Source organism: Melanostigma gelatinosum, assembly GCF_949748355.1.
Source record: "Melanostigma gelatinosum genome assembly, chromosome: 24".
Classification (NCBI taxonomy): domain Eukaryota; kingdom Metazoa; phylum Chordata; class Actinopteri; order Perciformes; family Zoarcidae; genus Melanostigma; species Melanostigma gelatinosum.
The window spans coordinates 2,591,522-2,879,879 of record NC_136657.1 but is presented as its reverse complement, the minus strand read 5'-3'; the positions used below and the strand labels follow the sequence as shown (position 1 = coordinate 2,879,879).

Below are 288,358 nucleotides of genomic sequence, written 5' to 3'. Positions count from 1 at the left end.
CTATCAGCCTTGAACACGACTGGGAGCAGACTCGGTACAAAGGGTTGAGTGTTGCACAGCGAGGGCTCATGCTCCGCAATGACTCAAATCACTGGCTTTGATTGAAATCACTCGGCTCACGTGACTCACATGTCAGGGAGCAAATCAAATGCACGAGTCCAACAATGCAGGATCATTTTAAACACCGTTCAACAACAATGTACAGCTGGGGGTCTCTGAGAACGTCGCGCTTTTATAACTCTGTACTCTGCTGCAATTTGACAACTTAACAATCAACTAAAACTCATTTTACTTTGGCTCACTCACAGTATGCATCATCAATGTGTCTGCACATGCTGATATAAACGGCACACTCACCACAGTTTATCAGGATGGATGTGTCTACATCCTGAAGCAATCTATTCCAGTATCTGAAGGTTAACATTCAATTAATCACTCCAACTAACATTGTTTTTTTTAAGTAAGCTGCATTTGACTAACTTTTTTTCCAGCAACGTAAATCATTGTTGAAATGAACATCTAGCATGCTGCTTTGATACTCACCTGTGTGTTAGGGTCTCTGTGAAGCAGGAAATAGACGGAGCCCAGTTCAGGACAGCAGTCACAAGTGTCTCCTCTGCTTTCAGCCTGCAGACTGTGGATGTAAACAACGCTATCGCGCCACACACACACCACGTGGATCCAATAGAGCTGGTGAGGAGCATGCGCAGACAAACGCTACGCAAAGTTAGGTAGAAGTGCTAAATAGCGCAGAAACAGTGTGTTTTGCCATCGTTTCCTGTTCCGTTCATGTGTGTCTTACCTTTATTTGCTGCCCAAACTCTTTTTTTGCAAGTTTCGGCAGCGGGTTCGGATTTTCAACTTCCTCTGGGTGCGACAGCCGAGTGCATCATGGGAATTGAAGTCAATTTGCAATAGCGGTTGTCGTGCCAAACCAGGAGCCAAACAGGACGGTCCACATCTCCACCTCGCTTTCAAAATAAATTCATGTTTATCTTGTTTCTTTCCTCCTGTGGCACAATTTTATTTAAAACATATATTTAATTAATTCACAAAAAATAAGAGCTACTGTAATCACAGGCCTCCACTGCTTTTCAGGCAGAATGGGGCCTCACTGATCATTCACTGGTAGAATAAGGATATGATGAGTCACTTGTACTGCCAAAAGCAGCGTTGAAGAGTAACTAACTGCATGCACTAAATTACACTGTCCAGCAATACAGTATATCATTGTGTATTACTTACAGGGTGCATTTTTCTGGATTGTGTACTTTTATTCGAGATATTCTAAAAACGTTTCACGAAAAACCAAATCTGAACTGGACCACTGCAGACCCCGAGGCCATCACTATGCGTCTGTTTGAAAGAACGTGGATCGAAGTCCAGGATGTCGATTTTGATCCCAAAACATTTAAAAAAATTGACAAGGCCATTTTCAAGAAACTGTGTAAGAAGTGGGGCAATTCAAAAGAGGTGCTGTTGTCCATGAAATTAGAGGAACGAGAACTTGGGAACTGCATTGCCTTCTGTGTCCAATATCACCTGACACGACCCAAACAGCGCAACACCATCTGCAAGTTCTTCAGATGTGGAAAGAAGGATCAGGAAACAACCTACATGGATAGACCAGACACATCACAGACAGAGGGGATGGACAGATGTGCTGTCAGCCCTCTCAGGGGAAGAAATGAGAGCCAGGTGAAGTCCAGTCCGGACGACACACAGAGCTTTTCAGAGGTTCATGAAGTCTCAATCCATAATGAGTTTGGAGCCTCATCTGTCAACTCTGCCCTCTCCTTTATCGCTCCAAGTGAAGAGCCTCCAAACAGCTCAGTACATGAGGACGCACTTTCTGAACCTTTGCCAGGTGCAATAGTGCAGGAAGAACTAAAGAACGAAGGTTCTGATTCAATAACTCGCTCAGGATATTGGGACGCACTTTGGTGTTCCCTTTTCCCTTCAAGATGGTCCAAAGTGAGACCTCTCAGCTGTGTGATGTCTACTGTGATGGTAGGCAACATCTGATAACTTCTACTGTCACAGTATAAGTTATCAGATGTTGTAATAATCTGATAACTTTTAGTAGAAGTAATCAGATGATATATATATATATAGATATATATATTTGAAATTCAATAAATGTTTTTGAACTTTTTATTATTGTTTAATCTTATTGTTCAAAACAAGATCAATTACATCAGGTATTGTTAATATTTGTGGTTACACTTATCACAATGTGTTTTCTGTGCATGCATTACACGAGCAAACTTACTTTTTCCTTTCCTACTTTATTGACTTGAAAGCGAAATGAGTACCACATGAAATTCCAAACTTTTTATTTAACCGCGTCATACTGCCTGTATAGAATCACAAGCACCTGCTACCTGGAAGGGGATCTGATCATTTAAACCACTATAAAGGCCAACACAGTGTACTCAGGCAAAATGTGACCTTTGACCTTTGTGATGATAGAGCAAATTAATCCAATTTACAACGAAAGAGGAAACTAATATTGTATCTCACTAGAAACATTGCTTTTTCCTACAAAATTACATTCCAATATCATTAAACTGCAATTTCAATTACATTTCGAGGGACATGTTTTTTCTCTCAAATCACGGTCGTCGTTTTCAACAGCCCTCCTCCCACAGCAGTCTTCTGCAGACCAGTGTTATTGGATGGGAACTTCATTTTACGAGACAGTGTCATGCTGGTGTGTCCAACATGCTAAATAGCTGGTAGTCTGTTGCATTGGTTCCCAACTCAGTTCATCCTGACGGTCTGCATCCGCCTACAGCTCCAGAGATCAACCTGAGGTTGATGATCAGAGAGTGCAAGGACTCCTACAGGAGGAGGCTGGAGGCCAAACTCCAGCAGAACAACGTGAAGGAGGTGTGGACTGGAATGAAGCAGATAACCCGCTTCAAGGTTGGAGGCAGACAACCAGGGGGCTCCCTGGAGAGGCCAACGAGCTAAACTCTTTCTACAAATTTTCTAAATGTGTGTATTTGAACTCCACCTGAGATAATACTGTACGTCTAGCCCACGGTCTCCTTCTTAGGAACCAACGGTATTTCTCCCTTCATTTGTATCCGTCCGTCTCTCCTGATGCTGTGTTCAGACATATCTGAAATTCAGTACTCGTACTTCCTTAAATAGAGGATCTGAATTTAACCCTATAACCTTACAATTGATTTAAATCAACTTTATCTTATTCAGGCTGCTTCAAAACCAGCCTAAACGATTACAAGCACATGCAACAATTGTATCCTACAACATGCAGTACATTGGAAAATATGCCATCTTAACATATAATATAGAACTGACTTTAAGTGGGAAAACTGATATTGTTTAGTTCTGCTAACATCTAAGCACCCTGGCTGCAATGACTCCACCACCTTCAGCGCTCACGGTGGCCTTTAGAGCAATCTGATGAGTTTAGTCTGCCGATATAAGCTGGAGCTCTGCCATTTACTGCTTGAGAGAAATCAATACGTTCTGAAAGTCAATCCTAAAGTGAACTGTAAGGCGGTGTGAAGCGGCCAAATAGGGACTGATGGGCTCTCCTCTCTAGTTAAGGGGCTGGAAGCAGCCGATGAGGGAACGTTCTGGCACAGTGAGCGATGATACAGGACGATGGCATGGATGGAGCAAAAAGAAGACGGCCAGCTTGCATGAACGCGTGAACTATTTGCAGCTGTTTGATGACAGCTGGCAAATGAAGCATGTGGGCACTTGATTCAAACGGTGCAGGAGGGCGATTCTGCAGTTTAGGTTAGAAAACAGATGCGTTAACAATGAGTATCAGCAGTCAGTTTTTTGTGGTGCACGGTTTATATAGTCCCTTCATAGCACCAGCACACATCTGTAATACATTCTTATACTGTGCAAATGTTGATGATTCGCCCTCTCTTACTTTGTATCTCTCTTCCAGTCAGCAGGGTGGGTATCTGCTGATCCTCAGCACTAGGATCAGTAAAGTGGTACGTTATATGTTTTCATGTCACATTAAAAGTCTTCAAGTCCACGAGTGGCAGTACCGTCACAGCAAAGGGAGTTCAGGGGCATGGAGGAGTTCGTGTCCTAACTGTGACCCTCGCAGGGTGAACAGTGTGACGCCTGAGCTGTACGCTGCTGGGATCGTGATGTGTGCTAACTTGGGTCGATCTGGTTCCTGTTCCTCTTCGAGGGCCATCTGCCTCACTTGACCTAACGGGCAGAAAAATGGGATGAAAGCACTTTTAACGGGATGAAAAGTCTGCATAAATAAAACCCTAATTAACGGCTTCTACCCTCGATGTCCAGGGCTTTCCACCGCAGGTCAGACTGACTCTCTGATAAACTGGACAGACAGCAATCTGGCGTCAGTCTCTGCAGGACATCTTCTCGACGAATCAGCAACACAGATTCGCTGCAGAGTCTCTGGTGCACCTCTTCCTCACTTCCTGAAAAAGTTAAAAAGTATATACATTCTGTGTAAAAGTCAGGAGAGATTATTCTCCTGAAAACGTTATTTGCCCTTACTCACCTACATCTAAAGGATTGGTCATGAAAACAGCATAGGGTGCAACGCCAAATACCAGCTGATGGTGCCAGGCGTCCGGCACCTCCTCTCCCTCGGGCACGGCCAGCTGCATGTTCATGGTGGCGACGGGAACGGCGCCCTTTCGGATCCAGCGTGCGAGCCAGGGGATCAGTCTGACCCGCCGCCGAGGGTGAAAGTGGAAGAAGCGACCCGCTACCTTCCCCTCACTGGCCTCCTGTGCTCCTTGGATGAGCTGAGAATGAGTCGCACCTAAAACAAAATACAATCTTAATTTGTTTTCCATCACCTGTCAGATCGTCCGAGAAATATAGGACCGTATTACACTTGTAGAGTGTCTCAGATCCAATGATTCAAGGTGCGTTTCTTTTCCATTCAGAGCCTCACGTGTGATGACAGCTTGAGCTAAGCACCTGCGATGTCAATGCAAAAATTGTGCAACAGAGCTGAACAAGTCAATTACAGTGGCTCCTCTGAGAAACATAAACCTCTTTGTCTAATTCAAGAGGGTACTTTTGAATTTGCCTGGTTGGCAGTGGAGCCAGCTGTCACGCTGGCAGGAAAGCGCACTGATGGGTTCGAGACATTACGGAGCCCCATTCAGAGGGGGAGTTATAGTCTCCGCGAGCATCTGTGACACCTGAAATGTCTGTGGAGCCCAGTGAAGATATGCCACCTATGCAAAGTCATGCTTTATGTATTAATATTTCACGAGCTGAAATGTCACAGGACAGTTTGGAGAGGGCCGCGTTGAGTGTTAAGTGTTTAAAGTGCAATATGTGACAGTTTAGTGACGTTTAGTCCTCTTTTGTCCTTTAAAGACATGCAATAAAATATATGTCTAGCTTCATCTTCCTCTTAAAAACGATGGCTTATTGTCACTATTGTCCGTTACATTGCTGGTGTTTATGATTTAATTTTCTTTCTGCATGAAAGACCATAATTCAGTGATACATTTATTACCGTGGAAGGCAGAAAAAAAATGTGTAAGTAAACATTTTACTGAAAAGTAAACAAACAATTTCCCAGCAGCTCCAAGAGGCTTTTCACAAGGTTTATTCAGCTAAAGAAGAAGCAGCTAACGCTTAACAAAAGAACACGCCTTCTTTTTCCTATCAGAAACATTCAGATTCATATTCAACAAATGCATGGTGTTCACTGGACAGGATGAGTATTCAGAAGAGTCATCTGAAAAGTGACTTAAAGATGTCGTAGCGTTGTAGAAGTAAGAAGTTGCATAAAATGGAAATGATCAAGTAAAGTACAAGTACCTTGAATATGTACTCAGGTGCAGTACTTGAGTTACATTCCACCACTGTAACAAAGATATACGAGGGCCCACAGCTGGCTCTCCCCAACATTAGGACATTTACCGGCTTCACTCCGGGACAGCAGGTAGTCGGGCAGCGGGGACTCGTTCCTCCTCAGGCGGGTCTGCACGCAGCGGTCCGCTTCCTCAGGGGCCACATCCACGCCGAGGGCTTTCAGCACGTCCACCACAGCTGTGGCCCCACAGGCTGAGGCTCCTATCTGCAGGGTCTGCCTCTCCACAGCCTCCTGGAAGGACCACAGCATGGCTTCATCTGCTCCTGCTTCCTCCTCCTCACCACCACCTCCTCCATGGACCTGCGCACACTCTGCCTCCATGTGAGAGCCTCACCTGGAAAGACGGGGTTTGAGGTTAGCTTAAAACTCCACACACCTGTCTGCAACAATAGTTACATATGAGCTAAATGTCCCCACTTAAATGGTTCCCAACAGTTCATATATTGTGTGACGCTACATTCCACTAACCTCTGAATTCACTACTGTTGCGAATGATAACCCTGCTCGGTGAGATTCATGCTACCAAACGTCTCTTCAGTGTTTACACATCGAAATAACAAGCACGTGCACGTTTGTCTTTACAGTTATCATGCTACATTTGCAGTTTTAATAAATCATTTCTCACCATCTCCCGAGGAAGCAAAATAAATGCAGTGCGCATGCTCAGACTACACGTGCTTGTGCTTCGGTGGTTTCGCTTCCGGTTGGACAGAGAAGCACAGTGGCAGCTAGCGCCCCTAGTGGTCGCGTTCAGTCATAAAGAGAGAGAGAAGCACGGCGTAAACATGATACAGAAATATATCTGCACAGTATTTCATTTTAAATTAAGAAATGTAAACATATGACAGAGAAACATATCTGAATAGTAATCAATTAAATGTTAAATAGAACTAGATGGTTGAAATAAACTACAAATATCTAAAGAATACATGACCATCCTCAAGTACAAATAAATTGATAGTGTTTGAAAAGAAGTTGCATCTCAGAAATCAGTTTTTAAGGTTACGGTTATTTTATTTACAAGGGGGAAGTTGATATGGTTAAAATATAAATAATAATAAATATAGTATTTTTTAAAAGCATTTCTAAAGTTTTAGGGTAAACTTTAATGTATGCAGGTGTATAATGACTTTTTCAGTTTGGTTTTGGGCACACGTGAAGAAGACGCCCATCTTTTCTACCTTTGATTTCATAATATCTATGATTACTTCTATTTTAACAAATAAGAATTTGGTTTTAGAACATTCACAACCAAAACAGTTTTCCCTCTTGAGTACTGTTACCCCAAACGGTCCCCAAAAAGATGATGAATTGAAGCACACGATAACTAATGCAAGTGTCCTGTGACAGTTTCCCATCGGGCCAAGAGATGTCGGTGTTGCTACATTGGAAGCAGCAGAGTGCAGCATATGTGGTAACACAGCATACATACAGTACATTATGTATGGTTACCGTGGTTGATGCTTGGTGAAACGGCCTGCGGCGTGTTGCTGACGGCCACCTCTTCCTTTGTCTCGTGCAGAGGCATCACATGGGGGGTGAAATAGAGAGCTGCAGACCTGGATTCCTTGGTTCTCCCGAGGCACAAAGGCTCTTCAAGAAATGTCGAAATTACATATTTTAATGGAATATTTTCTTCCGTTTCTGCATTTTCACAGGAATTTGTAAATTTGTAGCAAATTCTGTGTAGTTTTAAAGTTTAAAATTGTCTATTCGTGGAGCCTTAATACATTAAAATTTGGGCTAGAATGGTTGAGTGCAGCACAAATTAAATACACCAGAATACTTAGCTCCAAATCATGCAAACATGACCTTCACAGGTCAATTATCAACCAATTATTTGAGACATAAATTGTACAAACAGGCGACATCGGCTCTGCCTCTAAAAACACAAGGAGTCCAAATTAGTCGAGTCACTGCAAAATGCCATCTGGTGGTGGGAAAGGGATTTAAGAAGCACAGACTTTAAGAGTTTGGGTTGATAAAAAAAGTTGAATTTTAAGCTCTTGACCACTTTGCTTTGATCTTTCTCTCTGTAACGTTGTCTGCGCAGGATCCAGCATCAGCTGTCAGTGCGTGCAATCATCAACTTGGTATTCGTCTCGCCTCCACTTTCTCCTGGTTTTTGCTCAGCTGCAGCGACGGCCGCTGGAAGCGGTGAAAGCAGAGTGTGATTAAAACTGACTGGGCTCTCCGAACGTGATCCGGCAGCCGATGTGAAGCACGTCAAAGCAGAGATGAGGTCGGAGGGGAATGTCTTCACACGTCTGGGATGAGAGATGGAAACAGAGAGGCTGCCTCGCTTTCTCACAGGCAGCCTTCAAATCAACATCACCATTTGCTTTTCGCAGGCGTGGAGAAGCTGAAGCGCTGTCGTGGGAATCGTCTTACTGTGAAGTCATCACAATACTTCAAAAGTCAACAAATACATGGATCAATATCTCTCTGAAAAGGATGATGTGGGCATGAAATGTGGGGTGTGTTAATCATTTTACTTTGCAGACACAAGCAAGTTGAGGTAAAGCAGCAGCTGCTGTCTGCAGAGTGCCACTAAACACATTCAAGAGTGAAGGAAGACTGGCTCAAAATCAATGGCACAATTACCAACACACACACACACACACAAACAGGACTGGAGGAGAGGACTGATTGAACTGTTTTGACAGAGCAGTTAAAGCCCAACCATCCCGTCCCAGCTCGCTGGCTGGCGGCAGTTCACGACAGAAGAAAGAACGAGACAATGTGATTGTCTTTAACACAAAACCCTCAAAACTCAGGGTGATGAATCGTCAGTGTTGCTGAGCGAGTAGCTTTTAGCGCTGGAGCTCTCAGAGGGATGGCTGTGAACCGCCGGTAGACGCTGCGGAGCATCATAAACAGTGTTAAACGTATAGTCCTGTACTGAGCTGATCAGCTCAAACTCACTACTAACAAGTGCCTGGTCTATTGTTGGAGCAGCTTGCATCTCTGAATGTAAAAGCCTACATTTATTGACAATCATCACATTCATATTTAATGACGCATTTGTTTTCGACTCGTCTTTACATACAGACAAAGTCGTCTTTTCAAGTTGTTTATGTCTCCACAGAAGGAAGATGAAATGATGAGCTGGGTATATTTAGTCCAATATTTTACGTGCAGCCACAAAGTATCCGGCCCCCCCCCCCCCCCCTTCCTGCTGGATGAAGACGTGGAACATTAACGCATTTGGTAAATCGCTTTCGTTCACTATTCTCTACCGACTGTTGCACGCGTGTTCAGAGGCAACGTACATTTTCCAATATCTTAACGTCTTGTAAAGTAAACCGCTGGAGGCCGTTTGAGATTGTTTTCTTTCTCCCATTACACAGAGTCCATATTCATTATGTTCCGCTGTCCTCCATTCTATGTCGGTGATGGCTTCTTCATAGCCTCCAGGTGATGGCGAACTGCTGCGAGCTGTCCGTAAAGATACCTGGTGCTTCCAAGACATGAATAAACAATCAAAAGTTGTGTGAGAACGGCATCTTACTTGATCCTGTGATCTGCATATCTGCTAAGTAGCAGATATGCAGGAAAAAGGGAGAAAGAAGTGAATCTGTCAGCTGGTTACAGGTCCGTAGACGTCCTCTCGGAATAATAAGGGCGGCAGTCTATTTAAACACTATCTCCATGACCTCTTGGCGCACAGCAGCTGTGCAGGGATCTACAGGATTAACCGGCGCCTCTCAGGTAAGCGGATTCACAATAAACAGCAGCAATGCTTTGAAAATAGCCATAACAGAACATTAGCATTGAAATGAGGGAGCGTTGTGTCAGAAGGGAGTTCTGGGTCACAGAGACAAACATTGAATCCTGCCGGAGGGACTTCAGCACACACTTGCTGTCCCCTCCCCGGCTCCGTACGCCTACATCGCTACTGTCAATAGTTCTGGCTCGTTTGCAGACGAGCTGCGGATGCATTTCTTCGACAGAATTCACCTGCGCCTTCACATTAACTGCTACATCCAGAGACTTTCCAACATCAGATGTAACACAAAGCCCGGAGGTGTGCGAGATTCTTTTCTTCTACCGGCTGTAAACTATGTCCTGCTGTTAACTTACCTTTATGGAGCAATGCACCCCCATGTGCTGCCGCAAAGGTTCTCTGCATTTCAAAAGAAAAAGTGCATAAAGACAAAGAAAAAGAACACTTTGTCAGAGCGAGGGCAGCGTTTCGTCAAACACATAATGAGAATGTTTCACTCCAGGAAACATCTAAGTGGCAGCTCGATGGGGCTGTGCTCCGAGTCAAAGTCACATAAAGAGCATAAAGAGCCTGAGACGTAGTTAAATACCTGCCAATCTCAGGTGTCGGAAAAATGATTTTTTTTAATGGTTTCTTCAAAAACCCTATCAATGGTCTGTTCTCTCAAGTGATTACCGCAAAGCACAGATTGTTCTCTCATCAGCAACGAGAAGCTTTCCTGCCTCTTTCTGTTCTTTTATTTCGGACCCTATCACACTGTTCAGTCAGCCGGAGCATCTGGAGCAGACATGCTGCGTGTCAGCCTCTTTTCAGTGAAATTTAAAATCTAATTGAATCACTCAAGGTAGAGAAGAGAGACAGCGAGATCCTTCTTGTGGCACTGGCACCTCTGCGTCACTCAGCGTCAGTCTGTGGCACGCAGCGTCACACAGCGTCCCTCTCTGTCTCTCAGCGTCCCTCTCTGTCACTCAGCGTCCCTCTCTGTCACTCAGCGTCCCTCTCTGTCAGTTCAGCGGAAAGATTCAGCTGTGGCACGCGAGCATAGTTCGGCAATTGTCAAGAAGCTGCGGAGCTGAGGGGGCGGAGCCACATTTCCTGAGACATTTCCTGAGAACACCCGTTGTTGTTACGACAGATCAGCTTCCATAAATCATTTTTATGATTTTAGTTGAGTCACAGGAGCCCCCTGTTCTCTGTATGCATCCTTAGAGTAAGTACGTTGTACTTTTTTGTTTCTCATTCATTTTATTTCAGTATGATTTAGCTGGTTTTGCAACAAAATGGAACATAATACACTTTCTAAATTATTACTTTTATAGTCACTTACAACAATCGGCTACAATAATGAAAATAAATCATCCGTTTTAGAATCATTTAAAAGTATATATTAAAATTAAGACATAAAATGTCCAATCCAAAAATACATGTTTGAAAATATCTTCACTCTTCCTCTGCTTATATGTATATGTATGTCAGTAGGACATATGTTAACTGTTAACAGTTTACAGCATACTTAAATAAATATAAATAAATACAAAACACACGCACACTTTGTACACACACTGCAGCAATTATTTTGCAGGAATATGAGCATATTTTCCCCCTCTGGCGAAATACAACACGTCTCATGCCTTATTTTATTTTACCAGTTGGTGGCGGTAATGCGCCAATGTTTATCTGCTTTTTATATGTTGTGCTATATATTGTGATGACTTCCATAACAGTTCAACTACGTTTATTTAACACAAGTAGGAAATGGCATTTAACACATGTAGCGTCCAAATCTTTAGCTGTAAGTAAACCTTTAGTTGACGCGTGTTTCTTGTCTTTTGCACATATCTCACACCGACGCCGCTCGTAGATGAAAAGCAATACGTGTTTTATTGATCCATTTCCTTCGTACAAGTCAGTCAATCAACTTCCTTTCTCCTAAAAGTATGCTGATTACTTCGACCTACTATACGTATCCACAGGTTATCCACGTAGATCGTTCCCTTTAACACGTTTTATAACACGATCCCAAACACGTATTGCTTTTCATCTACGAGCGGCGTGATTCAGTTCCGAGAAAGAAAAGAAAATTACGTTCAATATAGGATCACAAAATATTAAAAACGTGGCAGGAAATTGCTGATATTATGAATGTATAACACGTTAATCTCATCACTGCACTCTATTATTAAACAGCCTCCAGTAGACCTTGCTTCAGTTACCATAGTAACACAATCAGTGATACATTTTCAAAATAGTAAGACTTCTGACAGTCTGCCTCCACCTACAGCTCCAGAGATCAATCTTAGCGGTCACAAGACAGTTAACATGACAGCAACGAAGAAAGGAGAACACATTCATCTTGTTTTTGCTCTTGTCTTGTGAGATTCGGAATTGTTTGAATATTCTAGAGTCAAACTTTCTATATCTCAATGCCAATACAACTGAATAAATTGAATTTGGACCACAGTATTTGACCAACATTATATCTTCTCATCTTGGCCTTTAACTTCTTCTGTTTCACCAGTCAATTCAGGATTTAAGTGTGACAATTAAATCAATGACTCAGGTAAATTAGGCTTAGTGTTTGAAAAGAATGAACCAAACATCTCTCTATATTTTTCAATTGTCATTATTTATTGCTTCATGAAGTACACATGCTCACTTTTCTATTACATACAAATAACAAGTAAATACATGATGTATACAACTTGGTTGCAAATTAACCATCAACATCAAATATCTGTCACTCTGCATCACGCTCGGTCACTCTGCATCACGCTCGGTCACCCTGCGTCCCGCTCGGTCACCCTGCGTCCCGCTCGGTCACCCTGCGTCCCGCTCGGTCACCCTGCGTCCCGCTCGGTCACCCTGCGTCCCGCTCGGTCACCCTGCGTCCCGCTCGGTCACCCTGCGTCCCGCTCCGTCACCTTGCTTCAAGCTCCGTCACACTGCTTCACGCTCTGTCACTCTGCGTAACCCTCTGTCTTCCTGCGCAGATTGAAATACTTTTTTTACACTACCCTGATGACTCCGTCCTGGCAGCAGGACTGGGTCCTCCGCTCCTCACTCATAGTATTATTACAACGGGGTACGTAGCGCTGTCGCTCATGAGCACAACAACACAGGCACGGAAAGCTTCTTCTTCTCCTCCCTTTTGGTGTACTGGCGGTTGGCAAACGAATTGGCGCATTACCGCCACCAACTGGTAAAATAAAATAAGGCATGAGACGTGTTGTATTTCGCCAGAGGGGGAAAATATGCTCATATTCCTGCAAAATAATTGCTGCAGTGTGTGTACAAAGTGTGCGTGTGTTTTGTATTTATTTATATTTATTTAAGTATGCTGTAAACTGTTAACAGTTAACATATGTCCTACTGACATACATATACATATAAGCAGAGGAAGAGTGAAGATATTTTCAAACATGTATTTTTGGATTGGACATTTTATGTCTTAATTTTAATATATACTTTTAAATGATTCTAAAACGGATGATTTATTTTCATTATTGTAGCCGATTGTTGTAAGTGACTATAAAAGTAATAATTTAGAAAGTGTATTATGTTCCATTTTGTTGCAAAACCAGCTAAATCATACTGAAATAAAATGAATGAGAAACAAAAAAGTACAACGTACTTACTCTAAGGATGCATACAGAGAACAGGGGGCTCCTGTGACTCAACTAAAATCATAAAAATGATTTATGGAAGCTGATCTGTCGTAACAACAACGGGTGTTCTCAGGAAATGTCTCAGGAAATGTGGCTCCGCCCCCTCAGCTCCGCAGCTTCTTGACAATTGCCGAACTATGCTCGCGTGCCACAGCTGAATCTTTCCGCTGAACTGACAGAGAGGGACGCTGAGTGACAGAGAGGGACGCTGAGTGACAGAGACGGACGCTGAGTGACAGAGACGGACGCTGAGTGACGCTGCGTGCCACAGACTGACGCGTGCCACAAGAAGGATCTCGGCCCTGCTGGTAGAGAACGCCCTTTAGACATTTAGTGCAGTTGAGTTGTCTGCATTTCTTTTGACCCTAAAGTCCGTGAATGAAAGCCGTGGTAAGTCATTATTAATGAATGCCCCGTGTATCTGAGACAACGCTGCTGTGTCGGTGTTTAAATGTTGTATTTCCCCATCACCACGTCAAATCAGGATCAGATTCAGCTCCCGCCTTGCCCGACGACAGAAGAAACACCCGTCGGAGCGAGCTGTGAAATGCTATACATCACCGCCTAACTGTCGTCGGCAGATAATGTTCCATATAGTTGCTTGAGCTGCTTGGTTTTCCTCCCGGCGAGACATTAGTCAGGGTTCTCTGACACCGGGACAATTTCTGCTCCTTGCTCATATATCACAGCGCAAAGGCGAGGACTTCTTTGCTGAAGTTGTCAGCCAAAGATAGTCGTCCTGACAGTCCTAATCACACATACGACATTCACAGAGCCAGGAGAAAACTTTCCATCTGTTAACTTGCAGCACCGCTTCAACTCTGACATGGCCGAGCCGCGGCGGCGAAGCCCTCGCACGCTGATATGGCAGATGTGACTGAAAGGTGCTCTTTAGGTTCAGACACCTGCATCAGGCAGCCTGGCATTAGCTCACGATGCCCAGTGTAGTAGCTGTCACTACAGCCGAGTGTCTCGGCAACAGAATGCCATTTTCACGGCTTCGTTTCTCCAGAAGTTGGATTGAATGGACCGCGTATGAACGGACAACCAAAACACATAATGCTTCCAGTCATGGATGTCGCTGGCGCGGAGGAATGAAAACCTTTAAAAAATAGAATCAACTTCTGAGTAAATGCAAACTGCGGTGGCCAATCACATCATTTGTTTGCAGACAGGAAACGGATCAAAAGGTCAGAGCCAGGGGTTAAAGTTCTTCCTCTTCTTCTCTTTTGTCGTTGAATGGCGGTTGGCAAACTGCTTTTAGGTGCATTACCGCCACCTACTTGATTGGGGGGCCTATAGGTCACCACATGACGTCACACAAATTAGCCATTTAAGTGACACTACCACACAACCCTCCGCTTATCCACGCAAAAAAAGCCTGATTTGGTGTGAATGCAGCCTAATGCTGTCCTCGCCAGAAAAACAACAGCCCTGATGGCTCATATGCTGGTAACAACCGATGTTTAAGTCCTCTAAGGACTCTAAGGACCTTCTTATACAACCACAATATGAATATGAAACAACTGGGAATGGAGGACCAAAGGCATGTAAATTACAGATATCTTGAAAGAGAAAGCCGTACAGAGCATTTCTGCATGTTAAATCCTCTCTGGACTCACTCTTTTTGGTAAACATGAAGGGTCGTCCTGAGATCTATTTCTCATCATGCCCTCCCTCCTGACATCATTGAGGAGAGCTCCATGTGCCGGAGTGATTGGACCTCAAAAAGGGACAGACTCTCGATATCTTGATTTGTGTGTGCGACACAGAAAGAGAGCGGAAGGAGGAAAGAGAGTGTTTTTGAGGGCCCATCTCCCGATCTAGAACCAATTTCTATGCAAATGCTCCGGCCTGATTTGAGAAGCGACCATTGTTTCAGCCTGGGCAGGGGGCTTACGGTGTCGTACCACCGAGCAGCCGACCGCGCCGACACGTAAAGCACCATATATGCTCATATTTCCCAAACTGACAAACTCGCCGCGTGATGCATTTCAGTGCAGCGGCATGGGCCTGCGGGGCAATGCTTCACACGGCCGTGACAAACAGCTGTAGGGAGAATCACCCCTCGAGGCCGGCAAAACTAATCGTGAGACTGCGGGGAAATGTTCCTCGAAGCCAATGGGGCAGAAACCCGGGCGCTGATATTTCTTGGCCACTACACTGAGGCCCCGGAGCATCATTCAGGGGACAAATATCACCGTCTGCTCGTTGCAGTGTTTCTCAACCGGGCAGCACCTTTCATCAAGCGCTACGGGGGACGTGGCGCAAAAGCCATGTGGGCCATTGCTGTTAATGGTTGTTGCGGCTACCTCCATCCTCTGTGGGTACGGCCATATCACACCTTCAATGAGATATGACATGCACTGAAGAAAAGTTGTGTGTATTCTTGCCATCGTGGCGAGTGAGAGGGGCCAATTCCTCCAGTTCATTACGTGCGCAGATGGCCTCGCCGACACGCGGTACTGTAGATCAGCGGTGCTCAAAGGCCCGTTCAGGGACCACTTGCAGCCCATAAAAGACTTCTGAGTGGCCCTTGAACATTTTCCAGCATGAATCATATTCTTGTCCTGAACTACCTCTACGTTCATGATCCATGATAATGTTTAATAACTTCATCCACAGCTTCAGTGTTTTTAAGACGGCTCTCCCAATCGAGGAATTTTAAATTATAATCCGCTGCATTGTTATTTTAACAAATATCGGCTTTGCGTCACTCTGGTGCTGATTGTTACAACACTTTGGTAAAAAAAAGTATTGATTAAGATGCATACCCAGGTAAGAAAACATCATCTCAACATTTGTTTTGACTGACGGGTCATTTCATTGCAGAATTGCTGCAGTAAAACATCATCCGCGCCAAAGCTGTCGCTAAAATAAAAAGCAAATCATAAAACAACAAACATATTCCACATCTTCAATATGATCCATACAACCTGTACCAGCACAGGTCACGTGGATGAGTAACAAATGATCGGCCTTCATTTCCGCCTCGCTGATAAAGATCAAAGCAGGATGAAATGCAAATCATTGAAGTAATAATTTGTGCGGAGTTCGTGGCACGCCTGGATGAGCACATTTCCACTCAACACCATGCATTAAGAAACATGTGACGAATAGCCAAGCAGCATGAGAGCATAAGGATAAAGCATGACACCTCCTCTGACACTTTGAATATCACACAAAAACCCTGACTTGTCCCTGAAAGGTAGATTGGATTAACGGAGACAATTATAGAGAGGAGGATGAAAAGCATAAAGGGTGACACATTCAAGAGTGGGAATTAAACAAATTTAAAAAAAAGTCAAACTGGACAAACTGTGCTGGTGAAGATCATGTGTTATGATTGAAAGCTCCGGGTGAGATTGTATTTCAGACTAGACACTCGATATGGAGCATAGAGGATCCGTTTAAACTGTTGTGTCAACCAAGGACTTCCAATTCTTTTAAAAACTTTTTATCTGGTGCCGTCAGTCTCCTTCACTTTTTTTCTTTTTCTTTAACAAATCACGGATATATCACGCTCCACAAGTCTCCTCTAATTTTTGTCCCAATCTCAAAACCTCTCTTCTATCGGCGGATCAAAATCACACCATCACCGCTGATGGCTGTTCATGAACCACTCAGCGCCGCGAGCCTCATTTCATTCTCCGGATTAATAAGCGTCAGGAGAGTGAAGCCTCCCGGGGTGCTGCTGAGATCTTTGGCTCAGTGGAAGATTGCTCTGCGCCGTCTCTCCCTGCCTCCTCTCTTTCGACTCACTGCGTGTCTCATTACGGCGGTGCAGGAGAAGGTGAGAGACGAGTCTGTTGGAACACCCACCTATGGACATTTCAACACTCTCTCCACTTAAAGTCTCATTAATAATCCATGACGTTTATTGGCCTCTGTCTTGACCTAGACATTGCATCATAGGGCTTCCAAATAATCAACACAGACAGATATACTCCAAAAACACAAGTGCATGAAACAAGCACTTGACTATGAACAGCTATCCTATCAAACCTGGGCAGAGATCAGCGTTAAAACGCACCGCGAATGTAACACTCGCATGCTCTTGGGCTTGTTTGTCTAAAAAAACCAAAATGAGGTGGCCGGGTGGCCTAGTGGGCACAGAGACCTTCCTTTATCGGAAAGGTCACAGGTTCTATCCCAGCCGACAGCCAGTGTGTGTCATCAAAAGCCGTTTATCCTCCAAAATGTCCTTCAGCACTGAACCGCTCCCTGCTCCCCCACTGCCACTCCGACAGACAGCGACTTAAAGGGAAGAAAACGTGAACACTGGACTGTGAGCTAGCAGGATTCTGGGATAGACATCATTTCAATGGAAGTAACATTGATCCGTAGGGTCTGTGTCGGGTTCATGCAGTGAACATGCAGTCTTTATTTATCTAAGGTCCTAATAAGAGATTTCTTTCTTTGCATTTTTTATTGAAGATACAGCGACATCTAGAAGATGGTTTTAGCGTGAAGAAACCGAGGGGTCGAGCTCAATCAGGCGGAGTTAAGTTCCACACATCTGTCAAAAAGATATAGTGACTCGAGATACCAAACAACTGAGCAGGAGGGTTATGGATCCACATTCACTCGGGCCTCACAGCCTCAGCAGATCAACCCACAGCACATGTGCACTAAGCGTGCTGGACACATCAAAGCACTCTTGCATGCACCAGAATCCAGTTCAATCGACTTGTTTGATGGAGGCATTCATCAAATGTCCGCCTCCTTTTACAACGAGTGTGAATTATGGAGGAAGACAAATTCCAATATTTCTCCCAACGCTGTTGGTCGATGCTGTATCAACTGACCCGTTTTCACCCGGCTGCTGACCTGATTCATTTACTTCAAGATGGGAAAACCACTGTTGGAAATGCCTTCAGAGGGCCAAAAATATTAAAGTTTTTATATATGATATTAAAAAAAAAGACACGTAAGTGATCAGTGAGAGCCCAGTGCTGACACGCTGCACTGGGTTGTCAGAGTGAAATCAGTAATTAATTTCTCTCAGTCGGACTCCCCTGAGACACATACAGTTAAGGGTGTGTGTGTGTGTGTGTGTGTGTACAGAGAGAAAGAGAAAGAAATGGCGGCAGAGCAAAGGGGATACTAATTGTTTATGCCTCCCTTTGTGCGAGGTCACATTTTTAATTAGCTCCCAGCTCGAGAGGATTTGAGTCGAACTCCCTAGTTGTGTGTAAATTGTTTTATTTGGAGTCTCAGCAAGAACCGGCACTTTATTCATTGATTTTTTTTTTTCCAGCTGTTGACATCCTGCAAAAGGACGCCGCATTGGAGACCTGAGCGACCTAAATGCACGGCTGGACACGAGCCATGCTTCAGATTAAACACCATAATTATTAATCCTGAAGCCTCTAATGGAAGAGAATAATGTGCCAGTTGCCAAGAGACTGGGCTGTGTTTTATACGTGGAGAGACAGAGGACAATATAGGGCTTGAAATACACGGGGATATTTGAGGGTTTTTGTTCCAAACCCATTTCTGGGAGAAAAATACAACCTTGTTTTTATGGTGAATTAGATTTAAATATGTAATATTTCGGGGGAACAGTAGTCACAAAATCCTTTTTTATTTAAAATCGGTTGAACTCTAGGGTAGTGGGCATTGTCAGCATTATATTACTAAGATACAGCATGAAAACCACTCGTTTTGATAAACAAATATGTTTTATTGCATAAAAATATATATTATTTTATTGGAATATAACTATTGATGAATTAATGTGTTCATCACGTTAATGTTGCAGCTGGTAAATGTGGAGCTAATTTGAATTTATTAATATACATTTCATATATTAATCTACGTACTGCTGGGTAGCATGTGAATTTCCTCCAGGGGACAAATTACACTTTATTGACAGAATATTAAAGTTGATTTCATTTCGCATCGCTGTTTAAAGCGGCCATTAACGAGCGGCACAGATGTTCCGGCAATGATGGAGATTTTAGATCAAAGCGCGTAATGAAGACACTCAATGCTGCATTCACTCCTTTTTTAGGTTTGTGGGATTTGAACACACCTTTTCATCAGCGACAGGCCTTTCCACACACATGGTGTGATGAACGCATCACAGCATGGCCTTTGGTTCTGATCAGCACGCCATGCCAAACAACACATCTTTCCAATCAGCCCGCTTAGCTGCTTTCGCGCCGACACGCCGTCTGAAAAGACTCCAATCAGTTTTACGTGATTTAAAAATTGGGGATTGTTTCGCGAGATGACCGCACCAGATTCACAGACTCTTCCCAATGTGAGGAACTTTTGCAATCAGGAGATAGCATTTCAGAACAGCAGGCACGTGACCGCCTTTCAAACGACAGCACCAGCTTTGACATTGTCATACTTTCAACAAATAGCTGCAGTGGAAGCTTCAATGCAAGTCCACCACAACTGTACAAGTTAAAAGGTACGTTTGACACAGAACGGGACTATTTAGAGGATTGTAGGGCTGCAACTGATTCTCTTTTCGATTCAATTTGGTCCACAAATTGTCTTCAAATCTCTCGTTTTGTCACGATAAAAAGGTTCAGTTTTAAGTAATATGAAACTGGAACCTGAGTATGTTTTGCTCTAAAAAAATGACTGAAGCGATAAGTAGATTATAACAGAGTTAATTCATGCTCTGTACCCCAACGAAGAGTAAATATCGTATTTTGCTCGTATTTCTGCCGCAGTTCCACGCGAGTATAAAAAGGCACCTTTGGAGGTCTTTTGTTGACTGCACAACAGCTCCATCATCGCAGATTACTCCGGGGTGGAGGGCCACAGCACGGCTCGAAGTAAAACACATCTCAGCTGGGATGCCCCGAGTTAGTCACCCCTGCAACAAGGCATGAAGAGCTTGTTGACACCGCAGCGCTTCAACGATCCAACATGGGGCAGCCCACGCTCTGCGAGGCGCCGGGGTCTCGGAGCGCCAACGGAGAGCGAGGATGGGGGGGGGGTGTACGCACAGTTTCATTGTTGACCCATGACAGGGACAGTATAAAACACAGAGCTAAAGAGATTGGCTTGGAGGCAAAGTTGCCCCATTGGGAGAAGGTGATAGCGAACTCTATTACAGAATGGGAACGGAGTGAGGAGGCTGGGTTTGAATGGGGATGAGAGGCGTAACACGTTAGGGAGCATTATGGAAGCAATATGGTGTCTATATGAGTGTATGAAGGGACTGGTGTGAGGGGGGGTGATACAAATACACACACACACTAGTATTCACGCCTTCGTCCTGATCAGGGTGTTTTTGTGGAGAGCAGATTACCAAACGCAAACAGACATTATTCCACTCACTTCCAGCAGTGAAACACCTCATTCATCCTGCAGAGCGTGAGCAGGGCTCACATTCTACCCAATAATAAAGGGGAACTCCTTAATTGCCATACTCTAATCACATCAACATCACTCTCCCTCAGGTACTTTTCATTTCTAACTTTGAATAAGAAATGTGTGTTTTCTTTCAGGATCCACCGCAGAATGAACACACGATAAGTACATTTCTCAAATGGAAACAACATCGTTGGACACAGATAATGATTCTATATCTCAAAGTTATTGAGTAGCCAGTCTGCTCATTCAGCAATAATACTGATAAAAAAAAAAAGTGTTGAGATTTGTTTTGAATCACACTTTTTATACTTTGCTTTCGTGTTACTTTTAGACCCCTGTTGGATTGTGAGAATGCGTGCACAGACTGGAATCTAATTAGCTTTCATTAAATGCGCAGAATGAACAGAGCCTCTAAAAGTAGAATTCAAGGGCCCGGTGTGGTTAGGGATGTTACAGGTTGCAGACATCGAGGTCAGAACATTGCACGTTAATTAATTTCCCCCGCATGCAGAAATTATCTGATTAATCTCGATTAACCGTGGACAAAACTGTGTGCTGCGCTGTAACCACCACCACCTGTGAGCATTGACATGATCAAAAGAGTGTAACTCATCTACCTCATAGAGTCGTTCTATTTATCCCGCTATGAGACAGAAAATATTGATCATATTGATGCAAAAGATCCCTTTTGTGCACATAGGAACGCTTCTATCGGTGCAGTTAGTGCATACACTTTGGCACCTGATTGAAAAAATCTCAGCTCTGCGGGAAAATAATGTGACGCGATCATATTGCCTGAGGCATGAATACATCAAGTACGCTTGAGCTGCTATTGGATCCACATTCACAAAAGAGAGCTGTTTTAACCTTGAGTGACAGACTGAGCGAAGGAAACAAGCTGAACTCGTCTCTTTCACATCCTTTGTTTACTCCCCCTCTCCCTCAACTCTGATCTGATTACCAGTATGGAGCTAATGCAGCCTTGGCTCCGTCAGTCATTTGTCATATGATGGTCGCAGGTCTGGTTTCCTGTCTCTCTGATGGACGTGCAGGGGCCAAGTCCGTACATCAGCTCCACGTCTATACATCAACTCCCGGCGCCTCATCTTGTTTGGAAATGAAACTCTTTGTTATTGATTTTGGCTCAGACTGTACATCCGTCTCCAATTCGTACCCCACCCCCTCCTCGTCTACAGCACACTGTATAAAGCCAACTATCCGTCTCCAGGGCTTGCTCACCGTCTGTGCGTGTGCATGCTTAGTGTGAGTGTGTGGGTGGCTGAGTGGGTGTGTTGTGTGTTTTTTTTTAACCTGTTTAAGCCTTAATGCTCCCATAGGTAAAGAACTCTGATTCAACTGATGTTAAGTAGGAATTGACCTGGGGTTAGTGATATGCTTAAAATGTGTTTTATGATTCAGCGGTGGTTGTAAAAAACAGCAGGTTGTAAAGCAAGAAAACACAGATGTACATAAAACACTGTAAAATGTGAACTTTTCCACTCTAAATCTTTCTTTGCCGCCGCAATTTAGGCTACAGATGTATTTCTATTTGTCTATTTGTTAAGTGAACTCGTCACAACATCAGTATTGAAGGACAGAAAGCAGAAAACGTGTCTTTCCAACCTCCGTACTCAAACACAGACTGGGCTGTGAACGTCCATATAGTATTCTACTCTGAGGAGAAGGCACCAACAAGTTGATATTAAAAAAAAAAGACATTTCCACAGAACCAATGTTCACTTTTTTGCTCTCCATGTCCGTAATAAACACAAGTGAATCGTCTACTGATTGTAGCAAAACACACATCTATTCAAGGCGGGGAATCTTTCATATTAAAAGCCAGAATGCATCGTGGATAATGGACTTAATAAAAGCATTTATTAATTAAGGGTACCATTGGGCTACTTCTATAAACAGGCCACCAAGTTAATTGTCTGCCTTGCCATTGTAAATAATAATTTGGTCTCGTGTTTGACTGTTAATTAGCAGCCACCTACACAGGTAATTACACTTATTTCGGCTGATTAGGCCTCTTCTGAGGACTGCGTGGGAGTGACATCTCGCTCACTTTCCTCTCAGCTTTGTTATCTGCTACGATGGGACACATAGGCCACAGCAGACGTGTTGACAGGAAAAGCACAGGTGTACAAAACAAAAGCAAATAATGACGGCTGAATTCCATTTGGCTGCTGGTATTGTGCATTCTGTCACACTTTTTTCCCTACTCTGACAAGTCAACATGTCTGCTGTGAAAGAGGCCTATTCCATTTAATTTAAGCGGCGCATTGCTTCCAACATCTTAAAGACGGCCGCTCTAATTTAAAACAATGAAATTGGAAGCTGTAGACATTAAAGGAATAGGCTGATATTTAGGCAAATATGCTTATTTGCTTTCCTGCTGAAAATGAGATGAGATGATTGATGCCCCTCTCACATCTGTGTGTTAAGTGTGGAGCAAAGGCTAGGAGCGAATTAGCACAGCTTAGCATAAAAGACAGGAAACAGAGGGAAACAGCTAGCTTGGCTTTTACAAAGTAAACCAACCAGAACTCCTCAAACTCATTAATTAATAAACTGTACAAATTAAGCATACAGCATCTAACGGGTTAATTCGTGCGATTGACAGGCGAGCTGTTTCCCCCTGTTTTCAGTCATTATGCTAAGCTAAGCTATTCTCCTCCTGGCCCTAGCTCCATACTTAACATGAGAGTGGTATGTCTCGTGCAAGAGGCAGATAAGCATATTTCCAAAAATGTCAAACTATTTTCTAAATAGTTGGAGACAAATGACTATGATAGGAACAGCAATTTAAGAAAATGTAAAGTGTTTTCATCATCAATTTTGCGCTTCCATGATAAAATAGAAAAATAAAGACAATATTCTTTCTACTTGGCAAATCCTACTGATGTTTTGTGATCTTTTCTACCCTGCAAAAGTAAATAATTATTCCGATCCAGCGTATCAAAGGACTCCACTGAAGCCCCACTTTGGGATTTAAGTCGATAGATCAGGTGTACGTTTCACAGGGAATACACAGAGGACAAGTGAACATGAAGGAATCTATTCAAATGTAACACCACTGGGAGCTACTGGGAGCTGTGTGCATGTCTACATTTGTGTGTTTGTGTTGGTGCCCGCTTAAAAACCGTGACAGTTATTTGTCAAGAGATTCTCATTCGTGTCTCGAAGAATTCGGTCATTATTGACCCTGTTGTTCAATCAACTTCATTTGAACACTTCCGTGCTTTAAGCTCGCCTTAATTACTTCCCGCGTGGCTTTGCGCTACACCATCTTGCGGGGGAATTTGGCGGTGCCAAGGGCACAGAGACAGAAACAGAGGAGGGAGGAGGAGGGGTTGAAACGGACCGCTGATTCTTTCCTTTCTACGACAGCATCGCTTTCACAATATCTCCAAACTAAATGGCTTTGAGGGATTAGCCTCATCAATGGCATCATGTCTTATGCTTGTGAATGCACCCCACTCTTCTTCCTGGTCTTTATTTAACGCAGCGGGACTTAATGGAATTATTGTGATGGTGATGTATGGGGGATTGTGTGAGGAGACAGATGGGGAAATGTAATTACGCATGTTTCAGGGCTTCGGGGAGAAAAAGAAAGAAAAAACTTGTCAGGCAGAAGAGTTCAAGAAACAAAGACAGCGCCATTCGTCTTGTGAGACAATAGTCAGAAAAATGAAATCAAGGGATTTTTTACATAAACCACTTTTTCTTAAAATTGTGTTTCACCACCAGCGCAACTGAAGAGCATTTTGTCATTATGTTGAAGGCAGTTACGTAACGTAGTTTTGTAGAAGCCTTTGTTGTTATGCTCGGTTTGATTTTTGGGAAAATAATGAAACAACCATTAAAGCTGCCTCAAAACAAGACGGCGATTATGCTGCTTTTGCTTCGATGAGGGAGTGTGAGCTCAAGCTTGCAATGGATTTTTATTAAACTTTGTCGTGTCGGCTCTGATCAGATAGACAGGGCTTCAGATTCTGTACTTTCACTTCCACAGTTTGACTGAGGTGTACAACTAACAAATAACATTTACTCACCTAAGAAAAGTGAACTCCTAAAAAAACAACAACAAGGCAATTTAAATTACATCTACATTCACATAAACAGTGCGTAGTTATGGATGAACACTTGGGGATGTTTGTTGTTTATCAAAGCTTAATTTACAGCATCAGGAAATACATTGATTATTTATTTCATTGTTAATATTCATGAATTAAAAGCCTCTTTTCGATGGGAAAAAAATGAATACCGAACATAAAGACTGTGACTCTATTTATGTACCATTATCCTTTAATTGTCACTCGAAGCAATGTTAAATTTAGTCTTAATCTTTGTTGAAGAAAGTGTTAAATATCCAAATCAGCCTGCAATGTTTAACATGTTGAATGTGTGAAGTCCCAACAGTTCCAGAGAGAATAATGAGGACATCACCTTGCTTTCCTGAGTGCTATTGTAGATGTGGCCCTTATCTGAAGACTTTCTTAAATATTTGATGTAGCTCCTTCCTTCTATTGATTTATACCTTTTGGTGAAAAGACTGGGTTTTGATCCCGATTCATTTATTTTGTAGAATTGCGTAAGACAGTGAGACAGTGAGTAAAGTGGCCGTCAGAGCTGCGGGGATGAACGGGTCGCAGAGGGGTTGGCAGGTTGTTTTGAGGGCGTGATGGTAGTTTAAGGGGGTATTTCTTTCTTGACGGCAGCAACAGTCAAGCCTCCAGCTGTCGTATCCGATCGCCGCTTCCTCACACTCTCATTACATCACGCTGCGATCGACAATGACACACGGCAGAGATTAAGGGAGCAGGTGAAGAGAGAACAAACACGACATGCTTTTACTTTGTAAATTGAGCACAGAGTGTGAAAATCTATTTTATACATTTTGGATATTCTCGCCGACTGGATCTTCAAGATATGGCATGAAGAAGTGCTTTTTCAGAATAATATTGTGACATGCTCATGAAGAATTTATAGTGACTGCTCTGAATACTGTGAGCAGTAAATACTGCAGCAGTGAGGTGGCTCAGTGGGAGACTGTCCTTGTAGCTGGATGATCTGGGCTCAGGGTCTTGTGTTGGCAAGCAAACATCCTGCTAAAGTGTCCCCGAGCAACACGCCCAGTCTTTTACCACTGACTAATGCGACGTCGATTAAATCCTCAGTGGAAAAAAAAAGGCATTTTCAGCATTGGGACGTTCCACCAGCTGGTTTTTGTCTTTGTCCCGTGAGCCGCCTCTTGATGTGTATCAGTATCTAACTCGCCCCGATTCTGTATGTTTTCACAAAGAATGAGTAAAGAGGAATCAATGAGGCCCTTCATGCAGATGGCTCATTGGCCAGTTGGAGTAATGGAGCGTAGACATCCGCCATGCCATTGGCCGCTGCGTGTGATGCCTTGAAAGGTAGATTGAGAAATGAAATCGGTCGCTGGCATTTCAACTCTATCATTCTCAGCACTTGGTCACTTTGCCAGGAGGACTAGCGGTACGTGACTACACCGCATAAGCAGCTCTAAAGCTTCCCTGTACACACACCGCTGGAACAAAGCAGGACGGCACTAGCCAAGAGTCAGTGAACTTTAAGGGTAGAAAGAAAATACAGCTTGGAGCTCATTCTGTCCGTGAAAGGAAGAGATGCACCACAGCCGAGATAAAACAAGTCAGTTCATTCAGCTGTATTCCTATCTCGTATCGCCTAAAGACACCAGCTCTCGAGCTAATTCATACGATTGTCCTTTAAAGTTCTCGAGAGAATAACCACTTCTGCTTGTGAGGTGTTTTGTTTTTGATTTGCTCATCCTTGTGATGCAGTTCAGCTCGAGCCTCCTTGCTCAGCAGAGAGGCAGAAAGGAGCATTAATTCTTAACTCTGTGGGAGGAGCGGCCGGGAGCGAGGCGGACCACTGCGGAATCCATCTCTGTCTCATCCCCCTTGAGAGCCGAAAGGTCACTCAGCTGTCAGGAAGTAAAATTCAATACCTCAACCTTTCAAGCATGTCTCTATCCTGTCCCCGTCAGAGCTACACAATCCCTCTCTGATGCATCTGTGACAGTCCGGCTGCTCGCCGTACGGACGATTCACGCTCGCCGGATTCACATCCTCTCCGACACAGACAGTGACAGCCTCTGTGTGTCGACTTGATGGTTAATTATACTGCCTCCACAACTGAAATATTATTATCAAACAGGAAATATTTGTATACAGGTTCGTATAAAAAACAAAGCTTGAGCCCGCGGCCGAGATCTCCCGAGTGGAGCCGCGTGAAGTTATTTTTGAAGTTGTTTTGTTGTTTAAAGCAGCAAAAAATGACAGCGGCACAACAGAGAGCCCGCGCTTTGGTTGCTGCTCTTTGATCGCCGGGTATGATGGCTGCCTTTTATTGCACTTTGAAGGGAAAGGTTGGGGGGGGGGGAGAGAAAATACAGACATAAAGAAGAAGTAAAAAAAACACACAAAAAAACAACATAAACAACATCAATACAAACGCAAACCCCATCTTCTGTGAGAAGAAATATCACTGTGCAGACATGCCATGAAATACATTTGAAGTCTGCTATATATCAGGGGTGGGCCCCCCCCCCCCTCTCTGCTAAGAGCCATATTACAAATGCACGCTGCATACCCACGGTTCTTTGATTCTGCACACAACTGGATTTTAGATTCAGGTCAAGATCGCAAAGTGTCCCCAGATACCAAACATGTCTGGCTGATTTACAGGAGAATGTATCTGAAAGGATGCACAAAACATCAAGAGTGTTTCTTAATTGAAGCTATAAAAACATGATTAGCTTGCTTTTGATGATGGGACACTGGGATACTTGGCATGATCAGATGCCTTGTAAGCAGCCGGTATTAAATTATCCACAGTTATCCAGTTATGAGGAATATCGATGTAAAATGAAGCTCTGATGATCATCCACAGTACATCTGCCCTCCAAACACTCATGTGCCTTTAAGGCAATGCCTATAGGTTTGTTTTCTGTGTTTGTTTACCAGTGCTCCTCGTTTTTCTACATCACCACCATGAGGAAGAGCGACATTGAAAATGGCACGAGGACGAGCTCTTTCTTTGGAACATTGCAAACTGCTTGCAGCCAGGTCAGCAGCAAATGGGTTGGCACTCTTAGTCGGAGTCTCTCAAAAATAAATTTACATTATAAAGCAGCCAAAGCTGTGATTCATACACTGGTGGAGTTGTTTGAACAGTCCTTAAACTTGTTCAAACTTCTTTCATGTAAAACTCTCCTCGCCGTTCAGGCTGTATACCAAATCTCATCCATATAAACAGATTTTTTCTCTCCTCGGTGAGATTCTTCTTTCCAAGTGGCTGCTGAATAAACCAAAGTCTAAGTATTTTGCTCAAACTGTCATTTACCAAACGTTCAGGTCTAAATGACAAAATACATCCACAAACTCCTACTTTACCTTTACGTTTACTATATCGTTTAATCTAAATATATATTACATTAGGGAAATGTAGACACAAAATAAATGATATTTTTTCTCATTGCCATAACCATCCTTTTAGTTTTTTGCCAGCGTGGTCTCCAATACTTAATTACAGCGCTGCCTCTCACCCGCCGCCCACATCTCTTGAATCCATTACCACGCTGGAGCCGTGACACTGACAGCCAGGCATGCTCAGTCCAGCCAAGCCCCGCAGACATCTAGTGAAAACCTCTCGCCATCTTTTTTATGGACACAGCACTGGAAGGACTGGTGGGATACGCCTTTTGGAAACCAAGTCTCTTCCTACGGTGGCGGGGATAATGGAGGGAAGCCTGTGGATCGGTCAGAGCAGCTTAAGAAGCACTCAGGGCTCTGTGTGTTTGCAACAATATCCCGCTCCTCTGGGAAGAAAAAGAGAAAAGAGCGGGCAGAGAGAAGGGAAAGATGGAGGGAGAAAGGGCCGGAGCAAGGTGGGCTGTACATAACAGGAAGTAAGGGAGATAGGACGAAGGAGGAACGGTAATAAGCAAGCAGAGAGGGAAATGTGAGGACCGATCCAGAGAAATGGGAGATGGAGCGGCATTAGCAACAGAGATAGAGAAAGGAAGTGAATTTGGGGATGAAAGGAATTGAAAAGAAGAGGATGTGGGTGGCACTGGGAAACAAGAGAAAGAGAGAATTCCTCCGGGAAGCGAGCCAGTTCGGTTGAACAATGGGAGTGCATAGCGGTGCTGATTAGGGTGGTGAGGTGGGAGATGAGAATAAGCTTACTGCTGTTCTTTATCCGGACTCAAGCTCTGCCAGTGCAGAAGGCACTCCGCACTCAGCGAGACACTTTCTCTCCAACCGGCACCGTGGGGCAATTAACCCAACCACCTGCTGCTCGCCAACAAATTGCCTCTCGTCTTCAGTGGAGTTGGATTGGCAATGACGAGAGGCAGCCCGGTCAGAACACCCAGACGCTGCTCAAAAAACACTCGCTTTCCCCCCACAAAGGACACACATGTTGAGAAGTTGGTGTATGGATGAATTCTAAGGAGTGAGAAATAAAGTGTGCTCGCTACTGAATCTGACTCATGGACTCATGGGCACTCTTTGAGTGTTTAAATCAAATGTCCACAGAGGAAGATAGTAATAGCTTCATACAGTGTGCGGTACGTCTATGACTGTTATTTGCATATTAATTCAAATGGATTGTGTTCACAACTGGGTTTGTAATTATGTTACAACAACATGCTGTGAGGGAGTTTGAGAGATCCAGAGTTTATTGCCATGAATTTAAAATGGGTAAACCAATTATGGTTGATTTATGAATGTATGAATAAAATACACATTGTAACAACCACTTGCAGCCGCGAAGAGATTCATAGATCCGGTCGTAATCTGATCACAACACGTGAGCTATTTCCGAAGCCTTTCCACCTTCATTAACTCCACTTCTCTTTCTATAATTAATCCCACGCTGAGACTCTTCCATTGAGATTTCAAAGCGGTAAACACATTTGAGCTCACATTTCTGTACACGTGAGCGACTCACTTGTTACACATGGACACACACACACACTGTGGTCTGAGGGCGTCTGGGGATACTCAGCAAAATGTTGCGTGTTTGACGAGTCCTCCCTCCCTGTGAACGGGTCAGCACAGCATAGCGGCAGCATCGCATACCGAGCGCTGACAATCTCTTTTAAGCTGTGCAATGGCGGCCCTTCATGGCCTCTCTGATGGCCTCCAGCACTCCCCCTCCTCTCTCTCTCCCCTCTCCACCGTCCATACAGTGATGAAACATGACCTGTTCTCTGTCTCTGCTGCACTCACCGTCACACCTCTCTCACCTCACTGTCTCAAACCCTGCCCCTCCAATTCCCTTCCCGTTTCACACCTCCACATCTTCTCTGACTCCCCCCCCCCTCTGCTCTGTCGCACTTGTGTTGCCCGAGAATCTCTTATTCCACCCCAAACAAGGGAAGCCGCTCACCCCGAAGAGAGATTGCTCAGCTCTCTGTACCTCTGCCGTGTCAGAGGCTAAGCCTCTCAGTCGCTTCCTCTCTGAAATGCAATCTGTCATTTTCTGTGTGGATCTCTGAGAAGCAACACACCACACAATCCATATAGACTTTCATTTGTGGTGTTTGGTTGAAACAGAGAGGTGAACTTATGTCACCAGATCACACAATATGTCCACACAATATCTGCATATTTACTTGGAGATTCAGTACATCTATGTTGCTTTCTCCTGCAATGTCTCCACCGGCTCGCATTGCACCAGACTCAGACCTGTGATCGCTCAGCGACCATGACAGATGACATATCTTGTTTTGAAGGTCTGATACCAAAATCTGATTTTGGCATCCCGACCTGTCACTTCAAGGATGATAAACGGCATATTTAAACGATACGTTAAGGCTGCAAGTCTTTGAAGGAATGTGTGATGCGAGTATGTCGACGGAGAGTGAATGTTCAAAAACATGCAGAGGCCAATCATGTGCCGGGGAAAGGGAAAGTTTTTTTCGGAAACTTGAGGCGTTCAGGGCGCTCCTTCTAAAAAGGCCAGGCTTTTTGGTAATGAAACTGGTTATGACAATATGAACACTTGTTGAAAACCTATTACCGGATCCATCATCTGCTGCTAGATGGCCCATCACCACGGCTGTTAATTTTCGGTAATGACTCATTGTCTGAACTTCATGCTATGGCCCTTTGATTCCCCAGCTGTATCATTTCACAGGAATCTGCGTGGCTGCGAATGAGCTCGCTGACCTCAGATTACTCTACAGCACTGCCCGGCTGGAACCTGAGGCACATAAACACACACATCCTTACATCTAGCTTGCTATTGCATTATTGATCTACCACTTGGCTTGATGCAGGTTGAGCCTCAAAGAGGTGCGAGATCACCAACAGGCTGTCCATCAACAAACGGCGCCCGTTTGAATTCCTATGCCCTCGTGAAAACCTTGTTCTGCTGTGCTGAATTGTCTCACCGTGGAGCCAAAGAAGATATGTCAAAATTGCTTTCCTCTTTTTCTCTTTATCTCTATTGTGCAGTATGCCGAAGCGTCCCCGAGAGACCTCATCCACACCTCAGGCCATACATGAGTGGACAGCAGAAGAAAAGATGGACTTTTTAATCCAATATTACCAGCATGGTGGCATTGCAGTGGAAAATGACTGGTTTTTTTTTGCATGACTGAGATCAAAGTCACTGGCCTTATTCTGCCTTTGGTGCTCGGGATTAAAGTTACCCTCTTTCCATGGACTCCTGATCGCTTGGCAACATCAAAGCAAATAGCACAAGCATCAGAAAACATTTGTCAACATATTCACTTAACCGGCAAAGTGTTAAAAAAGGAAACGGGGGAGAGGGAAGAAACTAAATCAGGAAGAGGTGAAATAAGCGGCAAGATAGAAATAAAAACTTCCAGCAAGTTGGCAGGAGCTGCTGTTCAGTCAGCTTCTCCAAAGGCTTAGCAAAGATCCAGTTGGCAGCAGACTGTCTCTGCAGAGCACAGATGGATTAGAAAGCGACAGTCCAGACCATGCTAGCGGACGTCAGGATGACAGATGTGTCGCTAAGGCCCAACACATGCTTTATGAAGGGCTTGGATTAGCCACTCCGCGGCACAGTGGGAGTTGTGTGCGTGCTGCAGCAGACGCCATGTGCATCGTGATGCCATCTCACAGTTTAGTTCAGTGGGAGCGTCTGGAATGCAGAAAAGTGTGCAAACGCAGGATTAACGGCTCGTTCTCCGCTTCCCTAAAAATGAATTCCTCGTTTATCCACCTCGGGAGTCGGCAGGGATCTCGGCTGGATGCATTCACGCGTACTTTTACAGGCAATTTAATGTAATACTTACATCAACTTTACTGTTTTCCATAAAAAAAAAGGTGATATACAGTCGAAAGAAAAAGTGCTGTGCTGGGCGTTAAAAGCAAAAAGTCATTTAATTCCGATGTTCTGTGTGAGAGGTGAAATGAGTTTTTCTATCCTGTCAAATGAAGCTGCTGGACTGTGTACGCGCAGGAGAGGAGTTCTGGTGACAAAATACTGACTTTAAATGGTTTTAAACTCTGAAAATAGCAAATAGTTGTGATTTAAAGCCACAATCTGCCAGATTGTGGCAAAATGGGAGGCAAACGAAACAAGCCAAACAATAAATGAATAAGTTATTCAATAAATAGCCTGGTATCATGGTAATTTTAGTGTAATTCCAGAGGCAGAGACACGAGCCAGCATGATCAAAAGCAGCACATGTGGCACTGCCAACTGTGGCCCATTGGATTTAGCATCAGTCATTAGCGGCGTCCGCTCTCATTAACCGACATCTGTATCTTAATTAAGCAAAAGAAGACAGGGATAGATGCAGGTGGTTGCCCAGGCTGGCTATTTAAGCAGCCAGGCAGCGTTTCCTCTCACCTTTATTGGGATTTTATTAACTTTTATAAAAGGGGCAGGGGGCAGCAGTCTGTTTGGATTGCTAATAAGGCTCGGATGATACTGCTGCTCCACTATGCCAGCGTTTTTATAGGAAGGGGACCTGAAAGGAAAATAGCAGAATATTTGGTTTTAGTGCAGCACTTTCACCCTCAACACCCTGCAGTCTTTTAAACTCTTGACCTAAACCACGCGATCCTGATTCCAGTCCCCCAGTGAGATATGCCTGCTGAGATTTGATAAAATGCTGAAGCAGACTGCAAGTGCAACCTGATTTAAACCACTACCATGCAAATGATTCTATTTACACAGATTATTGATAGGATGGCTTGTTTGTGCAACAAATGCACATGTATCTTTTGTAGATAGTTTAAGATATTGATTTTCTTCTTTTTTTAATCGTCGGCGAATGTTTAGTAAATGCTTTCCAATCATTGCAGTTTGTGCTTTATTTATGAATACTACTTTCTATTTCATGCAATTTGTATCATTCACATTATACAGTGATTGTTTGCACAGGTAAGATCACAAAAAACCATTGAACAATCTGCTTTCAAAATAAATGTTTGCTTATTAAACGTGACATGACAGGTGCGTTAAAAGATTTGTCTCTAGAAGCTGTTAAATCATTTTCATTGACAGCTGAATGGGCGAAACTGCCAAAGGCCATCCTCATTGCTAATTATCATTTCACCATTATTATCCATTATGTATTAGCAATGAGTGTTATTAATCAATTCTGCAAGTACTTGGAGATATGGCGAGAGACAGCATGTTGTGGCAATGTGAGCGTAATTGGAATTTTAACACTCTCTCTCTCTCTGGGCATTTCTTCGAGCGGACAAGCAAATTGGTTTCGTGACATTTCCATCGGACAGTTTGACCGGAGGAATTTCCAGTGTAAAGACGCAGAAGTCAGACACACATCAGGTGTGCGACTGTTAATTTGTGACGAATGTAGAAGCCACCGGCAGTTTGTGTTCGAGCAGATGGGAGGACCATACCTCAGGTGTACGGGCCTCAACAGCACTTACAATTATGATTTATCATTGCCATGATTCTAATGGGCAGCCATTTGTTGTTTGGCTTACGCTTGTGTTTCTCGTGTTGTCATGTTAAATTAATGTTACGTCATATTTCAACTCTAAAGACACAGGAAACCAATGAATCACGGTCGTTCCTGAACCATAACAAAAGAAGGCAAAGGTCCCTTTACGTTAATAAATAGTTAGATATTGTATCAGTTAACTTGGAGGACCAAGTGTAGCAATGCGCCAAAATAGGCAGTGAAGAAGAAGAAGAAGACTACTCGAGACAAACGCATGCTGGGCTGGACAGGCCTGTGGATCTACAGCCATGCATGCAACATGGCGAAGCAGAGAGGAGGGCAGCTGATGAACCCGACAGCTGAAATCACATTCCAAGAAACCAAAACTGAATTCGGTCGATATGCCATCACTAAGAAATGTGCTGTGGGACTGAACACAGGCTACTTGTTTAATTAGCCTCCATGAATATCTGATAACCTTGTCTGTTAAAGATGGACTTTCCTGAGCGTCCGTTGTACCGCTGCCCTCGAATGCACCGCAGGGGGGCTGTTGTCATGCGTTACACATCTTCCAGTCGACCATCTGTTGGTCCCATACACCCATCAGTGGATAAAGTATGACACTATCTCTTCCAGGGTTGTTGGTGCCACCTTAATAAATGCAGCCACCTTATTGTTATGGAAAAGCATCCATCAGATGGAAAAATTAGCATCTATTTATGAATTTGATGAAGTTTCTGTGTGTCATATATCTTGGGCCCACATACCCTTGCTGTTGAGTGATACTCATCACATCTAGATGAGATTCTGTCTGTCTCAAAGTCATCACTCCAGGCTGGATCTGCATCGCCCCCCCCATCCATCCCTCCACTTCCTCTCCCCCTGCTGTACCGCTCGATCGACATTCAGTCATCCTGACAGATGTTTCAGTCACCTGGGATTAAAAATGAGGCAGAGGTGATAGATCGCCTCCATTGTGAAGGATACACGTTTTTAAATGGCCCTATATTGTATATGGCTGGCATACCACAATACAATATACTGTAAATTGAGAGCAGCAGAAGAGATTTCATGTTCGGTCAGCTTTAGGAACGGTGGTTTGAGAACTTATTAATTTGACTTACGGGACTTGATTTGCGGCTATTACATATTTAACAAAGACATACGCAGACACAGAAATATGGAGACATTTCTCTAAAAGGGTAACGTCTGCACAGCCCTGTCACTACCATGTAAAAGCCGTTTGCTGACTTTAACACCAGCCTGGACCTTTACTGCTGGTTACTTTCCCTCTTTTCAGCTGCTTTTTACTGTGAACCGTCTAATGAAGCAAAGGTGCCACAAAAACGGTCTTCACAGAGCCATTGACACTGAAATGCTCCGGGGTGGAGGGATGAAGCTCCCTTTGGGAGAACTTGTTGAGAATCAAGGAGGTTGTAGGAATGAATGCAATATGCTTGTTCACTCACTGAGTCTAATCTCCCAACTATCTATATATAAGATTTTCCATCTTTATGCAGCCTGGAGAACGGAGCGTCTTATACACGGACAGCACATGAGAAAATTCATCTTCCAATGAGAATTGATAACCAACCTCTTCCTCAAGTGTTTCAAATCACCTAAACGACACCACATTTAATGGACGGAGCAGGAATACTCGACCTCTATGCACATTAACATGGACGACACCTTTTCCAATCTGACCTAAGTTACAAAGTGTGAAGCCGTGGTTTTGGAAAGTGCTTTGGCAGACATGGAGCAGATCTCTTGTTATTTTTCCTTTATTTGTGGAAACAAGCTCGCTGCTCTTTAAGAAGGCAAACTTGTGATGGGCAGATTTTTGGCACCAGCGACATGCGCCTCTGTTTACAGACATGAGTGTAATAGACCACCATGTCTTTAACCAGTCCATTGAACTGGCTAATAATATGACTGACATGAGGGAGGCCAAACCAGAAAGGTTTCCCGTTGCTATCAATTTCACAGTGTGAGTTGTCTGCCGCTGTCACGTCTCCCCAAAGCAGACCTGGGATATATAGGTAATATTTCCAGCACAAATTAGTTTTTTTTCCTCAAAAGAAAACTCATTGGACTCGATTCAAATACAGGATGGGGATGTTTGCTTCCAGAAAGGCAGCACGTTGGTGATTGGCATGCAGCTAGATGCAAAACGAGAGAAATTAGCATATATGGCGTGAAATTCAATTTAAAGAATTCAAATTAAACCTCGATTGGAAAACAGCAACAATCTGTGTCATAAAAACCCAACAAACATCTTTCTGTGCTTCTCCTCCGACAGTTGGAGGAATTTTGCAGGCTTACCGCCGCAGCTTTTGATTCGACATTAACACCACCGAGGCTGAGCCGGGAAATGCTCTCACATCCACCAAACCTCCTCCTGCTGCTTGGTATCAAAGTCTTTTCTCACACTTTTTCTAATTGACTCCCTGCGGAGTTGTGCTGCACGATGGCACGGCAGCAGAGATTATGAGATGAGGACGAGCTGTCTGCTCTGGCAGATTGAGCGGCAAACATTCGCTCAACGGAAAGCAAACAAAAAAGGTATACAAGCTTTAAAGGTATATATAGCAAGATCTGCAACATCTGCAATTCATGGACTGATTCGGGACTTTGATATTGGGTCACAGAGCGAGGACGGTGACAGTGGAGCTTGATCGCTGTCACAGCATTCAAATCTCCACATGTAACACACGCGTGTTTTCGGGTGAGATAATGATCAGAGCCTGGCTGCCTGATCGGGCGATGAGGAATTACAGAAGTAATAAACAGCACATCTATTTCTTACAAGTTTGCTTAAGGATTACAGCACGTTAGCGTGACTATGAAAATACTATTCATGAAATCACAACGCTAAAGCACCTTCTATCTATAATTGATATGTGCCTGAGGAGTCTGAACCTGAATAAACAAGGCTCAGTTCCCCCACGAGAAAGATTCAGAGCGATTATCTTTGATTAAAAGGATTTCTATGAAGACGGCGCCTCAAAAACTCTCAAACCGGAATAAATCAAATGGCGAAAACAAACCGTCTGATTAGAAAATGTTTTGCTTGTATTGCAGTACAATCACAGCTCTTTTTTAAACGAATTATTAGAACTGAAAGCAAAATGAATGTAATCCTTTTCAAATCCCATGGCCCAGCTCGTGTTCTGAAGCTGCCAAAATTGACATCATTAACTTTATACTTTGTTTTCCTGTTTCACGTGAAATGTAGCATGCCATCTGGTGCTGCAGGGAGGGGACTTGGAACGCTGTCATGTTTCAGAATACACTATTTGAAGAGAATTAAGATGCCTTCACACTGAGGGTACACAATATCGATAACCATCACTCCCCACAGTGCTGCAATGTGTTCTGTTCAGTGGTGGAGGGAGTTCCAAGATCCTTTATTTGCGTAAGTACATGCAAGAGTATGGAAATATTTCCAGCGAAATATGCCAGAGATTCCCAACATAGGGATTCGATTATTGGGAGAATCTTTTTGTTTTCGATTTCACATTACCGTAACTGTATTTTCCTATTAAAAAGGACTCAGAATAGAACAATAAACATCTAAATTACCATAAATCCTGTGCCGCAGCTTTTCGAGCACATACATTTTCCATGTCAGAAATAATGACTGCTGGAGCAGTAAAGGAAACATTTGTCACTGTAAATGCTGATGCATCTCAGGCGCTTTAAAGAACTAAAATTAGACTGTGCGGTGAAATCTACTGGGCTCAGAGCTTTTCATGGAGAATGGAAGCTAGCTGTCTCACGCCCGAATGCTAGAAAATCTGTCAAATGGTGCAATGGGAACAAAAAAGCGAAAAGAAACAGACAACTAGATCAAACACGGGAGCAAAGATATTGAATACCTCGCAAATGTACTCTGGTTCTGTATATGCGTCATGTCATAGCAGCAAACTCATCTCCTATTTCTTATTCACATCACATGAGCTCAGAGTGCCCGCCATGTGTTCAGCACAGTGCACCACGGCGGCGCAAAGAAATGACTCTTGGACTGGATCTGCTGTTGGGAAATGATCGCGCTGGAGGGGACGAAGGGGCGGATGGGATATCCACCGCGTCCCGTCTGGCCCCGGTGAGATTACGGGCGATGTAATAGGATCGTCCATTTTCTGTAATAGAGCACAGAAAGGCTAAGCCCTGGCTTGGGTCTTACTCACACACCAGATCACCACCAAGGCAAAACAACAAAAAAAATGCCTCTCCTCGCTTAGAGGAAAGGAAGCTTAGCTGCCTTTAGACGTGAGCAAAAAACACACAGCAGCGGTTGCTTTGTGCCACATAATGGGGCAACGCTTCCAAGCCACAACAACCTCCACTGAGCCGTAATGAGAAGCGAATCGACTGCGATAGCAAGAGCTTTGGCTGGACTTCTTTGATCAGCAGCATAGTCCATTTCATGTTGGTTAATTGGCTCATTTGCAAACTGATGATACATTCAGAGATAATGGAGTGCCTGCATTGAAATGCACGACACAACTGCACCCAGAGAACTGGTACAAATAATGTCTCCTTTTTATTGACAACTCAAACGTTACACTCCCAATCAGCAGAGTGTGTCAGACACATTGAGGATAAATACTTTTCCGTGTAGTCTCAAGTTATTTTGCGTGAAACATGACGAGGATTCACTGTTTTGATCACGCCATGCTTGGAGGTGTAATGTTGAGAGGCAAACCCTTTGATTTTTGGTCTCTCGTGGCATTCCTCTTCCATTCTCGGCAAGCAATTTCTGTTCAGAGTTGCTGCCTTGAGTCCGTGTGAGAAAAGCCTTCAAAAGGCTCTGAATAGATGTTTTGTTTCAGCAGGGGAATGTTGTTTATCAGAGGCAATTCCATCTGAAAAGATTTATTGATTCAGGCCCTCAGAAGCAAAGACAATCCACCGTTTGTGAGAATCGGATAGTCCTGCAACCCGTCTCTTCTCTTCTCCTCACAGAGGCAATTCCAGGTTTATTCGACTTTGGCCAACCGTCACCCGCTGGCCGGGTTGCTACAGCAACTGCATTTCATTCTTCAAACAAGATGCAAAGAAGTTAGAGGAGTCAAATTCTCAGAGCCTCCCGAGGCGTCGCAAAGGACAACACATTCAATATGAATGTGCCCGGAAAAAAGACTTCACGTGACTTCAATTCAGCAAGTTAGCTATGAAAACAGACACACAGCGTGGTCTGTTCCCTGTCTCTAGGCCTGGGATGGTAACCACCTGTTCTGACTCCTTAATGAATGCTCAGACACAACGATCCGCCACTGTGGTGGTCTGGAGGTGTTAATGAGGGTGCGGGAAATATGTAATGTTGACGGCTACATTAGCCACATCTAACACATGCAATTCCTGTTATTTCAAACAGCTTAACAATGCACCAGCGTGCTGCAATGTGTCCTGCAGCTAAAGCTATTCAATGCCAAACTTCTGGAGGGGGAGACTGACCGCGGGGGACGCCAGAGGAGAGGTAATGAATACAGGCGGCAGACTGAGAAGCTCTTAAAAAGGAGGACGGGGGACTCTTTGAAAGCAAAGCTCTGATGTGTGTTTATCTGCACACAGATCTTTGAAGGAGCCTTGATTAGTGGCATATTCTTTAATACGTCGCTGATGATTTCTTTGTTATGGCCATGTCCCTCTTATGGATAATTCTGAATGCGACAGCAGAATGCTTGTTGAGACATTTCGAAATAACATGGTTCATTCAGCTGCAGTGGAGCAAAAAGGAAAGAGTGAGTTATTCTGAATATCATAGAAAAACCACAGCATGCTTGGAAAATACAGAGTCTACAGTTGTGCATAATGCATCGCCCACTCTTCAGTGTCAGACAGGTTGACCCCCCCCCCCCCCCCCACTGAGGACAAGCTCTGTCGAGCCTTTGCACCGACACAAATGGCCTCTCTAATTAAAAAAGGAACCCCTGTCAGCGATGTTCCTGCTGTATATTTAGTGTGGCTGGATACATTCACAAAAGGGAAGTCTGACTTTTAGGATAACTGAATATTGGAACAAACTATTCTTTGGAGCAGTGTAACGACGTTTATAGACGAGGTAAGATGGAGGCATGGACCCCAATACACCGGATGCTTGTGTTAAATGTGGTCTACATAAAGGTAGCTTGTCTCATTGCCTTTGGGAATGCACCCTCATTCAGGATCTCTGGAAAGAGATTCTTACAACTGTATCTATTTGTATCAACGAACAACTTCCATTATGTCCAAAACTCTGTCTTTTTGGGTGTTTCCCAGGAAACTGTACACTTAACAGGAGCAAAAAGAAGATGGTCATATGTTGTCTTCTTGAAGCTAAACATAAAATTGCAACGGCTTGGAAATCTGTTCACAGGCCGAGCAAACTAAATTGGATAGAGGGACTGATGCAGTGCCTCGCCCGAGAGAAACTTACAGTTAAAGGGAAATATAACATCTTTGCAAAGATTTGGGGCTCATCTATGGAGTTTCTGGAGGGGGAAGATTTTGTTGTAACCATATAGTCTACCGTTTTCCTTTTTGTTTCCCTTCCCCGTTTTTTTTCTCCTCTGACTGGTCACATTAGGGAATGTGGGAGCATTCTATTTGTGGGGTATAATATGTATCTACCTGTGCATGTACATATCCGTCACCCTCTGCTGTTATTTTTATTTTTTGTTTCTGCTGAGAAACAGTCGGCAACACATGCCATTTTTTATCTTTATTTGAAATTTCTCCAAGTGCCTATGTGTGCCTTTTGATGTGCCTTGTTTTGTCTTGTTTGTGTATTGTGGAAAAGACAAAAAACATTTGTCAAAAAAAAGAAAAGAAACTGCTGAGCGGTAACCCACAACAAGCAGACATCCCCTCATTGACTTAAGTATACTTATATTATCAAGGTGCCTTGTCGACTAAAAGGGTCTCCCAGGGATGTAAGGGACTCTATGAAAGTCTTTCCCCTCATTTACAAAGAGTATACTCTCTGTCTTAGGCCGCCTCAGTGACGCCATGATGAATGAATCAGATGCTGTGTCAGTTTTCTTCATCTAATTATGTGCCGTTTGGTTGAATCCTTTTGAATTAACCATCTAATTAAACACGAATGGCTGACTAATAACAGGGATCTGAGGCTTTTCTGTGTTTATTGGAATAGGAAGGTAAAGAAAGACGAGCCAGGAGGGAGGAAGTCGTGTTCGGAGCGTTGGCAAAATGAGCTCGCCACATTTACTTTCATACATCCCGAGGGGCATATCCCAGAATGCCTCATTTCTAAGTGCAGAAGTATTTATCTGTTTCTATAAAACAAAGAAGACAAGATGTTAAAATGTGTCGTATCAAATTCCGTGAGATGTAGTGGTGAACAAAATAAGTGACATTGTTTTGTTCACCACTACATTTCAATTTGAGGAGCCCGATATCACGTGACAAACCTTTCGTCCTATAAGAAGCTTTTCCCGTAGGCATTGCCCATGTGACCTAAACGTTGTTGGTCTCCGATGGACAGTCTCAAACTCCAACGGTTATTGGTTTGGAACTGAGGTGGAGCTTGTAAATCATTGCCAGACTGCGTGGGCAAGTATTCATCCTCAAGTCGTGGAACCGCTCCTGGAGTGATTGGAGTGTATTTAATCTACTCTAATATCCAAAATAACAATAACAAAAGTGGGATCGAAATATAAAATGCTCAATTAATTGACGACACCATGACCATTTCTATTTATGCCAGGACCCAATTAAATCATCTGACAGTGTGATAAATGCATTAGCGCTTATTGTAATTACCGGGCGTGATTCAGACGGATATCTCACCAAGTGCGCAAGTCAGATCTATCCATAGCTCAATTATATATTTCAACACCTCACATGGAGCGTAAATTAGAAGTCTGAAGGGAAGTGACCTCCTGCAGCTGAGGGGATAGTGTATGAAGCAACTAAGACAACCTCACTTTCTCCTCCACCACACCAAGTATAACCCAATGCAGTTAATCTCAATGAGTAGATGTGAGAAAAACTAGTCTAGAGGGATAACGATGGCTGAAATACAGGGAGAAATAGTTTTAGACATATTTTTTTGAAAGCAACACAAGCATGGATGCAGAGATAAACCACAGCAAGGGTAGAGAGTACCGGAGGCTGGGCTGCTTATCAATGCACATGTACAGCCATGCTTGTTTAAGGGTGGCAGCTCCAAGATAGGTTGCACTGCCTTATCTCCTGGTGCGCTATCAAAGAAGCACAATTCAACACAGATTTACAGGAGCATCTGGCTCCCTTGCTACACCCGGGCCCTCAGGAAAACGCTTTTTAAAGAAGGAAAATAGCATATAATTAGAAGACATCTGTTCTTTCAACCAAACCACGACCTGTCCAATGAGGAGTAAACAGGCCTGAACCGCTTTGTGCCTCATTTGATCTGTGGGCTCAAACTCTTCCATCTGGAGCAGTTGAAGCGACCGTGTGAAGTGTCTTCACTGCACACATACGAGAAGTCTCGCTCCAGATTGTTCAATTAACTCAAAATGATGTCTTTGCAAAAGTCGGTTAGTGCAAAGCTGCAATGCATCCTGCGGCGCACCATTAAGAAAATATATTATTACAAGCAGCTGATAAATATCTTGGGCACTGTTTAAGGTTGCAAGATCCCTAGTTGCTGATATCTAATGCTATTGTCAACTAACCCCAACCTAATTTAAATGAATACCTGTAGTTGCATTTAATTTGATGCAGAAAGTAGGAAGCTGCAGGATGACAGATGTACACTCGAGACAACATAACACTACAGTCGACATTTTCATCCCCGCCGTGCAAAAGTCTCCTCCTCCTCCTCCTCCTCCTCCTCCTCCTCCTCCTCCTCCTCCTCCTCCTCCTCCTCCTCCTCCTCCTCCTCCTCCTCCTCCTCCTCCTCCTCCTCCTCCTCCTCCTCCTCCTCCTCCTCCTCCTCCTCCTCCTCCTCCTCCTCCTCCTCCTCCTCCTCCTCCTCCTCCTCCTCCTCCTCCTCCTCCTCCTCCTCCTCCTCCTCCTCCTCCTCCTCCTCCTCCTCCTCCTCCTCCTCCTCCTCCTCCTCCTCCTCCTCCTCCTCCTCCTCCTCCTCCTCCTCCTCCTCCTCCTCCTCCGGTTGAAACAGAAATGTTAGATTCGACCCGAGGGACACAAACACCATCGCAACAGGAGCAAATTGGGAACTGAATGAAAGACAAATCAATTGTGCCAAAACCCCTTATTAACAGTTAAAGCAGAGGGGGCTTCCTCTTGCTTTTGTTGTGGCTGATTGTTTTGAGAGTGGCATCCTAGGCAGCTGGGGTTGTTTGTCTGACTATTGTCTCAAATACTGATTGTCACCGCCCAGAGGGGAACCGTGACAAATATCGTTTCTTGGTCTGCAAATTTTACAAAAGACAAACTAAGAGGTCACAAGGTTTAGACATTACAAGCAAAACAAGGATTCTGGACCTTTTACAATTATTTTGCATATGTGATCTTTAGATTGACTCCTTACAAGACGGGAATGTGCAGTACAGAGACCTTTAAAAAACAAGTGTGTTTTCTCTAAAGGACGCTAATTAAGGTAAATGCCACTGCACTTGTATTTAACCATGAAACCGTAAGTATAACGGTGGAACCATTTCAGAGTGTTGAAAGAGAGAGAATAATGTCTTTAATCGTCTCTGACTGTGACTTTGTTTGCAACACTTAAATACATGCAGAGATAAACATGTTGGGCTGGTTTAGGAGGTTGTGAGAATCCAATGCAATCTGACGAGTGATATTATTTTGGTGCGCATTGATTTGCATTGATTGCACACCAATCAGGTCAATTTAACCAATTTAACGACTCCAGACAACCGGAGATCTCCGCCTACAGAATGTCGGGTTATTTCCAAATGCAAAGTCGTTGCTAACAAACGTTCGCCGTAACACGTCCAATCACGACTGCATGCTTGGGGGGCGAACAGGTGTGCCTAGTGACGATGACTCACTGTTATTGGTCAACGTAGTTCAGGACTTCTCGGAGACTGAAACCCTAAAAAACACTTTGGTGACTCAAGCACAAATTCCCAACTCACCAATTTGAAATCTCTGATACTGACTATATGGCGTATCGTAGGACAGAAAATGCAAAATGAGAAGTGACAGAAAAGATGAGTCATCGAGGACAATAGAGTGCATACGTCAAAGGAGATAAAAGAGAACAGGCTCAAAAATGACACCTGAAATGATAAGCTTTGAAAAATCATTTGTTCATTCCTGTACATGAAAGATTTGATCCATTCGTTTTCATGCCGTTTTTCTGCTGCTGTCAGAGAGCTGGCCTTTCCTTTTAGTCTCCACTAGTTATCATCTTGTCTCTCCTCCGATCTGTTTTCATGTCCCAAAGACAAAGACACACGGATCAACTTTTCTGTACGGAGACGAATAAAATCAACCGTTTCAGTACAGCTCCAAAGTCAGCAGCACAGTTCAGCTCACTTATCTGTGTAGAGGACATGCTGAGCTGGCTGCGCCGCCCTGGGGCCCCTGTGGGCCAAGCGGGGCGACCCCTTACATCCAATCACAGCTGGTGAGAGGCTGGTTGGGCAGTGATGAGCAGCAGGCTTTGTCACATTAGCCGTGACCGTGTGTCACCCCAGGGTGGCTTGGCTGGCTGCTGGCTTACCAAGAGGCCTGAGAGGACGCTCGGTGTGGGGCTCGGGGAGGGAAATGAGCCGGAGAGGAGGCCGACCGGACGCCGGTCGACAACAAGAAAAGCGAGCCTTCGCCTCGGCTCAAGTTGGTCAGCAGCCAACCGCAGCAGATGTTATATGCTGATTTGGCGACTCGGACGCTCCGGGGGTTTTATTGATAAAAAGGTCTCATGGTCAAATGTGATTTCAGCAATGTGGTCGGCAGGTAGAAGAAGTGTTTGTTTACACAAGTTGAAAATGTAGCTCGATACGCACATGTATGCTTCCCTTGCGGCAGTGTTGGTGTTTATAGAGGCTGTGTGGTGGAAAGCTTCCACATCGCACACTGATGTGAAATATAACTTAACCCAAAACGGACCTTTTTCGAAGCTGGAAGTCAGTGCTGCCCTTTCCAAAGCTCAGGCTCAAATTGCAAATGTTTTTTTTCCAAACGGAAGAAGAAAGCCATACAAGCAAGGCATCAAAATACATTTTTACAGCCCATCATTCAGACAAAGCCATAGTGTCATGATGGTAATTTCAACTAAAGACATGCTGCAAAAAGAATCAGTTAGAAGGCAATGTAATTAAACTTTTATCATGTATGAAGGCTGTTTCAGAGCCTTTCCCTCCATCAACTAGTTGGCCCAGAGACCACAAATGGAGGTTAATTTGTCTAAAGCAGGCAGAAATCTAATCTTTTACCGACAGGATAAAAAAAACAGTGAACCCACACACGAAGAGCAGAGAACACGATTTAGCATGTCAGCTAAACTGGTTTGGGGAATTTATAGGACGAGGAGCTGAGGCTTGAAAAATGTACTTGTGAAGATCAGATCGAAGCAGAAGCCCCGGGCTCGACTCCCTGCAGAGAGGAAGGAGGAAGAGGCAGAGGATGTGAAAGGGCAGGAGGTGGACAGAGAGGAGAGAAGGCACAGAGTAACAAACAGAGAGGAATGTGGAAGAAAGAGAAAAAGACTGGGCTGGAAAGAAGAGTGGACAAAGTGGTGTTTCTCAATGATGTCCTCGTCTCCTCGGTCCCTCTCACTGTGAGGATGCTTTTCACCTAAAATTGAATCACCCACTGTATAAAACAATGAGCTAAACCGCTGTCTCCAATATCCCTCCTTGTGTTACGAGTCAGTGACTCACCTTCCATTATTTCCAATGAAGTCTCTGTCGTACGTTTGGTGTGAAAGACATGTTAGAAATACCGTCAGCGTAATCATCAAGAGTCTCTCTGAAATAAATTGGTGACGGTAGAACAGATGTCCCACACAGACGTTACTGCTCACACACAGCAGCTCTAACTCCGTCACATTGCTCACCATGTCGGTGAGCTGCAACAGTTACGGGGACATTGTGTCATTCAAAGCTAATTATAATCATTGACCAGATACTCGGCGCACTATAATTAAAAAACAGACTAAAACGACATGAAACTTAATAGCAAAAACACACAAACACAAGTTCGAGGCAAATCTGATTGCAATTATAGAATTTTCTTCCAATTCCAATTTGCAACCTTCAAATGTAATTTTGCAATTTAAAAAAAATAAATATATATGTTAATAGTTTGTAAAACTAACCATGAAACTTCCCCAGTTTATTACTACAATAAGACAAAATCATTTTATGTTTAAACATACAAACGAGGCATTATCTAGTGTTGACTTCTGGTGAATTCAGGAGAAATCCACACACGCAAATAGACAAAGTATGAAAATAAACGCATAAAATAGTATTTTGGATGATTTCTGTCCACTGGTCTGAAGGAAGACATGTAACTGAGGAAAAATAGAGCAAACAGGCATCACCTCGACAGAGTTAGCTGCACTTGCAGGATGCTTGTGTGTTCAGCGACAAACAGCCACATCTAGTGCATCAGCGATCATTCCCAAATAGCCCCCGTCACCTCTTCAGAGGGTCTCATTCTGGAGCAGGATCCATAAAACATTCAGTAATGGATGTGTGTGCGCGCGCATCTTTCTGCCTTCGTGCGCTGCACGGCCTCTAATATTAAAGTAAGTTAATTTAGCGGTCTATTGAGTAGTCCATTGCATTTCCCATCACAGCCCAAGGTGACAGCCTGACACTCTACAATACACTTTCATGTTGCTTTGAAGAGAGCGCAGCGAGGGAGAGGCTGGTGGTGGAGCCGGGTTTGCTCTGTCCTCTCCTCATACACTATAGTGCTTTCTCCAACACAACCTGCTGTGCTCTCGAATCAGATTTGCAGAGCGAGGCCAAATGCAGGGTTAGTTCGTTTGCTGTTGGTCATTGGCGTGGTTTCATAAGCATCAAACTAAAATGTGTGTTTCAGAATACGAAGGCGGACAGTTCTTCATGCTGCGTTTGAGTGCAGCACCACATGGAAAGGGATTTTCACTTTGAAGCAAACAAATGAGAGTTACGAAGCTGGTCCAGAGGACCAGCATGTTATAGAAGCTAATTCACGCTGTATGTCAGCTACAAGCAAACCAAGAAGAAGAAAACTGAAAACTTTTTCTTTTCATTTTACAGTTTTATTTCTACATTTTGGTCAACATTCCTACCGTCAACACACAAAGCAACATTGCCAACTGGAGACAAGCAACCAAAGACACCGACCTTCAGTTCCTAATCAACCAGTGGAATATGAGCTGAAAGTACCTGCACTCAAAAGATCCATTACAATCATCTACTTCAGAGCCACGGTCAGATTCTGCTATTGCTGCTTTCCATTCAGCCTAGCTCCTTTGACTGTGATGGAAAACATATTTCAATCATGAAATTGTTCAAGATTCACATTTACAAAGGGACGTTTCTAATGCTCGCCCTGCTTCAGGTCTGTCTTGTTGTTCAAAGAAGGTCCACGATTGGGTTATTTAAAGAGGAATGGAGCAATACCGGACCTTCTCTTCTGATCATTTTCTTCTCATAAACACTTGTCCCTTCTTTATTATTTCAGAAGTGCATATGTATCCATTACGTGCAATGCTATTCTATACAAGCAATGTCCTAGCTAGGTTTACATTGCCTTTCACTCTTATAAAGTCACAGCACTTTTTATTGTTACGACGTTAATTTGTTTCTGCTGTGCACTTGCCCTGCAAATATTACGAGCGACAGTGAAGTTGATCTTTCACTACAAACATTGCACACACTAAACTCTGGATAATATCGATGCGTTTTCAGCTATGATCTTTCCAAAACGAGACAGAGCAACCCTCCAGCCTCATGCATCTCTGACCAACATGTCAGAAAGCATAACCTGCTGCAGGAGACATTTCTCTTCTTTCTCTCTACGCCGGGACATTTGTAGAAATAAAAAGAAACGAGGTTTCACGGATAGCAGGATCAAGCAAAAAACGGCCTCCCTGATCCTCACATCAAAATACCACTGAACCTTCACAGGATGGTGTGGAGCACACGGTGTAGAGCAGATTCCCAATTCCTTCATCTCTCAAAGAACTGGAAGCCTTTTCCCTTTGAAGAAATGATCCAATCTCCCACTGCACACGGCTGAGGAGGACTGGAGCTGATCCAAACGGCAGGCGCTGACCCTATTCTTTCACAAGTAGTATTCATAGATAGTTGGGTACTGCCTTGTACGTTACAATTTCTAGAAAACTGTGAGGGAATGTGCTGGCTGTGATGTATTCCTGCATACTCGCCTAGAAGGTTGATTGTGAAACATACAACTACTCTATTGCCGGTTCAACCACCGTGAAGTTCAATCACGGACATTTTCTTTTTCTGCAGCTAACCAGTAAGCATTATCTCATAAGAAGAGAGACATATGGTTTTGGTTTTGGACACTTTTGATGCACATTCCTCTGTTTAACCTCTATCCGACTCAAAGAACATCTTTTCAGATTGTTTCTTGGAAGTGATTGATACAGCGGAGGAAAGAGACAATGAGATAAGGGGAGCAGTATCAATCATCATTTGCAGAAGGTCATCGGTGTGGACACTGAAAGGGTTCCGTCCCTTCGCTTCACTTTTTAAATTTAACGTCCGGGCGGATTAAGAGTCTGGACGTTAAAGTACAAGATCCCACAGTGATGAGGCAGGGACATTAATTAACTTGGCCTTCAGAACAATGATTATCCTCAAACAGAGACCTTCATATGTTCTTTAACAGTCATATTGTATCATCTTGTTGATTAGTTTGACCTGCTGGGGTCACATTCATGCTCAGCCAGGGAACTCAATTAAGACCGACGCGAGATGAAGAGTCTGACAAGCAATGAAAGCCACCGCAGCCCCGTGCTGCGAACTAATACGTTCATGCTCTTATCTCCCATCTGCTGCACTGACACGGTGTTGCCTCTCTGTGATGGTTAATTATGGGGTGTACATTGGCAGAAATGCATGAGTGGAAGTGCTGTTGTCTGGTTCACGTAATGAACTCGAACCTTTAATGTTGTTCAACCAATTCAATCTCTTGTTGGAGTACCAACATCAGACATTTTAAACCTATTGTTGCCTCGCAGCAATAAGGGAGACTGTTTGTTTTTGAAGATTCAGTATTTCCACGTAAATAGTATGTCAAATGCATTATGCCAGAAGGATGTCCTACTCAGGCTGCTTCTGAAAAGTGAAGCCAATGCTGAGGTGACCTTAACTTTGTCTTCTCTGCACTGACCAGCAGGGGGCGACTCCTCTGGTTGTATAGAAGTCTGTGAGAAAATGACTCGACTTCTCTCTTAATTTATTACCTCAGTAAACATTGTAAACATGAGTTTCTGGTCTCAATCTCTAGCTTCAAGTCTTCTTCAATATTTAGAGTCAAATAGACAATAAAGAAGAGTATGCTTTAGGGCGGGGCTATCTTTTGATTGACAGGTCTCTACCACGGCATAGTCTGGTCCGGGATTTGTGTTTTTGTCTTTCAACTTGAACCCTTTCACAGTGTGTTCTCACTTCATGAAAGTTAATTGTAACATTTTAGTTCCCTTCAAATGTCTTATTCAGACGGCCAAAAACAAAGATGGTGACGGCCAAAATGCCAAACCCGAGGCTTGGAAACGGCAGTCCACAAACTAATAGATGACGTCACAGCGACTTCGTCCCCTTCACACGGTCTATGGTCCGACTGCATCCGGTCGCATTATGTAGGATCCAAAAACTGCTCCTCTACATAAAAAAACATACCCAACACACACACACAACTCTGGAGCTGTCAACATTCCTCCGACCCCGAAGTTACAGCGCTCTCCTACTTGAAGGCAGTGACGTTGTGAAAAATCATTCAACCCGTCACACGCTCTGACATCACGGTGTGCAGCTGATTCAGACGACGCGGCAGTAACCCTATCATGGATCTGAATATAGATATTTCATCTTGGCTGGATGCTTCCCTTTGATAGTCGTATGCATATTCATGAGCCGTGATATCCACCAGAAGGTTATTATCCATAAATGTCACTCTGTAATTAATTAATCCTGTCTGCTGGTTGCTCTCCCTGCCTCGTTAATGAGCCAAGTCGAGCTGATTGTGTTCACATTCACGTGTCCAAATATACAGCTCTATTTCGGATTCATATGGCAGAATATTTCACTTCATTAGCAGCAGGAATGGTCACAGGGCCAGTTGACGGGCAGGGTCTGCGTTGTGCGGAGTGCACTGGATCCCGTTGGTCTGTTTGGGTTGTTGCAGTATAATGAGGGAGTCAAAAGTGAGGGAACGTCTTGGACAATGAGCCAAAGTTTCCTCACACTCGGATGAGAATCACCTTCGACGGGTAATGTGGTCCAAGGAGACAATTATGGGGGTCATTTTGTGCCATTTAGCAAATTGAATTTTAAAGCTACCCCAGAGGCACAACTATTACCGTTGGTCTGAGATTTAAAAAAATCCAATATGAATTTGCACAAAGCCGAGATGAGTAACTCTGGCACATTAGGCTAATAGAGAAGAATACCACAGCTCACGAATGGCTTGCAAATCGCTTGGCATTTAGCCGGCCACGCACTCAATTATTGGTGAGAATTTTATCCTGAGGCTCCGCTCAGTTATGCACGGTGCTTTCTGCAAATGTAATAATCTATATAGACTTTAAGGGACACTGCAGCGCATGCTCTCCTGATATGTGGCCAAAATGTGCGCTGAGCAGGATGGCTTAGCGCTAAAAGAGATAGCATCATAATTGGAAGCTCACGTCAAAATCCCCAAACATCAGCCGGGTGTGAAGTGTTCGTGAGCAAAGCACTAAGATCGCTTCTCGCACACTATCACTTCTGATGGGAACATCAGCGAAATGTATAAAACATGAATGTAAATTGAACGACTCGAGCAGAGGACTTCTCTTGTGTGGTCACGGCTTCCGATTTGAAATCACTCGCAGTTGGGCCTGTTACAACGATCCCCCAGCAGATTGAGAAAGCCATTGCGTTGACTGGTTTGCTCGCTGGGAAACGTTTGAACGTGATGGGGAAGCTTGGCTGCTGGTATGAGACACCGCATGGGAAATAAAGAAAATGGTGGAATATATAGAGTTCGATAGAAATATTATCTTCAGATATTTATCGCTGAATGAAAAGAGAGTATTGTTCAAAATTTAAGCAAAGCCATCAGGTAAGTAGAACTTCTGGTAGTTGGTACTTCTACAGCAACGCTAACGGCGTTGACTTGTGTTGGCATGCCAACATGTGCTAATTAGCACCAAACAAAGTACAGCTGACGGGAATGTCTTTAGTTGTGCAGGTCATAAACCAAAGTAATGGACACATTCAAAGTTTGACATGGTGAAGATGCTGAATATAAAACTACTGGATCACAAAAGTGATAACGAGGCATCATGAGGGGGACCCGAATACCATCTGTGTTTGTAAAAATATTGATTGCAATCCACTCAACCCTGAGTTGTTGCGACATTTCACTCAAAACCACAAACGGCCCACTGATGGTAGCGCTACAGGAAAAGTCAGATTTAGTGTTCACATTTAGGGAATCATGGATGGCTGATATTTGTGGCGATAATTCAACACGCTTTGTCGGCATGAATATAAAAAAGGGCAATATTGCCAGTACATATGAGATTTTTTAGATGAGACCATAATGGTTGGCTGACACATTGAAAAATTAACTCAATAAAATTGACTAATTAACAGTGAAAGATCTGGTGAAAACATAATAAAACACCTCTTCCACTCCCACATGGGAAGGCAGTTTGTACAAGATGGAAGTGATACTGTAATACAGCGGGAGGTGAGTCATACCTTTGGGTCCCCGAGTTCAACATGCTGTGGTTTAAAGGGATGAGCGAGTCTCTGCTGTCAGGGTTGGATCTGGTTTGGCTCTGGCTTCTCCTGGAAGAAATCTTCAAACTATTAATAAAGTCTTCCCTTTTATCAAATCTGAGCACATGGGATTATCTCAAAAACAGTCACTAAGCCTAATCGTCAATTATCTAGGCTGTTTTTTTTTGTCCCGGGAAAATAGACATTTTAGACACACATGGTTTTCACTGGAGAGCGACGTGCTCATTAATCCTAAAAGCACTGAATTAGCATGATTAGCTGATATTAGCTGTCTTTAATCAAGCTTTGTGGTTAATTCACTTTCAAACAACTCTGAAAGGACTTTGGGAATTCAGAGTCAAGGAAACCTGGCTGACTTTCAAATTCAGGGCGACTAAGTGTCCAACTAAGCTCCTGTTTCTACATGAATCTGTAGTGCAGTGAACAGCCTGCAGCAATGTGTTAGCATGCTGCTCTTTTATCTGCCGTTAGCTCTCTGTTAGCTAGCAAGCTACACGCGCAGAGTCAAAGCCAGCACCCAGGTGTCACAGGATACATGGAGCTGGTAAAACACAAGACTGAATGAATTGAATTTACCACACAAAGCTGTTTTTTGAAGTCACACTGCAACAGAATGTCAACAGCAGGTTGCTTCCTGGAAGTCGAAGTACTTCCTGTCGAACGAGGCTGTTATGATGGGGCATCGTTAGCCTCGTGCTCTACCTTTGTTTTGGGACACCATATGTTACACGCTGAATGAAATTCACCCGAAAATAAGGATACATTTAAACTCTTGGTTCTGTAACATGAAAAAAGTCATATCACAATATTTTTTAATGAATTAAAACATTTGCTTTTAAAATAATGCACTAATTGATGATGATTGTGTAAGATTATCCAAGAGGGAATTTTGACTCTTTATTTTTTACACACTTATTAATTCTAACCGTAGGCAAGAGACGAATCGCATATTTTAGTTGGCTATTGTTAAAATATTCTTAAATATTCCCTTTTACTCTGAAAGGGAGGTTGTCTTGATTTCTCACAAACCATACCTGCAGTGCAATTTGATTTGAATTTGTTACAGGTTGCATTCATATGCAAAAATAATAGCGCAGCATTGGATTTTTGAGGGACAAAGCCGCTTATTACTCAACTGCTGGCATGAAATCCATTCACTGAGATTTGATTCCAGCGAGGAAAAGAAATCCGACTGGTGCACTGAAATGTCTCTGTTGCATGAGGAAGTGTCCTTTCATCCAGCACAAAAAGGTATCTGAGCTTCATAATGAAAGAGCCCTGAATCACAGCACAGAGACATAAAGTGACCAGCGTAAGCTTCAAGATTTCCATCTTAATGTATTTATCGGCGTCTGCACTGAATATCAAAAGGCCTCAACACACCTCGTGTGTTTCTCTTTTCAGGCACTGCATCACTTTGAAAGAGTTACAACCTGGAGTCATTTGGGTCATTTTCCCTTGGAAAATCCTCCCGGTGTGTCCTTGAACGCTGAGCCTGCAGTGTGAACAGCCATGAAGCTCTCATTTGTCATCTGGATTGTGTCTCAGTTCCCCTCAGAGCTCGCTTGTTGGGACAGTGTTAATTGAAGCAACTGATTGTGCTCCCAATTATTGCCAATGCATTTCAGGTGTGAGTGTGTCATGTGACTGTCTATTTAAGCTGATGCACCTGCGCAGAATAAAATACGTGTTTTCTCAGAACTTGACCCAGTGGCTGCAGATTGTTTGTTCTCCCAGGTTTAAATGTGTTGAGTCGGTATATCTCTAGTCAAGCTCTGCAGAACAGGTTATGGGCCCAGATGCGTTAGACGTTTGTGCAAAGAGATATCCGGCGTGAGTAGCCACTGAGAGACATTTGCTTGTGTGCGTATCTCACGGATTGGAGTGCCAGCACCATGAGCGGACATACGAGTTCACGTTGGTCTCGTCTTGTTTTTAATGGGGACGAAAAGAACTATGAACTGTGGGAGACAAAGTTTTTGGGACATCTGCGGTTGCAGAAACTGAAGGACACCATTTTGAATCAGCCCGCCGATGGCGCAGAAGAAAACGCACTGGCTGAGGATGCGGCGAAGAACGCGGAAGCGTACGCGGAACTGATCCAATTCCTTGATGACAAAAGTTTGTCTCTGGTCATGCGAGAGGCAGCGGATGACGGGCGTGGAGCGCTCAGGATTTTGCGTGACTATTATGCAGGCAAGGGTAAGCCCCGCATTGTATGCCTGTATACAGAACTGACTTCTTTGCAAAAGATGAGTAGTGAGAGTGTGACTGACTATGTCATACGTGCTGAGATTTCGATCACAGCGCTGCGTAATGCTGGAGAGGTTTTAAGCGATGGACTATTGGTTGCAATGATTTTGAAGGGGCTGCCAGACTCATTTAAGCCTTTTTCCATTTTTATCACTCAAAGTTATGAGACTCTCTCTTTTGCGGAGTTCAAGACTAAGTTGCGCAGTTATGAGAGCACTGAAGGTATGCGCACAGCTGCGGCCGACGACAATGTCATGAGGGCCCAGGCGCATCCAAGGAGGGCTGCCCCAGCAGGCGCAGGTGCACGCAGCACCGAGAGCGGGGACATTGTGTGTTTCCGTTGTGGCCAGAGAGGTCACAAGGTAAGAGACTGTCAGCGTGGTCAACAGTGGTACGGCCAGGGCGAGAGTACCGGACGGCGAGGAGGATGGCGACAGTGGCAGCGGGACAACGCGCGTGGAGTGTCCGAGGAGATGGATGACAACACCTTCGTGTTCAAGCTGGTGACCAGCGAGCCAGGAAGCGGTGTCACCAGAAAGGGCTTGATGGTGGACACCGGTGCGACGGCGCATATCATCACTGACCTGGCGAAGTTCAAGAACTTCGATGACCGATTCCAGTCCGAGACGCACTGCGTGGAGCTGGCCGATGGCACAAGCTGCACGGGGGTCGCGGAGCGCAGAGGAGACGCCGAGGTGTGTCTGATCGACAGCAGGGGGCGGCACCTCAGTACCACACTGAAGCAGGCGCTGTACATCCCCTCGTATCCCCAAGACATCTTCTCCGTGAGAGCTGCAACTTATCGTGGGGCAACGGTGATCTTCAAGGAAGGAGAAAACGTCTTGCAGTATAGAGACGGTACGCGCTTCCTCATTTATGAGCATAACAGACTGTTCTATTTGCCTACTGTGTCAGTAAACAATGACTGTGATGATCAATGTATGAGCTGTCATGATATTCAGACGTGGCACGAGATTTTGGGGCACTGTAATTTTGATGATGTCATGAAGTTAGAGAATGTTGTGGATGGAATGTCAATCAGGGGTAAAGCGTCCAAACCCATGATATGTGAAGTGTGTACTCAGGGCAAGTTCACTCAGAGCAGAAACAGGAAGCCTGATGTGAGGGCCAAATCAGCCTTAGAGCTGGTTCACACTGACTTGTCAGGCCCCATTGACCCAGAGTCCAAGGAAGGGTATAGGTATGCACTTTCCTTTACTGACGACTATTCAAGTGCAGTGTTTGTGTACTATCTAAAGTACAAGAGGGACACTGTAGAAGCCACAGAGAGGTTTCTAGCCGACACAGCCCCATATGGGAAAGTGAAGTGTATCAGGTCTGACAATGGTACAGAGTTCACAGGGCAGGGTTACCAAGCTCTACTGCGTAGGAATAGAATCAGACATGAAAGATCAGCACCATACTCACCACACCAGAATGGCACTGCTGAGCGTAACTGGAGAACCCTTTTTGACATGGCGAGATGTATGCTCTTGGAGAGCCAGTTAGCCAAGGAGCTATGGCCGTATGCGGTCCAGACAGCAGCAGTGGTGAGGAATAGATGTTTCAACAACCGCACTAGAGAGACACCTTACTTTATGCTGACAGGAAGGAGACCTAATGTCTCCAGGATGCAGAAGTTTGGTACTGTATGTTACGCCTACAGGCAGGACAGGAAGAAGCTAGAGTCAAGGTCTGACAAGGGCATCTTCGTTGGTTATGACAAGAACAGTCCAGCCTATATGGTCTACTACCCTGACAGCAGGAAGGTGATGAAGCACCGACTGGTGAGGTTCATGTCCTGTGTTGAGGGACAGCAGACTGATGACATGTCCGACGATGACACTGGTGTGCAGTCTAACGCAACCAGACCTGACCCTGACCAACCCGAGCAGAACGACATCCCAGAAGCTAGGCCAGGTCCAAGCCAGATAGGCCTACAGACAGGTGGAGTCAAGCCCGAATCCCAGTCTCCACGGAGATACCCTGCTAGAGAGAGGAGGAGGCCAGACTTCTATGGGATAGAGAGTGATCAGGCTCAGATCAACATTGATTATTGCTACAGGATGGTTTGTAATGTACCACAGACGTTCAGAGATGCTGTGTCTTCATCCAACTCAAGTAAGTGGATAGATGCAATGGATGAGGAGATGAAGGCACTGAGGGATAACAACACATTTACTCTGACCACCTTACCTGAGGGCAAGAAAGCAGTGGGGGGTAGATGGGTGTATACTCTCAAAACCAATGTTGATGGATCTGACAAGTACAAGGCCCGCTATGTAGCCAAGGGATACAGTCAACGGATGGGTGTAGATTATGGAGAAACGTTTTCTCCTACTGCCGACCTGACTAGTGTGAGAGTGTTGATGCAGAAAGCTGCCCAGGAGGATCTGATCCTGCATCAGATGGATGTTAAAACCGCCTACTTACATGCACCAATTGATTGTGAGATTTACATGGAACAGCCAGAGGGTTATGATGTAAAATCTCAGACAAATGGGAAGATGGTGTGTAGACTAAAGAAGTCACTATATGGGCTTAAACAATCAGGTAGAAACTGGAACATAATGTTGCATGACTATCTATGTGAAAATATGTTTGTACAGAATCCAGCCGATCACTGTGTTTATGAGAGAGAAACGGAACATGACAAGGTGATCCTACTGATCTGGGTTGATGACCTGGTTATTGCAGCCAGTGATGAGAGTGCTTTAAAAGCAGTAAAAAAGATGCTTGCTGTGAAGTTCCAGATGAAAGATTTGGGCAGACTGAAGAATTTTCTTGGTATCACTTTTGACCAGTGTAATGGATGTGTGACCATGTCACAGCAGAGCTATGTTGACAAGCTGCTTGACAGGTTTAATATGCAGGATTGTAAGCCCAGGTCAACACCTTGTGAACCAAAGCTGCATTACACTGATGAGAAGCTAGGTGACCCCAGAAAATACAGAGAGGCAGTGGGTAGCCTAATCTACCTAACCTCATGCACCAGACCTGATCTGAGCTTTGTTGTAAGCAGACTGTCACAGCATTTCAGTGAGCCGACAGAAGAGCAGTGGACAACTGTTAAGCATGTACTGAAATATTTGAAGGGCACAAATGACAAAATGTTGTGTTACAGAAAATGTGATGAGCTGAGGTTGTTTGCTTACAGTGATGCAGATTGGGCAGGTGATGCAACTGACAGACGCAGTACAACTGGTTATTGTGTTAGTCTGAGTGAGAATGGTCCTCTGATTTCCTGGAAGACCAAAAAGCAGCCAACGGTAGCACTGTCAACTTGTGAGGCAGAGTATATGGCGTTGGCCGCAACCACACAAGAGTGTCTTTACTTATCTCAACTGCTTGAACATCTTGATGACTGTCTGTATGATGTACCTAAGATTTTTGAAGATAACCAAGGTACAATTGCATTAGCCAAGAATCCAGTGAGCAGACAGCGATGTAAGCACATTGATATAAAATACCATTTTGTGAGATCAACTGTTAATGACTGTAAAGTATGTTTGGAGTATTGCCCAACAGACCGGATGGTAGCTGACCTGATGACAAAACCAGCTACTAAAGCAAAGCTACTTACTTTTTCCATGTTCTTGTTTGGGGCATAGCCAGTTAAGTGCAGTTAAGTGCAGTTGGTTTCCATGTTTTTCCCCTTGTATGATTTATGGTTGTCAATAATGTGTGATCAAGTGGGGGTGTTAATTGAAGCAACTGATTGTGCTCCCAATTATTGCCAATGCATTTCAGGTGTGAGTGTGTCATGTGACTGTCTATTTAAGCTGATGCACCTGCGCAGAATAAAATACGTGTTTTCTCAGAACTTGACCCAGTGGCTGCAGATTGTTTGTTCTCCCAGGTTTAAATGTGTTGAGTCGGTATATCTCTAGTCAAGCTCTGCAGAACAGACAGCATGAGGACTGCTTTATGGCTTGATGTTTAGTTGCTTTTAATAAGAACAATAGAGGTGATGCGGCTTTCTTTTCATTCCTCACCTATTTATGTTTCCACTTCCTCTCCCTGTTGTTAGAGCACAATGTTTCCTGTATGTGCTGCTCCCAAAGCCAATTGAAGATGCGCCCAACTGACCTCATCTTCAATTCATAAAACACAAGTCAGCAAGTTCTTGAAGCTATTAGGAATGCTCAGTCCCTCCTCTTTGTGCCAGTTATTAATAGGGTCATATTGAGTTTGACAGATGTGAATGCAGGACAAGTTGTGTTGTAGCACATTCTGCTGCAGCTCCAGATGAATGAGGACGCGAGCACGTAATGGCTTTCATAGAAATGCTAAGTGATGCGTCTTTGCTGAACTCACTGATAGAAATGCTTAAGTATTGGGGACTACAGGAATCTGCTGAAAAGTCAAACGATCAAAAAATCGAGGCACGTTGCCAAGTGCGCTCACCTTTTCAACTCTTCTTGCAGATCTGGATGGAGCCGTTCTGCTCTCAGCAGCCGCAGTCGTTGAAACATTTGCATCCGTCCTTCGTCACGCGGCTTTACCTGCAATGTGAGCGGCTCTGGACTTATTAGTAGCCTTGTTTGTTGCCTGAAAACTTAAAAAGTTAAAGGTTATTTAAAACAAAAAGTCGTACAATTCAAGCATATTTTGAGCTTAAAAAGGCAATACCAGTATTTTACATGAGGCTATAATGACATGTTTTTCTTCTAAAAGTTCAATAATAATAAATAATGATTCTGATTGTGGAAGCAGATAAACTGCCCTTTATGGGAGTTAAAAGCAACATTATCCCTCCAAAATGTACCACTATGTCATTATATGGCTGTAGCGTCACATTGTCCCAAACATCTATTTTTTTTTATCTCCTGCATCACTCTACTGAAATGTTAAAGCATCATCTTAAGGTACTTTTCAACAAAATAAAGTAAAATACCTTTGAAAGCAGCTCAAATATTATTGTGTGATCCTTCTGCACACCCACAAAACAAGCTGGAGAGCAACTGAAAAGGCAGAAATGAAGCAATGAATGTCAACGTCTCACTCTGTTCTACCAGGACATGTTTATTTATAGCGGCAAATGACAGGAGTCACAAGTCTTCCACAGGTACGTACAGAGAGACATCAATAGTTCCCACGTCCTGCACAAAGCACACTCAGCAGGGACAGTCCAAGGGACAAGGGAGCATGGGGACAAAGAGGACACACACACTGTACACTGAGCTCAAGCACAGCTGTTTTACCCCCTTCAGAAAAAAGGACAGAGGCATTGAGTGCTGCAGCCTGGGGAATTAATCACTGTCGAGAACTACATCATCAGTTTGTATCTGTCGAAGCGCACTCTGAAACTCGGGGTGACAGCTCTCGCCAACTCAAAGAGGAACACACTCGCAGCACTCCGACATTCATACTTGGCACGTGGTCACCCATAAACTACTGAATAAGACTCGCAGAGCTGCATCATGGGACTGAAAAGTGTCCTCAATATTACACTTCTTATCGAATATAAATAGATAATTAAGCTAACAAATAAATGACAACTAAATAAATGGCAGAGTAGCTTAAGATTGAATCTTAAACTTCAGGTATTATTTGAAATTGGGACTCTTATTGTGAAATATCTAAATGGGCACACATTCACAAACGTATGCAGATTGATTTACAGTATGTGCAGATACATTCAACAGACATACATGCAACCTGATGACAATAATATTCACTCACTCATGCATGTATGCACAGACACACACACAAACCCACACACACACACACACACACGCGCTGCATCAAAACCAGATTTCTGCAGCCCATCACTCCAGAGTTTCAACCTGACATCTCGTCGCACTAGGTAGTTACACACGTCTGTTTCTGTCCAGCGCTGTCGACTACAATCCACAATCCTAAGACTACATTCCCCAGAATTCACAGCACCACGATAAAAACGCAATCTTCCGACACATTCTGTGGCGGAAAAAAAGCAGCACGATCAAAAATCATCTGAAGGTCTCCACTGCTGCGGTGGCATTGGGCCACAAGGGGGGAGGAAACAAAAGAGAAGGCACACTAATGCAGTAATTACCGTCTCCATTGAAACACCGTGAAATAGCCGTAGGGCATGGATTTTCTTGAGGGAAAGCAAATGACGAGAGAAAGCAGAATTACACCATCACTGAACTTTGGACTAAAACACAACAGAAGAAGAAAAAAAACAAAAGAAGACCTAACAGCTTTAGCTTTAGCAGCCTAACCATCTGAGGAGCGTTCACAAAAAAAGCCAAGCCTCTTGCATTTTGAAAAAAGCCACATCCTTTAGGGTATATTTACATAAAAGCTCTGTAAAATATTCTTTTTTTTTCACCTATGTACAACACATGACAACATCAGAGAGAATAGCAATCAGACCAGGAAACCAAACATGGTTTTGAGGGGAAAAAATGCATCACAGGCCGATCTGAGACCTGGATGAATATAGAAAGGTAACATTAAAAACATCCATGATACACATACTGATTTATTTCTCATCGGCAGACCTTAACTCTGTTGGTCCCGTGCCTTGAGTCCCACTATTCACATAGCAACAATTACATGACACCACTCAGGGCATTTGTGGCCTTTAACACATCTAGTTTTTTTCATTACTAAAGCTGCACACCACAGCGCACATCGGCATATGCAGTTTGAACACAGATGACAAAAACATACTTATGCACACACTGTTAGAGAATGAGCGTCAACAATATTCAGAGTTAACAGAAAATAAGTCCCTAACAATGGCATCAATGCACATGTGTGGTATTATGCTGTATACTTCCTGCAACACAAACCATGATGCCCTTCAGAAAGCATTCTTCATCAAATATCAAATTCCTCTTAACAATGAATCACCAAATCCTGTTTGTTACAATGTTTATCCCTTGAAATGTTAGCGGGAGTGAAGTCAGCTGAAGCGGCAATGCTTCAGTCCGAGTGGGGGCTGATGCATGAAAGTCCGATGTCGGTTGTAAATCAGAAGTTATGAACCAACGTGGGACAAAAATAAAATAAACAAAATACAATCATTGATCAACAAGAGCCTTCCACTGATGCCATGTTTGTTAAGAACATGACACACTGATCACTCTGTGTGTCTAAAAGGTTGACCCTTTCTCTCTATTTCCTCCCTATTATTTGTATGTACACATGCCTGTCACTGGGGCATTGTTATAAACAGATATGGTATTTTACGCCACTATTTTCCAGTGCTGTGGTTTCTCTGGGTTTTGGTCTCGTGATCCGAATGTTCTATTGGTGGCGAAGCGACCCCCTTTTTTTTTTTTACGCTTTGCTGATGAAGGGCTTAGTGTGGATGCTGTTGTCACTGTGCACTTTGATTTCAATCGTATCCGGTTTGAGAGACTCTTTTCCATTTTCTTCCTTCAGCGGTAGCTTCCTGTGGAGGGGAAAAAAGCAAAGAAAGAGGAAAAAAAACAGAAAATGATTTGAGTTTTGCACATCGTTGCTGGGTAATTACAGGAACTCAAAGCACACATACACTTAATGTGAACAGGCACAGACTGGTGAGTGACCACCTAGAGGATGTTTTAGTTTGAAGCAGGCACAGACAAATAATGCTCGCTAAATTAGTACTGAATTACTGCCATGAAAGTGTGTGGGCTTAATGCTCTTGCTTTAGAGCCCACCAGACCTTTCGGTGCTTGAATGAGTTGCCCCCTTTGGGATTAATCAAGCTGAATGAAATTGAAGTGAAAAGGCAGCAGGGATATTAAATATAAAAGCCTCTACAGGGCTGCACACAGACCTAAAGAAACACAGTATTCATGTTCATGCTTCACTTTGACCTGGATGGCTGGACACCACATCGATGCATAGATATCTGCTGGCTGAGGAAGATGCTGTGCATGAGAAGTCACGACCAAACATGACTTTGCTAGATTCTCTGGGCAAAGAAAGATCCTGGAGGCCGATCGCGGTCTTGGTGAAATACTGAAAAAGTAAATGCTGACTATAAGCACCAGGTATATGGCTTGCTTCATTTAAATATATTAGGGCAGGTCCATTATATTTTGAAGTTATTATATAATTCTGTAGCTCCAGACTTCATTCACAAAACACTCATTTCACCTCACATACAGCCACTTCAAAGAATCCAAAATAAGCCTTTCAGTTATTTCCAAAGTTAGCACAGCTGACGTTGACTCAGCTAGTGCGTTCACATTACTCTTTTCTGTTTGCTGCTGCCTTTAATTGAACCACATTCAATTAATATATTCATCAATTTCCTGCATTTTATTTTATTTTATTTCTTACACTGTTTTTTAATGCTCTTTCTTTAATGCTTTTTTAATGCAATGAATGTTAATTGTTTTTAAATCTCCTTTTCTTTTGCCTTATGTTTTGATGCTTTTAATGGTTTTATGTGAAGCACTTTGAATTACCTTGTTGTTGAAATGTGCTATACAAATTGTCAAAAAGAGTTGAGATCCCAGGAGAGCAGCCTTAAATGAGGAATATATGGTAGGCCTGTAAATTAGGTTAAAGGGACACAAAGCGTCAAATTAAGAGTTAAAAGATGAAATCTAATAATCATTTTAAAGCAAGCATGTATTACATAACAAATGTAAAGTGATTTTAACAAATGCCAACCTGATAATAATAATAGGTGTATCTGAGTAAGAGTGCGGTCTGTGTGAGTTTCGAAAGTGCGGCGATAGAGGAGGTAAGCAAGGTGTTGGCTTCAAGGGATGGGGAAATAAAGGCACAAGGCATAATAATGAGGAAGGATGAGATCAATAATTATTTTATAAGCAAGCGTGTGCTAAATAAAGCGATTAGCAACTGTAACTGTGATCACGATAACTGTAACTGTGATTAGAATTGTAACTGTGATTGTGATAATTATGTGAAGAAGCAGAGACGTTAGGATTGCAAAATCAGGCCTACGGGAGGCAAGGTGATTTCCACACATCCACAGCATAAGCACACACACATTATGATGAAGAATGATCAGGTGCTGAGTGAGAAAGGGGGGGGGGGGGGGGTCAAGATAACCCAAAAGGTATTATAAAAGAAGTGACCCGCTAACGGCCAGTGGGATAACGTCGTAAGAGCCATCCTAGTGCGCCACCTGAGAGGACCCTGGACTTCGCTCGACAGACGCATCGGTGGACTTCGTCTCTGCTCAAGAAAGAAGAAAGAAGAAAGAAGAGAGAAGCAAGTGAGAAGAAACGAGAAGCAAGAAAGAAGAGAGAAGAAGACGGCCCTTCGTGAGCAAAGATTGAAAGACGAAGAACCACCTATCCCCCCCTGCTCAACTTTAACAACTGGACAACGAAAGAACCACAGCCGCCCGAGAGACTTTGTACTGAGCATCGAGGGTCGCAGAACGGACTTCGTTTGCCGCGCAGGAAGGAGCGAGGAGGGTCTGGCCAGACTCTCGCCCCTGACAACGCCAAAAAAGAACTTTCCATCGCACTCTTGAAATCCAGCTCCAACCGAGTGGACTCGGCATCAGAACAAATGAGTATAATCAAAGAATTGAAGGTGTGGAATCATGTGTAGTATTATTATTTTATGTGAGCTGAAGCTTTGCCCTTGCTAAATATATTTTGCAATAAATATCTAACCTGCATTTAAAGTAAATTTCTCAAGTGCATTCATTTTGCTTAAGTAGTAAATGTTCCTCGTGATAGTAAAAAGTTAAATCTATTGTATGTCTAACAACTGAGTTCTTGAGCACTTAACAATCCCTTACGGTTTTATATGTAATCCCAGCCGTTAAAACCAAACCTGGCAATTTACCAAGAGCACGGATCCAAAAGAGGAAGCTACCACAACTGACGCGACTGGTAGGAGCGCCCGGGGCCAGGGTGGCCCCTCGGCCGAGTACGCATTTACCGGAGGAAGCAGGGTAGACGTCAGGAGTAACGGTAGTTAGCAGAGCCAGGCGAGTTTCCTCGCAAGAACACCAGCTTGCCAATCTTTTCATAGAGAGCTGAGTCAGTAGGCAGCCCCGTATCGGGCCAGAGAACCCTCGGATCTAACAAATTAAACTTGCCTTGCTTTGCCTTACTCATAACCTTATTGATTAGCTTACTTTTGGTAACCTACATCACTGCTTTTTGCTACACGGCTGGGTTGGGGGTTCCTTTTGAAAAAAATCGGAAAAAAACACATTTGCAGCCTAAACCGAAACACACGTGATACGCAGACCACCATCGATCCCAAGTTCCCCCTAAAGTCCCAGGAGTACTGATCCGACTCCGGGTCTCCAGTATAAGAGAGCTGCTCCTCAACATTTGATCAAAATATCCCTTTCAGAACATCACCACTGGCTTTCCTTTGTCCTGGTTTGTCACTGTTCTCTCAGCGTGGCCCATTGCTGTTACCTTTTGAGTGCTGCACTCTCATTTTTCTGCCCGTGTCGACCTGAATAACATCACCCCAGAGCTGGCACATCTCCCATTTGCTTTTGATTCATTTTGAGGGAAGAAAAAAAAAGATAAAATATACATTGGTGTGTTATTAAGCACGAGCCATTTGATTGGCTGGCTGCCTCTTCTCAGGCACGCATGTTCCTCTCATCTCGTTTCCAGTAATTCAGCAGGTGGCAGTGTGACAACTTCTCACATTTACTAGAGCTTGGTACGAGGCATTCATGTTGTAACACTCACTGTATTTGGACATTTAAGGCCCATAATTAGACAGCGGGTATTAAAAAAGTGATATAAATCCTCCTTCTATGCTATCACATGTGGCTTATTGTTGTTTGAATGCTTTATCTACATAGTTGTAATATTTGATGCATTTATACATCAGCAGGACACACTTAAAATAATTGATCAGTCTGTTGTATTTGCTGCAGCCACTCAAATACTGAAGCCTACGAATAAAACAAACACTTTTTGACAAACCAACAGGGACACATTCGTAGTGAAAATATCAACACGCGTGAAATGAAAAGTTGTCAATCTTTTGTCGTTTCATTTTGGAAATAAAGCCCTGTGCTGAATTTCCAGCTAGGGACGTCTTGAGGCAATATGTCGCCCAGCAGAAGCTTGCTCCTATGACTTAACAACAAAAGACACTGACAACAATAAACATTGAAAGGGCAAAATATGAAGGTATTGAGTTGCAGCCCCGTTCTGCCCATCAAAGATTCAAAATCCGGTCTTCTACGGTGCATCTTTTGGGAAGGTTTAACACGGGGAATCAATAAGGAACTGGATATATCTCATCACTGCCCCTCAGTTCCAGTGTTTTTCTGATTCCGTCAGGAATTTGGAGCACTGGATTTGTTGGGGTCTGGCCCCACCTACTGGCTGGCTGAGCTCCTCACATGTTTTCCTTCCTCACAAAAGCTGACCTGGGGTCAGAGCCGTTGCCCACTCAAGATGACCACACCTCCAGCCTTCGGCCACCAGCTGATGCTGACTCTTCATTGGCCAAGCAAGCGCTCCCCGCTGTTTGTGCCGACCCGTTTATAAGCGCTAACGCAGCGAAAATCGGTCTCTTCGCTCTGGACCCCGTCCGGTCTCCAAGAAGATTCACGAGGACCGATCGGCCTCATCCACCCTCATCTCAGCGCGCACGTGCCATTTCGCTGGTCGAAACAAACTGTGTTCCATTCTGAGTTAAGGCCTTTCCCCGCTAGAACGAATCACTTCCGCGATTCGTTCTCTGCCTTTCGTGTATACGCCAACGGTACAAGGACGACTAAACCTCTTTCTTCACCGATCATTACCGGGAGGTACTGAACGACAGGACCGAAGTCGCACCAGCTCACAAGCCTTGCTGAAAAGCAGCCCCCCTCTTTGCTCCTCGAGGAAAAGAACAATTCTTCCACGAACATACTCCACTTTGCAACGAAGCGTCTCAAAGTAAGAGTTCACGGTGTCTGGGCGTAGCTTAGCTTAATTTAACCGTATTTTGTCGTGTTAAGTCACTGTTTCGGTATATTGAGATATTGCGCAATCGCTGACGGACCACAGGGTCCGTCATATTGTGTGCTTCCTGTTATGACTGTTTTGTTTGGGGATTATTTTGATTTATTTCATTTCGTTCTGTTTTATTCTCTCTTCATTAAATCGACTCTGTGAGTGAGGTGAGAGCCGTGGCTATCACTGCATAAGCTGCCGGCAGTTCAACCCGACAGCGGTAGACTTCTACAGTGTAAGACCAGCTGTTTCTCATCCTCAGAAGACACCGCAGCAGAGTTTGACCCCCCCCCCCCTTGCTCTCTTTCCTTTCTCTCTCTCTCTCTTAACCTGCACACACATAGCCAGGGCCTATGCCCCTGGGGAAACCCCTAGCAGTCGATTGCCTCACACACGTGATTACATATAGCCACATCTCCGCCATTTTGTCCGCCATCTTGGTTTGTCATCATCACTGATGGAATAGGTTACACCCCCTCCACACACACACACACACACTTCAATTGACTTTAGGTAGTAGACATACAATTGTGTGATAGCGTTTGTTGGTTGCAGTATTAATTGATTTGATCATTTATTATTTTGATTTAATAAACTCTGTTATACTTTAAGGAGCAGTCGTCTGTGATTACTTGTGCATATGTGTGTAATGAAAACTGTATGTAGTAGCCTGTGCTCGAACTTAACCCTTCACTGTCACTGACTGTGTAGTCATATGCAGACTATTGACATTATGAGTGACTACTAATTATGAGACTTAGTTTTATCGTTTGGTTATTGGTCCCTGTTCGCAGGGTGGTTCCCCGTCGTTATTAAAAATAATTAATAACTGTTACTTACATTAATAATTCTATTGATGTCAAGAATTCAGTTTCTTAAATGCTGATAACCCAAACACCCTTTCATTCCCAACAGATTGTATCATGACCAGAGAAAGCCGATGTAGACTTAAGAAGATCTGTATCAGGCGACCAGCAGGCCCTTATTAGCACACTTTAGCTGAGGGCTACTCATTTCCTGAGTTCACAGGGTTGTCCTGCTTCTCATTTACAACTCCTGTTAACCATTCAGGACTTGTTCGTCACCTTGCACGAGGAAGCATAAACCATCTATCCGTCGATGCCGCTTCACTCGAGGTTCTGCTCTATCTCCTCTCTTAGCCATGAAACTGAATCATTTGCATTTTCAAGGTTTCATGTGCTCCGACAGGGAGCAAACTCAAAATATTTCACTGGGTTGCTGAAAATACGAGATCAAATGTCTTTGGATGTTTCGTACATTAATCCATGAGCGGAATTTAGAACTTCCCTCATTTGAGGTTTGACTAATATTCAACTTAAATTGCATTTAATCAAATATTAGATTCAATATCATATTGTCACCGGTCCTGTTCGTGACTTTCACGGACAGGATATCTAGGCGCAGCCTGGGGGTGGAGAACGTCAGGTTCGGGGGTCTCGGGATCGCCTCTCTGCTGTTTGCAGATGATGTGGTCCTGTTGGCCTCCTCGGATCGTGACCTCCAGCATTCACTGGGGCGGTTTGCAACCGAGTGTGAAGCGGCAGGGATGAGAGTTGGCACGTCCAAATCTGAGGCCATGGCGCTCTGCCGGAAACCGGTGGATTGCTCCCTCCAGGTGGGGACGGAGTGCCTACCTCAAGCGAACGAGTTCAAGTATCTTGGGGTCTTGTTCAGGAGTGAGGGTAAGATGGAGCGGGAGATCGACAGGCGGATCGGTGCGACTGCAGCAGTAAAGCAGGCGCTGCACCGGAATGTCTTGGTGAAGAGGGAGCTGAGCCGGAAGGCAAAGCTCTCAATTTACCATTCGATCTACGTTCCTACCCTCACCTATGGTCACCAACTCTGGGTCGTGACCGAAAGGACAAGGTCACGGCTACAAACTTCCTCCGTAGGGTGGCCGGGCTCAGCCTTAGAGATAGGGTAAGGAGCTCGGTCATCAGGAGGGAACTTGGAGTCGAGCCGCTACTCCTTCGAGTCGAAAGGAGTCAGCTGAGGTGGTTCAGCATCTAATTAGGATGCCTCCTGGATGCCTCCCACTGGAGGTTTTCCAGGCACATCCAACTGGGAAGAGACCCCGGGGAAGACCCAGAACACGCCGGAGGGATTACATTTATTACATCCTCCAGATGGGCCTAGGAACACCTCGGGATCCCCCAGAATGAGCTGGAACATGTTGCCGGTGAGAGGGTGGTCTGGGTCAGCCTGCTTGGCCTGCTGCCACCGCGACCCGACCCCGGATAAGCGGAGGAAAATGGATGGATGGAAATATTAGATAGGAATTAGTTCGTAACTGGTCCTGTTAATCATTCAGGACTTGTTCGTCACCTTGCACGAGGAAGCATAAACCATCTGTCGATGCCGCTTGACTCGAGGTTCTGCTCTATCTCCTCTCTTAGCCATAAAACAGAGAATCATTTGCATTTTCAAGGTTTCATGTGCTCCGACAGAGAGCAAACTCAAAATATTTCACTGGGTCGCTGAAAATACGAGATCAAATGTCTTTGGATGTTTCGTACATTAATCCATGAGCGGAATTTAAAACTTCCCTCATTTGAGGTTTGACTAATATTCAACTTAAATTGCATTTAATCAAATATTAGATTCACTATTATATTGTCACCGGTCCTGTTCGTGACTTTCATGGACAGGATATCTAGGTGCAGCCTGGGGGTGGAGAACGTCAGGTTCGGGGGTCTCGGGATCGCCTCTCTGCTGTTTGCAGATGATGTGGTCCTGTTGGCCTCCTCGGATCGTGACCTCCAGCATTCACTAGGGCGGTTTGCAGCCGAGTGTGAAGCGGCGGGATGAGAGTTGGCACCTCCAAATCTGAGGCCATGGCGCTCTGCCGGAAACCGGTGGATTGCTCCCTCCAGGTGGGGACGGAGTGCCTACCTCAAGCGAAGGAGTTCAAGTATCTTGGGGTCTTGTTCACGAGTGAGGGTAAGATGGAGCGGGAGATCGACAGGCGGATCGGTGCGGCTGCAGCAGTAAAGCAGGCGCTGCACCGGAATGTCTTGGGGAAGAGGGAGTTGAGCCGGAAGGCAAAGCTCTCAATTTACCACTCGATCTACGTTCCTACCCTCACCTATGGTCACCAACTCTGGGTCGTGACCGAAAGGACAAGGTCACGGCTACAAACTTCCTCCGTAGGGTGGCCGGGCTCAGCCTTAGAGATAGGGTAAGGAGCTCGGTCATCAGGAGGGAACTTGGAGTCGAGCCGCTACTCCTTCGAGTCGAAAGGAGTCAGCTGAGGTGGTTCAGCATCTAATCAGGATGCCTCCTGGACGCCTCCCACTGGAGGTTTTCCAGGCACATCCAACTGGGACGAGACCCCGGGGCAGACCCAGAACATGCTGGAGGGATTACATTTATTACATCATCCAGCTGGGCCTGGGAACGCCTCGGGATCCCCCAGAATGAGCTGGAACATGTTGCCGGTGAGAGTGAGGTCTGGGTCAGCCTGCTTGGCCTGCTGCCACCGCGACCCGACCCCGGATAAGCGGAGGAAAATGGATGGATGGAAATATTAGATAGGAATTAGTTCGTAACGCCTAAAATGTATGTGATGGAGCTTTAAATAAAGTATTTATACCTCAATTTAAAGCCCCAATGTTGCCTGAGTGTCAATGATTTTACAATATTGGATTTTTTATGACAAACAGTGAATAGTCAATTTTAAAAGGCACAAACTCATCCCCCAAATAGTCATACTAGATGCTTGCCAACGCCAAGGGGTTTTTCACTGAGATCATGAATGTAAAACAGTAGCCCTGCGTGATACTGAACTGTAATAAGCCCAAATATTTCAGCTGCCAGAGGGGGGTTCCCCGTTGGCTGATTGCTGGATGGTAAAGTTGCTGCACAGAGGAACCAATTTCATGTCCCATTAGCTTCATGCAAACCCAGCTTGGACGTAGGTTTTCTCAACATATGGGAAGGTCTGGCCGCCTGATCTTCTCTCTCTCTTGAGTGTGGATGCCAAATCAAGGACACCGCTAATGCATTCAGTGAACCAACATATCAACATATTTTTTCATTAAAAAGTTGATACGCTGGGGGAAGTAACTGCTGACGCATCAGTAAATTTGAACGCAACACACTCTGCTGCCCCCTGTGTGATATTTACTCCTCTGTTTCACTGAACATGACACATTCCCATCTCATCAAAAGCAACACTCCAAATCGACTGGAAGAGATGTGATGTTGGATCCTGCGTTTCTTACACTCTGGTTTGTTAGGTTCAGTCTCATCCCCACAGGCAGTGTCACTTTGCATGCAGACCTATGGAGAATGACAAAATGTAATAATTGAATTATAGGGGATGCCAGAGATTTTTCTAGCTCATGATGAATACATGATACGTGTTGTATTAGATTGTGATTCCACTCATCAAAAACACTGATTCACAAACTAATGGCAAGAACAATATTCAGATTCATAGAGAAGGGCAGATGGAAGACACGTCAACTACACAGCTCATATTGCACCAAACACAACAGAGACCACAAGAAACGCCATCAAAAAGACACAGACACTCGAAACATCGAACATCGAAAGCAGCGCCTAGAGTGGGGAGCACCAGAGGAGCCTCTGTAACGAAGCCTTAAATATCTGCGTTACTGACAGTACTCAGCTTCAGCTTGTGAGGTAGTTGTGTGTTTGAGTAAACAGTTGTTTACACACTGAGTTCCTCTCTTTATTCGTTTCATACCACATGTTAGTGGACAGAAAATGAATCCAGCACTGTATAAATAATAAAGTTATCATATCGCAACCCAATTGATGTATCAGCATGCAGTGTTTGGCACAGAAAAAGATCGCTGCAGGATACAGGAGCCTTAACTAGAAGCTATCCTCCTGTCATTTCGTGCCATGAGTCATCAGAGTATGAAGACACTCTGTCAGTGAGCCTCTCTTCCTCTTCTAACCTTCGACGCCTTAGGAAACGGCAAACTGTTCACTGACGTCAGCACACAACTCTCCTGCATCGCCAGAACACGTAAACTGTCACTGTGTCGTTATACGGTATCATATTGTGTCAATATATGGACTTCCGAATCTGGATTAAAAAAGCAATTTAAAGCATTCAACATGAACTTTTTGTGACCCGATAGTTGAACATCAGCACAGAACTATTCCAACAATACCAAATGCAGTTCTGTAGTCGAGTCTAGACTGAACTGTGTGACGCTGGCCCTCAGGGGCTTGGCAGGTGAGTGAAGGGCCAGACTGGTGTGCAAATCTAATCCTGGACCACTGACTGACAGGATGGGACTGGATTTGCCACTAAAACTATCACCATCAGTGAATGTGAAGAAAAATGCCTCGAGACAGAGCTGATAAGAAGCGGGAGCAGAACCAGAATTATAGACAATGAGACTTGCAAAGACTCGAAAGTAAAAAAAAGTAGATTTTCGGCCACTTTTCGGCGTAGGTCTTAAAGGGATTTATTGAACAGCAGACTTGGAGTCAGATCCGCTGCACAAACCACTGTTCTTTTTCATCTGCCCACTGGACCCACTGACAGCAACTTACACTTGATGCTCAAAAAAACTGGAAGTGAGGATGGACTTTTGAAGTCAATGGGGCCACTGCAAACACCTTTCAACTTGTTTTTCTGAGGCAATTACAAAGCCCAGCGTGTCCCGGTTGACCTTGTCCGCTGATGGTCCGCTGGTCAGCTCTGGCTCAGGGTTTAAACCGCACTGCGAGGGCACTTGGCCGCTGGCCGCTCCCTGCTGGGCTCCAGCACCACATCGAGGTACGAAGCCAGGCGGAGGAAGACCGACAGTGTCCTCGTCGACCCAGAAACCCGTGTTTTCAAAGTTTGTCAGAGCCGTCCACCTACACCACTTACACACACAAACACTTCTCAGCTCACACCAACACAAAGCTAAGCCGTGCCACGTATCACCCTCATGCTATTCATCACTGTGTACACTCGTATCGATAGCATTGATATTGCTGCGGAGCGTTTGCTGGTCACTGAAGATACTTATTACCACTAAGTCTCTTCAGACTGGCACTATTGGCATCTTGCAAACTCAGTAAGAGGATCGGAGCGTTCTATTATCTCAAGCGGCATCTCATTATGCACACTGCAGCTCAGTGCTACAGATGTTTAGATGGCTACAGCGATGCTTCAATCCCCCCACACTAGCTCAAAGAACAATTCTATAAATTATGGAACAAATGTCTCTGCAGATGACGATTGCAACAGCGTTACAATACAGACTAACAGGACAACAAGTCTCCGCATAGCTAGTGAGGCTATAACAAGTATTTGCATGTTCTGAAATGTGCATGAAGTCACATGTACTCCCTCAGTGCCTCATACGACCCCATTTAAAAACATCCAAACTATCCCTTTAAGCGGTCAGTTAAGTCGATACCCCTGATGATGTCATTGGGGGTATCTCAGCCTCTGCTGCAGTGAGTAGGACTACTCTTGTTTACATTTGCCTTAGTTTATGTGCAATCCTACATTTCTGGAGTATCCCTTCAATTCTTATGTTTTATTTTATAGTTTTTAAAGTATCATTTTATCTTTCACAATGTGTTTGTTTTGCACTTTGTCTCGATGCTTTGAACGTCAATCGTCATCCAAATGGCCCGTGAACTCATCTTAAAGCATGAGTCAGCATTTATCTGCATCTCAGCAACAACGCTGCTGGAGAAAAATCATCAACCAAATGAATAATAAAACAAAAAAATAAGACTGAGATATTTTACCTTTGACCATTTTGCACCCTTCTGCTGCAAGTTATGTGGCGGTCAGCGCCGTGCTGTATGTCTGTGAGTCTGCTTTGTATTTGTGATGTGACTGCGTGAAACTACCAACTCTAACACAGCCATGAAGAAGCTGAAGTAGCAACGTGCAGCTTGTAAATGCCTGCGTGAGTTGCTGCTACGGTACCCGCTCTAATATAAAGCTGAGGCACATTCATGCTGCCTGGGCAGGCAGGCAGCCACCCAGCACGAAGAGCTTAGTGACTCAGCAGAAGTCAAACGCACCCCCTTCCTCCTCCTCTTCTCTTTCTCTGTGCCCTCTCTCTCTGCATCCCAGACACTGGCCTGGCACACTGACAATGTTAACACACAAATGGCAGCGCCTGAGGCCAATGGATCAGACTCTGTGGGCGCAATCTCGCAAAACCTTGGTTTGCCTTGTACCCTGCATTAAATAACACTGAGTCTCAATCTGAAACTCTTTTGTACGATGAGTTTCATGGGGGTTGGCTTTCAAATTGCATTGCTGCCTGATGAGAGAGAGGAACAAGGTAAAGTATGCGTTTGCTCTTCTTGGACATGCAGTTTGCATGAGACGTTTGTGGGTCACCACACAAATATACAGAGATACTTACAGGAAGCGTGGTAGCACATGAAGTTAAGATTAAATACATGCACGTCATGAATGTACACACAATGCATGCAAGCGGGACTCTCCCAAGGTGAACTCACTGCACAGACATGTATGACACGCACTGATGTTAGTGAATAAGACAATCAAAAACATACTGTGGTTGAAAAGGTGGTTGAGCGTCTGTTGGTGTACCTACAGTAGATCGTACAAATAAGTCTCCTTTTCTAAAACAATGAATAACAATAACATAAGAAACACAAAACTCACAGGTAGGCGGCCTTGCCCTCTTCTATATCTTTGCCCTTGCTGCTTGTGGTGGTGTTCCTGCTGCACAGCCTGCGCTTGATGCACATCAGCACGCCGCAGTGACGCAGGAAGAAGAAGCTGAGGTCCACCAGCACGAGGAGCAGCAGCAGCGCTCCCAGGCCCAGGCCCACCACCATCCCCAGCCCCAGGCCGCTGAACAGGGATTCTGCCGAGAGCAATGACACACACGACAAGGGGAAAACACGGTTAGCAAGTTTGGTTCATATACTAAGATGCAGACAGAGGTCGGGGGTCAGGTGTAGTGCGGCATGAGTGGAGCTGGTGGATGTTCAACGTCTCACTCAAGGAGGTGACCTCAGGTTGGATGCCTGCAGAGACGCCGCCTGACCTCCAGCCTCGCCTCCCCCTACATCCATACATGGAGGGGGAGAGCTCACTCACCCCGACAAAACTGTTTGCTGTTGTTACTTTCAAAACCACTCGAAGGGCAATGAAATCCTCCGCAGTCAGTTGGAGGGTTTCCAACATCTCGATAAGTCCTAATCCACAACGCCGGGACTCCACACAATCCTCAGCGGACCATCTTGATTATTTGCGTGAATCCAGCAAATCTTCTCCAACACAAAGGCGTTTCAGCCCTACAGACGTTTTGTATATGCAGTCAATGGAAAGAAAGTTTCCAAGACTTACATAAGTGATTACAGGAGATCTACAGCGCACTGAAACAGGTGGAAAAGGCTTTACTTGGTGCTTTGTTTGTATTATCAGAAGCTCTGCAGCTTCCAACTTTCATCTTTTCACAAAACCACATTATGAGCATTTTCGAGGCCTGAAACTACGGAACAAAACACTGTATTTACCCTCGAACCCTGCATCTTCCTTCTCCGTCATGAGTAAACACCTCTGGTTTCCACAGGTGCAGAGGTTGTGTGCACTATTCAGCTGTATATTGTACCACACTGCAGCTCAAAGTAGCAAGCGTCAGCGTCACCATGATGCTTCAGCTCAGTGGCCACTGGGCGCCCCCTTGATTCCGTAGCTTGCAGCAACTAAACAGATTCACGTGGGAGGCGAAGTAAGAAAAGTTGAAATGCGTTCTCTCGGAGCGGCCAGCACTGAGCCCTCAGCTCGGTCGGGAACAAGCAGCAGAGGCCCGCATTCAATTGAAAGTAATGAGAAACTGAAGGCAGTGCAGCAAAGAGGGGGCTCCCAGTGGGCACAGCTGAATGGAGTCGTGCCCTTAAGTGATCCTGGGGTTGAGCAAACTGAGCATCCGCTGTAGCATCGCTGCTGACAGCTAGAGGTCAGACCTTGCCAGGAGTAATCAGCGACGCAAGAGTGAGTGTGAATGAACTTTGCTGCTGAAGAAGACTCCTATATGGGTGTTCAGTAGCCTGTGAGTTAAAAGGAGGATCAGACATTGATATGAAGGTGCAAGTGGCCAGAGACGGCCGGGGGCAGTGAAGTCTAACACCTCCCAGTTAAGAAAAGACCCCTAAAGTGTGGCAAAGCAGTGAGCTGAATACAGAAGATGTTGTCCCACCTACAGTCAAGCCTGAATATTGTATCATTTACTTCAATTCGTCAAGACTCTGTTTTACGGTTATTCGTTTACTTTGGAGACATGAACTCAAGAACTGAAGGTAACACAGGAGGAGTTACCGATATCCAGATGGTCATTTAGAGGGTGAAGCATTCCTTTAATGCACTTCCATTCAATTTAGAAGAGTTTGCCAGAGATAACCTGACTTTTAGTCACTTGTATGGATCCAGCTCCATTAACGTTGGGTCCTACATCTCCCATAATGCAGCTCAACAGTCTTTCATTTGACTGGATCTGTCTAGGAAATGTCCAATGTCTCAGTTTATCAATGAAAGCTTTGTGTTAAAAACACATCACATGAGATATTCCAAGTGTTTGATCTTCACGTGTAGAATCAGTTGAGTGTCCCTTCAGGATTATAATCGACAAACATGTAAATCCGTCATTTAGCATTTGGACAGTGGCACAAGTATTTCGGTGTTTTCTATGGTTTCATGCCGTCTGATCCAGCACATCGGACTCTCAATGAAACATCGGCAATGAAGAGTCCTCAAATTAAAACCCGCTGCTACAGTGAGCCAAAACGACACATTCCCAAAGACTCTGTGCTCCACATTGACAGTTGTCACCGCGTGTCACAAACCCAAATGAGTCTCATGTCAGTGACTTTGTTCTTGACTTAGAGCTGAGACTGCAGACAACGGAGACTGGCAGCGAGTCAAAGCACTGAGAGACGAACAGAAAGCCGGGGAGCGAGGGAACCTTGCGGCAAAAGGAACTAATTAAAACACTTTGCGTTTTGGTGAAAGCCGTGGATCTGGGATTTGAAACTTGCAGGCTGGATCAATATTTTCCCAGCGCCACAGGCCAGTTCTGTATCTCACCTCTTGAAAGTTATTCTGAGTTAATTTGGCTGCTGAAGCCACAGATTCAGAGGCGGTAAACAACCCGTCTCCAGCTCCCCTGAAGCATTCACGTACTCCAGCAGACAAAGAATACGAATCCAATCCTTCAGCCACACGTCCCTCGTCTTCATCAGAAGACTGCAGTGCCCTTAAGCTTTCATATCGCTCTTTACATTTTTACATCTCATAAAGCCCTTGTCTCAATAATGCAGCACTTATAATAATATTAGTCAGAATTCTTGTGTCATATACAAAAAACAACATTCAAAAATACAGTGCTTCCTGTGATACTGAAGCTATTAATGTGAACATAAAAAAGTTTTACTCCTAAATCGAAAACTGGAGGGAATGGCAAACGTATTAAAGAGAGCCGGATAAAGATTTGATTAAAGTGTCTTTTTTTTTTTTTTCTGCAGCAAAAACTCTTCAGCCTGAAAGAGTGAAATCCATAAACATCAGACTTTCATCCGATAAGGAGTATTACTCCAAAGGGCTTAGCAGCAGCGTGACAGTTTGAGGTTGGATTGATACGTTATACGCCTGTCAGCCGTTTCACGACACGACACCCACGTTTAAAGAACAGATTAATACTGAAATCCATGTAAATACAAAGGCTGGCTGCAGGATCACCTCAACAGTTTATACCAACATGGACATGGTGATAATTATTGTCAGTATAGTAGACAATGCATTACAGACATACACCATGATCTGGGGGCTGATGGGAAATAATAATAATAAATATGTTCCAAGCACCAAGTACATCCCTGTACAGACAATTCTTCTTCTTTTGAAGAATCAGGAACAGCATTTCTTCATAAAAAATAAAAAATGTGCTTCTGTTTCTGAAGAAGAAGAATCCAAAGTCGCCTGTCGGGGGCCATGGTGTCTTTGTGAATGCATAAGGAATTTAAAGTATTTGGAGAAAATTCTCCAATGTTGTTTTTGACTCCCTTCGGTGTTGAAGCCTGATGTTTTTAGTTGAAGAAAAAAAAAAAAGAAGATGCCTTCCATCATGAAGCAGCTCAGATCTCTGTACAAGGACTTAAGGCACGACAAGCGGCTTAACTTTCACATTTAATAAACAGGGATTAAACACAGCCAGACAAGTGTGTGGCCACGAGTCAAACTGTTTTTAAGTGAGCAGCCAAGGTGCCTTCCAACAACTGGCAAAAACACGAAGACGAGAGGAAAACAAGAGAAACCAGAAGAGAGAAACGTGCATAATAAACTGATGAAAAAAAGGTAAAATACAACGAATATAGTCGTGTTTTGCGCGCGCGCGCGAGCGAGCGAGAGCGAGAGAGAGATAGATAGATAGATATCCTGTATTTACTGACAAACATGCATGAGGCTGCAGGGGATTTACAGTGACAGAGTAAAGAGAAGTAAAAAGGTCGTTTCTGTGTGAGACAGTGGCTGTGAAAACCCACAGGTCAGAGTGATGAACTGCCTGCAGCCGTTTAGGGGCCAAAGCTGCACGCTGTAAACACCAGCCTCCTGATTTCCTTCTTTTTTGTCTAATAAAACAAAGGCCGGTTTGATTCTCAATTTAAATGAGCAAGTAAGGAAAAATAGGTAGAATTCCATGTGCAAAGCATGTTATGTTATTTATGTGTTGAGTGTTACGGGCTTTAACTTGCATGCTACATTATTCAACACTGTCTTGTTTTGCCGTAATTAAAGATTTTTTAAATTGTCTTTTTTAATGCATCTGAAGTTGCATTGCTTCCATCCAGCTGCCCAGTTTGCATACAATATGCTCAATGCAATTGTTTCTGACATGGTGGTGCAGCCTGAGTTACTTTTCCCCAGTTCATTATCATCATTATTAGTCTAATTGTTAATATTTAATTGCCACGTACAGCACCATAGCGCTGGTTATTGTGTGAGTTCCCCTTGCCCGAGGGTGTCGTCTGATGCTACCTGCTGTTGTTCTAAAGGGAATGATTGTGAGTGCAGCGAGTCTGAAGTTGGGTGTGCTCACGGCCTTGCAGTAAAGGCATTGATGGAGGATTAATTCACAGGGCAATATTGCACTCAATTCATCTGGGATCTATTTTATGCATCCCCTCGGAAGACAAGTAGAAGGTATCTGCTCTGTTCTCAGTGTTTTCCTCAGCGCCTCATGGAAATAGACAATTTCTTTTGTGCGACTTGACTTTTCACAAAACTCTCCAACTCTGTGGCCATTCATTCTTATTTCTCTGCTCTATTAACCCTTTTACTGACTTCTCCTCATTACTCGTTGATATATCGGCCCATTAGCGCTTTTACTCAACTGCTGCAGATCCGACTGCGTGTGTGGCACCTGAAGTCATTCATACACATCTCAATTTGACTATACAAACTCATTGGGCCCGAGCGGTGATCGACTCCCTCCATTGGATCGGAGAGGAGGCGCCTCGATTAATGACGACCCCCGCGGCCGCTCATTGATTGGGAAGGTAGCGGGCGCTAATCTGTTGGGGGACAAACATAATCCTTTGCGGATGAGAGTGCAGATTCTTCCGAAGTGCTTTGGAGTGTTGAAGGGAGAGTTTGTTTGAGGAGGCCCTCACAGAGTCAAACATAATCATTAAACCCTCGCTGGTTTTGAAGGAGAGTCCTTCCTTGTGTCCATTTCCACGAAGGAAGCCTCGATGTGACTCAAGTGCACTCAAGCGCCAGCGAAGAAGAAATGCAAAGAACCAACGAATTTGCACATCCTTCACAATCAACCCCAAAAAGACTTCAAAGAAACGTGGACCACTCTTCTGTAATTGTCGAGGCTACAACTTATTTCAGGAGTAATGAAAGCGTCTCTACCTTGATCTTTGGAGTGGAAACCCAAGCTTAAAGCCACAGATTTGAATGCATGGACAGCACTTAACTACAAAGTTCATCGCAGTGCTACATCAACCTAATTTCAACGATTAAAACACATCAAACACATCCAGGTAATCAACTGATTTTAGAGCTGCTAAAGAAACTCAAACAGAATATTAGAAAGAAACACTGCGTTCTTTGTCACCTAACTCGATTCATAATGTAGTGAAGAGAAGAGCCGGCAGCCGAGAGAAGCCAGTTATTGGTGATATTTGAATCTATTTTTCATTGTTTCACTTCGTCCTTCAGGCTGTGCTCTCAGTGAGATCACATGAACACATATGCTTTTAAATGTCTGCTCTGTTAAGCACTTTGTGATACTACTGTCTGTGAAAAGCGCGATATCAATAAAATTCATTCATTCATTCATTCATTCAAACAGCACAGTGTTGACTCCTAACAATGCCTTGACAGAAAGCACACGCTCAACAAGGTGTCACTACTCGACCTCTGCAGACTTCTCAGACACGAGTCAGTCGGCATACTGAAGAGTCTTCCTCTGAAAGACTTCCTGCACAGTTATCGTCTCCATCTCAGCAGGAAGCCCTCTGCCTGCTTGTCTTGCTTATGAGCAAATATTTACATAGCTGAGGAGGATACTATCTGGTGTTAAATACGCTCCCTCGGAAAACACAATCCTTTGTTCAATGAATAAATGAGTGAGCAAACATGTAAACACCCCCGCTGCTGGGGTATCACATTGTCGGAGTGCCGCAGCCTTTACCCTGGTAAGCTATAGGATACGTCTTTACTTTACATAAGTCAAACTAATGTAGGTCTCAGATTCAAATGATGTCAAATCCCTGTGGGCGCCAGTTATGTCATCTTCAGTCCGTATTTTCTGCTTTAATCGGAGAATATTTCCAGTTGCACTTGAGCAGCGGATGTTTGTGCTGTGCCAGTTTCGGAGCAGCAGTGGCACTTTAACTGATTATATTCAACGACGCAACGCTTTTTCATCTGGAATAAAGTGGATTCATAAAAACAACGTAAACATTTTAATCATGCTTTATTGCATTTCTAACCTCTTATTATATATTTTCCTTTCTGAAGCTGTGAATATCAGATATTTGATCTGTGAAAGGTATTCAGTATCATAACAACCTCAGTTGGCTTGACAGAAGATGAGTGCTATATGAAGATAACACTCTGAACAACAGAGGTGATTGTCATGGATCTTTTTTATTACACTTCTCTCGAGATGATAATGACGTTGGTTCTAAAAAGTCGAGGGGGAAAATGATTAAAGTTAATGGACATGGACAGCAATGAAAGAAGTCAATTCCCATTTGATTTGCTGGCGTCACTTCCAGGAAAAGTTTCCGCTCTTTCACATTATTTCCTCAAGTGCTTTGATGAAATTATTGCAACAAAATCTATGACGCCGGTTTAAATCAAGACTGGAAGGAGAGGAGGGAGGAGAAGTACTCCGGTCTTTTACCCGAGTAAAACTGTCACCGCAAGAAGTATTATGAGTGTTACGGCATCTTGAAAAGCAGAGCTTGAAACAGGCAACACGATTGAGTGAAAAGCGAAGCTCCCCGTGACTATACCCAGTGAGCACCAACCCGGATTTCAACGTTGATTTCTGGTTGAAAAAGCGTTGATATGGGGTCTGAACGTCTAAGACGTATTTTAACCGTCTTTTGAACCGGCTAAATTACGGTTACAATGTCAACGTGTCACAAAACACCAATTTGTTTTAAAACATTGATGGTTTGTTCAGTTGTAGGTTGAAAGAGACGCGATTTTGGTTACTTTAAACGTATTTCTCCAAAATCATATTCCGCTGTCCGTTCATATGTGGTCTACACGGAGACGTTATTTCAACGCATTCAATGTCTCATATAAAACGTCGTAAATATGGAACTATATTCACTGTTTGCTGTTTGTTTTTTCATTATTACAGCAGGTTAAAGTAAAAATCAAATGGATTTATTATCCAAGAAGCATAAAAACAGATACAAACTGTTTCAAACCGTTAATAACACTGTTAATAACAAAACAAACGAAACACACGACAGACAGTGTCCGCCCCATGGTCAGGAGAAGGTCTGAATCTCTCCTGGATTCACATCTCCTTTCCCCCCCAAAGTCTCTGAAAAGTCTCAAGTTATATCCATAATTAGGAGCACTTTAAAACTTAAATTCCTCACATAAACCTCACAACACCGATCAACATTGAATACCATCAAACTTGTATTAAAGTTCCTCAATATAACTTGATTTAAGATTAGAAAGGGGGACCATAATGAATGCTCTTTTCTACATATATTCTACCCTAAGCCTTTTATCAAAAGAGTACATTTGTGTGTAACCCCTTTGTAATCACCAACATTTTGATAAGAAACTGTTATTTAATTGCATGTTTTTTTTGGTAACTGTAACTGATTCCAATTATATTTATTTGGTAATCTAATAATGTAATTCTACCCAACAATGTACTAATTGGAACAATATTTTTATTTACAGGAATCTTCCCTATCAAACACCCACAGGGACAACATCCACAACGTAAGTTGACGACATGAAATGTACACACACTCAAATAATCATGGATTACAATTATTTGAAAGAATGGAGGAAACAAAAAGCCAAAATTGATGCTTTAGCTACTTCCAACACAACTGATGGTGGACAGGAGGGATCTTTTTATCAAGGCACCTTGCATGTGGTTAAAATGAATGAATTAATTAATGAATGAATGAAATCTTCTCATGATATATCATGAGAAGATCCTGCTGCTGGATGGTTCACTCTGCATATTCCATTTGTTCACGTTGTGAAACTGCAAAGTAACCCGTGACAAGCTGTCAGATGAATACAATACAAAGGACTGAGGATGAAACAAATAAAGTTTTGTATTCAAATAAAGTACAAGTACCTCAATACTGAAAAGAAGCACAATTTATCTTCCACAACTGGTATCAAAGAGGTTGGTGGTTGCCATGGATGCACTCGTCTACCTGGCTTTTCTTCTGTTCCAGTAAGAGCTTCTACTACTTGTCCTTCACTAGATTCTTTTGATTACGATCAATAGACGGTAGACTTTTTATACCACTGTGCATTTTCAAGGTTTTCTATTCATGCTATCCTCAATGTTCTTGAACACAAAACACTTGAGCTTCCTCACAACAGGTTAACAAAGGTTTATGTTCTGGCCATCAGTTGTAATAGATACTACAGTTGCAAACGTTGCTTAATGGCAAAGCTCCTGTGCCATCATAATGGCCATGGTACCAAAACAAAAACACACACAGGCACAAAGGAAGACGAGTAAATTGAAAAGGAACCAAGGGCAGTGTTGCAATCAATGGCCTTCTTCAGAACGGGAGGGAGGTTATCCAGCCTGTCGCAAACTAAACTAGGACGACGGAAAAAAAAAAAAGAGAAAAGTGGCAATTCAATACCCTGCAGATGCATAATACATAGAGAGAGAATTGAAAAGAGAAATTGGTTGGCGAGAGATAGAAGGCAGCTTTGTGGCGTGGACATGTTTTCTTTTATTGAGTGTGTTGACAGTGCATGAGAGGGTAAAGAAAAGACAGGCGCTGATTGGGATTGGCACATATTTCACATTGAGTATTGTTTGATTGAGGTCACCAGACTTCCTCGATATCCAATTTGATTCGGCGGAAAATGTGAGTGATTTTTCTCCGTTTAACCTGCTCGACTTCTCCAAGATTATATAAACAAACTGACGTTGTTTTTTTGGTGCTGGAAAGTGTTAAGATTGACGCCTTCGCGAAATGAAAATGCTGCAAACATAAACTGCCGGTATTAAAGTGTGAACTGGGGTGGGACTGCTGGATTTGAGGCGTCGCTTTGGAGAGGGAGTAATTGCAGCGTCCCGCGAGAGACATCGAGAAGTTGATTCTGAAAAACCCGCTCCGACAGATTTCAACTCTCGCCGTCGACTTCGTGGCCAAAAAGCTATGTAAAGACGAGAGAAGAGAACGATGTTATAAAGGAGAACGCTACAGCCTGAGGGTGTTGTCATGCTCGGCCTCTTTGGGTTTCTTTGGAGAGAAACCCGGTGTTTATTTGAACAGGTGTGAATGAATCCCAAGTGCGGACGTTTACACTGTGAACGCCTTAATGGGAGAGTCGAGATCCACTTCCAAGCTTTCATGTCCTATAGAAATATTAAAAGGGCATTCCAGTGATTTTACACATGGAGTAATGCCTATGTATGGCATAATGTCCTCTGGGACATGTCCTCATGTGGAAGCTTCCTTAAGTTTGAAAAAATAAGCCTGATAAAAGGACACCATAGAAACGCAGTGTTTTGGGTTTTCTATCATATTAGAGACTATGAGTGGGAACAGCTCTGTTGCTTTAATATATATTTATATATTTTGGTGCTTTCAGACAGCGAGCGGTCTCGTCTCGTTGTTGGTTTGTTCGCTTTGACTTGACCCCGGCAGGTAACTGGTGGTTTTGCAGCGTAAAAATACATTTCCGCTTTTCAAACAACTTTGAAGGAAAACATTTCATTCTGGTCTCTCGGATTCAAACGGCATTCACAACAATCACAAAGGGAGAAAGCCAATGCAGGAGAAGCATCGATTTGTCCACCGTCAGCAGCCTCAATTTGTCCAGAAGGCAACGCGGCGATGAGGCCTGCTGCGCTTTGAGGCTCGCGTTATCTCGACGGGTACATCTTGCTCTTTTTTGCTTTTGTTGTCGCCAAATGCTATCGCTCTTTCCAGCGGCACGAACAACACACCGCTTAACACAACAAGTTCAGAAATGCTCTCCGGGGGCTTTCAAAAGGCATCTAATAGCAGCCAGAAAGTAGGCAAGTAAAGGAGAAGTGGAGGTGTTAAAAAGGCAAATTACAAGTCAAAGTGTGCTTTCTGTCATGCTTTTACCTGTGATGTCAGGTTTCTGTGGCATGAAGAACTGATAGAAGGTGGGCTCCGACAGGCCCTTGATGTTGCGCGCTGTGATTTCCACTTCATATCTTGTGTTCCACTGCAGCGGCTGCAGTATCGCAAAGTCATTGGCTCCTGGCACTAGCTTGGTCATCCACTGTTCCTCTTTATCCTGAGAGGACAGAAAACGTGAAGGAAAGAGGGGGGACATGTAAGATAAATGCTGAATAACTTACAACTTGAACAATCATTTCATCTTTGTCGGCAAGCATCAGAGGAGAGCAGAGGAAGTGTTGTATTCGATGAACAACACACCCTTTAGGGTTCATCTGGGGATTCGGAGAGTTACTGCAATCAGAGCTTAAGAGAAAAAGGCAACTCTCTGTTTCTCATCAAGTTCACACAAGTTCTCGGACACCTTTCTGTTGCTTTGTGGCTTCAGCCTTTTCTCCTTCTCCCCTTCCTCACGTCATTCCTTCCTTCCTTCCGTCCTTCCTCGTGACATCGATTGCAAACAAAGGATTGAAAAACTGAAGAGTGCGGCCAAAAGCCAGATCTACTGTGTGCTTACCGTTCTTGCCTCCTTGGCACCATTCACTCCCAATTTTGAGGACAGAGAAGGCATGTATGTGTTTAACATTTGTCTGGATTGCCAGGTGACTACGACGGGTCTGTGTGTGTGTGTGTGTGTGTGTGTGTGTGTGTGTGCATATACAAGTCTAATCTGTTTCCATCCTTCATGCGTGCCCCTCCACGATGAAGCGGTGGTGTGATTCCTGGTGCCAGACAACGGCGTAGGATTACCGGGGTGTGAAAGCTCTGGCTTCCTGCTCGGCCTTCAAAAGCCTCGCTGAGACCTCCTGACCCTCTTTTCCACAGCGTGTCTTCATCTGCAGCCACACTGTTTAAACTCGCTGTCGTTTTTCTCAATGAGACGGACAAACGCCTGCTTGGACGCATCAAATCCACTTCGTCCTGTGGAGGGTTTTTGTGCGAGTGCCATGTATTCTGCTTCCTGCAGTCGCTCGCCTTATCTTGTATGTTTAAGCTGCTGTTTGTGATTTTACACACAAAATACTGAAATGGATGAGTGAACTCTGACAGCTTGTGTGTACTCTTTTAAAACATGGATTAAAAGTGACACAAGGACAGACTAATTGAGATTCTCAAGGAAAACATTCACTTTTGCTAAACTCAATGGATCCACATTGTCACATTGTCTATCTCGAAAGCTCATTGGGAGCTGTTTGCACATTTCAAGCTGAAAGAAAAACCATCCTCTAAGTTGGATGGTCCTCATTTTGTTATTGCAGTAAATGGCAGACTTATTTTATTCAGTGTCGGGGAACATTTTGCCCAATGGAACATATTGGGGAATATGAAAATTGTGCGACAGCTTGAATAGGATTGTGGACGTCTACAAAGCAACATCTCAACTCAAACTGGTCTCGGGAGTTATGCAGACTCGATGAAGGTGGATTGTGGCAACAGGCCTGATTGTAGTCGCCATGTTTAAAATACTCACAGTCTTGTACTTGACGATATACTCCACGATGGGCATCCCTCCGTCGTCCTGCTTGATCAGCCCCAGCCTGTAGGTCTTGCCGATTCCTCTCTGCCCGTGGACCACCGGCGGACTCGGCTCTCCTGCGGGAAACACGAGGAGGAGATGCAAAACAATATGTCTTTGTGTGATTGTTCTGTGTGTGTGTGTTCCCAAGGAGCAGGTGGCAATGTGAGATATGAGATCAGGATGCAGTACAAGGAGAGAGAAGGTTTAAAGCTGAATTTAATTCATATTGCGAGGCAACTCCCACTGGCTGGCTATAACTGGAGGTTCTTATTATTCACTGTATTTTGCTAATTGGGTCTTCTTTCTAACATTCATTCTCAGTAGCTGCTGTATAATATTAACGGTGGAAATGCTCTTCTATGGCCTCGCCTAGATTTACTGCAATCCTGCTGTGCCAGAATGCCAGAATAAATGAAATGCTCATCATAAAACCCCTGCAGTATATCATTTTTAACGCAGCACTTTTACATCAAGACACACATTTGACAGGATCTTTTCCAACCTCCAATAATCTGGATTCATATCACTGAAAGATGAGACGGTTGTAACTATTTCAAATACAAGCATGCCAGAGTTTCACAAGATGGCAAATCGGACTCATTTCACTCAGGCGTTGATATACTTTGAATATATTTTGCAGCGTGTTTGCATTTCATTTTATGAAGTCAGGACACAAATATGTCTCTCATATTAATCCTCATCAATTTTCACAACTGTTTTATGTGCCTTTACCGTCCAGTTTCAGAAAAGAATATACGACATCCTGCTGATCATCAGCATTTGTGAAGTTCTGGGATGTGCCAATAATTAACAATGAGCCCAGTCGAAATGCTATCAAGCCATTGTAGAGATGATTAAAAGTGATTATGACCGGAGACATATGTAAGTGGCTGTTAGAATATTCTGAGGATCCCTTTCTGGTCACATCGTAGCAAGTTCAGACGCTCTTATTATGAAGAATGTGACAGGAAACGAGCTGCGTGCGGGGGGAGAACAGAGGACTTACGGATGGGTATAGTCTGGAAGCTCGCCGTGTGGCTGAACTCTCCTTGACCCTTTCCGTTGACAGCTGCCACTCGAACCTCGTACGTCGTGTTGGGCTCCAGCCCCGTCAGCATCACGGTCGCTGGAGAGAGACAGGACCACAGGTCATGTCACCTGGAAACGTGGCGACCATCAATCACGTAGATGGCAGAGTGCATCGTTAGAAAAATGAACAAGAATAAACAGCCAGAATGCTGAGGTTAGAAGACGATCTGCAGGAGTTCGTGAGGACTAGCACCTCCAACTCGCTCCACAATACACAACAAAGGCAGGTCGATAAAGAAATGCGTGTCCCAGTTCAATGCGGTCCGACCTCAAACACATCCAACACCATTTGGATGAACTGGAATGGTGGACCATTCGACAAGGTTCAACAATCACGTAAGGTTTAAGTATCCACATCGTTGCACATCGTTGCAATGGTAAGCGACGTCTAAATCAGCATTGGGACACTTCTTTACCCAATTTTTGATTGTATATTCATAACCCAAAAAAGGCCATTAGATAAGGACAAGTAATCCCACATTATTCATCCTGCATCAACTTTATTTGCTATGAGTTATTCTCAGACAGATAGCGCTGGTTGTTGCTGTTGTGTGTAGGTGCGGCGCTGTCCAAGGTACTGAAACAGAGCGGAGGAGATCGATAGACAGACAGTCATAACAAAGTCTTTTATTAAATATGTGTCACTGGCTACAGTCTCTTTTTTTTTCATTGGCCTACATTTGGAGAAACTCATTTGTATGGACTACTTACTTACTTACTTATGACCGTGTTCTGTACTTCAAAGTTACGCTAAATGTACAACCGGACCTTTTTCTCTTTTCTGAGAGATGCATATTGGAGTATTTCATCTGGATTTGAAAATGCAAAAGGAAACATTATGATGAAAGATCTGCCGTTTGTTTTTCTCTCTTTTCCTGTTGCTGTAGGCTAATAGTGAATAGTATGAGTATAACATTAGGATGTCAATAGAAGACAGCATTTACAGTGTAAACACTCCATTTCTATTATTCGCAATAAGTTTTAAAAGAAAATGTATTCAAAGAATAGATGGACAGATCTACATCACATTATGATTAAGACTATAAGAACCATAGTAAAACAGCGTATTCTATTACATTCATACTGTGACTCTTATTGATTATTGACGAAAACAGGAATTCTCATTATGGCACCGCATTAAAACTCTGCAGTCCCTCGAGTCTATTTACATAACCTTCAGTACTCACAGCGGCAGCAGAGAGCCGGCAGTGTAATGCGCTTGAGTAAAAGTTGTTGTTTTTGTCAGTCTGTACAAATTAAATACTTGAATGGTAATAGGTGCTTTTGCAGTTCTTCAGTCCTGGAACTGAAAACAAATTCTGCAATTTGCAGCGGTGCTCGGTTACTTACCAGGCTATAAGCAGGCATTTCAATTTGGGCAAAAGCATTCAAATGAAACAAGTTCAGGCATCTCATTATATTGTGTAATGATCTTGTGCTGAGGGTATCTGAAGTGGCTTCTATGATTATGTGATGCCACTTACTGCTTTGTAATTAGTCACTATTCCAATATTCCATTTAAAATCGTGAATAACGAGCCAGATTAAAATAAACAGGCAGTAAACTTTGTTCATCCAGTTCTGCTCGATTTTCTCCCTTTTTTCTTCTTTACTGTTAAAGTGCTACCTGTGGTTCAGTATTTGCCTCACTGCATCTACATATTGTAATCGACTCTGAAATGAGGGATATTGGTGATAAGGCCTTCAGGCTTGTCTGTACTGCTCATCACACAACTGTTAGTCCTCTACCTTCCATTTTCCAGCCATCCAGTCATCACCTCATGGTGTACTCTCCAACAGCGGGCTCGGAAATCAATTTGGAGTCGTAAAGCATAAGAAGAGGAGGCGCCCGCTCTTTCAGCTACGTCGGGTTCTGGCACTCTCCCCATGAGGCGTTCAAGGTCCATCAAGACCCGGCAACCTCTCAGGGCTTAGGCGTTGACGGGTCGCATGGCAGATTGCGTGTGATTGGTGTCGTTCCATCTGATGGGATGCTAATCTGGCATGTTGAGGCATGACCTCCCTGGTAAGTGAAGCGGAGGTTTGAGGGGATCTTTTGAACTGTTTGAAGTTTTAAATTATAATTTGACAGGGACTATTTCTTCATGTTTATGTTCAAGGGTCACTGAGAAAAAGAAATATTCACCTGCAAAGGCCTTTAGGTTATACAATGAACATGACCCCCCCCACTCACTCTGGATGTTGTGGGACATGACGTCCGTCCATTCCTGTGAGCCGACCTCCTTGTACTGGACCAGGAAGTAGCTGATGGGTACGCCGCCATGCGAGTCGGGCTTCGTGAAGGTGACGGTCGTCAGGCGCTGAGAAATGGCTGAGAGACGCAGCGAGTATGGATTTGACGGAACATCTGGAAAAACAATGACATGGGTCGCAGCATTTGAATTATTTCAGATATTACGTTTGAAATGCGTTGCTACTTTGAGAGGTTTTTATTTCAAACCAAACACACGCCTTGACATTTGGACAATGACAACAATAAATGCATTTTCTAACTGAAGATGAAGGCACTTTCACTGCTGCACTGTGTGCCTTCGACCTATTACATCACTGTCATCCCAGAAATCTAACTAAATATAGACATAATGGCTGTAATACCTGCAAACCATGAAAGCAATTCAACACAATTCCCGTCAGTTTGAGGTGAGGTGAAACTGGAGGACTTATTTTAGCTGCAAACCAACTCACATGCTATTTTTTAGTGATTTTATCACTTTGAACGCATCAGTGCAGACATTTCTAGTGTTGCTTTACTTAAGGTTTACGTGTAAAGAAGTGATGAGTCCTTGCAGTTTACATTGGAGATAACCGACTCAAACTTACAACTACATGAGTGTGTGTGTGTGTGTGTGTTTCCCTGTGTATTTCTGCAAGATTGTGAGTGTGAAAACAACTTTCAAAACACATTGTTTCCTGCAAGACTACATATTAGGTCAGCCTTTTTGCTCACTACCTTTCTCCTTAGCTAGAGCAATTCAATCTGCACTAAAGATAATTGGACTGCACTACTGTGTATTAGCCTGCGCTACCGTAAATTAGTGGGTACTTCAGTAAATAGCGAGGGGTATGGTAAATCAGCTGCACTATTTGAGATTAGGCGAGGCGGAATAGGGGTTGCAAGTTGGCGTGGAATTTATCTTCCTGACAATTGCATATAAAGCTATTACCATTCGTAGAGAGGTAGAGGGTTACACAGTGGTTGAACAGTTGGAGGTATTGTGAGAGCAGTGATTCAAAAGGTGTGGGATCCCTGACCACACACACACATCTTGCACTTTAAATGAAGCCACCAATCTCATTCGATCAGGTAGAGGGGCCACGCAAAAGTGGCAATCCTGCACACTCACCTGCCTGGGCCAAAATAAACTCCTGGTATCGAACGCCGATGTTGTTCCTGGCTGTGCAGTTGTAGCGGCCAAAGTCCCTGTCGGACATTGGAGTCACCTACAACCAGGAAAAAGACATTTTTCTTACTTATCTCTCTTGATAATGTCGAAGCGTGCAAGCAGTTTGGATATTAATCTGCCAGGTTTAGAGTTATTGTTTCCATCCCTGCACAATGGAGGGGAATTGATTTCTTTTGTGATGCTCACAGAAGTGAAAAATCACATTTAAAGCTGCACCTATTCACATTCTCACAACAGCGATGGGTCCAATGACTGTGTTGTGTGAAAACTGTTGTCTTTCCTTTGTTTTGCCTCCAGCTAACACCGTGACAGAATCCTGATTTCGGCACTAAAAGGTTATTTACAGTTCTGGACTTGTACCCACCTCCAGCACAGACTTGCCGTCGGCGCTGTACACCCGCGTGTTGGCGGTTCCCTCCACAGAGATGGTAAGGCGCTCTCTCTTCCACAGCATGGTGGCAGGAGGGTTGGACATCACTTCACAGCTTATGTTCACTGGGTTCCCCTCCCACGAGTAGTAGATGGTCTGGTTGGTCAGGATCTTTGGTATATCTGTCCCAAAAACAGAGATATTATCTCTCACACTTGCCTTGTTTCGATGGTAAATCAGCGTTTCTTTTGCGCTCAACCAAGACATAAATTGCTAAAAAAAAGTAGGAGAAGTAGTGTGCCAGGAATGTGTGGCAGCCAATTAAAAACTCAAATCAAAGGTGAAGCTGTGCTGCATGATCAAAGACATAAAATGACTTGCTGAGGCTGAACCAACAAATTCCTCAAAGAGAGAAGAAACAAGCATTTCATGTACGCTTCTCAAACGTCCTCTGCAATGTTCGCTTGCAGGATTCCATGAAAGAGATCGATGCCTGGCTCCCTGTCACAGCAGAGGACGCGTTATCCCCCTGCAGCCTGCACTGACTTAGTAAATGAGTTCATTAGTTTGGTGGCAACGGCTCAAAGTCTGTCTTCCTGCAGAGAGGGAGTCGAGTCCGCGAGCAAGTTGTCAGCTATGACAGCAGCTCTGCTTCGGTGTTGGAGAGTGTGAATGCATGCCAGTCTTTTTTTTTCTCCACGACAATTTCATTAAACCTTTTCGGAAATGTCAACTTTTCAACAACTATGCAAAACGGGGAATCCATGAACCTTCGAGTCAGCTCAGCCAGAGGGGGAGTAAATAGTTTTCCCCGTGAAAACAAAGATGCAGTATTTATTTATTTGTTATAACCTCACTGTCCCTCTGAGGAGATCTGTTTGTCTGCCCTCTCTCTTGTTGTTCCTCTGAGCTTCAAGGTGGAACTAATGCTGCCAAAAAAAAATGCACTTTCCATTGGTCTCCTTCAGGCAACAGAGCCGCTCTCATAATAAGCCTAATAATTCCGAGGCCAAAATGGAGATCTTTACTTCAGAGCTCATTAAGCAGGTGATAGCCGGCCCCAAATAACCGCCAACAACCAGTGCTGAGGAATGGGTGCGCTCATGGGGAAGTCGGGGAGCTGTCAGCAGGGGAAAAACAAAAGACGACGCATGATATCCCCTCGGTGATTAACCCCTTCTGAAGGCTGTGTGTGTTGTGAGGGGGGGGGGGGGGGGGGAAACAGCCACAGTGTGAAAATAATTATTAGAACTAAGCACGGTGAACTTCTGAACTCCGAACAAGACTGCAGGGGCGCACGTGTTTTGACTGCTTAAATGCGTGTGGAGGAGTTGTGGGGGTTATGTCAGGCCACCTGGGCCCCAAGAGTAACAGTCTTATTTGTTTTGCCCAACGACAATGTTACACATCTAACTGCTTGAACATTTCACCTTGTAATAAATCATAAGCACCGACATCTACTCACTGCACTTAAAAATGTTGTTTCCTGTGCTGTAAACCAATGCTGCAATGTGCGTAACAAATCTTTTTTTTTTATTCTGTAAATGATATGTAAGCCGACAGTAGGGAACGCGCTGCTGTTGCAGCTAAAATAATAAAATACAATTACGAAGCCTGGGAAGAGAAAGAAATTTAAGGATTTCTAAGATTGAAGTCGAGAAATGTACAAAAAAAATACGACTTCCCTTCCTTACATTTTTTTTTTATTTTTCCTATCAGGAACATCAGATTGTGAAATGTGCAGCCGCACAAGTGTTTTCACTTTCGTTGGCTGATCAGACCTCTGCTCAGGACAGAGCGTGCCAGCTAATTAGCAGGAATAATTGTAAACACCTGTGCGAGTGTGCAGCACCTCTAAACACGGATCGGGCGTTAAACATACTCACACTCAATGTCGAGGAACATGCTCTTCCGATGACCTCCGATCCTGCTCAGGGCCTCGCAGTCAAATCGACCCAGGTCCGTGAGCCTCACGCCGCTGATGGTCAACACCGACTTGCCGTGGCGTCCGCGGACTTCGAAGCGTCCGTCCGGACTCTGAGGATGCAAACACACCCGTATGCAGCTTATTGTCATGTTCCTCTGTTCAGCTGTCACGCAAGAGAAGGCCAGACATTCTAGCTGTTTGGTTTATTTGTGGAAAGCCTTCAGTGACAAGTTGTCATTTACATCCCTATCATTTCCACTCACTTATTGCCCTTAATGAGTGGTTTGGTTGATGACTAAAACACAATATTTGTCGCACAAAGGAGAGAAGCAGACAGAAGATTATAGTTATTCGGTATAATACGGCGATTTATTTGCGATATTATGTTTGCCACATATGTACTTGTGATTGTGTAAAGCAGAGTTATGAAGAGGGGAACACAAAGCAAACATCACACAGAAGGACTCCAGAAAAGCCGGCTCTGTCGCCAAGTCATTTGCAGGAAGTTCCCCGTCCAACTTTGTACGACTGGATGTCGGCCCATTGATCCATTCTGACCCCCCTCGCAGGCAACCCGCCGTTGTCACACAGAGCCGGGGTTAATGCAATAAACTGTCGATTTATTACACGGTCATTACACCTGTATGAAGACAGATGGTGTCAATTTGACGCAACGGGTCAATTACAGCAGACGAGGCTATCGTTCCAGTAATCGACATTCACTCTGAGGAAAAGCACCACCCCCAGCAGCATCCGTGTTGCAGACACCATACAGCTGTAGCCTCCAGACTGTTGCCCAACAGATAACCTTTGTCACCCCAAGAAACTACTTTTCAGAGGCCCTGCCGACGGCGCATCAGAGAGCTGCAGCAGGGTTTTCGTTGTGATTTCAAATCACAAAAACTACTTCCAGACAATGCCACTCTTTTTGAAAGATACATTTAATTCCTATTCATGCAGAGTAGCCTTTGCAAACCAAAGAGTCCTGCATCAGTTTCAATAAATCAGATGAACACAAAGGCTTTTGTTTGCGACAGTGTTTCTTCTTCAATATATACGTGTCATGAAGAAGTTGTCTCGACGTTCTCTTTTTCGCAGACGAGGCACCGCCATGAATAGGAAACAGAGTTTTAGTTGAGTTCTTCTTATTATTCATAGAGTCGGAGAGTGCCGTGGGGTGTTTTCAATGTAAGTACCGACCAAACGGTACATGGCATACATTAGGGTGGCAATCTATCCGGAGCTCTTGAAGCCTTTGTACCAAAAAAATAAAAATCATGGGTATCAGTGCTGGCAGTAACATATCCTGATTGCACTGCTAAGTGATGCTGAAATGGACCAGCTTGTATAATCTGAGACGCAGGTCCTATTACTGCTGACGTGGACAGGTTTTATGTGCAAGACTTAAGGAGTGGAAACACACACACAAAGGTGTGTGCGCACCTGTTTACCATGATTGGACAGGTGACTGAAAACATCCACTTTTTCCACATTGTTGCCATCTAATTCGTCTCATGAAGTCAACTTGGATAAACAGCTTAAATGGAGTAAAAATAGAATGGAAGTTATTCAGCTCAAGGCCTGAGAGTTAATGCAGGATTGCAATCAAATTCGTGTTGTGAGTTTGTTCTTAACAAAGGAATTAGAACTCAAAGAAAACAAAAGCTAAAGCTGAGAGTCAAATCAGGCTCCCAGTAAGCCTATTTAGCAAAGGAATATCCCACAATGCTTTTGGGGGTGTAATACTTGTGGCATCGTACTGTATATCCAGGATATGCAATAGTGCTGCAGGAAATCTGTGATGTCACTTATGTTTTTATTCCTCAGGAAGGATGGGTAATGCTGCGTTCGTGTCCTCCAGGAGATACTGGAATTACCAGTTTCCAGAGAGGAGGGAGGAGGAGGAGGAGGAGGAGGAGGAGGAGAAAGAACACAACGGCGAGTCACACGCACACCCGTCGACACATACTGTACGTGGTGGTACGTGGTGGAAGGCGACGAAATGTGGAAGTCGAGGGAAAAGAGGAACTGGTCATAAGCAGAACAATACCACAGGAGTGAAACAACACGCCGATTCAAATCCTTTCCCGGCTCATAATTAAATTCCAGGAACTGCATCCCATTATGTTCTCTTACCGAGGGGTCAAGGTGTTAGTTGGCAAAGAACGAGAAGAATGGAAGCAAGATGATGCAGTGAGTAAAAGCTCTCTGAAGCTAAATGTCTCAACAAGAGAGGAGTGTGTGCAGACTGGATATGCAGATTGGAGAGCAAATTGAGAGAGGAACATCCTGCCTTAAACCCAAATGACTGCGGCCATCAATCATGCCTCGTGCTGCTCGAGCCGTGTTTGTCTTTGCGTATGTTTAGGTGTTTTGGTTTGCACCACGCATTTCCATAATTGCATTTGCTGTGGGAAGAGAAGCACTTACTCTCATTTTCGGCTGTGATTTATCAACCCGAGCGATTCGAGCCAATGCACACATTCATTTATCTCCGCGCCGACCTTTTTTTTTTTCCCTGAGCAAAAGAACGGCTGCCATCTTTGCGTCTGTTTTTTTTTTCTTCTTCTTCTGTGAAAGCTTCAGCCCCCCTTGACAGGGAGGCTGCGATGGGGGTGCATATGGTTTTGCCATTGATTCAAGGATAATTACGTTTCCAAGAAAATGTGGCTGCAGCCCATTCAAGTCCTGATCTGTGAGGCGGTCCTTATGGATAAATTCAATGATGTATGATGAAAATTGCTGTGGTTGGACTACATAAATGTCGCTGAGTCAAAGAAAGGTAGGAACCAAAGAGTAATTAAAGGTGTTAACGTTTGCCCTGGAAACTTCAAGGTTCCTGCTGCCACTTTGTGCCGAGCGCTAATCAAAAGAAATGTGTCTGCTGATTTCCCTTGAGATCATAATCTCAGCAGAGTCGAGAGATTTAAACATGACCTGGAACAAAACATGGACCAAGGTGACTGTATTATTTGAGTGAAGCTTTGATAAAGAGCCTTTGAAAGTCAACAATCAACTATAAGCACTGAAATGTAATCATCCGCCAATAGGCAGGCCTTGAGCAGCACTGCTAGCAATAAATGACTACAATTGCAAGCTTTCAATGGTTGCCATGACAATGAAAACAGAAGAAAAACATCTCACGTGGACTCCCTTATATTGCCTTTGCTGCATGACCATGTTGCAAAATTCGTGGTTCTCTTTTTCTGTCACGCCCCACTTCGGAGGAAGATAAATGTTCGCGCCCCACCGGCCCAACAACATTGTAACAAAATGCTCCGTGTTGAACTTTTATTGAAACAACATTTTGTGACTCCTCCATCTGTGCTTTTTCAAATCATAGAATAAAGAAAATTGCAATCACTTTCAAGGAAACCAGATTGCTCCGTCAGACAAAAACAAATACAATCCCTTTGTTAGAACAATGCAAATACAGTTCTCTCTCTGCGCAAAAAAACAACTCACATTTGGCAAAAAACTGCTTCTTGTGGCTGCAATTCACCTGTTTTGCACTGAATATCTTTTCAAAACAACAACAACGTGCAACCTGTGCAAAATAACAGAAAATGAGTGCAGATATGTGTGAGCCACCACCGCTGCACCCACCTGTAATACCGCTGCGCCCCACTAGAGATGACAACAGGGTTGCATTTCAAAGTCATTGGAAGTTGACATTTGGCAAATGCAAGGTTTCCACGAGAAAGAGATGGAATATTCACAATTCATGCCGCAAAAACATCGTCGTCATGTTATGTAGATGTCGGGGGGAGGATCAGACAAAGTGTTTTTATTCCTCCCACTTTGGGTTTAATCAAACACACAAACGTTCAAAAAGGCCCTGGATGTATTTTTGACAAGCCCTCGGGGCAGCTCTTCTTCTTGTCCTCTCCTGTCGAACTGAGGACAAACTGGTCTCTACAGTGACGTACAAGCGGCCGCGGCTAGCTGGTTAGCATGCTCAACTCAGTAGACAACTCTATGGTCCCTTCTGTGTTAGGGTTGCATTGGATTGGAGTGAAATCAAGTAAATGCCATCTACATGTTGGAAAATGTGTAGATTTTGAAGATATACATTTGTTTTTCTTCTGTCGATATGCCCTGTGTTATACATCCTATGTGTGTGTAAAGTTACAGCCAACAACCACACAGAGCCAGATGGACTTCCTGGCAGTCTCTACCTTGTCTCCGTCCACGAAGGTCTGGCCGTTGCTGGCTCTCCTCCAGGAAATGTCGGGCAGAGGCTCGCCCTCAGCCACGCAGGAGATCATGGCGGCGCTGCCCTCTGCGGCTGTCACGTTCTTCAGCTGGGTGATATGGGGCTGGACTGGAGGCCACAAGAGGACGAAGGAAGTCAGTAAGTAAGGAAGGAAATAAAAATGACAGAGGTGAAGAACAGATTGAAAGGCAGGGGAGAAGGTGTGAGGGAGGAGGGAGGACTGTGGAAGTAAAAGGGTGAGCGGTACAGAAACTGTCAAAGATCTAACTCATAAGGGAGCGGAGATGAAGGCTATACCACGGGGGTTTAAACACAGAGCTGATGCATGACTTACTGACGGTGTAGGCCAAGATCATTCATACACTGCAGTCGCACTCCACAGTTTTGGGCTGCCCTCTGGCCTATTTTGTGCACATTTCTTGGCCTAGACGACAACACAAAAACTGACTTTGCAAAAGTTTTAAAGAAAAACAAATCAAATCCCCCTCTCCTTCTGTGTGCGTTCCACCTTTTTTGTTTAAAGAGAGTTATCGATTTTTTGTCAGAAGGGTGCCTCTCCGGCACCGTGTGCATTTGACGCAGAGCGAGCGCCACGATAAGTGCTGCAAAGCGTGCCGCTGGGACCTGCTGCCCGCTCGCCTCCTCCTGATAAAGCCAGGCCTGAAACCTCAGGCATGGCACGGCCACTGAGCATGTCACATGAAGCATGGATTGCTTCCCCCCCCCCCCCCACTGCACTTAAATCCTTAACAGGGTGCTCGCAAAGTAGCATGGCATCAAATCCAAAAGGAAAAGAGTAGTGAATGGGAAATAGTGACTACTGTACTGGAGGCTTTTAACACCGCCCAGGAGGGATCTGCAGAGTGTTTGGCAATTCCACATGGCTTCAGCCTGAAGGTGGAGGAGCCATCTCTCGGGATTTTGGGAGCTTGTCAAAACATAGAGCCACACAAACACACATATGACTATACCTGCAGGGAGCTTCAGTGCATAGATCAATGTGACCTTACCAGTATATATACACAGCTGTGTTAGTTAACTCAACCTATTCCCGACTCCAATCGTTTTAGCTGTACATGCTACCACACCCAATCATTTCACTTGTTCATAAAAACAAATGAGCTCAATTATGGAGCACTTAGGTTGATCGTACATCTGTTAAACCTTGCAGAGCCTTTTGTGTTGGACAGAAACACGCATGTAGGCACTTCCCCTCAATAATGCGCATTCAAAGCCGACCCACACACACACACACACACACACACACGGATGAAACTCTTAATAGTTGTGAGCCGGTTCCTCATCACCGCCGTTATCTGCAGCCGTTTTGCCCCGGATGCCCTTCATCATGCAAATAGTAAATGGAAAACGTCTCATTTATCAAGCATGGTGCAAAACCACTCTGCAGGGAACATTATTAATAACGCATTATCTCAAACATTTCAACTCAAAACGGGGACGAACCGAGCAGCATTCGAGTGCCAGAAAGATAATAATCCAGAATTCATTTGACCTTCCAGGTTTAGGGTATTTTTTACAAAGTTTATTCTTTTCAGCTTGATGCGTGATTTTAAATGTTTTTTTAATAACCCAGTCTTATTAAAAACAAGACTATTTTATCCCAGCATTTGTTAACAACCATAATTACACTTCAATACATTAATTATAATAATTCAACTGCAAATGTTGTGCTGACACGTTTTGCATAAAAAGAGGCTCAGTCTTGCCCTCACTCTGTGAGAAGGACATTAATGGTTTCAATGTTGAGCAGAAAGGGACACAATGACAACTGATGGAGCTTTTTAACACCATAAATATGTATAAATACAGACAGTTTGACTCATTGTTGGCTTGTGACGGGAATTAGTGATGCTTACTTTAACACGTCTTGCTGTTTGTGGACCATTAATCTAGTTGCTGCTTTCTTCTGCAGCCGAACAGCATTTCCATTCCTTTACAGCAATATTTTACGTGACATAAAGCGCCGACTGACAGGTATCAGAAAATGCAATATGGTGCCGACGGTATCTGATGACGATACGATGTGCGTACTTGTTTCAGCTGCACAGATAAACAAAGTAAATGTCAGTGTAGATTCTCTGTTAACTCCTCAAAGCTGAGCGGCTTTAACAGAAAAACCTGCCGTCAGACTCCTCCATGATCAACGCGATGTCAAACTGAGCTTTGCATTTGTTTTTTCTGCTTCTCTGCTCCTTTATGCGATACATTCCTCCCAGCGTGGCTGCTGAACGCTGATGACTAATGCAGAGTTTAGAAAGAAGCACCTTGCTCTTCTAAGAAAACCTGACATTTAGAAGTTATCCGCTCTCAAACGGCGTTGTTTAATGTTGTCCACTTTTTTTGTACTTCTCTGTGGAAACAATGTAAAAAGGCCCCGGCAAACAAAAACTGGTCAGCTATTTCTTATCGTATAAGCGGGGGGGATTATTTCCTCACGGCAGCAAGTGACCCGGAGCCATAAACGACATAATCCCTGAAGACTGATAGCGGCACGCTGAGCTGATCCTGGACCCCCAGATGTGAAAGTGGATGAACATGAAATAGGAATGACATGGCTTCAAGCAATTAATTGCTACAATTGTGGCAACTAATAGTCATTGGTCCACGTGTAGAAAGCCATCTGTGGAAGTGAATACCCAGAAGCTGCTGCAGCTTTGAAAACTGAAAATAAATATTTTTTTCCTGAAAATATTTTTTCCTGAAAATCGTTTTTGCCTCTGCTCATGTTATCACTCTATGACCATGCAGTAACAGAAAGGAGCTCATGTCGAAGCTTGTGATGTTTGTGATCATAACATTTAAGTCCTAAGCACAACTTCTCCGCGCACACTTAACTTCTTCATTTAAATGTGCATTCTGAAGAACAAGCGCTTCTCACATCCTGAAAGGATGTTGACGACAGGAGCACAGATCTCCATACATTTGAGCGGAATATGCAGAGTGATCTGTGCGGGAAACGGCCAGCAGGTTTATGAAAATAGAAATGGAATTCTTTTATTCGGAGAGCAGTAAATGAAACATGAAGCAATAGATGAGATATTGTCTTTCAGCAGAGCTATATCATATTGATGCGGTTGTTATTGTTGTGGGCTGAGGGCCATTTGGACATCTGTGCTTTTGAAAAAGGTTTTTTCTTTTTGTTTTTTATGAACTGTGGTGGTCCTCACAATAAAGCTTTATGGATCAACATAAAACACCGTCATGGGCAATGCCATTATACTTAAGAGCTTTGGAGGAGCATCACATGACAGATGATGTCAAATCAAAATGATGAGAAGCATTTGTGTTATTTTGTTGTGTAATTTAAGGTTAAACCAGATCAATTCAGCCAAATTAGAAAAAAGAAAGTTTTCCACTTACACTGCGAGATATCTATCCATGCAGGTAGTTTGGGTTTTATCTGTCCAACTTCTTTATATTAAAGAAGTAGTCCCTATGAATCTTTGTTTTCACTTATGTTTAGATTATCCACAGTAAACGAGATGCAAAGAGAAGTCTGTTCAATGTTTAAAATGTACTTCTGAAACTATTTTCATGGCTTGTTTTCGACCAGAGGTGAGAGAGATTGTTTTTATCTCTTTCAATTTTATTTTTCAGTGAAACAACCTCCCTTTAGGTCAACAGTCTTAAGGGGGATTTACAGATTCCAATAATGGCGTAGCAACATAAGCTATGCTATGGCTCAGTCATACAGGTTTAGGCAATGACACTTTGTGTTTAGGTTCAGTAAAAGAGCATGGTTTGGGTTTATAAGTATGTTCGTCACGAAGCCGACTTGAACACTGACTTTTGGTTTCACACTGGACGCAGACAGCGGTCTCCTTGGTGAAAGTCCTGTGTTTGTTTGCTCTGTCCATCCACCCGACAAAGGAAAAGAACGGACTACATCTCAAAAGCTTTGACATCAGCCTGAGAGCAGCCCCTGCGTTAAAACTGCGGATCAGAGTCATGTGTTTAATGGTTCATCAGAATCAAAAAATACGGATGAATGAGCAGTCGTCAACTTAAACATGCTTACCAAACACTTTGAGGACGATCTCTCTCTCCTGAGATCCTGCCTTGTTGGTGGCCTTGCAAGTGTAGGAGCCCCCGTCGACCTGTCGGATGTTGCGGACGGTTAGCATGCTCCGGCCTCCGTCCAGCCTGATGATAATATACTGCTCAGATGGCTCCAGCTCCTGCCCTTTCCTGCGCAGACATAAATCAGAAGCAGAATCCGCAGATGAGCGACGACGAGCAAAATTCACTCTGCAGCACATGTTTGATGTTACAGATTTATAATCTTAGCACTTTGGGTGTCAACCGATCCCATAAAAGAGAGGCTAAGTGCAGACAGCTTGACTTTGAAGCTATTTCTAGCTCTGTCGCACCTAAACAGGCCCAAACATGACAGCACTTGTTACAGAAATCCTTTCAAGTATAATAGAAAGTATTTTTTCGGAAAGACATATCGCACTTTAATTGAAGAACAATAGTTCAATGAATCATTTGTAGTTTGTCATCAGAATTCTTCCCACTCTACGACTTCTCAAACTCGTATTCTCCGTCGGCGTTCGAGTCTCACTTGTGTTGTTGTGTGCATTCCGCTTAAGACAGCAGCGCTCACTTAATGACTCCGGTGTGGTTGTGGAACACAGTGCTGACTTAATGTATTTTCTTATTGGACTCTGTTGGGAAATTAGTCAGAAAAAAAGCAACGGCTAAATTGATCCATGTCTATATTGAAGCTTCATAGCAGAAGCGTAATGGTGTGAAGCGGGCTTGCAGCCTCCCCGCTTGTTTATTTACCGCAGCTTAAACCAGCCGTGCAATCCGTGAGGTTAAAGGGAATCTGACTTTTTTCCCCCTTTTTAACACAGATTTAGACAAACTCATGGGTGCCTCCAAAGATATTTCTCTCAGGATTTGGCCAAAACACCAAGAAGACAAGAGGAATTTGTATTTATGTTGTGACTCAGTGGCTCAAAACGATTGTTAATGTTAATCTATGTGTTGGTCTCATCTGTATAAGAAGAAAACCGGTACAAAAGAAAGTAAACTGTCCTTTTCAGACAGAAGCAGAGGTTAGAGAAGAATCTGATCCAGTGGAAACAGAGTTCATCGTCTGGAGGTCAGACGTGTGTTGCGGCTGGTAGATAAGTGGTTTGAAGCTCACAAAACCCAGAAGGCCAAAATGAATAAGTAATGTTCTCCTCCCTTAGCAACTATAATCTATGCGTCCTTGAGCAAGGCACTTATCCTCCAGCTGCTTCAAAGACCAGTGGTGGCTGCACTGGCCATCTCCCCGCTGAGTGGGTGTACTGTATCTGTGTGAATGTGAAGCAGGGAGAGATCCTTTGGAATAAAATCATGATGGCGTCGGCTAAAAGAACACCAAGAAAACAGCTTACAATATCACCAGTCGCACTTTATCTCTAATCCACCCAAAAGCTTGAAGAATACGTATGAAAAGACATTCTTATTTTTACCTGATCATTCAATATGGATCATAATGCCCTCAATCTGAATCTGGCCCCCTTTTTTTTTCACATCATAAGCTAGTGTGTAAATTCGAAAGCTCAGAAGCACAGAGCTCAGAACTCGAAATCTATTTAGAGACTCCTCTATATGGTCTCAGCCCGTATAGTCTACTGTGCGAGTGGAAAATAAAAACAATGGTATTATTTTAGCTGTGCTCTAGATCTCGAGACTGGGCCACACTGTAGGGAAAGCGGGAGGGAGGATAATTGAAAGTCGATGGAGGAAACACCAAAGCCAAGTAATAATAACTCTGGCCAGCCGAAGAGGAAATTAAGAGAAGCCTCATCTTTGGAACGGACAGTGCAGGACGGAGGACGACGGCAAACCTGGCGCTGACAGGAAATGCAACTGGGAGGCTGGGAGGAGGCTGGGAGGAGGCTGGGAGGAGGCTGGGAGGAGGCTGGGAGGAGGCTGGGAGGAGGCTGGGAGGAGGGGTGACATCAAAAGCAAAACTAAATTGGGTTTTGATTGTTGTTTACGCCGAAGCCGATTCTTTTGTTGCACATTTTTATTCTGTAATCTCGCATTGACACGCAGGACTTCACAAGAAGGTTATCTTTTACAGGCCTGCCAGCGAGAGTCTTTGTTCAATGCTATACATTAATACCATTCATGAAAGGGTCAAATCATTTTCTTCAGGCGAACAGGTTTCTCTCTTTTTGTAATCACCACTCAAAACATGACGCAAATTGTGAATGTGACACAAAGAATGTGACAGGGAATGTATTAATTGTGTGTTCACAAAGCTGTCGCATTATGAAAGTAGAAATCAATCAACGCATCACCTCTCACCTGTCATCACTGTGAAATTTGCCGCGTTGTATGATGCATGCTGTTACATCATTGAAATCACATTTTCCTGGTTTTGCGCTGTTGCTAGAAGACGAGGTAACACACACCCAGGAGTAAATATCATTTCTGCTGTTTGGGGCTGGAAACCGGAGAGCAAGATGAAAGAGACGTGCAAAGTGGAAGCCAGCGCCAAAGAAGCTGAACACAACCATTTTGCCGAAAAAAACCGTGATCTTCACTGTGATGGTTTCCATGCATTTTTATTTGCGCTGTAGTGCAATTAATAGCTTCCTAGAAGGCAGGAAGTGCTCAGTCAGAAATGGAAAAAACGCTCATCTTTGTCAGCAACCATGCAAGGAATAATTGATTTGTACGAAACAGCCTCAAACATACAGCAACACAGCTCTGGTCCATTCAAATGAATTAACTAGAAGCAAAAAACAAAGTGTGTTTATAAGGAAAGAAAAAGCATGAACTTCACTGGAATGACAATGAAGGTGCAACAGGCTTGTCACGATTGCCTGCTGAGTGGGTGCAAGCCAATTACTGGATGCCGAGCTGTAGAGTGGGTTGTGTGGAGTCAAATGCTCTTCAGGTGCAAATTTCCACCTGGTGCTACGTGGCGTGTGATACGATGGTGTGGTTGCTGAGGCCAATGTGCGAGGGCGGACTATACATTCCTCTGTAGGCTGTTTACGTTCACACATACATGGGCAGAAATAAAGACGTGCAGTGGCACGTAGGTTATCTGAAGGAGCTTAGGCTAGCTTGAATTAAATGGTCAAGACAATAACTGTCAGTTTGTTTTACATGGTTTGGGTTGGACCCTTTAGTCCCCTTAGACATTATTGTGCTTCCAATGGTGTGGCAGCTTGGAAAGGCCCTCTCTTGTTTCAACATGACAGTGCTCCCTGTGCACAATGCCATGTGAATGAAGGAATGGTTTTCTTTTGTTGCGGAAGAACTTGACCGGCCTGAGCTCAGATCTCGACCAACTCTTTTGGGATGAATTGGAACGCTAATGCGAGGCAGAGCTAACCGCCCGACATCAGCGCCCAAACTAATGGAATGCTCTCGAGACCGAATGGGATCAAATCCCTGCAGCCAGGTTCCAAAATACTCCCAGAGGAGAAAAAGGGTGTCAACGCAGCAGCTCCATGCTCATTTTGGTTTTGGAATGGAATCGTACGTGTGTGTAAAGGGCGCACCATATTCTCTGAGCTGTTTATCAGAGGCCGAGGCGAGGTGTTGAGGAAGCAGAAGGTACCTGTGCCATGTGACCACAGGGTCAGGAGATCCGGTGGTCATGCAGTTAAAGGTGACTGATTCCTGGTAGTCAGCTGTGGCATTGAAGAACTGCTGGAACACGGACAACACCGGAGGAACTGCAGACAGAAAAACAGACATTCATTCGAGCCTGAAAGTGAATAGGATGAATCACTAAAAGCCAACATCTGACTTCATTTTTAAACAACTTCCAGTGTCTATTGAGCCAGATGATGACGGCGAACATTGTCAAATGGATTAAATTGGCCTTTGCGAGTGGCGTGTAAGCACTCACTGAAAACGCTACTTCTGTTGGTAATCCCATGGGGATTTCAAATAACATTCTGACCCAGCTTTGGTAAAAACACAAAGGAGCCGAACACAGCGATGTGAAACCATAATACTGTTGTTCGATTCAGAAATGCTCGGCTGAATCCATATGAACAATGGCAAGACGGAAAATGTGTTCCGACATCAAAAAACAACTGTACCATCTCTGAAAAACAGTGCTTTCCTTTTGTGGATAATAATTCGGTCCCCGTCAAGCGCTCCAGCTCCAGCCATTGTTTTGTCTTGCCGGGCCAATTCCTCCCGAGTCAAAATGAGAAGTGCTTCCTTGCTGTGTGATTCTAAGATCGCTGGTTTGAGAGACGGGAATACAGACTGGGAGAGCTTGTGCTCTCTCAGGTATGCATAGAAATGTGACTGAAGAAACACCATCAAAACAAATCATTCTAAATATTAGTTCCAGGACACAGTATTTTGTCACATGTCATGTTCTTGAGCCATGAGAATAAATAGCATATTTTGGACAATAACGTATTTTTTGTGCTTAAAGGTCTTAACATTTCCACGAAGCACACGTATAAATATAGAACGTCTTGTCAAACAGCAGTATTGATAAACAGCAGAGGTGTTGATGACTTTATCAGGAGTATATGTTGAGCGCTGCAGCGTGTCCCTGCCATCCACTCAGTTTAAGGACTGGCATCTTGTCATTCAGTAAAAGGAGAGCAGGCCTTTTATTCCGGTATGCCTTCACAGTGACAAGGGAATGACAGCTTTATGGCAAAAGCATTTTTTAAAATTTTTATCAGGCATCTCAGTCCATTTCTCAAGCCTGCACTTCTACTCCCACTATGACTGTCCAATCTCAGGGCCCGATAAAGCATGTTGGAAGCAGACAAGAAATCATGTTTAAAATGCAGAGTAACAAAAATAAAGCTCATTGAGCTACACTTCCTGTGCAGGGGTGAAGGAAACGGATGGTAAAAATTGCAATATTATCTACATAGGGGCCCCCCCCCCCAGGCACGGGGTTTAATGCAAGGACCATGAACTTCAAGGTCCCTGGTTCTGGGCCTTTCTTGCGTGTCCTTCCCCATCTCACTCCTCTCATTTCTTGTCATCTCTCTACTGTCAAAATCTCTATAAAAATGTGTAATGAGCTTCAAATTTCATTAAAACGATGAAAAGACATGAAACACAGCTGTGAAGTTGGTGAGAAAAAAAACAACTAAACATGTCCCATCCTTGGGATAATGAATGGGGAATTCCAATCAAAACAAAGCATCACCCGAGATACCCAATGAACCAAACCCTGCAGTGTACTGTAGTCTTTCTCAAAAGATCAATTACACTAACGACACCAGTGTGCATTACTGTGTAAATGGAAAACTCTTCACGGTACATCTAAATTCCACAGTGTCTGATCTATCTGCTGTCTCGTGGCGTCTATTTATCGTTTAGTTATTGCCAAACACAAAAAAAAAAGAACAATTATTTCCATTTTTGTGAGTCAAATCTACACAGGAAGTATATGCCTGAGCAAGCGCACGCACACACACGTACGGAGACACAGATCAAGGTGCAGAAAGCTTTCCAGGGATAAAAATGGCCGAAGCAACAATCAAACACCACGAGTCCTTTCCAATAGTCCTGACTCGGCGAGTGAGAGGAGCAAGCATCTGCCTGACATGATAACCATTGATTTCCACGCAAAAGGATCTCCATTCTCCAGCGTCGCTCTCTGTTCCTGTGCAACACGCTCCCACACCAGTGAGCCTTGTTGAAACAGTTAATGAGACACTCTGCCAAGCAGAAAGACTTCAAACAAGCAAATCAGCAACAGGGTTTAAGCGCCCCCAAACAGAATCTGGGCGAGTATCACAAATTCTTCATGTATTAGTCATATTCTTGAAACTTCACAGGCTCGCTGGAGATGAATGCGAGGTTTTTAAGACATCCCCGCTAGCAGGAGCGTACACGGCAAACATATTCCAAAGATGCAAACTCGGCCCTGGACCGATTTAAGTGCATCCGCGAGGAGCTGGGGGACTTGTTTTCATTTCGGCGGGAATGGGCTTCAATGAACTGAGGATCCAGCATGTTTAGAAGTGGTGAAATGTTCAGGGTAAAATGTCATCGCCGTCTTGCACCGACTAGAAATTCAGCAAGCGACTGTTTGGAAACTAGATTCTTGCTGGAGCGCTTATTAGGGATTTGTTTTGCACACAAGCTGGAGTCAAACCAGCTCTGGTTCATGATTGAGAAAGGAACCGAATGCTTATTCTCTTCCCGAACAGCCAGCGGTTATGATTGATGTTTTCTCAAAATAATCCTGAAGGACACAGCCGGTAGTTTCAACTGACAGCTGAGAAAGGGAAAATAGCCGGATCGTGTGCGAGTAAGTGAACCGGCAATTAAGTGAGAGTGTCTCGGAAGGGTGCAGGGGAAATCAGGAAGATATTTGCATCTCCATCAGTTGCCATATAAACAAACTGCAACTACTGTGGCTATCGGGGTCATCAGAACGGAGAGATGTTTGATGCCGATTTGGGAAAAAAACATTTGGCTCCATTGAAGGGAGCAAAACGAAGCTGTTGGCAGACGCCGGCCTCAGATATGAGTTACAATCTGGGCCTGTTTAATAATCAATCCAAACTGATTTGCATAGAAGCAGCAGTTTGACTTTTTTTTAAAATACGCCGACGTGTTTGCTTGCAGAGCGTTAGATGATTAATACCACTCTCATGTCTGTACGGCAACTATGAACGTGGTGCCACGAGCCCGTTAGCTTAGCTTAGCAAAAAGACTATTAATGGGTGACAACAGCTCTGTCAGAAGTCAATTAAGACGTTTTCGAGGGTCCTGGTACAGATGTAGTCCGGCTCTTAACCCCCTTGAAAAACACAACTTGTTGTTTTCACATTTAGTTTTGTAGCCTTATCCTTACAGGCCTGATACAACAGTGGTACCAACCTTCGCTAACTTCATCTAACTGGGGGCAAAAAAGCAAGTCAGCTTATATCCAAATATTGAAATGTAAGCGAATGAGCAAGCCAGTTTGTTAACGTCTATGGCGTTGATGTTTGCCAGTGTGCCATGTATGGCTCTATCTGAGGTGGAGAAACCACAGGGGATGACAAATGTGTTTGTCTCCCGAGAATATGTCTCATTTCATGAGATTCCGCTCAACGTCCGGGGATGAAAAATCGCTGCATGTCAGGAAGGACAAATATGTCCATGATAGACTGAACTAACTGTCACAGAGAGGGAGAGACAAAAGTATACTCTTCCAGCTCTGCTTTCAGAAAAAGTATTGTTCTGCATGACTGGTTAAAGCAACGTTAACACATTGCTGAAGTAGCCGGAGCTGAAAACAGCACGACATATCGCTGCTACGAGCTGAATGTAATTGACTGACGAACACCTCGGAGGTGGCGATCCAAGTTCAATTGTAGTTTCCAATCAAAATGAAGCATAGAGGCACTGCCACATTCAATCAGACAATCAGCTCAGCTTGTAGTTCGATGTGCAGCAACGAATTCAAGAATGCAATTTGCAACTTTATGCAAGGATTTGGAAAAATATGGATTGACCGCTGTTTGAACAAATGATTCGTCTCGCGGAGCTTTAGTGGCTTTTCTTCATTGAAACCAGTCTACGAATACTTTAGGGAGGAAGAGTACGCTGCAAAACTAAGGAAGAATTTATAGGAAATGAAATGTGTTTACCAACGAGTTCGGATCTGGCGCATCCGATCACAAAATTCATAAAATGAGTGAAAGAAGTCATCCAGGCGCAACGTGTTTGTCCGTCTGTTTTCTTTGTTGTCAAGGAGAGGCTGAATACTCAGTCGTTGAAACGTACGAGTTCCAAAAGCAGTCCAGGAGGAGTTCTGCAGATCCAGCTGCCTCACTGTTTGGCTATCACCGGTTCTGGATGGACCAGGATCAATGTCCATCCTGACTTTGGCTTAAAAGAGCGCTCGATGTTGGACCTCGGGAGATGAGGTGCAGCCTGAAGATGCCCTCTGTTTACACCTCATCCTTTCTTCTTCCTCCTGGGGTCTTCAGACATGGACCTGTTTATTTTTTATCAGTGTGTTGACCCTAGCTCACTGGTACATCCCCAGGCACCACGGCAGAAAACAGTTCACCAACCGCAGCCGATTGATAAAACATGTCGTCTGCAGCACTCATTGATATACCTGAGCCTCCGAGCAATCTGCTCTATCTGCTTGTGGTCAGGGCATCTGGGTTGTTCGACCAATCCAGGTTGTTGTCGATAAAGAATATTCTCTGGTGAACCATGCTGGCTTCCTGTTCCTTTGGAAATCCTCTGCTAAGACGGATATTCCTACCCACAGAAAAGGAATAACCCGAGTGAATTCTCCGAGTGACATGCCCCATAAATATAAAGGCAGTGGTATCGAGAGAGAACGCCATTCTTCCCTGTTTCTAGACCGACAAAAATAGTCCTTCAGAGTGGGGAAGAGATTTACACGTCTAGCTTCAGGGCAGGAAGCGGGAATGAACATCACATACAGGCCTCATGTGTGGAAAAACAACTCCTTGGGGCTGCTGTTGTACAACAAGCACATACCTGGATGTAAGCTCATACTATTGGCATTTAAGTAAGTGTCATTTCCATCTCTCACTAGAGCTGGTCTGAAGGTCTACTGGACCACTGCTGACCAGTAAGCAAATGTCTGTTTGATATTTTAGCACATTAATGGCTGTTGGAAAGATGATACAAGGACTACAAAGACAAATTCAACCTGCAATAATATAGATTGTGATCACTTCATCACGTCACTGATATAAGCACTCATTTTAAGCAACCTGATCCCTTGAATGAGTCACTATGTGTAGTTACTGCTTTCAATAAATTATAAAAGTAAAAAAATAGTTGACAGGACAGCTTTAAGATGCTGTAACAGATGTGGTTAGCCTGGTGGTTCCATATTCGACAAACTCGGTTTCATTAAGTTTTCTCTCAGCACTTAATATATCCTTTTCCAGACTAAATGGTGTTTCTGCAAATCAGATTTTGACTTCACTAAATGTGAGTCTTTAGGGATCAGCTGAATGAGACTCCTTGAGGCAAAGGGAAGTCCACTCCAACGTGTCTCCCTCAGAGACCGTGCTTCTCTCTGGACACTCAGCAAAGCGCTCTGCAGACTGTCCCGTCTCAGCTCCACACGGCAAGCGTCGTGTGGAGCTGCAATAATAGGTCGTGCCTCATTGAGCAGGCTTATTGGATCTTCCTCAGAAGGGAGGTAAGTGGTGTGCTAAATTGAATGCAATTCATAGTTTTTGGGCGGAGGGCCGCTCTGCTATTACATTAGGTGGGAGAGAATTACATCGGCAGAGACAATATTGCAGCTGTTCAAGCGTTACACGACGCTCGCGGCCTGAGTGAAATCACATTTCAATCACCTCGCCGGTCTCAGGTGACTCGCTGTAAATGAGGACAAATGAGAAAATTGAAATGACATCCTTCGATTTCTTTGGCCCACGGAGCCCAAAGACAGCGCTAATTGAAATTTTCAATCACACTAAAGAATATAGAGGATTAAAAGATACCGGAGTGAGTCCGAATCTGTCAAAGCTGACGAGTCTGTTCTGATGCTGCAACTGAGCATTCGCCCAGAGTTTCCAGGTCAGTTCCTGCACGTCAGAATCATCGGCTTCACTCTGCACATGATCAAAACACTGTGAAGGAGCCCTGCGATGCGTCACCTTCATGCTAGAGTAGTCCACACTTAGCCGATCAACACACTTCCAACACCATGTGTCTTTATATTTAGCAACAACATCAATTAGTGCTTCCAAGAAAATATCGATTCCATAACAAATTATCACCAACTAATAAAAGCTCAACAATGTGACACTGATCCTGTGTACTCGATCCCAGCTCTGTTATTATACGTTTAACTTTAGGCATCTGCAGACTTCAGGTGCGTTCACGGCGGACGCATCGATTTTTTGACGCGCGTCGAGATTACATACAAAGTCTATGCACAGACGCGATGAGACTGTTTTTGCGTCCACCACGCCGCAAAATCGCCAACGCGTGAGTTGAAATTTTTCAACTTCAGCGACATAATCGCGTGACGCTGTGGCGCGATAGCCTATCAGCGTTGAGTTGCTCCCCCTGTCATCACTGGCTTCCTGCCGTTGTTGAATCAGGAAATAAATCCTGTAGCCGTCTGTGTTCACCCAGAGCTCTACGATACCTCATATCAACAGAGACCGGACCAAACTATGTGTATACATGTGTGTGTGTAAACCATACGGTACAAACAATGAATAGACGCGGCCGTATTTACGTCTACGTGAGGTTATTGAGTGCTGGTGGAGCTGCTACGATGTTAGCATAGCCTAGCACCGATATCTGTGACTTCCACAACACGTAGAAATAGAGGTTATTTTTTCCATGGTTAATGGCGGACAGTTGAACGGATCCAGGTCTATAAACCACGCCCCCTCTCCGGCGATTGGTGTGAACACGACCAGCGGCGCGTTGGACGCGTTTTTGCGGCGCGTCAAAAAATCAACGCGTTTGGTGTGAACGCACCTTTAGTGCCTTGTAGGCTTCAGAATGAAAACAATGGCCGGCGTTCATTTATGAAAACCACAGCGACAAGACAGCTTGTGTATGCAGAGGAAAGTCAAACCCTCATGCATGCTAATCTGTTGACTCTGTGAGGAGGAGCACGCGTCTGTGTTCTGCAGAGCTGAAGTACTGAAGAGCCTCACTTCTCAGCTAGCTTTGGAGGTTTGGGTTTGTGTTCAATCAGAGAAGCGCGATTGTTTACTGGTTATGTCACCCTAAGAGGATTATGCTTGACAACTAGAACTATCCTGCAGCTGGTTTACCATCCGAAGCAATTCAAGACTCTTCGGAACATCATTGCCGCACATTACCAGACTTTACAAGAATAACCAAGAGGCATAGGCTGCAGAGATGCAGGGAAGAAGATGAAAGGATGCATCTTTTTGAACATTGGATTTGTAGCCAGAAAATTCAAAGTTAGAGAAAGGGCTGAGACCAACAATGTTTTTTGTAGGAACACAGTGACTTTAAGGATGTTGGTGCTCTCATGGTCACAGTCAAAGTACACAGTTTCTTGCAAACAGTTAATTACTGACCCCTAAAGGCAAATTATTTTTGATAGAAAGCCTCAAAGTCTAACAGGATCGACTAAAAGTTTGGATATTTTGGGGCCTGAAGTTTCTTTAATCTCACTATTTTTTTTAAATCCGTCTTCATGGACACACCATCCTTAATGTTTGGGAGTCTCCCTTTCAAGCACTGTCTGCTTGTCCTGCTGGTTTCATCACAAATCCTCAAATGCAGCAATGACTCGAAATGCAGCTCACCGTTGACGACCACAGCGATTTCCACAAAATCGATCTCGCCGCGGGCCTCTATGCTGGCCTCGCAGCGGTACACGTCCTCGTCAGCCTTGGTCACCTGATGGATCTGCAGGTTGTTGTTTGGCAGCACCGTGAACCTGCCTTCACAGCACAGGACGAAGGAGAGGAGGACACACAAAACGACAAAAGAACAACAGTGTATGATGGAGAGAGAGAGGCGAGATAAGAAAGTTAGGAAAACAGCAGAGAGAATTGCCATCTCCACTCTCCAGTAGACTGTCAATCTTCTCTTCAGCACATTTACCTGATAAAGTCCACGGAGATAAACACGCAATCACAGTCTCCACTCCCTCCCATTGTGGCCACTGTGAGATTGGCCAGGAGTGATGGGGCTTCTATCTCATTCCTCGCAAGCAAAGATATTTATAACCATGCATTGTAATTAGAGTGAAATGATCAAAAAGAGCCTTCTTCTCCATGTTTCATCATCACAGTGGCACTGAAGATTTTAATTTCAATGAAAAAACGTGACAGATTCAAGGGTTCACTCTTTCTAATCAGTGTTCAGGCATGCATTTTGTCTCGATGGAGGATGGGGAAGTGGTGTAGAGAGTTGTAAATCAGGGTGGAGGAGACGAGGAAATAATGAATCCTAGTCGACTGGTTCCTACTGTTGCACCTGCTTCTATCAGAAAATAACACTGCTGACAGTTAATCTGTCCTCAGAGTAATTCTCGACTTCTATCTGTCTTTTTAAGCAAAAGTATGGGATTAAAAGGGACAAGCTTTATAAATGATAGAGCTTTGAACCAAATGGGACAGAATATGACTGACAAGACGATTGTAAATTATTGTGGATTGAGTTTGAATGCGGCCTTTTTGCTAGAAATAGCTCCTTTCATACGATGCAGGCTGCTGGTTTGCATTGCATCTCACGGGAAGCAGCATCTTCGAATGCCACCGTCCAACCCGCTCTGTAATCCATTCTCTCAGTCGCTTGCTCACATGGGTTCCGTCCAAGTTATACGCCTCCTCCGGGGCTGATGGGATTTCTATTTATAGAATTTGATATCCTTGTCTTATTGTGGAGCCACACAAAAGAAGGAAATAGCATTTCCTAGCGAACATTATTTTTTGGCACGTTGGCTCGTCTTTTCATGCAGAGAGACAAATGGGCACACCGGGACTCGTAAGCATTTCCCTAATAATAATAATAATAATAATAATAATAATAATAATAATAATAATAATAATAAAGAGCAATTGGCAGGTTTACATTCAAAATGTAATTCTTTTGAGATCGCTGCTTACTTAACTGTTATTACCTTCATAATCTCCTGTTGGAATAATCAAGATCAGTTACACAGTTTGATGATGATTATCACAAAAGTGACTCTCAGAAATTTGATTTGCAGCGTTACATTTATTGATATAACATTTATAACTGTTGATAACTAGATGAACAACATTGGACCCGATTGTTCATTCAGATTCAAACTAAACACTCGACGCTAATCTGCTTCATCGGGTAAAGGCACAAACACAACGACACAAATCTGATGTGAAATAAACTACTTGAACTCTGGCAGACTAGTTTGTCAGACCCCACCGCTCATACTAAGAAGCTATAAAAATGTGTTTTCAATGACTCCATTAAAAACAACTCATTAAAAATAAATCAAATTCCCCCCAAAACTCCATCTATCCATCCATTTTCCAAACTACTGTTCCCATTCAGGCCTTTTGTTTTAAAGGTACCATGTGGAGTAAACAAACAATGTTATGTTTAAAACCCATTCTTTGTGTCCTTCAAACATGCTGAGTGCATTTCCTTCCTCATAAAACATTTATAAATCAGTTTTTTGGAAGACTTTAAAACCTACATATTTTCATGTCTTCTTCTCCACCGCATTTGTTGGCACACTACTACATTTCTTGGCTAGTTACCACAACACAAAACCTTCGGCAGGACTGTTTCAAGTCGCACACACGATATGAAAAACATTGCTCTGAAAACTCCACAGGGTACCTTTAACTTACTTTCAAAGTTAATTCATCATTGTATGGCATTCCTCAAAAAAATAAGCGAGTAAGAGATTTTTAAATTCATTTCTTAAAACAACATATTACATCATGACAATGTTTCTGTTGAACGTGCTGGTATCCATCTATCATCCATCATCTCACATGTTTTACCGAGTAATCACCTTCCATAGGCATTGAGAGGAAGAACATAATAGCAGAATAGCGGTGAAGTGAAAGAAGGTCATGAACACTTACTGTGGTGCTCCTCGGTGATCTCTGCGTCCTGGTAGTACCACATCACCACGGGCACCGGGGAGCTAATGACATCGCAGACCACCTCCGCCGTCTCACCGTGGCGGAACTCCTGCGGTGACTGAACATTCCGAAACGTCAGCCGCTCTGAGAGATCAAACAAGATGGAGAAGGCTGTTTTTTTTCATTCTGCGAGCATTCAGAGCAAATTATTGCAGGTCTGAACATCAAAAGGAAAATAAGGAAAAAAAGCTGCTGTGCTTTTGCCGTCTTGTTAAACTATGATGTCTTTGAGACAGAATCCGGGGTTAGGGGTTCGGAAAAGTTATTTTAAAATACATTTCCTTCCAATTTTCCGTCTGGGTTGAGTCCTGTAAGTTGAGCGTCTGGTTTTTTCGAGTATTTTTGAATTGATGATGCAGGTGTAAGTGTTGGGATGGCCTCTATTTAAAGCCACGCATGGCTGTTCTGAAAAGCCCAAGAAGAAAAGAAAAGTTTTCTGTAAGGCTTTTGTGTTTCTTTCCACCTACAAGTATAACTTTCCTCTGCTAATACTCAGTATTTACTGTTTCTTATTGCTTCTAGCTCGTCTGTGAATGATCATGTCATCATAACAAGGCTGACAGTCATCAGCCATGCTAGCAGCTCTACGAGGCTGCACTGCGGTGCTTTGAGCTAAACGCTAACATCAGCATGCTAACATGCAAAGAGTGACGATGCTCAAAAGCTGATGATCAGCAGGCATAATGTGTAACATGTTTACCACATCAGTGTAACATTTGCTTATTGCACACAAAGTTCAGCTGAGGCTGATGAAAATGTCACGAGTTATTATTATACTGCAGGTTTTGGGTGATGAACGAAAGTGTTAGAACGATTTTAATTTTGGCCTGATGATGGCATCGAATGAAAAGTTAAAGGATCACCAAAATTCCTAAAATTCATCCTTCTGTCCCATTTTGGTAACATCCAAAAGTTTCGAGACATTTCCATCTGGACCAATCAGTAGAGCTATGCAGGTAGAGTCGCCAAAAACGACATTAAGCACAGCGGTCACGTGACTTAATGCCTCGCAAATTCAGGCGAGAAGTATTTGGAAACAGGCACAGGGGAAACAATGTGCGCCTTGGAAATGGACTCACAAAAATCTAATGAAACAAAAGCTAAATCTGGCTTGGACTGTTTTCTGGGACACAGATAAGGCGATTGAGATGAAACGCAACAGGAGACAGAAGGGTGGCTGTTATACTTACTGCCAATCACAACAACAAAGAAAAAAAAATCAATGAGCTGAGCCATTCTGCAGCCCTTGTGTTTGCATAATTAGACAAGAACACAGGCAGCCTTTGATCGACTCTTTCTTGGTTTCAGGAACGCTTCAATCATAGATTCCACTCTGTGACGGTTTGAAGCTGTGTCCTCCCTCTTGACAAACATTTGGTGTTTTGACAAATTGCTTTCATGAGGACACTGTTCTTGGACCAGCCCGTCTGAACAAACAGCACCTGATCCTTCCTCGAACCTCGCTCTCGTTCGGATGGCGGGCTTTGATGTACGCCGGGGATGGCGCCGCTTGCGTTGCAACCGCCTGCCATCATCTGCGTGCTGCATTGTGAAGGTGTGAATAAATCAACGACAGCTCCCCTATCAGTCCCTTCCGTTAGCGAGGCTTCAGCATTAGCATTTTGCAGTGTGATTTATGCCAGGCTGCTCCCCAAAATGAGCTCTCTCTCCTCCACTGCACCCTCCGCCTGCAAACGTGCGTGGCATCTCAGTGTCTTCATTAACTTCAAGGACGCCATTGGATGTTTTTGTCATTCACTCTCTTCGTTTCTTACCAATTTTGCTCTGGCGTCCCTTTTATTTCCCAAATCTACTGCACTCTCTCTCTCTCTCAGGTTTGAACACTTCTGATGTCACTTGTATCCATTTCCTTTCCCTTTTGTTGTCACACTGCTCTACAAGAGAACCAGTAAGGGAAACATCCTCTCCAGAGTAACACTCTCGCACACTTCACACTGGCAAATGGAAAAATACTCAGTACTCCAGGGGTTCTCGTTCACCGTTCGCCTATACATCACACCGAAGATAGATGCCGAACATGTTGACGAGCCAATTTCCCTGGACCGCTCTCAACTGGGAGGCAGTTTGGTTCCTGTCTGTAGTGGCCAATTTTGCTGGTTGAGGAGAATGGGCTTTGCAGCATTACTGCTCTGTCCATGAATAACTGAAGAAGAAATGAAGGAGCTGGCTGGCTTACTTTATTATGGTTTTCCTGTCACCTTGTATGTCTGCAAAGGCACCAAACTGCTGCAGTTAATTCAAAGCAATTTCAGAATTTCGCTATCAGGGAACTTTCAGGGAAAGCTATTTAAATTTCCATCTTCTGCGTGGGCCGGCAAGAGTTTTATCTTCGAGCAAGAGTCGGCAGCCATGCTAGCAGCTCTGTGAGGCTGCATTTAGGCACAGCAGTGACTTGAGTTCAATGAATCATGATGATGTTAGCATGCCAACGTTTGCTAATTATCACTAAACACAAAGTGATGTCTTTAGCTTTGCAATTATTAGACAAAGTGACACTGACTGGATAATGGAGCTCGATGAAGAGTTATTACAGTTCATCCTGAGGGGAACATGAAGTGCCAATCCACCCAATGGTTATGGAGATATTTTACTCAGAAAACCACAAGTGTGAGCCACATGGTGGCACCACAGCAAACGTCTTTAGGCCTCAATCCTCCGGTGACCGTACATGTCCTCATCTAATTTCATGGAAATCCGTCCAGTAGATGTCCAAATATTCTCACTACACGACAGTAAGATTCATCCTCTTGGGAGCTTGAATGTCGGGGCAATCCATCGTTTTTTTACACTTGACCAAAGTGGTGAACCGACTAACTGACCGATATTGCTATCAATAGAGCCATGACTCTACTGTGGCTAAAGAAGCTCCAGGAAATCCAGTAATCAGCTTTATTATTTAAGAACTGCACAACATATCACCATTTCCTTCGGGACCGAGTTCGTGCAAAGCGTACACTGTAAAACGCAGATCGGCAGAGATCTTTTCCAGACGTGGTTTGTGTGCGAGTAGTTGCAGAATTGCGGCAGTGTATGGTTGATTGAGTACAGCGTAATGTAAATCTCCTTTACTTTTGCCTTTATGCTTTTAATGGTTTCATGTGAAGCACTTTCAATTACCTTGTTGTTGAAATGTTCTATACAAATAAACTTGCCTTGCCTTATTATGTTTGTATGTAGTTAACTAAAGTCCCGGCACCAGTTTTGGATCCAGAACTGATCTCCCGCTACATGCAATATGGTTATAACAGGTCATCATGGAGAGGTCATCAACTGCTGAGAGGATGTCACCACTGTCTCCCCCACAGGTCATGGTATTCGTGTACAACATGTTGCAGTCCTCGCCTGCTCCGGCTGTGCGCTGGCAGAATGGCTGGCTTTAGCTTCAGGCAGGTTTTTCCATCCGCATGCTGCTCATGCAATCTATACCGAAGGGTCCCGAGTGAGTGGCGGCGTGTTACCATGGAAACAATGGTTTTAGGGAGCTGCTTATGTGGGGAACGAGGCGAGGACTGAGTGGTGGCAGGCGTGATTGAGGCTGCGATGTCTCCCCTAATGGTTTGCTGGGAGAGGATGAAGGCAACCACACAGCAGGTGATGATTCCAATGCGAGTGTGTGCACATACAGGTATGCATCTGTGTGTGTGTGTGTGTGTGTGTGTGTCTGCAAATCCCCGTACCTCGACCTTTTCCTCCAATTAAAGTTGTATTAAATTAAAGTGTATCTGGGTATTTAGGTTATTCACTTCTCAGAATTCACTTGGTTCTTTATGTCATATTTTTGTGTGTGTGTGTGCCTTTTGCATGCATTGTAACATTAATGCACTTCCTGTCACTGTGCTACCTGTGAACAGAAGGTTTCGTAAGTTTGGGGAAATGTATCATTTGGATCTAAATGGGGACCTAGCAAGGATTTTAGGATTTTATAAACCTACACCTGTAAACAAAATTGAGTGCATTCTTTTCACCGGAACATCTCTAACACCACACCTACTGCGCTGTGCTGGGATGCCTTGATCTGTTGGCGGGGCGATTGCTGACCACTAGTTTTGGCATAGCAAATCAAATCTGGCACTGAAAAAAGTTCCACTGAAAAAGATTATACATCAATCAAAGTCTCCCTGCACCTTTCTCTCTTGAGTTTTATTTCACAGCGCCGACGTTTCACTTCTCAATGCCGCATTCTATTTTCAATGCTAAATCTTACCGTCACTGTTCTAGCTCCATAGTATACCAGCCGCACAGATATCAGTGCTTTAGCTGTCAGTTATCCGTGAGTTCACATGTGCAACCACAGTGATGGTGGTGTGAGTCAGCACATGAATCAGCCAGCAGATAAGTCTTTCATGTCGTCCAAGTTTACACAACACTTGTCAGAAAGTTTTTACAAGACACCAAATAGAAAGTCTGAAGCCTGAACATGGAGCTTCAAATGCAGTTTCAAATTGATCTCCAAACTTAAATGAGCTCAGTGTTCCCAATAGTGGCTACAACTCTGGTCCGAGATCTGATTCTCGTCCTCAGCAAATGAGCTGGTGGTGGTTAAGTTGGATGTCTTGCTCAAGGACGCTTTAACAGGACAAACGGCGGTTAAAATGAGCCGAGGCTGAGAATATGAATAGGCTGGCTCCACCTGTGATCAAACACTAACGCGAGAGGTTTATTCTCTTCATGTCTTCATGTGTAACTCTCAGGCGGCGCAAACAGAGCATCTGCAGGCAGAACGTGTGTGTAAGTGCATCTTATCTGTCAAGCTCACGGTAGATCTCCAGCACAACCGAGGCCTCCTCGGTGCGGCCGGCGCTGTCGGTGGCCTGGCAGCGGTAGATACCCGCGTCCTCGATGATGGCGTTGTAGATGATGAGCCTGGATCGCGACATCTCCGACTGGAGCGCCATCCGCTTGGAGTGCAGGATGCGCTCGCCCTGGGGGCTGTACCAGTCCAGCCTCACTGACTCGCCAATCGCTAGGAGCAACGTCAGAGGAAGAGAGAACATGAAGTGATTGTGATGTGCACATTTTATACTTTTATGGCAGGCGAGGCAGGATCATATCGACATCCAGAAACAGACGTCGCCATGATTACTCCCACTCACCCCTGAGATCCTTTAACAACATTTAAAAAAAAAGAAAGTTGATAATTTTCTTTGCAACCTTTTGTTGACTTCCATCCGCTCTATATAGTCTTTAAATTGGTCCAATTAGTTGAACCTGTTACCATTCAGTCCCAAGATTATTTGTGGAAATATTGAATTGCCCATGAGTGACATTTCCATGCATGAAGTGAGTCAGCCTGCAGTATTTCTGGAAAGGCCGTTGAAGAAAAGCTGCTTGTTTTTTCCCTTTGGTTGCATGCGATGCTTGGAGCCTTGTTTACTTGCATGCACGTCGAGTTTTTTTAATGTAAATGATTTATGTTCATTTGAGTCTTTATCAAACTACAGAGGCTGAGAGAGAATGTAGACAAATCGATACGTTTCCATCAAGTTTAGCCGTCTGCTCACGATGCAATGGGACTGACATTGTGGGACTTCCAGGATTAATCAAATTGGTCGATTTGATGAAAGTCAGATTGTGAAAGAAGTAATGTGCCGGGTATGTTTTGTATTCATACAGTGACGCTGAGGTTTTATATGTCAAAACAATAGCATTGCTGCTCGCTGTGGTCTGCTGAACAGCTGAAGACCATCCAACGTTGCCGTTGGAACTCGTCGAGGGACCAGATGGCCTGAAGTTATACGATTATGTCATAATCTTGGATTTACATCATTTATAAATCTGTAAAGGAGTAGCGACATACATAGGCTGTAAATCCCATTCTCGTTTCCAAGATTACGCACGTAAACAAACCGAGACACGAAACACAGTGGCGTCCTTATGGAGCCCGTGGAACTCGTCTGCAGGCTACTGTAGGAGATTATGTGGCCATCTGCATGCAGCAGGTGTCCTTCGGCTGTAAATACTGCAAATGCAAGTGTCAGTGTGGCGGGCCAGTACTTGGCCCATCAATCAGCCAGAGCCGTGAAGAGGAGATGGACAGAGGCTTGTCCAGTCCCTTAGAGACAGGTCTCTGGATTTCAAAGAGGGAACGAAAGAAACAAGAGCAGATAACAGACGCAATACAAGCTGGTGACAAACCTGTTGTGTTCTGGAAAAATGGCAAAAGCCAGAGGCACGAGATATCTCCAGAGGGAAGCAGGCGGTTTGAATGCTCTCTATTCCGCTCAGTAGCTATCAGCAAGATGCTCTTGAGCAGAGCTTTTAACCTCCAGCTACTCAGCTGGAGTCGTGATTGGTGATGGTTCATCTCAAGAGCTCCCAGGTGCTACTGTGAAGAGATGTCTTATTATATGGTCGGATTTAGCTGGAAACATATTTGTCCAGCATGCACGGTTATGTAAATTGGGTATAACATCAATGATCTCCCAGTAATGGAAAGGGATGAGCTGATTTGCCTCTTGATGCCTGCGCTTTGCTTCACAGAGAAACAGTCTCCCACTGTCGCCCTCAGCACGGCCCTCAGCACACCGATCGCAATGTCTCCAACAACCGTCAGCGCCATGTCCGTTGGCATGCGTGTCTGGTGCTCGTTAGCTTCAACGCCAACAAATCCGACGAGGCGATCAAACACGAGCGCGACTGAGATGAGATTACAGTCGGCGCCAGTCTGCCTTCCTTCACGCGTGGCTTCCCACCGGAGCCGCGTGCTGCATCTGGGTACTTGAGGGGAAGAGATGAGTGTCTAGCATCGCTACAGGCGTCTCTTTATACCTGTTAGCATTACAGCGTTATCACCCCTTACCATTTTACAGTCTGTTGACAGCAAAGACAGCGTAATATGTTCGAAGTCGATGTAGCCAGCGCGGTGACAGGCCGTTTGCTTCGCAGATGATCCGAGTAGACAGGAGTGCGTAGCACGCTGCCCTGGTTTTCACACTCGGTCCTGCCTCGCCGTGTGCCTTCTTACAGCTGAATGAATAGCTGTTGGACATTTTGTCAAACCGCCCGTAGAATCTGCATAAGCTCCGGCATTATTACTGATTCTTGACAAGAGCGAACGCTCGATGACTGACTCCTCTGGAGGCAGAGTGGAGCGACAATGAAGATTTGTTTTTGGTGCTTGCAAAATGTCAGCAGCAGCAGCAGGCCCATTGATCGCCGGCTTCTGTTAACCGCTCGTGAAAGCGGCAGCTCTGCTCTGTATCGGCTTGATTTTCGAACCGCACATGGAAATACAACTTGACGAAAGCAAGCAGCAACGCTTTGTGTCTGGAAGGTGTTTTCAGACAATGTTTACGATCCTCCTTTGCAGTGAGGGAGCAATATCAAGAAACTGAAACATTGAAGCGATCTAAGCCTCCTGCACAAGGCAGATTATTGACTCGACGTGCCCCTTGCCGCCAGAATTAGCTGCGCGCAAGCCGAAACACTCCCACGTCCCCACGGCGGCCGGCACTGGAGCCGTGGTCGTAATTGATTCAGGTCTCGGGGGAAGTAGACAGCTGGGCAGAAACAAGAGCTGAGCAGGGAAAGAATCACGCTGGTCAGCATGTACGCGGGTGTAGCTTGACATGTCAGAATTATCGGTTACATAGTCATCTCTGCCTCTCCATCTCGGTCTGCGCTGTAACGTCTGGGTGCACTGGGACGAGGGATGTGACCTCCCCTGCTCTCGTTAGACGTATCTGAAGAAACCGTTGGATCTCATTTGACCAGTGAGGCTGCCTCGATAGCTGCCTTGGTTTTATTTTGCAGCCAACACTTGTTCTGGCTTCCTGCCACCACAGTCTTATGGGAGGTTAAACACACACCTAAACACCAGTTTATCCAGCTCCTTATTTGTCACGCTCGGAGCGCAGCTTCATTTAACCCTGACAGGAGACCCGTTCTCTCTGTGGTTTGTTTGTTTCCTAACAAAGGTCTAATTGAGCATTTAAAACTGAATTGAAAAGACGAGGACTTTTGTAACAATGCACTTGATTTCTGTGATCGTCAGTTTTGTTTTTCCTGAAACCTGGTGAATTCTGGTGAGTATTTTTTTAATGGTTTTGAAGCAAATACAATTCCATGAACCGACAGTAATGACTTTAAATTTCTATTCCCTGCATGATGTTATGTTCCGTAATATACAGATGGTAACACACTTTGTTTTGTGAGGTCACAGCGACTTTTGACCACCAAAATCAAATTGGTTCATCTTGTGTTGCGCTAAATTTGAAGGAATTCCCTCAAGACCTTCCGAACATGTCGTTTACACAGGAATGGGACGAACGTAAGGTCATAGTGACCTTGACCTTTGGCCACCAAAATCCAATGGACTAGTCGTGTGGACCAACGGACGGACAACCTGAAAAAAATTAAATTCCTCTGGCCGTCAGAGGCCTAATAAAAGTGGTGCAGCAGAATAGCAGAGGCAGTTTTGCGGCAGACTCCACCACCATCATTAAAAGACCAAATGAGGGAATGTGTTTTGGATAATGGTGTTTGTCCCCCTGTAGAGTCAGAAGGCTGCACGACCTATTCCAAAAACAACAACACACTGTTGTTGTTTTTGCATCTGCATGCTATTATATGTTGCAGTAATATGACCGGGTACAACAGAAAGCACTGAAACATTATGGACGTTACAAAAACATTCTACTTCTGTCAGGGCATCCATTAAAAATAACAATGTTAGATTGCTCAACAACGTAGAAACGGTTCTTATCGCTCATTTCATGCATTTGCCATCATGACCTTTCCCCACAACCATGATGGAAACAAACAAACCAGGAACCAATTCACTCGAGGTGCAAGGTGACACCAGCACAAATGCAGCGTTTCGCTTTCTCACTCGCCACTTTAGAGACGACTATGTTCCCAAGACAATCTCTCCAGCCGGCCGCTCTGCAGCTCGGTTCACCTGCTTTTCTTCTCTCCGTTTCCCTTTTCTCTTCCTGACCCCATATGCCGTCTGCTGTTTTCTCCTAAAAGCAAGAAGTCATGAATAGATGCTCTGAGGACGGATGATGAAAGCTTTTTAAATGAGAAGAAATGAGCCGTTCAATCATTTTAACCCTGCTGACAACTCTTCCTGGCAAACTTTTCAAACAAGACAGGTTTGTATCGAACAAGTGAATTGATTTCACACAGGTTCTCTTCTCTCAAGTACACATTCACCTCCATGTTCTGCCTTTCTTCACAAACGGAACCCGCCCGTGAATAAACATACTATATATTTGCCTTTCTGTTCCTTTCTTTTCTCCAATCCATATTCATGCGGGCCTGATTCGTACAGCGGGACTCAGCTTAAAGCTAAAAAGTCCCTTTGTTTGCGGGCTGACTTTGGTTTCACTGGAATCTTGCCTCTGACTGTTCTGCCCTGCTTTTCAGCCCAATCCAGTTGGCAGGACTGCATGCAAATGTGGTAAATAAAATGAAATTAAAAAGGCTGAGAAGGGCAAAAGATCAAGTGACACAGACACTTCCTCCCACGCACTTTTGACGTTGGATGGCGACTATTTATCTCCCACCTCCAACACTCTTTTGCCTCAAAGCCTTTTCCTTTCTTCTCAGTTCTGTCGCTTTAGCTCTTTCACAATAAAAGCCTCTACCTTTGCCTTTCATTTCCTGCCAGTTTGGTTGCATTCAGCTCCATTCATACCCTCTCCATTCTGTCCTTCTCAGCGCGCGTAAGACCTCCACACCCCCTCAATGCTCCTCCGGTGTGTGTCTCTACTCCCTTGGCTGTTTGCGCCACGCTGAGTGGGCTGGCAGGCGAGGCGAGGCAGCCAGCAGGAGGCGGGCCGGACCTGCCAGAGTGTGTTGCCACCCTACAGAGCCACTGGCAGCAGCGTCAGGTTCCCTGTTATAGCTGAGTGTTGATATGCCGTTCTGAGAGGACAATGAGGAGGCGGGGCGAGGCGTCCCTGTTTGGATCCTGTGCCCATGGAGTCAAAGAGTCACTCACCATATGGACAGCACGGATTGTGTTGCGTTCACTGTCCTACAAACCACAAACAGACTTCAGAGGCAGCGATGTAAAGCCCCCTGCTGGTTCCCTGACCTGCCTCCAAACACACACACACACACACACACACACACACACACACACACACACACACACACACAAAGTACAGCCACATAAAAACAGTGTGCGGCTGTCGTACCTGTGCAGATGAAGAACTTGGACTCTCCGACACTTAACTCCACTTTGTTCAAGGATATGGACACCTGCAGTGCAGCTGTGGTAGAAAAGGAAAGAGGGACGGAGAAAGACAGAAAGAGAAAAAACAGGGAATGGATTAGTTGCTGAAGTCGGCTAGAGAGACACGACACAAAATGACTTTCAAAAAGTGTTTCTTTACAGCATTGTGGCTCATTTCCTTTTCAGTCACCATATACTGCATTTAAATATCCCTCTGTATAAATAAGAAGCTTCTTAGAAATAAGCCACATTAGCAGCTGTTGCAGGTATAAGACTGCTGAAAAGAAGAATTTCTATATTTGATCCAAACTTTAACCGCTTTTTAAAGTTCCTGTTCAGCCATTTCTCCTTCGAAAGAGACAGATTTGCTTGATACCTTCTATTGGGCACATGTCTGTTTGCGACAAGCTTGTCAGTCCCTTCCACAATGAATGGGATCCTTTAAGCCGGAGGTGATGCTATTTTTGCAGTTGTCGCTCTTGACAATGAGTACATGCAGAAAACAACGGTGGGATGGGCTCTTGAGAGGCTGAGAAACAGCAGAGATCAGTAAATAACTGCCTAACACACTGGAGTAAGGACAACAGAGCGAACTGGAAATGTGTTGGAAGAAATCCACCTTAAATGATGCTAAAAATGAAAATAAAATAATTGCAGTCGGCGACAATCAAAGGCTGTATTTGTGTGCTGCTATTGTAGCGCTACTGCTGTATAAAGCCACACAATAAGGGCTTTGCTAAAAGTTCTGCAAGGCTGCGGTGAAAGGTACAGCCAGCTGACTCCATCTTGGCTGACATGAATTTCCTCACAAGGGACAAAGAGAAGCAGGAGGAGAGTTGTAGCGAAGAAGAGAATCGGACAAAGAAAGGCGAGCGCTTGCATGGCAGCCCAGCAAGCTGGAGCAGAGAGCGTGTCTCGATGTCTCATGTGATGGGCAAAGAATGGCAACTCAGCGGGGAGCGCTGGGAACTCAATAGCAGAGCGCCTGTCAATAATGGAGGAAATGATGAAATGATTATCTCCGGCTGTCCTCACTGGGAGCCACCCGTCATGACTGTAGGCTGCCTATAGGTGCCAGGAGAGGGGCACTGGCCCCGGCGCCTGAGCAGGGCCACATCATGGGGCTGAGCAGCTGCCTTATCAATGCATTCGATCACTTCTGCTGTGCAACTCCACTGTTTCAGCACTTAAGAGCAGCGATGAACGCACGTATAGCCACACGCATTTCCTTATATCGAATGGCATGGACGTACACAGTTGCTGTACACACGGTATGAAGTTTTTGTACTTATATTTTGTATTTTAAATGTTTTTTATACTTGATCCTCATACTTTCTTTCAATGCTTTTTCTTCTTGGACCCTATTTTCCCATGACTAATGGGGACAACACTTTTTGAAATTCGTCTGTTGAGGGAGAACGCTGGCAGCAGCCAAACAGGAATTACATTTTGTCTTGCCCCTATTACACATTTAGACACAAAAACATGGGAAAATAGGGTTGAAAAATACAGAATTACCCTTCAAGGGTTCTTTGAGCATCTTCAACACCATCTGCAGTCAGTGCGCAGCTCTTAAAATAACACCGTTCTTTAGGCATTTTTAAGCTGAAATACACAGCAGTCCCCACAGCGAATATACATTGGCATTTTAATGCGAATGCTGACTGGATTCGAAATTGGAGAATTTGTTTATTCAACACTGTCTCGCCGAGTGGGGACACAAAGAGACGTACTAATTATATCCATTTTCAGAAATGGAATGTTTTCAGCTGCGTTCACCTGCTCATTACAGAGTCTGCTTCAATATGTTACGAGCCTGGTAGCAATTATCAGCTCCAATTATCAGCTCCTCTGAGAAGGGTTGGAGACGTGGAAAATAAGACAACAGGCAAAACTATTGATTTCCATTTGTAATGTGTCCAAGACGGCCGATGCCATACATGACTTGCCAGCTCACCAGCATCAGTTATGATCTCAACTGAAAGGCAGGACTTTGACCAGAACGGTGCTTTAGGGCGGGGCTACCTTGTGATTGACTTGTCTTTATCAGTGTTCAGTCTGGGAGTTGTCCGTTTTTCTCTGCTTACAACTTTAACCCTTTCACAGTGTGTTTTCACTCCATCAAAGTCAATTGTAACATTTTGGTCGCCGAAAAATATCGTTTTCAGCGTTCAGTTGTACTTGGCTCCACCCTCTCGTGTCACTTCTGGTTCCAAAAACCAAGATGGCGACGGCCAAAAAGCCACACTCGAGGCTTCGAAACGGGAGTCAAAAAACAAATGGGTGACATCACAGGGAGTACTTCCACGTATTCCACAGGCGTATCGGTGTCTGTGACGTGTACAAGTGACACATTGGTGTCATGTTTTGGAACGTTGTGAATTGAAATAACAGTAAATATTGAAGTTATCATGAAGAGTGTTTTGCTCATCTGACAGAGTTCATGAAGTAAAAATGATGCAGCTGTGCCACCTTTTATATTTCACTGTAGTCACTTTAAAGATGCTGCAGAGCGAGGATGTCTCATTTGGTTAATTCTGTCCTCGCTACTCTTCCTCACCTCCTCCGCTTGCATCTCAGGTGGGCGGGACTGAGACGTGCGGAGAGGAGGAGGCGAGATAAAGGAAACCGCAAGGCGCAATTCACTTTTGGATTCGAGGTTCAAATTGTGCAGCCCTTCCAAGTCGCCTCGCGCTGCTTTCACTTAACCGTTTGAAATCTCTTGGAACAAAGCCAGACGGAGGGGAGAGTGTCCAATCAGATGGCAGGGAGAGACTGGTGCGATTCCATAATCCTGTACTCCATAAAAAGCCATGGCTAAAGAAAATGCACCACAGAGAACGTGCCTTTGAGTGCTTCTATGTATGCTTGTACATGCAAGAGTGTGTGGGGGTGTACTGTATTTTTTCGGGATGTATTGTTTGTGTGTGTGTGTTTGGGGGGGGGCTGTGTGTATGTGTGCAAATGTATTACGCACACAGAGCAGATAGGACCTCAGGCGTGAAATGCTCTGCTTTAATTGTCTGTGATTTTGTGGAGGAGTTCGAGAGAATTCTTCCCTTGAACCACAGAGACAGAGAGAGACAAAGGGAAGAAGTAAAAGAGTGGGTAGAGCAAGAGCAAAAAGAGCAAGGAGATAAAATACTAATTACTACGTTTTGTATTCACCCGAACCTCTGAGTCTCATGCATTTCTTCAAAGGTGTTAGTGAAGGTAGAAAAAAAGATTTCCAGTAAGAAATAAGCTTCAGAAAACACTAAACAGTCAGCACTCTGTGGCAACGAGGGGCTGAGGGAAAGTGCAGATGTCAGGGATTTCTTCGTTAACAGAAAATTTCGCTTCATTAAAAGCTGGCTTTTACTTGGTCGTTATGGTCATTATTTCTATTGCTGATGATATCACTGCACTGAAGTTTACAACGCATGCAACATATGTCCCTTTCTGTCTTCAGAAACGAGAAGAAGATGGACGAGAGGAGACGTTTAGCAACTTCCAGGTACCACGAACGCTCCTCTGCACATACGAGTCGCTGAGATCTGGGAACACAGCAACATTGGAAGAAGACGGTATGTGCGGTGCGGCATCTCTAGAGACGACCAAAGCCTATATATGAGACAATTCCATCAGTGAAATATATATTGTTTTTAGGGAAGAGAGGAGTAACTTATGTTTCATAACTGACAATATTTCGAAATTCTTCACATATTAATTTCCTCCAGTGCCGGCAGAAAGTTGCGAGTCGAAAGACTTAGAAAGTGCTTACAGTATCAGGATGTTTGACTTTGCATAGTAAAGGAAGCTCTTCTGAATCAGGTTCTGTCAAAGCGTGTGCGAGTTTTTGCCAATCTGGCTCCCCGAGCACCCAGTCCTATATATCTGTCTGGCTGCATAACAAGCCCGTTTCCATGCCGGAGAGGAGACGAGGGAAGAGGAGAGTGCTGGTTTTACTCAGTCAACCATATCCAATCGCGCAGACATACAGCATCATCGTGTAGAGTCTCAGGCACAACCCACAGCTACCTATTATCCTCCCTCTCTCCCGCACACCTTCTCTGTATCTCTGCTTTTCGCTCACCAACTGCTTTGCGATTTATGTCACCTTCCTTAAGCCTCTAAGGTAGTTGCAGAATGCAGTCAAATGTCTGTTATTAGCGCCTGCTACAGTTGTTCATGTATCATTATTGGATTGGTAACACACACATGCCATCATCTTTATGGAGCAAATTAAAAGGTGCACTGAAGACACATTCCAGCTGTCTAAGTTGGATCATCCAGTTGTTGTTTCAGAGACTGTCAAAATGACTGAGGAGGCAATATGTTTGATCAATAATGACCTTAAATCAGTGATGGGCAGGTGAACCTTGCAGTGTTGTCGTACGAGAGAGGTATTTTGAAGGTTTTGGTCTCGTCTTGGAATCGACTGCATCTGTCCTGGTCTCGGACAAAAGGGACTCGGGATTGATGCACTCGCACTCAAAACAAATCGAACGTGGTAGAGAGGAGAAGAAGCTGAGGACATGTCAGCCAAATCTCTGGTCATTTTATTTGGCGAACTAGAAAAACACACAGGAGTACTGGGACTCGCACTGGTCTTGCATCGGTCTCAATTCTCTCTGATCTGGGTCTTGGTCTCGGTCTCTGTGGTCTTGACTACAACACTCGTTTGATTATTTAAGTGAACAGCACTTTTTGGAGATTAGCTATGGGGATCATTGATGCATTTGTTGTGGTAGCTCAGTGTTTGGCTTTTGAAGAGCCTCTTAAAAAAGGTATCCAAAGAAAACACTTAATCGTGGCGGTATTTTTGGTTTATTGCAACATATCAAGGTAAGTTACAGTGTGAAAGAGTCAGGTGCAGAATGAACTGTATTTTACAATCAATCTGAAGTTGATCTGAGAAGCTGTTGGACAATGACTGTAATATTCCTAGAGGACCGTTCGGTCAACAGATTGAACACTAAACCTGTTGAAAGCCAGTCAGATCATTGACGCCGTGTCAGAGGGCACACAAGTCACCAGAAGGGACAAAGTGGAGCTCCAAGTGGCGATGCAATCATCAGCCATGATAGAAAGAAGGTGTGTGTGTGTGTGTGTGTGTGTGTGTGTGTGTGGGGTTAACAGCCGGCGTTCCAATTCTACTTTCAATTGCTACATTGCAATCAGAGCTTCTAGATGTCAAAGGTGTGGTGGGGCCAAATCGCCAAATTACACCTCAGTGTGAACAATGAGCACCCACACAGGCACACAAACGTGCAAATTCACATGTGTAGAGTACACGATGGCAAAAGTATTCATAGACCACAGTACCATTCAGACAAACATAGACTCCAGTAGGACCTGGGGATTGTCTCATAATCCCCGTCTTCCTTATTCTCCATCGCAGAGATGATTTCTTTCCAAGATTGCTCACAAACTGGCGCATCACAATGTGAGAGAATAAATCCCATTTGCTCGGATATTGTGTTCATATTTACGGAAACATAAGAAGAATGGGGGCTGTAAACATAGGTGCAGGATAATGTCCTCATCCTTATTCCAAAATAGAACGACGGCCCAATAGAAATCACGCAGAAACGTTCACCATTTCTTTGCTGTTTTTTCATTATTTTCTTTCCCCTCTGCACCTCTCAGTCCTGTGTCTAATCTACTCGTCTTTATTTTCTTCTTATCTCGTCTTCCTCCCTTTTATCCCTCCTCTCCTCCCCCCCCCCCCGCCCCCCGTCCCCGGGCTGCAACCTGCTCCTGCATATGGCAACGTCAGTGAGTGTGGTTTCCCGCATACGCCCAGCGAGCAGCTGAGAGAAGTCTGGGGCTACAATCAATCCAGGTCTGTCAGTCAGACAGGATGATTTGCTTCACACCGCCCCGCGTTTTACTTCAAGTCTTCCCCATCAGCCTTTTCTCTCTCGACACCGGGCGTAATACTCCAACCGTACCAAGATGACGGCAATAAAAGTGATCCCATCAACTTGAGTTGCAGTTATTCCACTGTGATCTTCAACCACTTAAAGAACGACGCTTACAACAATGCAGAACAATGCTGAAGCAATCAAATCAAGGTGTCTTTTCATCAACTTGCCGGTCGATGCGTCGGCCTTGAATGCCGATGACGTGTTGATCAGGGGCAAACTGGTGACATGAATGGAATAGAACAAGTGGAGCAGCGCCGACGGTGTTAATGAGTCGCCGGAGCTGCTCCGGTTTCCAAGGATTGTGTCAGTTTCTTCTACGTATTAATAAGGTCATTCATCGAGGCGAAAAGGTTCCCGTCAAATGACTATGGTAATAAAGCCAATTAAAATGGACGGACATTTTTCTGAATACAGACAAGCTAATTTTATACATATATATATAAATATATATATATATATTAATGAGGCCGCCGCTGCCACTTTAGTGTCGCTCAGCAATGCTTCACTGAATTGAAACGGTGTCCTGGAAGTCGACAGAAACATTTTCAGATGGTATCAACATTTGTGGCCTCAAAGGCTGATCTCGCTTCGCTGTCATTGCAGCATCTTGTCAGGCGGCACGTCATTTATGTCACAAACAGCTACACATTGTACCGCGCCGCAACGAAGGGGTGGTTTAAAGTTTAAAGGCCGTCACAGATTCTCATCAGCTGTTACTGGAATTGTTCTGCAAATAGTCTGGAAGCTACATCAGTCCCGCCAGTAACAACAGTCTGCAGCACACGGAGGTGGAGGCAAAATGTTATTTTTCCCGTTAGAGAATAGACTCAAGAGGTCCTGATGATGCTCCCAGGCAAACTCTAAATTCCCTGCCATTCAGACAAGCACAATACATTGATCTGGTGGAAGGGCCGGCTGAGCTCAGCTGATTTTTACACCGGCTCTGGATAAGCACACTGAGACGGGTGAACACAACGAGTGATGGGAGGCTTTTTCTGCTTCTGCGGGAGGAGGTGACTCGATTGCGCCGGGCGAAGAGTGATTGAGTAATAAAACCTAAAGGCCTTGGAGGCAGTTTCTGATTCCCAGGCAGTGCGGAGGGAAGTCTCGTAGGTCGCGGGAGAGTGAAGGTCCAACATTTGTAAGGAGCAGACAAATGAGCAATGAAGTGTGTGTGCAGCAGTCGACTCAGACATGAATAATCATTATTTCTGCACGAACAAGAGCTTATTCTATCAAATCCTGGATATGTGTGTTATTTTGCCATCTTTGAAGATAAATGGCAGTTTCAGGCCATACGATCAAACAAGCAAAATGCAAAGAGAGGATGAGTGTCATGACGGAACACCAAGAAGTACTTCTGTGGGCTACTGTCAGCAGAAAGAGCCTTCTAGTGAAGGTATGTAGGCGTAATACCCGTCAGATTTACTCGAGCATGAAGCATGAAAAAGGTTTGCCGTTGACGCCACTCTGCCACCATTCTACATTCCTTCTCTTCTCTCTCGAAGAAAGAAGCAGCAGCAAATAAAAATAGAAGTAATCCATTTCTTTGTTCAGCCGTTCTCCTGCGCCAGCTGTTTGTGTGGCAATAACGCCATTTAAGAACATTTTTAGGGCAGACAAATCACCGTAACCATGATTGCGGTTTACTAATGTCAGGTTGTCACTGTGACAGAGCAGCGCGTGGTTCAGAGCGGGCAGGCACCGATGAAATAATACAGGGGTTACTGTGGGGGGCAGACCAGTCGCTAGCAGACTGGGAGCAAAGTCTTCCACAATTGCTCATTATGGAAACATTGTGATATTCACACGGGGGCATAATCGGTAGCTTAGTGGAGGACCTTGAAGTAATCACATGCATAAAGTGTATGATATTATGATTCAGTGAGAGTGAAGCGGTAGCATAATTCCTGCCTGTCACAAACACACGGCGTGTGGCTTAATTAGGGGTCTTGGTTGCAATTTAGACTCAAAGGGGCCCGCGGCGCTTGATATTCCATCGTGCTGTTTTTTTTATTTTACTTTCTATTATCCAGGGTAATGTCAAGGGGTTCCTGGCCAAGATGGCAGCGAAAAAGTTTCACCAGGTAAAAACACAAATAACTGATTTACAAAACAAAAACAGCACGAAGCTAAAAATAAAAATTCAGACACCTAAAACAAAACAGCGTATTGCATCAATCAAATCATCTTTATCTGGTGCTCAAACGAGCCTTAATGCTGTTTTTAATGCTGTCAAACCGCGCATGCTTTTGAGGAAGACGACTGAATTCACACTCATCTTCGTGGGACAAAGGGTGATGATTAGATGACTGGAGCGTGATGTTTCACGAGAGCTCCCGTCACTGCATTCTCCCCTCTCGCACGAACATGAAACTCTTGGTTCCTTCAGTTCAGACGCAAATGTTCGCATCACTCAAACAACAGCTCGAGCAGAAGGCCTCAACACCAAGTAAAGATTTATACTTCTGCTGTCTCCTAGGACAAGATACAAACACTTGTTTCATCCCCTCATCCCCAGCTGGGAGCTACTCCCTGTTCTTTGAACAAACTATTATTTGGTCTCAGCTGGCTGGTCAGACTCACTTTGACAATATGCCAGTCAGACCGCCCCAAATGTACAATTGTAGGCTACATTCTCAAAAAAACTATTTTCCACATTCGACCAGAAAAACAACTACAAATTTAGAGAGCCGTGTTCTTCGGTATGTGTAATGTACATGTGGTTAATCCAATCACGCTGCCAACACAGGCAAAATATCTCAAAACATTTCTTCGTATGGATTCCAGATTGAAGAAAAGCCGCTCTTGTGCCAAAAAGAGGAGAGCGGCGCATCAGAACTGATCACTGAGGTGTGTGCAGGTCTGCTACGCGTGTAACGGCTGTCATCTTAATTCTCATTTCATGCATGCTGGCAAATGAGAAGAAACACGTTTGTTTGTCGTCTCTGCGGCGAAGCGATCATTGCCGCTGCTGGGCTGATAATTCCCCTGCCACATCCTGCCCGTGCCACATCCTGCCCGTGGCTGTGACAAGGCCATTATCTCAGGCCGGCGGATTCATTCGGTCACAAAGGAGAGGTCACCGGCTCCTGCCAGGCCTGAGAGAGGATACTCTGGGGATCGAGAGAGGGGGATTCGGGCAAGGCATAAACGGCTTCTTCCGGCCCCTCCACAATGAAATCCAAAGGTTTAAGGCCAACGGGCTCCTTAATTGCGAGGGCACTCCCCGTGACAATACCGTTGCAGACCATTAAAGCCGGAGCGCCGTGCTAAATGGAATTCACCGCATTGTAAACCGAATCGCACACATTTTCTGAATTCTGCTGCTGAAAGGGAAACCGCCGGGCTCTTAATTTAAGTATGAATTGGATTCTAAACCCCAATCACATTGGGCTGCGAAGGAACACGCAGCGAGAACGAGGCAGGGTCCGACGTGTTTGCACAATGAGCTTTGCGGCTTTTGAATTGAATTACATTTGAAAATGTCATACAGCTCACATTTCTGAGAAAGTGCATGGAAAACAATGCACGCCATGGCTTGTACAGTAAATGAATATGAAATGCCCTACATTCATGAATCCACTAACAATGAGTAAAATGTCTTTAAAGGAAAACGCTCATAATGAGGATCATTCTTTCATTCGGCTTGGCAGACCACAAAAAAACCCCGTCAGTCGGAGCTCATGTTGTTCTCTCCTCTGATCTGAAGTGCAGTGGTTCAAAGGCTCAACCTGTATTACTCACTTTTCAACGTGTTCCTCCCACCCCAGCACACGTCGGTATCTCTACTCCCCTTTCTACCCATCCGCTTTAATTTGACTCAAGTCAGAGCCTTTCATCTTTCCCTGTTCTTGCGTCATTGTGCAATGAATTGCCTGTTCACCTTTACTGATTCCTTTCGGATATCATGTCTGTCTGTTGTTCACTCCCCCCCCCTCACACTCTCTCTCTCTCTCTCTCTCTCTCGCTCAGGTTCGTGCTTGTCCATGCGATGCTTCTGACAGAAGCTGCCACCAACTGTCACCGTGGCCCAGCCAACCTGGAATTTCGGATGCCGGCACCAGGCACCATTGAGTCAAACCACGCCAGTTTAGATATTACTCAAAACTTTCTCTCCCTCTCTTCTTCCTTACACATTATTATTACATCGTCAAATCAGCCTCGTCAAGGCATTGGCATGTTTTTGCACACTACACAAACAGTATTGCTCAACATTGCTGTTGAGCCGGTAATATTAAAGCGCAGTCGCAGCCAAAATGTTGGCGGGAATTCTGCGTCCGGTCGCATTTAAAAAGAAGAAGCGTTCAAATGTTGCGATCGTCATTTCTGTTGAGTGCACAACAGCTGTAAGTAAGTGTATGAAAGTGGAAAAGGATCGTGGCAGAACATGCCTCAAACACCTGCTTTTAAAAGTAAAACCGATACTCATGGGAATGTCATTTCTTGTCCCGGTATTTGGTCATAAATCAAAGTAATGGACAGAAGGAAGATTTCCCTTGATGCTGTTGCTCCCCTTAAGAGTCAAGGCCATCACCAAAGTCAAAATTCATCCTCTGAGGACTGTCCTCACTAGACTGCATGGCGATAAGTCCAACAGTGGCTGCGATGTTTCAGTCAGGACCAAAGTGGAGGATGACAGACTGACGTCTCAAAGAGTAGTCTGTGCATTTAAAAAACAAAAATAAGAAAAGCTTCAGTCGCTCAACCTTTGTCGTGACTGATTAAGGGATCCATTATGTTAATGGTACATTTACAACCACCATGACAAATGCTCATGTGACTGAAGTGACTTTGAAGAGCGCCATAAATCAGGGCATGCTGGACATCGGAACACTCTCGGACATTGCAGTGCATTTTTTAAAAGCTCATCGTGACTATCCATTGATTGTCTTTTATTTATTCGAAGGATTTTTTCCTTGGCATGTCTGATCTTTCGCTGCGCCGCTCCGTGCCGCTCACCACTACATTCAGACGGGAGAGCTGCGGAAAGAACGTTAATCTCAGACTCAACAGCCGATATCGTGTGTGTTTCATGTCACAAAACAAAGCTGTGGGAAGGTATGCACCATATATTTCGAGTAAACTCCATGTAGATCGGGTGTTTGTGAGATCATTATCGGCTCTAACTGCGATTAGAAGTTTGAATCGGTTGTCATGGGAGACTGGCTCCTCCACTGGGTGTGGCTAAAGGTTAAGTCATTATTCAATCTGATGCGGTGTGATGGAAAAGAAGCAAATGTGGTCGGGCTTTGTACTTTGAAAGTGAAATGGGAAATGCTGCAGATGACGAAAACCCATTGATCGGCAGTAACTGTTCATAAATCATGGGTGAATGGCTGCATGGATGGACAGGCAGACAGACTCTTGGGCCTTTTAGCTGTCACACACTGTAAGTAGGTGACAGCTATAATTAATAGGCTGACGGATCACCGCGCGTGTGTGACGGTACACTACATGTGTATTGAATGGTTGCTCAGCCGTGGCGCTGAGTATTGCAGTAAGCATATTAAAGAAGAACGTGTCACTGAGCTCACGGGCGAGTACACCGCCTCCCCAGCCGAGCTGACGGATCATAGCGGGGTGCGTATACATCGGCTCGACTCCGCATGGCTTTCAATTAGAACTGTCGGGAACATGCACTCAGCGCCCCACTGAGATAAAGGGAGGCAAACAAATCAATATGCATGGAGGGAAGTGCACCTCGAAAAGAAACATCCCGCCCGATCACACATATGCACACTTCATGTCAAATTGGCATTCAAACACATATACAGTGTATGCTTGACAACCGTAGGCCCAAGGCAGACGCCATCTGTGCAGCCACCTATTCACCAAACATCTATGCAGCAATACATCACATTCACACAGTGTATGACAAACACACATACAGCACACCGCTGTGAGAGTGCCCCTGACTTGGATAATTGTCGTCGCTGTAACTCGAAAGACAACATATCCCCCAGCTTTAGAATTAGCACATTCATTATTTAACTGGGGAACAGCTGGCTAATTGGCAAATGAAATGCTTTCAATGATGTGCACATGAGAAGACGACTTTGATTAAACTGAATCTGGGGAAAATGACGGAAAAGGAAATGAATAGAAATGAGTACGTGGCCAAAAATGCAATCTTTTGGTGACATGAAGCCCATGTCATAAGCAATGCCTTTGTGCAGATGCACCACATTTGCTGTGTTTGTGTGCAAATAAAAAGGGGTTCACAGTCAGCAGAGGTGTAAAATGTGGTGACAATTACGGCAGCTTCCCATCCGGCGCTAACGGTAAACTCTCCAAACGGAGAGGGATGCCGCAGATCAGCTCTGGCGCAGGTACTCCAGTTTTAATGGACTGCCAAAGCCAACTGACTCATGTCAGCTTTCTAAATCAGAAAGGAAGGAGGAGGGGGTCGGATGTGCTCGTAAAGATGCCCCCACCTTTCTCGTCTCCGCTCATTCAAGTTAATGACACACACTCTCAGGCCATATATCAGGTTGTTTGATCCTGGTCAAGGATATTAAACTTTGATGGGTTCCCGCGTCTACTCGTCTCATTCCTTCCTTTGCAGAGAACAGTGGTGCAGGGTTCATTCGATGTGTGCACCCATCTGATAGCCAACAGGAAATGACTCATAAATGCGGGCTAAAGTGTTGGCACCAAGCTGACAAGGCTTCAAAAATGCTTCACATCCATTTTGGCAATTTCTGCTACTTGTGATCCACAACAAAAGGTGACATGTGTGTCAGCGGGGTGGCGTCCAAATGGAGCCAGGAGAGTGGGAACGGGGGGGGGGGGGGGGGGGGGGGGGGACTGTGCAGATGTACTGTTGGGTCACAGCGGCAGCAGCTGGTGGTGGCTGTCACTAGACATCATCGAGCCAGCTAAGATACAGATACTACAGCGGTTCTGCGGAGGGTGGAGATGAACTGGTGGCTGCTGGGTCACATCTCAAAGCATGCGCTGCTGTGACGGGCGAAGAAGCTTATCGATTTCAGGCATCGTGACACAGAAGTTGACCATTTCTGCAAGACTTTTTTTTGCAGTTTTATGAGAAAAGTGGAGGCAAAGAAATCATCTGAACCAGTCCAATCACGTGTCATAAGGAGCTCAATTTTCCAAGCACACTTTCATGAAAGCACTTCTTCGAAGAAGCTCACAACAAAGTGCTCCCGTGTTACTTCTATTGTTTATGTTCCCATTTCCCACTTTGCATTTAATTGTATGCGGTGACTGGTGGGTGACGACCCTTTGTATTGACGGCTGAGCGGCGGCTGAGTCCACACAATAACTGGCAAAGGCCCGAGCTAACATTTAGAGATGGAGTCCCCGCTCGGTTTGCAGAATATGCAAATGTGTCCCCACTCTCTCCAATGGCTTTTTCCTTGCTCTTTCCCCCCTGCTGTTGGTGCTGTTGTTGATAATAGCGTTTGTTGTCGGGCCGCATGAAGAAGGAAGGGGGTGGCACTGCGGGCTCCCACAGCTGCGCCACAGCGGCCCGGAGACAATGGGCATCCTGGGCGGCTCTGACGCAGTGCAACAATTGTTTGAAGAAAGAGCAGACACGAGTCAAGAGAACACACACACGAGTACTTCACTTCTGCTTGGCATTGGAAATGAGCCGCACCATCTGAGAGCGTGCAGGAAAAAGAGAGTTAAATTTCCCTCGTCTCACTTCTCAGTGTTCACGAGCTGCGGTTTCGGCATTGTTATCAACGGCACAGTCTGTTTAATTATTCATACTGAGGCAGTTCAGTTTTGCCATTGTTGCCTGGAATGCTTCTTCCCTTAAGTTTCCTTTTTTTGCTTTAAAGAAACTGTTTACATGCCGCCTGGAGGTGTGGTGAACGGCAGCTTGAGCAGCGGCTTTTCTTGGTTGATGCTCCCCCGAGATCCTTGATCCGCGATCTCGGGGGAACTGAGGCGGACTTTCAGTCCCTCCCTCTTGACACAGCAAAGCATCGCTTCTGTTGGTGCACAATGATGAACAGCACATATGGTTCAGAACATAAGCAGGAGTAGGTTCGGTCCGTGTCGGCTTGTTTGGATATGAAAGGAGCCAGCTCCGAGGGCTGCTGTGCCATGCATATGATTGATGAATAAATAACAGCTGCTACCACCGGGGAGGCCCAGAATCACAGCATTTCACATACCTCCTCTCATGATCATCCATCTCCAAAAACATTCCAGCACATCCTCTTCTTTCTCACTCATCCCTCTCTCCCACCCCAACTCCTCTTTCAGGTAGCTTTTGTTTCCATAGAAACTGGGTCTTGTCCCATGCATTCTCCTCTCATGGCAGGTTCCTTCCCCACTGGAAAGGACTCTGGAAGAGTATCACTCCTTCCCGAACAAGCAGCTATCCGAGGCTACTGATCCTTTGATTTCATTTGCCATTTCTAGAAAGCATCTTAGCGCCGAGAAGATTGTAGATTTAGCCATGGTGTGGGAAATCTCAGTTTAATTAAAGGAAATACAACAAAAAACAATCGTATTTACAATGATGGCCCCCGTGCCCTTCATCCAAAAAGGGCAACGCTCCCAAAGAAAGTACACGGATGGGATGGAAGATGTGTTTCCACGCTCAAATTGATTCAAGAATCTTCGAAACAAGACACAGACTGGTGCCTCGATGACACTTTTGTATGATGTTAGAATAATCAATGACTGAAACGAGGCCAAAGCAACCAAGTGCTAATAATACCAGGTCAAGAGTCTCACTGGCCTCCAGGTTTCTAAACTTCTAGTCTCCCATGATCATGAATGTTTTGGACCTCGGCGACCTGACCCTATAAGCAGGTCAATTAAGGTGCAATGAGTGGATGAGAGTTACAGCCTGCTGATCCGTGCCCACAAGCCTTTAAAACGAGCAACCCACATCTTTCCCTGCAGACAGCATCATGCTTCCTTATGCACCGCAAAACGGGACCATTGTGCCCGAACCTGGCTCCACATTTCCGCGAGTTGAGGATGCACTTACTTCAGCTGTTTCCGTGGTCAGATTTGCAAGAACAAAGCAAGGCCAGTCGAGCAAGAGAGAAATGAACCCCGCTCACAGGGCCCAGCCTGTAAAACATGCTGTAATTAAGTTCACATGCTGATTGTTGTGGATTATTTGCATGTCAAACACTTGTCAGAACAGAACATGTATTCCTGTTGACAGCTCACAGTGGGGGTTTAACCTGGTTGTTAAAGCTTTAACCCGTTTCAATACAGCTTGTGCTAAATGGATAACAACCACAGAGCTGGATTTCCATTTTATCCTAATTCACAGGATCATGCCCACGCACTCTATTTCCCGACGGTTCTCTTTTCAGAACCTCCATCTGCATCAAGCGTTTCTCTTTCATCATCTGTTCGGATGATTTAATTTCATAGTCGGGAGTCCTGAACGAAATGCGAGGCTACTTTCAGTCGGAGTGCAAAATATATGCTGCAAAATAGAGTGCAAAGGGGAGACGCACACATAATTACTAGTGATTGCCAAATGAATTACTGCCGGCGTACTCGTAACCTGTTATTCTGAATGATCTGACTCCAACAGATGGTTACACAGATATCAGACATAAACACTGCAGGTATTGCAGGAATGAATTGTACTGCTGGAACTCAGAGTTGGCCCCGCACACTTAAATTAGTCCTGTTTTAGTCGTGCTGATCGAGATACTTCACGGTCCAAAACAGGCAGCGGTGAAGCCAAACGTGTTCCAAGTGAACACGCTGACCGCTCAGCCTTTTGAGCGCGACGGCAGAGATAAGCGCTCTGCTGTGCGGAGATTGACGAGGCAATTATAAAAAGTCGAACAAAACCAGCTGGTCGATGATGTTTTAATGTGCTTAGAGGGAGATATGATGTTGTTTCCTTAAAGGGAAACTTCGGTATTTTTCAACCTGGACCCTATTTTCACATGTTTTTGTGTCTTGGTAACCGATGGAAATAAAAATTGGTCCAATATTGAGCGAGAGTGCTGCAGCCGGCAGCTGCTAAACAGGCTGCAAGTAGCCGCTCGGAGCAACTCGGGCAAAGATTGTTCATATAAGTGTCTGACAACATGAAGGTCTTTCTTCACCTTGGTCTGGTCTGTATGTTATCGTGTCATGTGACTTTTTTGCTGGAAGACAACAGCGGAAAGGTGAGTTGGAGATTGCCAGAGTTTGTTGTGTTTGAGGTTAAAATATTTCCAATGACATGAATATTGAGCTGATTTCAGAGGGAGACTTCTCAGAGACTGCAGACAGGCCAGATCAAGTGAAAGGTGGGAGAAAACTCTTATTTCTCTGGGGTTCTTTCTAGAATGTTGTCAGACAATCTGAGCCTGTCAGAGGCAAAACAAAAAAAAGCACTTTTCGTGGACATGCATTGACGGTGAGAAGTTTCCCCGAGGGATTACATTACAGCTGCCATCTGCAGTGTTATAACTCCATACTGACCAATGTAAAACAATGTTATGCCAATCAGTCACTTAGACACAAACACATGGGAAAATAGGGTTACAATGTGTTGTGATTTCACTTCTTTATGAGTCCAGTTTTGAGGAGCAAAAATGGATCTTTTGTATCCGTATTGTTTTTCCACCTTTAACCACGTGTTTCTTTGATCCCAGTGCAAATAAAAGAAACATTGTCGGCTAATGCCAGGCCAGGGCATGAGGGCAGGACAAAGCTCAATAAACCTTTGAAAGAGAATCAAGAAAGTAGTTGCAACTTCAACGAACTAATGATTAACAGACCATTAACCCTCAGCGACATGAGAAGACATGATGCTCGGCTGCTGGTGGGATGACTCAACAGAGAATGAGCCAAAACCGGAGTCACAACGCTGCGATCCAGACAGGAAACAACGCCTACACCATCCTCACCATCACATACATGACCGTGTACACACGTCTCGCCCATGTCAAAACCCCTTCCTGGGTAATTCCCTGAGCCTTCGTTGCGATAACTCAACCTGCACCCCTTCCCCCTCTAACACCGACCCCAGTAACCGCTGCTACCACCTTCCTCTCATTACGCCGGTTGTTCTCTCGGCAGAGCCCTGGACTCCTTCATTACGGGGCCTCGCCGTGCTCACCGGCAACCCCCCCAGGGCTCGTTATCGATAGCACTGCACCGAGCAGCCCAGCCGATCGGAAAGACTTGCAGCCGCGCGGCTCAGTGGACGTGCGGGGGCGAGCAGGGAGAATTCATTAGAGCCTTGCGGCACCACTAAATCTGATGCAGCTGCTGCGACTTATGCCTGGGTCTGATAATTTATTGGAGGGAGCCCCCCCCCCCCCGCCCTCTTGTGATCTGGGGATGAGAAGGGCTGTAAACACTGGCCTCACCTTGCAGCGAGTGAAGATAACGGTGGCAGAAGGTTATCAGTGTCCCAACGGGAGTGATGTATGCGCGGCGAATACGGGAGAGTGGCGCGCTATTACGCTTGCATCCCTCCCCCTACTCTCCCTCATGGCCTCGTGTCCGTGTCGTTCACCTTCACTGATCTGATTGGCGGTAAACACCGAGAGGTGTGTGGTTGTGGTCGTCTCAGATGAATCAAACACTCATTTTGTTCCAAATACACACAGAACTGCAAGTGGAATCATTACCTGCAATCTCAGAGTGACCATTGACCTCCTTTAACACAGTGGCCACAAACCTGCACACACACACACACACACACACCTCTGTTTAGCATACACACTTATACTCGATGGACACTCCAAGTGGCCCTCAACAGAAGCCACTGAATACTGATTACAAGCTCTTTCATCATCATGTGTTTAATTGGGGCCGTGTTTGTATCCTTTCCCGCCACGCTGCTCCTTAAGTCTTCCGCCGAGCTCTCGGATGTGTTTACCGCTGCGCTCGGGTGAATGAAACAGTGCTCTGGCTTGGGGACAAAGGAAACAATGTCCCCGTTTAAGGCTGTTCTGCTCGGTGACAACCCCCTGGCAAGCGTAGGCGGCTTCTCTAGTGGCTGGTCTTGACTGTATGTGCTCTGGCCGAGAGAGACTTTAAGGAAGAGACAATGGTGCCTATCGCTGGGAAACGAGGTACGTCGCCACTGGATGTGCCAGTGGATAGAGGCTTCCTGGCCCGAATGAGGTTACGGTAGTCTGAGCACATATGAAGTCTATGCGCACACACACACACACACACACACTCCTTGCCCCCTTCACCCCAATTTCTGTCGCTGGGCCGTCTTGCCCGGCGGAATCTGGTCCATCGATCTGTCCGGGTCGACTCGAGTAAATGTACGATTCACAATCTGTCTCCTTGCTTCTAATTTCCATTTGAGCAATTGGCCGGAATGGCTGGAGCATTGCCCAGAGGCTGAAGTCCATGGAGAGTGAGTCTATTGTCTCGTGCTTTATTTATCCCTCTCTGGGCTGGAAAACTACCCCTTTTCTACCACCTTTTCTGACTCCCTTGTGGGTCATTGTGAGGACCATGTGATTGCAATGTTCTCGGACAAATTAGCATTTTGAAAAACGACAAATACCACAGCGAGCCAGGGTGTTCTTCCACTGACAGTAACAGCTGCTTCATAGAGGACCGATAACAAGTCAGCAATTGCTTTCCCCATGAAATGCCCATAGTTTACTGGTATGTCTGTATAAAAGTACAGAGCAAAGCAAAATGATCAAAATAAATGATGAAGTGAAGTCATAATGCTACAGGAAGACCATCTGGTTGACCTTAGGTGAACCTGAGGGGGTCACAGAGGCAACAAAGAAGTCTTTACACCTCATATGTCAAATCTAAAGTGCTTTGATTTATTTGATGGTAATGGAAAACTCCACCTCCTATGATGAACGTGCTCTCAGAGGCATTGCTAAGAATCACAGTAAAAGTGGCTAATGCAATTTGAAGCCCTGTACCCTGTTATCTTAAAGGGACAATGCGCTATATCGGTGATGAAACAATAGCCACAGGTCTTTCCATTTCACACATTTAAAATATCAAATGTTAAACGGCCTTTCAACTCTTGAAATCAGAAGGAAGTGTCCCCCCTGTTCTCATTCATGTTTTGTTCACAGACAAACCTGTTAATATTTCCGCACACACATTCTTAAGTACCACTATGACGGACGGCGCCTCACAGCTTTGCTTTTATCCGCCGCGCTTAAAACAAGATTCACAGCGAAAAGGAAATGGTTCGTGTGATATGAACACATCAGCGCCGAAAGCGTGAGGAAAGTATCTTTTCATAAGACTGGCAAACACATTTCAAATGCGTCGAGATCAGAGAAAGAAGACATGGAACTGTGTCATGTATGCCTGCAAACAAACTAGGCTAATACTTTTCAAACACTGCAGAGTAAATGATCCGTCCCTTAAAGCAAACGAAATGATGCATTTTCTCATTTTCTTTGTGGCATATGCATGAAGAGAATTAAAGAGAACTTCTTAGCAAGACGGCTTTCTCCCTGAAAGCCTTCATTTGAAATTTGAAATGGCTTTATTCCCGTCGAAGATGAAAAGCAACACTGACATGAAGCAAATCTTTCTGAAGCGCTGAGGCCGCTGCAAGCAGAGGCTGCGATTGAAGTTGTCGTATAAATGTCTACCAAGTGTGACAACGGGACACCGGGGAGCCAGCTGGAATAGTCAGAACCAGCTGGAAAGAAAACAGGAACCAGACTGCGCTCTGTCACTTCTTTACCTCTTTTCTAATCACTCCCATGGTCATGGGTGACCATCTGCACAAGTGCCTGTCTGACTTTGGCTCTGCCAGGACCCCGTCCACCTGTGGTGACCTAACAGAGCGTCTGCTTAGAAAGCCCCCACCTGGCCCAGACCTGGCTCCTCAATGAGTCTGCTTGGTGTCACAGTGTGAGTCAGGTACGCTCGTAAATGTTTGTTTTGTAAATGTTAGCTAGCGTGATGCTCAGGTGTCACACACAGAGAGAGAGAGAGAGCGCGAGAGAGAGAGAGCGCGAGAGAGAGAGAGAGCGCGAGAGAGAGAGAGCGCGAGAGAGAGAGAGCGCGAGAGAGAGAGAGCGCGAGAGAGAGCGCGAGAGAGAGCGCGAGAGAGAGCGAGAGAGCGCGAGAGAGAGCGAGAGAGCGCGAGAGAGAGCGAGAGAGCGCGAGAGAGAGCGAGAGAGAGCGAGAGCGAGCGAGCGAGAGCGAGAGAGAGCGAGAGAGAGCGAGAGAGAGAGAGCGAGAGCGAGAGAGAGCAAGAGCGAGAGAGAGCGAGAGAGCGAGAGAGAGAGCGCAAGAGCGAGAGAGAGCGAGAGCGAGAGAGAGAGCGAGAGAGAGCGAGAGAGAGAGCGAGAGAGAGCGAGAGCGAGCGAGCGAGAGCGAGAGAGAGCGAGAGAGAGCGAGAGAGAGCGAGAGAGAGAGAGCGCGAGAGAGAGAGAGAGCGCGAGAGAGAGAGAGAGCGCGAGAGAGAGAGAGCGCGAGAGAGAGAGAGCGCGAGAGAGAGCGCGAGAGAGAGCGCGAGAGAGAGCGAGAGAGCGCGAGAGAGAGCGAGAGAGCGCGAGAGAGAGCGAGAGAGCGCGAGAGAGAGCGAGAGAGAGCGAGAGCGAGCGAGCGAGAGCGAGAGAGAGCGAGAGAGAGCGAGAGAGAGAGAGCGAGAGCGAGAGAGAGCAAGAGCGAGAGAGAGCGAGAGAGCGAGAGAGAGAGCGCAAGAGCGAGAGAGAGCGAGAGCGAGAGAGAGAGCGAGAGAGAGCGAGAGAGAGAGCGAGAGAGAGCGAGAGCGAGCGAGCGAGAGCGAGAGAGAGCGAGAGAGAGCGAGAGAGAGCGAGAGAGAGAGAGCGAGAGCGAGAGAGAGCAAGAGCGAGAGCGAGAGAGAGCAAGAGCAAGAGAGAGCGAGAGCGAGAGCGAGAGCGAGCGAGAGAGAGAGCGAGCGAGAGCGAGAGCGCGAGAGAGAGAGCGCGAGAGAGCGAGCGAGCGAGAGAGAGAGAGAGAGAGAGAGAGAGAGAGAGAGAGCGAGAAGTCAAACGAGGGAGCTGGGGACATTAGCTGTCTATGAGACGTGAAGAGGGACAACCTCACGCTCGCTGTCCTTCCCAGTCGGCCAGCACTAAGCAGACAACAGATGGCCCGCTGGCACACACACACACACACACCTTCCTAGCACTATAAAGAACAGAGGGTAAAAAAAGAGGCAGAGTGGAGACAGAGATGACTGGCTTGCTTCTCTTTTTTTTTTAACCGTCTCCACTGCAGCTGCCGGCTGCGCACTGCAAGAAATAACGCCATCGGTAACTGAAGCAGTGTTTCCTCTCTGTTTCAGGTCTGTTTCACCGGCAGCGACGTCACGGTGTACCGACACACGTCCCAGCTGTAAACTGAAGACGCTCACCTCGCTTATTTCACTATAGTAATTCATTTCTTAATTTGAGCATTTGATGGAAATTAATTGCGATTTTTCACAATTCCTGACTTTTTAAGGGTCAGTCGAGGACTAATTGACTTGTTTAAACAGGTGTTTTGTTGCTGTCACCATGGAGATGAGATGAGGCAGTTAGTCAGTGCCTGCAAATTAACACCCTCTGGATTCCAGTCATTACAGCTCAGGCAGAGGGAAAAGCACTTCCACCCAGCCCCTGTCGAGCAGCGCCGACTCATAAATCACGTGCTCCTGATGGAGGGTTTGCCTCAGAAGCAGACTGTGACCTTGTTTTGAAATGCTAACGCTCCCCGCCAGCCATCAAGTCCAAGCCGTGCCTTTGGATTCGGTGAGTGGGCCTCGCCTCAATTCTCCGGCTTCACAGCTCAAGAAGCTGAGTGAATGGATTAAGCTAACATGGATGGTGGCGGTCACAGAGATAGAAATGAAGCCATTTTAAGCCCTTGAATGTGGAGAGCTCCGTGCCGAATTGTGGTTAGTTCAATGTCCACTTAATTAGATGGAGCCTTAATCAGCTGGAGATATGGATATAAAACATATATTATCTCAATATCCACGGGAAATAGCACCAGAGTGTGGGAGACTGCAGCCTTTCAGTGTGGCATTGATCCGCTGTGAGACTGAGACAGTTTTGGACTATATCGAGAGAGATATCTTATTATCATATCTTTATGTGCCTAGAAATCCTTCTTTACTCAAACGAGGGTTAAAAAAAAAAAAACATTGGAAGATGTGGCTTGGCTGCCAAATATGTATCCGGATATAATAAGTGCGAGGGAAGCCTGTGAGACCACTACTTCTTACGTCACGCTATCAACTTTCTTTTATCCTGGTTTTCTGTTGGAATAAATTGGTCTACTGGGTTACACTGAGGATCGAGGATGTTTTCTTGTTTGATGTTTACATTTCATTCCAAAACTGTGTGCACCAATAGGCTTCTGCAGCCTCCACTTTTCTAGGAAATGAGGTTGATTAGTGAGGTTGGCCACTGATTGTTGGGTAATGAGGACTGAAACTTAGAGAAACAGCCCCGGACCAAGCGTCCACATAGTTTTGGCCAGATACGTTCACTGTGTTAAACACCATGAAGAGATGGAAAGAAAGATGCAGCAGACAGATTAACATGTAGATATTGGTAAAAGGATTCATGAAATCTCCATTCATTTCCCGTACGTCATCATCATACAACATGTCATGGAGGCCCCACAGATGCTTCCAACACGAACACGTTAATGACTCATTCATATCTGACAGGGTCTCGTTAATTCCTCATTAACACAGATGGTGGTGCATGTCAGCTGACACGGTTGACTCGAAGGGGCCCAGCGTGTTTGCACATGTTCACTTATGACTGAGCTGTAACAGCTGTAGGTTTGAGTGAGACACTATCGTGAGCTCCCGTCTCTCCTTGCATGTTTGGGGGGTTCGTAGCTTTGGGACCCAAAACGTGCCACGGTGCCCAAACCTGAACACAGTCCGGCTTCACCGGTGGGTTCAAAGCTCGACAGAGTGCGATGTACCAGCTGATTGGCCCAATGGCGCTTGACGGCCGAGGTGATTGGATCAACAGTGCGTGAGATCCAGTTCGATTCACCACCAGCTGAGAATGCTGAGGACGCAGCTGCTCTCCACGCTCTCCGTCCTAGGACCACGCGCACATGACTGGAGTGACCACGCGCACGCCCACACCCGATGGAGAGCATGTTGTAGCTCCATATGTAGCGCCGTGCTGCGTTGCCCTAGGGAGGCATTACCATTTAGAGTAGCGGGAACGACCCAACAGTGCTCGACGGAGCCGTGGCTCATGTGGTGGCCGCGCTCTCTCTCCGCAGGAAACGCCGCTTCCTCGGCCACAGCCGGCTGTTGCCGTCTGTTCCGGTGCCAACAAACTATTAGCTGGAGTGCGATCCATCATGACAGCTCTTCTGTTTCGGATGTAAAACTCATCCTTTCTTGAGGCCGATGTCTTTTGAACAGAAAGCCACACATATGGGCATTTCCCCCCTACACACACACACACACACACACTCACTCATAATGCCCACAATCAGACGAGCATACGGAAATGCATTCACAAAATATCAATATGTTCACGTCTTGTTTTGATTCAGCGATTTAAGTTATGCGTACTTACATTATCTGATAACAGCACTACTTATGGCCCTGGGTGGAAAGTAACTACATTAGCATAAACATAAGCACTGCAGTTCATCTTTGAGTTGATCCCACTTACACCATGCCGCTGCAGTTTGTACTCAATGTCCCAGACAAATGCACTGCTTACTCCTATTGGAGGAATGTTTTCTACAGTTCCAATCGATTGAAAGTTACTGTGAGGAACTTTGAGCTGGTTATGAAACAGTCTAAATGTATGACTGATGCCTTCATATGACCATATGAAGAAAGGAAGAAGAAGCATTGTTGGCTTCATGGGGTTTGTTGGCAATAACAGAGATTATTGCCGGCCTTCTGTTAACAGTAAGCCTACAATACGTTTCCTTTATGGGATTCATAAACTACCACGATGACTTGAAGTATCATGAAGCTCTAAGATATTTCTTTATGAGTCTTCAATGTTACCCACAATGCAGTGGTTCCCATCCACGCCCAGATATTTCTGTTACAGAAAATGACGCTGCAATTTCTCGTATTGTTTGAAAATGTGCTCTTTTTTCCCCACTTCTCTGATGTTTTCAGGGCTGAATCTGAGCTGCGGTGTGTGTGTGTGTGTGTGTGTGTGTGTGTGTGTGTGACATCTTTCAGCTCTGTTACCGAGCAGGAAACTGACGCAGGCAGCGGGCAGAGAGAGACCTAAATAGTCATCGCACTGCCAGTATAATTCACAACGATAATGGGTCATTTATCCAGGCTCGTTTTCTGAGTTCATTTACTAATTGGACTCTGTAGGAAATTGGTTGGGAGCAAAAAAAAGAAATAATACTGAAGGATAGAGGCAGGCGATTGATAAATGACTGATTAATTACAGACTCCCTGATTTAATCTGATGTTGAACTTCAGTTTAGCCATTTATTATCGATTCTGGATCATTTAAGCAAATCACTACGTATCTGAAAATATGACCAGAACAGTCAAAGCAAGCTACTACACCCAGCCACTGCAGTGCACACACACACACACACACACTTCTTTCCTCTTTCCGCCTCCATCATGGTCTTTCCACAACAAATTCCAGCACTCAGTTGGAATCAACAGCGTACAACTTGCAGCTTGTACTGTGCAGCCGGCTATCTGGTCAGCGAGTGAATGTGCTGTGGGGGAAAGCGGTCGCCCGCCGCAGTGCCTCTCTGCCTGCCCCGTCCTTATCGGTGGCAGTGGGGCCGGTGGGAGGGAACGGCGGCCCGTCGCGGCTCCTTGGGCTGCCAGGACATGGCCATTATCGCTGGCACTCCGTGGCCGTCTGCGCAACTATCTTCACTCCGCAAGCTTCCTCTTCATGTGCTTAGGGGCCCTTTTTCCAGAGGGTGCTCCCGTAGAGTATGTCTGTGCGTGTGAGCAGAGGGCGGCATCGAGGATCGAAGCCTCGATCGCCTTTCTTTGCTACTGGTCACACTAGAAGTGAAGTAAAGGGATCAGGTAAGTCAATAAGGATTCATCCTTGTTGCTCCATGAAGATATGCAGCACATTTCATGGCAATCCACTCAATAGTGGTTGAGACGTTTCAGTCCGGGCAACAGAGCGAGACTGCCAACCCTGTAACGACAAAAAGCTAGTCACACAGTACATTCACACAGCAGCAGAGTCGACTCGAAACGACCAAGCACTGCTTTACTCACAGCACACACAGGAGCAGCAGAGTGAATTTGTGAATGTGGCTGCAACAGCCGCTTTGTTCATCAAATGGCTACTTCGCTGGGGGGGACTTGAAAGTGGTCAAGTCCAGTCAGAGCCCAGAACACAAAGGGAATCTTGGTGAAGACTTCAGATGAGTGACGCGCATTGATTACATCGTGCTATTTTATGATTGAGCCCATAGCACACAGAGCACAGAGGCGGATCGGTAAAGGTAGATCTTGTGCAAACAAAGAGAAAATCCGACTCAGATCCTTGCACTGCATGAATAAGCAAGCTGGTGAATCCTGGCTTATCGCTCCCATGTGACCCCAGCTGTACGTAATCATTTGAAATGATGCTTCGTGACATAATAAAGAGCCTCTTCAAATGAAACACGGATGTATTCATCGTATTTCCTTCATGCCAGAGTTACTTTTTGTCGGGTTTAAAAGTGAAAAACCACCAAAATGACATTTCAGCTTGAAGAAGATGAAAATTTAATTTGTATTTCTCATTATTCGCCCGTTCACAATTTCCCCTAGAAATGTACATTTGTAGAATGAATCACACCAAATATTGAGTCCCTGCAGTTTGTTAATTATCAAAACCTCTGGAGTGATTTTCTTCGTTTCTCCTTCCTGTTTGTTAATGTAAGGGCATGAAATGGAACAGGAGGTGCCGAATAGTGTTGCTGTATTTTTGTGCACGTCAATAGCAGCGGGATATTCAGGGAATCGATATGCTATGTTTGCATTTTCTGTCACCATGGTGATAGAAAATGAATTCGATGTTCTGGTCTAGAAATACCTTCGGTTGAAAGCTATGCGTTTACTCTCGTTTGGCCCAGTCGGGACAGCACAGCCTACGCATCTGTGTCGAAACACACCGATCATAAATAGAACTGTGTGGGAGCAGTGAGGCGTGAACGGAAACGCTGACACAAGCACGACTCCTATTCGTCAATATAACTTCACTCACGCCAAGGTTTTAACCATTTGTTGTACCAGCGCTGCGAGGCCAATTCCTCATTTTCCGCAAACATTTCAAATAAAAGAGCCAAAGGCCACCGAAAACAGAGGATTAGGGCAGTGAGAGGGCAAAGCAGCAGACTCAGCCATTGTCGGAGGGAGATAATGAAATCGCGAGCTAATAGAGCTGTACTCCGGGGTGCGGCAACGCCAGAAACCCACGTAACTGCGGCAGTGCCCACTCTTGCGGTGTGTTTGATGTTGACAAAAAGGGAGACGGCGCATGAAGGCCCGGCTGTGTTTGGAGAGTGTTTATTCGTGTGTGTGAATGAGGGGAAGGAGTGGGTGTCAGGGGACAGGGGGGAGGATGGTACAAATGCAAAAGGGAAGGCAGCAATGAAGGCTCGGTCTGCCCCCAATTAGTGTAAGAGGAGGATAATAAGCGCCGGCTGACACCTCCCAGCGGAAAGTGACATCAACAAAGAGATGTGAAGAGAGGAGGAGGAGCAGAGGAAAGTTGCCATGATGGAGAGATACGCAGGAGGGGGAGAAAGAACTCTCAGCTTTGTGCCTCGGGCCACGGCACGTCATCACATCTGTATCGAACCTGTCAGCAGCTCGGGGTCTACCTGTTGGCTGAGCGACTCACTGCTGGGAGGAAGAGAAGAAAGCGCCATCGAGCGAGAAACCGAAAACAGGGAAGAGATCTGGAGGCGGTGAGACGGAGAGAGAGAGGTGGATGACGTGCCACATGGCGGCAGCTGAGCAGTCTGGAGACTGCTTCCTGTTGGTGATTTCCCACTGAGAAAGCTTTATTCTACATTTCAACTGAGTTGCGACTCACTTCCTATCAACTACAAGAGCTTTAGAACGTTTTAATTGGGAAGCCACCCCCAGCCACCCTTCTGGCCCCACCTCTGGAAAGTCTCTCTTTCTTTCCGTCTCTATCACACAACATCTCTTGCTGCTGAGCACCAGAGAGATGCTCTTCTTCATCTCGCTCGCTCTGCTGGAATACTCCCTGGGGCGATTCTCTGGCTTCTCTTTCCTCGTTGAATTTGACAACTTCACAGCCAGATGTTGAAGCCGCGATGATCTTTTAATTAACCTGGGACTCGTCTGGATTGTGCTCTTTTCGCGTCTGCCTCCTCTCTGCGCTCTCCTCAGAACACACAGCAGAGGTGAGAGAGTTAACGCTAAATGAACCTGTATTAATCTACAACGTTGACACAAATACTGTAAATTGCCTGGTGTCTCTCTTGTGATCCAAAAAGCTGGCACATAAAGAAGTCGCTGCATGTTTTTACACTTTAAAACAAAGCATTTGCATCAATGATTTACACTCTTGTTTTAAGAAATCCTTTCAGGCTGACGGAAGGATGTGTGATTTAGTACCAAGGCGACGAGCCAGACACAAAACCCATAATGCATCAGTCCAATTCAAACATCAGTTGTGGCAGTCGCCCAAAGGGGTCAGAATCCTGTTACTGGTCTGAGTCCTCAAACCAGATGGGAAGATTGATGGTGGGATAGAATGAACCAGACAAGTACCACGCTTCGCCACACTCCACCTCCTGCTCAGTGGTCACATGGAGAAGCAAAAGGAGAGACGGTGATATCTCGGCGATTTGCCCACCCGCAGCGATAACTATCTGCAGCAGCAAGGAACACAGACAGAGAAAGATTTGAGCACGAGACAAAAACAGGAGGAGACACAGTGGAAATAAAAGGTAGCGATGTAGAAGAGCCATAGGGATAACAGTGTCTGGTTGCTGGGTTCTACAAACAATGGCTGCATATTGCATGTCCCAGACACAAGGCTGGAAATACAAAAACAAGATTTATTTTCACTCCTAAAAAAAACCAACCGTCACTTCAAAATCCAGCTCTGTCCTCAGTGCCATAATGTTGTGCTATTCCTAACACTGATCAACTCGGAGGGTCTTTATCTCAACGGTGAATAGAAGTCCTTGTGCATGCCTTGTTGCTCAGCAGCACAATCCTCTGTGGCATCTTCCAGCGGAAACCTGCAGCTGACTTGCCCTTCTACCGAGGAAGAAATGTGGCACGGAGCTAGCCATTAGCGCAGCGAGTGCTGAGCAAACGCAATTAAAGCAGCGGCAGGCTGGCTAATGCTGAGCTTAACACAATCCCTAGCCCCAGTCCCCATGCTAATGCGATGGAATGTTTGTCGAGTTGTCCCTTATTGGCTCGTTAAATACACGAGCGCCTGCAAGTGCCGGGAGAAAGAGCGATGGAGGGGCAGCTAGAAACAAGCAGGGAGGGGAAGGAGAGGAGGGGGAGGGGAGGGTTCACCGCTGAGATAAAAGAAAGAGCAAGTCGATAAAAAAACCAAGAGAACGTTGAAGTGAGTGAAGGAACAGAGGAGTGGGATGTGAACTGTGAACGGTGGAAAAGTTCAGCTCCAGATTGAGGAGATTCTATAACCCGAGTTCACCACTGAGCAGCCATTGATTTCTGTTGTTCATTCAACAAAAGTTTTTTTTTTTCTTGGAAGGAATATTGAACGTCTTTTACCAGTGAGAAATGATTCTACTAAACCGGATGACCCCGAGTGGAAAGTTATACGCTTGCGTTCTCCGAGGCGTGCCCGAGTGTCGGATGTCTCGGTGTCTGCCAGGAGAGCTACAGGATGGATGCCGCCAGTCGTTCTGTTTAATGGTGATTATGAGCAGAATAACGAGCTACTGGCCTGTGGGTCAGAGAGAAATTAGCTCGGAAAGAAAACTCCATGGTTGCTGTAAGTGTATGTCATTAGTTGGCAGGATATCTCATCAACCACATGAGATGCAGAGACGATATTTGGACGACCCAGGATGCTCAGAAATCAGACTCCGCTTACATTTTGCACAAATCAGACTCCGTACAAAGCCCAAAAAGGACTTCTCCTGAAACCAGCATGATTCTCCTCGTTCATTTTGATCTGTAAACAGATGCAGCTGTCGCTTTTTTCTTTTCTTCTCATATTATTGTGTAGAAAAGTGAGTACAAAACAAGTGCAGACAAGCACATGAACGCATATAGGACCCAAAGAATTATACAAAGGACAAAGCGAGGAGAATAACAGCTTTAGACCAATGAGTGTAAGAGTGAGGAACGGAGGTTCAGCGAAATGTATTTCGATGAATGTGTGTGCATGCGTGTCCATCTTATGTGTGATCCAGTTAATGGGTGAGTGAGGGTTGTCCTGATGGGCCCCTGATGTGGCAGTGATTCGTTCTTCGGGATGAAGGAGAGCGGTACAGTCCACCTATCTTAAACAGAAACTTATTGGCCTGCCCTGAAGCATCGCATGGTGCCACTTTAACCCAACTGCCCAAGTTTCCTCCAAGTGAACACGAGAACGGATAAAGACCATGAAGCCAAGGTTTGCACCAAGTCGAGCGTGTTCTCCTGGCTGCTAATGGACTGAATAGGGCCGGCATGACCCAGGAGTTACCATGAAACATTGATGGAGAGCCAAACCCTCCCGACCAATTTACAGCAGGTGAAAAAGAAAAATGTAGACATGGACACAAAGCCTCAGCTAATGAAAGGCTTCGATACCGCCTGCACTCAGCAGTGTGTACAGCGTATTCCCACTGCATTTCGAAGAAGATCTGACCTTCGATGTACTTTAGTTTGTTCCTTGGAGATTGATTGCAATGCAGTCGGAGCAAAAGTCAACACGGGCTGCTTAGCTTACATTCGTTTGGATTAATGAAAACATCCGTGGCCCAAAAGGGATTGCAGAAGAAGCTATCAGACGTGGGAAAGTACAAAGCGGCTTGCTCTTTATAAGACATGAAGGAATTAGAACTATTCAACACAAGAAAACAAGAGAAAAATGCTTCTTTGAGCTAATCTCTACAAGTCAGCACAACCTACATTTCTTGAAATGCTGAGTGTGGGAATTGTCTAACCTTCCATTAGAATCCAAGACATCAAGGCTAAAGTATGCATCGTTATTAGCAACTTAGACTAACTCCCAGTTATGAAGCATACGCATCAACACATGAACTGTGGCCTCTTCCAGTCCAAAACCCTTCCAGCAATATAAGCCCTGCGTTATTCCGTGGTGCAAAAAGTAAACCATGTGTTTAAAATTCTGCAGGAGACCACAACTACGAGTGCGAGACTGTATCTGCCCCGTTTGAGTGTCTGCTCACTGGTACGTTTGTGGAATGTATTAAGACACTGTGCTGATTGATTTACCGGCTCTGCATGACCTAACCCTAATTATCTCTCTGAGCTGTAGAGTCAAATGAGCCTGAGTGAGCTGCTCAGGCAGAGTGCCTATTATGATTCTGTCAGTCTGCGTAAACAGCCATTTCTGAGAGGATATGACTTTTATTTCTTTACAGTCAGTGATCTCTTTCTGGCAGCTTGATGAAACCAAATACTGAGCCTCAGACGTATTCAAGAGACAATCTTTGACTTCGCCTTATTTAGCAATTCTCTCCAGCGGTATTTGTTGTTATCAGTGGCGCACCAATGTGTAATCTCATTGCGATATGTGCACATCATCAGAGGGGGCGCAGAAGAGGCCGGGCCATGCAGGACAGATGGCTCACTGATGATGTGCCTTTGATGTGTGCTGGCAACCCTCTCCCTCCAGCCCCCCCGACGGCCTTCAGCCGCCGGAGTTAGGACGTAAAGAGGAGAGCGAAAAGAGAGGTTTTACAGGCATGATGCCAAAGATGCCTGCAATAATAGAGGCGCAATATGCAACAAGTACTAAAAGGACATCAATGTAAGGGAGTTTGTATTAGGGTTGGACAATTCATTGAAATGTTATCGGAATCAGAACACGGCCTACGTGCTAAGAATGCTCTGAATATCAAATAGAGAACTTTTCAATCATGCAAAAATTACACGTTTTTCAGAGAAAATGAGAATAATGAAAATCATCTTTCCCTCAAATGTCGCAAATAGTATGTATGGCTATAGATATTGAAAATGACAGATATGACATCTGAGCGAAGCTGTTAATAGCAGCGTGTCAGTGTGCCGCTTCTTCGTCTTCTGTTAATTGCCCGAGCTGCTCGGTGTGATATCCATCTCCCAGCTCAGCGAGCCATGAGTGCGGCAGCTCTGGAACACCCGATGGGCCCGGTTATCAGCGGTCACAGCCCTCCTCCGCCTCCCTCCATCTACCTGCTTCTCTATTCTGACCTTATCTTGATCGCCTGGTCAGTCATGCAGGACGAATCACCTGCCGGTCCGATTCTTTGACACCTGAGTCACAGCTCCGAGCACAAACACCAACAGATGCTCCTCTTTCAGGAACCCCTTAACATATCAGTAATCTTCAGAGTTCTCTCGGGGGGGGTAAGACTGACAAAACATCCTGAAAGAATGCTGCAACCTACGCTTTCCTCAGAAACATGAACACAAAATACGGCGTGTGCCTTTATCGTTCCATGATGAATGAATCTGGCATAGTTTTATGTATCCGACAGTGCTATTCGCCACGTCATATCACAGCAGACATTTGAGCAGGTAAATACAGGTTTATTCTGTGTGATCAATTTCAAAGCGCTGGTTATGAAATATGGCTCAATTGGCATCATGACAAAGTGTGAACTTTTTATTCAGAAAGAAGACAAACTACAACAACCATGTAACACAAACCAATGTCTTCTGCATAAAGAAGAATTTAAAGCACGACTGGACAAAAACTTCAAAAAGTGAATTGGTCGTGGGCGGTCATGATTGAAACTGTATCTGATCTACTGTGTATCACTCTGTATCTAAGCCTTAATCTATAACTCCGCATGATGAATCTACTTCAGCCTGTCAGGCGTGAACATGTCAAATGATGTTAGAACTGCTTCCTTCAAGAGAAAGGCCTTCCCGTATGAGAGCGTGTAATAATCACAGCATCTGAAATGGCTCCACACAAACAGATTCCAATGGCCCGTCTCTGAGATAAAGCTCTCAGATAAAGATCGTGTGAACCCTCTTAATTAAATCCAGCCCAACTCCCGACTCAGACTACTTTCATGTTCCATGATGTTGAAAATGGATTAAGACCATGATGAGTCCTTCTGGCTGCAGACACAGTTGACATTACACCAGTGAGGGGGGGGGGGGGGGGGGGGTGATTCATTTCATCCACGGAAGTGTCAATTGAATTGTTCCAACTGCAGCCAATGAGATGAGACTCCCTGCTCAGCAGCTCGCTCACTTCCACTTATCTTTTACCAGTTGAAACAGCTTTTTCCACACATGCTGGATTTGCAAATGCAGAGGAAAATGTGCCTTTTTCTTCCTGGGTGCTTCAGATAAAAAGTACATCTTCCATCAGCGAGGACACCATTAGCCCTGAACCTGATAATGACATCCCTCCCGTTCAATGGTGAGAGGAAATATTCAAAAAACAGGAGCAGAACTCTCACAAGTGTTCCCTCCGACTTTGTTCAGACTATAAATCTACTTGTCTCTTGGGTAAGTGCACTCCTGATGCACATTGAACCTCAATGTCGTGGGATTTGCATGAATGAAAAGCAATTTTGCGAAACCTTAAATGCAACACACACACACAGCAATGGGTGCCTTCAAAACAGCTGGCAAAAGTTGATAAGAGCCATTTTGTACTTCAAAGTCCTTGTGTATGAACCATTTTTTTAAGATCAGCAATTTGTTCCGAGAGCAAGCTGTAAATTGCCCGTGGACTATGGGCTTTGAAAAACCAACTGTTTTTTGGATTCACGCTGCAGTTTGTTGTCATTGTTGGCAAACAAACTTGAGGGGGAAAAGCCCCGATATGTCGCGTCACTGTAAATGATTCCGCTGTCTTGGGAAACGCTACCCTTTAGGGAACAGGCCCAAGCCTCTTACTCGTTGAATTAAAGCATTCAAATGCCAATGTTCATTTATGAGATTGATGTTTTTAAATGAGGGCTTTGAGAACAGAAGACGCTCCATTTAAAGACGAGACAGACGCTGCAAAAACACGCCAAAACACACAACACATCTTGAATAAATACACCAGACAGACGGTGAAACTGTTCTCTGGGCATCTCCAAAAACACTGTTGCTGATTCACAGTGCGGGCAATACAAACCCCAACAAACCACTGCACATCTGTGTAAAGTCATAACGGCTGCTGGAGTAAAACACCATTTGTCGTCGTCGTAAAGATCTACTGCGCTTATCTCAAACTTGATGGCTCACAACAATAATAAATAATGACTTTTTTTTACCGTCAAAATCCTGTGAAACATATCTGTAAATGTCTCACTTCCAGCCTGTCTGTGGCATTCAAACGCATTTGTTTTTATTGAGTCGCACATATTTAGTTTCATTTCTATATAAAAAAAAAAAGAGTTGGTCATTTCATAAAACAGCTGTAATAATTAGCAAACACGACTGAAACTGAAGTAAATAGTGCATGTGTTGGGGACTGCGGATGAACACACAGTATGTAAGACAGCAGGACTGTGTATGTGGGGCTGATTCGACATAAACTACATTTCCTATGTTTATGGAAGTGCAACAGTGTGGCTTATTGATGTGTTTTCAACAGTCAGGTTAATACCCGTGGCATATAATTACATTACATTGCAGTCATTTAGCAGATGCTTTCATCCAAAGCGACTTACAATTCGGATTGCATCACATTTCTACACCGTAGAACAGCTACCGGAGACATTTGAGGTGTTAAGTGTCTTGAAGTAGCTCAGTTATGAAGTTTTACGCGCTGACCTTTTGTTCACAGAAATGATCTTATTGAGATGAACTAATTGCTCCACCTAACCTGCCAAGGCTGATAACATACACGTTAACAGCAATAATGAGTCTTCACTGCCAGGTTTCTCCGAGCTTCTACGGAGAGTTTAGGGAGGATCATCAATCAGTAATAAGACACAAGCGTCCCCCTAAAGACAGACAACCAGCGTTTGAAAATGACAGCTCCTTCATCAAGATGACTGATACGCTCACGGTAACCGGTCCACTGTCAGTCGGTTCAAGTTGCAAGTGTTGATTAGAGTGCGTTTGTCCACTTGTGGAGCTCAAATTGCTCTTGAGCCTCGTCACAGTTAAGTGTTTATGATTGCGTGGGCACAATTTCAAAGAAATGATGTGCTTTCTAGGAGATAATAACTTTAGCTTCAATAAATACATAGTTTATCTTTCCTTCACAGGTTAGAGGAGCTGTGACTGTGAATGCAGCATCAGGCAGCAGGACTGTGTCTACTACGATGGAAATAAGTGAGAAATGCACGATGGTTTGTGAATATGAAACATGATTCAGCTCCTCTACACTTCGCAGTGCTTTTCTAGCCCGAAGTGAACTGTAACCTTTTGTTGGGTCTTCATTCTCCTCCAGATCTCATTGTCCCTGTGCTTCATCAATAGAATCATGCCACACAATTATTCACTAAGCGACTCAGAGTGGCGCTTTTCAACCGTGATGCATTCCTCTGAATTTCAGAGGCTCAGTTTATTGTGTGCCATGTGTTATTTCCTCCCAGAGTCGCGTCTACAATCCATGAAATGAACAGAATGGCTCAGAAAATGAAAGGATTACCATAAAATTACATCCAAATAGTGCTGATTGCTTGATGAGCATCTGTGGTGCCAATTTCAAGCCCTCAAAATCCATGTCATCTCTCCACCGTAATGTGCTTCATTAAACTACTCCCTGCTAGATGTCCCAAACCATCATCACGTGCTGTAGAATCCCCTCTCCTTCATGTGGCAGTAAAGATGATAGATGCTCAAAAAAAAAAAAAAAAAAATGACCTCAATTTTGCCATCATGGCCTGAAGCCGATGATTGGCTTTCCCAGATACGGAGGGGTCCGGTGATGTACCCGCAATCCCATTGCTGCGGTCACAATGGACTCCACAAAAGGACTGGGGGGGGGGGGGGGGGGGGGGGGGGTGTACAGCGACACCACTATTTCATATAGAGCCGGACGTTAAGATGACATTAACAGTATTACACATTTTGTTTACTTGAGATTTCGGGAAAAAAACAAACATTGGGCGATATGTTGCCTTTGGGTCTTTCTCTGAACCTCTCTGTAGTCTTGTGACTTATTGGATAGTATATTTTGGGAGGGTTTTTGATGACCCATACACCCATTCTCACCGTGTCTACCTATGTCCCCGTTTATGATGCGGCTCTATAAATCACTTTTCGTATTATACGACTCCATTCTTGTTGCCAACCTTGAGTCAGGCGGTAACACCAGCATGACAAAGCACGACGTGGACACTATAGATACAGTGTATGAGACAGAGGTGGAGAGGGGGCGGGTGTTTCAGTCACAGGGAGGTTTTGGGGCTGAGCAGAGACACCTCATGTCAGACTGACAGGTGATAAAGATAAGCTGGTCAGGCTACTGGAGGCTCCCTCACTGCACCGGTGCACACAACTCACGTCTGGCTGACGGATACACGATGAAGCAATGCAAGTCGGTACAAACAGAATAAAATAAAAGAAGGGGCCGCTGGAATTGTCCCCTTCTTTTACTCGCGTCATCCCTTCCTTTCCCTCCTCCAATTAGCAGATGAGTGTTTCGAAGCGTCGCTCGGTCTCTGCGTGCATCTCTACCTTCCCGCGCTTCAAGGATGCTTTATGGACGTATTTGATTGTGGCCAGCTGATATACAGTGGTCATCGCTGGCTATCAGGAGAGAAAGGTCACTATCGTCCATCAGCTCCAGTCTGAGACACCAAGCTGATACATCAATGCGATATATACACAACATGGTGCTGCCAGCAGCGAGAGGGAGAAGATGTAGTGACCTACAGTGGTTGACGGGCTGGTTTCAGGCGTGCATGGCCGTTGAGGTAGCAGAGTGGGAAGAGGAAAAATCAATACAGGCCAGTATCAAAGGTCTATGAATTCTAATATATTATGTCAAAGAACAAATCGAGCTGACATCACTTCCTTAATTAATTCTTAAGATGTTTTTTTTTTGCTGGGTTTTTAAGTGAAAAAGTTCGGCTGGACCATTTCAAAACGTTTCAAAACTAGGGAATAAATAAATGCAGCGAGTAAAAGTTATTGTTGCTGTTGCATTTTGTTTCTTCCTTTGGTCAAGATTGGGAATAAAGCATCACTCTGGGAACAATACACAAAAAAAAAAAAAAAAACGTTTTTACTGCTGGAGAAAAATGGCAGAAGGCGCCACTGTTATTGAAGCTTGGACTCCTTTGTACAAAAGCCTTTTCATCAGGCAGATGCCCAGACGCAAAACTGAAACCAAATCCCCGCTCTCCTTTGCGTGAACGCGATTACAGCCAAAGTACAGTGCTTCCTCGAGCATGAGGCAGAGGCAGCACGGAGACAAAGAAAGAAAAATGAAAACGCAAATTAAAGCGGCGGCAGAGTTGCTGTTGGTGGATGTGTTCATGTGGGAGGAAGGGAGTGGTGTGTAAATGAAATTCCTGTATGCTTAATTAACACAAAATCCCTTTGTCTTTGGGCTCTGGCCAGGGCAATTTGTGGGTGTTCAGCTGAAAATGCGGGGAAATGATTAATGAAGTCGTCCGGGTGAAAATGAGTGGCGTAAATGGTCCTGTCCTGGCTTCAAGAAGGGGATGTGTGCGCCTGTAGGCCTCGGTCCAGGAGAAGGGGGAGGGATACTTGTGGGGGGAAAAAGGGGGAAAGGACTGACAGTGTACTCACCTCTAAATGACTGAGACCAAAGGCCAGGCTAGAACAGCTCGAATGACACTCTGGAAATTGCAGTCATTGTGCAGTAAATAAAAGAGGCAACAAGGTCAGTGCATGTGTGTGTGTGTGAGGAGGCGGGAGGGATAGAAAGGGACTGCAGGCTCTCTCTACTGTACGTGGGGGCTCCCATAAATCGGATTTTCTTTCAATTATGCACACACAAATTAAGGCGGGGGTGATAAAAACCCTGCGAGTTGAATTTGAAATGATGAGCACCATTAGGAGGTCCGTGTTGTATGGTCTGTGGGGGATATGAAACCGCACAGCTATGAGCCAGCAAATAGACTCATCCCATTCGGAGCTCATTCACGCCGCGGCTTATCCGCACCAGTCTATTTACAGCGTGTCAAACGCCTGAAGGCACTTTGATTCCCCCTTGATGGGCTGCGTGGTCGGAGAGTGGATGTTCGAGAAGTTTGACAGATGCAAAGGGAAGATTGATGCTACTTCAAAGCTGCTTTGGAAGCTGTTTAGTGGAGTGGGAGGTAGCGCTGGTTCGATCAGCCATCTTTGAAGTTGTGCAACGAGCGCTGGTGGACGGCTAGAAGTGAGTGAGAGATGAGATCGGCTTGATAAAGCCAATGCTGGATTAATTCAGCCTGCAGCACCGACTGTACTTTTGATTGCAAGTTTGAGAGTACAGTCACTTGCTGCTTCGTTGTGTATTCTACGCGATATGTCAAGAGATATTTCAACCATGCTAAAATGACTTGTGTGATAGCGCCAAATTCTGTTGTTTTCAGAGTTTTGGGCATCATTTATGTCTTTTCTAATAATATTGCACTCACAAAAGTAGTTCTCGGAAAACAATACGATATTACTTCTACGAAATCTGAGGGGACAAGACTTTCTGAGATCTGCAGAATTACCTTGGGGAGTTTAATGTTATGATAGGAAATTCATTTAATGGTCAAAAACTATGAGAGTAACAAACTGAAGTTTTCCTTTAAAGCCCCTGAAACATTATTTGGTGGACGCCATTTCTCACTTTAGGAAGCTGATTGACTAAATGTGTTGTCGGGGAATTATATGAATCAGTCTAGACACCCGACTAGTTTCTGAATTGCAATCGATTAAACCATGAAGCTGCGTATCTACAGGCACAACCAACCATTCAACATGTGAATGTTTCCACATCCCCACAAAACACACTCTAACCGTCCCATACAGCTGCTGCAGGTTCCCCGGCCAGATTGATCTGTGCGATCAGCCAAGATAGCCGGGAGTGGCGGCCACATCTATTCACTGAATAAGTGCTAGGACAAGCTGTTCTTGCAGGGGCCAGCCGGGCAACAATAGGCCCTCTAATAGCTCCAGTTTGTCTCAGTTACCAACAACAGCCTCCCCCCTTTGTTCCGGCTGCACGCACACACACACACACCTTTACAACTCTCCGCCCGTCGCTGTGTTGACCACATCATTCCTCAATCTCTTTGTGTGATCTCGCTCTCATCATTTTTCTCCTTTCTTCATTTTATCGCTGGGAGAATCTGGGACTAGTTTCCTCGACGAAACATTAAACCCATAGAACAGTTCTTAGAATGACCCTGACCTCTGACCTTCCTGTGCAGGAGGAAGTGGAGAGAAAAAAAAGATCGTTTTCATCATTACATCGGTGGAAACCAAACCAAAAGTAAGAGTGAAAAGTGGGCAAATGAAACAGCACTTAACCTGAAATGTCTTCTTAACACCTTTATATGCTGGTGACACATCAGTGTTGTGTTACAGCAAACCGTAAAACCGCCCAATTACTGGAAGTTTACGGTTTCAGTTGTATTGAAACAACTGGGTATTGTGTTTTACTTGTAGTACTTGATGTTACGTTACTCTTAAACAGGGACATAAAAACGTGCATTTGGTACTTTCAGTGATGTCGTTTCTTTTGCTTCAACTCAAGCGTTTTGACTTATTCAGAAACACAAAAGTGCTGCCGCCTCATTGAGTTCATATTCATATGCATGCAGTATTCTGTCTAATAGTTCATATCTCACAAGAGATACATAAACAAATCAAAATTGGATTCAGAGTGAGCGGTTGATGTGCATCATTAAAGTCCATCACGCACACAAATAACCCTCATCGCATGAATAAACTGACTATGAACGGGTATTACAGTTGACAACAGAGCATGCAAAGGCCGTAACACCCAACTGGTATTATGATTCGGTGATATGTACACCGCTCAGTGTACATATCAGACAGGATATGACACTTCCTCGCTGCAGCTCACAAACAGAATAACTGAGTAGCGCATATGGTGGGAACACACTAATTGGCAGAAGACGCTGTCTTCTTTCTTTTTGTTATTTTCCTGACACTGCAGACATTCTCAAGGAGATTGTTTTCGCTGCGGTGTGAAGTGGGCTAAAAGTAGGACGCAGCAGAGGAGGGAAAAAGAGACAGACAAACCCATTGCATGATTCACGTGTACAGAGAGGTACGAATCAGCACCATCTACTCCCCATCATTACTCATCTCTGTGCCCTTATTTCTGTTATGCAAATGAAACCCACGCATAAAAGAACGAGCATTCGTCGTGTTGACAGCGCTTCAACGTATCACTGATGTAAAGAGACTGATGGGACACAGGAGCAGAGATGTGGACCCTCACTCTACTCGACAGAAGATGTACGACTTGAGACTCGACTTAGATTTGGAGTTAATGACTTGTGAATTAACTTGAAGCCTGATGACTCAAATGAGTTGTCTGGGTTCATTTGATCTTTTCAGTTTCAATTTGAATTGCTTAAAGTGTCAATGTGAACATTACCTTGACGGTGTCAGTATTTGACTGGTTGTCACACTGGAATATGTTCTTGATTGAGAATAAATTATAAGCTTTTATTAAGTTCTTTGCTTTTTGTTTGTTTCCATTTAATTCACTGAAAATAAACAATTAAAATACAAATACTTCTTGAACAGGTTAAATGAATGGGATACTGTCAGACAGGTACTAATACTTTGTATATCTTTATATTAAGACGGACGAGGGTTTATCTAAAGACTCCAGTTGCTCAACAAAAAAAGAAAAGACTTGGGACTTACATGAGATTCAGACCGAATGACTTGAGACACATGTCTGCACAGGAGTAAGATCAGAAAACATTCATATCTACATTTAGATGCTGTCTAATGTTGACACATGCCTTTTAGATATTTTGATCTACTGTAAAAAAGACATAAAATCAATGTCTCAATAAGCTGCTGGGCATTATTGGATGAGCTCAGCCGGCCTTCTTCCACTCTTAGCTCCTCAGTCGATATGCGAACAAAAACACAACCTTCCAGCTCAAACATGCTGGATCCACACGAGGCCGCTCGCCTGGAGATAATTCGGGCTCTCGTATCACCACTCCGGTTGTTGACTTTGGATGCAACACCAGCTTGTCATTACCTCACCAGTGCAGCACTCACCTGCCTCTTTCCCTCCATCTACCGGCACAGAGCAGCGCTAAGTGGCCACTTGGCACTTATTCTTCTGACAATGCTGCGTCTCTGGGCATATCCGTAATCTTCTGCTCGTCTGAAATACAGCTATCTGCCCTGCGGGCTAAGAGATGCATGACTGGCAATACAGCAAAATGACTTAGATGCAAATAAACATATTTATCTTTCGAAACACATCTAATGCCCATACATTGTTAACGCACTATGATGGTGTTTTGAATGTGTACATGTGGCGCTGGGACATTTGAGAAGCAGAAAAAGCCACAGCACCGATACGAACACAGGCTTGTGCTCTCGCGCTGCCTTTTTACTGGGAGTAATCAGTGGCTTGGCAAAGCAAGCATCAGCCACTGGAGTCCTGCTGTTTTAAATAACCGCAGCGAGGCCACTGGAGCAGTTAAGTGTGTCGGCGAAGGCCAGCGGAAGAAAGCTGAGAATATTCGAATGGATCGCACGCATCGCTCATGGAGTTTCATCCCAGCTGAGGGATGCCGATGTGCTTTTCTTCTGTAGAATGAACAGATACGGGAGCTCGGCGATCCAGAACGCTTTATAGCAGCTGAACACACGTGGGCACGGCTGACACCATTGACTTCACCTCATTTCTGCTGCAATAAACCCGTCAACATTTCAACAGCTGTTTTAACACACGTGTCCTCCGTGTCAAATGAAAAAACCTCACGTATCCGCGTCTCCGGTTGCATCACAAAAATGGTAATGCCTTGAGGGAAGATGGTGAGAATCTAACCGGCAGGCTTCCCTCTCAGCCGGCCTGTTGAGGGCCCATTACACTGTAATCCTGAATGTGGGCTCTGACATCTCCGCTAGCAGCGTACGTGGGCGGAAAAGAACAAGTGCACAAAGGACAATGCGGCTTGTAATCCCGTTAAAGGATTAGGGGCTCGGACACACACACACACGTTTTGTTAGGGAGCATCCCTCTGACACTTGTTCATCAACCCCAACACTAAGGCTTAATACTATTACACAAACAACCCTAAACGCCTGTTAAATCGACCTCAATTTTCAACCTGAGCGCGACGCAGGCCATTTCAAAGAGCTGACGGAGGAAACACTTGTTTGAAGGGCTTTCCTCGTCTCGCACATGACTTTTCTCTAAAAGGATGAAACTACAAGAAAGCTCCTTTTCTTCCCCCTCACAAACAGCAACAGCACAAACTCAACGAGGCGTACGCAGTTTGAGCTGGACTTGTGGCGGATTATTCCGCCATGCTTTTGTTCTTTCAACTTTTCTGAATTGGCCGTATTAAGCCGCTGTCCCATGCACAGGCCACTATGAACAAACACAAGTTGGGATCAATCCCTTAATCCACACGCTACTTTCCCGTCGTGCTCATGATCCACTTGATGCTGATAAAAGAGCAGACGGGAGCTCCTGATGCCTGAGGAGACATAACAATGAACCTTTCCGAGGGCTGCTGTTGCGATGAGGAGTGTGTAGCTGTGTGGCTCGTGACATTGCCGGGGGCAGCGCTCCTCAAACTTCCACTTGAACTCCGGCTCCCATCAGGGCCGACGCCCAGACGTTTTGGATCGAGTTCAGCTGTTGTTAAAGACTTCCCCCTTTTTGCAAAGATGTTTCGATCACGCCTGCTCGTGTTTCACCTCCGAGCCATGCACCGCGGCTCTTTGTTGGGTTTGTAAACGCAGAATGAAGTGCTTGTGTGAATCAGATGTTCACGGATTCATGATCTCAATATGTTAAAGCAGGCAGATTATCAATGCAGCCAAGAACAAACCATGCATAATTAAAAGGCTATTTAGCCTTCATGTAGCCCTGATTATGCTTTGCTGGTTGTTGCACCGAGGCATCGTCTGGTATTCAGGTCAGTCTTTGAGGTCAGATTGTTTTATACGCTCCTATAAACACTATTTTCAAATCTCAGCTGAATCATCTTGTTTTCTTTTTCTTTCCGTTTCTAAAATGTTAAAAAAAAAAAAAATCTATTTCTAGAAGACAACACAGCAGGTTTCCCTACGACAACCTAAATCACTAAGCACATGCTGGCAAATGTATCTATGATGAAGTCACATCCCCATCTGCTGTTATTGATCATATTTAAATGAAATGCATGAATACGTCAAGCATTGACATGATCCAACCAACAGCAGCTGCACAGTTATGTGATGCTTTACACAGCATCTCAGGTTTGTTTGTCTTACCTGATGATGTCAGCGGAAATGGAGCGTCGCCATTGGCCAACAGAAGACATGTGAGAAGATGCGTCGAGATCCCGACGGACACACAGAGAGCAAGGAGGGCAAAGAGAGAGAAATGAAAAGCTCATTGGTTAAAGATAAACTACATTTTGTAGGCTTCATGTCAAACACGGGTCCCAATATTTAAATAAGCTCTGTAATACTGCAATGCAATGAAAACATAAGCAAGAGAATAAATGACACAACAGGCATATTTGGTGTCTGTAGCAATGGTTATCAACATAACACAGATCATTATTATTAAATCAATAGTGTGAAATTGTACCTCTTGCTTGAATTAATCACCAGACAGTGTTTCTTCCTCCAAAGTACAATGGCAATATTTGGAACATTTGAATTACTGATTATACATGTGAAATGAAATACTATATGTTGTTCTGACGCTGTAATTAAGGAGTCAATCGACAAAAGGTCTGGTAATACATAAGCATTAGAGTTCAGGCAATTGTGGAGCCGTTTATATGCAAACGTAACGTGAGCAGAACAGTCTTTGCCAATCGTTACCGTCACTGACGGTCGCCAAATATTCCATTTCTCTCCATTGAACAACACAGAACATCCAGTTTACCATTCACTGAAATGTAAATGTAGCATTAAAGTGGCCTGAATGTCACCGACTGAAAATCAGACAGTGGAACCAGTGAGCCGGGTTATTTCATTTCGTGAGAGAACTCACATCAGACAAACATTACATTAGTCGTCTACCGAGTCCATTTCAAATTCCCCGTCACTGGAGCGTGTCCAGCTTGTGTCTCCTCTTGCAAATTGAAGCCTCAGCCGTCCTGTTTACATGACACATTGGTGGAAAAGCCCCACAGACGTGTGAATCCGTTTGACTGTATTTCTACTCTGAGCACTTCAAGACGTATAAATATAACATGCATTTTATCCTTCCCCTCTGTCATAGGCCTGTTGCATATTTGACTCTAAGTCTTTTTAAATTACATGAATTCCCAAAAAGCTTCAGCGTTCAACTATTCGAATGTAATGTTCCAGTTCCAAAGTAACATTTCCTCTGAATGATCCCGCCGAGGCCTCGTGTCATGGCTCTTTTTCATTTTCATCCCCATTATTTCACTGAGCTGTGCTTACGTGTTCTCAAAACGACATCAATCCAACGGGACAAATTCAACACGCATTACGTTCCAATAACCTCCAAGTAGACGGCAACATCGAAAAGGGATCGTTGAGGGACGGACGTCATTACATTGTGTCACCTGGGTCGGAGATCGAGACGAGAAAATCAAGCCTCGGGGTCGGACGAGAGTCGGGAGGGATTTATACCTGCTCCATCACAGTTGCTGTCTCAGAGGAGGGCCGTACAACATATTGAAGACTACAACAGAGAAACAATGCTGTAAAGGTGTGTGAATGACTTGAGCTCAACATGGTGATGTGTACAACGATGCACATAATAAATCAGGAAGATGCCTCTTCTCCTCCGTCTCTGCTGCTGATGAGTTTGTTCAAATCAACACATCCGTCAAAAGGATTCAACTTGAGAGACGGAAACTTCTTAAAACATCCGAATGGGGAATTTGCTTCATAACTACATTAAGTTTAAAGAGACACAGGAGTTCAAAATGACATAACAGTAGAACAAAAGCTAAATCTCAGAACTTCTCGGCCATATTGGATTATAAATTCAACAATTTCATGACTGGGCATGAAGAAGATCATGTGATATGATCAAAAGCTCCAGAGCAGCCTCTAATAGGACACTGTGGTGCCCAGGAGAGCTGCCTGCACTCTGTCCCAACAGATCATTTCAATATCCCAATTAATATTGGTAAAATAAGGTGATCTATAAGCAATTGTAAGAGAAAGAGACTGGTATTAAGCTGCTCCATCTTTGGACTGGAAAGCAAAGAAGTATATTTCACAAAACTGTTCTTTTAAAGCATCAAAAACAGTTTCTTGAATAGAGCATTTCTTTATATATATCCCTTAAAAAGGCTCCATCACAACAGCGGCTATCCAAATTAAAAACCAGCAAGCCCAGACTCAGTTGTATAGCTGCTGGTTCCATGCCCGTCCATGAATGTTTTATCGTTTCAAAGCGCCTTTAGGGCCTGGTATTCATTTTTAGGACTCCAAACGACCACAATTTCTGAAGAGTTTGGGTTTTAAATGAACTGTAAATGCCGAGAGTCATTGCTGTTATGATCCTCTCATCTCCCTTCCCTGCTCACAGACACCATCACAAACACGCTAATGTGGCCTGGCATTTGCTGCAAACATTGAGTGGCGAACGATGCGGTTGCAGCGACAATCTGATTGGGGCCGCGTGACACCCAATAGAATTGCAGAGGACAGATGTGTGTTTGTTGCAAACGAAAACGGTTTGACGTGTGAAACTCGATACATGAACCACATCCGTCAGCGTGTTTTGTGCGGTCAGGCTGCGACACGTCAGTATCCGGAGTGTTATCCCCTTTGAAAAGCCAAAAATACAAGAGCACGAACGTTAGCATGCCTGGCGAACGAGATTCCAACAGTAATGACCGTCCTCTGCGCAAAGTGGGCATATTATTAACTCCAATTTAAATGATAATGTGGGGTTCCAGCTTACACTCTATCAATCTTTGTCAGGCTTGACCCATACACACTCCATTGGCGCAGGAGTCACACCAGTCCCAGATGCTACTAGCTTGAATTTAGGACAACGAGAAGCTGCCTGTGTCGAAGGATCGTTACCATGACGTTTGAGTCGTGACTCTGCCACCAAGCTCGACAGGTGTAGCAGAATGTTAATTGCTTAAATGAGTCACGTTGTACACCTACAGAAGGCTTTTTTTATAAAATCGGTCACCCTTCGGTGGCTCCAGGCACCTCTACCAGCTGCACTCCCGCCATGATGCCATCTCCTGTCTCCACCTCAGCCACTCTCTCTGCATGCTCTGTGCCTTTCTAAGCAGGCGGCCCGCGCTGCAGCCTCCCTCCCCCGGAAAGCAGCCCCATTAAAAACAGCCAATGACATTTCCTGAGCACAAGCCTGGCATTTACTTTGATGGATTTATTGACATTTGCGGTTATATTCTTTACCAGCTTGCCGTGGCTCTTTAAGAGACGCAGGTCTGACCTCATTTCAAATCCTCCACTGCAACGTGTCCCATGTCCCTTCAATCGGATTCTGCCTGCATGTGTTTTTTGATGAACAGCATCGCGGTGTGGCTGTGAAGCGGGTAAAGCCCACGGGCCTGCGTGGGTTCGCTTGTGTGACTGCATGCATACTGAGGTGCTGCTGCTGTGTAGCTTCAAAGATATTTAAAAACCCTGGACTCATAATTACAGCGTATTCTGATTATTGTGAAAGCATCAAATCATAATGGAAGTTGCATTTCAGGGAATGGGCCAGCTCGACTAGCGATAGATAAGCTGTGAATCGAATGGCCTCCGAAGAGAAGACATTCTCCATCAGTCCATTAATTAGTTTCCTCGCTCTGCAACTTGAAATAAAGAGACGCGAGGGGGAGATCTGAGGCATTGATAGCTAATCTGGTAGAAGTAGCCGACCAGCATCTATCAGCTTTGGGGAGCGTCTCTCTGCACGTGTGTGTGTGTGTGTGTGTGTGTATCAGACCACAGTAGGGGTTGGTGTTGGATAGAGAGATGTCCTTAATGAGAGAGCTGCAGGCGAACACACACACACACACACGTGCAAAACATCCTCCATCAGTGCTGCTGTCTCACCTCATTTCGCTCCTTGCTGCCTTCTGTCTGTGTTTATTTGGCATCGGCCCTTTGGATCGGCCCCTGTGTAAAACCTCCCATCACCCTCCGACGCTTGCTTTCACTTCCAGCTTCCCGGGCAAAATTAAAGCAACACCTGGACCTTTAACAGCATATGCTGCTATATTTCACCGGGTCGTATTTCTTCTGTTAGGTCATTGCCAAGTTCTGGGGGAGGAAGTTTCTGTGTTCGGTGACTCTAAAAAAAAATTTAAAAAGAAGAAAAAAAACTGCTGGCTGCACAGACTAAAAAGCAAAAGCGAGCCTTTTGCTTTGCTCCACTCACTGGATACAAATTAATACTAAAAATGCAAACATGCCATTTTCCATTTGACAAATATATGCTTTTATCCCGACATCAAGACAAGAGCCAAGTGGAGGAAAACATTTTCACAATGTCAGAGGTGTCACTGAATCATGGCTAACGAGCCCTCTCTCACCTCCCATCCTCCTCTTTTTTTTTTACAGAACCAGAAATATCCTTTCTAATAGCTTTACATGAACATATCAGGTCATTTTCCCTTTCACAGCGAGGAGACCTGATAACGTTTCAAAGCCAACAGGTATTTGAAGGTTAAAGGAGACTGCACCACCATGGCCCGCATGTATGCTGAGGACAACTAGCCCCTGGAGTGTGGAAGGACATTGTTCTGTAGTAATAAAGTGGGGCTGCAGCAGGAGAGGGAGAAAGTGACAGGGGGGGCGGGAGAAAGAAATACAGAGTTAGTTAAAATTGAATTACCTCATGTTGGAGGGTGACAAGACAACAAATCTAGGAATGGCGCACGAATAAAAAGGAGGGGAATTAAAGGCAGACGGTGACAGAAAGCAAATAGCTGCAGGGGGCGAAATTAAACAAAAGGGACGATGGCCAAAGAGAGCAGCAGAAAGGTTGTGGACAAGAGGGAAGCAGAGGTAATGTTAGAAACGGGTCAGTGAACACCATTCCTCTCCCTCTTACCCCACTTCTTCCTTCCCACCACAGGCAGTGATGCTGTCACACCAATCGGCAGCAGATCTCCGCCCCCCCCTTCTTTTCCCCCATATCTCTTCCCGTTTCTCCCTTCCCCCTCCCCATCGTTCCCTCAACATCGGCCTCTCCCTCCTGAGCTGTGAATATCAAATAAGCTCTGTCCTGGCACCCTGCCTACACCTGCGCCAACGTGCCCCCAAAAAGAAGAAGAAAAAGAAGATCGAACCGCTGGTTCGGCATTTTCGATGCGAAAATCGATGTGTACGTTTCTGTAAAGGTTAATTGTTTCTACAGAACTAATAAGGCCTGTGTTTGTGCAAGAGGAGCCCACAACTCCGTCACAACGGCTTCACATCTAACGAGTCTTGCCCCGGCAATCTGCTTCCTCCGACCGCTGCCGGTGACCGTCACATCTGCTTTGGTTGCTAAAGAAAATCACGCCGCAACCATGAAATGTTTACAGTTGACCAGCCGCTCGTCCAATCGTCTCCGCCGCTAACACAGAGCGCCCCCCCGTGAGCCATCCTGACATCCTTTTCACATCTGCTGTTAGTGCGTTGCGCAACTCCTCGCACACTTAATTGCACTTCATTAGAGTTCGGGGGGGATTCTGAACAGGTGTTGTGCTGCTATCCGATCCTGATTGAAAATGACACTTCTTCTCTCACCGAGGAGTATCCGCTGCATTTCTAACTGGCCGGTGTGAAGCTTCCATTCACAGGAAGAAGGAATATTGATCCCACATCTGCAAGCTCAACGGAAAGCTTTTCTTTTTTCAATGATGTCTGACATTCTTTCAGATAAAGCACAAAGACAGATGTTTGAGGAGAAATATATTCATGTGTTTGGGTTTTAGAGGCACTGCCGTGAAGGGGATGGATTTTATAAACACGCTTGGGAATTTGAAGAAATCTAAAAGAAATGACTGCAGGGAGACTGAATAAGAAATGATAAGTGTCCTTGCAAATCTGTCACTATGCTGGCACATCTGTGGGCTGAAGTAAAAATCCACTCGTATATATCTTACGCTGTAATAAATCATCAATTGGCAATGATCGATTCATCGCAAAAGTGGTTTGTGATTTTGTACTTCTGCTTGAATTTGTGATTTCCTACAGTTCCCGGAATGACTTTCAATACGGCCGGATAACACATTTGAAATCGTCGGATGCAGCCGAACAGAGCGCTGGAAAGAAAAAACACCAAGAGCAACAAAGCTTCTGTCATGATGAGACAAAGAAACGGAAAAACAAATCAGGACTGCTACACTGCATTCTGGTCTATTGAGGCTGTACTGCGGGAGGAGGAAATTGTCCTCCACAATGGATTCCGCCACATAGATGATCTAGAATTGGCAAAAAAAAAGATGTTGTTCTGTCCTTCCGATGGTCCAACACCCTGCTGATTGCCGCTGTCGTTTAAGGTAGAAGATTCTGCAATCAAACTCCACGTTAGCTTTGCTGGAGGTATCCGAAATCACAACATCTCTGTATACACACACACACAGCGCCAACCTCAGAAATGCAACAGTAAGTAGCTTTCTTCTTGTTTTAGGGTGGATTTTCTTATTTATCGCCTACTGCTTTGGATAAAGTCCAGCACCAAGGGGGGCTTAGTTTGTCGAGATGAATTAAAAAAATAATTACATGCAGATCAATATAAAATAATCCCCCCAGCATAGCTTTATCAGCAGCTATCAGGAACGCTTACAATCATAACTGCCCTTCATCTGGGGACAAACAATGCAAAGCTTCACTCTCTTTAAGAGCTTCTGCTAGTTCACAAACCATCACTTGTTCTTATCTCCCCTTTAGGGAAGTGAACGCCTGCTCCCCTGGGGTGGACAGGTTTCTCTGTCAGGTGTGGAGGCAGATGGTGTTTATCTTGTCATCGGAGATGGACAGGGGACTTATTTAAGGTGTTAAGGACGGTGGAATGGATGGAAGGCGCCGGTTTGTTAAGGATGGTTGTCTCATGACCGGTTCATAAGCAGCTAGGTGGGATGGCCTCTTTGTGGAGGGGCTATGAAGCTATTTCATGTCTGACTGGTTGAGGATAAAAAAAACACTGGTGGCGGCTGCATTTGAGCATTCATTCAAGACTTGAGACTGAAGTTCCATTGGAGGAATTAGGAATGATTACCAGTTCAATCATCTAAATGGATGAGTTAAACGCACAGGTCAGGGGTTTCAAAAGGTGTTGACCTCTCTTAAGGGTTGCAACTGATATTTCACGAGATGATTAGTTGGAAATATCTTGAGAAGGGCATCAACTCTTATGTCGTACACCACAGCAGGTTTTCAAGGGGATGCATTTTCCTCTCTGCAGGAGACACAGCTCAAGATAACCGTTGCATCGCAATTTAAACAAGCAGGAGACACCAGCCGGAGCAGAGCATGTCAGCTTCAAATCACAACGCAAAATGTACAAAACTCAAAAGACTGACGAGCCGAAAATCCAATACAGCTCCATCCTAGACCTGTATTTCTTGATGTTGCTCCAATCAAGCCAAGTGCTGTGTCAATGATGGCGGTCACGGATGCCGTGACAACCTGCAAGTTATTTTGGGCTTTCCACCAATCAGCCGCTCAACACGCCGACCCCCCGTATTGCCAGCGCCTGCTGGGTATGGATCGCACCGCCTGCTGCGCCAGGTGTCCTTCTCATCCAATGAGCCATTAGAGTGCAGCTCGAGGAAGAGAAATGAAGCCTCAGAGGATAAGTGAAAAATGCCCTCTGCATTCTGCAGCTCCAGGTGGCCGTCCTCCGGCTGTGGCATTTTGAGGTTACGTATTGTTATGTCTCCGTTTGTGTCCTTGGGTTTTCTTTTCTTTTGATGTGCTGCCGACTGTGAGAGCACAATGATTCTGTCGTCTGTGTTTCTCTTTTTCGTCTTCCTTCAACAGAGAATAAAAGATTCTCAGCAAACGCGTGTTGGCATTCAACATTTCGATGTATCCTCATATATCACAACAACACTGGTTTATATGTTACAAAAAGTTATTTTGCATCTTTGAGTGTTCTCAAATGTCCACCAGCAGGAGGGATCGGTCCGCCTGAGCAATCTCAGAGAGGCCACAATCTGTTCAGGCAACTTGACGACATTAAAGATTGTGGTTTGGGTTAAAATTAGTACGTTTAAACTACTTTGTTAGGTTCTCATAAAATGTTTGCACAGCAATGAGCCGGATCTACTCCCCATCATTGTTTACATGAGTCTTTATTCAAGGTTACAAGTGTTTCATCTACTGTGCGTTTGCTTTTCCATCGACTCACAGTCCAGTATATTGTGCTTCAGAATCATATTGAGGTTTAAAGAGCTTCGTCTGTCTGTAATATAAATAACGATATTACTGCCATCGTACATACAGTGAGTTAATATCTCAACTCATTTCATACAAAATTGTGTTTTGAGTTCTGGTTTTGAATCACAATAATCTCTCCTCTCTTGCCTGGTTCGAGTACTGCAGAGTGCAAAGGACTAGAACTTTTAAGTGTTTCTCTTTGTTCTTGTGAAAATGGTCCTTCTTAAATCAATACATCATCAATCATTGAGTCCAATCACAGATTCCATCAAATAGATGACCATGGGTACTACATCTCTTTATTTTCTTGATGGAACACAAAGCAGACATTAAGCCCCGCCCCCCCCCCCCCCCCCGCATTCTCTTCCAAGGTTGAACACTGAAAGAACGGCCACTGAGAGCTAATTCATTTGTAGACTGACTGCTATAAAACATAATTACAGCGTACCCTATCACTGACAAAGCCTTCATTATGGTTGTTTTCAGCGGACTGAGTCATTCTGTTGATTTGGGTGCCGCATTGTTCTGTCCATCGAGTAATTTATGATGGTGTCACACAAACAAAATCTTTTCAGGCGTGTCTTTTCTCAACAGAATGAAAGTCCTAATTCTGAATCAATATGCTGCTTTTTTCCTTAAAAATAACTGCTTTTTTTGCTTTATCTTGCTGTTAACTTGGGAACCCATCAGTGCAACAGCTTTGAGAAGTCTACAAAAACCCGAACTATAAGAAAAATAAAGGGAAACAGAATGCTGCTGGCTTAAATCAGACTGAGATGTACCAGCGTTTGCACAGATTTCACAGACGCCCCGCTCTGGGTAGAATGCTTCCACCTACACCAGAGTTGTGACATGAATAGCATCTGCAGGCTATTGTGACAAAGAAAGGGAAAATGCTGGAGCGTATGAGAGAATGAGAGGAGAGAGTGTGGGGGGAAAAGTCTGTGGCGGGAAAAAAAGGTAACGACAAGGGAGAGGAGTGTGTGCAGTGAAGAGCGGAGACGGGTGAAAATGAGTCAGACTTCTGCGTTTTGTTTCTGGTTTGGGTCCTACAGGTGTCCCTGGTCCTGATCCTCAGGTGTGTGTGGATCAGAGGTTGTGCAGGTCTAACTCCTCACCAATGGACCACTTCACCTCCCATCACTCCCTACACTCAAAAAAACAACGCTTTCAATGAACTTAATACAATCATGGAAAGAATTTCCAGAGGATTAAACTGCTTGATTTAAGCATTAAGCAATTATGTTGGTCCAACTTCATTTACTTGAGTCGGATCAACTTCATTTATTTGGGTTGGTCCAACTTATTTACCAGGGGTTCGTCCAACTTAACATATTAGGGTTGGTTGAACTCATTTTACAGGAAGTAAATTAAGTTGATCCAACCCTAGTAAATTAAGTTGGAACAACATAATTGCTTAATAATTAAAGAAAGCAGTGAGAAGTGAGAGCAAAAGATGAGAGGAGGGGCCAAGTACCGCCACCGGCTAGCGTGCAGTAAAATAAAGATGTGATGAGGAGGAGACATCGGTGGAGTGCGTTTGGCTACTGATACCTCGCTAATGCCCCGACAATCCTCACTGACCTGTAGCATCTACTCCCCGCGGACAGCAGTGCTCCGTTGCTGTAGAAACCTCCTCCACAGTATTTTGTATCCAAGTCGCATTAAAAACATCTGCCTTTGCAAGTTATTAATACCTGCGGTTTGTCTTATCAATGTCCCTTGTGACCCAGGAGATATAAAGAGCTTCTATGCAGCGCTGTCTTTTATCTCAGTTATTAAGGATACTGAATGAACAACGAGTGGCAGTTTCTCTCAAAAGCACTGATCTCTAAGTCGCTTAAAAATAAATAATCTCTCATAAACACCTTTTTGTTTAGGTTGAACTTTAGGGTGACCCATATAGTCATATTCTACTCCAGTCAGGCGCTACACTCACAAGGCATGGTCATTCACTGCAACATATGATCTCATGATCTTCATCAGCTAATTGAGAAGATTGTCTATTTGGAATATTTTGCCAAACTATTTTCAAGGCCAAGAACGAACGGCACAATAAAGTACAACATAGCAGCTGTAGGAATGTATGACGCACGTGATATTTTACAGTAGAAATGTCGAATTACATAATTTCCGGTCGGTGACCTTCCTCCCAAATGGAAGCAAACTTCACTTCACAACAGAAACTGTAATTGCCGTTAGCCTCAAGGAGAAAAAATCAATCAGACACCTTGAACAGCTGCACCACCCAGCAGACTACAGAAACAAGTGCTATCCCACAATTTCACCTGAGCTGGATTTACACCAGCTCTGTGGCTCTCAGCCGCCACGCGTGTCCTTGCGTGTCCTTGCGTGCATTCAGAGTAGATTAAACCCTTTATCCCAACTCCTGGGACACCAAGTCAACAATTGGCCCACTCACAGCCATATTACATTACACCTCCTGTTCTCCAGCGGGTTAGAATTAAGGGTTCATTTGTTTGTGTTAACAGTTAATGTACACAAGCTAGAAATTACAGTTATAAGCAGGCAATGAGCCGATTACTACATTAATTGCATGTTTTTCGTGTTAATATTCCATGAGTAGAAATGTAAGCGGGCAATGCTGCGTGTTTTGCCTGCTTCTCAAGCTAAATATTAGCAGCCTGTCCATATGTTCTCCCTGCACACATTCAAACACGTATGCCCGTGCAAGCTGTATAACAAGATCACACTGATCAGAAGCTGTTCGTTTGCTTGACTAATCAGAAAACCCTTGGCGAGTGTGCAGAGGAGGACAAACACTGCGGCAAAGAGACGAATACTGTTTGTGCTCTGTGGTTAAAATGGTCTCAGTTGGCAACACCCCCCTCCCCCTCTCCCAAGATCAGCCCACATGTAATATTGATTTGTGTTTTTGCTTCACGCCAGCAGCCCCTAAGAAAGAGGATGTGTTGGAACATTCTGGTTGACTCCGTGGGGATCAGAGTGTGTGCGCTACAGTCTGTGCGTGTAGATGGGCGGGCTGGGGTATTAACCCGATGGTGGTGTTTTTGAGGAGACAGACCCATTCACCATCTCAGGTGATGAGGCAAAGTCAAATCATACCATTTCTCCTTGGTCTGCCGGTGAGATTTGATGGTGAATTTGACAGAATTCAACTTGTGAATGAATGTCTGCGTGCCTGGCCGCGTTTCCTGGGAGCAGAAGAACTGGAGCGTCGTAATGAACGGAGAGAGATGGTCTCTATGCAACAGACGGACGGCGGTGGCTAAATCCTGCAGTAAATCCTTGAATCCAAAAAGTAGAGAAAATCAGCAGTGACAAGGTCAGACCACCAAAGAAAATGGAAACCAGGGCTGGTTGGAGGAACTGCAATGAGAAAGCAAATGTTTCCCTGTGTCCACTTTCCCTTCATGCTTGTTCCAATCACCATCTTCACATCTACGCTGTTACAGAGGATAAAAGGATATTTCCTGATGAATTCATCCATTTCCATTGGTGCATCAGCCTAAAAAAGGCTCTCACATGGAAGTGCACTCCAGAGCACATTAGTACCACATGTGTATAAAAAGTAACAACATAGTGCATGTTTTCCTTTATGAAGACAATGCAAATCTCCATCCGGATTGATAAAAGCACCTCTAATGCAAGAAACGCAGCCCAAAGTGCTCAGCATCGAGGGAGAATAGAATGAACATAAAAACAACGTGAAAATACCTTCGACTGGAAAATGAAACCCCATGAAAATAATGTGAAGATGCTTTCTGTACAAACTAAATTAGAACATTGCTCACGAAAAGTGCACATGTATTCCGAGGCTTCATAAGATCATAAGATTTGATGTTGCCATAAAGCAGAGGCTTACGTATATCTTTTGTTTTATGACATTTAGAGCATTGTGATTTATAATAACTAGAGGTGTGATATGGCTGTCCGGGGCACATTTGCTCCAGTTACCCAGCATGCTTTAAGAAGGTCCAAGAGGGATTTAAGATGTTTTATGGTCCTTCGGTTTGTCTCATATCATGGGAACAAGACGTCTGAATGGATAGAGGTTTTAACAGCCATGGAAAGGGTTTGCTTGAGGAAAACGGTAAATGATGAAATCACATTTGTTTTCAGTGGCCTTGAAAAGAAAAAAAAAACCACCACCACAGGTTGAACATCACGGTTCAGTCGCTTTCAAGCTCTGCATGAGTTTGTAGAGCACAGCTCCCTACAGTCCACACTGATGAGAGGGTATGGGTGGGGGGCGGGGCCAGAGGAGGCAGTGGGGTTTATTTAGAGACGTGGAGCCCAAATGAACATCCTTGATTTGTCAGACTTTTTGAGGGGTCAAGTGGACTCGATTTTACGTGTTTAAATAAAAATAAAGCATAATCCACGTCGACATCGTGGATCTGAGTGCTAATGCGTTGGCTGTTCGAAACATTTCCCAGCGTTTCAGGCTGACTTGTCTCAAGGGCTCAGCTGGAACACGGCTGATTCTCAGTGATTTTATTGGTATTTGTTTCTCTCGTCATCTCCGAGATGCCTTCTGCAAAAAAGGGCGAGCTGTCTCTATGGCGTCGGAGTAGTAACTCTGCCAACTGCAGACACAATCTGAACTCCGGAGCAACCCGTGTGGTCCACCCACAAATCAATCACTGATGAATCCATTCAGCGAATGAATCCTCACCGCAAGCCACTGACAATTTCCCATGCTGTGAAATTGTCGAGGATCTCTCAGGAAGGGAAACGCCGACGGAATGTTGATGCAGCGCTCAGGGTCAATACCGCTACACGGGACGGCAACCTTCACTGATGTAAATAATCCGTTTCAAACGGCAGCTAAAAAGCGACACAATGTTGTGGCCATGACAAATGGGAGGCGGATAAGGTATGAAATCTCACGTGGGTTGCTTTGTAACGGCAGCAAACGATATTAGGAATGAAAGACGCGTCCGATTGTAGATTAGCATTGGCCACGCTTCTCCCGCGTTTACGCTACAATTAGAGCGTGAGCGCGTCGGAAGCGTTCGCTGCATTGATATGCAGCCGCACACTAAACACTCACCTGCTGGTTAGGAATAACAGGATGCGGTGACTGTTGCACTATCAGGCTAACAACAGTGACTCCAGCTCAACGTTGTCGATCTGGTTGGTATTCACAAAAGGAGCAATGGAAGAGTAGTTGAATCCTAAACAGCTTCACTTGCACTGAACATGCATTTACTGTCGGGGATGGTCCGATATCTGGTCCAGGCTCAGTTGCAAAGCAAGACTATTTAGAGGATCTATGGATTTTAAAAGGCTTTGCACAGAATCATGCTTTTTGTTCCTGGTCACAGGCTAAGATCAGAAACATGTTGAGACTCCGCTCCACGCACATGAGGTGAGAGTCGATGGCGCAGACCAGCCTTTGTTTCGAACCCAACAACATCGCAGCCAGTCGCCTGGGCCATATGGAGTTGTCGCCAGAATGCGCTCCCGCCAACAGGAGTGGCTTTAAGCCCAATTAACTGATAAATGTTGGCCTGCAGGGAGCTGGCAGAATGAGAGATCAATGGAGCGCAATGGAGCTGAGCAGTCACAGAATCCCTCAACCGGATGAACCTGGTTACAAGCTCCTGGGATGGCAAACCACAGCCTCGCTTGTGTGCCCTTGAGCAAGACAGCCAACAAGCTTTAGGGGCGTAAAACCAGAAGTACCATAGCGTTCGGTATCGTGCTGCATCATTATGGTTGCAGAGGATGATAAAAGTAGAATGTGTATGTCACCTTGACCACACATTCTTACAGGTCGTCACTATGACAACAGTAGCCACTCTCCATACTGCTACTAACACAGGAGGATGATCCCGCTCGGTACGGGATGCCACATTATAAAAAAAGATGTCAAACGTAGACATAATGTAAATATAAGGGTCACATAGGGAAGATGTTCTGTGGCTGGTTGCAGCGGGAGCCAGGCAGACCTGTCAGCACCTGGGTTAGTCATCCTGACGTCGGCTCAGGCCCACGTGGGCCAGGCCACTCAGGAGCCTCCGGCACGCCACATGCATTATGGAGGAGCATCAGAACAGCAAGGGCGGGAGATGCACAGGGCCTGTTTTCCAATGACTATGCTGATGTCAGGAATATATGTTGTTACATTAAAAAGCACTTACTGAGGCATTAAGATGCCCCTTATTTCCCATTACGCGGGCTGGAAGTAACAGGAAATATAGGAGTAATTGGAATTTGGCCAAGGATGGGTCAATGCCAAGATTAGTCAATTTCTCCTTTTTAAAATTTGCATTTTTAATAAAATGAAACTGAAAATAAGCCAACTTTTCACAAACTATACAACAAAAATGATAAATCTTATCAAGTATATTTGTCTTATTACTTCTCAAAATATTTCACAACACTTCATACTGTATAACAATAAGGCAATAGTACTACTTACATTTACTTACAATTACAGGCTTATTATAACAGAACACATAATAAAATAGCTGAACATTTGTTCATTTCAAGATCTCTTTATGACTTTAATATATCTTACTTCAAGAAGAAGAGTATTTAGTTCCATTGATAGATTTTTACTGATGACAAACAAAAACAACTTGTATTCATTGGCTTTTTCTCAGTTTTTCTCAGTTTGTTTATGTAAATGATGAAGCCTCGATGAAGACCAACGTCAGTTATGGAGTTCCACAAGGTTCTGTGCTTGGACCAATCTTGTTCACCTTATATATGCTTCCTTTAGGCAATATTATCAGAAAACACTCTATAACCTTTCATTGTTATGCAGATGATACTCAATTATATAGAACAGAGAGGGAAACTACATACAGTTGAAAGAAGGATTCTCTCACATCGTGATTTAGTCGGAATTGTTCCAGAAACCTGCACTCTAATCGCTGCACGAGCAGAGGGAAGTAGATAAAGGTGAATGAGAGGCGCGTGCACGCTAAATCCAACAAAGCGTGGCCACTCTCACGCCGTGAATGTTCCAATTACTAGCAGTCACAGGGGTGGAACTTTGTCTGATCTCTATCTGTCGTTAATCATCCTTGAAACTCGTGTGTTCCCCTCTGAGCAACCGCTGAGGATTTAGTTCAGTTATTTGAATATTTGCCCCCCCGACTCAAACTGTTGGATTAAAGCGCACACAAGGAAGATGACCACTGATGAGATAAAAGACAATGGCGCGAATAAACAATGACAGTGGGTTCTTCCCAGGCCCTCACTGACAAAACAAAAGCAATAGTGTCAGAAAAACTTTTCTTTTTGTCTCCAATGAACATAAGCAAACAGATTGCCTTGCTCAGAGTTGGTTGCCTTTGGGAGGCCTGATGGGGAGCGCCGTTTCTTTGGCAGAGGCGTTCCTGCGCAATGGTGGCGACTCGTAACCTCGAGATATATCTTTCATATAACTTGTCAACTTACAGTCTGCTGCATCATTCTTTTTATGAATACATTTACATTTATAAGAAAAACATACTTGAAAAAACCCTTTTCTACAGAACCATCTTCCATTTAATCTTCTGAAAAGTTAGAAATGTTGAACATTTCTTTGTGAGAGTAAATATTCACAACTAAAGAAGCAACACTTGGAGCTAAAGAGGGGGTTTACACTCAAAAACAGCTAATAACTGTCGTGTGAAACGGTTGTGTTCACGTATAACCAATGCGAATAGTTCAAAGAACAAGAAACAAATGTGATAAACACCAGTTACATCCTGGTAGATTTGTGTAAAATGCATACAGAAATGTAGAAACAGTGGATAATGTGTAAAGGCTAACTGCAAGAGTATAAAAGTGAGATACGGATTCAATGAACAGAAAGTAAAAACCAACGCTTTATTGGCAAATGCTGAGCGTCTGTGGTGAAGATAATCAATAAAGCCCCAAAATCTGCTGATGCCGGTGCTTTAATCATATAGGCCGTTTCAAATAGGAACACTGGAAACATTAAGAATATATTGGGTTTTAAACCTGCTAAATCCAAAGCACTAACTTTAGTTTTCTGCATGTGTACATGTCTCACTGTTTACTTGCATGCGGTTGAACTCTTCAGGTGTGATCCCTCTGAGCAGCAGGTGACTGGTCTAATCGCACCAATCGGTGAGAAGAGAGGCGATCTTGGAGATTGTAGGAATTAAGAGAGAGTATCGCACTTCTGGGCCAACTTTTTTACAAATGCATTGAATGAAAGCAAGTGGAAGTGATGGAAAGTAAACTGAGGATTTAGGAAAGTTTACTCAACCAATGACGTTTGTTTGCAGCTCTTTAGAAACCCATATTGTTTGATAAGAGTCTTTTTGGTCCATTTCGTAGTGGATATGATATCCTTCCTTGAGGATGTGTCTGGGAATGATGAATTGTTCTGCTGTGTGACTGCTGCCCTATAAAGGGCTCCCATTACACATAGCATGTGGTAGTACAAGTACCAGTACCAGTACGTTGGTGTTGCTGTGCTTCTGAGGACATTGAATGTGCGTACAGTAAATAAACTGTATGTCACCATGTAGCAGTCGTTCCTCTGGGTTCAATGAGCACACTGCCGGACTGCCAGAGAGCCTGCCTCCTCCAGACAGGTGCTTTGATGGTCTGTGCAGTGATTCTACAGTCTAATTAGAGCAGCGGGCAATTCCGCTACAGCCTTGCAGAGCTCTGTGAGTCATAGGTGTTTCACGATTACGTGTATGTTAAGTCTCGAGTTCTTGTTCCAAAGAAGATGAACACATGTTACTAGGGAGACCAAAAGAGAGGTGAAGTACTGGAACTAATTTTGTTATGCAGAGACTTACAGTACACATGAAATGTAGTTTACATGCACAATCGTTGTAACTGTCACACCATAATTGTCACGCTCCCCCAACTAATACAAGCAGGTACTATGTATAATAGAGTTGAGAATGATCGAATATTAAGTGTTCATTCTAAAATGCTTCGACTTTTATTGAACTTGCTTTTTTCTCGTCTCATCAGAAAAACTTTAAGACCGTTGGAGACCGTGTTGGAAGGAAGCCAAACGAAAAATGAACAGCAGATATGAGCTCTAGCGCTCCGGAGAAAACACACGCATCAGCGATTATTACTCAGCTGTCAGATTCCTGAGGGCTGAGCTTCAGAGCACGCAAGTCCTTTTTGTTTTCCCACCACATGGATATTAGTGATAGTAGTGTGTTACATGGAGGGAAATACTTTACAGAAAGCAGCCAGTATCTCTTTAAAGCTTTTTAATATCTGTTTTTTTTATATATTTTAAGGATATATATATATATATATATATATATATATATATATATATATATATATATATATATATATATATATATATATATATATATATATAATGCCTGGTGAATACACGTTGAGAACTTAGGGAGCAGGAAACCAAATCGTTGTTACCTTTATCAGAAAAATAAGATTCTTAATATGTGCCAAATTCGTTACCGTCACCTCGCCAACGATCACAGCTGTTCCCCAACGACACAAGAGCATCGCTGCCATTTGCTGTTTCATTGAAGACGCACGCTTTACCCCCGACATGGCTGGCCTGCCGATTATATAATTTGATCAAAAAACAAATGTTAAGACCTCACATCAAAGACTCATTTTGAAAAATCCATCTCTCCAATTGTGGCTGATTAGGGAGCCTCCAGAGGCAAACATGTGCTGGGATGTAGATGAGAATGGCCTCCTGTTTTGTTGCAGATGAGAGAAGAGACTAAGATGGTTCACTTCTGTCTTTCTGCTCTCCCTCGCTCGATGCCTCCTCCCTTTATAGTCTCTCCTCCTGTCTCTCTCTCTCCTCTGCAGACTTGTTTTTGAATTCGCTCGAGCAAACAAACGCTGCAGCACCAGGAGGACTTAATCACCGTCGACGACGGCGTGGGCGGCTGCTCGGCCCCGAGACAAACCCGGTCTGACCAGTAACCAAAAGGTTGCCGTTTTCCATCTGCCTCACTAAAAGAACAGAGTGGCTCTGCAGGCAACGTAAGACTGGTGGGCGTCGAACACGGCAGCATCCACATCGCTGAAGTGCTCTCGAAAAAAAAAAAAAAAAAAAGCAGTGAATCCACACTGATCGGATCAGAGGGTGCTTCAGCGCAAAAAAGACCCTGAATAACTATTTAACGAGATGCATGTGTACTGAATGTGGGTGGATTAACCAGACTAACGGGCTGCTCGCTGAGCCCCGCCCTCTTTAGTTTAGCAGATTACAATGACATTGTATCACTTACAATTCAAAGTCATTTTTGCAGGTTCAAGCTCGTTTTAGAACCTTGTAAAAGCAGTATAGTGGTATACATACGATGGGAAGAGTAACCTTGCTTACATCCTTGTTCATATATACAAAAAAAACAAAAAAACAGTACGACTTCCCCAAATCAGCAGAGCAGGTCACAACCTAGCGTAGTGTGGCATAGAGTAGCGGCCAAAAAAAAACGATGTCTCATCTGTCCAGCACGAACACCTGTACCCTGAGATATAGCTCCTACCTACATTGTGAATAACCCAATTTGGTGTCCAACATATCCTGCACTTAATTCTAGAAATGGCTCCTACAGTCGGTAACGCGTGCACTCCTTGGAAACGGAAATACCGCTCGGTTACTCCTGGAGGTCGGTTGGACAGCCAGAAATGCTAATGTTTGCCGTTTGTGTTAAAGCATAATTCTTCTTCCTGCTGCATTTTCTTTAATCATATGCAAAGTTGTTAATTACGATGACTGCCACATTGGGGTATTTATTACAAATTCCATGTACCAATTTTTATTCATTTCTTGAAGTGCAGATTTCAGCTGTTCACAAGTCGGATGTTTTAATAATGCCTCCACACTCTTGCCACTGCTCCTGTTAGAAGCACTCCTGTCGCTGCTTTTACATTCTAATTAATTCTATTCTAAATGTGATTACAGTGTTCACTCAGTGATACAGCAGCGTGATTCATTTTCGTAAGAAAAAAAAGGATGTTGAACTTCCCACGCACCTATATTTCACTGTTCCCTAGGTTATTCTATACTGTAGTAGCTCTAATTCGGTTCAGACATGAAAAGCGCCTCAGAGAGACACCGCTTTCTCTAAAAGCTGCAATCCATCACTGCAAGAAAAGACACAGATGCAACACATGAAATATGGCTTCACTGGTATTTGCTGCATTAAGTTTACTTTGCCCACTTTTAATAAATAACAGTGTGCCGGTGGAAACGGTCCCCAAAAGACGTGTGAATATCAGAGCAATAATGCCATGTATGTCCCCCGCGTTGAATCAGAATGTGAACACGAGTGCGTTCGCTGCATGATTCAAACTGCGGAGTTCCAGCGAGACAGCTATTCCCAATATAAACCTCGTAGGCTTTTGATATGTCACTGCTGTGTTGCCAGGTTGTTGCACTGCTGGGTGCTGAGGAGAGGCTGACAGACAGCAGGGTTGCACTGATGCACTTATTCTAACCCAAACAACGATCACTCCTTTAATCTCGATCGTTTTGTTGCCAAAAGCTAAACGCAATTGAGAATGGCGTTTTCAAAGCACCACGATGCGGCGTCATGTTGAAATAAACAGATGTAGAAATGATGAGATGAAATGTGATATCAACGTATCCGTGGTTTGCAGAAACGTACAATGCAAACATTTGATTTCATGCGACTGGGTTGTTTGCAGAAAGAGTCAGTTACTGACGGTAGAAATTATAGTCTGTGTTTGACTAAAAGAGGACGCTACCGTCAACTTCATAATTCAGTTTGATGGGTGGATAACAAAAGAGGTAAAAACGAGTAAAAGCACAAAACAACAAGCACGATGAAGGCTCGCTCTCTTGAAAGCACTAAAGTTCAGTTGTTAAAGAGCAGCACAACTGTTTCATAAAAAGCAGGGGAGATGAATATTACAAAGCAGTAAGGAGCTATTATGTGAACTGGAGGAACCCTCCATTGTAGGAATCATGAATTGCTGCTTGAGGGGCACCTTTGTTCTTATCTGGCATTTCCAGCAGGTCCATCATTTGCTTTGTGCGTCATGTACGGGGGCGTACAGTGGAGTGGCAGCTAGAGTGAAGGCTTGCATGAGAAACTGGTTTGTTTTCTGAGACAATCACCGTAAGTGCGATTGTTGATGCGCCGCCACAGCCGGCCGGTTCGGTTCTGAAAGGCCGTGCACAAATGTGTCAGCGCTCAGGCCGCTGTCAGCTTTAAACGAATAGGAGACGGTGTTCGAGCGGGTGACACAGAAGGAAGCTGAACAGAAAAAACTTCATACCCGTCTGTGAATGTCACACTCCGACTGATAAACTCCTCTCCACCTTTTCTATTCAAACTCCATCATTATGCTCTCACTTAACATTTAGTATGAAACTGGCAACATGCTGCATGTAAAGTTGCACGTAACTGAATCTGGACGCCAATCTTTCGAGGCCTCTTTGTACTTTCTGTTCCTCTGATTCTTATTAAATGCACAGAATTAGAGAACCATTAAACCTAATGAAATAAAGTGCACAGAGACGCCTGATTAGCCTGAGAGCCGGCGCGATTGAGCCACGCGTAAATCAAGGTGCAAATTAAGTAGCTCGGTGAGCGTTTCTGTCATTAAAGTCGGGGGATGTGCCGCCTTTGCTTCGTGGACAGCCATTAAAACAATAGGGCACCGTGGCTGCTCTGGGAGACCCCCAACAGAGTGTGCAGAAACCGCACATTATCACATTATCGGCATCAAAGACTTCTGGCAGCAAAAAAATGAAAAGACATTATGACCCACAATTACCTACAACTTGAGATATTGGCAGAATTACAGCAGTCAGTGACAAACGTCGACATAGTTCCACACATTAACGGCTGCAAATGTGATGAAAGACATTGTTACTCAAACCCATTTATTAGATGTAAAGTACAAGCTTGATTTGATATTTGCCCTCCTATTTTATGAGCCTTTTATAAATTCACCTCTAATGCAGATAGCATTCAGCATAATGGGTATTGCAGATATAATAGCTATTCACAGCTATTCATATACAATTGTATTAATTCTAACATCGTGGCATTCATGACTGAATGAAACAGGCGGATATCAATTAAGTTGCTTGTTCTGGCTAAACGAAGAGACATGGAGCAAAGCTGCTACTGACTCAAGACATCTGAAACCACCAAAAAGGGTTTTGCAGTCTCCCTCAGAGGAAAGATAGCAGCGCTGTTTTTATGATGGCTGTCAGCGATGCAGCACTCCTCATATTATCCAACGGGGGAGGGAAGGGACACACTGTTCTAGGATGGGAGGAGGGAAGATGGAGGGGGGCGGAAGAGACTACAGGAGAAGGATTACCTGGACATGGTTACACAGCAGGACCATCATCACCCGCGGGGAAAAAAATAAATAAATCTAACTGTTTTATAGATGTGGCATACAGCGCCTCATCTTGCCCAAATAGCTGTGTCAGCCATTTTTTTTTCCGAAGAGACATAAGGCAGCAATAGCAATGCAGGAAATGAGCTACTCATAGAAGACATCCTCCGCGTACACAGTGGGCAACTACACACAGATAGCTGGAAGCCGGTTTTCAGTACTTACTGGTTGAATGCATGCTCTTACCCATGTGCGAGCATGTCAACAAACCTACTGGAAGCTCATAACATCAACAGATGAAAGAAAACTGTGCTTTGCAGTGTTTTGAGGCATTTACTCAAGTCACACTAAAAGCACCAGTGCAATCTGTATTTCAAACACAGAGAAACAGAGAAAAGAAGCTTCTTTGGCTGCAGAAGGAGTCCATTTTAGCAGCGTGCAGATACTAGATCATTGTTAATGTGTTGCGGAGTCGCCCTCTTGAACTACACCAGAGTATTTCATCTTATCGCCACAAATGTCTCATTGACTGGGACCAGCTGTATACGCTTCTCTGGAAAATGCATATTTCATCACCCGCAAAGATAAATCACAGAGAGAGCAGTCCTCTCCTCGACCCAGAATGCACTGCACAGCCTTGCAGTGAAACTGCCACAAGTTGCTGGACTCTTGAGTGTTCAGCGGGGAAGATCACAGGGCCAGAATTCCAATTATGTTGGTTCTAATTCAAAGAAGTTTGGGAAGAGACCCATTAGGGACAACAAAGAAAAGAAGATTTCTTTATTGTTGTCTTAAATTGAATGTACATACACTAAAAGCACAGGCAACTACTCCGAAAACCTTCCCATCAAGGAAAAACCATGAATAAGTGATGTCAACGGTCTCAACATCCAGCTCTGCATTGTGTCTAATTTGATTTAAATGAAATCGGTGAAAAAGCAGATGGAGCTTTTTTTCCACATCATGAGCACTGATTCCCTACTGTGCACTTAGAGTGCGTGAACCTCCCTCTCTGAGCATGGTCCAATGCAAGGAGAAGCAGATGTCCTTGTTGCTACGCTGCAACGTCAAATTTCCCTCCAAGGGGGGTCCGTGGTGAGGCCAAACAGTCACACGAGTGGCGCAGGATTACATGCATCCATTGAAGTTCAGCCAAAATAGGGCCATGGACAGGACATGGTTGCACCAAGGGGTGCCTCCTGTAGATAGCCAATATCTCAGGCTCTCTGCGGGGGTATCGGGCGCTGTGACACCCAGGGAGGGGAACCGGGCCGCTTTGAAGGTTAGACCAGCCAGAAACCACGGGGAGGTTGGACTATTTATGGCTTCATCCGTTCACAACATTTCATTTTTTCATGGCGGACTGTTGATTTTCAATGTCGGTGACCGAAGCTTTGTACTGTGCTGATTTTTAAGGTATATTGGTTTTGCTTGCTCCGACAATTTCAGTGGGCCTTATCTGACAACATCAGAACTTGAGATACAGCAGAGCAAGCAAGAGATCCTTATTCTGAGACATGAACGTGAGAAATGTCCCCATCAATATTTCAGTTTCGGTGCCATCTCTGCTCTCGGCCTACATCTCTCCAGAGGATCTCCTATTTTTGTCATTCTGAACTCTCCTGTACCACGGTTCAAAATAACATCGTTATACACCAGATGAAATTGAATAGGATAAATACTATCCCGTAGCCTTACCTCTACAGGCCCAGAACACAACAAAATCCACTTGCACACAAGATATTCTGTATAAAAGCCAGATATCCATGGGATCATGCTCCCAAGAGGAAGAACCCACTAGAATCAGGTGGTATTAATACCAGAATTTCTCTCTTCTAGCTCTACAAGCTATGTACTGCACTACACCATGAAATGTCTCACTATTAAATCCACTATTTCATCCATGATTAAAGCTTCTATTCGTTACAGATTTGTTTGCATCCGTTTCCCAGAAGTCTGAGGGGGAAGCGCTGAGAACATCGTGAATGAAGCGCTGCACGCAACCAACCGTGCACCATGTAAGCATCATACCATGCGGTAATTATTTAAAATCATGCAATCATCTCTAATGAGAGGAAAGTGCAAAGCTGTAACTAAATGTAGAACACGCCGTGTTTACAGCATGAGGTTAAGTGAAAATGTAGAACACGCACAGATAAGAGCGCAGTCGGGAATAAGATGAAGCTTATGAAATAATCTAATTTACATCCAAACGCAGCGCATGTTAAATCAAACACCAACGTGTATTCTGAGTTTTGAAGTCACACCGGAGGACGTAACAAAGTAACATGCATTTCTGAGCAAATCTTCCTCAGAGACCAAATCAAAAAGACACCTAACAGTATCACGAATGAAAGTAAGACTGCGCCAGCAATACGTAAAAAGTGGAACCGGTTTGCTTCGACTGGTATTTTTAGATTATTCCCCGATTCGTCCCTCATGACACACAGATATGCTCACCTTGCAGGCTGAAAATAGACTGCTTTGTAGGTAAATACCAGCTCCATTTGCCAGCTCCATTTAGCTGAGCGCTGTGCAAGTTCAAAATATTTGCTATCCAGATCTAACCAGTTCCATGCAGATGCCAACAGCCCATTGGTATCCATGTTGGCAAATGGTATTTCTATTAGATTTAGTCACACTGCTGCAGTTTGCCCCCCTGCTTTGTAGCGGTGTTTGCACTGTGTCCTAATAGAGCAGGAAGAGCACCCCTTGTCTGAGCAATTTAAAAAAGCAATTTGTTCTCTTTCTCCCTCTGTTTGCTTTTACTGTGTTCTGGCCCAGTGCACTGGGAGCAAGCTAACCTTACATAAATTACTCCTAGTGCCTATGAAAATGTCAACAAGATGTGGCCAGCTCTCCTCCCACGCTGATGCGTGCGAGAGAACATTTGTGTGTGCGCCACCATGTAGATGTTAAACCACGCAAAGTGGATGCATGTGTGACTGGGTGAGTGTCTCTGATAGCAGCGCACGTCTCCCCTGAGAGCATACGAGCGTGTGTGGGTGGGTGAACGTGTCGGGGCATCAGGTTCGGGGACAGCCGGGTGGGCCCGCTGACGAGGATGGATGGATGGATGTGAACATCTCTTTCACGCTCCTTTCACAGCGGCCGGGCTGATTCATCTGTCTGAGACGCCGTTGTCATTTCGCTTGTCTGATGTGGACTTCAGCCACTCCCACTGATGGATCTTTCAGAGCCCCCCTCCTGTCTATGACCACGTCTGTGTGTCGCATGGTCATCTCTGAAAACGCTCCTCTCGCTGCGTACGTGGGCGCACGAGAGCCCACGAGAGCCCCCGCTGCGCATAAATGTGCATTTGTCAACATGAGTGGACGTCCAGCTTCTTCGACATTTGTATTCGTCGTTGAGACAAGGGGTGTTTTTCAAAAGCAAGTGAGGAAAAACAAGTGCAGAAATGTGGTCTCATGCTGTTGTTGCCCACTATAAATGGTTCCTCTCTGCAGGCGGTCCCTTCTTGCCGGTGTCGCCGGGTCTTCTCTCCCGCAAACTGCCTCTTAAGCTTGTTTCATCTGTCGCCATCATTTAAACTGCAACTCGCACACTTAGAAACTTTACGTCGCACTTTGTTTTGATCGTGTGCCAGAGAAAAACAAAGCTGATCGGTCTTGAAATGGACCAGGCTGTTAATGCATTGGCTGTCATGTTTGTGGTTTGCCCCGTTACACCGATGTGGGATGCAGGTTGGCTGGATAAGAAGCGACGGCAGTGGGGGGGGGGGGGAAAGGTACCGTCTACACCGTAGACTGTACCATGTTTTCTAATGGTGGGGCCTATTAGAGCTGTGAGTTCAGCACCAGGGACAGCTCCTGCAATCCCAATGACAAACCTTGGCTCTGGGAGTAACCCAGCTTCATATGTACATATGAAGGAAAGACTGATTCCAGAAGAAGAAAGGGTTGTCTTTGGAAAAAAAAAAAAAAAGTAACATGATAGCTCAAAGGGAGGATGTTGTCTACATTCTCAACATGTTACTGACAGTCTACTTTGATTGCAACGCACGCCGCAAACAATGCCTCAATCAGGAGAAGAAAACGCACTTCCGTAAACAAGAAGACCGTTATTTCCACGCATTAGTGAGAAATAGGCCGGATGTCTTCTATATGAAGGCAGCGGGTTGAACAGAGAGCCATCAGCAGCAAAATATAGCAGCAGAGACGAGAACTGACATCATGAACTCTTTTCTGAGACATGAGTTGTAATTACAGTCTTATCTACTGTTCTAAGCAATTCGTGAAATGGAGGGGAACCCGTGCCCCCCCACACACACACACACTCTACATAATCACCAGAGGGTCAAGGAGGCTGTGTGTGACTTCCTCTGTCTTTGGCTGATTGGGTGAGCCACTCCGAGTGTGTGTGTGTGAATGATTTAACCTGTGTGACCAGAGCCGGGGCCGCTCAGTAAATGACAGTATGATGGCACGCACAAGCACTCTTAAATGACAGTCCTAATTGGACCGGTCGGCACAGGGGCCACGGATGACTGTCCCAGAGGGAGGAGAGGATACATAACCCTCATTCACCCTCACAGGCAAACACGCCACATTTGGTACAAATGGATTTTACAACGGCCACACTCATTCTGTTTTAGACTAGACAGTCCTCAGGGCGTGTCCCAGAGGTCCACCCACACCAGTCTCACGTCGAGAGCGAGTGCTAATATACCTCAACTGCAGAGAGAATCAAAGCCTGTATTTGAAACACGGCTGTTTAAGAGATTGCCCTCCGTGTTATTAGCGTATCTTTATTGTCTCATGTTATATACTTCATTTTACATTGTTCGAATTTTGACTTTCCAGCTCATTTTTTCGGTACTATCAAATTTAACATAATTTTTAATTTTTTAATTCAATTCAACATTTTACTATTGATGTGAAATGTAAAACGGATGTTTCAAATAAAAAGCCTACTGGGGAAAATAATATGATGAATGAGGTTAAATCAACTCTTCTCTCCGGCGGATCATTTATGCAACTCATCAAATTTAGCATAAACTTACATCATGCATTGCATTTTGGGGTTTAATTCATCAAAGAAAGACATTTTTCTGTTATGTATCTATTTAAGCATGTGTCAGAGTTCACTCCCTGCTCTTTTTCTGTAGTAGTGTTCTCGACCAATAGAATTGCTGGTAAAGAAAACAATAAGAGAAAGTCAGAGCAGCAGACCGATATGATGCGAGTCTTATAATCATCTGTCTTTACTGAATATTGGCTTTTATGGTACTTACATTATTTATTGGATTTCTTTATCTGAGCTAGAACAAAACATTGTGCGAGTTTATTAATATTCTTCTGCTTCCCACAGAATATTAAAACCTCATCTCTTACTCCTCACATCCCTTCTATTCCCATTTCCCAGAGCACATTTCATCGCTCCACAAACCGATAAGACACTGGCCAAAGAGACATTTCTTTGACCACATTAAGTGTTCTTTTCATCACTCAAGCACATCATTTCCACTGACAAACGGGGACAGAGCAGTTCGGCAGAGGAACGGCCTCAGCTTTATGATCGACTATCCATTTACCATGAAAGGGAAGCTAAGAAGAGCTGTCGGATCAGATGAGAGGACACGCGCTAAGTGGCGATGCCACACTCGTACCAAAGGAATATTCTTAAATAGTTCCCGCCTTTGAAACTAACTTTTGTGGGCCAGATAAGAGACTGAGGGAAAAAAAAAAAAAAAAAAAATGTGTCTGGTAAGAGTGCAGCTCATGTTTTCACAATTTTCTTTAAAACTACACATGCTTTGGTTTGTGACATTCAAAATATAAGTGAGAAGCTTTTTGCAAGCCACACGCACACACACACACACACCGAGGACCAGTAGCAACGATAAGGTTCACTGAGCAAGTGCATAAATAAGCTTGAGCTCTGCATGGAAGCGTGTACATGGGAAGGAGTGTAATGAGAAAAGCGGGCGTCTGTCTGTCTCCCGGGTGCTGATGGGTGCGCTAACCACTGCCGGCATTTCTCCTGCACTTCCAATCGCGGCTCAGGTAATTGGATCCCCCCCCCCCACTGAGCGAATGGCCTCCTCCTGCGACACAGAGGAGCGTGGGTTTACATGGCCGCAGTCGGGTGGCCTCAACGCTATATAGATAAGCACACTGATGCATCATTACCACGTGTAAAAGTATGTGTCTTTTTGGGAGAGGCGGAGAAAGAAAGAGCCTCTGACAGGTGAAGTTCCCCACGTCGTCCTCCGCTTCATTGCATGTGATGGAATTCGTAATTACTTTACTTTGATTTGTGTCACATGTTAAATTGGCCATCTCTTTCTACAAGCCGGCAGCAAGTCAACTTATTGTTGATCTAACAAGCCCCGCCGTATCAATTACCACACTTTGTCACAATAATACCGGCTAATCTCTCCGACTATGAAGACGAACTTGGCACCGAAGGGTATCTCTTCATCCAGCATGTAGCTACACAGATCTATGGACTAATGCCTTCAGCTGCTGTTTATCGAACAAACCTCAGAACAATTCAAACACCTAAAAAGACACAAATCCACCCATTTCTCACTGGCTGTTATCTCGTCGACTCTGGCTCTGTGTAATTCACATGTAGCACAGGTGAGAGTTCAGCAGCCCTGAAGACTGCGTGCATTCACACTGAAAGTCTTTGCAGCTAAGAGGTGTGAATTCTGTCTCGCTGCCATCGACATGAATCATTGTCATCACAGATTACCGATGAACATTTAGCATTTCAACACAGTACAACATTGGAATTCACGATATGAAATATAACATAACCAGACAAAGAGTGGGCGGAAATGCTTGCAGCTCTTCGAGCTTGATGCTAATGTTAGCACGCTAACAACGGCAACGCTGTTGTGAAACAGGTGTAATGTTTACCACGTTTACCATCTTAGTGAGAGCAGGCTTATTGTGGAGACGATCCTCAAGTGAGGACTGATTCATCTCTGTAGACTTATAAAGACACCATAAACCTACTGAGCCCACTGAGACAAAAGCATGGACAAGGTTTTCAAAATCCAGCTTGGACTTTGGCGCCGTCATTCTTGATCTATTCTTCAGATGACATACATGATGCTCAATGTCAGGATGTATTTTTAGGCTTACGCATTATAAATGGTTAAAAACAATCCATACATTTTGCCTTTCTGCCTTTCTCTTTGAGCAGCAAGCTTAGCAGCTGGTTTTGGCTCAACCGCCACTTCTATTACAAGTCAGAGTAATTACCGGTTTGGCTCGAAATTTCAGAACTTTCTCCACCAATAACAAGCTGATTCATATGCACAGCAATACTCACAACGGCCATTTCATGAACCAATTCTTGTTAATTGGGGGAGCTAATGGAGCAGGGTACGAGGCTTGTGTACGTGCACAAACTCTCAAATGAATAGTGATTTATACACTTTATGTCGATGAACATATAGATGGTTGAGATCAGGTTCAATTTCTATTTCTGTGCTTAGCGTGGAATGCACAGAATTATAATGCATTTCCCATGTGTGTTGCCTTTGACAGCAGATGAAAAACATCTGATTTGATATCACTGGTTGTCCAGCAGTGCATTTTGTATTGATTTACTCTTTAATTAAACTAAATTATAATACTAAAACACCCACTATACTCCTAAAACTATCATAATCCAAATTTTTAACAAACACACGAATAATAACCACAACGACAGGCTGCTTTATGTTCAGCCAACTCAGTGTTTGCCAACATGTCTAACCATCAAAGTCAAGACTCGCCATCAACAACAGCGCTGTGAATAGTCGATCCCCGCAGGGGTTTTTTTTGGGCCTGCTTTTGATTGCGATACAATTCCAAAGAGCCACTTCTCCAAATGACTTGGATATGTAAGGGACATGGAAAACAAAGCGACCAGACGAGACAAAAGCTGCCGCTAATCCAAAACTAATCATTCGTAATAGCAGACAGCAAACACGATCCATCGACAGCCGCTGAATACGAAGCAAACATTCCTCGTTTATCTGCTCTAAGTCAATAGAAGGAAAATGTGGAGACGTCCAAGGCACATCTCAGTGCCTGTGAAGACCCACAGCACTTTTCCTGTGTATAATTCATAAATGCCCCCATTCACTGCTGAGAAAGGGGGTAAAAAAAACACAAAATTAAAAGTAAACACCCCGAACTGCCTTGGTCGTGCTGTCTCTGATCCTTTACTCAAACACACAAACCCGTCGTCATACGCACAGACAGAGGACAGACAGACAGAGGACAAATGCGTGCATACACACACATTCAAGTCCCCAGCCGTGCATGTACACCCACTCGGCGAAGGCGCTGGCACCCCACAGCAGGGCGTCAGCGCGGCAGCTGGCATAGCCCTGGGCCCTGAGCGCTGTGTTTAAGACTCACTGCACGGGGGCCCTGCCGCCAGGAGCTGGCACTCAAAGCCACATGGCAGCAGGAGGGAGATGATGTCACTTGTTTACTCTCCCTGCAGGGATGCTCCATCTAAAGGCCAGGGGGTTCGCGTCTTGACAAACATATCCATGGGTTACCAGAGTTTAATAATTACCTTTACTCGAGGTGAGCTACATTAAAAAAAAAAAAAAAAAGTGCAAAACTACTTTGGTATAATTTTCAGTATCACATTTCCCTCCCTTCAGGCCCCAAAAGAGACGCTTCTGCTGCAAAAATAAGCTGCTAAAGCATGCAGCGAAGGAGTCGTCAGGTCCAAACATTCTTTCATCTCTGGTTCATGTGTTTAAAATAATCCTTTTGCACTCAAATATCATAATATAATATAATTCACCGCTGATAATTCAAGCAGATAATTCATCGCTGCTGCTGCGCTCATGCTTCATTCAGAGTCAGATCGGATGCGTGAGCTTGTAGCCGGAGGTTAAATGGGCAAACATGAGTGTGCGTCTGTGTGTTACAGTCTGGAAAGTGGGAGTAGCATTTACCGCCATTATAGAACAATCCATTTCGAGTGGAAGCCTGACATTTATGTGACACACGTTAACCTATAAGCATGACCTCGGGGAGAGCTTCTATATGAAAACAAGTGTACGGTTAGCACGTTATATTAGCCTCGTCACAGCAGCGCACAGTCCACACAAGTCTCTGCCCATATTTCTCAAACTGCTAAGAGGGAAATTAGCCGCGCGAGAGAGAAAAACCAAATTTTTTTTTTTTCCAATTATGATTTAGCGCAACTTTTTTTTTTGTCAGACCTGAAGCACAGATGTCCTTGGTATGAGGAAGAGGAGGAGGGGGGGGGACTCGGATGTTTTGTGGTGTATATTGTAGAAAGTTAAATCTACACGACAGATAATGCTCTCAGGCGAGTAAAAAGAGGAGAGCGATTGAGGGAGCGAGAGCCTAAGTGAGAAAGACAAGGCATTCCACAGAGCACCTTCCTCAGCTTCATCTTTCCACCAATAAGACCAGCAGCTGGACATTTCCCAGAGGGCTCTGGGCTGAGGTATTGGCCTATCGGTGCTGTTAGCCCCCGTCTCTTTCTTCCCTTCCCTCGGAGCGTGAGGGCTGTCACACCTGTCAGCCCACCGCCGCCGCGCCATCTACACCAACAGCCTCCCGGCAATATAGTTTCCATACAGCGTCCACACTGCGGATGTGTGTGTGTGTGTGTGTGTGTGGACAGGTGAGGCTTCAGTCAATAAGTGACTTGGGCTTGGGGGAGTAATGCTTTGCTGGTTGCATTAGTTTGCCTCGCGAGCGCCGTTCTCTCATTGAGTCGGACCATTTGAGCCTGCATAAAATACCAGGATGTGCCTGTCTTCATGCGTTGAATTTCCGCACTTCATAATTAACTGCTGTTAAAAGTGCTTCATGATAAGTTAATACATGTTCTAGTGCAGAGACATGTTTTATGTAGATTGTAGGAATACAAGCTTGGTTTTTTGAAGTACCACTGGGGCGCATAACTTTTGGTTTTTCGCAACTTTGCATGCATTGAAGGAGCATTTTCGCAAAGAACTGTAGGAAAACAGTCAAATCTGTTGCTTTATAGGTATCACATCCACAAGAGCCCCTGTGCCCGCGGGTTATCCGTCTTTAGCTGGAAGCGGAACACAGATGTAAGGCGCACCACTGGTTGCTGTGAGCCCACTTGTAGCCCCATTCGCACACTTTTACAAAACATTTTTTTTTTACTTTAGCAATCTGAGCGGGTAGAATCTTTGGAGAGCCAGGCGACACGGTGCCTCTTTCATAAATGGCAAACAAAGAGGGAGAAGCTAGAACAGAAGACAGAGGCTCCCGGTAGACATGCAGTCGAATGTGATGGATGATAGTCGGATGACAGTCGGATGATAAGTCCAGCTCAGGTGCCAGCTATTTGTTTTTTTTGCAGCGTACGTATAATGGATACCTTTAATGTGGCCGCTTTTGCATTCGGTCGCGCAACCGTTATTAAAAGTGGAGGCTGATATGACACGTATTTATGAAAGCTATTTTTGGATGAGAAGCGTCAACATTCAACATCTCCGTGGCTTCCAGAAACTTACAATGCCAACGTTTTTAACAGCAACTGGGTTGATTCGCTGTGGGTTTGTTACTACTAGCAACGCCTGTCGCATGACTCATATTCTGGCCCGTTGTTGTGATAAAAATATTGATGAGTGCGGCTTTGAATTTGCTGACAGCTTGTCACTTGTTGTCCTGCATTAGGTTCTTGAGTCTAATATGTAACCTGTCCACCGAAAAGCTGGACAAGTTTGCACACAGTCCTCGATTTTCAGCCGTAACCTTGATTCAGAGAAGTAATGAAGGTTGGCCTGGCCTCCCCTGAGGGCCGCTGACATATCTCACACCAACAGAATGAGAGAGCCTGTGGGGTGCTTTGATTTATTACCGGCCTAATTAGGTCACCCGAGGCCAAGATTAATTTGACAGGAAACAGAATCAAAAATGACATCTTTCACCGGCTTCCATCCCTGGCACTCTCCCGTACCCTCCACCAGCCACGCTAATAACACACATTAGCTCTTGGTGCGCTGGCCTCTACTGGCGATCGTTAGAATATATGGAGATGTCCGCCATACATATGGAAACCTATGCTAATTGGAGTCTAAAGCGGCACAATTACAGCAGTAAAGCTTGTGGCGGAGGCTGTGCTACAAATCACTGTAGTGCAGCAGCAGTAATGAGCCTCGCCATGGGGAGTTAGCATGATGTAGCTTGGATGCAGATGACGCATCTTCTGTGTGTGGATATACACGATGTGGGTGTGTTTTTTTGTTCTGGTTTTTAGTGCTCCAGCTCCATCTCTCTCCGTCTGTGTGATGCAATAAGGGGATTCAGCCCTGGCAGTAGCAGCAGGTCCCTCCTGTTCAGCGATAAAGCTCAAGCCGATCCCATCACTGCTGCCACCAGGAGTCATCAATAACCCAGCCAGAAGCTGCCGGGAGTGTTACTGTGTTTCCAGCGCATGGACACCTGCCCTTCCCTAGCAACCGACAGGATGAGGTGTGATCAAGACACACAAGCATCACTGTGGCTAGAAAGGATTCAGCGTAGACACTCAAAAGCACTCGCAGTCGATCTTTTTTGCTGCAAATCTGTAGTCAAGGAGTAAAATAGTACTTACTTTGTGTAATTTTGGAGCAAAACTTCTCAGCTTTTGGTAACACAAAGATCTGCTTTCAGCTGAATATAATTGAAAAAAAACATGGTTAATCCTCATCTTACAAAAAAAGGGTTGAAACCATAAGTCGCCTTCATATTGGAGAGAGGACTCACAAATAAAAGGAGGAATGACTTCGACAATTCGTCTTAGAATTTACAGGATTGTAAGATCTGTAATTATGACAAAAATACATGTTTCAGTCATGCAAATGTTTCGACAACATGGCAAAAAATGTGGCTACAAAGCCCGACTCTCCCACGGGTCAGGTTCCCTTGAGGTTCCAACCAACAGCGGCTGGAACAAAGCTGGAGAAAAGAGGCAAATCACTTCTTTCAAAGTCACCCTCAGGGACTGGTGACTTGGACGATGCAGTACAAAAAAAAAAAAAAGAGTCCACTGAGGAGCTACCAAAGCCTCTTTCCTGCCACAACACACTCCCCACTGAAGCTCCCGCTAGTATTCTCATTTCACCAACCTTCACCCCATTTTCTCCCTCCCATCCTGCCATCCCTTTAATCACCACCCTCTGACTGCCGCTTCCTTTGCTCTTGTGCAGCCCACTGTGGGCGAACATGGCTCGCTTCCCCCTAGGGGGGAAATGAAACACATGGACATCCACAGAGGCCACAGGAGAGAGTCAGACGGCTTCAGACACTCGCTGATCAACTTCCGTTCCTTTTCTAGTGAAGCCCAGCTCTGTCTTTAAACCCAACAGCAGATGAGGGCAGAAAGAGATGGAAGAAAATAACCAAAAAAAAGGTATAAGAAGCTGGGAGGAGAAACTCTCTCTGACTTTGCTTGTTTGACACGTGGTTCATCTTCGCTGTTAGTTAGCGGCAACAGAGGAAACGACGAACTGGCCAGCTTCCCTTTGCATTATTCACAACCCTTTTAATGGCCATTTACAAGGTTGTGGAATTTGACACAAAAACACAGTATGGAGCTTTGTTCCAAAAGCATGCAGCCATATTTCAGCTCTGATTCAAGCTGCCAAAAACTACTTCTAAAGTGAGTGTTGCTGCGTATGAAAACATGCTGGATGTGGTCATCTTTGAAGAACGCATCAAGCAAAAAATTGCTTTTTCAGAGATTTAAGTCTAAGCTGATTCTGGTGGTGTGTCTCAGAGAAGAAATATTAGCAACAACTATTTATAGGCAAAGTCTGCCTACTGCTTATGCAAATATAATCTCTGCTTTTACTTCACCTGACTGTTGTCTGGAACGCAGGTTTGGTGGCGGCCCATGAGCACCGGCATATACGCAGCTCAAGCTGGAGATATTTAGCATACACCTTCCTAAAAATCGCCACGGATTTGAATCAGCGCATGTATTGCAGTGCAAGGCTGCCAGCGTGAACGTTAAAAAGTCTTTCATGCCATCTGTATGTGCAGCCTAAAGGCCTTTTCACACCGAGGGTGGTTTTTTCTTTTGTATTTAAACTTTTTATTGAGAAAGTCGCAAATTCATATCGCTGCAGGTGTGAATAGGTTTGACACTAAATATTCGCAGGAGAGTGTTGTGCATTTCCCTGTACTTTATTCTTCACGCCCCCGGTGTTTAAAGGCCTTTAAGGACAAACTCAGATGACATGCGTCCTCTCGCTGTCGTGTGAAATGGATTAGCCTGTAGTTAAATCACTAGTAATCATAATGCCTGTGAGTTACACCTTCATATATCATATTATGAGGTTTGATATTATATAGAAAATGCCAACACCTGAATTTCCATGTATGAAGACAGATTAAGGTAGCAATCAATCAATATTAACGCCCTTACTTCAAACTCGAACATTACCATTCGTAGCGTTTGACGTTCTTCCTCTGACTCTTGGCCCTTTGTTGGAACACATTTTCCATCCTCCCATTTTTCACATTAACGATGTGACACCCCCATAGTTTAATGTAATAAGAATGAATCAGTTGATTGATACGGCGCTGTCAGAGGGAGGACTTCTAATGTGACAGAGACGATGGCTAATTCAATAGAGCAGCTTTGCAGAGCTCAATGGCGAGAGGTTGGACTCGGTACGAAGATGTTGAGTACTTTTGCTACAGAGCCGGCTGCTCGATGCTCTATGGGTGACTTTGGAAGACATCTGACTTTGCGCCGTCCTTTGTGGCAGGCAGAAAACGGCAGGCGCTTATCTCCTGCCGTCTGCTGGCTTATCTACTGCTCACCTACACGTCGATGGGAAATCAATGGCAAGCCTTCAGTGCGCCGTCAATATAACAAATGAACAATTCAAACGAGCGCTGCTGAAGGAAGACCCTCGCTCACAAAAAGGTGCTCGTTCAGCCTCCTCCGGGGCAGATGCACAGACAGGTCAGAGTCCATGTGACAACATGGGAAAGACACAGACAGCCCAAGGGCTGGGGCAAAAGTCTATTACTGTCCTCTCCAGACTTCCATAGTCTGAAAACAATAGAATCTTTTGAGTTATTTCAAGCTACAAAATCACTCAAAAGTTGACTTAAGTTATGCTGCTTTTTTTCCGACTAGAAAGCTGTCACACAACCTCCATCATGCCAAAACTCCCACAAAGAAATACCTTTTAATACCTGTATTTAATTTCTCAAACGCATTCATTTAATTGGTCTTAATTAAGTGCAACAAAGGGTGGCTTCATTCGCTCATTAAGTTATTATATTAAACACACGGAATAGATTGCCAACAAAGTGAGTCAGATGTTGAATCTGCTGTCCAAAGCACTTTCAAAGAAATGTCACGGGCCCCAGAGGGCCAGCCAACTTCCAGAAACCTCTCCGGTGAAATCTGCCCTTCATTACATCCTGCCAACACTCGCACATCTCTCCGTCTTTCCGCCGCCATTCTGTCTATTTCACCGGTTGGTTTTCTGCCTTCTAACACTTCGGGAGAGGAGCTGTCAGAAATTGCTCGGTTCGATCCGTCTCCCCTTGTTTGCCGCAGAAACATTCCCCAAATCATCCTCCCTTTAAAACGCGCCAGGCTCACAAAGACAGGCCCCATCGCAATTGACCTTCAGAGTCTCGAAGAAGAGGAAAGCAGAAAGCCCGTCGAGAGGACGACACTCAAGCTGAGAGCTCAATCAATACAATACCTGAGGATCAGAAAATGGCGAGTGCCCCCCCCCCCCCATTGCAAAGGTGATCTTGAAACCTCTGCGAGCTCTTCAGAAGCATTTATCTTTACAAGCAGGGCATCAAGACATCTCTGTCCGGTGGATGATAATGTTTTATTTGTTTTATGATTTTGTTTCGAACCAATTGTACTTGGCGTTTACCAATTACTCTTACTTGAATGTATTGTAAGAGGGACACAACACTTTTACTTGTTTTTCCCATATCAAACATAACAAGGCTGCTCTGTTGTCAAATAGCTACAGCCCTCATGGCTCAATTTAACCAACTGGAAAATGTAAATGTGAAATAACGGATGACCCAAAGTCACAGCAGGATATTCAGATGAGACAACTCCCCGACGTCACTCTTTCACATTCCCCTCCATCGGAGAATGACTTTCAAACCGTGCTAGTGGCTCATGCTAACGAAATACAGACCAGAGGGATATGAACGCTGGTCTGAGGTCAGTATGTCAGAACACAGCGCTGGCAGACAGCAGCAAGTCCGTCTACACATACAGATCAAATGTTAAATGAAGAGTTTGACATTTTGGAAAACACACCAATTGGCCTTCCGGTTTACGATCTTCAGGGTTGACGAACAGTAACGTTGACCACAGTCAGCAGAGATGACTGTGTGCTGACATTCCCCTGGCTACAAGAGACAGTCACTTTCTCACAGGCCATGAATGTGCTTCTAGAGAGGGTGAAAGCTCCACTCGACTCCTTGTCTTTGCAGCAGAGACACAGAGAGAGGCGCTTCGTGGCTGGTTAGCTCTGACTACTAACATTTAACCTTTGCAGCACTCTGAGGAACAACATGTTCACTTGCTTACCGTCAAATGTCCTTCAAGGACGTCAGCTGACGCTTGGTAAGAGCATCGGTATCTGGCCTAGAAATGTGTTCAACAACAACAACACGTGGCAAAATCACAAGGCCAGTGCAGTCTTTCCCGAAAACAAACCAATCATCACTCCCAGGAAGAGGAGCGACTGCCAGGCCTGCTCAGTATGAGCATCTCAGTATCAATCAGTGCAATCAGAACCCTTTATGGCACAACACTTGGGTTTTATGCATCCGTTAGCACACGATAAAGACATGACAAAATCCTTACTGGTGTAAGATACTGTAAGCTCTGACGAAAACAAGGATAAAGAATCGCTGACAGAAGTGCGAGGGAGGAGAGTGCTGTAGTTACGACGTTTTCCAAAAAAAACAAAAGGGTTTTAATACATCTGCAGCCAGTTTAAGCTTGGATGATAGTGTTTGGCAGTATAAAAAGCACTTACTGCAGTAATGTGCAATCTTTGAGGATAAAAAGGTAACCTCTCGAACTCCTGAAGAAGAAAATTACAGAGTAAACAATAAATTATAAGCCACTAGGATCCTCTCTTAGACCTGCTGTGTTTAAGAGAGGTATTGCACACTAGAAACGGCGGAAAAGGTTGAATGAGCGTCGACCATAAACTCATGAATGCCACTTCAAAACAACCTTCATCAGCAGCTTTTGATACCAAAAGAAAAAAATACATTTTAATCATCTGGTAAACAATCTAAGAGCTTCTTTTTCTTCTCTCTCTTTCTCTCCTTGTGCGTCCCTTATACACTGATGTTAGGAGCCCAACAAATACCTCCAGAACAGCTTGCCGCCCATCCAACCATATTGCCAAATGAGCACCGGTGGCGGGCCAAGTGGTTACGGGTCCCATTAACTGAGGGAGGAGGTGCTGCGTGGGTGCAGCAAAAGGAATGTGATCATCCTCGGGCCCACACATTTGGCTGACGACAAGTCACTAACAGAGAGAGTTCGGGGAAACTAAAGAAAATCAACAAAATTCAAAGCTAAGTGAGAAAGAAAGAGATGGAAACAAGAATCCTATTTCCTTTCACTCTGACCCGGCAGATTTGTTTTCATAGATCAAATTCTGGAGACAGATACCGAAGCAATACAAACGGGACAAGTCTTTGTGTCCCTTTCTTCAATGATTAACTGCTTGTTAACGGGTTAATAAATCCTCAACTCCTTAAGATAAATGGACAGTTTAAAAAAACAACAATTGGATGATCTGAAAATTGCATTGACGAATACTAAAGCCCTTTATTTTATTGAAATTATGAAACATTGTAATTTTACATACGCGCAAAAAAATACCTGCATTTAATCTTAAAGAACGAATCAAACTCCTCCTGCGGTCATTAAATCCAAAAATTGCGGCGGTGAGAGTGGACTAAACAACTCGTGTCAGGCTACAAATTGGAGGCAATGTGATTGCTTTCATCAAAAATAATGAGTACAATTTCTCCAGAGTTCTAAGGTCTTTTGTAATGGATTGCGTTTGCTGGACAAGCTGCAGCTATAGCTTTATTTCCTTCGTGTATATATATCGACATTGAGATAGCATAACACTGCCAACATATAACATCACCTCTCGCCATTCAGTCAGCCTGCAAATCAATGCAGAATTGTTACTGATATTGTTATCAGTAAAATGTCACACGTTTCAATCAAACACCCTCCCAGTCACAGCCACCGCAGCTGTCGGTGCTGAATTGCTTCCTGGATGCGTTCTCCCCCGCACGTTCAAAAACAGGATGCGCGCATCTGTCATACTTGAACGTGAACAACAACCTCTATTCTCCACAGTGGAACCCATATGTGGCGTACAATCGCCTGCACGGCTATCAATTACCGCGCATGAAAGAAAGACAGATTCTCGCATGCAGATGGCGTAGAATGCTGTAAAGCGCCGACGGCCAGTTGGTTAGCGCTGACACAAAGACAAACAGCTAGAGAGCCGGGTGTTGAAGCAGATGACAAACAATGGTTGACTTACCTATGTAGAGAATCCACATGAGGCAGGTAGCATGAAACAAGAAAAGAAAGCAATCATTAGTTCAGTGATCACAATATCAAGCAATACCTTCTATGAGTTAGAGAATGGTGTGATATTCTTTATAAGTATTCGGCTGTCTTTGAAGTCCCACAGCTACAGCTTGTACACAGTGGAATCAGCTTTGTGTGCACGGATCCCCCTCCCATACCTGTCCTCTCCTCCCTCTCGAGGTACTCCTTAATGATTTTTAATCCACTAGTCAAGAACAAATTAGCATCTCTGCTAGCGCTCCCACAGTCAGGCTGCACAACTGGGAATCATCAGGGTAGCGGGGGAGAAAGAAAAGAAAGAGCACTGGGAAAGTTTACTTTTCTCAGAGTCGTGACCGATGGAGGGGAGAGGAGGAGAGGTAGCGGAGCGAGAGAGAGAAAGAGAGCTCCAGGGGCTGTGGCACAAGTGGTAATTAGCAAACTTGTAAAATGAAGCAAGGCGGGAAGCATAATGATTGCCGATATACTTCTGATGTCCTGGTTGTGCGGTTTGGCAGATGCTGAGGGAAACTGAAGATGATGCAAAGAGAAAGAGCTCAGTGGATGTGAGCTGGGAGGTAGATTCAAGCTAGAGAAGAAAGAATTTAAAAAACAGCCTTATACATATAAATAACCAGTTAATTCAGTGATCGTCAGAAGGTAAATAAAGTGAGATTAGGAACAATATCACCTTCCTCCCACAACATCAATGTGTGGTTCCCGTGGCTCTTTTCCTGTCCCTTGTGTGTGAAAACAGGAGCTAAAAGGTTTGACAGCAGATGTCCCGCTTTGCATCATTTCGGTCCCCGTGGTTTAGACGGGGAATCTCAGCAGAGCATCCATGATGTTCAACAACAACAACCTGGGTTCACGTTTACACATTTGCTCACATTGAGAACAGAGTGGCAACAACAGGAGAAAAGGATAGCTGAAACGATTACGGATCCAAAAATGAGTCAGAGAGTTTAAAGAAACAGGCAAGAAACTATAGAACAATGAGGAAGTGAGAAGGAGAAGAAGAAGACAACAGATGAGGGAGCATGAGTCAAACGAACCGTTTCCAATGTATCAAACTAGACACCTCCGGCCGCCTACCCTCTCCAATCATCCCTGCTACTTCCACTATGATGGCTGTCATTCATCTTTCACCAGTCAGTCTTGTTTGGTAATTTGATGGCTCAGGGCCTGAGGGAACAGAGAGACGAGGAGCTCAGTATGACAGCAGGGCGGAGGCTACGCTTTGTCTACGGTGGGAGACTATAGTCCTGGAGCCAAACTGCCCAATTTAGACAGAATTATTCCCAAATGCCTGCAGACTCTTACCTCTACTGTGGCTACAGGTCTTTTTAAAATTCTCTAAAAATGCTTTCCTACTTCGCGCATCAAGTTCAGCTTGAACATCATATTCTGGCCATACTTCAAGACTTCATAACTTTACAGATTGTGTCCTGTCTGAACTGACTGGATTGACTAAACTGCCACTTTTCTCTGGTGATGATCCATTGGATTTACATTGGACACAAGACACCAGACCATCCCTGACCTGATTAAACTGGAAACACGTAGACCCAGTTGGTCCTGTTTAAGGTTCCAGTTACTCGGAAAGAAGTGGACCAATGAATATTCAGAATATTCCTTCCCGCCAATGCCGGAGAACAGATCAGATACCGGTGCTTTATAAAGACGTCACTGTTTAACTGGTGCCTCACAATCTCGGTACAGATTCTGAAGGTTGTACAGATCGGGTAGCCATGTTGTTCCTGTGCAGCGTAAATGAGCTGATAAATGATACGATAACGTGATATCTGATCCGCCAACAACCGATCCAGCATTGTAGGCTGCATAGTCATCTCTGTATCAGACAAACGTCAGTATAATCAACTTTGAAGTGGAAAATAGCTGGTGTTTCACCATGAACAAATTAGGTTCCTGTTGCTATATAAATGGACTGACTACAGGCCAATACAATCATTTACAACCCTTTTTATCGTGCGTATAAAAGTCTCTTCCAACATTGTCCGAGAGGTTAAGAGTGAGAGCAAAATTGCATACAGTCTCACCGTGAAATGCCTGCTAGAGAGAGAGTGCCAGCCGTCACTAATCACTTTAGAAACACCACGAGGTATCTCTATTCATGTGAGCCGTGAACGTGGAGGTCAAATGAAGAACAATATTCAGAAGAGGTTCTGCTATTCAAACCTCTTTCCTCCACTAATGGGCCACAGAACACATTATCCTTCACCCATCTGCCGTATTTGCGTACCTTCCCCAAGTGCATTAAAGCGGCATTAAGGGAGCGCAACCGCTAACCAAACTTTTGAGGACATTGATGTCCGCTGAAGGGGGTTTTAAAGGAAACCTGAGACAACAGCTCATTTCTTCACAAACCAGCAATCGGAGTGTTTAGGTGCTGTCGGCCGCGATTGATCGAGGCAGATAATTGGGTCCGTAATAGAAACAATGCTGGAGGTAAAGCTCCACAGAGGCCTTGCAGGGGGTTTGAATACGATGATTGCTGATTGTGCTGATTGTGCCTCGCCGAGAAGCTGCCAATGTGCCATTTCAAATGTTCTCCCCCTCCCTCTTCACTCCTCCTTTGGAGCACAGCATGTATTTGAGGGCATCTCATTATCTAATAAAACCTACTGATTGGTACTACAATAGTATCTGAATATTGAAGAAGGGTTGCAATCAGTTGAAGGATCGAACAATAATCAGACGTACAACGGATGTAAGACCGCGTGATTCTGTCAGAAATGCTCATCTTGATTATTGAGCTAAACATCATTATCCCAGCTATTAATCACGTCAATTCATCTCAATTAGAAGAACAGTGATTTCATTATTTCAGAGCGGTTTCAACTTATAATTACCCACAGGTTGAAGCTCAAAATTATTTTTTTTTTGCAGACATTTCAATGATTGATTTTGCGAAGCTAAAAATGCCAAAAGCTGATACATTTGTGGCTACCACACTCGCTGAGTGCACAGCCACTGATGTTTGTCTCTCGGCACTCTTTGGCTGCGTTTGAAATTGCACACCACTGTACTGCACACTGACATGCATACCACATACTAAATCAGTATGTACTGCCTACTGCCTACTGCATGAACACTTATCTATGATTTCAAAAGGCTCACTGAAGTATGCTCACGCGAAGGCCGGGCCGGTCTCAAGGCGCCCCGCCAGCGACTCCGTCACATCTCTGGCTCAACATTCACTCTGACTCACTGCAACATCATCCTGAGAGGTAGTCAAAAACATTCACATGCAGAATTCCTGGTAGATACCTTTGTAATCTAAGTGACTGCTGCCATAATTGCTTGTCAGAGTGGTTAAATCATGTCTCATAGTTTAATAGAGCGGTGCAGTGTTTTAATGACTGAAAACACTTTAAACCCACGGGTCTGTTTATTTGTCAAACAAGCAGTTGAGGATCATATTTTATCGTCCCAGCACCTGAAGCAGCACGCCCACATCAATGCAGCCTCCTTTATGAATACAGTGCCACTTTCAGCCTGAATGCTTGAGGTTAAGAGTACAGTCAAGAGAATCTATAACATCCCGAAGGGATACTTTGGCCCGGAGACAGAGTGCGGCGATGAATAAAAAAAAACGACGAAAACATGGGTTAACGCCAACATCGGCGGTTTCTATTTACGACCGTTATGCGGAGTTTGGTGAATCAAGATAAACTGTTGGACAATGTTTGAGAGAAAGCAGGGAGAAGAGCAGACGCGCCGGATATCAGAGAGCAGACATCTCTCTTTTATGGCATAGGAATGCATAATTGTCATCTGGGGACCATTAAAGTAAACATGCAGCATTAAGAGTTTACACAAAAGCATTGCATGCTATCAAAAATAAATTGACAGTTGTTATACGTAGCCATTATATAAACTAAAGTTATGAGCTTTATGTTCAACGTAAAAGCCATGAGTCGTTTGAAGTTACACATCTGCAAAATCACACACACAATTGAGGATAATGTTAACATCAGCCAAGGGCAAGTCTTGGCCTTTCGGAGTCAAATTTGTGCTCCACAGAGAGGCAATTCAGCTCTTTTTTTTCTAACGGGGGCTGTGTGTCCTTGATAACTACAGTAGGACTCTGCTAAGTATGACTCAGCATCCCTGAGGGCAAAGGAGCAGCTGATACAGAGAACGACAGCACGAGACACAGGGAGGGAAAAGAAGACAGTCATGAAGCTCAGTGGGAGGTTTGCATCTAGCAGAGACGGATGGTGATGTGGATGTGAAAATCAAAAGGGAGAGCAGGAGGCAAATATTTTTTTGGAAGAAGGGGAACGTGAGAGAGAAGACTCGGCACCACAATTGAACCATTGAGGGCGAATAGAGGCGACAGTGATTACTCAGTCCTCCCACGTTCACCGTGATGTGCCACCGACACCCATCAAGGAGTTCGTTGACAGACCGCATTAAGTATTACCATGTTGCTGCAGCGCTATAAGACTTATCCAAGGCACTCTACGCCACATGCTAATTTCATTAGAGCTGCTATGCAAGAGAGACATCTTTGTATGCAAATGAGTCGAGTGCAAGTAAATTACTGCTCGGTCCTGCCAGGTGTGTGATTATGGATGTGGGGTGTTTGTACTGTAAAACTCATCCAAATATGAGACGCCTTTTCATGCAAATTCTACAATGAAACTGTACGTGAATACTAAAACTTGTGGTCAGTGTTTTGGCATGAAAGTACAATGCACCATGGTACATGAACTGAAAGAATTAGCTGTTATAACATCTAACACATCGTGGTCATCAGCGATCTAATGTCTGAATATCACTGGATATTTCTTTCCAAATATAGAAACACATGCAGTATTTAGAATAAAACATAAATTTGTTGACAAAGCAAATTTCAATTCAATTAGAAGAGATAACAAATGAGCCTTGAGCTTTTCTAGTGAGAATCTGATGACATCATCTGCAGAGACGTACAGGCTGTACGTCTCTTTGGGGGTCTCTCTGCCCCCTAATATAAAAACTGCTCCTGCTATGTGGATATTTCCTTCAGTGCAGCACTGTGTTGTGTTTGATGTTGGACTCCTACAGCTTCCACCTGTGGGTGTACGGGGATATAATCAAAGGTAGTTCTCAGGCCCTAGGCATCGCAGGGGGGTAAGCCAGCTCTACAGTGACTCTCTCCAGGGTTAGGATCTGCACTCAGTCGTGTCCCCGTTAATCTGGATGTGTACTCTGTAATTTACTCTGCTTTTCTACCGTATGTATTGCTAAACAGCTGAACATATTGAACTGGGCCTTCTTGTGGCAGCAAATAGCTTTTGGAAGCATCAAGAGAATACAATCCAGCGAACAATATGTTTAAGCCAATCCATTCCTCTCGTTAAATCTCGATTTTTTTTCCTTGAAAACCTGTGTAAAACTGAAAAAGAGTCTTAATTGTGCCATAAATATCCTTCTTCCCTCTCGCTATTTCATCTGAAAGCTGAGCCTTAACAGTGAACTGTACAACGAAAACATTACACATTCGAGTGAAAATGGATTAACCCACAATATCACTTATCTGAAAGTTCTTTCCCGTGAGGTTCTCTCTTGTTATACTCGGAGATGCTGCAGGGCTCTTTATCTTGGAGAAAGCTGGAGTACTTCAAAGTAGCAGCTAGAACACTGTCAGAGCAGAAGATATGTATATATTGAAGGCTTAAGCAAAAGTCATATTTGCGGGTGCATTTGAAGGTTGCGCCTCAACACTTTTCCTGGCACGTCGTCGTCTTTTTCTCGTGACCCAAAATGATTTTTAGTTAGACTGCAGATTTCTGAGGAAAGATGCAAGCGGCTGCTATTCCTCCATCTTTGCGCCCAACATTGCCACTGATCCTTCACATGAAATGAATACAACGGGTGCTAAGGAATCGCAGCCTTCACCTGGAATCACCTTTACGACACTGCATGTACCATAAATGTGTTTGCTTCAGCCAGAGGAGATGTGGAGTTGCTTCCCTTGCTGCCTTCAAACTGCAGTCGGACTCATTTCCCTTCATTCTTAAGGGCTTTCTGGTGCACAACATAAATTTCCACACCTTCAAAAAATGTGCGGCGCTTGTTTCAAACATTTGTTCAAGGTGTCATTTATGTGAACAAAAGTACCTCTTCAAATCTGACTAATTGCCTTTAAGTGAAACCAATCTCATCTCACATATTTAATTACTGGTTTCATTGTATGATTGAATTCCATTTAAGCCCTTCTACGCGGAGTTCATAATTTCCATGTCACAGTTGACTTAAGGTTCGCTTTGATTTGTAAACAGTGACTCAAGTTAAAAGCTGGGGAAGACTTCAAGCATTTGAAAAGGTTTTGATTGCATGAGAGCAAACCGTGCTGTTCTAGATCATTCTTTGTGGATGAAGAGACAGAGGCAACAGCGAGCCGGGGTGTGAATCCAGCTCTCCGATTCTAGACCTGAGAGGGTGAAGCGTGTATGGCAGGTGTGACAATCCATCCCCCAACACCAGCTGGGTTTAGACGCTGCCTGACAGCAGAGGGCTCAGTGGAAGCATGCGCATAACCGGGAGGTCGATGATGTAGAAGGAAACTTTAACCACTTTCCCCGGGGGAATCATTAGTTGAATTGAATCCCATTTGTGTACAACCAGTGTCTGAATTAAACACCTGCCGCGCACCAAATTCCCACAACATTTGTCTTCGTGGGTAAATCAATAGGGGCAACAACGACTTACTGTACAGTAACATTTCAACACCGTGTTTGTGTCAAGTCTGAAGTTTTGCCTCTTTTAACTTAAGCTGACCATCATAACTCAATGTATGCCCGTCCAATGAGAGCAGAGTAATGAGCGTATCAACCTGTCTGTACAACTTACTGCAGAAATGTTTCTCCATCTTCTGGATAAAAGCTTGAGAAGGTTTCATCATTGCACTCTTAGGCAACCAATCATGACTTGTAAAAGTAAATATTGGTATCTCATCAAACATTTGTAGAAGAGATTAAACAATTATTCAAATCACCAATCAGCCAATCATTGCAAAGACAATCAGATTGATTAACAAATGAAGTCATAGTTTGTTCAACAAAATTATTGTATTTCCTGTTAAGCCGTCATATTTATCTTGGGACCCCTTTGGGGGGCCACAACCCTTCGGTTGGTAATGACTTCTTTCAATATATTTTTGAAAAATGCCAAACATTGGAGCAGCCATGACCTTAGGGTTGATGATAACACCCCATGTCATCACTCCTTTCTCCCACCTAATTAGTTGTCCTCTCCAGGATGCCGGCTATCAAAATAAAAGCAGGAATCGGAGGACATCACCTCATTAACTGGGGGCATTGTGGTGGGCACTTCACACAATTTCATAGACCAAACGAGCCGAGCGGCACAAACAATGAACTGCAATAAAGCCCGTTAAGAGGGAAAGTTTCTCCATTGTACTAGTCACAAAAAAATGCTCCAGGCAGTACTTCTTTCAGACATGAAATAACCACAAACTAAAATTGGTTCTGTCTGGTGGGCTGAAACGTTGTGTTTGGACAGCAGAACAAGATCACAAAGTGTTTCAACCAAGATTTCTTATGTCACTTAAGTCCATTGAGATAAACTAAGACCAGAAACCCTTAATGACTCTCTGTTGATGTTTGTTTTTAGAGCAAAACGGCGCTCGAGTGGCCCAAGACCCACTTCTACAGCCCCTGTGTTTGATTGTCTGTGTGTGTGTGCAGGACAATATGTTATTGCAAAACAAATAACACAATATCTGATCGACTTGGTGTGTGGGAGGAAACACATCCTCTATCCCGACGAAAAGATGGGAAACAACAAAGAAAAGCCAGAGAAAGAAATCAATCTACTTTCCTGTGTGAGGCGGAATTGGATTTTGACAAAAATAAAGCTATGAAAAGAAAACAGTCATGTACCTCACCACCGTCGGTGCTCAGGTTATTGTAGTGCTGACAGCATGGCAGCCCTTTTCCATTACATGTTGTGTATATGACTAGATGGTAGTATGCACATGTCACGTTACATAATGGAGGTGGCAGAAAACTTCGAGTTCTGGTGTCCTGAAAAGCGCGAGGTTGAAGAACGCAGGTGGGAATTTGAACTGCAGTTGAGTGAACAGCTGCGACATGCTGGTGCCGCTGGATGGAAAGAAAGCAGAGAAGTGTGTTGGCGAGTGGGGGCGTCCAGCTGTGTTCCAAGTGCGTTACACTTCCAAGTCGTCTCCGCGCGTGTCTTTCCTCACACACACTCTGGGACTCGGAGGACGGCGATCCCGCCATCGATCGATTCCATTGGATGATTCGTCTTCATTAACGCCGAGCCGTATTAAAGCAATCCCCCGCGGACGGGCGAGAGAAGAGAGCGGCCGAGGGACTCGGGGATACGCTGCGCGGCACGCCACCAAATTTGCAGAGTCATCTCAAATGCAAAGAGGGGTCAAACTGCTGCCATGCGCCATATGGTTGTGCGTCGGCATTAAAAGACAACCACGTCTGTGCTTGTTTCGGATTATATTTGATTAACCCGTTTGAACTGATGAAAGTGGTCGTGATGCTATTGTCATTAAAATCGGGAAGCTGCGGCGTCTCTTTGCCGCCGTTAACCCACGCACAGTTTCAACACCGACCTCTCTTCACAAAGACTGATCTCTCCACATCTCTTCTAGTGGAGTGTTTGTATGAAAGGTAGAGGTTGCCAGTTGATCATATCTCTTCCTTTAAGCCTTCAGCATCACATTCCCCCTCCTCTGCCGGTTTGTAACTGACAGGCACCTGTCCTGTCCTGACCTACTCCATCAGCGGGGCAAGGGTGCCACCCGGGCACACTGTCACTCCTGATCGCGCTAAGTGATGCGGCACATAGTCAACCGGCGGAACCCATTAGTGCTCTTACATCGGGAACCGCTGGAGAGAGCGTGTGCGATGATGCGATTCATTTGGAGGGGGTGAGGGAGCGCAGGAAACGAGCGTGTGCTCACACGTGTGTATTAACGAGGAGGCTGGTGTTCGATGTCAGCGGGGGAGAGCGCAAGGTTCGCGGGGAGTTCATGGTGAATGTCTCTCGTTCCCGCTCCCCGTGTCCTATCCGTCCCGTGCACACTTGACAGCAGGTTCTGCCCGGCTGCGAGGGGACCCCGACTCGATGCGTCTGAATCAGTCACACTTGTCCGGCCTCGTCTGCGGGGCACGGGGTGGAGAAACAGGACGACGGGGCGAAAAGACGACGAGAGCGAGGGTGCTGAGGGACAGCTGGCTGTCGGCGTTCATTTCATTGGCTTTTTATTTCACTGGCTGTCAAATTTATCTTCCAGCTGTCAATTTTATGTTTGTTTCTTTACTATATGCATCTGGGGCCGTGTGAAATACGTCTCAGCACGCATCACATTTTCTGTCTTCTTCAGACACTTAAGGCCACTTCTTGTTTCTAGAAAACTTTGGTTCAAATCTCAGAATAGTTGGAAAACTCTGTTCACGAACCTTCAATCAGTCATTTTGTCGTTTCTGATTCATCCTTAAATTTACAGTCAGACCTTCAAACGCGCTGTAGTTGCAACTTCTTCACTCATGATTTCTAAATAATTGATGGAACATTAAGTAGTAATGCTTAAACGCTTGTTTAATTAGACATGAATGTTAAATTGCACGCACAAGCTATAAATGATGCATCAGTGGGTTTGTTAAACATCCCTTAATCACAACAGACATTTTCTTTTAAAACAGGAACTTTTACAGGATTGTTCTTTACCTCTTATTAAGTATTAACTATCTGAACTCTGCAAGGAATACCAGTTGACAAACACTACAACACCAGACTGTTTTGCTGCATACACGTGCAGGCAACGGTAATGTCGCTGATTTTCGTACACAACAGATGGATCATGCTAAAGCCAATTGATGACTTTTAATTCATCCAGTTCCATTCATTCTTTATTGTAAAACTTTTCTTTTACTAAATACTACACAGCTCACATTTTCAAAGGAGCTCTACCCGTTAGTTACCTAGCTGGCTAAATGCCCACACACACACACTATGTATTCGATACATTAATGAGATATTCCCACGGTCACAAATGCAGTTTGAAAACGCATCTTCTAAGCCAACAGGGAAGTCCTCAAAGTGTCCAGAAATCGACATATTTATGAAAATTCTTTTAGGTTTTGAACAGTAAATATACAGTACACAATGTTTTCTTAGCCCGTTGTCAGAAACTGAATATAATGCTACTTGCAGGAAAGTAAAACCAGCAAACGAGCCCAAAGAAACCGGACCTCAGGCTTTGGTATCCATTCCCACAGACAAACATGCTCCACGTGCTCTCTCCGTCTCGCCCGAGGCAGTCCAATCTAACAAAGCTGAATGAGCAGGAGAGGATTACTGCCGGGCGGGTCATCGGTGGAGGAGAAAGTCAGCTGTGTTCTGAGCCTCAGCCCGTGCACGTGGTCTTAAAGTCACCATGCGTGTGAGGCCCGGCTCCCCGGCGGCGTCACCTTGGCCTCGGAGCCCGCACGCCTCACCTCTTCGTCAGCCATGCGAACGAAGGGCCTTTCAGACAAACGCTGGGGCTGAGGGGGTAATGATATCCTACGCATTATATCAGGAAGGCACCGGGGCCATGTGGCTCTGTGAACCTTGTTGGATTGATTTATTACAATGGCAGTGATTTCTTTGTGATGGATGGCGAATGGAGGCTGCAGGGCAGGGATGGAACTTCCATTTGTTGATTAAAGATGCCCCGTGTGTTCTATATATCTGCATTCGTGCGTGTCACTCTGTACAAGAAGCATGCATCGCTCACGCTTTGATCATTTGCATGTCTGACTGTTTACTGTTGCATGACTAACAAGGATTTTCCGCCGCACACTCATAAGCGCCACCGAGGCCCCCGACCTCTCGCCAAACAGTTTCCCCCGAGCTCTCAATCTCACAGCCGGAGCAGGAAATTGTGAATGTCGGTGTCAGAATCAGTAAACATGTCTGCAATGTCGGATGTCACCAATAAGGTGATTTCAGGAGCGTTACCCAAATTCAAATTTCAAAAGCGCATTGAAAGATTTGAGCATTTTTCTCGGGAACCATTGATTTCCATTCATCGTCAAACCCAACTTGCAGAGACTCGACGCACGCTTGAGATCCAGAAGGTAATCATAGCGACATTAGTCCCGATGTGATGTTATTCCTGTGGTGGTATGTTTGCAGTCACATTTTCAAAAAGTCTGGCGACATTGAGGACACGCCAGCTTTCAACATTTGATAGACAGCGACCTTTTTAATTCAAGACAAGAACCTCGCTTTGCTGTGATGTCCATGTTTCTCGTCGGAGCTTTCACAGCGGGCCATTCGAATAGAAGTATTATCATGGAAGGACCGTATAATGACCGTATAATTTACCGTATAATGTTGTGTACATAAGTGTGTGCTTACAATCGCCAATAAAAAAGTGTGACCATGCCTATGTTGGGAAACTTGTCTGAACACAATCTAAAGATGTTGAAGTGTCAGCACTCATGTTGTTCACTAAGCAGCTCAGCAAATGGCTGAAAAAAAAGATGGGATCTCAATGACATGTACTTGAATGAAAAAGGGGGCGGGGGTGTCCAGTGTGTATTTTCATCTACAAGTTCTATTTGAGATGAATTATGAATAATCTGTCTACAGTCCTTTGTCCCATAACTTGAAGTGAATTATTATACGTCTTGCTGTCAGCAGCGTCCTTTGGTTTCTTGTTCCGTTGCTTTTATCTGCTCGTCGTGATTCAGACGGCGAGCTTCCCTAATGTGAAGGTGCATCGCATGAGAGCGCTCTCGTGAAAAAGAAACAAAAAAAAAAAAAACACACACCGCGCTATACCTCCATCTCAATCTGACCCCCTATCATTTATTTAAAAATCACAGAAACCTTTCAACCAATTCCAGCCTATTAAAGTCCCTTCTTCTTGCCTCCTTTGAGTGTGCCGGTGTGGTGGGTGCCGCCCCATGCTTTGTCACCTGAGGCTGGCAGCAGACAATGCCTCGCTGTCTAAAAAATCCACTCAACAGCAGAACTACCTCACTCACTTGACAGCCGCTGAATGAAGCACTATATGACGGAGCAGATGAATGCTAGAATGGGCCCGAGAGTTGAGTCTGCAAACGGTTTTTTTCAAATGCCAACCGGCCTCCACATCACATGGTGCATAAAGAGATACCCCTGTCTCTTGTCCTGCTGCCAGGGACTCCATTATGAGCTTTTATTTATTTTCATTGACAAGAAAATAGATACGTATGGTGGCCCATAAAATTGAGGATTTCTTTTTCTCAATTTGCCCGTCTGGCATTTCTTTGTTGGGTTAATTGTTGAATGTTGTTCTTCAGTTGCATTTCATTGAGCTCAAATTAAAAATAAGGATTTTCAGTTGAAAGATTTTAGATGAAGGTTGCATAAAAAAACATTTATTTTTTTGGTTCCCTTAAAAATCAGACAAAAATACTCCAGCCACTTGATTTGAAGGCTGCTGCTGCACGGAGACACACCGAGGATCATATGCACACCAGCTCTGTTGTTCAAACTAAAAAGGGGGGGGGGGGGGGGGTGAGTGGTGTCAAGCGGGCGCCGCGCAATTTCGCCCACAACACCTTTCAACGACGCCGCCGAGCACACAAACATGAGTAACCTCTCATGATGCGCATCTGGAGCACAAGCGTGAATAGGTAATTGGGGTCACAAATCCCATGCGGCGCTGAGAGCCCCGCTCCTCTACACAGCCGTGTTTACGTGTGGTGTCTCTGGGTTAATGTATGAATTGAACACCACTCCGGGGTCAGCGCACAAACTCTCCCCATCAGCTTTGCCCCGGCTTCAGCACCCAAATAAATATGCATGCCTGTCCTCATTTGCATCTTTGAACCACGGCCGTCTTCGCATATGCGAATGACGAGCTGGAGAGGAGGGAAGAGAGGGCTTGAAGGGTGGTGGAGGAAGCGGTAATGCGTGTGTGCTGAGGGGAGGGCGGTTATCCCCGGCGGACACGAGCAGGTGTTTAAGCTCGGCTGAGTGCGAGCGCTCGGCCTTGAGCGGGCCAAGGTTAGTGGCGCGTTTGACTCCGACACTTCACCTTTCTGTAGCAGCTCTCCATGCTCTCCAGCAGGCGCAGGAGGAGGAGGTGGGGGAGGGCTTGAAGTGGAAGGTGGGTGAGATGACGAGGAGAGCGCTGTATGCCAAGAGTTTGTGTCTGCGGTTGTTGCAAGGGATTGACAAGAAGGGCTAGAGGGAGGTGGGTGCCTGTATAACACAGGATCCTTACGCAAGTGAGCAAAAGATGCCAGCAACTACTGGAGGTGTTCCACCAAGAGTACAGGGTCAGGCTTCAAACAACACCTTCTTGGACTGTTTTCAGTGGGGTAAAAAAAAAAATAAAAGAAAAAAAAAAAAAAAAAGATAAAATAATGCTTTTTCGGTAAAAAGATTTAATGACAAAATGCAAATACAAAAATTAAAGCTGCGAGCAGCGATGAACGGGCCCTCGCAATATGCACGTCGGGGTGCCGGCGGGACTCAGACCTGCGCGGCCGAGAACGTCCATGACCGGACGGCGCGAGGACTCTGGTTGATGCTGCCATTCAGTTCTGTGACAGTCAGACACGCCCCAATATGCTGTTATTTAAGTCCATATGTGATACATGTTCCTCCCAAATTTCATACATCTAGGTGAAACGTACTGCGAGGGTTGCTTCGTTGAAATTTTGTAGGGGGCGCTATTGAGCCGATTTGCCACTCTGAACTGGTAATTCGGGCTGGTAATCTGCTTGCCAAGTATGCTTATGTTTTGAGCATTTTTAGCCCCTCAAAACACCTTAATATTTCATGGTGAAGAATGCGTCGCCACGGCAACAGCTTTTCACGAAACAAGCTTTGAGTAACTTTTCACTGCAAAGGTCTCATCACGTTCCACATACCTACCAAATGTCATACAGCTGGGTGAAACCTGATGTTGGGGCTACTCAATAGGGGGCGCTAGCGAGCCAATATTCCAAGAAGGCGAAGGCGAAGAAGAAGAAGGCGGCGGCAGCAATTCTGTTGGCTCAAACGGTGACGTCACCAAGTGTTGCTCATGTAGCAGACCTCGTCACAGATTCTCAGGCTAAACATGACTCGAAGTTTGGAAAACAGATATTTTCAGTCTCATAGCGTCACATCGCAACTGGAGTCCATGCAGCCAAGACAAAAACAAGGCTTTTATGCCGTGCGATGACACTGATTGATGGGCTTTTGTTTTTTACAGCCGCTGTCGCCGTTTGTTGCATGTTTCCCCAACTTGTACTCGCTGCTTTCATGTTTACCAACGCCGGCAGGGGGCTGTCATTCCTAAAATAAATGATCATCATTCTGCTGCTTTATGATAAGACGCAATGAAATAATCCTCATAAAATAAAAATGATTAAGGGGTTGCGTTTCATTGCTAAAGAGCGTCGCGCTTGTCGGTGACGTTTATTGCGTCCGCGTAAAGTTGTATTGAACAACATAAAACGTGTGTGTGTGTGTGTCCACCCTGCTGGACTCAAACGGGGACGAGTCAAATCAAACAGGCTGAGCCGATTACACACAGCTTTGACGTTTTCCTTGTAGACGGAAATACATCTGAAAATTATGTTTTTGCTGACGCAGTTATCAAAGTTGTGAAACAGTAGGAACCTTACCTTAACGCAGTTTCATGCCTACTTATTCCCACTAGCGTTGCTACCAGGTCCCGACTATTTCTGCTTCCAGAAATAGATAAAATATAAAATACCAGCTCCGTTTACCTCTTAAACTCCTCAACAGTCCCTTTCAGAGCCTCACTTCTGCGCCGACAAACTCGTAAAAGGTGGCGAGCTCTGAAATGGTCCCTCTGTTTTCCTGACGGCATGTCACAAGGTTAAAACCTTTCACTCCAGAGATCAGATATGATGGCAGAAGGCTATCGTGTTAAATTGAGGACACCGCGCCACAATGAGACACCCCAAGTCTTCCTTTTTTCTTCACAGGCTGGAAGCTACACACTCTACTGTAGGCAAACCCCTTTCGTCTTTCTCTCTGTCCACACACAGACACGCATATAGACTCGGCTCAGGCCAGAAATGGGCGTGCTCTTGCTGGGAGAGGTGTTCGTGTGCCTCATGTGTCACTGAGTCGCTGTGTTCAGGCACAACGAGCAGGAAACATTTTACCCGTTTCACCTGCCTGCCTTAAGATGCTGTATTCCTGTCTGAGTCTCACATTCCTGTCAAATCTTCAAGCCTCTCCTCCAACGTTTTATTTTTTACCCCCTATGCGCCATCGCTCGATTGAGAAAGACAAAATTGTGCCCGTGTGTTGCTCATGTCATCCTCAGTTACATGGAATACATGGAAGCATCACAGAACCTCTGCCCCCATCTGCCGTCGACAAGGCCAGGCAGAGTCCTCTCCGTCTCTGAAGGAAGCTTGGTTTCAGCACCACTGACAGCGCCGCTGCTACCACTAGATGCTGTGTGCTGGGGCAGATCAGCACTGGCAGCTGGACAGCTCCCCCTGCAGCCTGCCTCTTGGCTGGCCCATGGCGGAGGAGAGGCCAGCTGGGCCCCGAGATATGTGATCTAACTCTAGCGTGTAACTCACCATATTGACTGTAACGTTAGATATCATTCTGGGAGTATTTATTTCAACAAGTAACGTTAAGCTAAACACTAACGTTAGCTGAGTGTTAGCATGCTAACGATTTCCTGTGGGCTCCAGTTTATAACTTTAACACGCGTTTGCATGTGCTGTGTTTTAAGCTAGCTGACGATAACGTTACATTAGCTTTTCAAAATGGTGTTTGGTTAGGTTGCAAGGGAGTTATTTATTGCATTTATAGCAGTAAAGTAGCTAGCTTCTCAAGGCACAAGGTCATTAGCAGAGGCTGGGTAACGTTTTGCAATGGAGTTAATGTAACTGGGTTGTTGAATTTAATGTTGAGCTAATAGTTTTCTTGTTCTTACAGGTTATTGTTAATAATGCAGTGGCAGTGCAAATACTGCGAGTTCATAACTGGGAAACGGGGATACCTGTTAAAACATTACAGGTTAAAACATGGGAGCTACCTTAGAACTGTACAGTTTCCTTGTTTACACAAAGAATGTTTGTGCACATTTAACTCCATTAATGCCCTTAATGAAGGTCCACTTATCAAACATTCACCAGAAAGCCCAGAAGATGGACCTGACGTTTGCACTTAGAAGAAAAGAGGTGGTGGAGTCTGAACCTGCCATACACATGATGCTGGAACGCTGGCCTGGGCTTTTCACAGAAGGTCAGCTATGTTGGAGAGTTGGTGCTAATGTTTTTGCATATATGTCTTTGTATCATTATTTGATGTCTCTTGCCAAAGCCAATGAAGAGAATGAAGAATGAACATTTCAAATCCAGCAAGGACATTTATTTGTGTTTTTCCAGCACCACTTTGCAGGTGGCTTCACCTCATGCTGGTGCCCACTGGCAAAGTAGTATTTAGTCTTAATGTGATACTGGAGCATTATCTGTACTTTACAGGTGTGCATAGAGTTCAACTGGATAGTGGGCAAGAATCTCAAGCAGGAATTTTTACGAAAGCCTTGATCGGCACAGTTATCGGCGTTGGGCAGCTGTTGGCACATCTTTCTGAACAGACCAAGGTTGTTACATGTCCATTATGCATCGTTTTTCACAGCCGATGTAATGACATGACACAGAAAGTATACTGTAGTAGTTACAATCAAAATTGTCTTTGGTTGGTTCAGCTTTCTCATAGATCATTCTGACTGTGTAACTTGTGTTTTTCCCCAAAAGACTACAGAGCCAACTGATGTTCGGACACTGGTGCTGAGAGGGCTTCCTGTAATCCTTGGTGACAGTCCCACAGACTTCTACAAACCAGCCTTTGTAAGTAACTCTTACTTTCTGAAAGAGTATCTAGAAGGACCATAACAGCATAATTTAGAACTGTCACCATTATTTGATGAACCCTGTGAGCATAGTTTTATAGAATAATGTTCACACCTTCCCTCATGCGCCTGATTCTCATGTAACTAGGCTACATTGCTTAATATTATTGATAGTTATTCAATGAGAAATGTCATAATTGTGTTTTTACAGTTTTATTATTTGTTAAGGACTCGGATGATGACTCATTCCGCAACGTTGAGAAAGAAGGTGCTGTGTGCTCATCTTCCCTACATCTCAGTCCAGCCTCGTTAAAGGACAAGTTGTGATGGACAACATTCAAGACCTGCCAAACGCTATGTGCCTTCTGTTTGGACTTGCATACGCAAGGGTGAAATGATAATGCTGACTGAAGGATGCTTCTGAAACTACAGAAGGCTCAGTGAAATCACCAAGCAGCCCTCAGACTCAGAAAGGTGTGACTTGAACATGTCTAAGAGTATTCTGTTTTTATTAAGGAGAGTTGAAGTAGTAAGTTGTAGTATCAGTAAAAGTGAAACCCTGTAAGAGTTCAGAAATGATTCAAGGATTGCTGTGTCAACCCAGTTCCTCTGTTTTTATCCTATCAAGTTAAGATTGTAGTTTAAATGTTAAGTTACTAATTATTACATTGATCTTCTAAGTTACAACACAATGTTTTGATAAAATAAAAGTAATTGGAACAATAAAATGTATTGTTGAATTTCTTTCCTTCTGTACAATTTCTTGAAACAATGCATTCAATCTCAAAATCAAACAGCATAATTAATTGTATTAAATGTAAAGTCATTACTTAAATAAACTAATGGTATTAAGTAGCAATAAATAATGTTATATTAGTGATTTGTTTATATGTGCTTATGTATGTTGAACTTAAAAGTTATTTCATTAAACTTAGACTAAAGAAAAAATGAGTCAAGTGAACTAATGATTTTTAGTAAAAATCAAAACAAACGCAAAGAAAAACTGACACGTGGCCGGGTGGGTGAGAACAAGGAATAATAAAAAAAAAAATGTACTTCTTGAAGAAATATTTCACATCCTTCCATCTCCCCCCCCCCCTGCTGAATGTCCTCTGTCTCCTGTATCGCCCTGTATGTTTTTGGAAAGGAAAAGGCTGGGGCTGCACTCGACAGTGTCACTGAACCGCAATAACATCAGCTCGTCCAAAGTGAGCTGCGCTTGGCCCAGCGGACAGCAGTGACCATTTTCTATGTGATGCGAGGGATTTGCTTCTCAATGCACTGCAGTTAACAGCACACGCTGCAAGTCAAGGATTCGTCCTGTAAGTATATTTAGTGTATTTGAATGCCCAATAGATGCTGCCTTGGATCCATTTAAAAAAAAAAAGCCTCAAAATCCACAGATTCACTCTAAAGTCAGTGTTATCACCCACTACTCTGTAGCACGGAGGATACACATCAGACTCAAATTACAAGCCATTAAGTCCATCTAAAATAGCAGCAAACAGAAAGGCAATCGAGCCATAAAGGAAAATGGAGAGACACTTGTCTAAGGAGAGTTCACACACACACCAAGCGTCGTCCTTCCTGTGAACCTTGTAGTCATAGTCTGGGGACAGTGGTACAGTGGGACAGTGGCCTGGAGGTTCAGTCGTGAGCTTGTTACAGAAAGGTCGCCTTTTTCAGGGAAAATCTATGTGGGGAAATTGAGTGAGAAAGACTTCCCGCTCCTTTAACATCCTCCGTCGAGGTGCCCTTGAGGAAGATCCCGAACCGCACTTTGCTCGTGGGGAATATCCGAGTGGCCGACAGCAGTAGAGGGCAGTTATACAGAGCAGCAACACCGTCACTATGTGTTATAGCGCGGGTGTGAAGGAGGATGAGAGCTCGGTCAGAAATCCCTCGACAAGGTTTTTTTTCTTCTTTTTAAGGTCACTGAGATGAGAACTAGTTTGTGCTTTTCTTTGGGAGTAACGAATTGTGAAAGGAGTTGAAATGATTTGGAGAGAAAGCCAGGTTCAAGGACAATCCGCTGCACCACTGCTGCCTGCCTGCCAAAAGTGGGAAACTAAAAAGGTATGAAATCAAAGAGAAACACAAAAAAAGCAGAGCTCAAGTTAGGATAACAGGGAAACAACAGAGCAAAGAAGTGGGATTGAAGTAGGGCTGGGCGATAAATCGATTTAATCGATTAATTCGAATGTGTGCTTTAAGGCGATGTGTTTTATTGAAAATCGAGAAAATCGCCCCCACCCCTCCCCCCCGTTGGGTTCCCGTAGTAGAGTGCGCGCGCATTGTTTACAAACTAAAACAATGGCGGCCAGCAGCTTCACTGCTGGCAGCCGCCGCCGCCACCTCACAACAACAACCCAGCATTTTGGAGACATTCACCAACTGTACTCCGCATGAGAAGAAGAGTGCCCGGTGGAAAGCCATCACGGATGCAGTCGCGATGTATATCGCAAAAGATATGGTGCCCATATACACCGTGGAAAAGCCGGGGTTTATTCACCGTCTCAAAGCTTTGGACCCCAGGTACGTGCTACCAAGCCGTAAACATTTTTCTGACGTTGCCTTGCCTCGGCTGTACAATAGTACACGCCAAAGGATCTCTGCGGAGCTGGAGGGGATGTCATTCTACTCCGCAACAACTGACCTGTGGTCCAGCAGGTTGACCCAGACACCGATCCACTTGACTGGTGGAAGCGTCACCAACTTAACTTTCCAAGGCTAAGTACTTTAGCAAAGAAATACCTCTCTGTGCCAGCTACAAGTGCCCCCTCTGAGAGGCTTTTCAGTGTGTGGGGGGGGCATTGTTACATGCCACCGTGCATGCCTGAAGCCAGAGGTAGTAGACAGGCTTGTCTTCCTGGCAAAAAATATTTAGAAAAAACATGCACTACTGTTTAATACGGTTGGTTATGTTGTGAATGCACTTGATTTTGTTTACATGCACTTATTTACTGTGCAAAATATGTTATGTTGATGTTAGATCAGATGTTGCACTTTTGAAAATGTGAATGTTAAAGGGTCACATACATTTTATTTCATGCTGTGTTTGTATCAGTGTATTCAGTTAGAAAAGCTTACTGTAAAAAGTTACATTTGCACAGTTGTTTACAATGGAAGGCTACTATTTAATGCCATTTAATGTTATGTTTAATTTAATTTTATATTTAAATGATTCAGGCAAACAAAAGAGTGACCAAATACTTTTTGTATACTACAGGCACCTTTCTACAATGTTCAGGTTTTGTTTGCACTTTATTTTTATCAACCTACTTGGGAAAATCATCACAAAATAAAAGAAAAAATTGTTTTCAACAGCTTCTGTCATCTGCAAAAAAATTTGGGGGAAAAAAATCGATTTAAATCGTGAATCGGATTTTTTGTAAAAAAATCGGAGATTTTTTTTTTAGGCCATATCGCCCAGCCCTAGATTGAAGTGTCAAAAGCTGGCAGATAAAGAAAAAAAGAGCCCATTAACAGCTAACCTGCGGACCAACATGTGTGAACGCCATCCTCCATGATCTGCACCAACCACACAGTGATACAGTACTGAGTGCAGGATTAAACCAGTTGTTAAATTGAGCGAGCCAGACTCATCACCAGAGGCAGAGAGACAACAAGAGGCCGTGTGCGCTTTGACATCAAACAGCTCCTGCTGTAAGATGTGGGATGAAACTGTACCACTCACTTGCTCCTGTTATACAGTCTCTTGGAATATAGGTGGCGGATGCAACGAGTGCACATCTGCTGCCAGCGAGTTAGTCACACCATAACATACGTTCAAAACATTTTCTTTTTTTAAAAGACGCAGATAAAAGCAGGCTGAGGGCGAGTGAGGACACAGTGAGGAGAATATAAATACTTCACAAAATAAGCCTTTAACATCTTGAGCATTACAGCTGGTGTCTGGGTAGGATTAGTCTTTTCATATTAAAGTTAAAAAGAAGTTTCTGTATTTCCTTTTTGCGGCATCACTGTTCCAGCAGATTGCGGCAGCACTGGTCAGCTCCCATATGCCAGTCTGTATACATGCATCACAAACTAATACTGAAGAAGCCTTCATACCTGTGAGCAGCACAGAACACTGTTAATCACGTCCTGCTGGGCACTGAGCAAAATCTGGGGATTAAACGTCTCGCTCAAGGGTGCATGCACAAAACTTGCTGATTGAGAGAAAAACATTTCAGCAGAACTAGATTTTCGCAACGAGCCTGGGAATTATTTCATGTACAGAAAGGGGGAATTAAAGACGACACATCAAGGCTGAGAGACAATGGCTCCCACTTATCTCCCGGAGGAGAATTATTTGAAAATCAATACAGGATCCCGTCTCAGCGACGATGAGACATGGAATATGTAGCAGAAAGGAAGGAGATGAAAAGAAAAGAAGAAGGGGATCAGGGATAGATTCACTGACTCAGATGGGTAAATAAGACAAAGACGGGGGAAAGAAAAACAGACTGAGGGGGGGAAATGAGAAAGAACGATTTAGTTTTGACAGGCGGCAAAGAAAAAGACTGAGTGAGCGTGAAGGCAGCGGCTCATCATTAGCAGCGTCCCTCCCTCCTCATCACCGACAACCAACACAGCCATATCTGCATCGAAACGTGATCGAAAGGCCCACGGAGCTATGAAGCGGAGAAGAAAAGGTGGAATTGCATGCCAACGCCTCCGATTAGGCTGATCAATAACGGCCGGTTGGAGTTCTGCCGGCAACGCAACGGAGGGGGAAGAGCAGATGGGAGTCTGGGGGAGAGGAGGGTGGGCGATAATGAAGGGATGATGAGGACGTGATTGAGGGAGAGAAAAGACAAAAAAGGAGAGAGAGAACAGGAGAACAGAGGAATAGTGCCGGGGAAGAGAGTGGTGCAAAGTCAGACGAAAGATGGATTAGAAGTGTGCTCAAGAGTGAGGCACAAAAGGGGAAGAAGAGGGAAACAGTTGGACGACAGCAGATTGGGCAGATTATTATTGTGGTGCAGGAAGAGCTGAGGAAGGCACAGGTGGAGAGAAAGCAGGGGTAGCACAGCACTTGAGTGAAACAACATCTCTGCCCTCATCCCCGTTGGTGATTTCCCCAGAGAGGAGGAGGGCAGCCGCGGCTAAAAATGTATCAGTCAGTCTCGTTGCTGCAGTTTCTTCCACCTTGCTCCAGGTGGACCGGGACACATCAAATCAGGATTTTCACCGTCGCTCATCTTATCAGCCTCTGCACAATCTTAATACGGCTATCTCGCTCATTATTTCCGCATTTGATCCGCCCCCCGGTGCTGTTTTTTAGTGTGTGGATCAGCAGATAACGTGAGAACAAACAAACGTCAACAGAGCAAGCTGCACCACGGATAAATGACATCAAGCAGAGTGAATGCTAAACTGTCTCTGTGTGCAGGCTAACTGTCACTCTGTTTGCTAAATGATAAGCTCGCCTCCCAAACACATGCAGAGCACATCGCAAACACCAGATTTGAGTCTGGGCATGCAGGCATATAAGCCATTTCATGCTCAGCGTGAGCTACAGTCATTCAGCTGAACATGCATATTCACACACACGCACGCACGATCAAGATAGGTGTGAAGAGACACGTGAACCCATCCTTTATGTCTCAGAAAAGTCCCGAGAGTTAAAAATAGAAATGAGGTGTTATAAAATGCGATGACATACTCCATTTCAGGGACAAACAATTGGGGTTAAATGAGGAAGTTTAACCCCAATTCTGCCATGTGTTCTGGAGTAAAACCTTATTAGCCTTTGCAAATGACATCAGTCTCGGTTTGTCTGATTAAAAATCACCATCTGTAATCAAGCTTTACTCTTTTTTTTTCCACAGGAGGCAGGAAGACACCAAAAGAACAGGTGCGTCTGTCCTGTTGTCTGTCCAGTTCAGCCGTGACGCGCCACTATGGGACCTGCTATCTGATTGGCTGCTTGCCAGGAGGGATGGATGCGGGGGGGGGGGGGGGGGGGGGGGGGATGTGCACCAAGCTTCGAGGGCTCTGCAGCACAGAGAGCGCTCCAGATGGCTGTGATTGATGGACCTCTCAGAATGGTGGGACTAATGAGCGCTACTCGACATGTGCTCGGGACGGAGGGACCGAGTTCGGCCATCACTCCGTCTTTGAGGAGGGGTCCTCGGACGTTGCGCCGTAAGTACTAATGGACGGTGAAAGCGCTGCAGACGCAGGCTAGCAATCCATATGCTGCGTTGGATGCAAACGGATCAGAATAAGATGCAAGTCCATGCGGTTAGGAACAGTCTTAAAGGACCGATAATCATAAGCACGAACGCTATTTTAACTCCAGGTATATTGTTCAGCGCCTGGACATGTTTCTCTTCATGTTGATTGAACATTATTATACATTCTATATCATCTACAAACAGTCGAAAATGTTATTTTATGTTGCCAAACATCCCCCTCTGTGACCTTACCGTCTCTAATCCAACAGTTATTATTTTTGTCAACTACTTATGCGATTACTGAGCTATTTGCACAGCAGCAGAGATTACAGTTACCATTTTTATAGTAGATCAGTGTAATCCCATTACATGGATGTGTTGCTCCTCTACCCAGCAGTATGCTCCAGGTAAGCATTAGCAAAAGGTTAAATTGATAATGCATGGTGTATTCAAAAATGGAAAGTTTTAAGGAATTAAGAAAATCAGCCCTGCTTATGAATAGATGCAGTTTGTCCCCCCCCCCCCCCCCCCCCCCCGACAGTCCCACGTAATCCCCGAGTGAAGCAAAACATGTAAGTCACAAAAGCGTTTATGATATTCACCCGGCAACAAGCCCCACTGCTTTCTTGCAGCTAAATATCAGTCACGAGCACTATCATTATCAGACACTACTTAATAAAAACCTGCCAAAGAAATGATGAGGAAAGGAAAAGGGAGAACGTATGACAAAGCAAGAGACGGCGTTAAAACTTATTCTGCATCATTATCACTCACTCAATATGCTTATGTCGACAAGGTTTACGTCACTACGTTTGAATCAGATTCATTGTGTCAGTTCTCTTCACCTGCATCATTATCATAATGACAATGGCAATTTATATTTTATTTAAGGTATGTCAATTATTTTCCTGCAGGCCCTGTACGCAACAATCTCTACATTAAGTGTAAATACGACAATTTGATGTTTTAATTGCATGATTTCTTGGCAAGAACCAGCTGCCGGGAAACCGGCGGAGATTCCAGGAAGTTACTGGTCCCGGGCCAAGAAATAGTCTGGCACATGACCCCCAGTGAAACTGCTATGTGACGGTTTCACACACACACACACACACTTTGTACAGACTCAGCAAACAAGATAATAAAATGTCAATCAGTGTGAGCTTCAGAGGTGCTAGTGGGCCGATTGTGTTATGCAGAGCCAGGCTAGCCGTTTCACGTCTTTATGCTAAGCTAAGTTAGCGGGCTGCTGGCAGTGGCTCTATACTTTGTGTACAAACATGAGTTCATATTAATCTGCTCATCTAACCCCTGACTATTTAGTTAACTGGTAACTGCCCTATTACATTAATGTAAGAAGGAATGATTACACTGTTATTAAATATATTAGGTTTATTCAGCTTTAGGGATCATCAATGGCATCCTCTTCCTTTCTTCGACGTTACCAAACAAAGCATAAATCATACAATATGTTCCATTTTATATGAATACATCGCAATTGTGCCCCTCTAGCAAGGATTACCCCCAGAGTCATTTAACTATTGGATCTAAACGCCAACGAAGTGGCTCCCTCATCCGCGCAGAGGCGCGCCAATGGTAATATGGGCTGTTAACACCAGACAGCATCCCCAATGGCAACCGTCTCAGTCAGATCAAGGAAAAGTCTCGAGTCAAGTGGCAGCAAATAGAGCTGCGAACGTGTAATCATACTTTGCAAAAGACCTTCTCCAAAGACAGCAGAGTGTGAGAGAGGTGTCATTGTCAAAGCACGACGAGATAACACCTGTCAAAAAGTCAAACTGCAATCTAACAACAATCTTCAGTTGTCAAATACAGCACCTGTATTCTCCAATGCAAACAATATAAATGAGTCGAATACGATGGACCCCAGAACAGAGTCCTGTGGGACCCCAAAGGCTTACACTGCTGTAAGCGGAGTGTCTTCTGCTGTACCTGAAATGCTGACCCAGTGGTTTTACATGTTTTCATTGATTTGCTGAAATCACAAAAACTGCAGTCAACTTGACAACTTGAGTCTGGATATAGAGAAGCTGAACGTCTGGCTCCAAGTTTGTCCTCTTGGCTATGCCATTGAAAAGGCAAACAGTTGATGTAAGCACAAGGCAACACACAGACAAAGGTTTGTCTGGCTCAGACCCATTTACGCACAACTGACGGCACACACACACACACGAGAGTGTGTGTGTGTGTGTGTGTGTGTGTGTGTGTGTGTGTGTCCAGCATACGGTCAGTTCATCAGGGCTCAGTGATGCACCGCAGAGCAGGCAGGTCACATGATGATGTTAGCAGAGTGGCAGGCTTAGTGAAATACTGGGGGAAAATAGTTTTTTTGAAAAGTAGAAAAAGGAAATCAATATCTAATATGGAAGACAGCCTCTCTAGTTTCAAATGTTAATATCTGAAGGTGAGAAAGTATTTTTGGCCTCATCAAAAGACAATATGTGGAAATATAATTAAAAAGAGTTTTTACAGGATACACTGGTTGACTCCTGTTCACTTCGCATTTAGTTGTTGATCCATTGTTAATAATAAATGATTAGTGCAGCTTTAAATTAATTATTTTCTGAATTACAATTTGCTTGGAATTATTTATGTGTACAACAAAATGATATGACAGCACAGTAAGTTTACACCTAAATACGATTATTATATTCCACTGGAAGTTGATAAATGATATTAAATCATTGCCCAGCAATAACAGCTGCTGCTTTTTCCTCCAGTGGTGTCAATCAGTCTTCAGACATAATATTACAAAAAAGAAAGTGAAGGAAGTTCTGCTGCAGTGGAAATTAAAAAAAAACGTGTCTTTACACCTGAGAGCAAACTCCTACAGACCTCTTGTATTCTCCTCTCCGTTTGTTTATCTGCTTGTTACACTCTCAGTCCATCCTTTCTTCATGTCCCTCCCCTCCCTCTATCGCTCTCAGTAACAGGTGAGTTCCCAGAACTAATTACAGGAGGCTTTCCCAGGGTGCAGCAGGGGCCGGCTCATTTGCAGGCAGAGGGAGAGCGCGAGAAGGCTGTCTAATAACATTTTCTACCGCCTGATTAAAAACAGCCCATAAATCACTTGTCCACATGGGTCTATGCACACACACACACGCGCATGTATACACACGCACAGACACCGTAGTCCCAAATAGAGCCATCAGCCACATGGTTTTAATACACATTAAAATACTGTACAACCAATTTGACAGCCTGAAGGACACACACACATTTCCTCACTGGCTCACTGCCATACAAAGCCACTGCAGATTAGGCTATTTATACATTCATATAATGTTACAGTGTAGTCGTAGATTTTATATGGTCCACATGTATGCAACACATCCTGTTTATTTCTCATTTTATGCAATGAGGGAATTAAAAAACCGTAAAAAGATAATGAGCAGTAAACTCATTAATGCAGCTCACTCTACGATGCCCTCGCCATTGATCTTCCTCGCCGGCCTCATTTGTTGTTCACATCCGTATGCGACGGAGCGAGGAAATGAACGTGGGATGGAGATGACAGGCGGCCAGTGAGAGTGCATGAAGACATGTAGGAGCTTCCATCCGGCATGCTGAGGGTTAATGTCCAGTTCTGCAGCTATTGTATGATTGTTGAATGGCAGAAATAGTGAAATTACGCATCACAATTTCAAAAAGTTCAAGGTGGCACCATCAAATGGCTTCTTTTGTCCGAGCGAACCATCTAAAACAGAAATGTATTATTACAAGAGGAGCAACAAAACCATCTGCCTTTTGGGTTGAAAAAATTAAGAGTGCAATTATGATCGCTTTTTTTTTTACTAAATGATTGATCGTCAAATTGTTTCCGCTCTATCCGATGCACAAACTTAAACCAGTCTGATTTCATGCAAATCGGCTGAATTTATCATTCATGACACATTAAAGTAGCCTAAATTAGCAACCTGTGCCGACAGCGTAGCAATGCTAAATCCATCTTGTATTGCATTGGTAATCTGCAAGATGGTAGTTGTGATTAACATAATATTTTTATTAACAGATAATTGGAATACATCAAATTTCAGTTGCGTTGTTTTTTTTCCTGCCGATTGTGGTGCCGCTTAACAATTAACAAGGCAATTATATGCTATAGATAATAGTTAGTCGTAGCGCAGCCATTCAAGCCCCCCCCCACAGACACTAACACCATGGTCATCAAACTCTTCTCCCCTTACGACATGAAACACAGTACACCGCATACCCAAGTTCCAACTGATCACACGCAGGTTCATAAGTGGTGGTGCCATGTCTTCTGGCAGCTCGCGGCACAATAACCCAGTCAGTAGCAACGATAGCATCAACAGCCCGCAAACCCCCTCGCTCTCTCTCGACAAACACGCATTTGTTTGAACACAAACACAACTACAGTGTTGACTTAATTCCTGCGGTCAAATCACATGAAACGCTGCTAGCTGACATACAGATTTTATTTCCCTCTTTCTTCAGATAATTACCAGCCCTTCTCACCTTCTGAAGTCCTGCCACACACAAACTCTCACAAGCTGAACGGAGAAAAGCGACGTGTCAGACGGTTTCTTCCTCAAACAGCAGCAGGCTTCACAGCATTATAGGTGTCACATATGGCGAGAGTGAAATCTAAAGTGACTTTACAGTTCGCGCAGACGTGGGAGCAGCTGATACCTCCTGCTACTCTGATGTGAAGGTTCATGCTGAGTCATGGCTCGTCCCACCCATCTGATGCAAACATACACCCAACACACCCAACACAGGCTGACAGATAGTCACACTAACAGCATATTACTCCGGGATTGTAGAGTAATCTGATTGATTCTGAGCTTGCACTGCAGAGCCATAGTGATTACAGCCTGACGTACTCAGACATTCACAAAGAGTGTTGCTCCGCTGACCTCACAGCGCTCACTTTAAATTCTCATTCCTCGCAGCTTTCTACAACTTTTCTCAGGAACTGCAGGAGTTCTGCAGCTGTGGATCCGGGGAAGATGCCGCAGATGGCTGAGCATGTTGAGCACTGGCACTCTGAGTGCATCTCCCTCCCTGTGTGCTGCTGATGGACTATCGGACCTTCTCGCGATCACTTGTTGACGGAGGAATCCCGCCACGAGATTATGATTGGACTACAATCACCGACTAGCTGGGAGCCCCTGATTTTGAGTCAGTGCTTGAACTTTCTCCTCCACTTATCAGATTGTCTTGTCGTCGCGGCACGGTTGAACATTAAATCAAAACTTTTTGCAATTCTCTCAAAATCTCAAAGCCGGTTGCGTGGGCCCAATATGAGACCCGGGGGGGGGGGGGGGGGGGGGGGGGGGTCCAGGGAATCTGGGATGCGTGTCTGATTTCCGCCTGCATGCCTGTGCGTGTGTTGTTTTGCTGATGCAGGCAGATATGGGCACTGCATCTTCACTCAACGCTCTGAGCGTTGAGCTAGAAAGGGGCAAAAACTCAACACAGCAAAAATCAAAGAGTAAGCAAAATCCTGAAATAAATACGCTCGCAAACAAAAACGCACACAGACGCAACACCCCCCCCCCCCCCCCCCTTATAACTCAGTTTCCACTTTAGCAGCTCTTTGCAGGAATCGGATTTGATTTACACACAGTGTCAGACTTTGCAGGCGGATCCACACACACACACACTAAACAACCTTGGAGTGACACAGCAGCCGCCAAAGCCCGGGCCATGTGTCACGCCCCATCACGGCGAAGACTTTCAACTCCTCACAACCCGGAGAGTGCCACCGCGCCATATAACAAATGGTTCCTTTTGGGGCGTAGTTGTGTGTTTTTTTACCAGATCGTAAAGGACTTACTGTCCTTGGGATTCCTTTAACAACCCCCCAGGTGGAAGAAGCAGGGAGCAGTGATCAGTATTCATAAAGCCAACAGATACTTGGGAAGGGGAGAATCAAAGTGAAAGAGAAAGAGAAAAGCAAAATAGTTTGCTACGTTCTCTGACAATAGATCAATAAGGCCAGCCTGCAGTGTGGCGAACGATTGTTACACTGCAACACAACAACACTGCACAAACTTCAAACAGGTAGCAATGAAACGTCCCTTTTCATACCACCAGAAATAAACTGCTGGTATAGGTTTGTTTTGTAAAAACCCAATGTGATGATTTTAGAGCCTTGAGAAATGTGTTAAAAGAATCCACCTTAGAGAATTCATATAATGCTAATAAATGTGTTTCGCAATGTTCCTGTGAATTCAGGGTTTCTTTGGAATCGAAGGCATTTCATTCTATTCACACAGATAATTGGGCAGATTTAGAGATTGAGGCTTTTGAAGCATAGCTACATTGGACTAAAGGCAGCCCCCCGCAATCAAAGAGTGTTTTTCAGTGTTCATTAACGGTTGTTTTTCTCCATCGCTCAAGCATCTTACTGGGAGCAACTAATTATAGAAGAGACAACTTCTCCACTGAGAATCAGCTCAATCGCCCAGAAAGAATCAACAACTGTCCTTTTTACTCGCACTATTACTGTGTCCAACATTGGGAGCCGTTGACAGGCATTCTGGGAAATAACATCAGCGCGCTAACATGCACAACGTTTGAACAATTCATCCTGAGGGGGGAACATAAATGTCCGTACTAAATTGCGTGGCAAGCCATTTGAAAGTGGTGGACCAACACACGGTCATCATGATTCAGTGAGTTCACATGAACAGAATATTCACATGGACTGAGATCCACCTGGTTGTGATCTCCATTATGTTTAAGAGTCTTTAAAATGGCTTCTGAAGACCCTGAAACATGACAGACTATAATTTGAATATTTCTTAAAACCACCATTGTGCAAATTGTTTCACTTAATGCCACAAGCAAATATTGTAGCCAGTTATTTTCATTAGATCGACTTTGTGACAAAATATGAATCAGTACTGTATGTTTTGTGTCCAGCGAGTTGAGTGATTAGTCATTGTGTTAATCCTCGCTCTGAGGCCCGCTGCTGTGAAAGAGTTGGTTGCTGTGTCTAATCTCAGGCAGTGCAAGGATAATGATAAGAGCAAAGCAGGCCTCCGGGGCGCACCACTCCACGTTTGTCACCAAGAATTACACGCTATTGTCAAATGGGTGCAGCTTTTTATGCGGGATGAGAAAAATTAAATACAAAATAAAAAATAAAACATGCAGAAATGTTAAGTTGCCCTCGAAATTTGTCAGCCAATAAATCAGGGCAGCGCGATGAAATGAAAACAGTTCCACATCTTTTCAATCTTCAATGATTATTATCATTTAAAGCTTCTCTCAATGGAAGTATTACCTCACAGCCATATTGTTTTTAGAGACGCAAACCAAATGGGCAACGGGAGACGCGTCAGACTGTGAACGGAGAGTCGTGGTTATGGAAGCAGGATGAGCACGTACAGCGCCTGGCTCAGGACTTTCACAGAGGAAGGCGCATAGGTGGGGAAACAGTGGGCAGTGGAACAATCACAGGTTATTTGGAGTCTCTTGGGGAAGTGGAGGCGGACCTCAGTGAACGCCTCATCTCTGTGGGGCTTTATGTACCGTGACGGTTCCAAATGAAACTCCCCGATCATGTGGGAGTGCTCTATTAATTTGTGGCTCAGACCGCCTCCGTGGGGAGAGAGATGCCACAGCCGGTGCTGCATCCCCTTTGCAGCTTCCAGCAAAGCTTCTTGTTGCTTATTGACTGAGGAGCCGCATTGCAATGTTTCTCCACGTACGCGGCTCTGGCTTTTTCGCCTCAAGTGCCGAGACGATCTGTCATTTCTTTGGTCGCCTGCTGCAGACTCTGCAGGATGGATGAAAAGCAGCGTGAAATAAAAGTAATCTTGGTTCTTGGAGCAACATACTGGAATACACTCTGTTCCTACAATACAGCATGCTCTGGGAAATCTATTCTGGTTACAAAGTCCTGTTGAAGAGGAACCAAAGCAACAGGAATTTCAAGCCAACAAGATAGTGGTGGGGGAGTTTTATGAAATATAAATAGTTCGTTAGTAGCTTTGTAAACCAGCTGCTATAGCAACAACAACCTGTATATGGCTCATCAACGTTTGGCAATCGCATCGGCGGCAAAAAAACATGATCGTCGAGTCTCTACTTATCTAATCATGTATTAACGGTTTGTTTTTCTGGCTGCTGAGATTGTGGCTTGCGCTCCTTGGTGCTCATTACAATCAGGCTCTATCAGCAGGAACCTGCTGGCTACAAATCCATGTGTGTACCACGCAGGACATCACAAGGCTCTCTCAAGACTCGAGCCCCAGAGCATACATGAAAGGATTGCCAACACTGGCACTCTCCCCGCAAATCTCCAATCTTGAAATGTGCACAAACATGCGGTCCAATTAGTGATGAACAACAGCAATATGTCAGTTTGACTGAGGCAGGAAGTGGGTATGAAGACCACGGTGATCAGTTCTTCTGTGCGCAAACAGGAAAAGAAAAACAAGGTTTAGTAGGTAGGACAGTGAAGTCTATCCAAAGATATCCTCAGCCGAGTCCCCGATGTGGGACCCTCTGATTTCAAAAGGCGAAGGCGGACTGGGACACGTGAGAAAAACTTTTCACCTGCAGTGCCTGCACGCCAGTAAAAAAAACGAACCAAGTAAAGATAAGATTGGTTCTTTAATTATTGAGGAATCCTTTGTGTATTCCCACGGAGGCACCCGTCCTTGGGATCTGTACGAACGGTGGGCGGGAACACAACAGCTCCAGAGTGCCCATGTTGGGAGTAGGCCAGCTAGGAATGACTGGAAGTTGTGCAGATATACAAAGTAATTAAAAATGCGCCTACAGTTTGTCTGCTGCACCTCACGAGTGCTTGCAAGACGATTATTACTTTGAGAGATAATAACACGCTTGACAGAACAACCCTGAAAACAGCTTTACGCCAAAATTCCTGTTCGCTGAAGAGTCAAGTAACATAAAATCCATAGGTGTTAATAACTACATTGAGCAGCATAACAACAAACATCATCAGCCTCCCGAGCAAACAACATTAAGCATGGGTGCTGCATGAAAAGCTCCCCACGTAGGGGAGAACAGGATATCTTCCCCGTACAGATGCTGGTGATGACTAGTGTGTGAAGACCACGGAACAGAGCGAGCACATGAAAAGATGGAGGAAATGAAAGGGCGGGGGTGGGGGTGAGGAAAAAGTGGAGAGAGGGGAGTCAAATGAGAAGAGATAGAAACAGAAATAAGCTGGCCCACATTGCATTAGGAGATTCCTTTTGAAGATTGCCGGGCACGGAGAGGCAATCGGGAGAGCAGAGACTGTTTGGCCTCACTGCAAGCTATTCGGCTGCACCGCGGCCACATCTCAAGTGTCCGTCCTCCTCCTCCTCCTCCTCTCTCATCTATTCCTAGTTCCAAGTACTTCCAAGTACTGCCCCCCGTAAACAAGGATATTAGCCACCAACCAAGATATCTGAGAAGACTGATCCCTTCCCAAGATGGTCTGCATCATTTCCAAGCATCATGTCCTTGCGGATCCCCGCAAGGACACTGCACAACCGGAAGTCATCCCAATGCTGGGAAGTACGCAAGGATGTGTCCTCAGCATTGCAGACTATGTCCCAGCCACTCGTTAGGAGACCATTGAGAGGCGTGATTGGCAGCTGGGTTGACCTCCTTAGGCAGGTCAGCAACAGGAACACAGCTATTCACTTGAGTCCATCAATCACAATTTGGCTTAATTAACCAGCAGGAACGACAAGCCGAGGGCCCACTGTCTGAATGGATGCAGGGAAATATGATAGATGCAGTACAACACAATATAGCAGGAGATAATCTAATACTGTAAGCCCAAAGGACAACTCAGACTGCAAGGCCAGCAGAGAAAAGAATACAAAGCAGTTGATGCCAGCCAACAAAGAGACTGGCTCACAACATTCAGTGAACTACTACAGTACAGTTTTCCCTTTCATCCCCCCAATCACTTGATTTTAGAGCCGATTGTATCCGTTTGTGCTGCTGATGTTATTAGCTAAGCTTCAAAGTAGTTTGTGCTGGTGGCCCTGGGGTATAAGATGCTGACCATGTAATCACAACGTCTACAGTTTGAGACCTTTGTCGTCCCTCCTCTCTTAACTCGTTTCCTGTCAACTCTATAGCAAAAATGAAGTCAAAACGGCTTAGAATGCATTAAAAAAAAACAATATCGATAACATATTCCTGTAAAAGAAACTATTGTAAAACTCTTATGAGATGGGGGAAAAAAAAAAAAAAAAAAAAAAGCAATTCCATGACAACTGGGCAAACTCATCTCCTGGGAGGATCTTGTGATATGATCAAAAGCTCCTGAAGCTACGAAATTAATCTTGTGGTGCAATTGGAAACATTTTTGAAGCCCAATTTTAAGGATACATTTTAGCTGCAATAAAATACTCATACACATTCTACATTGCTTAATAAAAGGCCACTCCCTGGCTCATGTGTCCAAAAGCCTGCACCACTCTCATTGGTGAGAGCTACAATTAGCATTAGCTTCTTTCGCAATCACTGTGATGGACCATGTAGACAGTCGTCAGCCTGTGTGGACTAACACTAACTAATGCTCAATCGACGCAGGCCCCACATCCAGCAGAGGGGAAGTTGGAAAATATTGTTATTTGGCTGTCAATAGATGGCTCCTCTTCATTATGTGTGTCTGAACGTTTGCACATTCACCTGCCTGTTAATCTGTCATGCAGCTTCCCCTTCCTGTCACCCGTCTGTGTCCATCTCACTGCCTTCTCTTGAGTCAAAATCTCATCCGTCAGTGTGTTGGTACCCCTCCACTATACTGCACCTGCTGCAGTGCATCAGTCCGCTTCCATGAAAAAGTAATTTTAATGATGACTCATAAAGGTTTTATTATTTCTGTGTGGGGATCTGCTGTGCAGCGTCTCACAGTAACAATGGCTGTACCAACTCACTGCCCATCCCAATTTATGCATCCTATTTTTTCAGCAGAGTTCTTGTCTCTCCTTAACTTCCAGGCAACTTCGGTTTTATTCTCGCCATAGCAGTCTTTACAGCAGGGGTCTCAAACTCCCGGCCGAATCCGGCCCGCCACGTCATTTTATGTGGCCCACGAATCTGTCAGACTAATAATAATAAAAATATCCCTATAGTCGAAATTTTGAGATAGAAAGTCGAAGTTATTAGATAGAAAGTCATAACTATGATAGAAAGTCATAATTCTGAGATATAAAGTCAAAATTATGAGATGCTTAAGTTAGAAGCAGCTCTTTGGCTGGTTACTGTACATTTAACATGGAAATGTATTGTGAGTACATTGAAGACTACTTTAAACTGTGAATGCAGAGAGTTATCTCACAATATGTTACGAGTAGTTACATTTACAACCGGCTCTTTGTGGGCGACCATGATGCTGATGTGGCCCGGCGTGAAAATGAGTTTGAGACCCCCTGCTTTCCAGTCTCATTCACATACATACGATTGTAAATAGAGCAGGATAATTATGCCAGTGTTCAAGCAAGTTCACACACCTCTAATTAAACACATCTGATGACACTTTTGAAACCCTTCCCACTGCCATCCCAAACAAACAGCAATATCACCTTTCAAAATTATTCTCACTGGAAAAATGTTCACATTGTGAACTCTAGGAGGCTGAAAATTTAGATTTCTATGGCTTATACATATGGCCGGAGAAACCTCTCAAAGACACGAAGAATCCTAAGGCAAGGCAAGGCAAGTTTATTTGTATAGCACATTTCAACAACAAGGTAATTCAAAGTGCTTCACATAAAACCATTAAAAGCATCAAAACATAAGGCAAAAGAAAAGGAGATTTAAAAACAATTAAAGAAACAGTGTAAGAAATAAAATTCAGTCGTAAAAAGTAAAGGAGATTTAAAACATACATTGAAACAATAATTGATGTCTCCCTGAGACATTACGCTGCACGCAATCAACCATACACTGCCGCAATTCTGCAATTACTCGCACACAAACCACGTCTGGAAAAGATCTCTGCCGATCTGCGTTTTATAGTGTACGCCTTGCACGAACTCTGTCCCGGAGGAAATGGCACCTAAGGGTGACATCATCGTTCTTCTAAAGTCTATACTGCCAACCGGACCAACAGTCTGCTTCCTCGTCATGGTCATCGAAAACTTTGTCTAAATTGTATAATTCCCACATGACTTACATCAGCCCACTGTGATGCAAACCCCAAGGCATCATTCAGTGCCTGGGCCCCATCACGGAGGGAGGGGGAACTCCAGGTGGCTGCATCTGGAGTGATTAATACGGTCAAAGTGGGTCACTCAAAACGCACACAGCCCAAAGTGGAGTGTTCCTCCAGCTCTTCTGCCATTTCTCTGATCCCTCTGTTCTTCATTTAATCATGCCCGCCGGTGCCCAAACCCCAAAAGTAAAGCCCCGGACCAACAGTGCTGCGTCCCACGAGAGGATGGAGGCGCAGACTGTGAGGTGTGCGTGGGCGTGTGAGCATGTCACGCATCAGCTGCTACAGAAATAAAGTGAGCTATGACAGAGGAAGACCATGCGACCGCTTCCCCTTCAGCCGTCTGTCAGCCGGTGTTTCCCACTGATTCTGTCGTCAGCCTGGCATCCTGGCTCTGCCTATTAGCCTGCTAGTTAGACTGGCACTCGCAGGAGCCAAAGGGTCTCCGGCTTGGCTAGCACCAAACTGATGTAAAACAGTAGACAAACCCACAGGAGCACACAGCAACATGCAGCAGCTGTCTCCTCCAATCGCGTCAGTCTGGCCTAATTTGATTCCATCTCGACAGGATTCAATTACATTTGATTAATTTTGGCACAGTGCGACTCCATAGAGTTCGATTCAATCTCTAGCAATGCAATTTAACGAGATGCAATCAGATTTCACTTGAATTGAATGAATTCTTAAATATAATCTCTTCCTCCATCTGAATAAATCCTCACTGCTGCTCGCCCTCTCCTTCCAAATGTTGCCTTTCTGGGATTCAGAACATAGAACATAAAGCGCGACACCAAATCCTTCCTACAAGAGGACCCCGTCCTGGCTGCTGGTTGGGAGAGACTCCCGAGGGAGAACATTAGTCACTTCCTCGACAATAATGGGTCATTTGAGTGGAAATAGGTCGAGGATGGCAGACGGCATTATTGTACATAATGTTCTTTTTTCCTCCATCCATCGCAAATAACTGACGTTTTTTTTCAAAACCATGGCAAGTATTCACCCACTGGAGCTTTTTGTTGGGGATGTCATCTCCCTTCTCAGTCCCCGCTATCGCCGAAGTTGCTTAAAAAAACAAAATGAGTAATTAAAAGACAATACATCTTCCAATAGGTGTGAATATATGTGCAGCACAGTTCTCTTAATCCCAGATACTAATCCTGTTAAGTGAGCTGTGACACAGCTTGTACTAGCCTTGCAAGCTACCCTTGAGCAAGGCAGCTCATTTCTTTCAAGGTACTGCACCAAGGCGGACCGCTAAACCTCCTAATTGAGTAGTTCTGGTCGTGGATGGATTAAGAGACGATGGGCCGCTGGGCACGGGCAAGTAAAAGGGTAGTCGCTGTCGTCATTTGGTGTCTTTTTGTAGTTGTTTTATGTCTGAGTGTCTGTGGTCATTTTGCTTCTCTTTGTGGTTTCTCTGTGTTCTTTTCAAGTCGGTCATCTTTTTAAGGTCACTTTGTAGACCTTCCTGTCGCCATGTGGTCAATTTGAGTTTTTGTGTCGTTTCAAGTCTTTGTGGTCATTTTAAGTGTAATCGGTTTTTTTTCGTCTCTTTGTCGTCCTTTGATGGACTTTCCACCCTCAAGGCTCTGGTCCATTAATTCAGTCATGGTTATGCATAAATTATTAGGTTATATACATAAATTTACTGTAACTGCTGAAACCAGGCATTCGGGCGAAGGTTTAGTCACAGCCTAATTGAACAGGTCTACAGTCTTCGAGATTGGAAACAGACTGAGCATAATATTATGCAGGTAGGAGTTGGAAGATATAGGTTGTGTTGTATCTCAAAAAACACTGCTCATTTCCCGTCGCTCTGTTCTGCCATTTCATTCCCAGCAAGCTGACAACAGCCCTGCAGCCCAGATGCTTTTCTCAAAAAACAAAACCAGAGTGTTGAGACTATGACACTCTCCTTCCGTATTATATGCAGTGTACAAATTCACTGCTTAGGCCTGAACTCGGTGGATTGAGCGCTAGAAGGCACACATGAGAAATCAAAAGCTTGCAGACAAATAAATCGCATATCCATAACACGGCGATTGCCCTTTGTACAATTCAGGGGCCTGCTGACTCTAGTCGTTCCTTTAATTGATTTTTCATACGCTGCTGCCTCGAGGGGCGATTCCATTTTCATATATACACTGGCTCGCCGTCCTAGTCTATTAATCAAATCAGGCAATCAATTTTACCTTGCAGGGCCATTTCTTTTGTGAACAGCTTTGCATGTCTTTAATAGGAGTTTGTGACCGGTGTTGCGTAGTGTTAAGAACTCTGAATTGTTACAGGGTCACAATATCAGCAGCGAGAGATGTCGGACAGCAGGGACTTTAAAAAGGGACAGATTTTGCCCCAAAAAAATGAAATGCTTCCTGCAAGACTAGTGGTGTGAGTTTCTGGATTAAGGCCGCATATAGTGTGCATGTTTTGGTAAGTGTGTGCGTTCATGCTCGCTCATGTGAGCATGTACATACACCTGAAGTACATGATGTAAGCAAACCTCAAACGTTTGCTTAAGCCCAGGCTCAGGGTGCAATGAGAGACACTTAAGCACAGGAGCATAAATCTTTTAAACCCTGAGCCACTGACATTCCCCCTCCCAGAGATGCAGCGAAATATCTTAATTACGCCACTTAACGTCAGATTGGCGAGTCCCGAGTGAGCCCAAGCAAGCATATAATTCATTGTACTAAGCATCAGTAACAGCCAAATACATAAACCTTCAAGGATGCATACTCAATGCAGGGTAGACTGTGAGGACACAGGATATCTGCAGAGTTAAGTGTGGCAGGAGCCAGGGCACCTCGCTCACTCCTCTCAGAACCTCAAGCTGTCACCATGACTTGGTGAGAGCCAATGAAAACCTCTTACTGGTTCCAGTCCGGTCACTGATGGTTTAGCGCAGGGGCCCCAACTGGCGGACCGCGATCCGGACCCAGACGCAGTTGCATCCGGACCCAGGATCTCAAACCGATAGATCATTTTGAAATCTACATATTACAGAGCCAGTTTATATATTAACCGGCACAATTTATTCAGCCGTTACGGCACTTGTTCAGAGGTGCAGGAAACACGGCGACCAATGCGATGTAAATCACATCACATGATGCAGCCCAGCCAATCAAAGATGGGTACTGGGGGGCACTGGCGTCCTGCGTTCCATTGTTGCTTTATGTTCCGTTGTTGCGTTCCGGGGTGGTCCGTTGTTGCGTCGCGTCATTGCTTGCTGCGATACATTGTTGCGTGGCTGCGATACATTGCTGTAATTCGTTGTTGCTTGCTGTGATTCTTTGTTGTGTTCCGTTGCTGCGATTCATTGTTGCGATTCATTGTTGCGTGACTGCGTGGCGTTGTTGCTTGCTGCGATTCGTGGCTGCATTGCTACGTTCCGTTGTTGCTTGCTGCGATTCATTGTTGCTTGCTGCGTTCCGTTCCTGTTGCTGCGTTCCATTGGCGCTTAGAGAGGGGGACAGCTTAGAGAGGGGGACGGAGGAAAGAAGACCTGGCAACCCGGTGCCTGGGTATAGGCAGAATAAGGGTGGTGTAGGGGAAACTGGGACAGGGCCCTGAAAAAGTAAGGGAACGTGAAGAGACTGACGGGTGAATCCGGCCAGGAGGTGGGATGGAATACTGTAGAAATTTGAAGGGAGGAAGAGAGAGTCGGCATCTCGTTGCTGCTATGGAAAGTTGAGTTTGCCTGGGGTAGTGGATGGGGATGAGAGGAGAGGCGCTGCAACCTGGCATCCCAGAACTTTGTGGGTTGGAGGGCGGAGCTTCGGGGTGGCATCACGGTCGTTGGCGTTACGCCGGTGTGTTTTGGATGTAGGTACGTTTGTGGTTCTTAGCCTGACGTGACTTTGGGAAAGTTGTGAGAAGTTGACACGGTTTGGTTAGTTTCTTCGATGCTCTTAGCAGGCGGACTGTGGTCCAGTTGGAGATATCAGCTGGTGCGTCTTCAATGGGGGACCTGGCTGGAGCGCAGAGGCTGGCGACATCTTTCAGCGCGGCGTGCCGGGTAGCCAGAGTCGTCGGAGGCTCGTGCTGGAGCTGGGTGAAGAAGAAGAGAGCTGGATTTACGTTTCCATTGTCTACACCTGGAGGTGGCGGGTCTCCCTCTGCCGCCGAGATGCAGGACAGCCGTGGGTCTGAATCTTCGTATTCTGGCGGGTGGTTGCAGCTGGTCGGCGTGGTGGAGATCGGCGGGTCGGTTGCGTTGAGCTGGACCCTCTCGATGGTGGTTGGCGGAGTCTCGTGCGCGGCAGGTCGAGTGCTTCCCTGGGCTGTACGGGTGGCCTCTGGGGAGGCGAACTGGTCATTGTCGGATGGCCTGATGGACAGCAGGTCCATGTTTCAGGCGAGGAAAGGTTTTTTGTTTTCTCTGCATGGCGTTCCGGTTGCGAGTGCAGAAAGCACGAGCCAGCTGAGGCTTAGAGTGGGTAGGTATTTGTAGGATTGTGGCCGGAAATGGGCGAGTGGCTGAGGCGTGGTCCTGCTCCTGAAATTCTGCTAAATTTTAGCAACAATCTGACCTTTCCTGATTCGAATGAGATGAGATGTATACACACCGTGACACCGGGGGAGAGACGAGGAAATAGAAAGAAGAGCAGGAATATTGAGCTGATCAGAGAATTCATGAGCAAGAATGAACAGAATCTGATGTGTTAATTATTCCCACAGGAAGTTGAAACCAGCATGTCTCATATGCAGTGGTGGGCCGTCGGGGCCTGCAAGGCCTTCTCTGCTGGCCTAAACAGAATCACAAAGAAATATCTATTTTATAATTGTTCTTAAATACACCACATGTATTATAATTTATAAAAATATTTTCCCAATTAAAGCTTCCGCATTTTCCAAATGCACTAGTATTATTGTTCGGTTTGTAAGCCTCGTACTGAACGGTATAATCCGAATACGTGATGTTACATCCCTAGAAAAAAATAACCGTAGCTGTGGCGCCATCATGAGGTTATTATGTGGTAAGACAGCAGTGAAGGCCAAGGTATAAAATGCACGGCCCACCACGGCTCATATGTCCAGAAACCGTAACTTTATTGACATCACTTCACACCTGAATTTAAAGCTGCAGGGCAATTCAGTGAAATTAATTTTTCTAAAACGAATTACTTTATTTTAAGATGCACATTTTTGAAAAGCTTTCTGTTATGTCAGTTATTTTTTACTTGTACTTGAAATGAGAACATTTATTTATGTATTTCTATGTATTATTTATAATCCATCCAGTTAAATACACAAGTTAGATATTATTGTAATGTTTCGGACCTTTGCCAGAGGAGATTTTCTGAATCTGGACCTTTTGGAATTTTAGGTGAAGACCCCTGGTTTAGCGTCTGCTCCAGGGACCAAAAGTGAGAAGTGAAGGTCCTACTCAGACTCCACTACATACCCTTCATCTCTCAGAAGTAGCCTTGTTATTCACATCACAGTAGGTTCACTGTCCAACAGATCAATTTGAGTAGACTGGGCTATCATGAAAAGCATGATACAAATGTAACTTGGTTGGTAGGGTGATGTAATACGACTGCAACAAAGGGAAAGTAACAAAGCAACGAATATTCCAGTTCGGGTTTACGGACAGAATAGACTTTGTTTTACCTCGGTGCACAGCAAAATTGGTAGTGTTAATTGGTGTTAATTTTCCAGTGAAAAATATTTTGAGTTGATCACTGTCATGAGTCATAAAATATTTAACACTATTAAAGAGTTAAAATATCAACACTATCCAAAGTGTAAATTTAACTCTGAACCGGTGAAGATTACATAAACTCAGGCAGTGTGTTAATATTAACACAATGAGAGTTAAATTCACACTTCCGATTGTGCTGTGTGGGATTAAATGTAATAATAAATAAAGATACAAGTCACTGATGCTCTGGATGTACCATCCTCCTCATCTTCCTCTCAATTATTATTAATTGAAATGATGAACTGCCAATAAACTCCTTTCAGAATGTTAAGGATAACCAAACTTAATTTATATGCTTGAACTCTTTATACTGATGCTCTGCTGCTGTTTTCACACCACAAACCACCAAAACAAACAAACCATGTGGACTCCAATCTAATGCACTTTGATCCCAGAAATAGAAGCTGCTGGTTTATAGTTTAAATCGTGTGCAACGTCCCGCAGTAGAAGTTAAAAACGTTACATTTGTGGTGTCAGAGGGACATGATATTAAAATTCATAGTCATTTTTACAGCTCCTCAAACGGGGGTTATGTGTAGCATAACAAATGAATCTGATTCTCCACTGCTTGAGGACCCTTTGAAACCTCCTCAGAGACGCCACTCCAACCTTGTTGCAACAGAAACCTTAAATGCATGCACATTGACACTGAAAGAGCCACAGCACTCTCATCCTGCATGAAACATCTTTTTTGCCTCAAGAAATGAATTACTGGTAAATCTGAAGCTGCAGGAGGAGTGCACGCGGGGCTCAGCCCGCGGTGACGCGCCTCACTGACCAGGACGCACTTTAGGAGACATACACAAGAAGGCCAGAGGCGAACGTGCACATGCTTTCAACCACTGATTTTTTCAGGTAACATCTTAATTTCCCTCGGCGCGTGCAACCCACGCACGCACACACTCAAGCGCGCGCAGCGACAATCACAACTCATACAGATCAGGTGCGCCACGCACATGAAGCCCAATTAACGGCGAAGGGTCCCTCTGCTGTCACTAATGCAGCTCATATTCTCAAACTTTCCAAGGCATTTCAGCCCGAGTGGCTCGGTATTCTCGCGCACAGCCTGCGCACGAGATGCAGACCGTGACACTGTTATTGTAACACAGTATACAGCAACACAGAGAGGACATGAGAGTGAGAGAAAGCAAGAAAGGCAGTGGTCCAAACAAAAAGGTTCCCTCATATATGACTGTGTTTAAGTATCTCATAACTTCGACTTTCTATCTCAGAATTTCGACTATGTGGATATTTTTGTTATCAAGTCTAACTTTTAAATTATTATTATTTTTTTTTTACTTAATTTTTTTTTTTGCTGGCGGATACGCGGGCCACATGAAATGACGTGGCGCGGGCATTGAGTTTGACACCCCTGGGCTACATCATAGAGTGTTACGATTAAAGCTTTGCAAATAAGATGCGCACACACCAAAACAACGCAGCCCCCCAACGGCCGCGCTTAAAGATTCAAATAAATAAACAACGAGGGTAAGCCATGTCAAATGAGGAAGAAACCCGTTTTTGTCTGGGGAGTGCAGAGTGTGTTTCACAACAGCACCCACTCTAAAAAAAAAAAAAAAAAAGGCAACCCATCATAATCCCCCTTTTCAGTAAGAAAGCATTCTGGCCCCTGCAAGACGTGCTTCAACTACAAAACAACGTCCAGTTAAACAATCCAGCCCTCTATCTCCCCCTCAGCCTGCTGCAGATTCACGATGGTAAATTTGCACTCAACTTGTCCACAAAGTCACCAAGCGCGAGAGGACTCACGCGCGGGTCCCTACCTTGAGCGGGGCAGACGAGCAGCCACAGCAGATGGACGAGTTTCAGCATCATTTTCAGGCAGGTTTTCGGGCTGTCAGCTGCTGTAAAAACCGACGAGGGCGCCACACACGCTCGGCTCCGCTCATCCACCGTCTTGGGCTCCGCTGGAGACTGAGCTTCCTCAGCGCATCCCTTCCCTTTATTCCTTCCTATACGCGCGCTCCCGCTCGCCGCTCGTCCGCAGTGCTCTGCGCTGAAGACCCTCCCTCCTCCTCCTCCTCCTCCTCCCACCCCCTTTTCTTCAAGCGTGGCTGTGAATGAAAAACAGACAATAAGGGAAATCAAGACATGTGTATGTGCACCAGGTTCGTTGTTTGGTGAAAATGAGACATTTTAGTCTGAAAGCATCTCTGTCGGGAACAAATTAAGTGAAAAAATGTTGATCCACCTCGGCAAGGAAACGTCAATGAATCTGGATATTGAATTGTAAGGAGTCCACATTTGGGATTGTAATGGTGTGTTGTAGTATGCTGAAACTGGGGGAGCGGCTTCATTAGGTTGGTGGAGATGGTAACGGTCCATATTGTGTCAAAATCATTCATTGAAGTCCGAGGTGACATCGTGTTTGATTGCTGGATGGACTTCAATCGAAAGGTCTCTCTGGGATTTATTTCAGGACAACTCTTTTTGTGGCCCATGACTTGAGAAGTCACAACCAGCCTAACAGGTGAGTTGTTGGCTCTCATTCAATTCAATTCAATTCATTTTTGTACAGCCCAAAATCACAAATTACAAATTTGCCTCAGAGGGCTTTACAACATGTACACATTTGACATCCTCTTGTCCCGAGGATTTTGTTTCGGTGCAATTTGAGTCACACTGTGGAAGTGAACACTGGGAAGGTGTGAAAATGGAGAGCAATAATCAGTTCTCACTGAGGTCTGTCTGGAAAGCGTATGTATTTTTCTGCCCAACATTTTTTTCTCATACAGCTGCATTAAGAACCATTTAATATTTCTTAAAGACGTAATGAGTTCTCTTCAGAAGAAGGATTTCACATCAGTTCCTCTGGTGATGAATTTACAGTTTTAGTTGTTTTACCAACGTGGCTCCTTGAGTCATTGAAAAAGCAAAGTTGGAGTTATTTTCTGTCGGGTAATGTGAAATGTCTACCTGCCCTTTAACAGGATGGCAGAGGTGCAAAAAGTGACCCTGTAATGCAGAATTATCCAACACCCCCTGTGTGAAATACTCGGGACATGAACTATGAGGCAACAACAACAACAACAACAACAACAACAACAACAAAAAGATTGTTTAAAGAGAAGAGAACATTCAGCTGCTGGGGCCAAACGTTATATTCTATCCTGGTTCATGCACGGTTCCCTTTGCTGCTCTGGTCTCCTACAGTCCAAAGACACAGCACTCTAGATTTGAATTTGATGAAAAAACAAAGAGCTAGGATGCGACTTGTATAACCACCACTTATTCCTGCCATCAACGAGATGGTCAAATGGCATCGACGTGAGTCTCCACCGACAGAGCATGAACACAACAGTATACATCAGCAAAGACATTATCATTTGCATCCTTACATTGCTGTAAAAAGGCAGATTTTCCACTTGCTTTCAATGAGTAATGACAGAATAACTGCTGTCAGAGTATGTCCAACTGCATTTAAAAGGCACAGTCCATTTCACTGGTATGGACCCGCCACTCCACTGTTGCAAGCTATTGCATAATGCAGCTTCCTTTCTGCTGCTGGGGGAAAAAAGAGTAAGTGTTTTAGCACCGAGTGGAGAAACTTGTGGCCTGTCTTAAAGTCCGACTGTCAGTGATCGCCCCCATCATCGCCGCTGTCAGCCGAGCCAGCCGGTTGCCTCAGCGACCAAGCTTAAACGGCTGTATTGAAGAGCGGGCCCCGCACGCACAGATAATTCATTGTTGTGGTCTTTGTGAAGCGTAAACAAGTTGACATGTCATCCCGTCAATTAGAGACGAAGACGCATTCATCACTCTGCGTTCAATGACAGACACAGTTATGGTGCAGCACTTACGTTTCAGAGCCTGAAATCCGTTTGACCTGCGATTATAACGCCTACATCAGAATGTGAAAACACTGCGATGTTTGACGTCGACACAGTGCCGTTCATAGTCTGACAAATAGCTTTCAATGCCCTGCTTACTCACCAACATGTCAGTGTCTATGCTTACTATGACCTCTGCAAATGTGTAAGCCAGATTATTACTCCAAAGGAGAACTTTTACTTGTAATTGAGTGTTTTTACATCTTGTATTTCTACTTCTTAAAAGGGACAGTTCACCTGAAAAGCTAAAATACATATTTTTCCTCTTACCTGTTGTGCTATTTATCAACAACTTCCTCAAATTTTATTTAATAATTTAATCAGCCAAAATGCTCAAAGTGCCCAAAAACAAATTTGAAAAACCCAACAGCAATGTCTATTTCCAGAATTAATGACCCGGGTATTCAAAATTAGTGCGAGTTAGTCCGAGAATAGACAATGGGGTTCAACTTACGGACCGGCGGCGGAGGCTACCGAGGCAGAAGACAATACGGACTGACTGAGATTGGGGGGAAACAGAGGCACACAATGGGTCAGACAGGGATCCTGACAGTTTCAGGTGACATTCAAGCCAAATGGTTCATGTTTGAATGAGATAAATGCCGATGCAGTCAATGCAATGTTGAATCTGGTTTCGTAATATCGTACTTGGACGTGGCATGGAGGTAAGCTTCACACTTGCATGAAACAAATAGAGTTATGCACATCATTGCCTGAAGTCTTTTTTCTTTTCATTGCGTGTTTGGTGAAATTGAGGCGTTTAAAAAAACAAGGAGAAGAAAAACGCTTGCCTCAGCAACTTCTCAAACACAAAACACACTTAATATTCAACACGAGAAAAGCGGGATTATTATGATTAATGCGGCCCACAAATGTTGTTAAGCAAATGACAGAGAGCGGAGCCACTGGAACAATGTTGATTCAGAAAAATGACATGTGCTTGGAGTCGTGTGTACAGTAAATAGACCAAAGTGATGTAGACTTAGATCAATTGAATGTCTGTCAGGAGAAGGGACTTCCAGATGGTCTTCCCCGTCAGAGCAGGCTCAGACTGTCTACCTCAGCATGAAATATCAACAAAGTATTATCTGAATTTGTTCATGTCGGTGCTGTGTTCACAGGTTTGTTGCCCTTTCAAAATGTGTCCTGTGACCTTTTCTGTTATTTCACCTGCTTACAAAACAACACACTACTACATCTGCAAAACAAATATCCTTCCTTGTGGGAATCCAAACTGAACTGATTAAAATGTATCAAAGGTAAACAAGGAGGAAAGTACAACGATGGCAGGGAAAACCTGCAAACGCAACCCAATGTTGCTCTGCCAAACACATGGAAAAGCAAACGTGCAAGAGAGGAGTCGGACACCGGTGACCCAGGTTCACACGCCCACGTGTGGCGGTAGGAAACAGGGAAAAGTAACAGCAGCTGAGAAATAAGAAGCATCCAATATGCATGACATGAGGCGAAAGTAAAGCCATGTTGATGAGATCTCAGGAGACAAAAGAAAGCAGACAAATGAGGGCACATCTTTATTGGTTTCAATGCAATGTGTATCTTTGGCCTATAGGGAGACGGGTTGTGATTGAAAAACCCCAGGACAGCCTCCTGACTCAGCACACAATGTGCACAGCACAATGGAGGAATCACTGAACCCCTTGGTAGGAAAAGTCACCGGCAGCATACACATCGTCTCTCTGTCCTCGTGAGACACGGCGTATCTTTCTGCAAGGCGCCTGCTGATATCTTGGGGTCGACTCTGTATTCCTCAACATTTCTAGCCACATCAATTATGAATCATTATATAAAACGTTACATATCAAAAATGTTACTCTTTGCATTCTTGGTTGCTTCATGTCAGAATGATTAAATGAAGGTAGAGGGCTTCTTCATGTTCATGGCAAGTTTGTATGAATGAACAAGAAATCCTTCTAATCACAATGCATTGCTGAAAACAAAAGTTGCACTGAATATTAATACTCCATTTGACCTTCAGTCTGCCCAGCAAGTAAAGCTTGTTGCGTTGCAATATCTCTGCCCGGCAACAAGCACCGTCTTTCTTCTTTTCACTGTGACGCCAGTGATGTCATTAAAGGATCTTTGGCATTAAGATTGTCAATAACATTTTTGAAAGGATCCATTCTTCGATTAGGAGCATCAAATTTGCACATTTAATCTAAATTGTGTCAATCACGGCTATTAAGCACTCATTCTTTGAAAAGTACAAGACAGGTGTCGAGGGCTGAAAATGTCGTGGTGCAGGAAAGCCTTTCATTCTTACGTTATTCGACAGTTCTGTGAGAAGCATCACTTAAACCCATCAAACGTCCATTAGACATCACTTTTAATCTCCCTCAATTGATCCGGAGTGCCACAGATCAACAACTCTATCACAGCTATGAAAGGAAAAGGGCTGATTCCTGACAGATACAAAGGAGAACTTTTACTTGTAATTGAGCATTTTTACATCTTGTATTTCTACTTCTTAAAGGGACAGTTCACCCGAAAAGCTAAAATACATATTTTTCCTCTTACCTTTAGTGCTATTTATCAACAATTTCCTCCAAATTATTTTAACAATTAAATAAGCCAAAATGCTCAAAGTGCCCAAAATGCTCAAAGTGCCCAAAAACGAATTTGAAAAAACCAACAGCAATGTCTATTTCCAGAATTAATGTGTGATAATATGTCAACACTGTGTTAACAGCTTGCGCGACTTGTCCCACGTGGCTGTTGTTGCACTGCTTGAAAGTGAGGCAAGATTCATGACTTGACAGGACAGTCAGATGGGAGGGAAATATGCTTGTTTACACCTATTTGTGCAAAAGGAGGTCATCGTTAGAGCTGTTTTCCAGGAACTGACAGCTTTCCTCAAAATGAAAGTGTCCATTTCACATCGTCTGTAATGATTCAGCATGATTTATGTCGGCCTACAAACGATGGCAAACTCACTCACTCACTCACAATTGAAAAAGTTGGTATTCATTCATTATAAACTCTCCATTACTCAAACAGCCATTACATCTGAAAGACCTTCAGTAATAACGATTCGAGCTCTGCACCTATTGAAGCAGCCTTTTTCAGCACGAGTGGGGCTGTTGCTGAGCATCCTTGCAGCAGGAGTGGGTGTGTAGGCAGTGGGGTGGATGTGAGGGGTTAGGTGAGATTGTGGAGGGGAGTGTTGCAGGAAGTAATCCCCCAGTAGCACGCCAAGCGAGCCTCTCTGTGGTCAGAGGCTTTCGTCATCCCGCTCATCAAAGCCCCCTATCGCTCCTTCTCCCTGCTTCAAATTGCCTTCCCAGCCTCATAGCGCACCGGGGCCAGAGGGTCAACAGATTATCTTCTTAATCCTGTTAATCCGTCCTCACATCAGTCCGGGATGATTCGCACCATAATTGTATTCGCTGCCGCCTCAATTAGAAAGAGGCAGGGGTCTGCGGAAATGAGGGGGAACGAAACATCACGACGGATCAGCGGCGAACCAAAGTTCAAGTCTGTGGAGAGCGGTCGGGTTTGGTTCACGGCGACCGTCGATCAGCGAGGTGGAACGACGACTGCCTGACCGCTCTGTGCTCCTGTCGTCTATGGTGGCCCGGGCTGATAGCATAGTTTAAGGACTCGGTGCAGTGACACGTGTGTCCGAGTGGGTCAAAAGATTGAAGTCAAAGATACGACTGCTCCCACACGTGCGTGCACTTGTGCGCAGACATATAATATGGAAATATCACGAGTTCACAGTACATAAGCATCTGTGAACTACGTTCCACTTCTCCTATTATCCATGTCAGCGTGATGAGTCAAAGGTCAACCACTCCTAATGAGTGGACATCATGTTAATTAGCCGATCCATTCGCATTCTGTCAGATTAGGCTCAGCCGACACGATGCGCGGTCAGAGGGCGAGAGGCTGAGAAAGTCGGAGAGTGGTTTTAGCCCTTGGAGAACTTTGTATTCCTAATGACTCCACACTGTTGGCAAATGTCTTCAAGCTGGGAGTGATGTTATAGGTAATGGCCAGGAACTAAAGACATCTAAAGAATGTAGTGCCACACACTGAAGAGGCACTTAAAGGTTTGATTGTACCTGCAGTTCGTTTTTATTCAGCTTCAACCAGAGGAAAAAGCAGTCGGTTGTGTTTTGTATCTGCTTTGTTTGAGTGCACAGTGGTTGATTACAAGATAACGAGTGCTTTTATAGAAAAGTAAATGTTCACCAGCAGATAGCTCATTGGACTGACTTTTGGTAGTCCCTGTCACGAAGCTTTATGGATTCATCCATTTACCCATCCATTAGTAGTGAAAGTAGCCCCAATGCCCTTTTCTTCAGCTCCTCCCTCCAGCTCCTTCTGTGGGATCTCAAGGCGACCCCAAACCACATGGGATATATTATCCCTTCAGCCTGTTCTGGGCCCTCCTTCGGGTCTCCTCCCAGTTGGACACAACTGGCGTCAACTGGCTTTTTTCAATGCAAATGAGCCCCTTCAATTTGTCACCCTGCGAAACTAATTGCTGCTGCTTTTCTTTAAAATATCAACTGAAATAACCCAGTACCAAGTAGTATCCAAACTTCTCCGGTCAAACGATACCTGCATTCAACCCCAGTTTGTACCCAGAGATAAAAAAGATGAACGTTCTTTGATTTAACGTTTGATAGAGCCACGACCACAACAGCTACACCCCATACAGTATGTGCTGAGGCGATAGCATGCGGAACTGCCAATTCTGAGATGCCACCAAAACAACGGCTGTATGCCCGTGGCATCTGATAAAAACCAGCGGTGCTGGCATGTCACGCAACTGCTTCCATTTACATGATGAGTGTCGAATGAAGTACAAAAAAAGGTTTCGAATGAAGAACTCTGTTGGTCTCAGAATCCTTTTAAGGGAATCTTCATTTTTTTAACGATTCCCAGCACTAGTCCTGGTCAAAGGCAAGGGTTGGAAGGTCAATCAACCTGCAAATGGAGTTTCACCTTCATGCTTGACCCCTCACAAAACAGGCATTACTACCAATACTGCCTGTTGACCTTCAAGATACTGCTTTATTTGGGGGAGCAACTCACCCCCAAAGAAAAAGAGCAATCCATCTGCTGCAATTTTGGCTGCAAACTGCCGCGACTCAAAGCCACAGATCGATGAGGCCACCAGAGCTACATCATCTGCAATCCTGACGTTACCCAACTGTCCAGCCCTCGGCTGCACCGAGAGACTCTGTCCAGGAGAAATCACAAACAGATGAAGTAACAACGAGCAGCATTGGTGGAGTCCAACCCCCACTGTGAACAGGCTTTTAGCAAGCACTTTGCGCTCGCCTGTATTGCCGTTGAGAGCAGTTAAGAGCACAAGGAAGAAATAGCAGAACACTATAAGTGATCGAGGCTTCAATTGGCCCTCACTTAATTGTCTTGTTCCAGGCCTTTCAGACATGAGGAATTGCTGGCTCGGAAATGTCAAAATGAATCTTTTACCCGTGAAAGCCTGGTGTTTTGTGGGCTATATGTAAGACAGTGGATGTACAGTTTGTCCAGCACAAACTATAAAAGTTTGAATTGCATTCTCGCTCTTGACAAAGTGCAGCACAGCACAGCACACATCGAAGAGGACTGAGACCTGCACCGTCAGACCTTTCAGTGCTGTTGTTTATTTGCTTTGAATGACCCATGCTGCACAAACAAACTGCACTAAAGGAGCAAATGGTCCATACCAGAGGCCGAAAAAACTCCACAAACATGTCTGATGTGACGGTAACACACAACTCTTCCAGTGTGTGAACATAAGATATGATTGAAGTTTTGAACGTGAAAATGTAATTGCAACAGAAACTTATTTTTACCATATGCAGGAGTTAATTCTGAACGGACTGTTATTTTCAGATTGTTCCAAGAATTAAAATTTGGTTCAACTCAGTCACATTACAATTTCCCCCCAGATAGACACCTTGTGTATTTCTGAGTCCTCATCTACAAGCAGAATAAACTCCTCACCTTATAGACCGTTGCAATTTCCATCTTCATGATTGTCTCTGCTGCCGGATTGTTTAAATCCATTTCACAGCTCAGCCATGTACTGTATATTTTATTGTGTTATCGAATGCAGTGACTTCATGATTATATCCGGAGTGTGGAGTGCCCAGGGCCCCCACTTATCCAGGATGCTCCGCTAGAATGAATACGGTGCTTGATATTACCAGGGTTCAGTGCTCTGCTTCAGGTGTACTTTACCCACCGTCGCTGCCTCTCTCATTGCCTTGGTCACCTTTCTGGATGGGTAACAGTCGCAACTGTGTCCTCTCCACTGAGAAAAAGAATCCCGACGCATCATCTGGCATCAACAAAAACATCCTGAAACACAAAGCGCTACAATATCGCAAACGTGTTGCTTTTTCGGAGAATAAAAAGAAAGAAGTCGGTGGGAGGAAATAGATGTGGGTGAAAGTGAAGGTGTGGTTGTCATCCATGTGAATGGATTACCCCTTCAATCTCTGTGACCTTCAGTGTCACCCTGTCGGCCGGTGGCAAGTCAAGCTCGGGTGACCTTTGGATTTTTACACAGGAGTCCTGGCCCACCGACGTAACTCTTATCTTTCTCTGGGGCTGATAATGCCTTTCCTCCCCACACTCATCTTGATGTGGAAAAGTCAGCTTTCCTCATATCGCTAGATGCAGTAAGAACGATTATGACTTGGCAGGTGTGTGTGTTTCCGTGTGTGTGTGTGTGTGTGTGTGTGTGTGTTAGAGCGGTAACCTGTGTGACTGTGAAAGAAGGAGACAAAGAACATGAAATTGCCGGAGTAGAATAGTGGTCCCTGATTCTTTTTCAAAGCTTTTACATTTGAATCAAAGTGAAATAATGACTTTGCCTACTCTGGAGGCAGGTTTAAAAAGATCAAAACACAGCAATGACATTTGGAAAGCTGTACTACTATTGTTCCCGATCAATAACCGAGCTACAGAATTTGCTTTAATCGATGATCGGGAAATCATTTGCTTCTCATCGCGATGGTTTAAAGTAGCTACACAGCTAAACGGCAATTTTTGAATCAAATGGCAAGAAGCTTCTAATCACGTCACACGACGAGAGCAAAGTCACGTCCTGTTGTAGCGTCTTCAGCACAACGTATCGAATTCCTGCACGATTTTCAGCACGGAGCAACTTTTCAGTCATAAACCTCCATCGGGCATTCACATGATGAAACAATCACAGCATCAGTGGCGCCAATGGCTGCAATAGTTTGTCGAAAAAAGGAGTCAAATCCTGAAGACACAAAAGTACATCAATCATCAAAATACATCCCTCAAAATGAGACAAACTATCAATATTAAAAAGTAGCAGCGTCTCTTAGTTTGAAAATATTACTTTGAAGCTTTGCTAGCACAAAAGAATCTTTGTACAGGGATACTACGACTTATTTTTGAGTATAAATCCTCCGCAGGCTTGAGTTAATGTACAACCATGACAACCATTTGTAATGCCACAGTTAGATCACAGCCTTTGTAAGGTTTGATTGTAGGTTAGAGGCGTCCTGGTTCTGTGTTTACAGCCGCCTTTAAACACGGGACAACTGATGATGCTTGTTTCTACCACATAACACTGTAACTGCTGTATCTTATGACAGTAAATGACATGCTGTTCTCCATGTGATCTTCCTTCGAAGGCTTTTCTTCACAGTACATGCTGCGCTGCAGAGTAGAGCCAGGAACAGGCAGCTACTGTACCATTTACAGCGACAGTAGCTGACAATAACTCTCCCTTTATGTGTCACATGATCAGTCTCTCATCAGCGGGTATACAGGACAAAACGGGCAGAACTACATTTAACAATCGCAGCTCGACCGCTTCCTCCTCCTGCACTGCGTGTCCGAACGACCTGTTGGATTTCAGCTAAAAAGAACGCCTGCTCAGCTGTTTTGATGAGGAAGTGCCAAGCAATTGAAAATAACTTATGGGTGTTTGGAGTCCTTTAGTTCAGGTGTCCTCTATCAACTAGGGCCTACACTATGACGTCACCAATCGGAACATTGCCTCATCTGCTTTGACATGTGAAAATAATATGTCATAGAAATGTGTCATTGATGTAAGAACATGTTTCTAAATGTGCTCGAAGTCCAGAACAGAACTACTAAAAGTGATAAAACGAAGGCCTTACAACTTCTCGTTATCCACTTTTGGTTGGGCAGACCAGTGTTTGAGCTGTCATATTTGTCAAAAATAATATTTACACACTAAGCAAAGTGTATGTACATCCTAGCAGTTTTGGAGGCGTAACAAACAGTATTCACAATTAACCCAAAACGCTGCATGTCTCAACAATCTCAATAATAGAAAACATCCCTGGAGTCACCAGACGCCCTGCTTTCATCGGGCAAATTAGCAGCAACATCATTTTCCTTCTGCTACCTGACACACATTACTGTTATCTTTGTTTGGTGCGGGGTGTAGAAATACACATTTCACAATAAAAACCAACGATATATTCTTCTTCTTATCTGATGACTGTCTCTAGCGTCAAAAGTGACTGAAAGTAGTTTTCTTGCCTCACGGTTCCTCTGTTCTCTTTCGCTCTTTGAAGACACAAACAGATAACTGACATGACCTTTTTCCTTTACACACACACACACACACACACATCTTTACTCTTTCACTTTTCAGAGTTTGATCGATTTTATAAGACCCGCTTTTTTAGTCTCAACTTCACAGATGATTGTGTCAACAGAACAATGAAAATGTTTAGTTTCCTTTGCTTTCCCCCGCTGGTTCGTGATTACTTCAAGGGAAGGACGTGTGCATCTTCACAAGGCTTTGGCATTGATCACTCAATCAAGTTCTCCTTTTGGACTTTCAAAAGCTTTCCACTATAATGTTTTTGTTTCTTTTGGCAATGAGAGCAAAATGAAATGTGGAATGAAACAAATTCTCTCAGCCTCACATATTTATTCTATTTCATCTTCATAGCTTTAATAAAACCAGATAAGGTCAGTAAGCGTATTTCTTCACGAATAGTTTGCAGTGTTAAGATTTATTTGGCCCTGCACCACCTTTGCCTTCAGAAAGTTACCACAAGTAAAAAGGTATTCATCATAATCAAGCATGGTTCAGTTGAATATGATTTATTATAACTCTTCTGTATATAGGTAGAGTTCAGTAATATTGTGTTATTGAATCTCTTTATCTTCAGAGTCAAATATGTTCATCTTCAATCCAGACTTCAGTCAGACGATTGATTTCTGTTTGTGATGCTCAGAAAAATGGTTCTTTTGTTAGAGATGAAACTAAACGAGCGTGGAGTGCATTTCTCTCCAGCACAGTGGATCTTTCTACAGGGGATTTCAGCATGTTGTACTGGTGAGATTTGTTTAATCATACATTTGTTTTTGAAAAGCCTTGAACAGTAAAAAGAAAGGGGGAAAGCATACGGGGCTAGGGAGAGTTCTGTGAGTTGTATACACCATTTCCCCACAGCTGTAAACCCCATGCAGCACTCTCAACATTGATTTACAACAGCCATCAATCAGCAAGTTGGAGAAACTTTCATTCACGGCTGACATGAAATGGTATTATTGCGGTAGTCCTGGGCTGCCTCTGGGACCTGGATGCGGCGGTGCTTGTGGCCTCATCCTCCTTCCACCTCCACCCGGAGTCACCCTCCCTAAACGGGAAAGGCAACAGGACGGGGATAAAACACTGCACCAGGGGAGCTGCTTCTCAGGCCATCCATCTCACTCAGGAGCCTCCATACTGACCCATGGATGTGCCTGATTGAATTCCTCCTGGTCCTAACAGATCTGCTGGTGTTAGCTAGCTCGCTAGCAACAGCGAAGGCATTATTTAAGTATGAAAACTGATTCTTCTATTATTTTGCCCTTTGAATTAGTACGTAACTCACAACAAAGCTTAACCTCTTCTGTTCTCTCTGTTTTTAGCATAACTTCATTTTGAAGAAGCAGAAACTTTGATGGCTCCTCATTCAACCTTCTGCGTACCCCCACTGCTTTGTGTCCACATACATGCGTGCTGTTATGCATTTGACAGCTTCCGCCCGCCCACCTGATTGATCCTGCAGTAAAACACTTGTTATGCAAAGCACTTATTAAAGCGTCAGCGGGGAGGATCGATAAACCATCCTTTACCACAACAGCTTAAGAAAACCCGGTCACGGAGAGACAGCGTGCAGTGGTTTGTCGTGATGAACGGCATCGCCGGGTCAAAATTAATTTACTGATGTGAATGTGAGAAACGCCATGCCAATAAAATGGCAGGGAGAAACTATTATGAATCAGCTTGCCTGGCTGTTTGTAACCATGAATACTAAAAACATCATCAGAGGCTTAGAAAGGAAACATCAATTATAACGATTATTGGCAATGGAGATCTATGGGACTGTGAAGGTACAAGCAAAAGAGCTCATGGGACTCTAATGACTGCTAGCACGGAGTATTTGTGAATGATGTTTGTGAGCCGAGTGCATAATTGTCTGTGTATGTGTTTACAGGGAGAGTGAAGAGAGTGATTGAGAGAGAGAGAGATCACCCTGATATGCACTCCAAACACAGTCGTTCATGAGTAACACTGACTAAGCACATCCCGATGTTGCAGCGTCGTCACATGATGGATCTAACCTGAGTGAGACCTGTGGAGCACTCATCTGGCTCACTGGCCACATTAGGTGTGTTCGTAAATGACGGTGTACTCCTTAACTGGGCTTGAAACGTTCACATGCATCACGTCCCGTGAGTGAAGAAGCTGTTTACAGCGGGGTTAAGGTGCCGGGAAACAACAACGCGTGGGCCATCGGCACGCTTGTCAGCTGAGAAAAATCAGCCACAGGGGAACTTTTCATGGTCGGCAGCTGCCGGATATATTTCTCTATGTTTCTGTCGTGTTTATGAATATCTTCTGACAAGTGCAAAATGGATACAAAGCCAATTGCTGTTTCAAGCCTCTTTGGTCTGGTTTCTTCCAGTATCCTTCTCCTCACTCACAAAGCCCTCCACAATCAGGCCCCCTCCTACCTCACCGACCTGCTTCACCACCACACTCCATCCCTCCGGCTCCGCTCCTCTGATGCCAACCTCCTGTCCCTTCCACTCAGGACCAAGCACCGGACATGGGGTGACAGAGCCGTCTCCATAGCTGCCCCCTCCCTCTGCAACTCTCTCCCCAAACACATCTGAGACTGCACTGACCTTTCCCTATTCAAATCACAAGTCAAAACCCACCTGTTCAAAACTGCTTTTCATGTCTGACTATTATTGTGTAGTTTATGTTTTTAGTGAATTGCTTTTATATATGATGATTTTAATGTAAAGTGTCTAAGTATTTTGAAAAGCGCTATAGAAATAAAATGTATTATTATTATTTATTCGTATAGTAATATTATTACTATATTATAGAATAGTAATAACATAAAATCTATACTACAATGTCAAAATACACCTACTGAGATGTTAAGTAGTAAAAGTTGTTCAAAAATAGTATTATTATGAAGAATTGTTCCTTTAATTGTGGTATGTTAAAGATGACGTCTATCCTCATAACTATTGGGCAGTTTAATCTATAATAAATATCATATCATAACTAAAGCTGTCAAAATAGGTAAAAAGCAGGATATTCATCTGCACCGCTGCGCTGTATGGCTCCTGTTTGATAAACTACTAATAAATGTATCAGTAATTCGGCCGAATGAGCTGCTGATAATAATATACTCTAAAGTCTTGATATTGATTATTTTCTGCCTATTTTGGATTGATGCTGCCTAATTAGCGCTTTCAACTGTATATGTGTTTTCTGATAAAAAAAAAGATGCAACAGCATGAACATGATTCATGCTGCCAGAGGCCGGTTGCCAATTTTGGCAACCGGCGACTGTCAAATCAGAATCGATTTGTGAAAACGGGAGCGAGTGATGCATTAAAAAGATAATTTTCCAATCGTTTTATCACAAGCACATTAACTTCCGTATCACTAGCTGCATCAGATTGATTCAGCATGTAAATATGAGACACGGCATGTTTAATCTTCTACCTGTCAGGCTGCAATAAAGTTGACTTTTAATAAGGCTCCAGCGTTATCAATCATCCTCCTTTAGTTTAAGTGAATTCCTGTAAAAGCTCTGCCATTTGGAATCCAAGGAATTTGTGTGCCTTTGATAAGAATACTTAGTAAAATGTAGGCGATTGAATCCTTTCACTGAAGAAAAAGCTACTCCTCTTATTTGACCCCTTTCATAAATGGGTCTGTATAAAGGTCATTCTGACATTTACTTCAGTGTGCATGAATGCATAACGTTTAATGCTATTCATTGAGATTGTTCTAGAATCACTTGTCAATCTTTTTCTATAAATGTAAGCGTACACTCTGTCTCTTGGAAACAGTGAGTTTAGTGCAGTGGGCTGCAGCTCACCTCAGATGATTGATTTATGTTTTTAAGACAAAAATATTCCCATCTAACATACCGTACGTTTAATTAAAGGTCCATTTTCTAGGTCTGATCCAAATGGATTCCTCTCCGGTATTTATGGCTTAGAACAGGTGAAAAAAATAAGTTGTAAACATGATGTCATGTATTTGAATCAGCGCTAATCTGTCATTAGGGAAAAAACTGATAATTGCAGTCATATTTAGAACATGGGGTAGTGGTGAACAACAACTAACACTTGACAAAATGATTTATGAATCACAATCACCTTTTTTCCCCACTTCTTCTTAACACTGGAGAGAAAACAGTGTAGATCCCATTTTTCACTGAGCTTCTGTACAGAAGTGATTCAGAATATGTTTTCATTTAGTAAGTCCCCTCAAACTAGCAGCTCATTTTCTTTCTTGTGTCAATTGTGTTGTTGCACAGACCCTCAGCTGTCTCCACAGGAGAAAAACGAAAGTGCCAAGCGTTGACAAATGCTCCTCTAAGTGAGGGTCACCCCATCCAACAATGAACAGGACCACAGCCACAAAGCACTTCCTGCTGCCCATTTGCAGGACCCTCAATTCCATTAGCTTTTCCTCACCTTCAACATACTCACTTGAGAAGTTTATTTATATATTTAACTATTTACCCGCATGTGCTCCAAAAGGTTGGCAAAACAGCAAGCCGTCTGCCATTTATGTGGCAATAATGATATGGAAATGGTATTCACAGGCCACTGTGTTGCTCCGGAGCAGCCGGTATGGAATTGACAACAGTGAAGTGACTGGCAGCAGTGGGAATAGATTGTCCTCAATGATTTGCTTTTCCCTTCCAAGCCCGGCATGTCACCAGCCTGGCTTGGCCTTATCTACGTGTGGTTAGCCTTCGGTACCAGCCGCTCGGAGCGTGCGCAGCTCACACGCAAGCCTCGACAGAAATCAGTCAATCTGAATAGGGAGATGTCATTTTCTGATCTGCTTCGCTTTATAAGCGCTGCCGTTTCATCAGGCTCTGGTTTTTAGGGGCCTTGCACTGGACTAAACAATTTCTCTTTTCTTTGTGGTGTTTCAACGAAGATGAAAACTGTAAATCATGATTATAATTCACGAATAAGCAGATTTAAAACGACTCGTCACTGCTCATTTACTGCACCTTTAGACCGTGTTTTCATTGGTCGGTGGCGCTTTCTGCTGCCTCGAGATCGTAATGCGCCAACAATGCAAAGCTAGCGATGACCTTTCCCAGTTGACTTATCTGCACATTTGTCATGAGTAACCAAGTAAGAAAATATCTGGTTCGTTGATATAAACTCTGAAGGACTGTGAACATAAACACTTTATGTTTACAGTTCACAGTCACTTCCTGCCCCTGTCCGCCCTTAATTGAAACCTGCTGTGTCTAATCACCTGCACCTTCCCTGTGTATCTAAACCCTGTGTGTCCCTTGGCTCAGTGTTCGTCCGTCTTTGGTGTAACCTGGTCCGTCTTTCGTCTGCCTGCCATTTCCTCCCGGTACGTTGAGTGTCTGTTCCCTGTTTCTTTGGATGTTTTATTTTTATGGACTTGTGATTCACACGTTTTTGTGTTGAATACTTTTTTGTTGCAATTAAACCCACAATTATCCAACCCTCCGTTTCCCAAGTCTCCCTACATTTGGGTCCAGCCCTTTCTTTTCTGCAAAAACCTTACAGGCTAGGTTTCTTTGTTAGTGGGCAATTACAAAATCGGCAAGGAGTCAAATTATGATACCCTTTACTGTATGTAGCATTGTTGCAAATAGAGCACACGTCACTAAAACCATTTGGAAAAAGCTTATAATACAATCATTTCTATAACTTCAATGACAGCCGGAGCCGGGAGGCTGACTTTCAGAAAATATTAACTATGAAAGCCCACGTCAGAAACGGAACACTTCATCACGTCCTACTGTGCAGGTGATTGGTTGCAGGCTTTCTGTTACTTTTCTTTCCTAAATTGCGATAACAACAAAAGTTAACAGTCGACAAAGTTTTGCATGTCGTGTACGTTATCCCAGCAAGTCTGAACTGTAACGGTACAGAATGTAATTTAAACTTTAACGGAGGGAAATGAAAACGCTGTAGACATCTGAACGCTGATTGGACAAGACTCGACACGTCAAAGATGTTCTATTGCGTAGAGGTCCAGCTGTGACATGAGCTTTGATTGAAATGGCTTGGTGGTGATCCGCAGCAACTCTGCATTGACCTGAATAATATTTCTAACAAACAAAATACAGCCGTTTGTTACTTGTTTATTATAATTACTGTCACATTATGTGGGATTATTAGATTAAAATTGCGATTGTGAAGCCATTAATCATCAAAATGGTAAACGCATAGAAACATTCACATTTACTGACTTAACTCTGCTGGAACAGGGAAGGGGCCTCTGCTCCACAATCTCTGGTAACACTCAATAAAAACACTTGAACTAGGTTTTGTCTCATGTGTGTCTTATCTGGGGAGAAGTTTTTTGACCTGATTAATTAATTTCCAATTAATTAAACTATATTGAGTTGGACTAACATGAATCAATTTCATTTCATAAATGGTATTTTTGTATTTTGGCTGTATTTGATAAAATGGAGTCGGACTAACTCAATTTAATTAAATTGCATGGATGCTCTTAGTTTAAGTTAGGTTTACAGATATTTATTGGGTGGATTTATTGAGTTCATCCAATGAATTATTCTTTTGAGTACTTAAAAAATAAAGGGAACACTTTGGCCCAAACTGAAACAACTGCAGAGGATGATACATCTATTCAAATAAAAGGAGTGCAAAGCACATTCACACAGCATATAGGAAGAGAAATATAAATAAAATGAATATAAATACTGTCCAGCTGGTTTACAGTGCTAATGGCTAATCTGACCCAGCATGTTTCATGCAGTAGCAACCTGCCATCATGTTTACTTTCACTGAATCCATCCATTCAATTCTAAAGAGTCTCTCTCAGCATTGCTTGTATTCAGATCTTTAACAGCCGAGTTCGGACTTTCAGTCAATTAGAGAAAGACTACATGATAAAAGGCTGAGACGGACAGTGGTACTTGCAGTTAATTGATTGGTAGCTGAACAATGCTAACGCACAATGATGTACAAGCTCCCATTTAATTACAAGCATTGTGGGGGTGGGGTTTGTTTGGGTGGTTCAGCGAGAAATATTTGATCTTTTAAGTATGAAGCACCTCAGAGATTGTCTGGGAAAATGCCCTTTTTCTTGAAATACTTCCTATTTTTAATTTGCCTTAAAAGAAGTGGACATTTCCATAAACCTGTAGCGGAAAAATAATTAAAAGGCCTGAATGATGGTGTAGCAGCTGATTGTAAACAGCACATGTTTACATTTCATTAAGAGTTGCTGTACATGAGTTCTGTGGAGCGTCCATCGCCAATATGAAGAGCTGCATTATCAGACTCGAGTTTTAGCTTCCCACATCACATTGTAGCTGGTTATGTGTCATTATTTTCTGTTCATTGTGCCGCCACCTTTACTCAACCCATTTCACACACTCCTCTGAGCCGAGCCCGTCAGAAAACATTACCGGATGATGACCGACCATTTTTCAAAAGGGCGCTTCTATAACACCGTATTGGAAATACCATCTTCGTAGTTAGGTAGGAGGGGACCACTTTGGAAAGCACTCAGTGAATACAGGTTTTCAAAAGCAAGGCTGAAGCATGTCTTCTTCAGCACTTTACACCCAGCCATTTTTATAATATGTCATACACATGGTTATCCAGAATGCCACGGCCTAACTGCAAACTAATTATAGTGCTCTTGAATGCCAGATTGTACGGTAGAAAAAGAGGGAGGCGCTTCAATGCAGAAAAGTCCCAAAAAAGTTGAATCTGCTGAAAAGTAGACAGTAGGGGCAATAAGGATTCAAACAACCTGCAAGCTGCTCCTCCTCTGCATCAAGAGGTTTAAGGCAGCTTGGAAATGACAAGAACAGGAACCAGAAGAAGAAATGATTTTGATTTGGCTGTTCAGTGCCAGAACGCAGCAGAACGTGAAGACAAAACAATTGGCCCGGCTCAGCTGGATACTTGGATATTTGGCTACATTTCTAGACAAATATGTGGTACTCAAGCATAGACATTTAAGAAAATATTGTTTTTGTTATTCCCCCACCCCCCCCCCCCCCCCCCCCAATGTGTTCTTGTTTGCACTGGCTGCGACGTTCACTTTCATGTGCCAGGAACGATTTGGAGTTAACCTCTGGGAATTGACGCGATTACATCTGAAAGACGTGTTCAGGTGTAATAGCTGCAGAGCAAGCCGGAGTAACAGCTTTCTCTTTCCAGTGAAGTCATCGGGTTTTTTTTTTGTCCGGCTGTAATTGCATTGGCTGAGCTGAATTCCTTTTTGTTGAAACTAGAGGTCAGCCCAGTAGGTTCATGTAATAACATCATATTGACATGTTGCTGTGGTTTCTAAATCCAGTTAGTTGCTCCCAGAGACGGAGGTTTATTGAATAGCCACTAAAACAAGTTTTTTCCACAATCTGGTAACTACATTGCAATGTGTACAGTGGAATCAGTGAATTGATGCAGTCAGTCAATTTTAAGTTAATCATTGTAACCGTCCTGCTAATGGTTTGCTAGCGGAGGTGTCTGTATGACCAGTAAACATGAGCATTCACATGGTCCTCTGAAATTAATCGCATTTTTTCATGCCCTGGGTGGATCTTTTCCACTAAAATAGTCATACTGAATGTAATGCATTCAGCAATCTCTGTTGTTATTGCTGATACGTTTTCAATGTCCCTTGCTGTTTTTCAATCTAATAGGATTTTTGCACGCCGGTGGTAAGGGTTTGGAGTCAATCTCTAAGATTTTATGGCAAATATGAAGCTTAAAATGTTTCTGATTGCCTTCAAAAACCACTGGCGCTCTGATGAAATTCTTTGTGTCCTCATGTGTGACATTGGAGTCTATCCGAAGGGCGTCAATATAATCTTTTCCCTTACATTATTGTGCTTTTCTATAACCTTCAACATGAAGATGGCTTTTGATCCTGACAACGGCAAAACCTTGATTTGTTTCCTACCAGATAAAAAATGATAATGGAATAGAGAGCGCTGATGACAGGGAAATATGTATCGGCTGGTGAATGAGGAGTCTTAGAAAGCATGCATTTAAATGTTCATGTTTTGTTGCCGATGGAAGGCGAGAGGTGCCTTTGAGAGTCATTCACACATTGTGGTCATCTATTGTAACTCTTACCTTTCTTGGACAGTGATTAGAGGCCAAGGAGCATTTTATTTTTCATTATTTTGGAGGGTGTTGGGAGACGCTGTCTCTTCTTTATTTGATTTGAAAAAGTTTACGTTCGCGTTACGTTTGCCAAGCACAGACCCAGGGTTACACAGGACAACGTGTACAGGTGTGTTGAGGATGGATGGCATCATTCAGTGGTGGCTTGTGGGTAGAAATGACTCCCTCTCTCTTCCTCTACTTCTGCCGGGAGCAAGCTGGGATCGCAAATGACTGCGGTTGCCAGACGCTCATATTTTATCTTCTCATTAGCAGTAAAGGAGGAAGAGGTAATTACTGTGTTGGAGTGGCAGCCAGGCTCTGAGGTAAGGGGAAGGAAGTTCTGAATAATGAGATGTGTATTTTACCGAGGCTGGAACCCCAGCCGGGCGACAAGCTGACAGAGAGTAATCTAACTGCTAAACCCTGCAAGAAAATGTGTGTCTTTGTATGCATGCGCACGTGATTTAGCCTTGGATAGTGAATAATACAAAAGCCCTTTCATGTAAACACGCCAGAAGATGAACCCTCAACCAATTATTTGTACAGAGACACAAAGAAACAGATCTAGAAGCCTGAGGAGGGGGGCGACTACGGAAATGTACCACATGCATTAAAGAAGAAAGGAAGCAAGCAGTGATCAAGTCAAAGCCCTTTAGGTTACTGCTGTGTGCTGTTAGTTCACACAGCAGCGTTACACCCTGTGAAGCTCTTCCACCTGTTGCTTACAGACGTGCTGAAAACCTGCAGAGGCGTTTCCTGACATTCATTTCGGGTAAATCAGACAATCTGGCACATAATTCCAAACACAGGAGCCGTTCACTCCTCACGCACTTATCAGACAAAATCTACAGCGAAAGCAACAATAGCCTGAAATGACTTTTCAGGGCATGACGATCCGACATCATGTCAGAGAAACTTTTTTTCAGGGCAACCAACAGTTCCAGGTTCCAGCGCAAACTCTCTTGGGTTGTTTAAAATGTGATAGTTGGACAGCTCAGGAGACATGGTCACCTCGTGAATTCATTTCTAATCCAAAGACTCAGTTTCCAACATTTGTATTTCCCCACAGGAAGACTCAAATTAGAAGTCAAATATGAAAACAGCAGGACATCTTCAGACTTTTGGCCATGTAGTTGTACGTCAGCACTGTCTCTGCAGTGTCTTACATTGGGTGCTCAAACAGATGCCAAGGTTTAATTTTAAAAAAACTGTGATTACATGGAATTTATTTAGATATTCTCCAGGCGACCGAACACGCTATGTGTGATGCAAGTGGCCACGGTTTGCATCTGGGTCAGAAAGCAGGAGGATTGCACATTACGATGCTGACCTTTATTGTTCTGTAGAATAGATAGCAGCTGTACAGCCTTTGAGATGTCGCCCATAATGAGGCTGCTACCTCAGCGGTCTTCACAGGCAAACCCCCCCAAACCCTTATCCATACACATCTCACTGCAACCAAATGAGCACCATGTCAACATCTTTACATTCTGAAATGAAGACATATTGTCCTGAAAATCATCCAGCAGGATATAAACAAAAAAAATATGCCATATCTCTACATGTTGACACGATACACACACATGCATTTATATATTTCCACCATTATTTTTTTGGCCGTGTCTATAAACAGTGAACATTTGTATCTGTCAATGTAAGATAAAGGTAATACAAATTCAATAGGTTATGCTCTCAGGGTAGACATGTTATACTTTGCCACCAAAGTGCAACAGAACTGTGCAGTTAAAATGCCGTTTTGAAAACTGCACATACATAAATGAACAACATTTTAAATTGTAAACATACAAAACTTTTTGCAATTCAACCGATTTACATATTTGATATGTAGGAAGATAGGAACATTGTGAGAGAGAACAACTCGTGGGACAAAGCAGATGTTTTGCGTTCACAGTCGGAGACGCAGACAGAATACTAAATGTAACGTTTAAAGATAACCGCACGATAAGAAACGAATGTTCCATCATGTGCAGGGATTAACACGAGCATTTAGCGCCATCGAGGCTCTCACAGAGACTGACTTATAATGAGCAATTCATATTTAATGAGTAAATGAGGCATGTCAGGGAAATTATGAGGAAAAAAGGGGGAAGAAAATGAGACGCATATCACACACAGCCTTTGATATTTGCCTTGGTTTTAGTGACATCTCGTTAATTAACATGACATTTACAGACTACTTTAAATGATGTGCACACGTTAAAAGTTACGCTCATGTTGAAGGAAGTGCGTATGTTTGATGTGGGCGTTTTGAATGTCATGGAGGAGATCACTTTCCTCTTTGAGTTTAGCACTCAGAGGCTCTCTGACTGGATGTTTAAATATCTACAAAAGTACTTCTTGTTCGATGTGTTGCCTTGAATTCTGTTGTAATCATCTTGTCAATTAAAAACACATCTTACCCTATATATACAGACTCTACATGTTGGAGAATCTTTTTTTTTGGGATCTGTCCATTGATGCAGCCGTTTTTGTGCAAATATTTGGCGAATCAAGCCGCAGATTTATGCTCTGCAGTTTTTTTTTTCTATTTGATTGTTGCTTGACATCCATCATGACCAACACACTTTCACAGTTACCTGTAAATGGAGTCGTTAGTCTTAGTGACATTTCCCATTCAATACTTTTGGATCGTTGTGCAGTATAAAGACCAGATATAATCACTGGACCAGATATAATAACATATTTGAACTTTTATTCATTACAGCTTCAGCGCTGAAGTTTCCTTTCACCGAATAAAAATAGTGTTTTGATAAGTCAGCAGCACAAGTCGGTCTTCATTGTCAGGCAATGTCGAGCTCTAGATTCCTTGCTTGACATTCTGCATTTAACCTCTTTGAGAATCATCTATTCTAGCCAATCGGGAAAGCTCTCACAAAGGGCAACTCCCCAACATCCTGTCAGTCACGCCAACAGCATTTCAGCTTTGTTTCATCCCAAATGCCAACGCAACGCTTGGCAGCTGCATGCAGGTTATTTGGTGCTGAAATGTACCACGAGACTTTGAACCTGATGAACAACTTCTGTGTTTTGGATTTGATTCATCGGCCGGCTTATGAAAAGCAAAACGGTGTCTGTAAACCAAAGGCACATGGACTCACTCTTGTTTCATTAAACAGTTTAGTAACCTGCCATCCTGCCTGAATCTGAGATTGTGTTGGCAGGGGGACTCAAAACAAATTCAATTCCAGCCGGTGTAACGTTAATTAAGCATGATGGACCTGCGCGCGCTCTTCATCATCATTTTCCTTCTTTGGTGTTCGTGTCATGTTCACTCCCCTGCCCACGCAGTGAGGAAGCATTTCACCTCACCACAGCTGGACTCTGAGTTTGCGCCATGTTCATTTAGTTATAAAAGTGTTTTTTAAGTGGAAACTTCTGGCTATTGATGTTCAGCTCAGTCTCCTAATACCTGCAATGTTCTGCTTCTCGCTGACTCCCTCTCAAGAGCCTGTAACATCTGGTGACTTCTCATATGGAGGATTTAGATATGCTTAAGTCAGTAAAATAAGTGAAATACGCTTGTCTTTAGGGGCTGCAAGCTGCAGAAGAGTTCCCCCTCCTCCCTAACTGATGCTCCTCGCTTCCCCATCCTAAAAATCTGAAATTAAGAGACAACGATGTACCTTATTTTCCTCTAATTATAGATTATTATATACAGTACTATGGAGACATTATCTTTTGGTGCATCTGTGAACGCAACTTCTCAGGATGCCTGGAGGGATTTTTTGTAAACTGCAACCTGACTGACCGACGGAGGCAAACAACCGTGAGGCGGTAACTCTAGTTATGTTTATTTTACTTATGTTATGTATTCCTCTTTTAGGCTTTCACTCAACCTCAAATATTGTCCTCAAAGAACCCAATTCAACACACAGAATTCATTTGCTTCTTTTCATTTTAAGTCCTGCACAATTGACAGTAGTTATATCCAGGTGGCAACCTCCGGTTCTGCCAAGTGAAGCCGATGCAGAAGTGTCTTAAAACATGCATTCTCTCTAGTGTCCACCAGGGGGCGACTCCTCTGGTTGTATAGAAGTCTATGAGAAAATGACTACTTCTCTCTTGATTTATTCCCTCAGTAAACATTGTAAACATGAGTTTATGGTCTCAATCTCTAGTTTCAAGTCTTCTTCAACACAGCATGATGTTCATTTAGTACATTATGGTCCATTTAGAGTCAAACAGACCATAAAGCAGGGGATGCTTTCGGGCGGGGTTTCGATGACTACGTCCAATTTTTATATACAGTGGTTTGTTCTTGAACATTTAGATCAGGGGTCTCAAACTCAAGGCCCGCGGGCCAAAACGCGGCCCGCCATGTCATTTTATGTGGCCCACGAATCCGGCAGCAAAAAAAATGCTGAATTCTGAGATAGAGAGTCATAATTCTGAGATAGAAAGTCATAATTCTGAGATAGAAAGTCGAAGTTATGAGATAGAAAGTCATAACGATGAGAGAGTTAAACACACAGTCACAGAAGCAGCTCTTTGGCTGGTTACTGTACACTTGAAATGGAAATGTATTGTGAGTACATTGAAGACTACTTTAAACGTGGCTTTAAAACACATGAAATACTTCACGTGGGATTGTGCAAACGCACCCTTGAAAGGATTTTAAGCTTTGAACAAAGTTATTGTAATAACTTGTTTGATATTTGTCTGATATTTTCTTTAATAGTTTGATCTTTGATAGAGTAATGTGGGTTTCTTAACCCTAAATTAAAAGGATTTAAGTTATAATAACAGAAATGTGCTTAAATATATTTTTACATTTATATAACTGCACAATATTTGAATAAACAATAATCAAATGCAGAGAGTTGTTTACCAATATGTTAGGAGGAGTTACATTTACACAGTCTTACATTTACAACCGGCCCTTTGAGGGAGACCGTGATGCTGATGTGGCCCGGAGTGAAGATGAGTTTGAGACCCCTGCTTTAGATGTTTTCAACATTCATACATTTGTCAAATAATTAAAATGTCACTTTTTACCTCTGCATCTTTCTGGAAAATAGTTCTGATAAAGTGTGAATTTCATTGGCTGATTCCTCAAACAGCACCTGATTGACACGCACACACACACACACGCACACACGCACACGCACACGCGCACACACACACACACACACACACACACACACACACACACACCCATAATCTGCCTTTAAATCTGTAAACATCACCACAATGCCCTGATTACATTTAGCAACAGTGATAAATTGTCCAGAAACTTGCCAGAGGCTCTGTTATTGGTTTTCAAAGCAACATGAGGTCCCATCGGAGAGTAAGTCCGACCCAATAAAAACAGAAATGGATTTATGATAAAAAGGCACAGGAAATGCTGCGATGGGAAAGAAAGCGACGGAGGAGGGAGAAGCTCTTTGGGGAGAGGCAGCAAAATCAAGACAATGATTTTTGTTTTTTTATCTGTGATATCTAAAGGGCTGGAGTGACAAAAAGTGAAGTGGCAGTTTCAACAACACATTCCTGGTCATCATTTATAGCTGTCATAATAGCTTTTATCGCCAGTTACTTGTTGTTCTCTCCTGTTGTTGTTGTTATGTATAAATCCAGCACGTGAACTGATAGCTGTCATGTAAAACCACAATACCCAGGAGGATGTTCTTTACTTTGAATACTAATATGAAGTCTAGTTGGCATAAGGCATACGATACCTCTTGGGTATTATCGCTGGCTATCAACTGCATTGATTGTAGAACAGTCCGGAAAGGACGAGACTTTTTACGTGTTGGCAGGAATTATGACATTTCTTTACTTCCTCTTGTTTTAGTACATATATAGTGCGTAACACTTGACTTGTTCAGCCGCTTCCATCTTCAGAGGCGATGATCAGCAAAAATAAGAGGCTCTCGCAGTTTGAAATAGGAAGTCATTGAGTCCATGCGTGTCATTAAGACCATCCGTCCTCGGTGCTCGCAGTAAACCCAGAGGAGCACAGCTTGGTGTGTGAATCAGGGCGGCATTATCAAGCTGTCGCCACACACTGAGGCTTAAATCCCACAATGACAAACCCTGGCTGCCCATGGATATGAGAACCGTGGTCAGTTATGAAATAGCTCCCCCAGCCACCGCTGTCCTCTCACTCACCCCGTGTGTCTGCATTGTTCATGTTAAGTTGATGATGTGCACATTAAAAGGGCGCTCCGCTCCGCCGCTTTCACAGCAGTGGCACGGCGCTGTGAGGTGGCCGAGAGCTCCGGTTACCGCAGAAAAACAATTCACTCACCAATTGTACGCCGCTCGCTTACCATCTACCAAACACACGGACACATTACAACACGTAGAAGCACATCTTTTAACCCTCTTAATACATGCACACACACACAATGCTGCACTGTTATTAAACGCACACCCATAACGCTGTAAAACACACACAGTGACACACATGGACGCTCGCATGCGCTCCTTAACTCGTGAGTCATGCCATTCTTCAATACGCAGTCATGCTTCAGCCCCCACTGTTGGCATGAACGTTTGATTTATCCTCTAATACCCATCAGCTCAGTGGGACCTTGGGAAGGCTGGGCCGTAAAAGCAGGGTTCTGGCTGGGCCTTTTTAATACAGTCTCAGTAAAATAGCTGAAGGTCAGCGGCACTCTCCGCTCAATCAGATAGAAACAGCTCCTGCAGCAACTGTTGTTGCATTAAAGGTGGACTGACACACTGCAGCAACACGGCTCTGAATAAAATATGTTTGTTCAGCCGGCAGAAACAAGGACTGTACGATGTTCCACTGTAGAAACCACAGCTCTTAGAGACAGATGTCTCCCCCATGGTGAAGACATTACTCGCAGGTAAAAGACTTCACTTCTATACACAGTTAAAGACGTCTGTTCTGCTGCAGCTCCGAGTAAAAATGTCTCCCCCCCCAGTAAAACCACAGAGTAAGAGCTCGGTCCCCAGCACAAACGCTGCCGTGCATCTCGTTTGTGCCTCACTTATTTAACCGCCTTATTCACTCTGAAATGTACAGTAGGTGTCAAGTCTACAAAAAGAGCTCAACGTAAGGAAATATATCGTCAGTCAGGAGTGCAAATCAATGAGTGTGTTGAGACGCACAGTGAATCTTACCGATCTGCACATGTACACAAGGGCATTAACGTTGGCTGAGCTTTTCTGAAAGGCCAAAGCTTTGATGCCACTCATTAAACTATATGTGTTGTATGATTAACGTCACACTGCAACCAACTGGCTGAAGGCTAATTATTGTCAAGCTTTGTGTGTATCTGTTGAATACGCAGAACAGACGTTTGAGGGATCAGATGTGGCAACGGTTTGAGTGAATTCGGCACAGTCTGGAGTGCACGGCTTCTCCTATGTATGCATGTTATGTGAGGAAAATGGAGACATTTTCAAAGGACATAATGAGATTCCTGTATTATTTACATATGCATGATGACAGCAGACGCAAACAGGCTTTAGTTACAGCATTTTAGTGACATATTTTTCTGCTCTTTCCTGCGGGGCAATATTTGTTGTCTTCACTTTTACTGGACTGATTTCTAATGCCAACACCGCTGCAACTTCCTCCACCATCCAAACCTGCTCAAGCTGTGGTATCGGTGTTTTACTCATCCCAACGTTCATGTCGGTTTATCTTTATGCATCTGAGGGATTAGTTCTTTCTGCAGAAACCTCATTGCTGTCTGGATTCTTTGAGAGCTTCCTCAAAGAGCAGAGTTGTTTTGCCAAATCTAAATGCAAATCTAAATGTTTCCAATTTTTTTTCTCATGCCGTAGAAACATTTAATATGGAAATAAAATTTGTCGCAGTTAAAAAACAATTGAACAAAATAGGTGTGTTCCCAAGCAGAGACACTGCCGAAGGAGAGTGTTTCACAACAGACGCACGAAATGAAAGGAAAATAGTTCCTCAGCCGGAGAAACTGTATTGTTTTTCAAAAGACGGCAGCAGTGAAATGTTTCCAGTTGAGTATGTTTAGCCAAATATAACTTGTCAGTCAGTATCATTTGTGGGGGAAACACATTTGCGCGTGTTTCAAGCATTATAATGACTAAGATCAAGTCTTTTCGAGGGCACCGACATTTCTGAAAAGCATCTCGATGTGAAAAAGCCCAACAGCTGCACGGTTTTTATGATCACACTCAATCACGATCTGATGACTGAGGATTTTTCTCTTTGCACTGTGTTTTTGTTTGGAGCGAAGAAATTAAAACTGAATTCAGGCAGCAGAGATTTCTGCTGAAAGCACAGTTGGAAAAACAAACAGAAAGAGCTGCAGAGAAAGGCGACGGTTGTGATTAATTGTGCGTAAATTTCCTTCCGTCAATTGTGGGAGCGCCTCTGACAGATGAATAATGTGTGATATCCAAAGCTTAATTATACATAGAGCATTAAGATTCGGCTGCCAGCATGATCCAAAGGGAGATAAGTGTGATCTTTACTACAGCTGTGTTGCTCTCATTCAATCTGATATCTGTTATAGAACAATCTACAAATACCACGTTAAACCAGTCTGCAAAATATCAACATGTTTTCTGAATGTGTCTGCATGTGTATTTAATGTATGCACATTATGAAGGACATCATTATCAACTTTAGTGATTAAGTACAACGTGCATGAAGTAAAACAAGTGTTATGAAATGTATGATGGTTATAGAGACTGTCCTGTAGTTAAAGGTTGCTGATGAGCTGCAACTGGAACTCTTAAGATTTGTAAAATACCAAAATATGGACTGCACAGCCAGTGGACTTAGACAAGTGATATGTTACTGATGCTACTGGTTAATACCAGAGGGTAAGTCTTGTTTCTGCGTGGGCATCATGCTACTTTGAGCGTTCTAAAAGGTTCACATTTCTCCTCGTGAAGGAATGTCGGGCCTGCTTACTGTCATTTAGAATGACCTTGTCACTCGCACTTGGCAGATCTTTGAATTAGGCCTACATCCCACAGCACCCCCCTCATGCTGTCATTACCATTATTAATGGGACATGACACAAGTCATTGCCACACATAACACTCCCACAACCGAGGAGTAATGGCTCTCTTCTGATATAATGCCGGCGGTTTCTTAGTTAGTGTGTCAGGAAGTCAAATATTGAGAGTGCAATACTCGCGCTGCCGACTGAATGCAAGTGTGTTGCCTTGTGTCCAAAACACAAGTCAATACAATCCAATTTCATCTGTGGGTGTGCGTCTGTGAATTGAATGCCCCCATCTGTAATTTGTTTCAAACACATCAGCTTTACCAATATTATCTGCACACTGATTGGAAAGGTGCTGCTGTCCGTGGTGCTGAAATGCATCTGCGGGTGTACAGTCGGTCAGTATCTCTGTGGGCCGTGTTCTGTCTGACTGTAAATCATTCCTGATTACATGTAAATTATGCACCAGCTTAGCAAGAGTAGCGAGAACCATCGCCTGTACAAAATAAAGTGATTCGTTTTCATCGAACCTGTGTGGCTTACTATTAACTTCTACTCTTACTGTACAGCTGTTGTGGCCTATCTTCTATTTGCAATTAATATGCATTCAATCCAGTTCCATTAATTCAATTTAAATGATAATCTACTCTGGCTGAAGTAGTTTATCAAGAGTAAAATAATAGCTGTGATTTATACACACCTCTGCATCAGCAACCGCTGAAATGAAGGCAGGCTCCTTAACTCTCTCTGGTCCGTGTACGTTTTGATAGTCTGTTTACCGTTCAGTCGATGATATGAACACGGACCCTCCTCTTCCTTAAGCTCGTTGACCTCATCATCTCATCGGTATCCGGGCCTCATTATTCGTGTTCATAAAAATTCTCACAACGACATCGCCTCATTCTACTTTGAGTTAAAAAAGAACACGCAATCAGATCCAATTGTGTGGGTCAATGAGTGACTGCGTGCACTCACATCAGTCTGTACATGGCTTAAAAAACGGCAGAAGAAGAGCGCATAACTAGTTCAAACACTATAGATGTTTGTCACTAACAGTAAATTGGAGCTTGGATCGACTGCAGTGCTCAGCCAATTCACCAATATCACCGTAATCAGTTTCCTCGGTGCAACAAGTTCAAACACAAAGTCGCTCAAACAGAAATTTGCAGGGATTATTGGATAAAACGCATCAAACAACACGTCCATTACTTGTGTACAGTGTGTTTATGTGGAACACGGTGTTCCAGACGAAGATGCCGGGTACAGAATAATACATATATATTAAAAAAAGCTTCATTCGTTTTGGGGAACAGTTCTACAGTTGCTAGGCAACTAATGAAAAGGACAGGAGTTTTAGAAGACATTTCACATGATAGTATACCTCTGAAAAAGCGTCTGCTCATGACTGGAATGTAATGTAATCAGGAAATGGGCTTCTTTATTTGGAACACGAAGACGGAGAGCAGTCAAAACATCCGCCCACCCTGTCGCCCGAGTGCAGGTCGGTGTGTCCAAAGAACAACACAAGGCCTTAAAATACAGAGCAGAGAATCTGCTGCATGAACATGGCCCGACACCATGGTTATTACCTTCTCTTGAGGAAGTATTCTGCAGGTGGTGATTTCACCTCAAGCGCTGATTTTGTCTGCTACTACTTCCTAAGGATGTAAACCAATGCAAACAGATATAAGTAGAATCCAAATAGTATTTCCCAATCGCTAAATGTAAAGAAAGAGGCTCCAGTTTTCATTCAGATTGAGGTTCATCCTCAATAACTTCATCAGTTTTCACCAGATTTGATGTGCAGTTCAGGATCAAGATTTAAAGATGCACATCTGGACCGTAGAAGTCAGAGAGTAGGGAGCGTCTTCAGATTTTTGTCAACAGCTTTCTCATTTGTTTTTCACAGACTCTTCAAACCGACTCCTCAAAAAGCCTCCTCCCATTATGTCAACGACCTCGGACTTTTAAAGTCAGTGAAACAGCAGTTCGAGCAACTTTAATGTGACAATCAAACGCACAACTGCTGCGATTTCATTGGACACATTTATGCTTACAACCCAGAAATCAGGATGAGTCAAAAGAGAGGTCAAAATGTTAATATTAGCATTATACAATAGTACTTAATCGTACATTCATATCCTCTCCATGTTTTCAATGGTGGATTATGCATCAGAGTTCTACAGTGAAGCGGCAGAGCAGACAGAGAGGTCTGGCTTACTGAAGCCGGTAATGAGCCAAAAGCAAAATCATCCCATTCCTTTCCTTCAATGATGTTTGAGCAGAAACTTTGATGAGTCACAGCCGACTCATTTCCACCCATTTGTCTTTCACGCTCAATGAAGATTCTAAAATATTCCTCTTTCACTAATACAGAGCAATCCTTTGATGTGATCCACGAGAAGCTGTTGATGTCGGGGGATGAAAAGGGGACATAGAGAGAGAGAGCGAGAGAGCGAGAGAGCGAGAGAGAGAGAGAGAGAGACACGGGACTGTTTGAGATGAAGGGCAATCCATTCATCTCTCTTCATTGTGGCCACTGCTGACATTAAGAGAATCACGCAGGTCAGCGACGTTCAGGGTCACGCCTCGTCTGCCAGCTCGTTTTCTAAATGTTTGCGTTCAATTGCCACGCAGAGTATCCACAGTGGCTCAGTCACAGTGGTGAGGCAGACGTTTTTAATGGGTTTGTCATTTTAAAAAAAAAAGAAAAGACTGAATTTGTTCAGCGGTGAATTAAGAGTCCTTGACTTTGTCCCGGTTGGACTGAGGGCACCTCTACATGGGCTTCATCTGTCACTAAATGGCCACATATACAGTAGAGCTTCTGTCGTCACAAATGTTGGTGCATTTGGAAAGAAGAGGGTACAAATCCGTGACTGCAAGAGCATCTATAAAATCACAGCATGACTGCTGTAATGGTGTCTACGCTCACGATGGCGTCTACCTGAAATATGTCTGTATCCGAATGTAACCATATCAATAAAAATCATCCTATTGAGTTCCATGTTTTGCCTTCATGACGTTTGTGTGTCTAACCTGTGTGTGCATCCCTCCTCTAATGAGCCGTTCTCACCAAAGACATGTTGATGTGTCGATGCAGGAAAAGTAATTAAAAGCATTAACGAGGACCGAATAGCATTCAGGTGAGCTGGTGCATGTGAACTCACTGTCTAACTGGGTCACTTATTGGACCTCAGTAACGCTAACAAGCATGCTTGCTACGAAAGGCCTCTGGATTGGCGACAAACATATAAGATTTATTTATATATTTACAAATATCATGAAACACATTCATCATATGTTTGATACTTTACTCGACATTTCCTTCAATCTGCTCTCGCAAAAACCGTCCATTTGATTTAATCTGCCGTATTTACATCCTAGTTATATCGATTAAAGATGGAGTCTGAAGGAAGTCTGTTGAGCTCAACACCTAATAGCCTCCTCCAGATCTACTGTGCCTCTCCCTCCCACCGCCTCTCTCTTCATACATCTATGTCCTGTCCCGTGCAAAAACGCCCCCTTGTTGCTGACGCTAATTTAAAGAACCAACCGTGAGGTGATATTCTCCAAATTTGACAGAAGATGTACTGGAGTAGAATTTCTGACTGCACCTTTAATGTGCACTGGTGAACTCAGTAAATGAGAAGCACACCTGTGGACATAAAGATGCTCAACAGTAACGTCAGAGCTAGATTTTCAAAAAGACCTGAACAATCAGAGAAACAAACTAAATCAAGCATGCAATGGGGTTGCAGTGTAAAACGTTCAAGTGTATGTCAATGCTGTGGAAGTCGTAATTCATCAGCCGTGTGTTATTTCTGCCCCGTGCGTTTTCCTGGAGGAGCGGAGTGGAAACGGCTTCAGACGTTGCAGAATCTTAAGCAGATAAGAAAACACTGCAGCGAGTGAAGTGGATGATGCCGTCTGCTGTTGTTGCAGCGAGCTCCCGCTCAGGAAAAGTCGACATCGTTCACAACTGACAACCAGCTCGAAAGCCCGTACGCCATTCTCACCTTTTATCCCATTTCTCCTGTCTGAGCCGGAGCTGTGAACAACACCATATCTACTGGGGGCCTGCTGCTAATATGACAGCCCCTATAATCAGCGTGGATCTATCTTCCTTTGCTGAAGACAAATTAGACATTATCGCCATTTAGCCAGACCTGCTTAGACAATCTGTTTGTGATGGAGCAAAAGCTTGGACAGCGCGTGATTCACATGCCACACAACGTTTTAATTCTCGGAGCGTTTTTTCTCTCGAAGTTGATCATAGGGTGCACCATCTATAATTAAATGCCAATCATAATCAGGAGAATTCTTTGTCGTGGTGTTTGAATTACATTAAGGTACTGTGTGAACTAGATGTCAATCTCCAAATAGCCTGGTGTAGGCGAGCGTCGTTAGGCCTGTTTATGAAGCCCTCCACTCCATTGCGTTGTTTTCTCATTCATTTCAGAGTGTGTGTTCGCTTTGGAAAAATCACAGAGAGAGGAAAGTAAGTCAGCCAACTCTGCAGCAGCTAATGTATTCTCACTGAACCTGCATACATACTTAAGAAAGCGAGAAAAAAAATCAATTCTGCGCTTTCTTCAGCTGCGAGACGACGTGAGAGAATTACACATCTTTATTAGAACCAAGGGAGAGAATTACACATCTTTATTAGAACCAAGGGAGAGAATTACACATCTTTATTAGAACCAAGGGAGAGAATACTTCTGAGAGTACTTCTGAGAGAAAAGAGCTGTTGAACTGCTCAAGTGCCGCCTGTCTCATCCATCAGCAGAAACGCAGAAACACAGCTCACAGGAGGCCGCGTATACTGCCCTACAAAGACAAGTGCATGCAGGTGAAGAAGATTTGGATTTCTTTACATTTTTTACATGATTTAACTGCCATTCCTGGAGGAATAATCCTCAATAAAACACTGTAAAATGGTGATTGCATCTCAGAGTCTATTTTGTGGTTTGTAGCGTAGATAACTTGCCGAACAGACAACATGATAATACTTCCAGATATTTCCAGTAAAGCGTTTGATGTCGGAAACTGGTTCTGAAAACATCTAAGGAGCCAGCGTCATTTCACACCGACGTCCAACGATCACACGGGGAGAAATCCATCACGGAGAAGGCACGGAGAGCAATTTCCTCACTGACAGTAGCCTCAATAGACCAGCATGCAATGCGGCAACTGCACGTCTTTGCAGGTCTGTTGTCAGTCGTGTGGAATAGACTCTCTGATCCTGATTGTAATTTGAGTCTGTAAGACAAATAGTGGCGGAATAACTTTTTTACTTCAGTAAAAGTCATAAATTAAGTAAAACAATTGCTAATGTTGTAGCCAAACAAAATTGAGATAATTTCAACTGGTTTATAATCAGGTGGGTAATTCATTCTACAATAAAGCATCAGTCGTTTTATCTGAATCTCAAAGTACTCAGTAAATAATTTAAATAGCTTTGCTGAATGAGAGAGGAAGAAACTGATGCTGGTGATTACCGTGTCATTGGCAACTTCCAGCTAATGAATGAATTGTCTTCTGGCTGCTTTGTGTGGAGCGTTTGATTTATGTCTGTAGAGGCATTAAGGTTTGTTTGGCCACATGAACTCTTTGGTGATGTGTCTTAAACGGACAAACTACTTAGCTCAGGAGGTGAGTGTGTGGAACAAAAGGCTTTTCACGTGTGTCTTTATGTGAAATCTTCATCCGAAAAGGCTGGAAATGTCAGGATCCAGGATCCCTGTCTGACAAAATATCGCGATAGTATCGCGATATTTTGCGTGGCGATATTATATCGATACATGGACGCCAAGTATCGATTTGTTTTATTTCATAAACTAAAAAAAAAATCTATATATAGTTTTGTCCTGGGTCAGCGTGATTGGTAGGAAGTTGGTCAAAACAAAGAGAGAGACATCTGGCCTCACAACGGGGTTAAATCTGCCAACAGTAGCCGGCTCATGGGGAGAGTGCAGCGCATAACTGTCTCTCTGCCCTCGACGTCCACGCATCACAAGTTACACTGAGTTATATAACTCTAATATCCTACTTATTTAAGTTATAGTTCATATGCTGAGTCCACACGTTTGATAGTTAGGTTGGACTATGTAGTAATACAAACTGTTCAGTTTGTCAGGTTCATGCAACATTGATGACATTGTTGGTCAGTCTGTCTGCTTGACAATCATATTCTGCTGCAATAAAAATGATTGAAGTGAGATGAACAGACTGAAAACTTTATCTTATTAGATAAAACATGTTGACACAGTTTTCCTTTGGGGACATCATTTGAAGTGGAAAAAAGTATTAAATCGCAATATATGTTATCACAATACTCAGAATATCGCAGTATCGTGATATATCGAAGTATCGCGAGATCTCTGGCGATTCCCACCCCTAGACATTTCCCTCTGAAATGTAGCTGAGAAGCAGCATGAAGTAGCAGAACATGTAACCAGTCAAAGTACATGTATTTAGAATGTGTACTTAAGTACAGTTCTCAAGCAAATGTATTCCAACCATTGATGGGCTCAGTTTTTCTGCCTGAAACTAAAACTGGAAACCTTCCTACGAATTCTGGATTTCAAAAGTGGAAAGTGAGTAATATGGAGAAATGTAATATCAGTATTTTCCCTCCCTATGGCCACTCAGCTGCTTTGTAAGAAGGAGATACCAGAATTAGAGGGTATTCCATCTGGACTGAGGCTTCCTCGGGGCGATGTCTATTTCAATGCGTCCGCCTTAAGGCCTAGTTCAGAGGCTGGGCAAAGATAAAAGCCTGGAGAGCAGAGGAGCGCGAAAGGAGATGATGTTGTTTGTCATTGCTTGTTAAAAACAAACTGTTGAAGAACATTGAAGGTCCCGTGCTTTAAAAACTCAGACCACAGGCATCAAACAAAACAAGTGCGGGAATGAGGCACTCCGAATCAGAATGAGAGTCCTCACACCCCCCCCCCCCCCCCCCCCCATCTTGTTTCCCTCGGGTTGTGACTGATGTTGGGTGGCTCTGCGGACGTATTGCGCAATCCATGACAAGGTATCCTCGGGTGTTTTGCCATCATGTTGGGGTCAACACAGCTCTCAAAACAACATCTTCATACATTTGTGGCATCATTGGAACATCCTGGATACTTGGGAATGTTCTTCCATCTCCAGGCGCGTCGCCCTCCGGGGCTCAGAAAAATAAGTGGAGCCGTCACTGCAGGAAGAAGCATTACTGAACAATGGCACGCACCGCGGCGATATTAGAGGTGCATGGCTGAGAATATGGGAGGAAAAATTATGGAAATTATGGATAAGTGCTATTCAAAAGCGCAGTTCAAAATCAATGGAAAAGACTTCCAGGGACGTCATCTTGGTGCGATTAAATACGTCTGTTAAAAGGCGATCGCCATTAACGTGTGGGCGGAGCTAAAAAAAGAATCCTGTCAATCTCCATCAACGTGATATTCATTGGATATTCAAGCCATGAAAATGCAAATGGGAATATTTCCTTCTCATTAAACGTTTGTAATTAATTTCTTAAACAACCGAGGACCTCTTCCTCCACTTCTCATCTCATCGGTCTGCGGAGACATATCTTAGCCTCTTCCAGAATTAGCACAATTAACCACAGATGAATAACAATCAGCGGGCCATTTGAGATTGCCTCGTTCCTCTCCATTTCAGCAACGTCATATCTAACCGCAGGACAATGGTGAGCTCGTGTTTGTCCACTATCAACGCATTGACACTCGCAGCTATATCTGTTCCCACTTCCCTTGGGTGCTCTCTTCTCGTCATGTGAGATAACGAAAGGAGTGGATTTGCAATTTCTCTCCAAAACGCCTTTCTGCAGCCGTCCCTTTAGTTTTCACTGAGTGTACAACAACTCAGAATCTAAAATAACTCAGGTGCTTCATAGCTGACCCCTTCAGAATCAGAATCAGCTTTATTGGCCATGTATTCGCCTTTGTGCTTCAAGAAGATAAAAACTTTCCTGTGACTCACAGCTTCACATCAAACAAGAAGGATCCAGAGGTGCAACATGCCTCACACAGTGACAAGACATGATGCTGTGTTCAGAGGTGGAACGAAGTCACAGGGCCTCTTGTACAAACATAACAATTGGTATTGTTAAGAATGACTTCATTTTCTAAATGTACAAGTGCATTTAGAATGTTGCCTTTATCTGACTGAATATGTAGTTGAAAAGTAAAACCGATCAAGTTGTGAAGAACAGGATGAGTTCTATGGAACAACACAGAAGCTCCATAGTCCGAACCAAGACGGCAACTTTTATCACTCCATTGAACCTTGACAAAGGCAGCGCAGACCAGATCCACTTCTTCTGTTCTTACCTTTCACAATAAAAGCCCCAGACATATAATATTCACAAGCGAGTATTTGTCATTGGTTGTTCATCGTCACTCCCTCTGTGTGTAAAGGCCTTTAAAGGCAAAATGATGTGGTGCGCCTCTGTGCTCTCTGTTATTCCTGTGACACAATTACCATGGTTTCAGTCAGAGACACAAGGATTTAATTGAATGAGTCATTGGTGTTTTGGTATTTTTTGGTTTTGTCCAGCCAAATCTGAACTCCTCAAATTCATGACGTGACATAAAGTCCTGTGACTTAAGTCCAGTACACCATTATTTCTAGTGGACCAGTTCTAGGAGCTCATAACAGTGTCATTCATTGGTCTGCTAGCTGTCGACATCGTGACATCACATCAAGACATTTCAGGCTTGTAACTGAAGTTTAAGTCGAGTCTACAACTCGTCAACGTCTTTGTTCTTGATCTAGGAAAAAAGAAGTTGACAAAACAAGCCCACCACAATGTCCGTTTAGAAATAGAAAAGCTGCAGAACAAAGAAATAGACCTTGAGTTTCTAACAGGGCTTCCGAAACAAAAGCATACGTTCAAACACATAAGATCCCACAATGACACACCACAATGGCCTTCTACAGCTGTAACACATTCTAAGCAGTAGTTTGCAACCTGAATGTCAATTACTTCCTGGTACATTTAGTCATCAGTGCTGACAATGACGAACACTATTTCTCTGAACCATCCTTAAAAACACATCAGTGTGCTTTTTACCGGTGCTACTTTCTCCACTATGACACGCTGACTAATGCCTTCAAATGCCAATCCCAAAAGAGCACCATTAGAGATGCTTCTAAGCCTCCATCAACTGCCATTCAAAGCACAGCCAACCAACACACTCAACTGCACTCACAGACACTCGCATGTATTTTTATCTTGGTACAAATCTTCCGAGGACAAAAACATGTGGACAACAGTGATGAAGCGATGAAAAACTTCTAAACTTCTACTTTTACCCAAGCTTTCAAACGTCTGTTAATGGTATTCCACTATTACAGCGATTTTAGTGCAATTACCAGCAGTTATGAGAGCATTTTCAAGGCATTTCAGTCTCTTGAAACAGAAAGACATCTATTTTTCTTAACAATATACAGGACCATTTTTAGCTTGCAAAGTGGTGTGGATGCACATTGAGGCTCCTGAGAGCTGTAAGGAAAGTCAGTTTCTCCTCAAAGTTTCATCAAGGACATAACAAAACTTTCTGGAAAAAGTCGTACTTGTCAATTTTGACCAAACAAAGAACTGCCCAAATCTCTGTACATGGGAATACATTGTATGATGTGGTAAGATGAAAGCAGATGACACAATATCTGAACAACTGGTGAAAAACACGAGGCCTTACAGACTTTAGAGAAGCAATGTCCTAACTAAGCCCCAAGAGGAGTTGACTAAGTCTATGTGAAGGACTATTCTATCTGTGCTTTGTTCTGCACTAAGAAAAGCCAATTTATCACAGCTTCTGTGTCCAGCTGGTCTGAGTCTGGCCTTGGGCATTTATTGCATGTTATACCCATCACTCTCTCTTCCAGGCTTCCCTGTCTACATCAAATGAAAGCAAAAAATATCCACAGAATCTTAAGGGAAATGGTAGCACTAAGAAACAGCAGCTTCAGAAGCCTGAACCCTCCTCCCACAGCGCCACATCACGTCACTTCTGTCCAGAAGCGACTGAGTTCCTGTGGTGGAAAAGATGAGCCACAACACCCTGAGTGCAGGACTTCACTTCTCAACTGTATGTGCAGCTATTTTTACATGTCCAAAACCGGAGAATGGCTATTATCAGCATGTGAAACTAAACATAGCAATCTATTCTCCCATATCTTTCTTGCAAATGTGTTTACTGAACACTCGAGGATGCAGGAAATGACTTAATAATTTGCCGTTGGAAATGAAATGTGAATTCAATACCCGAGGACCCCTCCTGGTTGCATTGATTCACACTTTTTGAAAACATGTTTTGTTGCTTGGTTTCAAAATGTAAATAAATATATTTATTCATTTATTCACAAGGTAAAGCATCTATAACAGGGGTGTCAAACATACGGCCCGCGGGCCGGACCCGGCCCACCACGACATTTTATGTGGCCCACGAATCCGCCAGCAAAAAAAAAAAAATAATAATTTTTTTTTTTTTTTTTTTACAAAAATTTAAAGTTAGATGTGAAAATAAAAATATCCCCATGGTCGAAATTATGAGATAGAAAGTCGAAGTGATGAGATGGCATGTTGTCTGTGTGCCGACATTAAAACTATCACAACAGGTGGACAGGAGATGCAACAGCCCATAAAGAGGATTTCCAACAAGTTTCTCAACATGCGTACTTCTCTGTACTGAAACGTCATCAGTCTCAGCCCAAGTACTGTTCCAATTCAAAGTTCACATCGAGCCAAGCACGGCCCTAATGCCCGGATGTGGCTCGCTCTGCCCATTTTACCCGGGATGCATCGGAGGTGACTTGTCTGTACTTGGGACAGCCAAATATCCCAGAATGCATTTTGCACCAGCAACAGGAAACAATGGCGGAGGAGAAATCACACAACTGGAAGTACGTGTTGTGGAAGTCACAGATATCCCGGGAAACTAAACTAACTATGTTAGGAGTACCGTAGTTACATTTACACCGTCTTACATTTACAACCGGCCCTTTGAGGGCGACCGTGATGCTGATGTGGCCCCAGAGTGAAAATGAGTTTGACACCCCTGATCTATAACATTCGATTAGGGTAAGATTCTCGGCAAAAATGAGTTAAAAAAAATATTTTATCGCAAGTGTGCAAAAGCACACACTCTCCGCTCTCCCACATGAAAGGCCGACACTCGACTGTACATGTCGATTCTCCACTGTCGCCTCATGAGCATGACTTCTTTTATTGGCCCTAAACATTGAGCATTGAACATGAGTCGGAACCTGCTAAATCTTCCACTACGAACGTAATTCCTGGAGTACTGTGCCAACATGTTCACCTGCAGAAGAAGACTAAACTGATGCACCACTGTTCTCTGCAGACAAAGCAGCACATCTGCTCTCTGGACGCACTGTGGGAGAGTTTCTCTCCCAAAAAGCAGCATGTGAGAAGAAGGAGCCCCCCTCTAGGGAGTAGCCAGATGCTCTCTAAGGACGGTTGACTTATTATTTAAAAAAAACAAAGTTTCTCCTGTTGGCCTGCAGGGCTTGGCTGTAACTCAACATATTTTCAAAAGTGTGAGAGGAGAGGCAAAGCTACAGCACTGACTACCACAAATAAGTTGTTTTATGTGGCCTGGGGTGGGGTTCAGCGTGGGAGCACACTTTTCTAACCCAGCAAAACACCTGCTGAGAGGAAGCTGGGCCGCAGAGGAAACGAGCATACCTCGCAGACTCCAAAACATGGCTGAACAGTCGCACAATACCCTAAAAATCAGGAGGAGGATGCT

At 44.2% G+C, this 288,358-nt stretch overlaps 3 protein-coding genes across 5 annotated transcripts in view; all 3 read right to left on the bottom strand.

The window, feature by feature from the left end:
- gart (phosphoribosylglycinamide formyltransferase) overlaps window positions 1-823 on the bottom strand; it is an 8,980-nt gene extending 8,157 nt beyond the window's left edge. The window contains exon 1 of one of the 2 annotated variants that reach the window (XM_079296534.1): window positions 544-823. The gene's annotated coding sequence lies outside the window, so the exon portion shown is untranslated. The remainder of the gene's footprint in view (window positions 1-543) is intronic. The other variant, XM_079296533.1, reaches the window with a different exon arrangement.
- Window positions 824-2,319: 1,496 nt separating this feature from the next.
- Window positions 2,320-7,436, bottom strand: LOC306797372 (uncharacterized protein). 2 transcript variants are annotated; one of them, XM_079296710.1, is made up of 5 exons: window positions 7,322-7,436; window positions 5,917-6,203; window positions 4,529-4,795; window positions 4,293-4,445; window positions 2,320-4,209 (listed from the first exon to the last, which is right to left on the bottom strand). In XM_079296710.1, exons 2-5 carry the CDS (start codon window positions 6,188-6,190, stop codon window positions 4,043-4,045), a joined length of 861 nt encoding a protein of 286 aa, XP_079152836.1. In that variant the 5' UTR covers window positions 6,191-6,203; window positions 7,322-7,436; the 3' UTR covers window positions 2,320-4,042. The 2 variants fall into 2 exon arrangements, with proteins under 2 accessions (XP_079152836.1, XP_079152835.1); XM_079296709.1 differs by lacking the exon at window positions 7,322-7,436 and adding an exon at window positions 6,338-6,482.
- Window positions 7,437-58,800: 51,364 nt separating this feature from the next.
- ncam2 (neural cell adhesion molecule 2) lies at window positions 58,801-247,999 on the bottom strand. The gene is made up of 17 exons (XM_079296703.1): window positions 247,888-247,999; window positions 123,811-123,885; window positions 118,422-118,628; window positions 113,585-113,728; window positions 111,308-111,445; window positions 103,639-103,756; window positions 100,078-100,247; window positions 96,001-96,146; window positions 91,782-91,932; window positions 89,890-90,077; window positions 89,466-89,562; window positions 88,295-88,468; window positions 86,019-86,138; window positions 84,965-85,086; window positions 83,437-83,611; window positions 73,247-73,451; window positions 58,801-61,091 (listed from the first exon to the last, which is right to left on the bottom strand). Exons 1-17 carry the CDS (start codon window positions 247,937-247,939, stop codon window positions 60,977-60,979), a joined length of 2,397 nt encoding a protein of 798 aa, XP_079152829.1. The 5' UTR covers window positions 247,940-247,999; the 3' UTR covers window positions 58,801-60,976.
- Window positions 248,000-288,358: the final 40,359 nt, after the last annotated feature.

Coding starts and splice junctions, on each gene's coding strand:
- LOC306797372 (XM_079296710.1), bottom strand. CDS start 6,190: ATGGAGGCAGAGTGTGCGCAGGTCCATGGAGGAGGTGGTGGTGAGGAG. Junction 4,796..5,916: donor GCTGTCCCGGAGTGAAGCCG/GTAAATGTCCTA, acceptor ATTTTGTTTTAG/GTGCGACTCATTCTCAGCTC. Junction 4,210..4,292: donor GAAAGCCCTGGACATCGAGG/GTAGAAGCCGTT, acceptor TCTGCCCGTTAG/GTCAAGTGAGGCAGATGGCC.
- ncam2 (XM_079296703.1), bottom strand. CDS start 247,939: ATGATGCTGAAACTCGTCCATCTGCTGTGGCTGCTCGTCTGCCCCGCT. Junction 96,147..100,077: donor GATCGTCCTCAAAGTGTTTG/GTAAGCATGTTT, acceptor TGTGGCCTCCAG/TCCAGCCCCATATCACCCAG. Junction 86,139..88,294: donor CATGTCCCACAACATCCAGA/GTGAGTGGGGGG, acceptor GTCTCTCTCCAG/CGACCGTGATGCTGACGGGG.